We start from the raw sequence: 243,793 nt of genomic DNA, 5'->3' as shown, positions 1-243,793 counted from the left end.
AGGGCCAGCCACCTATAGATTTAAAATGGGAATTGAAGGCATTGAGAAGTCTGGGGCGGGGGAGGTTGCTGAAGCGGAACCTTTAGATCTGGTGATGGATGAGGGAATTTACTTGAGAATGAAATTTCTTTCTAAACCAGTGCATACTGTACACATAATGTATGGACTCAGATCAAAGGAGGGATGAGTTTTAGGATAACTAAAATATTGCTCCACCTAGTGGAAACTTCAGAGTTTTCCCTTCGCTCTCAGCAGCAGTTTCGGTTTGATTGTGGATCAGCCATTACTAGGAATGCTTTGCTGAGGAGGAATAACATTAAAACCAACATCTCATAACAAAATGTAAAATGTCAGTCACCTTGTTATCAGAGTTTAAAGTAACACTTAAAATCTGATGGTAAGAATCTAAGAATAAAAACCTAACTAAGAATAAAATATATGTACTTTTATAATTCTCTAGGAAAATCTCTAAAGAGATTTTTTTAAAACACACAGGCATTTATATAGTCATCTACATGCAGAAACTCAGGAATATTGATGCAAGTTTCCTACAGAAGCCTCTGTATATTGGAGGAAGAAACAAATCTTGAAGTATGCAAAACACATTTCTGCCCCCCCTTTTTTGTTGGGATGGATAAATTCCTTAGCTTGAATTTTATCTCTCTGCTAAGAGCAAGGTAAATGCTTAATATGTGGTCATGTATCATACAGAATCACTTGATGAAAATATAAAATATGGTTTTGCATAGAACTCATTTAAACAATGCAAATAGGCTACTAGCATTCTTGCTTCCGTTCCCAGTGGGATTCCACTAGTGCCGATGGGTGGGGCATAGGATTGAGGTGTGGGTTACATTGTGCTTCACTCAAAAATAGTCACAGTTACAGTACTCCTAAACCCACACAGAAATTCCATATGCTTTTTATTTCCTTCCAAGGTTTTAACACTGATGCCAAGTGTTCAGATCAAATACAGATATTGCCAAATAAGAGGGCACACTGTGAGTCTGGGTAGAAGAGGGATGGTTTATTATCTGGACGTAGGACAGGAACTCGATGAGCAATGTGAATACAGAGATCTACTTCAGCACACCTTTTCCTTCTTGCCCTTCACTATCCGATACAGTAAGCAATGTATCAAAGTAAAGCACATGTTGTTTACTTTTTTAAATCCATTTAAGATAGTCTCATAATTGTTCTGATCCCAGAAAGTGAATCATGCCATGATTCAAAAGATCCGTCCTTCACGTAAACCTACGAGCACACATTTAAAAAATGATTTATTGTACATCTTCGCATTTCTTAAGGCATGAACAATGGCGTACAGATGGAACAGGTTCTGAGAAGCATCACGGCTGTTTTGACAAGGCTGGCACAAGTACACCACATCGAACAGACACGCTCGAAGTCTGAGCTGACCGACTGCCGTGGCCCAGGAGCTCCTACGACGAGGGAATGGCGCTTCTAGAAATAGGGCCAAACGCGTGGTTTATAGGTCATGTTGCTTTAAACTCTCTGGATCAGCTTTAAGCACCAGTTACAGTTGGTTTTTCTTTACAAACTCTTCAGACTTTGGATTTTTGTATTCTGCTCCTTTGATTCTGCTTTTCGAGGAGGGTGTGGATGTTTTTTTAAGGAATATGGTTGCAGCAAAACAGAAAGGATCCAAGAGTGGTTAGGGGCATTGTCTAATGCACTTCTGAAAGTCCATTATCAAGATGGATAGAAAAGCAAATGGTCGGTTTTCAGTAGACCCGGAAATCACGCAGAGCTCTAAGAAACGTAATTGTGCATAGTTATTTATTCATTCAGAGCGTGATATGTTGGCTAGTTCTACATTCCCAGTTTACCAAAGAACAGGGCTGTCTACTTTGCTAAACCCAGGGTCCTTTCGCAGCTCCCAGTAGGTGTCGTTAGAAACCCAGGCTTCTCTTTGATTGGAATCAATCACTTTTCTGTGAAAATATATAAATCAACATTAGACACAAATCACATCAAGGTGACCTAATGATCAGACCCTCTCCTGTAGATAAGACATGTACACATACATAGGACTTCGTCAGCCAGTTAGTGTCCTATCTACTTATTGATGACTTATTGATTTTTGACAGAAATGAACACATTTTTGTTGTTAAACATTTGAAATAGAAGTGGATAGGGTCATGGGGACAGAAGCTGAGGGTAAGAATAAATCACCTCCAGGCAGAGCTAGAAAGTGGAGTGTGGAAAGACTGTAACTAGAACCTCGGGCCCCACCCCTACAAGAACAGTCTCTGCTTCCCTTGTGGAGAAAAGTATGCACCCTCAGTAGCTCTGAGAGCCTCTGCAGGGTCCATGTCCACAGAGTGCTCTCTCAACATCTACAGGGCAAGCCTGCACTTCCGCCCAGGGCGGTCATGAGATGGCATCTATAAAGGATATGAGATTATTCAGAGCTGATTTGTCCTGGCTCTGGAGGGCAATAGATGGATTTGGAAACTACAGATTAATCTGTGCGATTTATATATAGTCCTGCAAATAATCCTGTAATAATCACCTACGATCACACCACAGAGGGACCAAATCTGAATGCACATAAGCTCCATGTGACAGAAATAAAATTAAATACTAATGAAGCCAGGACGACCTTGTGGGCAGTGGGGCCCATCTTGTCGCTGAGTGAAGGAGTGGGAACAGGTTCCTCCCATTCTAAAGGGTGCAGCTGAGGGATAAAGAGCATTCTGGGCAAGACCCTCACTCTTTTGCTGCCGCAAAAAGAAACGAGCTGTCGAGGGGAATTTATTTTTATGGTTACAAACTTTTCACAGATGCAAAATCTGATTCAATATTTTCACTGCTGAAACCCGTTTCCAAAATTAGTTTAATTTTTCCACCTTTAAGTTCCCTGGACACTAAACTATCCCTGATTTTCTCTTCACCTGGAGTTTCTCATTGCTTGTGGCGACCATCTGCAAGACATGAACTGGTTGTGGGAATGAACTGACTTACTTAAAAAATTTGGGTATATGTTCAAGGTTGTTTTCTTCCATGTATCGTCTTCGAGATCTCTGAAGCTCCTCTACTCTTTGCTTCTCTGCTGCTGCAGCTTCTAAATTTCCTTCTTCCAAAAATCTAAGCAGAAAGAAGTTAATCTTTTAATATATTATCCTCTTTTCTGAGAAAAAAGAATCTCATTTGCATAAAATTATATTCTGGTTGCTGTGAGCATAACACAGTGAACAGTAACACTCTGATAATGTCCCCTCACCCCTGCCCCAGGCCACACCTCTGCCTGCCCATCAATGAACATATTTTCTGTGTATGTGAACTGAATTATTGCGTATAGCAACAGGAAGGTACGAGTGAAAGGTGAGTGGTCTGGCTTTGAAGGCTTTTCCGGGCTGTCTAGGGTTCTACAACTTGATGTTTTCAGGACGAGTGGAGAGTCCGGGATTAGAAAAGCATGAAGTCCCAGGTTGTGCCCATTTTCTCTCTTATCAAAAAGCCCTTGTTAAAGGTCACAGAATGGAAGACGGTAACTGACTGTTCTCCATCTACTTTTAGAACAGATTGGGAGGGAAGGAGTTTTCCTGTTTTATTGGAGAGTGTAAAACCGATGAAAAAAAGAAAAGGTAACAGTTGGGGAAAATTATAAAAGGCCACAGAAAGGAAATGAATCGTACATGAAATTCAGAAAGGGAATATTGGAAAAGAATTGAGAAATAAAAAGCAGACCCGGGCTAGCCCGGTGGCGCAAGCGGTTAAGTGCGCGCGCTCCGCTGCAGCGGCCCGGGGTTCGCTGGTTCGGATCCCGGGCGCGCACCGACGCACTGCTTGGTAAGCCATGCTGTGGCGGCGTCCCATATAAAGTGGAGGAAGATAGGCACAGATGTTAGCCCAGGGCCGTCTTCCTCAGCAAAAAAAGAGGAGGATTGGCGGATGTTAGCTCAGGGCTGATCTCCTCACAAAAAAAAAAAAAAAAAAAAAAAAAAAAAAGCAGACCCAACGGTGATTTGCAAATATTTAAATTTCAAAACGAGAGCAAAGAACAGGGATTCAATACGATACATATTGTACAGGAAGTTTACTGATAAATTTGAACGTCAAACAGTGAGACTACAGATTCTAGAGAGTGCGGAATATAAGAGAACTGAATAGTAGAACATTCAATACTGGGAACATTTTGGCAGAAGACAGAGAAAGCCACAAATACACTGGAAACAGAAAATGATCTTGGATGGAATTTGTACGGCATATAGAATTTTTGGAAACAGTAAAATTAGTTCTGTAGGAATGGACAACATGAGTACAGAACTATATAAGAATAATAAACAATAAGAATCAGAAGGTATTAAAGGTACTGTCTTTTGAGTACATCTCACACGCTGTGGGATTAAACCACATCAGGCAAACTCCAAACTTTGACTCCAAGCATTTCTAGGTGCCTCTGTGACTTATCCTCTTATTCTTCAGTGTAAAAGATACTCCCTGTTACAGAGTGATAGAAGTAAAGAGGGAAAAACACCGGGCAAGGATTGATTCTGTATTTAGTGGAGAGAGAGTTCACGAATTTGCAAACCTTTGGTAAATTTGGGGGTGCGGTGGTGGGCAGAAATGTTTTGTTAAAAACATCTCTGTTATCTTCTGTGGGGAACTTTCTGTTGAGCTAATCTTCTGGTTATGATCATCCTGTGAATACTGTTTTACCTAGGGTAGAAAATACTGCTGAGTGAATAAGGGAATGAATGAATGATTCGATGAATAAATAAATGATGGTGTTGAAAATAAGTCTTGATGACATCTGTAGCACCATGTCATGCTCTAGTGTCCATTTTAAATACCACTGACATGCTCACCTCTGGTCTGGCCGAAATCGGGCATCTGTCGGTGGAAGCAGATCTTTTAGTACAGGATCTAACTCATTGAGCTCAATAGCAAACCTTGTGAAGCCATAGTAGAGCTCATAGTTGGTTGGCATGGAACCTGGAATGAGGCCAGTGAACCATTGTGAGAGGCAAAGAGGCTTACAGAATGTGTAGAAGCTGACTTAACCCGGGTGCTTAATTAATACCCATACTAATAGCAAATCTGTGGTCATAAACATTAGCCCATGAATTTTTAAGTGAATTAAATTGGTTATATTTTGCTACATGGGAAACTTTATGTTATCAGAACTGATAGATTCATATATTTAACAAAATCCAGCCTTTCAAATTATATATATTGTATATATATTATACACACTATATATATAATATAAAAATGTATATATAGTATCTTTCCAGCTAAACTACTCCATAATTTTTCTCTCAAATATTCAATTGGGTAACTAAATGTGAGTGATTAACTATGAGCATTAAGATTTCACCAGAAACACAAACTTACTTCCTCTTAGAAAGAAAAAGATGCAGATCTAAATGAACATTTATTGGCACTTTTTAACTAAATTTGAAGGCAGGATGTTTGTATGCTTTGCTCATTGATGTATTCCAAGCTCCTAGAGCAAAGCCTGATGCACACTCAGTATTCAGTCAACAACTGCTGAATGAACAAACTGACCACTCTACTAGCAGGCAATTTAAATACTCACTGCGGTCTCTTAGGAAGCCAACAACTCATTTTAAAGTTAGGGCTTCACTGACAAAATTCCAATAAAAATAAATGTCATGTGGAGACTTGTTCCATTTATACTCGATATTCAATTATATGTTAGCATATTACTAGAACTCTCTTGATGTCTTTTATTAAATGTCAGCATATTGCAACTTTTTGCTGCTCAAGTGAAAAGATCACTTATTCTGGTAAGTTATTGAATTTGTGGATTTTAGATGTGTGCAGGCTTTCCTTTGTTTTATTAAAACAGAGAATGAATAACATGAGTAAATATTTAAGTTTCTATATTTCAATTATCTAAACTCTTTAATAAAAATACCTAACTTTTAAACATAGGCATAACACTTAGAGCGATTTTACAGGAAGCACCATCTCTGACCACACGTCAGATTTGGCCTAAATTTTACCACTCATTATTATCAAATATTGGGACTTATATAATTTATATGTTAAGTATAAATGTAACTATAATTGCCTTAAGCATCTATGGTTTTAATCTCACCGTTGCAGAAAACATAAGGTGAATTGCACAGGGTGATCTGACATTCCCTTCCTTCTGTCACTCATGGCGCCCTCCTGAGGCAAGACACTCCTGCCAACCTCACCTGGTCTCCAGATGCACTTTGCAGAAGGGGCCACGCCACAGTAGAGCCCTTCATGCCACTTCCCAAACAGCCGGTGCACCACCTTCCCCTCCTGATCCATCACAACCCCCTGGACTTCATTCACATTAGAATTCCAATAATTCACCTGGAAAAAACCAAACCCAATTAAAACACCCAATCTCGTTAATAACACCAATCCTTATAATTTCCATATGGAAAAATTTCTTTAACTTTGAAGTTCCTCATTCAAACCATTTCCAGAAATCTATCTCACAATGTTTTATATGGAAGGTTGGCTTTCTAGTTGTTAGTTGGCTTAACTTTGAAGAAAGGGATGATCTCTACTCCATTATAGCACGGCAGCACAACACTGAGAAGGCTGTTTCTATCCTAATAACCTCGTGTTAATTATAAGGTTAGGAATTTCTTCCTTAATCCTTGAATTTTCCCTTTGCTCATGGATTTAAATGAATTTAAATTGGCAATGCTGTAGAAGTAGTTTGTGAAATAATTTTCACAGTATCTGTAAATGGCTAAATTTTATCATGAAGACCCTGCTCTGGCCCTCTTCCAGCCACACTCCTCCCCAAAGGGTGATAAGTCTGGGAATTTACCCATCCATGGCCCCTGTTCTAGGTCAGGCCCCAAGTATGCAGGACCCTGGAATTCCCTGTCCAGTTAGCTCTAAGCTTACTCCATAGCCTGCACAGGCCTTTCGCTTGGATCCATCCATCCGAGGGCAGACCACTCACCAGTGTGTGAAGCTTTAGGCCTGAGGGGTGGCCAGGGGTGGCTGTTTGAGGGGGGTGTGGACAGAGCTTGGATGTGCAGGCTGGACTGCCTACATACATGTGTGTGAGGCCCCTTGCAGTGCAGCACAGAGCTGGAGGTAGGAAGACAGTGGGGAAGGCTGAGGGCCAGAACTGGATCTCTGGCCCTGCCAGGATTCTAGCAGGGAGTTCTGAAGTGTCCAACCCGGCCTTGTGGGATTTTTTTATAAAAGGTCTATTTGTCAAGGTGAAAGGACAGAACATATTTTATTTGACAGTTTGTGGGCCTGATTTACATATTTTAAACATTGACACCTACGGAATAAGAACTTCCATTTGTCCTCTTGCCCAGAGCTCTGCAAACATTAGGGGCAGGCCTAGACTGAAGTGTCTCAGAGCCTACAAAACTAAATGCATGCATTTACTGTCATCACCCATCAGAGCAAATAATGATCCTGGCTTGTCAGTTCTAAGCCACCTAATGAATCTATCAGAAAAAAAGGAAAAAAAGAAAAACATCTCGAGCCAAAATAAAGATACTCAATTAAAACTAACATGACCTCCCAAAATGGCTTAAAAGGATTTAACTAAGAAGAGAAAACTTTGAGCTTCAAAACTCCAGTAAGTTACTTGTTTCTACCATATTAGAATGAGATCAGGAGTAGAAAACATAAAGGGGGTGGTGGAGTTTCTGTACCGTGTTGAATTCTGTGGCACATTGAAATAAACATGGGGTGACACTGTGTGTTCCACTTCAGACCAGAGAGACTGAGGGAAAATGGTGTTCTGTAGGCATTTCTATTCCAGGCATCTTTTCTTGTTAATAAAGGTAATGCTTTTTCTTGAACTTATTTGGATTAGAATAGTGGCAGAGTTGGCTAAGCTCATAGTGACTGGAAGCTCTCATCTACATGCATCCTCAGAAATTGACAACTGCATTATAATTAGTTCCTTAAAATAAGAGCACTTGAATATGTTGTAATCAAGCAGAAATAGAAATAGAAACATCAACCATAAGACTTGCTATAGGCAAGAAGTGTTTTATGGAATTTTACTTAATGAACTACTGGATGGTTACTTAAAAAGAAAATTCTTTAAAAAGATTTTTTTTTTTCCCTATTTTGAGATAGTGCCTTTTTTGACCTCCACATGTTCAGAAGTCTGCATGCCTCGAGGAACTCCATGAGCTGGTTCTGCTTTCTTATCTAAAATATCCTTAAGGATCATGATAAAGGACAGACTCACTTGCTGCTGTTTAAAGTAACTGTTTTACTTCTTCCCTAGGAAGCATATTATACTATTTCTTCTTTACCGTTGTAAGATATTATTTACCTTGACAAATGTGATTTTGCAAATGCAAACACTGCTTTTGGTATTTCTAATGGTTACTTCTCCATAATGTTCTATCCATCTCCTCCCACTGAGAATGTTGTGTATGCACGTGGTGACTTTATTCCACACATAGCAATCTCCATACCTGGTGAAGAATATAGCACGGATTAACAGCAGTGGAGGTCACAAATATGTATTACTGTTTCGACTTATGGGAATATTCTTTGGTCAAAGTTTCCTTTTCCCTCATTTTCCTCTCATTTCTCTGTTGAAAGTTTCTATGTGGTCAAGTACGTTTATGACATGATTCATTCATTTAAGGAACATTTCAGTGCTTTCTATAGACCAGGCGCTGAGTAGGGCATGTTTCTTGCTCTCTTGGAGCCAACAATATGGTCAGTATATGTCAACAAATACTTATAATAAAATATGATGAGGAAGCTTCATGAGAACACAAAAAGGGGAGTCTTTAGTCCTTAGATCTGCCTTGAATGCAGGGTGAGTGTCAAGGAAGACTTGCTAGAGGAGGCTGGGTTTGGTCTAAGCTTGGAGGATGGATAGGAGGGCATTACAGGTTAGGGAAAAGTATCAGAGGCAGGAAGAGCATGACGCATCTGGGGACCTGCAAGTGGTGTGCTCCGGGTGAGTGGGTGTGGTGGGAGGCAAGTCTGGAAAGGTATCATGGGGTAGAGCAGGGAAGGGCTTCAATGATACACCAGTGAGTCTGGATTGACCCTGCAGGCAACAGGCCATCGTGGAAGGATTCGAGGGAGAAGAGAGGCGTGGGAGGGCACACATTTAAGAAAGATTACTCCGAGGATGTTGTCTCATACTTTGAGTTAAGACCAAAGATGTGACTAATTCTTTGGGAAAAGACTCACGAGCATAACTAAGAGGGCACACATCTAATGCAAATTCTGGGGAGTAAGGTTACAGAATTTCTGCCAAGGAATGACATGACATAGCTTCACACCACATTTACACATTATGTATACTTTCAAATAAAATGTTATTTCAAAATAAAATAAAGTGATTCTAAGTTTCCAAAAATTTATGAATTGGTATGATGTAGGTACTATATACACCTGGAAAAACTCTTTCTTGCTCGTAAGTTTGCAAATAGTGGAAGTTTATTTTGTGGTCCTGGGAATTCTTGCCTCTCCCCACCTTCCTCCATATCCAATCTATCAGAAAATTCTATCATTCAAATAGATAAAAACAAAACAAAACCAACCAAATGAAGACAGAAAAAAACCTAATCAAGCCTTTGGCCTCAATGAAAACTTAAATTAATTTAACAAGATTTATAGGCTATATCCTCTAGAAAACAACCATATAAGGATTCCATCACTATTCCTTAATAAAATGACTTAGAAATGAAAAATAGTCCCTTAATCCAAGATTAACTCAAAAGTGATATTATAAATTGTATAGAAAATAAATGGCTAAAAAAGAGAACCTGTCATATAAAATGCAAACTAACAAGGTGACTGGGATAGGTAGGGACCTGGTGTTGACTGATGAATGGAGGATGTGCAGAGAAAAATAGGAAGCTTTGATACACATGCTAAAGTTCTCATTTGCTTTTGTGGGAGACCATTCTCGAAACTTCAATGAAGTTAACAGAAGCTTTGGCCATACAGGGAAATGGACCCTTGGCACTTTCCAGAGTTTCACATACCCATTTCTGAGTTAGGAAAGCAGATAAGGGACCAAAAGGAAGATGAAAGCAACCTACCTTGGAAGCATGACATTCAGTGTTCCAACAGGCAGGATTTCCATTGACTTCCCCCAGAACTTGTTTTTCCATCTGATATCTAAATGACATAGGCAGAGGACAAGAAATATATACTCCATATCTAATCATTTATTCTATAAAAACTAACTTTTGTATTACACTTTACATGTTACAAAGAACTTTTGTAATCACAATTGATTCTATACTGTTGATTTAACATGACAAGTGCCTAAGGACAGGACAAGGTGAAAAGATTAACTGTGAACCAAAAAAATCTACAATTTATGTTTATCCATAATACATGCTCCATGTTTGTTTTCAACTAATAAAACTAGGAAAATCCTGGAATAAGATGTGTGTGTAAGTGTATATATTCACATACATGCATAACTCTACTGTGCTTTAATGTCTAGATAAATGTTGTTATAAGTTTTAACTAAAGATGGAAATAGTTAACATATGTATAAAAAAATGGGGTATATAGTAAAAATAATTGCAATATGGCAATACCACTGATTTATATACATATTCATTCTAAGAGTTATATATATGATTTGGGAGAACAGTACAAAAATAAAATCTCTAAATACAGATAGGTAAGATTTATGAGAAAGTGGGATTAACTTAACTAACATGTTCCTACACTGTTAAGATACAGCCCAGGGCCCAGCATTTTATCTCACATGATGGTTTCATGTTTTACTTGTGGAAACTCAGGTTTACCTGTGCATTCATAATAACAACTGCCTGGTCCCATTTTAATAAACTAAGGGAGCTTAGTGCTGTCTCCACAAAATTTCTGACTCGTTGTTATGAGCAAGAAATGATTTATTTTCTTATTTTGCAATACAGTACAGTTGCAGTGCTCTATCACTTTGTGTTTTCAGACTGAGGAAGTGCATATGAGAAGAGTCATTCTGTGAGCAATGAAGCACCCTTCCAAACACGAAGAACTATTTATACTTAATGGTCAAATTTCCATGTGTATATATTTTTCTTCCTAAAGGGGTTTTGAAATGTTTTATTTTAGGTGAGTTTGTAACACATTCTGACTGAACAATGGGCATTAATTAAATAGAGACTTCAATCCAAACCCCTGAACCTCACTGAGTTAAAGACCAGAAATCACTGCAATGTTATATACATAAATGGACTGTGACCACAGATGATGTGCCGTGGAGCCTTCCTTCAGGATTCAGATCTCTTTGCACACCCTCAAGAAGCAAGAAGGCAGCAGATATAACCTTTTGTATGTTATAGATGCAGACAATGGGGTACAATGAGGTAAAGTGATAGCACTGGGCTGGCACAGTTAGCAAGGGCTTTGCTTCCTAGATAAACAATCTCATCTCCTAGATGACATGGTTTCACGTTTAAAGCAGGAAATCTAATTTCTCAAATTGAACTCTGCACCAATTACCAACATTCTCTGAGTTCCAAAGTTAGAAATGTAAACTGAGTACATTGTACCTTTGGAAACTAGAAATTGTTTCATAGGCTCATCAATTGGATTTTTAAGTTGTAACTGAGACACAAACCTTGCCAAAACACAAAATTCTTGGATTCACAGTGACAGGCAGAAATGGGTGGATGATGGCTAACCTGGTAATCAAGAACAAAAAAAGAAGGCAATGACATCAGTGTTAAAACTTTCATAAACAAAAATTTTTTTTACAACCTATATTGGCTACTTCCAAATAAAAACTACTCAACCCCTCCATCTCTATTAGTGAATTATTCTCAAAATGTATAAGTAACTTACGGAATCTTGAACTCGTAAGACTTCATGCTTAAACACAGAGAACTTAAGAGCAGACAATTATATAGATAAACTAAGTGAGTGTTCTGTTAACTGGTATCATAACCCACCCAAATGGAGGTTTATCAAAAAGCTATTTTCATCATCGTACTGCCCTCCTACCTACACAGAGACCTCCCTGAGTCCAGTGGGACGTACCTGTTCTGAGAAAAAGCGGAATCCCTTGTCCTCTCTAATGCATTCGTAAGTCTCCCCAAGGACAGGGTTGAATGGCTTACTTCCTGCTCTGAAATAGGTGGAGCAATATCCTGAAACTGCAAATGCAGCAATAAGAACCTGTTAAAACATTCAAGAAAGGAAAATAATATAGGAGAGACTGCTTCCAGGTCTGTTTGGCCCAATTCCTCTAGATTTTACACGCCCCCGTTAACAGGTGCTGATTTGATGGCATCTGCATTTTCTGTTATTTGCACAGACTCTTCATAAACTCATGGGGAAAAAAATAAGTGAAAATGAGGCTAAACCCTCGTATGAGAACCAGCAGGCAACTGAGGCCAAATATTCTTCATTCACCTGTCCACCCAATTTCCTGAGTATCACAGAGCTCAGTTTTTGAAACCCATTTTATAGGTTATGCCATGTGCACAATCTTAGCGCCATGTGCAGAAAGGTGGTGGCTGCTGGTGCTTTTCAGAGGGCAGGTCAGATTTTCCACAGTCATGTGGAGTAGAGGCCAGGGCAAAGCACAAACAGGTTACTTTCTCAGACCCAAGTTCCTGGACAAATGGGCTCTTTTGGAATTCAGGAAAAGCTGAAAAAGCAAGGCCAGGCATGCCTTAAACCTGTAAGGAGTGTGACACCTTTCCATCCTAACTTCAGAAACACTCTGAACCAAGGATAAGTCACAAAGTATCTCTTCCAGTAGAATTCATGCAAATAGACCGATTCCTCTCTTACCCAAGCAGAGAGAACGTTATGCAAATATGCCAGCATAGTGAATTCTGCCCTAGCCCAGGTCTAAGGTTGACAAATCCCCGAAGAGCACTGCTCTGTTATTTATTACCATGCGCTCGTAAGGATCGTCAGTTTCTGAAGCCTTGTCCAGAAGCTCGCTGTATTCAATTTCCTCGCAGAGATGCTGCAGAGTGTTCAGTGGCTCGTTTAGCTCTACAGGCATAGAGACTTTAGATAGGTCTTTACCAATGTTGTTCCTCAAGATATTCCAGAGGTTAATGTTACTGGTGTCTGGACAGGGAGCTGGCAGGCATGTTCGACGTCCATTTCGGAAGGCCCCTCCTGTAAGCTCCCCGTTCAAGACTGAAAGTGAGAAAAAGACGAGAATCACAATGATAGATACTTTGCTTTTCTGATTTCATATAACCTGAGAGGGAAATAACCCTTTCAAATAATTCCGACTGTGATACATTTCTTAAGCCTTCATTATACTCTCTCAAAAATTATTTCAATACAAGGTTGTTAATAAATGCATAAAACACAAGTGTACCTTTAAACAAGGTATTAAATATACACAAATCTTATTCAAGAACAAAAGTCAGATTCTAAAAAATTAAATATATTTAATAAGAAGGACTCAAATTTTTGGTTTAAGCAAGAAGTAAAACTTTTTCACTTAACCATATACCTAACAGATTTTTCAACCATTTATCTCAACAGAAAATCTATTGAACAACCAGCTGCAAAAGGAACAATTAGTGAGGGGGGAAAATGATTGTTCACTGAATCACCAGCATTGTGCTTTGGCATGTAGACAGAACAACCTGGAAGCTCAAAGAAATGCATACTTTGCCGAGAAATGTTGTCTGCGACGCTGGTGTTATCTTCAGATATATTATCACTCACATCACTGATGTAAGACTCATCATCTGAAGCCTAAGGAAGGAAAGAACATAGAAAGGATCAGAATTCTTGTTAAGTCTTGAAAGTTCAGAAAATCAAATGATTGAAAACAACAAGATGTTGCCCAAATGAGGAGCAGAGGTCATAGTGGGAAATGTATTTGATATATGTGCAATGAACACCTGAGGGTCTTCTGTGAGCCAGAATATAGGATTGCTTGAAAGCAGCCCTCGTCTTTAAATAGCTCCCTGTACCTAGTTGGGGTGGGAGACTGAGGGAGGCTAGTACATAACTAGAAATATTTCAATATAATACAGTAAGAATGTGCAGTAAAGGAGGCCCTATGACTCCCCCTAGTGGAGTCAGGAGAGGCTGCCCAGAGGAAATAATATTTGAACTGGGGGTTGGAGAAGTTGTTAGAAGCGGGAGCAGCAGAGGAAGAAGACAGAGTGTGCAAAGGCAAGGACCAGGAGAGAAACATTTATTCTAGGAAAGCTAAGAAGTTGAGTGACTGTGACAGAGGTTGGGGTGAACAAGAAGAGGGTCTGTCCGTGAAGGGCTTTTCATGTCAGCATACAGGGTTCACATATAATCCTGTGAGTTATTAAATGCAAGGGAATGATAGAGTCATATTTAGTTTTCAGGAAGGTACTTGACAGCTTTTAAGGAGGCCAGGTAATAGGATACTGCATAGATCCGAGTAAGAAATACTGACAGCTTAGATTAAGATGGCCACAATGAGGATCCAGAGGTAAAGGCTCTTTGAGAGCCACGTTTGAAGTATAATGGACAAAATTTGGCAGATTATTTGGGGTTGGGGCAGGAAGATTTAGGGACAGAGAGAAATAAAGAATTAAGCTACTCTCTACATGAGAAAAACATGGAACTAAAATGAAACCAAAATTTGCATGAGAATAAAATTTAGAGGCAACATGTGTACTTAGAAATGGAGCAGATAAGAAAACAGAGGAGTACGGTAGAGCCATTCAGAAAATGGGAAAAACCAATGTCTCTACCGCAGGCAAGAAAGCTGCTGATACTTATTTACTTTCTTCAAAATGGAAATAGCACTATGTTATTTCTGAACATAAAAATGAAACATTCTTATTGTAAAAAATTAGAAATTACATGAGGGTAAACAGATGATATGAAAATCACCCATAATCGCATCACCTACAGGAGATCACTTTTAACATTTGGTGAGTGTTACCCCCAATTTCAAAATGCCTATACAAACATATTGATACATCTGTCTTTAGATACTGAATAAGGGGATCAGTTTACATATTGTTTTATAGTGTTCTGTATATATTTCCATTCAAATACATATAGCTCTTCATCTTTATTTGGAATGGCAACTTATTTCATAAGATGGTTATGACACAAGGAATTTAACCAGCATTTAAGTGGTTTCTAACTTTTTATTATTATAGACAATATCTGGGTGAACATCCTTGTAAATATATTTCTGTGAATCTGTCTGGAAATTTCATTAAGATTTATTCCTAGAAGTGAAATTGCTGCATCAAATGGGTCACTTTTAGGCTTTAGTCCTATGTTGTCAAACTGTTCTCCTGAAAGACTGTATTAATTTCTTCTCAGCAGCAGTATACGAGAGTATCTCTCTCTCCACACCCACTTCAACACCATATATTATCAATCTTTTTTAGTATCTATCTACCTAACATACACAAAAAACCTCTTTTTAAAAGTTTGGATTTCATCTTTTGTGAATTTGTTTTCTTATCTTTCACACATTTTTCAGTTTGTCATAGAGGTTGCATTTTTTCTTAGTCTGCAATTTATTTTTTAACATTGTTTATGCAATTTTTTTTTTTTGCCATGTAAAAGTTTTAAATCTGTATGTAATAAAAACAATCAGTCTCTGCCTTTAAGTTTTCTGGATGTATTGCTGATGTTTGTAAAATTAGAGTTGAGAAAAGCTCATATATTCAGGGAGAACAGAGTGATGGACAGAATGATTGCGTGTATAAATGAATCATGGTAGTGTTGTTTCTGCACACTGAGCGAGTCTATAAAGATGGTCAATTGAGAATAAAGTCTTTTTCTGATTCATATTTTCCCTCTGCAACTAGCTTCCAGTTCCCACTGACTGCAGCAGAGCTGCTGGTTAAAACATCAGGCTCATGAAACCCTCCCGCTGGGGCTTGAGAGAAAAAAAAGGTAAAGCAAACTCTTCCACGTGATTTCTCTGAAAAAAGCTGATCACACCGGATTCTGTTAGAGGAGACACATGCGTGCCTGAACCAAATTCATGCTGCATGCATGTTTATTGTTTGAATGTTTGCTAAGCAAACAGTCATGTTTATCCTACAAAAAGCTATAAACAGTCTATTCCTCTTCAGCTTCTAATCTCCCTGAAACTAATATATGATAGAAATGGTCCAATACCCATGTGGATGTAGAATGGTCCACGTAGACGTAAAAGAATTCTACAATGACAGTGGCCCTGGAGTAAGATCTGTATTACCATATGTGTGGGCAGTAGCTAAGGCTGGGCACTTGGGCTGTGGTCCACTCCCGTTATCCTGTATCTAAAGTTAAGGCTCTGAAGTAATAAACATTGAATATATATTTGTTTTCTCCCCATGGTTAAGAAGTCCTGGGGCCAAATATTTCTCTTGAAGAGCTTAGGGATTCAAAAGAGTTCAGGAAATATTTTTTTCTAAATGTGACCAGGCATGTAGCATTGCAGAAACAAGTTTCAAAGCAGAGGCAAGGAAGTAGATCATTCTGGAAGCAAGAAGAGCATTTTCTAAAGGGGCCGAGCATTCATAAAGTGAGGTGCATTGGTGGAGATCACATAAAGAGGATTTTTCTCTCAGTCATGGAAAATGTTAATGTAAGACAGCTAATGCCCAGATGTTTCTCAGATTAATCATGGGTTAAGGTGCTGTAAACATTCCTTCCTTCATTCACTTAGCAAATATTTATTGAGTACCTGTTCTGGGCTCACCAGAACGGCTCTTGTGCTGGGGACACAGTGGTGAAATCTCTGCCCTCATGGAACTTACATTCTAGTGGGGGAGACACACAACAGACAAGTGAAATATATGGAGTATGTATTTTGTTAGATAGTGATAAGTATTAAGGAAAACAAATAAGAAAGGAAGAGGAATACGAAAGATCAGGGGAGTGGAGGAAATGGTAGCTCTAACTTGTAGATAGGGCAGCCAGGGTGGGCTTCTCTGAAGGTGACTTTTGAGTAGACTGAGGTGAGTGAGGGGTTGGAACGTGTGGCTCTCCGGAAATGTTCCAGAGTGGACGGCAAGTGCAGAGGCCCAACCACCTCTGGTAGATGTAGTGCAGAATATGCAGCCTGAGCCGACCCTGCAGCCACTGCTAGGACTCACTCATGTACAGTACATTAGCTAGGTGGACTTGCTAAGTGTGTTGGTGTGAAGACTCGAGGAATCTTCTGGAGGTCTCATCACAAGGGAATTTAGAGACTCGAGCAGCTGAGGTTGACACAGTACCAGTCTTAGCCGAAGGAGAAGAATGACTCTGAGAACATCGTGTCTGCCACTTGGGTTTATTCCTGGACTAGCATCTTGAAATACTTAAGACTGAGCGTTGTGATAAAGGGAGAAGATTTAAGTAAAAATATTCATTTTATGAAAAACTGTAAGATACAGGGCACATGGAATCAGTTCTTTCCAATGTGGGTTGTAGGAGAGAGTCACTTTCTCTACTTTAGCAAGGGACATGGGGGATCTTTAGCAAATTGACAACTCCAGGAACCACTCCTCTGGCCCCTGGAAGGCTCCAGAAGAATAGAGGTTGCAAGAGGCCACAGCTGAGAGCAGAGATCTGATTATAATGGTCTTTGTATGATAGCTAAGGAGTTTAGATAGTTATCTTAAGGACACTGGGGAATAGGGACACAACCAGATTTGCATTTCAGAAAGATTAATCAGGCTACCCAGTGGAAAATGGATTAGAGGGGGCAAGAAGAAAGGCAGGAAAACTGGTTATGGGGACTGACAGGGTGACCGAGGTGGGGAGATGATGGAGGAGTGAATTGGATGGTAGCAGGGAAGCTGTAGGAAAATGTATGGATCTGAGAGTATTCAGGTGATTGAAGTTATAGAACCCAATGAGTAAATCAGTGTGGGTGGTGGAAGTAAGGCAGGAGTGAAGGGAAATATTCCGGTGTTTGATATGAACACGTGGGTACAAGAGCACTTGGATAAGCAAGATAAGAAGTGTGGGTAGGTTTGTGTTTTTTTTCTTAGGGTGGGGGATGTGTGTGTGTGGAAGGGGTTTGTTGATTACTTTATTTTTGGACATGCGGAGTTAGAGGTTCTGTGGCAGGTGGCAATGTCTCACAGTCAGCTGGTTATGTGGATCCTGACCTAACTCTCACTCTCTCTTCAGATCTGCTCTCAATCTTTGAGCTTTAGACTTGAATATCCAAATGCTGGCCCAACAACCGCACTGAGAGGTCTGATAAACTCACAATACCTCAAAGTGAATGTATCATCTCCACACGCCCCTGTCCCCTACTTCCTTGTCCCTCTTCTAGGGTCACTCTTCTCTGGGGGGTAGCACACCATCTTGCTTGGACTCGTGCAATAACCTGCTTCACATCTTCTTATTTCTGTATTGTTAGTGTCTGGTACAAGTGGCACCCAGTTGGGTGTGCCCCCAAGAACTTGGAAATAAGGAAATTAGGTCACTCTCAGAGAGACAGGCTATAAAGTCATCAGATGATGGGGCAGAGCCCAGATAATGTGGAGTCAAGTTTGACTGTAACCTGATTGAAGAAAGATGAAGGACTGGTCAGCAAGGGGAGCTCAGAAAAGGGAGGGTCAGAAAAGAAGATGCTGGCAGCACGTCTCCAGCATGGTGGTCCCTGGAGGTACAGAGATTGGCTCACAGACACGAAAATGCCATCCACGTGGCAGAGTATCCCTGTGATGGAGACGAAAGCTGGGAGCTCTTACACCCTGGCCCTCCTAGCCTTAAGTTCACTCAACTCACGTCTCCTGCTCCCATTCCTTCCTTGCTCACCAAACAACCTCCTACCTAGAATTAAGCTTCCCATGCAGATTTGCCTACAGGGAAAGAGACACTAATCAGCGAGCATAATTATTTTGTCCATCTGATAGCATCCACTATCATTATGAATAATTAAACTAGTACTCTGGCTTGTGAATGGGAGTCTGTGAATCTGTTAATGCATGACTTGGGATCTGAGAGGCAGGTTCATGGCTTGGTGTGGTAACAAATTCAGTACCTGATACATGAATTCTGTTTTACCTTTCCTCCATTACAGAAGTGATATGTGTTCATTATTTCTTTCTCTTTTCCATTTATTTTTGTTTCTAAAATCACTCATAATTCCAAACATCCAAAAACAACTACTACTAATTGTCAGGATGTTTCCTTCCAATCTATTTTCTATGCATATGGAAATAACATTTAGCAACTATTTCATTTCCTTTTTGTAAAAATGCAGTACAGATCTGCAGTATCAAATGACAAAATTCCTAATCAACTGTGTAGGAAAGAGTTTTGGCTGCTTCCCTATGCCAAAAAAAAAAAAAAAAAAAAATCAAAGCATACTTGACTAAATTTCAGTAGAATTAATTTCTGCAACCTGACCAAGGAAGAGATTCCCTGTTTCTAAGACCTTGCCAAGACTCATGCACATGAAAAGAAATCCAATAAAGCTTTTATGGTAGCCTCCAACAACCATAATTACCCAACTAGATATGCTAGACACTAGCTTTCTAAGCTCAGATTCATGTCTCTGGCAAAGATGTATACATATATACACATACATATATGTACATACACACACATACGTCTGGGTGCATGTGTGCATGTGCGAGCATGAATGGTGATTTTCTAATTCTCTTGTTCTCTCTACATTTATTAGCTAAACAGTTCTGTCATCAACTATTTGGTTACCTTGAAACATGAATTGTACAAGAACGCCAGAATAAATGCTTGATTCTTTCCTTTTATTCATCGAATTTAAGAGTAATAAAAGTTGACATCCAGAAGTGTTTAGTGCTCAGTAAATGGGAACCAATATAGTTTGCATGCTTTGGGCTTTGCTACAATTTGGACATCTTACTATGATGTTTAAAAAAAAAAAAGAGTTCCATAGTCTTACTTTCTTTAACCCAAACTCACAGTCAGAAGCAGCTGGTGTTGACACATCAAGGAACCTTACCTCATTCTCTGACGAGCTTGCAGACAGGAGGACCTCTTGTGCATCGAAGAACTCAGAGACAGACTCTGACATGGAGAGGCGGCTCTCATTGGCTACTTGCTGTGACAGGGGGAGACTGACATGAATTTGCTCACCAGCCTACAGAAGAGAGAAGCATATGGTGTAATTGTTATTTGTGTAAAGAATAGCTATTTGTTCAAATTAGACCACGATGTACTGGCCAGATTTCTAGAGAAATTCACACCATATGTTAAGAGTGGTGACCACAAGTAATTTTCACTGGCAGCTCAGTAATGACCACTGTGTAAGTTTCCTTCCAATATGTCTAAAAATCCAAAAGGCAGAGTTGAAAGATGCTGGCACCATGACATGATTTTAAATCTATTCTCAATTGATATTAGGTGGAATTTAACAGGTTGAGCCCCTATCAACACCCTGAATTGACTGTGGAGATAAGTTCATTCTCATATACTTAGGTCTGTCATTACTAGCCAAATTCTAACGAGTATACTAAACCTCAAGAAGTATTTGCAGAAACCACTAGAGATATGCTAAGAAAACAATCTATAAGACTAATTTTTGAGACAGAATATATAATAGTCATTTTCCAGTTTGATCATGAATTTTAGTCAATGAATATATATATATATGAAATATATGACTAGGGTATTGAACCTTATTTCAAACTGTATTTTTATTCAGTAAGTGATAAATATTGTTTCCAAGGAAGCTATTTAAGTTTCAATAAGAAAATATGTAAGAGAACTACTATATATATATATATATATTCTAGTACACATTTTAGGTTGAAAAGAAGATTCAAATTGAGACTGTTAACTAATTTTTAAATGATAAAGTTTTTAGAAATATTTCTAGATTCTGGGCAATTGAGTGAGCATAAGTGTCATCGGAGATCATGGGACCCATGGAGGTGAAGGGACATAGGGTGGGCAACTTCAATCAAAGAGAAGCTGTCTTGGGATGGTATTTCCTAAGCAGTTAGATGGTAGAACCCTTGCACCTGTAGATGTCTAGAAAAGTGCATGTTTTTGGTGCAAATATGACCTCAGTATTAGTTAAAACTCTCACCTTGTTACATGTATCACTGTATATAAAACTCTAACATTACTGTTGAAAAGTGTAAATTCTCATGACTATAAAATAATAATTTTATAAAGGGTTATAAACACAACTACACATTTAAGTTTAGACCAAATACTGAATGTTTTCCTATCCTCTTACCATTTCTTCAAATACTCTTCTGAAAAATAGAATAATAATAGCACCTACCTTAGAGGGTTGTTGCGAGTGTCAAATGAGATAACTTATGTAAAATGGTTAGCACAATGCCTAGCACACAGTAAGCATTCACTTGACATGCGTTAGCCATTAATTATTTTCATCATCATCAGTAGTAGCTGTAGCAGCACCATTAGTATTATCTTAGCAAGGTCAGGTAGCCTCTCTCCTTAGATGGGGCTTAAGAAAACTATTATTTAGCACCTTCTCAACCAAAAATGCTTTTTCAACATTTCATGAGTCATTTGATGATAATGAACATTTCAAATGAAGACTGAGACAGACAGAAAATTCACAAGCTGGGGTATATATAAAGTAAACACTCAGTGGCATCAGGTGAACACAGGGATAAATAAAAATAGACACTGATCACCATTAATAAATGATGTCAGGCTTATGTACATCCTTCACTACAAAGAACACTGAACTGTCAGCAACTAAATATTTATGCAGGAAATCTTATTAACAGTGAAAGATCTGTATAAAAATAAACAAAAATATGCAGATTTATATGCTATAAAATAAGTACTTGACATCTATTAAAAATGAGTCTTACCTCATCAGGGCTAGGAATAATATTTACACTGACAACCTGATCACAAATAATAGATTCTGAATGTATTCTGTTCAACCGACTCCTTAGTTCAGCATTCTGGTTGAGTGCCTTAAAATGACAAAAATTGCACATGTAATTTCAAATAGATAAGCAAGCATAAAACAGAGCAAGCAGACAGGTACAATTTAGACAACCAAGTCTATGATATTCTTAGCTGTAACTTTTGGAGTCATCATAGGCCAAATCCTACCAGTAAGAAGGAAATAAATGGCTCAGAATTAAGGTATTCATTTTTTTGTCATATAAGACTACTACTTAGTAGGTTAGAGGGTTGAAAGAGTTCATGGATTTCATGAAAATGATTCATGGAATTTTCTCTCCCTTAGAGTCAGGCCCATTACATCCAAGCCCAGTCTACCACCACATATATATTACATTTTACACCCTGGGATAAAAACTATTGACTCTTTCATTTTTTTTTGTTCTGGTTTCTAGAGTTTGGGAGTTGTTTCAAAGCCAGATAGTTATCTTAAAAATTATTTGGAAACGGAATGAACAATGAACTGGTTTTATATTTTATAGAATTATATTTTAGTCTAGTGAAAGAAAATAGTTGTATTTTCATTTTCTAGGAGCACATAATTAATACATATGATGGTGTAGCAGAATTAACTCAAGTGCAGGCCAAAAGGTGCCTTCACTGAGCAATGCAGACACTGAAAAGCATAATGAATGAGACACGAAAAGGAAACTAACTCCAAGTTATCTGTATCACACTACTTTCAACACACCCTAAGTCAGCATCAAACACCATCTGCTATAAGAGTTTAGTGTGTGCGATGAGAAGAGAACAGCTTTACATAAGCATGGTCTCCCTGTAGGGCCCTGTGGACAAAGGTACATGCATCACACTGATGCATGGGAACATGTTCCATATACATGATGTAGCTAACTGGAATTACATCCAGTCTCAAGTAAAAGCCCTTTGTGAGGACAAGGCCCAGTGAAAAGCTGGACAGCTCCTTTCCTTCCCATTAAAATCAGCAATTAGGAGATGGAAGTGAATGTTTTAGAGAGTGGAGATGAATATCAAGACTTAGCGATGAGGGCATCTGCCCCAGGGAATGGGCATTCTGCTTTTCTTCATATGGAGTCAATGCATACAGTAAACTGATACATACACAAATTTAATATCATAATTGTAACTCTGTACCTATTAAAACAACCAGGATGAATTACAAAGTGGCTAAACTTCACACTCCCATTGAGCAGTGTACAGCTGTTGAGCATGGAGCACAGAACACACTCTCCTCTCTCGCTTCAACTCAGCTTTTGCTTTTTTGAGGAGAAAATTGTTCACTCACAGCTTTCAGCTTTTGTTTAAAGTCCTTACAACCAGTTTGTAAAATATGTGCCACATATAACACACTCGGTCTGGTGGGATGTCAAGTATTGATGGATTAAAGGTGGATACGGGTCCTACAGTCATCACATTTGCAGAGAGGAGGAAATATGTGTCCAGTTCTATGAGAAAGTAGGGATGTGTTAGAAAAAAGGTGATTATTTTTTTAGTAAATAAAACACATGCTTCAAAGAGGGTCCAGCCTGGTGGCGCAAGCAGTTAAGTGCCCGTGCTCCGCTGCGGCGGCCCAGGGTTCGCCGGTTTGGATCCCGGGCGCTCACAGACGCACTGCTTGGCAAGCCATGCTGTGGCGGCGTCCCATATAAAGTGGAGGAAGATGGGCATGGATGTTAGCCCAGGGCCAGTCTTCCTCAGCAAAAAAAAAAAAGAGGAGGATTGGCAGATGTTAGCGCAGGGCTGATCTCCTCACAAAAAAACAAAAACAAAAAACACGCTTCAAAGGAAGAATCCTAATATCTTTACTTTCTGCAAAAGTGCTCGGGATCATTTTTCTTAGAGCAAAATCTCAGACACTTGGAATTTGGAAAAAAAAAATACTGTTTTAATCCTATCCTTTGTGACCTATATATATATGCTTATTTGTATATAATAATACATATGCTTATTTATTCTTTCATTATTTCTCTGTCCACAAGTGTATTGAAAGTTGTCTTAGTTACTGAAATAATGGGAACCAGATATATTTTGCTGTTTTGGAAGTAGGAGACCTCATAGTAAGTTGTTTGATGGTTTTAACTGCAGAATCACAGCCTTGACCTCAAGGTTTCATATAAACCTCAACTAGTGGTTCCTCCAAAGTGACTGCACCCTTCTGTTGCCACCAGAACTGAACTAATGAAACAACCCCACAAAAACTCAAGGGCAAGGATAAGTAACAGCTTTCCTCAGGGTGGAACACGAGTTTGCCATTGATAAGGAAAGCTGTAGAATTGTTTGTTCTGGATATTTAAAAAAGTTAAATTCTCGTGTCAGCTCTCATCTCATCCAGTATTCAAAAATGTGATCCTGCCTACAGGTGTGTGCGAAGGCATACAAGGTGACCTCCAGCCATTAATATCAATAGGAATGAGCTAAAAGTTTAAAAGGAATATTTTGTTAATAATATATATGCAGTGGTAGAAAAAAGTTGTTACATAGCACAAAAAAAAAGCATGGAAATAAATACTTTTCCAACTCTGGCAGCCGCAACGGCAGAGAGTGTCAGCAGACAACTGAGCATGCAGCAGCCCTTTTCTGCGTGTCTTACCCGGGCTGCTCCTCTTTTGCCTCGATCATACAGACTGTTTCTCAAGTTTGCTACAACCAAGCGCCATGAGCTTTGTGGTGCAGTGCTCTCAGGCAGTGCTCAGGACCACATTTATTATTTCCCTCCCTGAAACTCAACTATTTCCTCTGTAATAATATCATGAAAACATCCCTGAGAACACTGAAGAATATAGGTATTTTCAGTGAAATGATGCTATTAGTGATAATTAACACAGAAGAGCCCAGATAGTGGCAGAAACAACATACGGAATGCACCCAAGGAGCACGAACAGTGGCGAAGCAAGGAAAAAGGAGGCAGGTCACCAGCCACTCGTGCCAGCCAACGAGCAAGAAAAGCTATGGAGACTTGTCAGTAATAACACTGGTCTATCAGTGTCATACAGGACCACAGGCCTAACAGGGAGGCTCAGGAGCTGTGCCTAGATTCTTCACCAGGCAGGTTTTATGCTTATTTTCACTACTTTCTTTCATTAGTGAGCTCGAACTGCACTAAAAACTCTCCATAAGGTATGCTCATTTCCCCAACGCCTCACATCCCTCATACACATTCAAATCTAATATATTCAAGAAACACACAATTCCTTCTCTATCTATAAAAGAAGTTACCATCTGAAGATCTGAGCCCGAATCAATTCCCAAATCCTCACCTCCTTGGCTATTAACTACCATTCATCCACCCAAGCAGACAATGGGTGAGAATTTATCTTAGACTGGGTGAGACTCTGGCATATACGTTTTACTGAATGGAACTGTGGGATCTGGGAAGTAAACATGGAAGGAAGCCTGACGGCCAGAGGAGGATATGAAACATATGGTAAGATGGAGTCATCAGAGACTTAAACCCTTTGGATAAAAGCAAACTGGTTCCAAAGGAGTGAGAGAATGAGCATGGAAATGGCCAAAGCTAGGGCTATCAAGAACCAAATCCTGGGGTTCTCTTAAAAGTCACCTTGTTTTCTGCTTTTAAAATAAATACATACTATTATAATGTATTTGGAAAATGCAAAAAGTTGACAAATATTTTTAAAAATTCATATGTTACTACCTAATCAGTCAACTGTTGGTAGCTTGGTATATTTCTTTCTGGTTTTTTTTCTATGCATTTTTCACATTATTTAATGGGTACATACTTTACATCCTGTGTCTGCCACTTATTCTTTGCACATAAACATTTATGTTGCAAACTCCTTACAAATACAATGTTAATAGTGGCATAATAAGCAATTATTTCCGATCATTGGGCACTTAGGCTGTTACTGATTTTTACTAGAATAAATAAAGCTGCCATGAATGTTTATGTGCATAACGGTTTTCTACATTCAGCATTACTTCCTTAGACTAGACATATCAGCCATGGACTAAAGGGTCAAAGGATGAAATCTTTTCAAGGCTTTAATAAATATTGCCAAATTATGTCCAAAATGACATCAATTTGAATTTACTGGATAGCTAAAAAAAGATGTAAAGGATTCTACGAAGAATATCTTTGTACAGAACAAATTTGGCCAAGTGTCAGGGAATTGTGGAATTCAGGAATAAACAAATACACTTGGAACTTTCATCCCACCACTGAATATTTATTTTGGATATGCGAATTGCTGTAGGTAGGAGGGATGGTAAGTACTATGATTGGGAATTTAATTATGCTACTGTGTGCCTTAAGTCAATTTTTTGCTTACATTCTCAAACATATCATACTTTGTTGATTCTAAGATGCACATTTTCTCGCACATTTAACACCTCTGAAGCACTGTGTCAGTTTAATTACCAGCAGTCTTTTTCTTTCTTAGTAATGCACAACATGATGGTACATCTAACAACTGATGGCATACTGATTTAATGAAATACAGTAATTCTAGCTGGAGTACAAGGGTCATATTCTGCCACTCACATTTGTATGGACCCAATATCCACTGCATTTAGCACAGCTGTGCACAAATTCTGGGGCCAGAAATCAAACTAGTAACAGCGACAAAAGTGTAATGTATTGAAGACAGACTCAAGTCAAGTCGAATCTTTTATTATCATAGTAATCTGGCCTACTGAGGTTACCTTAGTCTTATTATATACTATTTGATTTTCGTGTTCAGGGCACTACATTAAATGCGACGTGAAATTACAGCCATTGTGAAATAAAGTCATTTCTAAAGGGACAGATGGCACATAAAATGCCCTGTCCTAAAGGCTCGAATCCAACATCTATACTGCTTCTCAGGTGTGAAAGTTACTTTTAAAGTTTCATGGAGGTAAAATAACAGAATTATGTATGTCTTTGTGTACTTATAGATCAGGGAAGAAGTATCACTTGAGAAGAGGAATTCATTATCCTGTTCAGTTGCAAATTATTACACGCCAAAGGCAAGTAACAATTTATGCTGAGCACCTAGTGAAGAACGCTAATTTTATATATTTGAGATGCTGTGTGCCTTCTGAAAGGATGATGGAATTTGCCAAGTTGATATACTTAAAAGCTTTATCGAAAAAGCGGCATTTTAACCATTAGACATATATCAAATAGGACTTACATAAAATAAAGAAATATGCTTTAAAAATGTTAGACTAATTCAAGAAGTTATTTAAACACAGTGTCTCCTTCCCTCTCTGGGGGGAGACTTGACTTGGTAATTGGTCATAAAAAAAAAAATCTGAGTTTTTAACTGATGACACTTGAATATGGATCAAAGATGTCTTTAGGCTACCTGAAATCACACTATAAGGTGAAGTTATATTAATAAAAAAGATACTCAGAACAATTGTCTCAATGTACTCAAGCTATTTAGTATCTTGTTCAGTCCTAAGTGCTGTATTAAAAGAGGGACAATGAAAATAGAGTTGGCCAATCAGGATGGCTCCATCAGTTAACTGTTTTCCATCTTCAGTGTCTCCTTATCTGCTGGTTCCTTCCCCTCACGATACAAACAAGCTGAGATGACTGCAAATTCTAAGGTTGACTTTCAGTCCGTATATTACTTGCTGCTAAATCAGATTCTGTTCACCTTTTCCTTCTTGAGACTATCTAAACTCTTTACACTCAGTCTCAATGGTCATCACTATCTAAATTCTTTGGCTGCTTCCTCTCGGTCTCCATCAAAGGATCTTTTTTTTCAGCCTTTCCTTTAAATATTAATGTTCTCTATAGCAGTACATTGACCCTCTTTTATTCTGACTGAAAACAGAATTTATCAACATCTATAACTTCACCGATACACTGGGGCATCCACATCTTTTTCTCTAGCCCAGACCTCTCTCCTGAGCCCTACATCTATATCTCTAACTATCTGTTGGATGTCCCACAGACACCTCAGTCGCCATAAAAACCACTCATTATTTACCCTTGACAAATCAGTTCCTCTTATATTTCCTCTCTTGGGGAAAAGAACTATTATTTACCTAGTTATCCAAGTAAACAACCTGAAAAGTAGTCTTGAATCTGGCTCCTTGTCTCTCTCTAATATTCAGTTGATCTCCAAGCCATGCTGACAGTCCTCGCTCAGTGTCTTTGAAACCCATCCTCTCCTTCTATGAACGCTGGCACTTCCTTAGATCAGGCCTGCCTTATATCATAACAGTCTGTTCAACTAGTTTTGTCTGAATTCCATCCATCCTCCATACTGTACCAGAGTAATCTTTCTAATATACAGAAGTATGTGGTAATATTTTCAATTTCTGGCATTTTCACTCATTCGTTAAAATTCTTTAAGGCCTCCGTATCACTGATAAGATAAATATAAACTCCTCCATGTGGTCCCTGATGAGCTGGTTCCCACCTACTGAACTAGCTACTCCTAGATTAATTCTTCTTTGTTCACCCCATGCTAAGCCACTATGAACTAACTGCAATTCTCTAGACACTTCTCTATTGGTCTAACCATGGATAGTGATTCCTTAGAAAGGAGTGAACTGTCAGTAAACTTAAATGCCTAAGCAAAAGCTGTGGTGATTTCAAAGAGAGTCCAGCCTCAGAAGTGATGGGAATAGATGGCCAGTGAGGTTATTACTGGCCCAGTGGGAGGGTATGGACAAACACAAGAATTCACATTAGCCAAAATGCTGAGATAATACACAATTGGAAGCACCGAATTCTCTAGTGGATAAGGTACCTTTATAGTACCAAATTATTTTCACATCTTTTGAGGATAAAATTGAACTTTTTGGTTTAAAAAATAAATATAACAACTAAAAAAATAACCCAATCTGTTGAGGCTCTAAATGTAGATGCAAATAAATATGTTTTGACAAGAGAAGGAAATATTTAACCCCAAAGACGCAAAGTTGAAACAATTTTGCTTTATTTTACTTTTATCACATTAGCATCAGGTCCTTCCTCATGAGCTGCTGCTGTCTACTCCGGCCCAGTTCAAGGCTTGATTCCTCCATGAAGCCTGACCTGTGGCTCTGCTCACAGTTCAGGGACCTCCCATTCTTCCAAACAAACAACCAGAGCCCTGGAAATCTGCACCACCCATGCGCTGCTCTGAATGGACTAGAGCATGGTCCATTTAACTGTTGCCTGAGTAAATACTGCTCATCTCACTAATCAGATCATGAGCTTCCTGGGAACGCAGCCAGAGCTACTTTTATCCTGGTGTTCCACACCTTGCATTGTACCTAATATATAGTCAGTTGACTGAAATGAACAAATGAATAACTGTTTTAAAATTTCTCTTCATCGTTTTTTGTTTTTTGCTTTTTTGCTGGGGAAGATTCGCCCTGAGCTAACATCTGTGCCAGTCTTCCTCTATTTTCTGCGTGGGTTGCTGCCATAGCATGGCCGTCGATGAGCGGTATAGGTCCGCGCCCGGGAACTGAAGCTGAGTCGCCGCAGCGGAGAGCGCCGAACTTAACCACTAGGCCATGGGGCAGCCCCTCTTCATCATCATTTTTAATTTCACCTGATGCCCCAACCTAGATCTCTATTTACCATTCTCTGTCTTAGCAACAAGCAAATAAAAGCAAGCAAGCAAGCAAGCAAGAAACAAATTTTCTTATTTTTCTTGGTACAAGCTTGTGTTATACTACTAAGCCTCCATCATCAAATACAACTGAAGGAAACATTGCAACATTTAGGGGGACAAGATGACATATTTACAAAGTGACATTTGCATGTTTACCTAAACATTATTTTGATCTTTCTGATTCATTATACTTTCAGAATAATGATTCAGAAGATCAATTAATATGGACTGACCGTTCAACAGTTCCATAACATGAGAATAGTCCAGGGCAAACCATTCAAGTGTGCTTGTGAAGAAAGCCCTCTGCAGATCAGCACAACAGTTACTGCTTTGAATGCCCATGCTCCCGAGTCCCTAGTTTTGCACTGGAAGCAGCATATGCACCTCAACTGACTGTTTTATGGTGAACGCAGAAACTGTAGCCCAGATAACAGCACTCGATAGCATAAAACTTAATGTTGAAAATAAGCTGACAGTTCAGCTATGTAAAACATGGTGAGACACTTTAAGTCTAATTTTTAGGAACTAAGGGAAACTATCCAAGCAGGAGCTGATCCACATGGAAAACCACTTACCCAGGATTTGCTTGCTCCTTCACTCTGATCCAAGGCACCAGGAAGTGAATGATATTTTATATAAACACTGAGTTCTCATACAAAATCACATAACAACATTGAATTCTTAAAGGAATTTTTAAAAGTGCATTTATAGACTAGATGAAGAAAATATTTCAGAGGAAGGGCTTAGTGTAAAAAAGCATAAGTACAGTTTTATAGACTTTTTATCAGAAATTTCAACTTTGATATACATAGGGATTTGATTAGTATTAATAAAATCAATATAATATATATTGAATACAGTATAATAAATATATATTAATATATATTGTAATGTATAATATATTTTAAAATATAAAAGTCTAGCTTCAGGGAGCATAACTTAGATAGGAAGGAAACCCTAAGTGTGTAAACCAGAAAAGAAAAAATAGATAACAGTAATCAATAATTTTCAACAGATTAAAATGTATTGTAAGTGGGAAAAATATTAAGTGTGGAAATCTAGTAGATTTTGTTCTACTTAACATTTGATTAGGCATATTATGGAACATATTTTAGATGCGTAAATCATGTATACACACATGATTCTTTTTTTAAAACCAGGGATTGCCTTATAAACGACCATAAAGAGGCATTAAAAGTATTCAATCAGCCAAAAAGAAAATTGTATGTTTGCAGTTCGGTTGATTTTTGCTCTTACCTGGACATTTTTTGGAAGAAAAGTAATAAAGTGTAATACTGACACTGCAATGTCTTGGGAGAATTTCAGATGAATGTGCCATCTCCATGACCAACCGCCTCCACTCCCATCCTTTACCTTACAGGGTTGGGAATGTGTCATGAGCGTGAAACACACACTCTCGTTTACCTGAGACAGTGACTGTCGGAGCCGTGCCATCTGTGTGCTGTGGCCTTTATTGTGTTCCTGCTCGGAAACCATCTGCTTAAGCTTTTCCTTCTCTATAGCTATGCTATTAAATGCAGACTTCAAAAGAGAATGCACTAGGTGGGGGAAAAAAGTGAGAAACAAAGATTAAATGGATCCAGAAAGAATATACAAAATTATAAACTTCTCAGCATTTTAACTCATGCATAGACATTTTCTGGAAAGGTTATGTTACAGTCAAATTAAAAATCAGCCTTAAAATGGAATCTATCGGAATATCTATACACAGAACAAATATGGTAATGGTAATTAATCAGGATGAAGATTTTAACATTTCATACCAGACAAGCCAACAAAAACTCGGAAGCAGCATATAAAATATCAATATCAATTCTAAATATCAATATTTAGAAATTAATCTATAATTCCTAGAGGAAAAGGGAACAAGTTTTACTCTACCATAGTTGATGAGAATATTTGAGCAGTTCTGTGTACAATGAAGTCTCACACAAATGATGTAGAACTATCCAAAAATTATTTCCCAAAAGTGTGCACCCAAAAAAGAGCCATGAGTCCTGCCAACATAAAACAGGTGGCTTATTTAGAAGTTCTAACTAGTTCTCTTTGAGGCAGGAAATGATTTGGTCTTAAGAACAGCACTTGCATTACTTTCTCAGCCAGAAGCATCTTGACGTCAGAAGTGCTTTCAAAGAGTACAAACTTCCAGTTATAAGATGAATAAATTCTGGGGATCTAATGTACAGTATGGTGATTATGGCTAATAATACTGTATTATATACTTGAAAGTTGCTAAGAGAGTAGATCTTAAATGTTCTCACCACAAAAAAGTGGTAATTATGTGATATGATAGAGGTGTTAGCTAATGCTATGGTGGTAATCATTTTGCAACATATAAGTGTATCAATCAACATGCTGTACACCTTAAACTTACACAATGTTATATGTCAATTATATCTCAATAAAGCTGGAAATAAAATAAAGCAAAATAAAAGCAATAATAAAAACAACATCCCCCCCTTTTTGCATGCCTAACAAGACACATTGGTAAAATCCAAGGCAGTCTTTACTTTTGAAATACAAAACGTTGAATTTCCAACTCCTATCTTTATAACAACAGTTTCTATAATATGCAAAGTCTTCTAAAATAGGGATTTCCTTATTTGAGAAAGGTTATTTTTTAAAGTAGTAGAAATTTTTAACACAAAACAGTGGCCTGATTTAAAGGGGATAAAATGGCGGGATCACAAGGGACTCACAATCTATTGATTTATGTGTTACATTCCAGGCATCATCAATTTAAAGGTAATAACTTGATAGCTGAAATACATTAACCCCACTGGCAGCTCTAAAAGCAGGCTCTCACTCATTTCAAAACCCATAATTCTTTCTAAAGAGTTCTCTCAATAGACAAGCCCTTTTTTTCTAACATAGTTGAAAAGAAAATACGTTGTTTCAACAGAGGCTTTAAAATTCTGTTGAAACTTGGATTTCCTGAAAGCCTCAGGATTGCAACCAAATACACAAAGCTTTCCTGGGGCTGCCTTCAAATTGATCCATCTCCCTCTAGAAGCTGTGCTATACTTCACTCTCACATCTGCTGTCTCGTTCTACCTGCTCCTACAATCCCCTTGCCCCTCATTAGAAGTGAATGTTACTGGCTTTACTGGCCACAAATCTATGCTGTTATATAAACAAAATAACACTGCTCCAGTCTAGTGACATAATTAGCATCCAGCTAAGAAATTTAATAAAAATGCATTAGGAGTAAAATAGTAGATGAAAGAGAGTTGGCCTTACAGAATCTCAATGGAGAAATCTACAAAAAAAGGAGAAGATGATTTAGCTTAATTGGTTTAGGATTATGGAATTAAAGAAATTTCTGATAGCACATCTTTGCTGATGGCTTGAGAGTAGAGATTTTTGTTGACTCCCCAGAGATGCCCTCAGTGTGTGCTCCTTCTTTTTCTGAGCCACCAGGCTCTTGAGTATTACGGGGACACTTGAGATATTCCATTTAACACACATTTTCAAGAATATTTTATAACCTATTACCAGCAGCCTCAGGGGAAACATATGTGATTAATTCATAATAAGGTCTTAGTGACTGAAAACAACATAATGTGTATCTTTCTCCAAGAGATTATGCATTTTGAAAGACAATGTCTGGGAAGGTATTATCTTAAGTCAAAAAATGAATTTCAGTGTCTCAAATTTAAATACTACAGCAATAAATGGGGGAGGGTGTTAATTTGGGAGCTGAGGCTCTTCCCGGTAAATGCAGACAGGACTGCTCAGTCCACCTACACTCTACTGTCTTGCTTCTTATTTATTAAACCCTACCCTCTGTGGCTGATGACAACAATTGAGCTTATGCAACATGTCTTATTGAAAATTTAACATTAAAAAAGACTCCAAGGTGGGGTTGATTTCCCCTCCCCGCAAATCTGGACTGGTCTGTGAAGCTCTGACCAGTAGAGTGCAGTGGAAGTGACACTGCACCAATTCCAGAGCTGACCTTGAACAGGACTGGCAGCTTCCATTCCATTCTCTTGGATTCCTGAGCTGCCATGGAGAGGGAGATGGACACAGCCATGTGCAGTGTTGCAGCCACCCCCGCAATGTGCTAGGCACATGGGTGAAGCCATCTTGGACCTTTCAGCCCAGCCTAACCTCCAGCAGAACACCACCGAGCGAGCCCAGTCAATGCCACGTATGCAGAAGAACTGCCTACCTGAGCCCTGTCTGGATCTCTGACCCAGAAACTACAATTGTACAATGATTGTAAGCTACAATCAATGAGTGTTGTTGAATAGAAACAGAGAAAGATTCAAACAGAATCTATTTCTTTTTTCCTTGCTAAGCATAACCCACAAGTATGTATTAAATGATAACTAAAAGACACTGAAAAAAACATGTTGAGTAGTAGTGTCTGCTGACCTGCCCAGGATAACTCTTTCTCTTTCTTCCTTTTTTCCCTCCTCAATGACACTTTCTTTATTCAGTCAAAACTGTAAACCTACGATGTGTGTTCTCCCAAGAGAGAGGCATCATATCCTGCGGCGTTTTGTATATAGAACTCCAAACAGTATAGAAACCATTTGATCTTTCTACTATGACCCCGAGACAAGGATAAAAGAGCAAATGGCAACCTGGCATCACAGAAGGGAGCTTCTCTAAAGGGCACGTGATATTTGTTGTTACCTTTCTGTGCAATTAGACAAAATTCTTCTTGAAGCTTTGTATAATCCGTTGAACTTTCCAGAGGGTCAGTGAGGTGGCTAGGGGGAGTCTGAAATTCAATATCTGCACAAAGGTTGGGGTTGGAGGAATGCAAGCGAACTGGTGACATGGTAGCACTGAAAGGAACCTGAAAGGGGGAGATACAAATTATTAAAGAGCAACAGTGCATTGTTCCACATTCTCTTACATGGAAAAGATCTCTTCCCTTCTTCAGAATAATAGATTCCTCTCTGATGACACACTTGGAGACACTCAGTACTCATTTATTTTGCAGGTGGTTGGTGTGGGAAGGAGTCTCACTTTCCATAGTTGATTTAGTACTGTCACTGTCTCATGGGCTTCTCACTGTTACAGGGAGAGATGACTATAGAATGACATGACAAAAAGGCATAATCCCAGATAAGCTTCAGCTCTAAATCCACAGTTGTATTTAAAAAATTACTGGCAGAAAACAGTAGTCTGAACTGTGATGTAGCTGACCTTCTCTTAGAAAGTCTGAGCACTTGTGTCAGAGTTCTTTTTACGCTCACTTCTTTCTGAGCCTGGAGCTAGAGCTTAGGGAACAGGTAAAAATTCAAGAGGCGCATATACAGAAAGATTCACTTGCTCCGTGGCCATTAGATAAAACATAAAGTTTAATAGTAAATATAATAATGGCTTAAAAGAGTCTCACAATTAAATTTGAAATTGATTTATTAAAATATATTTGCAAATGAAATATATAAATTACTGTAGTTTACCTTTGTATGTTACATACAACTCTGCTACATATCTGAACATGGCTTATGAACTGGCCAATATTGAAAATCATTAAGTAAAAAAAGTCATATTACTATAGATTTTCCCAAATGGCTAGAGCTACTTCCATGCCCAGGCTGGATCTGGGCTAGGCTTGTGATGGGTGGAGGCAAAGCACCTTTCCCTCTCTTTCTAGAAGGTTCTACCATTACAAATGCTGCCAGCCATTCTTGGAAAATGAGAATACCAATTCCTCTTGTAAATCAGATCACCATTAACCTCCCCTATTTCTTCCTGTGTAGATGTTCATTCAATTATCTTCAAGAATTAGATTTTTAGACTCCTCCACAAGCTGAATTTCGTATAAATTAAAGGATAATTCACACCCTCTGTCTAACATGAAATACGCTGTAGGAGAAAGGAACCAATGTCTCGCCTGATGTATATGTATGTCACAACCACTTTCTTTTTTTCATTTTTTGATTTAGTTTAAACTTCATGACAGAAAAAGAGAAGGGAAGAAGGGGAGAGGGAGGGAGGAATGGAGGGAGGTCCTCCATGGAGATCTTGGCTACACTGGGCTGGGAGATATCAACAGCTTGTTTATCTCATCAGGATCAGAATTTATAGCTATTCCAAAAAAGAGACACAAAAGTGACAGATAAGGCATTTGAGAAAATGGAGTCCTTGGGCTCAAGAATTTGCTGGAATCCTGTCCAGGTAACTTTGTGATAACAATGACTGAAGTCTTTTTAGGATGCCTATAAAGGAATGGGATTTATGTGGAAGAATACTTGAAGATAGATAAAGGAAATTTCTGACCTTAACTGTAGTGATACTAAATCTAGAAAGAGTAGTCCCATAAGTTGGTGGAGATGAGGAGGTCAGGGGGAGAGACTATGACTTGAGGAAATGGGTAGACCAGGGAGTTTTCAGATTTAAGGATATGGTTTCCCGATACAAGGAACTAGAAGAGAATTTGAGAAAAAGAAATGTGGGTGTTTGGTGATGGGGACTGTAATGTGTTGAGGATCACGGAAAAGGGTTTTATCTGTGCCCAGGTGCCCTCAACACTCTGAGGACTGGCATGGCATAGGAGAAGGGTCTCTGCCTTTGAGTGGGTAGGGAGGCTGGGGAGAGGTTGCGACAGGAGGCCATAGTGCAGTAGAGGCCCAGAGAGTCCAGTAAGGACCCAGACTTGTCCCTGAGATAATGACCTCTCAATTAAAAGTTGGAATGAGACACCGAGAAGAAAAACATAAGTTACACATTTATATTTTGAACATAATGGAAGTGTAAATTGGCAATTAAAACAGTAAAAATGATTTCGTATATAACCTACAGGGAAAAGGAATTGGAATGCTCTATTCAAACTGCAATCAGACAGCTCCTTGGGAAATTTAAAACTAATTTTTATATACTTCTGACTGAAAATGTTTATATTGATATCTTTTTTGTTAAAACAAGTATATGGAATGGGTTGTTTTAATTGAAGAACTCATGAAATGAAATTGAGAATACAAACTGAGATGTATTAATCTAACTCTGGTTGAATATCTCTTCAGCCTGGGGACTTACTTGCTCAGTTTTTTATTCACCAATTTGGGTATTATGGGATTCAAAAATTTAAGTGGTAACTAGGTTCTCTGTCAGTGATGGCTGGAGTGGAAGCTGTCTATAGCTCTCCATGTTTGTACCAGAGAACCTTCAATGCTGGGTTCAGCCTTTACACCCTGCTCAGGAAAGAAAGCCAAGGCTTCCTTGAAATCCTGTAACAGGGAGGAAGGTTGATCCTGGAACATTCTGGTACCAATAACTGCAGTTTGGAATGGGGATGTTAGGAGATGCTTTTAACACCTGTTTATAAATAAGTCAAAAGAGAAATGGATTGACAGTGCAACTATTGGCACTGAAATTTAGCAACTGTAACATGAAGGAAAAAGAGAGCACACAACAGCAGATCTAAGGTAGATACTGAGCGGATACAACTCATGGGGCCAACGTGAAAAGCCTCTTGCTGTTGTTACTCTGCATTACCTACAGGGATCCTCGTGTGGAGTACTGATTGCACCGGGACTCTGAGGGTTCTTCCAAGGGAAGGGCCAGTGTTTCCCTTTTTCCAACCCCCCATTCTGTTGGGTCTGGCTGATGTTGCAAGTGAACCATTCCAGATGCTAGTGCTAAGCATAAACAAGAATAAATCTCTGAAGCTTCTCCTTGGGTGAACTTTTCCTTGGGAGCAATCTCAGCTGCCCGACACCTGAGTGAGCAAGGAAAACAAGTGACTAGAAGTCATTTGGAAGGATTCTACGTAAAAAGCACCTGCAGGATAGAATAAGCTCAAAATGTGTGCGATGACTTTAGTGTTGGGAAGAGAAAGGACCGGGAATTAAGGGGAACCACTGCAGTAAAAGAAACTGGGGAGCTGAGTCTCTAGCTACAGGTCACTAAGATGTGGGTGAGGGGGCCAAGGGACCCAGCTGAGGGTCCTGCTAGATGTCGCTATGCTCTGGTATGGAGTTAAAGCTATAAACTCCAGAGAGTTTAGAGTAACCATTCCCTCTAGCTATTGCTGAATACATGACCAAATGTTGCCAGCTCTTCTCATTAGATGCATCTAAGTTAATCTTAACTTCTGTGGTCACACCTACCCTGGGAGGTTCGCATTAATACTTTCCTCTTTTAAAAGCTTTCTCTCTCCTACTCCCAATTTAAAAAAATATAAACCCATTCAATTCAAACAGGTTCTAATCCTAGTTTTATTATATTTGCTATATGTATCTGCAATTAAAAAATGAACACAGTAGAAACGCAATCACTTCCCTGCATGCCATCTTAGAAGTACATTACTTAAGAAAACATTAGTATTTTCATAAAATGATTGATCTTTTCTTTCCATACTGAGATACTGTTCTTTCTCTAATAATCATTTGGATTTCTGAATTTTATAAAGCAAAGATTACATTTAAGACTTATTTAACTGATTTTACATGCATCTATTGTCAGAATTTGTGACTATGTCAGTGTCATATACTTTATCCATCTGCATTTGAATACGTGCCTAAGATATACATTAACCAGGAACTCAATTTTAATAATTTGTTTGTTCAAATGTTCACAAAACTGTGAGTTTAAGAGTCAGTTCCCTAATAAATTCCAAGTCACTGGTTCATTTCATAATCAAAAGCAATTCTCTCTCTCAAACAGTCCAGCTGAGCATCCAGATGTAAAGCAAGAATCAGTCACTAATCAAGAGGTAGAAAACCAACAATCCTCGCACCAGTATCCATTCTCCCTCAATGCAACTGAAACCTTTTCGTATTTTTCAGCAATTCTATCCACCTTAGCAAGAGCAAGACTAATCTTAATTCAGGAAATGTTATCTAATAGCCAAAAACCTAACATCCATGATTGCTATGAACTCAGTACTCTGTATTTAACAAAGCTGGTAGGATATTATGATTAAGCAAATATTATGATTTACTTTTATCCAGCAAAGGATTCTTGTATTTACATATTCTACTTTATATTCCACGTGGACAGTTGACTATTCTAAACATCTTCTACTCAATTTTAAATTTTGGTTATTTGTCTTATCTATCTCAATACTTCCTCTATTCTCCTAATATCCATCCTATTTTCTCTTTTTAAAAAAAGCCAAACCAACCTCTATATATGGATTAAACACCATTTAACTTTGTGGTTTTCTCTTTTCCAGACTATATTTGCTGGTTTCAGCTCAATATTCTTTCTAGAAAACAATTTTCCCTTGCTAAGTGTAATTTGGGTAGCCATTTAGAGACGACATCAAAATTCACCTTTTCTTACTCTCTCATTTCTTTATTCTCACATCCTTTTCAAATAGTCACATTGCTACAAAAAAAAGCACAATTTATGTCTGTAGTAACATGACTTTTCTTAGAAAAACAGAAGTCAGTTAGCAAAGGTTCCAATATCAGTATGGCAAAAAAATAACAATATCATTTAAGGAAATCCCACACCACAGGGAGCTGTACTCAGTTTTGCAGCCTTGAATTTACATTATTTCTCACACTGATAGTCGAAGTAGAGAACTGGAATATGCAATAGTTTTCCACCGCAAACGCGAATACCCTGTGCGACTCCTGACATGCAAAGACAGCCAGAAAACATGCGAAAGCTATGCCAACACAGGAGCGGGCTACAGCTGATGCCGTCGCAGGTGAGTGGCTCCATTAGAACAGGAGAGGTGACACTCATACACAGTTTCTCATTCTTATTAAACATCCACGTGAGATTGAAATCCACTCACTGTTGTAGCCACTGCTGCTGCTAGCCTCTGCCGGCGCCGAGTTGTGCTGAACTGGCCCTTCGCAGATGGCCCTTCCTGACAGTGAATGAAAGAAGAGGAGGGAGGAGAAAACAGGGGATGGGAGAGGAGAGGGCAGGATATGGGAGGATGAAAGAAAATCAGACAAAGGAGAGGGAGAGTTTTTAACTGAAGTTGACTTTTCCTAAATCTTAGCATTGAAAAGAGCTTCAAGGGGCACTCATGCTGTGAGAAAAATTCATCATTCTCATCGCAGAACACCCAAACACTTAAGTCTACTTGCTGAATATAACTCCCACCCCAAAAGGAGATGGAAAGTTATGAATTGATGAATAGCTTGTGATTTTAAGGTGAAATAAATGTGCATACCGTTTTATTCATGCAATGTCATGGTATATGAAGTCAAAAGGCATTCAATAAATGGAAGCACAGAAAAATAAGTTCAGGAGAAAGTGATCAAATAAATAATGTGCAAAGGCTAAAACTAAGAGGTTGTAATGAGTGCCTCTTGTTGGCCAGGCAGAATTTTTTTGTTTCTTGCTGGGAGGGAAAAATAAGGGGAAGAGTATTAGGAATCTTTAACTCTCCATTTAGTCCCCTATCATAAAGCTCTCAGGGATTCAACATGAAAAATGGTGCTGGAATTTTCAGGTTGGAGAATTTCCAAGGAGGAAGCTAGTTCCCATAGCATAGGGAAAAAAAAATCTCAATTTCCTCAGTGTGTTGGGACAATGCCTACAAAAATTACCTAAGAAAACCTGAAAGCCTGGGTTTCATTTAGTGATGTGCACCTAAGCATGAACCAGTAGAAGAATGCTAGAGCTTTCTTCCCGGTTTTCTCTTTTTGGTGGACAGGATTAAGGGATAACGACATTTCCTTCTCATCACTCCACTTTGCCTCCATTTGACAGACCCTGACTCTTCAAGGTTGTCAGCATTAATTTCAGTTCCAATTAACTGAGATGTCCTTAGAATCACCTAACAGTCCAGACTGAGAAAAAAAAAAAAAACAGCACAGCTGCTTTAGTCTTTTGGGAACAACCGAAAAATATTTAAAATTCTTCTATCTCCAATTCTCTCTAAACTTTCCAAATTAAATTCACATTTCTCTTCCTTCTTCATAAACCTTCTGCATACATACATGTATATGTTTATTATACATACATAATGTTTTCCACAAAAAGTTTTCTATACAAAAATCCCTTTATGCTTAATGTAGTAAATAAAAGGAGAAAGAACTCATTTTTACCCTTCCGTGTAATTTGAATTTATGTTGAATGATAGGGGAAATTTCCGCCCCAGGTTGCTCCCTTACCCAACCCCATCATTTTGAGGGGGTTGAGGGTGCAAAGGGACTGGCTCTTCACTTACTGAGTTAATAAAATTGTTTTTGAGGAATAAAAAAAAAAAGAAGATCTAGGGTAGCTACACATGAATGACACCAGATCACTTATTTGCTACTCCATACTTCCTACTAGACCTCATTCTCCCCAACATCTAGGGATCTAGTATTTAATTCATGCTATTAGCAACTTCAGAAATCCAGCAGCTCTCTCTTCTACAGCAGCCCTTATAAAATTATTTTCTTCTTGCCCTCCTCTACCTAATTTAACACAGCCAAACTGTTACTGCATAATGACAATATTGAGATTTTTATTAGAACCAGAAATTTGAAGTTTCGGGAGACAAGAAGACTTTTTTCTAAAAGGTAATTCTACAGAATCTCCTAGGGCAACGTTGCCTTCAATGAGTTACACAATGGATTCCTGAGGCTAGCTTCTCAATGGCTTCCAGTAGGAATATGGCCATAGAGGTCCAAAATTTAACCTTCACATTCAAATCAAGGGCACAATTTAACCTACGTAAGAACAAGTAATCAAACGGCCACTATAACATGTTCTTCATTTTTACTTTCCTGAGGTCAATTTTTTAAATGGTCTATTTTATAATTATTTCAAAATGACAACTACTACAGAATGCTGAATGCAAAGTTCAGTGAAACAACATCAATAACAACAACAGCAATAACCATAACTACCACCACCACCAGACAGTCTAGGTCCCTTCACAAAGGGCTGGTGTACTGAAAGTTCCAAACAATAGAGAGGATGAAAAATGAGCCACTGACTACAAAAGCCTCTCAGGTTGGTTGCAACAATGACCATCAGAGAAAGTGGTTCAAGTAGTGAGATGATTATGGGTTCAACACAAATACTTGGCACCATCAGATGGAATTCCCATGGTCAAGGAACATTTAAAACAGGAGGGAAAAACCTGTGTATTAGGGTGGGAAAAGGTGGTGGGTATGTTTAATTTACAGTAAAAATAAATGCCATGCCTTTCTGTAGGTAAAATACTGATGAGTAATGACATTTATATAGGTCATAGTCATCCCTGGCTAATTCTATGGTTCCCCAGCCAAGTGTGCATGTTGGAGAAACTTCCAAGTAACTTCTCAGTAATGGAGAATGAGCATCCTAAGGCCTAAGGATCCTAAGGGATCCTGGAAGGCCTGTTGGTTTGGGCAAGCAGAAAAGGTCGAGGGATGGTACCAAATTCAGCAGCATTCACTCTACAATACCTTTTGTTTTACCTGTTCAAGGGGAAGTGGGGTTTATCTGGGAATGATTAATAGCTTACTGCCACCCCTAAGTCTATTTATTTCCAATTGGATTTGGAACTAAATCACCTACTTTTCAAAGTTCAAAGTTTTCTTTGAATGTGGGGATGAGATGACTTCAATTTCCCTCAAAAATAATTAAACTAGAATTACAAGGGCTATTTTGTTACTTTTTGGCAAAACAAAAACAAAGGAAAAGAGCATAAATAAAAATTTAAAAGCCAACGAACAAATCACCCAAAGATGTGACAAGAGTATAAATGAAGAATATTTTCCTGCTTTTTGAACAATTTCTTCTGATGACTCAAAAAAATCTTCATAAACTCTCTGCACATTGAAAAGCACAGCCTGTGACTAGGAGGGCTATTCAGAGCTGCATTCTGTTTCCTTCAGAAAAAACTGAGTGACATGGGGACTATGGTGGGTCTCACGGCCGCAGCAGGGTGGCCAGGGGCATTTCGCTCAGGCTCCCTGAGAACCAGCCTATTCAAAACAACAGCTGTGAACAGGAATCTGTTCAATGGCACACCTTATAAAAACAAGATCTGTCCACAAGTGTCTATGTTCTTATGACTCTGGCCTTCTTCAATTATTTTATTTATAATGGTTCTTTTTTCCTGGCTATGATAACCATAGATACCATGCTTAAAAAACAAAACAAAACAAAAAACAACCACAAAACAAAACAAAAAACAACCACAAAACTAGACAATCACGTGCTCAAAACAGATGAAATGGCCAAAAGCAATTTTAGGTAATTTTCTTGTGAAGTCATTTGGCACATTTGTCTCTACAGGATTAATTTTCTGAACAGAAGGGAAAACACACAAAAACATATTGAACAAAAGAACACGAAAAATTGTGTTCATAGAATGTGGAGATTCTAAATAAAAAAACATGGATCTTTAGTGTTTATGAAAATTTATTTTCAAGTACATCAGATTAGCATGCAAAGCAACAAAGAGTTTGTTATTTACACATTCAGAATTACAAAACAAAGAAAGTTATCAGTACAATCAGGATTAAAGAATTATTGTTATTTATTTAGAAGACATTGAAGAATTCTGCAAAAGCAGTTCCTTTTACCTTTGTATTAGAATATAAATTGATTTATAGTGTAATAAAAAGTAAAGAAAAATCATAAGTCTAATTCTGATTGTGTAGGGCAAGAGTCCTTTATAATATGCAGCTAGGATTGGAGTCGTAGAGATTCTAATGTAAAGATCTGAAAGTAATATGATTTATGACTTAAGAGGTTTTAGGCATTTACCATATTTTGTATCATTGCAATGCAATAATATAAGAGGATTCTTACTTTAAAAATTTAAAACCATTCATTTTAACTAAATAACTTATTTAAAATAAATTTCAAGTAAATTTATCATGAACCATTAAGACTTTAGGTCAGATTTGAAAAGTGATTGCTGATGGCCAAATAATATCTATTTTTATAGAATCATAGAATTTTAGAGTTGAAAGGGAATTCAGAGATCATTAAGTTAACTGCATCACTTTACCTAGGAGCAAATAGAAGCCCAGAAAATTTAAAAGAAATGCATGGAATTATACTGCCAGGAAATCACACTGATTAGACTAGAACTCAGATTTGTTGATTTCCAATCTATTGCAGCCCTCACCCTTTTATTGATAGATAAAAGTTTGGACAAAGCTACCACATAAAAAGCTCTTTTTAAGATCTGGTATATATAAATGAATGTTCATTACAACCCTTTGGATTTTTAGTTTAGATTTTTAAGGTGACTTTTTGTTAAAATACATTTTAATGGTTCAAAGGTGATAAATGAGAATGAAAATGTCACTTTACAGCCATATTAAATAATTTTAACCTTTCTTTTAAATTCTTTTTACTTACGCCAGAGTAAGAACAGATTTCCTAGTATTTTAGATAATATAACTCAGTCTGAAAAGCACTGGCTTTAAAGCAGTTAAGCTGCTGTAAACTTTTTAACTTCCATGAACTGATATATAAAGATGAGTATTTTAAAAGTACATAAAAATATGAATGAAGGAAAAGTAAAGTCTGTACCTGCAGTTGTATTTTTGTATCTTTGCTGACACTTTTTGTTCTCCATCGTCTTGTGACCCGCTTGTCTTTCTTTGAAATATCTACACAGTTAGCCTACATTACACAAATAGTTAAAAGCAACAAAGTATTATTAAGTTCACACAGATGATACAGATATAGACAAAGAGAGCACAGCAAGTTAGTAAAGAATCATTGTTAGACATCTTAAGCATACCACTCAGGAGAGAAAGGCCTATCTGAGGCATAGTGGGCATTAAAAGCAGAGACAAGAACCTAATCATAAAATATGTTTGTCTGCTATACAAAATGAAAACAGGATTATACATCTTTAGCATTTTTTTCTATGCAAAAAGATGGCAATAATTCTGAGAGTATCTAAGATATCTTCAAAAGCTATCATTTCTAATGCAACACAATTCAGATATTTCTCTAGTTAGTTTGTATTTAAATGTAAAATATTTCAAAATAGACATCTTGACACAATGACACCAAGATTCAAAAATGTTAAGAATAACTCCAGAATATAAATTAATCTGTATTGTAGTTGTTTCCCTTTAAATGTTACCTCATATACTCATAGAACAATCCAGTAAAAATTCTGAGTTAATATCTTCAGGTCCTTTCACCAGCAGCAGTAATGAGTTTACCTGCATGTCAGTAAAGTTAGGTGCTGACTGAGTTCTCTGAAGTATTTCCAAATTTTGCAGGAGTTTGCTAAGTTCCACAAGGTTTGACTGGCAGTGTGCAAGGTCTAATAAAAATCAGAAATAAAAATATGTTAGAACTGGGCACCACTGGAGTGGAGGTGATGGTATTAAAAGGGAGTCAATCCAAATTCTGGCACATATGGTCAGGCAGATCCATATCTATATAATGATGATATTGGCAAATGAAACAATAGACCCTTCTCCGGTTTACAACCATAAAATCATTGATTATTAGATGACTTCAAAGCCCACTCCTACAAAGTAACAGTGATTAGGGCAGAGAGCCATCAAAATCTCAGTGACATCGTGCATGCTCCCTCTCCTGCTCAGGTGGCCTTTGTCACATAAGAAGCACAATCGAGGGAACTTCAGAGGCTGTATGGTTTTGAACTTAGGAACCTGCCTACCTGCTCTGAAAATAGTTTACAAGGTGGCTGCTTGGAATTTGGATGGAGTCAAAGTCAAGTTCAGAAAAATAAGATGGACTATCAAGTCAGACAAACACATTTATCTCTAATTTAGCTCACTAACAATGTTGAAATGAATGATTACTTGAAAATCTATTAGAGACGTTATACTAAACAAAACCAAAGAGTCTCAAAGTGTGTTCCCTGGCACAGCAACATCAGTATCATCTGGGCATGAAACTCATTCTGTTTGAATTAATGTTTAGAATAAAGAGAGATTTTTCATTTTATTTTTAATTTTTTGATGTATTTGAACAAGAGAGAATTTTTAAGATCTGTATAATAAACTATCACTCAAAAAACTGACCTTTAGTATATGAAACTAAATACAGGTAAGAATAGTGGGTTATTAGCATTATTTAATCAATTATTAAATATTTAGAACATGCTTCCCAGTTATGTGATGGCTTTTGCATGAGTACTGTTTATGAAGAGACTGCAACAGGATATGTCTATAAATCTGTTAAATTATAAAGCGGTTGTTCTTATTTTTGTGGCAGTTGGTGAAAATTTCCCTTATATTATCTTTGTTTCTCATTGAATCTCAAAGATCTGAATTGTTACAGATACAGTATAGGCAGCAAAATATCGCTGTTAAATACTGATAAAGATTAGCTGGATCAAAACATTGGTGGATATAAAATAAAATAGAGGGATAACTGCTATGAGGTCTTTAGATAGGACTCAGAATCTCTGCACAGTCTATGGAAGGTGAGGCAGCAGCAATTCATCCCGGGGCCAGGCCACACCCAGGTCCTTCCTCTTAGCAGCATCTGCCTCTGGGTGGAGGCTGGGTGGGCTGTTCAAATGCTGCTGTTGTTCTTCCGGGGAACTCTCAGCCCTCAATGGAAGGAAGCATCCAATGGAAGGGGGAGGAAGGGAGTAGGTACTAATGAGGCCAGGGCCCTTCCACCACCCCCCTATCTCTTCCACAAAGAACATAAGGTAAAGTGGCTTGAAAGGGTAGGAAATATAGAAGACAAAAGGGAAAGAATGAGGGAGTAAAGTACTGAGAAGGAGGAAGGGATTAGAGGGAAGAGGAGAAAGGAGACGGCTAGAAAGGACCTCCATTTTAACTTGCCTTTTAAAGAACAAACCGCATCATAAGCACCGTGCTGGTAGGGACATCATCTAACATTATCTATCCGTTGAACCTTCTTTCCAGTAAATGTTACATTCGTACTTTTTAATAATTGTGATGATTCTACACAAATGGTGTATGTAGGTAGCACAGAAAGCTAGAAATGGGGCTTAGAACCCTTTCTAACAGAATGAAAAGAGAACTTTGTGACTGAACTCGATTCAAGGCAAAGGACCCAAAACTTGAGTCAGGAGATGCTGATTTCCTTTACATTTCTCAGTGGCAGTTTCCTCACCCATCAAGTGGTGACAGTAATATTTACCTCTCTCATCTTCCTGATTAGAGTAGCAGCTGAGATGGTAGATGAGACAATTCTGTGAAAACCGGAAATGGTCTTCACGGAGTCTTGACCACAGTATGTTTAATCATACTGCTAGGCCTTAGCCTGGATCAAGCCACACCTTTCCTCATCACTTCTATCATTTGAAATATGAAAGAAATGAAATCCTGCACAGGATTTCATTGCTTGCCTAAGTGTCTGGCCGTATATAAGGATTATAAAGATTTGCCCAAGACAATAAAAATACCTTTTAAAAAAGAAATCTCTAGAATTTCATTAAATTAAGATTAAATCTAATTTTAGAAACTTGGGGAAAAAATTATCCCAAGAAAGGACTTTTGGGATAGTTTATAATAGTGAAAAATTAAAAATTTAAATATCTAGCAGTTTACTAATTTTCCCATCATGCCCTACCTTGTTCCAAAAAGAAACAGGCTGTCCAACTGTGGAATGGTTAAATAAATTAAGGTCTATCCAAACTTATCCATTTATTATTTCATTTAGGTACCATTGATCGGGAAGACACTGTGTACCCAGCACAGTTCTAAGCACAGGCAGTATAGCAATCAAGTAGGATTCATGGAATTTACATTCTGGTGAAAAAAAATGTACACAGTAAACAATTTGGATGTTGAACTATTACATACTCATCTTTAAAGATGGCATATACTGCTTATACAGATGGCATATAAAATACTAATTTAACATTTTGTTTCTATGGAAAAAAAATGCTCTCTAAGAGCCAAGCAATTCCCTTATGTACTTGAGAAGATCTGGATTGATGTAAGTCCAGATCTATGAATAGCTAGCTACTTTAAGTATTAGCACTATAAATCAGATATGTTATGGGTTCAAGAAGATGTTACATGATGAACTTTTGAAATACACCCAACCTCAGTATTGGGGACTCTATGAAAGGATCAGGATAGACCAAAAAAAAAAGTGTTGTGGAAGTTTAGGAATGTTGTTTGAGGTCAGCAGAGCAGACTTAAAAGACAAAGTGGAATCTTTTCTGTTTCAGGAGGATTGATGGAAAGGATTCAGCAAAATAGGAAGGTGGAGAAGGGCAGAGGGTACCGCAGGTTAGGAAGAACAACCTGTGCAAAGGCATGGAGGTGGGAATATGCGAGTATGTTCAGGAAATAGCAAATAAGTTTAGTTGGGCCTATGGAAGGCAACGGTGAAAGGGTAGGTAGGGCCAGAAAGCTGACAGCTGGATGTTAAACGCTGGGCTAAGTAGTTTAGACTAAAGCCCCAGCGCCCATGGAGAACCACTTGAAGGAATTTTTGCATAAAAGCTATTTTAAGAAACATCAGTCTTGAGGGAACACTATGTAGTGGACAAAGAATTGGCTTTGGGGTTAACCAAATATGGGTTGGCTGGAGTCCCAATCTCTCCACTAGGGCAGCTATGTAATCTTGGGCAAATCCTTAACCTCCATGCATTTCACTTTCCTCATTTGCAAGTGGGGATAGTAGCAATACCCACGTCTCATGGCTGAGTGCATTGGAATAACACCTGCTAAGTGCTGGCACAGTGCTGCAAACATGTTCAAGAACAGTAATCTCCCATGAGCCACTGAGAGAGAGAGTAGCAGAGCAAAAGACTGCGGGTGATGGTACCAGTCAGGAGGCTCTGCGACTGCCCAAAGACAGGCTGAATGGTGGGCCTGAGTTAGGAAAGCAGAAATGGAACTCCAGAGCAAGGGTAGATGAGGTGGAAAGGATGGGGGATGTTTGCAAAGAAATAACAGAACTCAGTCTCGGCTGGATGAACCTCAGTCTCAAAGACGACGCTGAGGTCTCGGGTGGTTATGACAGCAGCACTGACAGAAACAGGGAAGTCCAGGAGCTGGGACCATTTTCAGTGAAGAGACAAGAGTTTGGTTTCAGACAAGCTGAGAAGGGGGTACAACAGAGAGTACAGACAGAAAGGGCCAACAGCAAGGTGAGGCGGTGGGAATGCAGCCCAGGCTGGAGACAGAGATCTGAGATTTAAAGAGTTCTCAGTCTTTTTGAGTGGAATATGGTCCAGTGATTAGGAGCATACACTCTGGAGTCAGATCGCCTGAGGGTGAATCCCAGCTCCACTATTACCTGCTGCATGAACTTGGTCAAACTGAGCTAACTTCTCTGTACCTAAGTTTTCTCATCTGTAAAATGGAGCTGAGAGGATTAAAGTAGCTAATGCATATAAAACACCTAGAATAGTCACACAGGAAACGCCCAATACCTATTAGCTGCCACCAGAACCACTGCCACCATCATCATATCACCACCACCATCACGACTCTCATCATCAAAACAGAGTTCAGTTGAAACTCTAAGCATGCCTGTCATCTCCAGAACATAAAGCATAGTCATTAGGATCAAGTTGGCCTGGTTTAGCCCTCCAGTTCTGCCAAGTACTTGCTGTGTAACATGGACAAGTTACTTGACCTCTCTGAGCTTTGGTTTCCCTATCTATAAAAATATGGTTCATAATTCCTGCTTGGTACTATGTGAAGATTCACATAAAACCATATATGTAAAGTGCTCAGTTCAGAGCCTGGCCCATACTGAGCATCCAATAATCTATAGTTACTATTATTGAAGCTGAAAGCAGAAGACTGAATCTTGATCATGCCACAGTCAAGGCTGGCCAGAGGAGAATCCCAGCAAAGCAGAGGAGGAGCAGTAGAGAAAAAGGAGAACTTCATGGGGCCTAAGGGAGGAGGTTCATTAGAGGAGGTCCCGCAGGGCGGACCAGAGGATGAGGCCTGAGAACACAGCAGAAATCAGATGGCTTCCTGCTACCAAGAATGCCTTTTCCATAGAGCCAAAAGGACAAAGTCAAATTACAGGAGAGAAGCTGGAGTCTATGGGCAGAGAGCAGGAACAAGTGAAGTGAGAAAGACGAGGTTGTCCCCAGGAGAGGAGATAATTATTGCACGAAATCCTGCAAGAAGACAGAAAGGCAGGACGGAGGACACAGGTAGAGCAGTCAGGCTGGGGAGAAGGAGGAGCACTCCTGAGACCGGAGAGAGGGCACAGGGGATGGGCCACAGAGGATTTGAGTCACCAGGGAGACAATTGTGTCCCTCCCTCCCCCACCAGCCAGGGCCCTTGGCGTCAAAGCCAGTGTCTCTTCCTGTTGGTCACATGAATGGATTCTGCCCCAGTGGATGGTCTGAATCTTTCCAGCAATGTAGGCAACTGGGTTAAATGCCATGAGCGTGTAGGAAGCTGCAGAAGTTAGAGGAGAGACTGAAATGTCCAGAACTGCTGCTGAGGCGAACCTTCAATGTCCTGGGAAAATGAGGTTTACCTTCTTTACCCAACCTGAAGTTAATAATTAACGTCTGTATGTTTTGTGAATACATTCAAGTAAAACTCTTTTAATAGAATGTCAGCTGGACATGCTTTATGAATATAACATCCCTTTTAAAATCATATTTTCACATAAAGATTGAGTTTGGGATGTGTGGAGGGCTAATAAAAATGCTGCAGACTTTGAGTTCACACACATATAGAACCAAAAAAATTTTTTTTGGTTGGGGGGACCAACACAGATCGCCAAATTTCAGTTTTTCTAAATGAGGACATAAAAAACAAAATCTAATATCTACTTTCACCATAATTTCACAGAAGAAAAACATTTATATAAAAAAGTTAGGCTCAACGTCACCTCAAAATAATTTTAAAAATTAAATCAATTTTGCCTTATTAAATATTTCCTATGTTATCCCTGTTTTCCTTATTTTTGAAGGTCAAGTGAAAACTGACCTGTAGACAGGATCTAGCTTGGATCAACATGCTCAGGCTAATTACAAGGAAGGGGAAAGTTTCTGGAGATTAAGAGGCCCAGAGATGGTAGAGTAAGGGAATCATGTATGATGCAGAGTGAGGGAATCGTGTATAAGTTCAGAATATTTAATAACTAATCCATAGTGGAGCACGGCTAACAGGTAACTGTGGATATAAGATGCAGTGTAATTGTGCTGTTTATTGCTAGGTTGTCAGGAGACATACACTTGTTCCGTGGGCAAGATGGAGCAGCCGAGAAGGCAGCTGTGAAAGTGGCCTGGCAGACAGTCAAGAGTGAGGGTGGAGGGCGCTCTGGAAGCAGCACTTCTCTGGGTGATTGCCTGGGGGTCCGGGAGTGGGAGGCTATCGGAGCCAGCAGGGAACTGATAATGAGACGAAGGGAGAAGGCTGAAGCGGGTGGAAGTCAGGATAAGGGCGAAACCAGATTCAGTAGTTGTGAGGGTGCAGGAGAATCAGCAGGTAAGAAGCTGAGTCATGGGAAGGAGAAGGATCCAGTGTATAGAAATAAAAAAAAAGAAAGGTGGAAGCAATCCAGGGGTGGGGGTGACGGGTACAGCACTCACAATTCACCTCTTTTGTTTCTGTTTTTCTGGCTTATCCTGAGAGCCCACACTGGGCAAGAACTGACCTTCTGCACACCTGTCCATTTCTTCCGAGTCCTGTAACCAGGCTGCCACTTTGCTCTGGCCGGTCGTGCAGGTGGCAGGGAGGCTGTTGCTGCATGGCAAAGGGGACTGCCATGGAAAGCTGTTTGGTTGCACCTACAATGAACAAAAAGAAGTGTGTGGGTAAGCAGAAACAGGACATTTAAGTGATTAAAAAAAATACAAGTAACATTAAAAAAGAGAAGAACAGGGGCCTGCCCGGTGGCGCAAGCGGTTAAGTGCACGCGCTCTGCTGCTGCGGCCCAGGGTTCGCTGGTTCTGATCCCGGGTGCGCACCGACGCATCGCTTGTTAAGTCATGCTGTGGCAGCGTCCCATATAGAGTGGAGGAAGATGGGCAAGGATGTTAGCCCAGGGCTAATCTCCCTCAGCAAAAAGAGGAGGATTGGCATCGGATGTTAACTCAGGGCTGGTCTTCACAAAAAAAAAAAAAAAAAAGAGAAGAAAGGGCACATTCAAAATATGGAAGAAGCCTCTTGGCTGAATGTGGTACTTGCTCAGTGAAGCCAAAATTCATAAACAATAACAACACTCTCATTAGGGTGCTATCTCCACCATACAATGAAGGGGACAACATGTCACTATGTTATGTCTGATACCCACAAGGACCTGCCAATCCAAATTCCCAATAATTTTAAGTTACTCAGTAAGTTGTATTTGACACAGTGTCCTTATTGCAGTATTTTTCACTTGTGATTGAAGGCCTTTCCTTTCCAAAGGTCTCTGTACCCTTATGATCAGCTCAAGGTCTCATCAGCCACATGTGATTCCTAAATACAGCATCCACCAGCAAGCAACCTTGCAATGCTTTGAACGCACGCTGAAAATTATAATACATAAAGAGGCAGTCTTCGCAAGTTACTATCTATAGCCGATAGACTTTCCATTAAAGGGATTTTATGTGAAGTAAATTAAAGTCGGATGAAGTATGTAGACACTAAAGTGAGTGCAGTAAACACTTCGTGAAAAAAGCAGCAACTTATTTCCCAAAAAGCTGAAAGAACTTGAAAACTTCATATTTAACCCTAATATTCAATTACACTTGATTGTGTCTCTTCTAAATCATTATGAAGTGAATGATGCACATACTTAGCAAACTCAGACTTATTTGTTACCCACACAAGGCCACAAACAAATTAACGTTCAGGAGTGTCATAATTTGATACTTAGAATGCAAGCAGACTGATAAAAAGCTCTTTTCACTCTTCACTGCATTTTGATAAATTTAACGGAAATCCTTCACTGAGTTAGATCTTAGAGGGATGTCATTCATAACTAGAGCAATAGATCTTTTATGAAAATCAGAGTTGAAGAGCTTTCTTATTCTAAGGCAAACAGCGGGGAGGATTTGGTTTCAGTTCTCCATTCTCGGATATCACCCAAGTAACTTAATAAATAACACAAGGGATGAAAATAATACATCTTTGATCAACACTCTGTGCCAAAGACGCAGGCAGAAGCTGGGAGAACCAAAGAATTAAACATTTATATTTTAAAAATATCCCTCTGGAATACATTTTTTGTTTAATTTGGACTAACTCTGGGACTTATTCTCTTCTGTGATGAGAAAACAAGAGGCCCAGAGAAACCTGAAGACTATCTTGAGCATCTTGCATTGGGTCATTTTGTAAGTGCCCTGCTTCCTAACCCCTCCACCTCCTGGTTCGTTCCCTTTCATCTCAGAACTGGTTCATATTAGGGCTAACCCTACACACTAATCCTAGGAGAAAGATGATTCAACAGTCCTTGGCAAGGCTGCAACCAAAATGAAATAATGTAAGGTTTGAGAGCCCTGTGAAATACAATTAATGGGATTTAACAAAAATTATTTAAGTAATTTCCATTGAGATAGAAAAAACTGAATACAGCAGTATTTAATTTAATCTGATTTGATTAGTCTTTCAGTTAGTCCATGAGGTTTTTCAATGCTTTGCAAAGGAAACTTGGATACATGTATTACATTTATTCCTATATAAAAAACAGAAAAAAAGCAAAATCGTCACCGAAACATTCTTGAACCCAATTCCTTGTGGCAGCCAGCTTATTCACAGATGCCTCTGCTCTCAATATCAGGTGCCAAGTGGGAAGCTGGAAAACCCCTGGGCAGTGCAATCTGGCTATGGTTCAGAGAACTCAATTATTGAATCAAAGGCAGAAACAGCTGTCTCTCTGCCTGTTGTCTTAACCTTGATTTTTAATAGGCAACACCCCTAGCTTTTCAGCAACATAGAAAACAGCACCAGCAACATGAACTCTTGTTATAGCCCAAAGACCAACTTCAGCTTCCTTTGGTCTGGCACCTGGTATAATGGAACGCACCCTGATTTTGGAAACAGAAAGATGTGGATTCAGATCCTGGCTCAGCTGTTTAATGGCTATCCGACTTCTGGACAAATTCTTTACTGCCTCTGAGCTTTGGCTATAGTCAAAACTAGAGACAAATGAATGGTCAAATGCTTAAATGAATGTCAAATGCTTAACCCAGTGCCTGGTCACTCAAATGGACCGCTACTTATATTACTGTCATATTCTTTAGCTCACTTGCATTGACTTCATGGGGAAATTCACTGGTCTTTTTCTGGGTTATGTATGTATTACAGCTCAAGGCAAGAAAGCAAGCTTCATTTTCAAAACCTTGTGGTCTTCTTATTAACGCCCAGGAAGACATCAATTTCTAGGTGTTGATTAACCAAAGGTTCACTCTACTTCCTAATGTTCCTACAAAGCTACATAAAATTAGGATATAGTCCATTCATAGAAAGGAAAAGCAACTTCTCTTGGTGATCCACACTTTTGCCTAATCTATACTTGTGATTAACTTTGACGCCAAATGTCACTGTTGTCATCTGAGGGTTACTTTACAAAGCAAACCTTCTCTTTCTGGTTTGTCAAATGAGACTTAGTTATGTGTGTGCATAATTTTCTAAGCAATTTCTGGGCTGATTTTTATACAACAAAGTCATACCTTTCCATCCACAACAGAAACATTAGCAGCTGGTGAGGATTCAGCTGTGGAGGTTGAAGGAAATATGTGAAAACTAGCATCTCTCGGCGATCTCACAATTTCATTCTGCCGATACAATCGATGATGCCGCAGTTTGGAGACCCATGCATCAAACCAGTCCTGGGATTTCACCTAAAACAATGAACAAGAGGAGAACGTAACAGTGAAACCAATCTCCTGTTTACCACTGATATAAGGCAAGTGATTTCCCCCGATAGTGGCAGAGAAACTGTTGAAAAGGGATTTCACCTTCAAATGATAGATATGCTCTTCTGTGTCGAGGTCTATTCTCCGGGCTTTCTTTTTAATTGACATGACCGAGAGTCCGACATCGATGCTCCCGTGGACCTTCCCTTTTTGAATCTGAAATGGAAAGACTAGTTAATAGGGTGGAAGGATATACGATTTGATGTGTTTCTGTACTGAAGTAAGCTTAATGTAATCTTTAACTTCTCTATGGGAAATGGACTACTACACCTCCCTTACGAGGAGAAAATGGTTACGGTTCTGAGGTCAAGGTCCTTAATCTGAGGACAGTTGAAGTTGCAGTGACTTTACAGCAATTTCAATAAATCAGACTATTCATCTCTTATTCCAGATTTTGGCATAACATATAATGTCAATTATTCATAATTCTAGATTGCACAGCTTCTATCCCCAAAAAGATATCTTAGTGGTTCCTAAAATAACTATGGTCTGTCTTTGACCTACAACCCAGAACATCCCTGAGTAATCAGCCAGAAGACAGCTGCTGGGGCAGAACTGGGCAGCTGGGGCCAGAGAGCACAGAGCACACAGCTCTTCCTTCTGGCTGCCCTCGTCTGATCAGGGACACACAGCTGATTCAATGGAAGGGATGGGGACAAAACTGCAATCTGAGCCCTCTGTTATTTCCCCTACATCACAGTGAAAGGAAGAAGGGCATTTTCCAGTTTTGCATGCAAACAACTACTTTTTATATTAGAGAAAAATAACTTAAAATAATTTTAGTGAGTGGGGATTCCCCAGATAAAAGGATGTATAAAATAGAAATGATGTTTGTAAGACAGGTTTTAAAAGGGCATCGACAAGAGCAAAGGTTGCTTTAAATCTCAAAAAAGCACATAAAGCATAGTTTATTGAGAGATGCAGGAAAAAGACCCTATTTGGGTTTTCTTTCCGAGACAGAAAGGGTGATATTTTATTAATGTGTCACTTTTAGGTTTAAGCACCTGTTTTTTTTGTTTTTTGTTTTTTTTTATAATTTTATTTATTTATTTTTTCCCCCAAAGCCCCAGCAGATAGTTGTATGTCATAGCTGCACATCCTTCTAGTTGCTGTATGTGGGACGCGGCCTCAGCATGGCCAGAGAAGCGGTGCGTTGGTGCGCGCCCGGGATCGAACCCAGGCCGCCAGCAGCGGAGTGCATGCACTTAACCGCTAAGCCACAGGGCCGGCCCTAAGCCCCTGTTTTTAACAACAAACATTACAATAGTTAAATTAAATCTTCATGCACCAGTTTGAGATTTTATGCTAGCCTGAGCATAAGCATAAAACACACCTTCCATGGAACATGGAAGTTCGGTAGCTTGTTAAATCTCACAGGCACAGAAATACACAAAGCTGGTAACCATGGCACAAGGCTTGAACGACTATGGTGTTTACTCACTTCAAGCAGTATTCTAAATCAATCTTTGAAACATGTCCTGAGTGCTACTTACATCAAGTGGTGCCTTTGAATACTTTAACATTCCATTATCCAGGACAAAAAAACGCTGTAAGAACCAAACAAGCCCCAGTTACCATCTGTACTTTGAATTATATAACACATTCACAAGTGTGGGTCTAAAGTTGCTTGGCATTTAGGTATCAATACATTTGATCATTTAAATGTATTGGGTTCAGTGCACCTGGCCCCAGTCAGTCACAGTAAATGGTAAGGAAATCAGAGCTCCAGTTCTGTACCTTTAACCTACTAGGGTTCTTTTACACATAATCCAATAGGGATGGAATCTTTTCACCAAGGTTTTTCTTAAGGGGGGGCAGGTGAGAGGTGGGAGGAGGGAGGGAATCTCAGGACCTGCAGCTAAGACTTTCTGAATGAACCACAATGGGATGCTTTTGCAAGTGAGAAATGAGAATAACCTGGGTTAGGTCACAGTGATTCTGTGAGGAGCTTGTCTACAGGGAATTTTTCATCCTGGAGGTAAACTCCTGCATTTCTCTGGATACCATGGGTAATTCCTGAAAATGCTCATGTCTGTTACAGAAACCAGTGGACCGGATCTATGAATAATGAATTATCTAGAAAGTTTAAGAAGTAGCGTTAGCAATATACTTGCATCTCTACTTAGCAAAATGCTCGCATTTCACTATTAGTAAAAGAGATTAAAAATTATTTCTGGGGGCCGGCCCGGTGGCGCAAGCGGTTAAGTGCGCGCGCTCCGCTGCAGCGGCCCGGGGTTCGCTGGTTCGGATCCCGGGCGCGCACCGACGCACTGCTTGGCAAGCCATGCTGTGGCGGCGTCCCATATAAATTGGAGGAAGATGGGCACAGATGTTAGCCCAGGGCCGTCTTCCTCAGCAAAAAAAGAGGAGGATTGGTGGATGTTAGCACAGGGCTGATCTCACAAAAAAAAAAAAAAAAATTATTTCTGAACTACATTAATGGTAAAAATAAAAAAGAGAGAGAGAGATTTGGCAATTTTTGTCTCCTCCAAGATGCTTCTGGTCCAGTCCAAATGAATCTAGCCGTTGTTGCTCCACAAACACTCAGGAACTCTCTGCTACTGACTTCCTTTCCGGGGGCAATTGACAAGAGAACAAACAGCTCCCAGGAGCCAATCAAACAATGGGTCCAGTGCCCTCCTCCAGTCTCTATAGATGCAGGGAGTCTTTCTGTTGCTGGAAGATTATTCTGCTGGGAAGTTTTTATGTGATTCAGGACCATTAGCTGCTGAGGTGGCTAGCAGTCAGGCCTGAGGACACCCTGCACAGAACTCATAGAAGGCCACTGCAACCCCTTTGTTACAGGTTCTGGGGGGCAAGGAGCACCGGAAAAAAGAAATCTCTATAGCTGAAAAACACTTGATTACTCAGTTGCCCATAACTTGGGCAATCAAATGGGCTGATGCTTGAATAAATATCTGATGGCATTAGAGTCCAGGAGAAAAGGCAATGCGAGGGAGAACTACTATTTATATAGCAAAATATTCAAAGGTATGGTCCAGAAAGAGTTGCTGTTGAACCACAGCCAGTTTTGCTGAAACATGGACTGAGAGTGCTAAATTAAAGTTAGCAATTCATATAAAATTTGTTTCTTTGACCTCTTTTTTCTCTTTTTCCATTTCTATCAAAGAATTTTAGCAGAGATAACCTATAGGATGGTCATGGGGGAATAGATTAGCAAGGCCATTGATTGAAGGAATTGCAAGGTCAGAATGAAAAGCAAAAGGTGATTTTAGGAAGGAATATGGCCAGTTGGCCAAAATCCAAGGAAGAACAAGGGTAGAGAGAGATTCCTGGCATTGGGGTAATATTATGGCTTCAGGATAGACTGAGGAGGTTTCTGAAAAGCAAGAGGAAACATTAGTCAGAAGCCTCTTTGACCTGCTTTTGTTTCACCCTCAGAGACAGGGGATTGGGGCAACATTTCCCATCCATTAATTTTCAAGTCTTTCCCTTGAATTGCAAAAAATGTATTTCCTCAAGGATGTGATAATCCATAACTTTCCTGCTTTGGGCCAACGGGCAGCCACCACCAGGCCATTTGAGCCAACAAATCCATCTGCACTGAGATGAAATCCATCGGCAGAGGTGGCAAGTAGAAGAATTTGGTCTATCAAAGACATACTGAAAATGGAGGACAACTTTCTCCCCTTTAGCATCACAGAATTCTTGCTACTCAGGTAATTGCGATAATGTAGTGCAAAATATTTTCTCCATAATTAAAACTGGAAGATGGAAAAAGGATGTAGGGTAGGGGAGGGAAGAATAAACCATACACTTTAAAGGGCAGTAAACGAACTTTCAAGATCAGTGATCTTCCACCTTTAATTTGCACTGGTAATAATAACTCCAGGAATTTATTCCAAGGAATTAAATAGAAATTCATGTATAAGGATGTTCATCACAACATCTTAACAGTAAAAAATTAGACATAACCTACATATCCGGCAATAAGGAATTGGTTCAATAATGGTGGGATATATACTATAAATCCATCCAATAGAATACATGCATGCCTTTAAAAACATCTCATATTTAGAATGTTTAATAAGAACATATTCATACTAATTTAAGTGAAAAAAGCAGAGTAGACAACAACATGTACAACCTGGATTTTAAATATCATGTAAAATATTTTTTCCCTGCCTACAGATATTACAGATCTCAGACTTAAATAGGTATAAGAGGTTGCAGCCTGTATGGTTAAAATAAGGCTTTGAAAATGTGTTTTACACATGCAGCCATACTCTTGGTTTCCCACCTAATAAGACCAAATAAGATCTTCTCTATTTACAAAGATGATCTGAACATGAATATGATGAAAATATTACCTTGTGCCAGCCTTTTAAAGGCCATTTTCTTTTCTTCAGCATAAAGCCTTCATGTTTGTCTGGTCTCTGGACATTGGTTTGGCCTATTTTCAGCCCTTCTATAATTTCCCAGCTGTCAGCTTCCTGAGAGAAAAGAAGAAAAACAAATCACATGTTTCTTGGTGCTTGATGACACAATTAAAGCAGATTCTTAAGTAGAAGTTGCTTTTGAGGCAACACTTGACCCACCAGAAGTGTGAACAACATTCTGGAGCAAATTCTAACATCAGATACAGCTAGGTACTTACAATTGAAGTTAAAATGGGTTTCCAGGTAGACCTGGAGGTATAGGGGTCCATGAGAGATGGGCTGGAGTTGCAGTTTGGGGTAGAATTTCAATTGCCTGTACTCAGGTTTAAAATGCATTTTTCCAGATAGTTAATCTCTGGGCACTTCAAAGTTTTAAAATAAGACTGTTTTCATGACAAATGTTCAAGCACTGTGTGGCCCTTGCTTTCTGTGTAGAAATGGAAAAGCTGCAGCAGTCTAAGTGGCTCATAACCTATTAAGCCAAAGAGCAGTGTTATGGGCACCTGTTTTTCCTCGGGGAGGCTGTGTGCATTTCAGAGCGCACATAAAACGCCCCCCTCGCCAAACACACACCAAGAAGTCCATGCTTTCAAAGACACACATCCTGAGACACACACGCCCTTGGGAGCCTGCGAAAAGAGCAGCAGACTATAGGGCCAGCACTCTGGGATTCTAGAGTCCACACTATCACCTTCCTCTGTTAAAAATGGACTAAACCATGGTTTCCTCTTCCAAAAAACATGTTTTGTTTATCCATGGTGTTTAAAAAAAAAATTTCAAGAGTTGTTAACATTTAAAAATCAGAAGATTTCAGACTTTAAAAATCCAAATTTCTAGCATTTTCTAAAAGCCTGTAAGATCTGGCCACATGGGGCCTGCCCTGAGGGACAAATGCCTGGCTTCAGTTTGCCACAGTCCTCCTTGGGCCTACTTCCTTGGTAGCCGCCTGGCCCTTAGCAACACAACATCCTGGGTCTTAAAATCCCAGGACTGGTGATTTCTAAGGACCCATGCAGCTTTAAAGTAACCGTTGACCTGGCAAACATTCATATTCTAGATCTCACATGTGGCACAATTAAGCAGCAGAGGCAGGAATAAGAAGTCCACGTCTCGTGCACAACTGCTACCATCCTGCCTACAGTGCAAGGAAGCAAAATCTCTCAGTATAGCCTGCTCTGCTGCCTCAGCTGTGGAAAGCTGGATGCAGCTCCACAGATCACGGCAGGTCCCTCTGCAGAACGACCCATCCACAACTGACTCGGGAAGTTGCCTTCTGAAAAGATCAGATCTATTCTATCAGAAACCACCCTACGACCATAGAACAAAGGCTTCAACGGGAATGGCAGATGGGTTCCATGGCAGGGCAGGTGGGCTTGCTGGTCCAGATGTCTGGGTGGTCGCTGCCCAGAACCTGCAGAAGGACCGTAAGGCTCTGACAAGGCCCCGAGGCCAAGGTGCCATAATCAGTCACTGATGTCGGCCATGGGGACGGGAAGGGAGAGGGCTATGCGTATTTATCATCCATTCCTCTTTTCCTTTTCTGTCTCTTTTCATCTCAGAAGCTGCTTGCCCTATGGCCAAGTCAAATCTATGTTTAGTCCCAATGTGTGTAAATGGGGTGGGATTTTCACAGAAAGTTATGTTTCCAAGAGATGTGGCTGAACATTGCTTCATTATAACGTCATCAAGGCTAGGAGATACTCCTGGCTTCTGAAAAGCCCTGTAAAGCCAGCATCATGCCTCTGGCCTACCCAAGCCGAACCCTACAACGCCCTCTTCCCCCAACCCCACAGGAAAACCAATCTGGGACCAGTGTCATTTCTTCATCTTCTTGGCCATCTTTGAGGGGTCCCTAGTGAATGACCTATATACCTTACAGAAACACACCTACTGGTGTTCATTTGGCAACATTAAGAGCCCTTTAAAGGACCTGTAAGTTTCCCCTTACATAAGAAAACAAACCCAAAAGTGATTTTCAACTTGAAGATAATACCATTAGAAACTGATTGATCTGGTCAAAACTGTTAATTAAATACAGTGATTAATTTTTTTTTAAAGATTTTATTTATTTATTTTTTCCCCCCCAAAGCCCCAGTAGATAGTTGTATGTCATAGCTGCACATCCTTCTAGATGCTGTATGTGGGACGCGGCCTCAGCATGGCCGGAGAAGCGGTGCGTCGGTGTGCGCCCGGGATCTGAACCCGGGCCGCCAGCAGCGGAGCGCACGCACTCAACTGCTAAGCCACGGGGCCGGCCCTAAATACAGTGATTTTTAAAAAATGTTTATAATGAGACAATTTCAGGCTGTATACCATGTTTTTTGGACAACACAAGTGCAGGTGGCATTATCCTCTTAAGTACACAGTGGAGTGCTCTGGCATTCCCATTTTTTAATATCAAATTGCAATTCAACAAGTATTGCTTATGAATAATGCTAGAATAATAAGAGAAAATAATAGGTTTTTATAACAAGTCCCATCTCTTTGGCTTTCTACTCTCACCAGAAAAGTAGATACAAATTTCCATAAAAATGATGGATTTCTATTGATTTCTTTTTAAAAAGTTTGGTATAATCAAGATATTAAAAGAATAAGTCTCTATATATGTGTAAACATATTCATTAGAGCTCTCTCTGTTCTTTGAGAGATATCAGCTGTATTTACTGACATTTCTATTTTTAGTAGCCCCATCCATGGACAGCATCTCTAGAAGAATAGCATTTTTTTTGGCTAGATCTTATCTTATTTGAAGGCTAGTGTTCATCTCTTATTTATTCCCTGGGTGTGCATGAAGAATATTCTGGATAACTTATGAAAATGGAAACATTTAGTAATAAGTACAAATGCTTTTTAAATTTTTTTCTAATTAAACTCAGATTGTAATGACAGCTTGTCCCTGTGAAGCTATGGCTACTGATTTCTATCACAGTAGTATTTTTCTTCTTTGAGAGTTTAACTGCAGAGCAAAAATAAAAGGCGGGATAAGATAGAAAAGGAAAAAAGTTAAAATGTATTTCTTAAACATAAATGTGGCAGCTCTGAACAAATAATTCCATTCACTCTGATGCAATATTACAGCCTCAAAAGAAACAGAAAAGAATCCTAATATAGTTCCTACAGTTAAATACGCTGTCAAACTGAAAAAGAGGCAGAGGATAAAGCCAGAGCAAGCAACAGTCTCCCTATTTCAATCATAAATGCTGAAGATAAGGTTACAAGTAAAATGTGTAAGCAATGAAACAACCCATCTCAGTACTTATAACGATCCATCTCTATGCTTAGTAGACTAGGTCTATCTTAAGAAAGCTTAAATTACTTTCCGAAAATTGAAGAATTTTTTTGTAATTTCAATGGATATTAATGTTCTGTTTAAAACTCTTCAATTTTCATAGGTTTACTTATAATAGAAACAGTCAAAAGCCCTAATGTGATCATGTCAGGACTTGACGAGTCAGAGATACAAACATTTTTGCTATCATAGAAGTTTTAAGAATACTTTTAATCTAACAACAGTAACTAAAAACAGAAAGTAACCTAATAACCCTAGTCTGCTCATTTGAAAAAACAGAGACATTTCCATTCTCAAGGGTAGACACTACATGCGTGTGTGTGAGAGTGGGTGGGGGTGGGGGTTATGTGAAAATGCTTTAGGAGGTAAAAGCACCAAAGAATCTTAACAAATCCTGAGATAGGACATTGAGTACTACAAACAATGTTCTTCCACCATCAACCAGTGCCCAGGAAGCCCATTTACTCTCAAAGGGGCTGAGAGATGGTGAGATGCTATGGTATCTGGATTAAATGGGACCCTCTGGTTTCATGGGGCCCCAGAGTTGTGGTATCTGCTAACAAAAAAACACAACAAGAGTATTAGTCCTACAGCAAGACCCACGCAGGCAACTGCATGGAGGAGTAATGGGAAGTGGATGCTGTTGGTGCCCTAGCCCGATCCCTGTATCAGGGCAGCAGACGCATGCCCCAGTTGCTGTGAGCACCGTGAACTGCTAAGGCTAACAGCTCCCTCCTCCGGGGAATGGCTGTTTGGCCAAGCTGGGGTCTTCGTGCCTGGGAAATTAAGCCATAGGATCTCCCACCCCCTTGGCTCTCAGTGACTGAAGGACACAATGGTACAAACATTTAGTTTAGCTCAAACTAAAGCTGAGGAAACAACAAAGTCCTCTTTGCCTCAGGGTGAGCCAACTTTGTGGAACATTCATGCTCCAGGGCTCACCATGGGATCAGGGTGAGGGTGGACTCTGGCTGAAACCCCTTCTTGCTTAGCACCACATCTGCCCCAACCTCTTCTCTCACCCCCTTCTCTTGAGGACTCTCTCTCAACAAATCATGCACCCTAAGCCCAGTCTCAGGATGCCCTTCTAGGGAACCTGACATAAGGAAGAATGTGAAATAAAGTAATGAACGTGGTAAGTACAGAGACAGGCTACATAAGATGGTCTGGGGCTGAGGGTGGATTGGGCAGGGAGGCAATTAGCAACATTTGAAAAAGGGTTCCTGTGGGCCTAACTTAAAAGAAGAGTCAGAGTTTTAGCTGGTGAAGGAAGGGGAGCAGATCAGGAGAGCATTCCCGGCAGTGTAGGAGGAGCAGACACCCAGCAGTGCAGGAGAGAGAGCGCGGTCAGTGTAGGGCACTGTGCGCAGGCGGATGCGCTGGTGTATAAAGCAAGATGCCAACGAGGCTAGAGATGCAGCTGACGGGACAGGAGGGGCCAGAGTGAGTCTCGTGTGTGTGTTGCTCCTTATTTGTTGTTCTAATATTAGCACCTCTCCTTTCTATTTCTGTGTCTCATTCTCCAAGTCTTCCTTTGTCTGTGTCTCTCTCACTATCATGGTCTCTATTTCCCTCTGCTCTAATTGTCACACATTTCCCAGCTATCTGACTCTGGACAACTTACACTCCAGTCTCAGTTTCCTTATCAACGAAATGAGAATCATATCAGCACTCACTTCATTGAGTCAGGGGTTGGTGAAGTGAGAGAATATGTGTACCCCTCCAGTGCCCAGCACAAAGTGAGGGCTCAATAAATGTCAGCTGCTTCTCTCACTGCCCCTATAAGTTATTTATCCTCTCTCTCCTTTAGGTGCCTATAAAAGAGAGACTACTAGCTTTATTTACCAAGTAGACGTTCTCTATTTGCCATTCAATAGAAATCAGATCATTTTTCGTATTTCTAAGTTATTTTTTATGGTTTAATAACTCCCCCTATCCTCAGTTTAGCAGTCTACTCCTGTCTGATAGAGTAACTTTATAGCCTGTAACATCTTCAAAGTATAACAGGTACAAGTGTACATATTCCACAGCACTAGGGCAGTAGAGCGTTCTCAAAGGATTCTGTTTAATACAGGAAAAGCAAAGCGGATGGATCAGTTATATCCATTTAGAAGTTAATCTTTTTTGGAAATAAAATGCTATGTTTATGTTTGAATTCAAAATCCCCATGCATTCTATTTTCTGAGTTTCTCAGCAGGGGAGCCAGCCCACTGGAAATCTCAGTCGAGCAGGCGGTAGGGATGAGTAGGATGGCGCCGCCTTGACTTTTGTTAATGATTTTTGCATTTCAGACATAAATGAATTTAGATGTTTAGTCTGAGGAAGAGAAGGCTGAAAGGGAGGGAACACTGGCTTCCATGAAACAGAAAAGGTCTTAATCTATAATCTACAGTGTCTCCTTAGAGCTCACTGCTAGGACAGCCAGATGTGAGAAGGAGACTGAACTCTGAATGTACCACAGCCCCTCTGGGTAGGTACTATTTTCCCCTGCAGGTGGGGCAGAGCTTAAACAAGTCTAAGTTTGAATCCCTGCTCTGCTACTTTCCAGCTTTTTTTTGACTTTGGGCAAGTTACTAACTTCTGGTTTCCATATTTGTCAAATGTAATAAATACCTACACTGCATGGAGCTGTTCATAAGGATTACGTTAAGCGAGATAACGTATTTAAGCACTCAGCATAGCGCCTGCTATGCGTGCATGGGCAATAATGGTAGTAGTTGTGGGAGAGCAGCCCTACCACGGGCGGCACAGCTGCCTTAGGGGAGTCAGGGGTAAGAACTGTGCAGCTCAGCTGGCCCCAGGACGGGCATCCTCACGCCCTCTGAGAAAGCACCACACGCATCACTGACCTTGGAGAGGGGCACCGGCTCCGGCTCTAGCAACTGCCGACTCACGGAGGGCTCGGTGCTGGAGGAAGCAGTCCTTTCCAGCACGTGGAGACTCTGAAAGTAAAGGGAAATAGAGCCCAGGGTTAGACAACCCATTTCTCCTGTGGATGGACACGGGGGTGAGATCACACAGATCACAGGAGAAACGGAGCTGTGTGAAAAATGGCAAGTTCCTGAGGAGGCCAAAGGCGGCAGCAAGAGCCGGAAAAATGTCAGCACAGGATTTAGTTTTCCCCTCTTAGGGATTTGCTGCTGGACTTCCACGGCAAGAGCAAGAGTCTTCGAGCTTCAGTCTTCGAACAAGAGTCAGAGATCACACAATTAAACAAAACACGGAGTATGTCTCAACATTTTTATAACTTTGTGAGAAAGGTACATCTACTACTTAGCCAATTAGCCTTACATGGAAATATTTGCTCACCTCTCCAACAGCAAGAGATGAAAAGAAAGGTCTATGTCAAAAAGTCCAGAGCCTTAACCCCACTTAGTCTCTAGAGTTTCTTATAATCCTTAAAATATAATTATATTATAATCATGATAATTATGATATAATAATTCTCAAATGCACAGAGAAGAAAACAATCAGTGTACAATAAACAGTAGATGTCTCTTACACAGACTATAAGGAGCATGCACAGATCAATAAGATAAGATTCCAACAGAAAAACAGGCAAAGCACATGAATGAATGGGCAACTCATGCAGAACATTTGACAAACCTCAGAAGTAGTCAAAGAAATGAAAACCAAAATAATAATTTTTTTTAACTGTCCAATTCAAGGATCAGGGTTGGGGGAAAGGGAGAATAAATTGGGTATGATCTTTCTAAAGGGGAATTTTTCAATTTTATTAAAAAGTCTCCAGAAAAAGAAGAACATGCCTCATTGACCCAGCAATTCCACAGCTAGGTCTTTACCCTAAAAAATATAATCAGATAGGTATGCAAAGACATGAGAACAGATATGTTTACTAAAGCATTATTTTACTATAGTAAAAAAAATTTGAATACATATGAGAACAGTACACACTTACAAGGAAATACCATGCAGTGACTCAAAATGACAATATGGATCTATGTTTATTGATATGGGAAAAATACCCATGATGTTCTCTCAACTGGAAAATCAGGCTATAAAATGTATATAGAATACGACAATGTTATACATATAATCAAAATACATTGCAGAATGTCAAGGGTTGCTATACAAAGGGATTATAGGTGACTTTTAGTTTTTTCTTAATATTTTTCTAATTTTTTTATGCAATAGATGTTACCTGTACATTTGGAAAAAATATTAAGTACTTTCTATGGGGGGATAAATTTGAAAAACATCAAAGAAATAACTCAATGGAGTTAATATTCAGATATAGGCGGAAAATGAAATGTTAAAATTTTTACTCTAGTTATAACATTTCATTGTTTCACTAGACAAAGTTGGTATTTTATTTACTTATTGAGGTCACTTTTTGATATCTCACTTGGAAACTATTAGATGAATATTTGCTTTTTCATTAAGAAAATGACACTTTGACCTGAGCCAAATTATTCTAATTTCTTTGAAAATTTCAAGTTTTTCTTGTTTCTATTACCTTGAAAACAAGAGGTCCAGTCATAGATTTTTAAAATCTTACCTGAATGTATTTTTTAGTCATTTATGGAAAAGAGAATAATTGAGGTGAAAGATTGATGAATCGTTCCTATTTCTCCCATTTGTGAGGAAGCAGAAGAAATAAGAACAGATATTTTGGAGCCAAATATAAAGTTGGGCAGGGATTAGCAAGAATTCCTAATCTAAGAGCTATAATGTCTAAGGACAATTTAAGCATTAACCGAGACTCTGCTCTTTCCATTCCCAGATTCACCTGAATTAGCAGAGGAAAGATGATAAACGTGGCTGAGTGTCCATACTCGGTGCCAGTGCCTTTTGTGCGAGAGGCAAAAGCAAAGGCCCCCTACGCAGTGATAAACGGGTGGTCTGTGTCCAGATCTTAACAGATGAAATGGAAACAAACCTGCGACTTGCATTATTTGCTTGTTCATGTTGAAATTTCGGATGGGATCCTATTTAAAACATATCAGCTAAATTTGAAATTTAGATTTATTCGGAGATCATATAATTAGAAACTAAAATGAGAATTTTTTTGCTATTGTTGAAACAAAAATTTTGTTATCTTCTTTTAGGATATAATTGTCTTTCATTTACACACACCCTTTCATTTTCTCTTTTGGGTTTTAAAATGACAAAAGTAACATACGTTCATTATTTAAAAATTCAAATACAACATAGAAATATATAAAAGAAAAGGTCAAAGTTTGCACCCCACTACTACTCACCCTCCTACCCCACTAGCTACTGGAGCAGTGGTTTTCATAAGGTGGTCCATGAACCCCAGGGGTCCCTGAGGCCCTTTCAGGGGGTCTGCAAGGTGAAAACTATTTTCATAATAATACCAAGATGTTACTTGTCTTTTTTACCCTCATCCTTTCACTAGTGTACATTGGGGTCAGTGTACAGTGGGGTCTTCCAGAGGATACGTAACGAGTGATATTGTAACATATTAAACAGAAGATGTGAGAAGCCAGCTATTTCCTATTAAGCCAGACATCAGAGAGATTTGCAAAAAAGGTAAAAGAAAGCCATTCTTGTCACTAAAATTTGTTTTGGAAATATTTTTTAAAATAAAAAGTGTTATTTAGGCTAACATGTGATGGGTCTATTGGTATTTTTAGATAAATTAAGAAATCTTTAAAAATTTTATCCATTTTAATTTCTAATACAGTAACTATAGACAGACATAATCCACATAAACAAGCTCTTTGTAGTTTCAATGATTTTTAAGAGTGTAAAGGGCTCCTGAGACCAAAAAATTTGAGAACTGCCGTTCTAGAAGAACTACTATTAAAAATTTGCTTATTATTTTTTCAATTTTATTGAGACATAATTGACATATAACATTGTATTAAAGTGTACAACATAATTTCATATATGCATATATTGCAAGATGATTACCACAGTTAGTTAACATCCATCATCTCACATAGTTACGAAATTTTTTTCTTGTGATGAGAACATTTTCTACTCTCTTAGCAACTTTCAAATATACAAACAGTATTGTTAACTACAGTCAACATGCTGTATATTGTATTTATTATTAAAATGGAGAATTCTGACATGCATATAAATTATTCCTTTCCCCATAATGCTTCTTTTGAGGAGAAGCAATTTTTAAAAATCTAATACATTTCAAAATTTCTTTACAATTACTTAATCCACCTTAAGCGAAATTATATAAATCTACTAATTTATAACCCTAAACTATCCTGACACATTACACAAACCTATAACAGGAAAACAAACTTTGTTTCATGTACTCTTCAAATACATCTAACCAAAACTTCTCTAAATGTAAATTCTATGAAGATAAAAAATTGTGAACGTATTTTTTAAATGCGTTAAGTTGATTTTTCTAAAAAAGAACCACGAGCAATAAAGATATATAGGCGTCACTGTATTACAGAGATATAAAATGCTCCCATCCTGCCCACAACAAATAAATAACTTTATAATTTGAGATAATTTCTTATAGGAAAAAACAGTTTCCAAGATATTTTTAAAAATCAAGAAATAGAACCATTTAGAAACTACACATTTTAATACCAGTTCCTCTCTCACTACTTAAGAGAATATCAACCAAAAAGTTCAGTAAATATAATAAAGTAGACCAGAAACTGCCAGCGAAATGTATCATTCATTCCTTCATTCACGCATTCATTCATTTGTTGGTTCAATCAGTCAACAAATCATTGGGCACCTACACTGTGCCAGGTGCAGATGACAGGATAACAGAGAGCAAAATAGACAAAATAATTGTTCCTGTGATGCTAATTTTCTAGAGACAGGTCTTATCACACAAAAGACCAAAAAAAGGCTGAATAAATTTTTGCAAACCCATGCGTTAACCCTGTTCCATGTGGCTACTGCTTTTATTTTTCAGAAATATCTTTGGTCTGAGCTTCTCTTTAAGGACCCTCTCCTATCCTCATACTTGTAGGTTGCTGGGCAATTAAACACACATGTATTGCCTTCCTCTGCCCAAATAAACACACTAAAAAAACAAAACTTGGAAAGAAACTTGACCGTAGCAACCACGTAAGCAGGAAATACAGGATTAACTCAGGATCTTAGCCAGGGGAAGGAAACGAAACCCCTGATTTCCAAATCAAGCCACAGACACAGAAGTCAATTTAGGATATTTAAAGTGTGATAAAAATGAATTTTATCTCTATAGATACCTGGGGATTCTTAAAATGTAGCTAGAATTTTGTGGATCAAAAGGTTTAATGACTGAATAAACCAGGACAGACTCTGTACAATACCTACTGCAGTACCCAGCACAAACATAGTATTAGTTTCTTCCCCATCTGATTTTACAAAACAGTTTATATCATGGAAGAAAAGTAAGAGGTTCATTCATTCCAAATATAGTACAATATAGTACACAGTCAGCTGAGTGAAAAATTCAAACTCCAAATTTTGTTGATTTGCCAAGGCACAGAGACTCATAAAAATGTTTCCTAAGAAATACTAAGTAAATGCATATTTTTATTATCACAAATGTATGCATATATTTTACTGAAAAATTAAAGCACAATTAATAAAACTATTAGCTGATACCCATTATTATAAATGTAACTAGCTTCAAAAAATAAGCCATTTCATTTAACCTCTAGAATGAAAACAAAGAAGCCAAAACCTCTTACAAACTTGCCAGCCTTACTTTCTGTATTATGAGAACTTAACTATCGTTGTCTACCCAATAGTAAAAATTAATCCACTACCTTAAGGATTGCCTTCAAACTCATGGTTTTTAAAACCAAAAGCATATCCCTGAAGTAATGTAATCACACACAACCATTCATTATTTTTAATGAAATATCTAAGTCCTTGAATGCTCTATTTTTAATACCGGCAGATACGAAGACGACAGTGTTCAAACTTAACCATACTCAGTCTTGGACTTTAGTTAGACTGGGTGCTCCTTGAAGGTAGGGACCAGCTCATCTTCATCTTCGTATCCCATCCTCTCTATCCCTAACTCATCCCATCCTAGCACAAGCCTCTGCATATTGTAGCCAGTCAAAAATTTATGGAATTTTTCAGTGCTCTCTGATTAATTTGTAGAAAACAGCCCCTCAGCACTCATTAACACATGATTAAGCATAAAACTGCCTTCTGGCTTTATCTTGGAATTATAAAAATCACACCTCAATGAGATAGAACTTTTGAAAACATTTAAAGGACTTAACTCTTCAAACTGAAAAATCTAGTGGATTAATCACAGAGCTCTTGTTTATTAGATTTAAAGCTATGACTGGTCAATGGGGAATGTCAAATTTAATTCGGCAACATCTTCAGTTACCAAAAATTAATTCTTCTCATAAGGTTTCCTTTAAGATCATAATTTGTGCTACAATTTTTGTACTTTTCTTCACAAGCTGGCTATTTTCATATTCTTTCACAGTGACTTGGAAACACATACCACATACCTTCAAGGTGTTATACATATTATATAAGCAGGTTAAATAAAGGGTCACATGAACTTGTTAATCATTCTTTTAAAATCAAGTTTCCTTTCAAATACTAAAATTACAACTTAATTTCCAGGTCAGTGGGTTTTTTTTTTTTACTTTTTTTTTTAATAGCAGTTTTAACTTCACAGCAAAATTGAGAGGAAGACACAGAGATTTCCCATATACCCTCTGCCCCCACATATGCATAGCCTCTCCCATTATTCATATTCCCCACCAGAGTGCTTCATTTGTGACAACTGATGAACATAGGTTCATTCCAGGTCAGTTTTTTAAGGAACTTAGGACACATAGAGAAGGTGGAAGTACTTACCCACCCTTTGTTCCCCCTGCTCAGAGAGAAGTGATGCATATTTAGCTGAAAACCAGGAGTCTAGAACATACATTTCACTGCAGCTCTTTAATTTGGTAAAAGTTTGTTCCCTGGGTAGCGTTTACTGATCTCAATACCTCCTGGGCAGCAAGTGGAAATCTGCCAACATGACTACAGTCTGATTTACTTGGTATCAAAGGTGTGGGCAAACAGACAGACAATGAGATTTAATAATAGCTGAACGGTTTAGTGCAACTCCCACAGAGAGGAACATGACTCTCAAAATGAGAGTTCACAAGATCTGCCCAACAGGTCTCTTGGTTTGTTGGACCTATCATTTATTTTGATTTCATTTCAAAGTCATAAAGGAACTGCTGGAGATATTTTAGGGTATGGCTACAAATTTTTTGTATAGACTCACTTTTCATGCAACTTTAGGGCAGTAATAACAAGAATTGGACCATTGCTCTCTAAATGTTGACTCTATTGAAATCGTTTGTCTGATCATCTTTTCTAAGCTATTTTTACATTCGTGAATTATGCAAAATATTTTCAAAGAAAAATGTCCACAATAATTTAGAAACTTCTTCTTTTTTTAAATTTTTTATTTATTTATTTTTCCCCCAAAGCCCCAGTAGATAGTTGTATGTCATAGTTGCACATCCTTCTAGTTGCTGTATGCGGGACACGGCCTCAGCATGGCCTGAGAAGTGGTGTGTCGGTGTGCGCCCGGGATCCGAACCCCGGCTGCCAGCATCGGAGCGCGCGCACTTAACTGCTACGCCATGGGGCTGGCCCTAGAAACTTCTAAAGTATTTTCTTCTTCAAACTTTTGGCTGTCAGGACTGTCTCTCTTCTAGTTTTATCTAATTTTAACATAGCAACACTATTTCTGTGATACTGGTAACCTTCGTATGGTTAAGTGTTGATGATGATGATGGTAGTGGTGGCAATTAATATTTAGTGCTTTCTATATCCCCGTTTCTATGCTTTACATGGATTTTTCATCCCATCTTCACAAAAAGTCTTTGAGTAATGACTATTAAATTTATTTTATGGCTGATTGAACAGAAAGAGACACAAAGAGGATAAATTATGACACAGAGTCAGTAAGTGTTGGAGCTGGAATGTGAATCAAGATTTTACTCTAGAGTCCAAGCTTTTAAATATTTCCTTTTATTAAAGTGAAAGCTAATGTTAAATGACAAAAATTATAGCAATTTCAAGTAGTGTATTACCTCAACACTAACTGAACACATCAAAAGGCATCCTCTACCACAGCCTTCTGTGGAAACACAGAGGCAGAAATGAAAAAACCAAAAAAGAAAAAATTACAGAACTCTTAAATATGGTGCAACCTCAAGATTCATTTCCAAGTTTCAAGAAGTAAGAGTAAACCAGCTAGCTTTTACTTCAGAGATGCAGTGTCCGATGCGGAGAAAAGAACGTAAGTTTTGCAGTCAGACAGAGAAGCATACCAACCCTCATGCTGCTATTTACCGTATGGCTCGGGCAAATCATAAACCTCTCAGCCTCCGTGTCCTCTATCTGTAAAATGGGGATAGAAATGTCTACCTAAGAAGACATTGCAAGTCACAGAGTTGGCACCCAGCGTATGCACAGTGCTGCCCAGGGGCTGGCACACACAGCAGGCACTCAACAAATGGCAGCTAGCATCTCAGTTATAAACGCTACAAGAATAAATGTCTAGGAATCTTAGGCATTCTTACTGCCACAGAAAGATGTCTCCAAACACCCTGCAGGTGTGCGACATCTGGGTGCCTTTTAGGAAGGGAAGAATCCATACCTGACATGGCCATCGTGTAACCTGGTCAACCCAGTAACCACAGTCAGCGCTCCCTCGTGACCAGAGCATCAGAATCTACTGAGAAAGCTGACCAAGTGAGTGGAGACATGCCCTAGATGCTCGCCAATGGGAAAGCCACAGCAGCAAAGGGCAACGCAGATTCTGCCTCCTTCTGAACGCCTGCAGCAGAAGATGCACACGGACTTGCCTGCTGTCTTCTTCATAGTTTTCTTCAAGGAATTATTATCTTTTGGAATAGCATAAAATATTAAAATCACCAAAGCCAGAAGGCATTAGTATTTCTACTACTTTCTCTATAGTAACGACTACCTTGCCCTCATTGAGAGATGGCAGAATTGCATTCATAATAAATCTCCACATAATCACCACTAAAATGAATGAAAGTAGAAAATTTTAGGTGGCTGGAAAAACGCCACACAGCACATCTGGGAAACCGTGAAGGGAGAAAAGCAGTCATCACAGTCTGAACTCTTCCTGCATGGAAATGTGCAAGTCATTAAGAACCAATCGCTATGGCCTCATGTTGAACCAGTCTGTTGTTGGAAACCTTGCATTGTAAGAAATATCATCACGACCCATCGAGTGGTCCATTTATAGGCTGAGAGCTGTTCAGCGATCTTGACTACGAAGTTGTGTGAGTAAACAGCTTTTTAATTCCCACGGTAGCCTTTAAGGAGCACTGGAACCAGAACTTACTGGTGGGCTTGCTCCTTACCTGTACTCTCAACACACACGCACGTAACAAAATCACCAAAACCCCAGCAACTACGATCATGCTTCATCACATCCATTATAAACGAATCGCAAATAACGGGGACAAATACTAAGCCACTTCAAGAGCAAAGGCTCTGGAACATGTAGAGCTAATTTAAAAGGCAGGAGAACAGTTCCGTGTGACTCAAAGAGAACACTGAAGTCAAGTTAATTGTAATTTTCTACAAGACTTAAAATGACCCAGAACAGACAAAAGTTTTCAGTATGATAATCACTCACATGATTTTGCTAACAATACGAGCCAAAAAAAAAATCCTATGTATATATCTATTTAACATTTATGAATGTATATTTGAGGCAGAGTAGGTTTGTTTTGATCATTCTTGTAAACTCAAGAGCAGATATAGCTATGATTTGCCTATATGTACTCATAAATATTTGCTGGATGAAAGACCAAATAAATATTTGTTACAATATATACAGTGTCTAAGATCCCACTCTCTGGCAAACATGCTAAAATTACCATGAGATAAATGTGGTAGTAAAGAGAACAAATGGCGGCCCAGCTCCTGCCTCAGCACCTCGAGGATGGTTTTAAAAACTTGCTCCAAGTTTCCAGCGTGGCATATTTTTCATATTCATTTTATTTTAAATCTTATAGAGTTAAGGCTTACAATTTCATTATTAAAATAGTTCACACATATTTACTATATTCCAAATACTGTTTTACTTTTTTTGTGTGTGTGTGTGTGAGGAAGATCAGCCCTGAGCTAACATCCATGCCAAACCTCCTCTTTTTGCTGAGGAAGACCAGCCCTGGGCTAACATCTGTGCCCATCTTCCTCCACTTTATATGGGACGCTGCCACAGCATTGCCTGGCAAGCGGTGCATCGGTGCATCGGTGCGGGCCTGGGATCTGAACCCGGGCCGCCAGCAGTGGAGCGCGCACACTTAACCGCTACGCCACGGGGCCAGCCCCCCAAAATACTGTTTTAAAGCTACATACATACGCATGTTAACTCACGAAGTATGATCTTTAAGAAATATGTTTTTTGACTATAGAAGCAATACACATTCACTGCAGAAATTTGGGAGGTGGGGGGGGACAGAAAAGAAAAAAAAGGAAATTAAAACCACTCATAACCAGTAATAAACTCTTTCAATATCTTGCTATATTTGCTTTCTTCTTTTTAAAATGCATATATACACTCAATTCTTAAAAACAAAATTGGAATTACATTATATTTTCAATTTAATAGCCACTGTTTTCAACTAACAATATATAATTTTCCTGCAGTATAAAACATTCTTCAAAAGACATTTTTAACATCTGTGCGATATTCCACTGTATGGCTATGAGATAGATTATTAAAATAAATCCTTGTTGAACATTAGGTTATTTCTAAATTTTTAATACTATAAAAATACTTTGACAAGCATCTTTGCACAGAAATCTTTACATGTATCTTTGGTTGTCTCCTTAGAACACATTTCTTAGAAGCTGAGTTACCGGGTCCTATAGTATGACCTTTTAAAAGACTTTTAGATACGTATTGCAAAATTTCCCTCCAGAGAAGTGGAATCAATTAACACGCTTAGCAGCAGTGCATGAGAGTGTCCATTTCTCTGAAACCTCACTAACACTGGCTATTATCATTATTACAAAGTCAGCTCTTAATTAGGATTTGAGGTCAAGAAGTCAGGCACTTTAAAATATACAATATGCCTGGGGCTTTCCTTTACCTTTGTGAGAGAATTTTACTTACAGCCTAGGGGAGTTACAGTGGATACTGGGCAGAGGGATGGTAAAATTTTCTATTTGACAAAGTTGAAAATCAAATAAAACAGTTTTGTAGACTTATGGTCCCTCAGGATGATGTTTTTGTCCTCCTAATGAACCACCTAAAAATGTATTCTATAAGAGCAATGATTTCCAAACCTGGGTGAATGACAGTCTCCTGGGGAAGCTTCTGTAAGGATAGATTCCCAGGCCTCCTCAGAAACTTACTGAACGAGGCACTCTGGGGTTCACTAACTGATTACACCATGGCTCTCTCTGTTTGGTGTTATGCCTAAGAATCGAATAGGCAGCGTTAATCTTGCCTCTGACAGACGAATTTGCTGCTATAAAAACGCTGTCCCAAACCAGCCAGCTCAAGGTAATAAGAGGTAACTTCAGTGAGAAACTAAGGCAGGCCTAGAGAACCAAAGGGTTCTGGCAAACATACCAGGGCAAACAGCGAACAGGTTCTTTGTCAAACAATGTTCAGTTCTGAATCACTTGTGGATAATGAGCGTCTGAGCGCCAGGTGGCAAATTTCTTTCCAGGAGTCTCAATTGCAGCACAACCAACATGAACTGAACACATACGGTAAAGACCAAGCAGTGGCAACAGTGATCTCCAAATGGTGGGGACAGCAAGAAAATTGTGGGGCTGCTCATTTCCTGTCACGGAAAAGGCTAATCACATTTTCAGCAAACAAATGAACAAAACTTTTCATTCCCAAGGCAATACATGTAGTGAATATACAGAAAATTCAGGAAAGCACAAAGAACATTAAAATTCACTTTTGACCAAGTAATTCACGATAATAACTATTAACATTTTGGTCTATGTACCATATAGTCTATTGTTTCCCAGGCCAATGAGGATGTGAAAAATCACTATTATTGTTGAGGGAAATGAGGAGTCATTACAAAAGTAAAAAATAATTGACAAATGCTTTCTTACAAAGTTCACTTAGAAGTGTTCAGAAGGCCCTTCTCCTGGACTTTCAGTTTGTCAAGGCTTAATAAGAGAACGAATAGTGGAGAGGCCAGAAACAGGGGCTCCAGGATCAGGCTTCCAGGGAGCAAACTGTCTTAACTGACCAATAGCTGTGACCAAGATATTCCACCACATTATGCCAGAGTCCAGTTCTCGGAAAAGGTGATGATAGTTCCAGCCTTCCACAGTGAGAACTCATGAAATATTAGCTGTTGCTAATATTGTTCTATTAGTTTATTCGTGAACTCTGCCTAATATTTAGACTTTTCAGAACACCAATTTACAAACTGCATTTAAATCACAAAAATTGGTCATAGTGTGAGTGTTTGCAAGCAAATATTATTTTCCCGTTGATATTGGCCCTAAGCCTTAAAAAATAGGTTCTGTGGGATGGGTGGAATCCCAAAAAGGCTAAATTGGAAGAAACTCAAGAATTTAAACATATCTAGCACTGAGGGCTTTCTTCACCAGCATCACTCCAGTGAAGACACTTCAGATTTTCCTATCAGGATAGTATTTCCCTCTGAACTGAGAGTCATGTTCGAGGGTCATCCTGCAAATCCCTGCATCCACTGAATTCTACACAGAGCTAAGAATTTTCTATTCAGATACTGGCAGATTTCAAGTTATATTCCTTCTCACTGATAAGACTGGAGATGATTTAAATTAGAGGTTAGGTATTAAATCAGGAAGGCTTGAATTTTTTTCTCCAAAAATTAGAACATTTTTGTTTGAGGTAGCATTATATTTTTCATAACTCAAAGATGGAAATAGGTTTCATATTCAGAAGATAGAGATACTACATCTCAAAACAGCAATTTGGTTATTTCATTTAACAAAGCTGTTTCAAGAAGATGCTTCAGAGGTTCAGTTGGAAGAGACATAGTCTAATTCAGTTCATCTATACGCTGGGGGATATTTTTATCAGCCTGTTTGTCCAAGAAGAAAACTTGGTATGAAAAACCCTATACATAAAGTATAGACATTGATAAGGAACATTTTTACTTTCTGGTTTTCTAGGCACCTTCTTCACTTACACTGAAAGTGGCATGGGTAGCAGACGTTGCTGATATCAGAACTAGGCGGTATTGACACCAGCCTGTGGTTTACTTGAGTCCCACTGACTCACTGCTGGGGATGACCCTCACACGTCATCAGTGGACACTGAATGGGCCACGGTTAGTTTTAAAATGTGTTGCTGTTGATAATATACAGGAATAATTTTTAGGTACTCATGTAATTGAAATCTTCTATAATTGTTAAGAATTGACCATGATACTGAACACATATTTTATAAAAATTGGCAAGAAGGTTAACTATCAGCCTCTTGCAACTTATTTATGATACAATGTTTTCCTTAAAAAGTTCTTTATCTTATAATCTCTGAGCTTCAGCAAACATTAAATCATTATAAGGAATGGCTGGCATTTTTTCCTTTGATTTTTCATTAAACAAAAAAGGTTGAGTCATTTAAGCATTTACAATGTCTAACCCAGTAGAGCGATAACAATTCAGTCTAATAATAAACTCTTTCACCTGGTAATTATGCATTCCAAATCCTAAGTTCTTACAGCAATAGTGTCTGATTTTCTGAAATGACTTGATAATGGTACAAATAAAAATAATCAATGGCTCCAAACAGGGGGCTTGCTTTTAAAAATGGAGATTCTTGGGCCTGATCCCAGATCTACTGAAACTGTCTCTACAGGGTGGTCTCAGTCTTGTATATTGTAAAAAATTCTCTAAAATATGTAAACGTAAGGGTGATTATCAAAATAAACAAAACAAAATCCAGTCAGCTCGTCATAAATTTAGCCTATTATATAATGTTACCATAAAATAAGTACTATGAGAGATTGGGAAAGAATAATTCCTGTTTTAAAATACAGTTGCCTCCCACCCCCACCAATATTTTTAGCATCTGTGCAAAATGCTCCCAACACTTTGAATTTTTTCTGATATCATTTCCTTCACAAGCCTCAAGCCATTTATTGCACCATCCATCACTGTTAGCAGCAAGCTGAAGGGACTGTGTCTCCTAGCTCCCCTCTACCACCCTTGGACCATCCCTCTTCTATTCTCAAAAATCCACTCTCCTTGGGAGACTCGGAACCCGCAACTATACTGCTTTCTCTCCTTTTGTCACCTCCCAAGCTCATGATTATTCCTTCACAGCTATCAAGGCCTCTGGAACCTGGTTCACGATCTTGCTCTCGGGCCAACTTCTCATTCATTTATTCATTCAAATATATTCTGAGCCATACCATATGCGAGGTACTGTATGAAGAGCTAGGGATATGTTATTGAACAAAATAAATCCCGTTTTCAGAGAGCTTACATTTCAGTGATAAGGAATAGAGAAAGGGGATACAGATATAAACAGGTAAATAGATAACTTGTCAGGTGGTGGTTACTGCATTGAAGACAAATAAAATGAGGTAAGTGGACAATGAGTGATGAGGATATGCAGGGGAGGGCAGAGAAGGCTGCCTAAAAAGGGCACACTTGGAGAATGAGTCAAGGGTGTGAACAAACTGGGGATGCCTGGAGAAAAAGCAAGCTAGGCTGAGGGGGCCAAAAAAAAACAAAGGCTCTGAGGTGGGAGCCGGAGGGAAATGCTGGAGAGAACTAAGTGAAGGAGAATATGGCAGGACATGGGATCAGAGAGGTAGGCAGAACCAGATGATGAAGGACCTTGGAGACAATGGTCAGCAATTCCAATATTATTTGGAGAGAGGTGGGAAACCACTGGAGGGCCTGGAGCAGAGGAGTGGCTTGAGCTGACTTAGGTTTGAAGGGATCACTCTGACTAGTCTGTAAAAAATGACCTGTATGTCAGGCAAGGATAGAGGCAGGGAGACCAGTTAGAAGACTATGGCCATAGTCTGGGTGATAAATGACAGTGGCTTAGACCAGGGTGGAAAAGAGGAGGTGGTAAGCAGTGGTCAGATTCCACGTACATCCTGAAGGTAGAACCAACAGGATTTGCTGAAGGTTTGGAAGCCGGGTGTGAGAAAAAGCCAGGAGTCAAGGATGACTCCTGGTAAGTTTTTTGCCTTACCTAATGAAAGGACGGACCCGCTGTTGACTGACATCAGGAAGACTGGAAAGGAGTAGATTTGAGAAAGAAATTAAGAGCTCAGTTTTAGACATGTTCAGTTTGAGATGCCTTTTTAACATCCAAGTGGAGATCACCTTTGGTCACTTAAATATTACTGTGCCTGACTTGATATTCAGGATCAGGGTGGCAAATTCAAATGCTTTCAGGGGCCAGGCAGGAAACATAAATAAGTATTGATATACAACAAGGAGAGGTAGGGACTGATGAGAGAGTAAACGCACCATCTAAAGGGGAAGCCTCTCCTGAGCCCAGTCTAGTGTTACCATTTGGAATCTGGGCCCAGTGTTCCTAGATCTTCCAATTTCTTAATAGAAAGAAGAATCTGGATTTTTAACAAACAAATGATAGGGAAATAAAAAAAGGTCCACAATCTATTAAATTCTAGAAGTGCTCAGTTAAATAAAAGTTCTAATACAGGATTTATCGGTGTCCTTAATTTATTGACATGCACTGCAAAGAGACTGCTTAGCTTTTCTCTAACTTACCTGACAGTAGAACCCACTTTTCATGCAACATCTCAAGGGACAAGCCTTCCTTGGCACATACTTTGGGAAACGCTGGTTTATGCATAAGTCCTAGATGTCCAATCAACTCCTTTGTTTCCTCTTTGAAAAGTTTAGGGTGTATATTTCTTGCAGCTTCTGAGTCATAATTGATTACACACACACAGCCAATTTTATTAGATGTTCCAACATCTAATATCAAACTTTAACGAAATGTAAATGGAGCAATTACTAAAGTCTTCCAACTTGTTAATGCTAAGTGGAGTCTTGACCCTCTCTTTGGTGAAGAAACACTTAGTGATCACACTAAATAAATCACTTTATTTCCCAACTCCTCTCCCTCCTTCACCTGTTGGGCTACATAATTTAGTGTCAGGAAGGGCAGCCAATTATCACTATGCACTTGGCAGATGTCCTTTGTTTTACGTATCTATGAGTAAGGAAGAAGGGAGAGGACAAAAAAATCTGGACTGGAAAACCTGTAGTAAAAAGACAAGAGCAATATTGTTGCAGGTCTTTAAAAATATTCTCTAGGATAATATTAAAATATTTGAAGTGCAAGACTTGTCTTTGAAGAATTAGAGTGCATAATCTGTTTAAAAGAGCTCACAATACAGTTGAAGAGATCATACAAAAAAAATAAATATAAAATGTCAAATATTGTCAAAAAATTCTATAAACGTTCAGAGAAGGGAGAGGGCAACGTAGGTTTGAGTGGCCAGCGAAAATGTTGTATGAACTGGTCCTTAAAGCATAGTGAGGTATCAGGTCAAAAGGAGGGTAGTGGGAATTCCATGCAGGAAAGACAAGGGCAGAGATAGAGATAAGGCAGTTTTAGGAACCATGAGAAGATAAGACAGTCCAGGTTGGAAGAAAAATGGGACACTGAGGCTGGATTAGATCATGGCGGTCGCTGGATACCAAGTAGGGAAATATGGTCTTAATGGTACAACCGAGAGTCTTTGAAGGGTTTTGAGCACGAATCTGCTGTATTAAGGAAATTCGATCTCGTGAGGCCATAATGGAGTTGGTGAGGCAAGAGCACTCTGCAGAGTCCCGAGTTGACGTGATGAGAGTGTGGGCTAGGGAGTGGAGAGTGAGAACAGAGAGAAATTATGATATTATGAAGGAGGAAATAATCAATAGGACTTGTTAACCTACTGAATGGGGAGAGGCAAAGGAGAAAGGAATGGCTTTGACCCTGGGTCCATGAGAGAATGATTATCGCGACAGCAAGCTGCTTTACACATATTGATTTAAGGTGAAAGAGGTATATCAAGCAGAAATGCCCAATCAATTAATTAGTGATCTAGGACTAGAACTCGGGAAGGACAGGCAAATAGAGTGTATTAAGGTACCACTGTATTATCAGCTATGTGCCACATCCTTTACCTGTATGATCAATTTAGGAAAGAAATAGGGATGGAACCTGCAATTTGGCACCATCTGCGTAGATGTCAGTCAAATCGGGAAAATGGCAACATTCAGTGAAGACTCATTTATCATACTTTCTCTATGTCTCTTCACTATGAAAACATATTTTCATAGCTACGTTTTATGTCACAATTATCACACAAAAATAGATGCATATAAAAATCATTGCATCATATCACATCACGGGGTCACTTCACTCAAAGTTTCTGATTTCCATAATTAATACTGGATTTTAGGAAGCGATTGAGATAGAAAAGGGAAATGAGAACTATAATTGTTTTTTTATTCTTCTTTCTCTTGAGAGAGATGAAGAGACACAAAACAGGAGGCAGGAAGGAACCAGAAGAGAAAGTATTTGGGAGAGTTTCCACCTGCTGAGATAAACAGGAATGAAAGTAAACTCTCTCCTTAAAGAATAACCATTTGAATATTGTCTCTTAGTTTTCTAGAATTCATTATCAATTTACAGACATGTTCCTTTATTCCCATCATAGAACTTTCCATTCACAAGTCAACTAGGAGTCACACATTCCACCTTCAAACTCCCTCTGGAAGAGCAGGGTCTCACTTTTTCCCTGTGGTTTTGTATGCTGGCCCCTTAGCTCAGCTCCAACAGGCAGATCAACAATGCATGACAGATGTTTCCACGGCAGTCATCAGTCTTTTCCATTTGCCACAATTCTCCAGGGTGACCTGGGTCAACCCCTTCCGTTCCCCAGCAGCCAGGAAGGCCACGCTGCTTAAAATGTCTCTCAATTTAAATGCCCAGGGCAAGGGAAAAATGGAGAAGCCCTAACAAGAAAGGACAAAGGGGCAGGTGAAGGGTAGACTGAATTTGCAAACTTAGAAAGCATCTCAGCATGCAGTAGTTATTTAACATAAATATGTTTTCATTCATGGTACTCTTCCTTTCTTTGACTCTACAAATGCAATGCAATAAATATTATCACTGTGTGTAACCACAAATTTAGTTAATGGTATAACTGCTTGTAATGAACAGAAGAATATGAGTGTCCTCTTTGAACTTTATTGGAAATGTCAAAAATTGTCAATGTCAAAAATTCCCCAAGACCTGTAGTGGATATATCTGCCTTAGAATCTGTGAAAGATATACACATAAGGAATCCCTGATTCTTACAGATTCCCCTGGAATCTCTTGCTAGAAATGGGAGAGGGAGTGCTGGGAGGGTTTGTAGACCAACGGTTTCCTAAGGAACACCCCCAGAAGTGCATTCCCCACATCTAAAACAAAGAATTCACATCTGGAACTGGCTGTCTCAAGACCCAAGTCATAGATTTGGAGCACATAAAATAGGGGGGAAAAAACCCTTCAAGAATCTTCATTGATTGAATGCCCCCTAAAAGGAAAGTTTTTATAAAAAGTTAACAACACCTGCTTATTGTGAATTTCCAGTTACACAACAAGAATCCGATCCCAAGATATTATAATGGCAAACAGTAACACTCAGACAAGTGCTTGGCAAAACCACCGCCCATTTCGACAATGAAGAGAATTCATACCACTAATCCCCACCCAGCCTTGCCAGCAGAATAGCCAGTGAAGTAATAACGAAGCAACTCTGTGTAAACAAAGATAATTTACAGAATTGGCTTAATGGGATAATTAAGCAACAGTAATTTACTTTCTCTATTGACTTTAAACATTGTCTGAGTTCTCACTGCCCTTAATTCCCTGATACTACAATTTTATTTGTATCTTAATTCCTGAATCTGACTGTTACCAGATTCCATGAAACACCAAACAGAAGTTAGTGCTTGACAGGCCAGTGAGAGGCTTGTAGGAAGAAGACCTTTGCAGGTCCAGATCCCTTCCACCTCCACGAATGAAGACAGGGAGAGCAGAACATTCAAGTTCCTGAAGCTGGCTCCTGCCTCCAGGTGCAGACAGTGAGGAGAAACCAGCAGGGCCACCATTCCTGTGGTCTGCACTCTAAAAAAGGATCCTAAACTACAGAAAAGCAAGAGCAGGATCTTCATGACATCATCAGGTAGATCTACTGCAAACAGTGAGTCTTCCTGTAGCATAAGAATCCTCACAACAAAATTTCAGAATTACTTAGCAATCCCATCATATCCTAATGGTACTGTATTTGTATAAAATAACAAAACACACTTCATACTCTTCTCTTACCTGCCGACTCTCCCTTTGGGAGGACGTTGAAGAGGAGGCACTTCTATGGGTTGGAGTGGATGTTTTATGAGCAGGGGATATGCCCTTCTCGTCTGAACTCATAGCTGCAGTGAGTCTAGTTGTATGCACTTAAGACCATCCCAGTCGTGTCTGAAATTCACAGACAAAGCAGCAGACGATTTTTCAGCTTTAGTCCATTTTATGAATCAGGTTTGACTAGAAAAGAGGAGGCAAATATTCTAGGTGTCCAAAACACCTAAAAGCAAAACAAACAAAAAAAACCTCATGTAAGTAATTAAAACACAAATTTAAAAAATCATTATATTTAAGAAAAATTACTCAAATGTTAGTGAGAGGAAGAACTCTGACACATTAGGAAATATTATTTCTTCCTGCAGATTTTAAGGTGGAGCATAAGTGTTAATACGTAACAAAACTCTGTCAACAGGAAAATGGGAAGAAACCATATGCTCAAGTCATATTCTTCCTTTACATTTTCTTTGTTTTAAAGCAGATTACAACGCTATGTTCTGGACCCTCATGCCAAAGTCCATCTGTTTCTTCCCCTGAAAGTTAATTTTCCCTGCTCAATGGATTATAATAAGGGCTCAGTCCATGTTGTCTTCATTTTGGTTTATCCATGTCATGTATGTGATGGTTAAATCCAACACAAAACAGTCAGACACAAAAGGCAAAAGGGTCCATGTATTTTGTGCATCATGTGATCCAGCATTTAGGAAGGATCATGGAATACACATATCCACAGTTATTTGCACCTCAAGACCACAGCACACCTACACATGACTCTCAACTCAACAACCAACAGGCTCTCAAGCATCTACAGATTGACAGGCATGTTCCGGAACTGGGGTAATGCTTGGAGTTGCTTCATATATCCACAGCCAAGAGCCACTTCATTTTTCACTTGGATTCATATAAGAAAGTCTGCACTGTAAGAACCAGGGCTAAAAATTTGTGCCTGAAAGAGAAGCATTGTTCAACTGGCAACACGGGACGCTAAAAAAAAAATTATTTTAAGGTAAGTACGATAGTGTAAGATTGAAAAGCTTACACAACAATCTGTGATCCACAAAAGATTTACCACTAAAGTAAACTTTATCCTCTTCTAATAAGAGATGGAAGGCTAAGTTCCAGCCCCCATCTTAATAATAATACTCCTTGAAGGAAACCCACAATACTTGGGTAAGTAGTTTGGCACAGGTTGGAAGAGAAAGCTGCTGGTGATGATCAGATACCAATCTTTAGGCCAAAGAAAAGTGAGGGGGCCGGCCCCGTGGCTTAGCGGTTAAGTGCATGCGCTCCGCTACTGGCCGCCCGGGGTTCAGATCTGAGCACGCACCGACGCACCGCTTGTCCGGCCACACTGAGGCAGTGTCCCACATACAGCAACTAGCAGGATACAACTATCTACTGGGGCTTTGGGGAGAAAAAAGGGAAAAAAAGGAGGAGGATTGGCAATAGATGTTAGCTCAGGGCTGGTCTTCCTCAGCAAAAACAGGAAGATTGGCATGGATGTTAGCTCATGGCTGATCTTCCTCACAAAAAAAAAAAAAAAAATGAGGCCTGAACATCAGTCTAGAGGGAGAGACAGTCAATCAAGTAATCAAAAAAGGATGAAGATGCATGGGGTATTAGGAGGACATGTGGCAAGGGGAAACCAACTGGGTCTGGATACTCAGAGGTATCCCTAAGCAGGTGGGTTTGAGCTGAGATCTGAAGGATGAGTAGGTGTTAACCAGGTGCCTGGGTGGCCAGCATGGCATGATCTAGGAATTAGTGCTGGCCAATATGATTAGAGCACAGAGAGACAGTGACATGAAGGTCACAGGAAAGCAGAGGCCAGTCCCTGCAGGGCCTTGTTGGCCATGTGCAGCATTTTGATTTTTATCATAAGCAAAAGAAGCTCTACAGGGGGTGTGGTATAACCACATATGTGTGTGTAAAAGGCTACTTTGGCAGCCATGAGGAAAACCAAATTGGGGAAGTAAAGAAGATGAGGGAGGCCCAATCAGGAAGCAAGAGATGATGGACTGGAGTGGCGGCATGAAATTTAACACCAAGTCCTGTCTGTTGTGACTGGATATGGGGGAGGAGGAAAAGGCAGGGTTGAGGATGACTCCCAGGTCAGCGTGGGCTGGCCAAAGGAAATCCAGGATTGAGAGAGGGTCATGAGTATGGTTTCAGACATGTTGAGTTTCAGGCACAACTGAGGCATTCAAATGGCAACAAACACTTGGAAAGGTAGGTCTGGAGCTCAGAGAAATTTAGGCTGGAGATCAATGTCTAATAGATTATGTTAATGATACAAATGTATCAAGTGATTTATGTATAGATGATGTAAACTCTGCCAGTGCAAGTAAATTAAATTTTATACTATAGATAGTTATATTTTTTAAATCTGCAACATTATGTTAATAGATTATGTGCCCCTTAATCAGGATTTTAATAGTCATCTGGTTATAGACACTATTTGAAAGAACAATCCCTATAAAAGGCAAATTATTATAAATTGGGAAAACTGGATTTTCTAGTGAATAGAACTTGTAATCCTTTCTTAAGATTTCAACTTCACTGTCACCACAGGAAAAATAAAAGGTTCTTATCACCAAAACTGGAAGGCTTTCTCTTGAAACAAAACTAGTCTTTGGGCTAATAGAGATATAAAGAGCTACAGAGCTCTTTCCTTGGCTTGGGATCAGGTTTCATTTAGTACTGGCAAGGGGTAGTAATAAGCCGACACTTGACAGATGATCATCCAATCCTTCTGTTTTATGAAGGTCGTCTAAGTGGGAGTAAGATTTCTCAAGCCAAGCTCTGGTGCCAGCAAACAGAAAGCAAGAACACTGCTCAGATCCTTGATTTGAAGTACTTCGCTTTCTGGTCCAAGATGTTTTAGAAGTAAATGCTGACACTTGAGCTAAAAGTATGGAGGTTCTGCGATGTGCTCAAGTGCCCCCAAGGGAGGAGGTTGAGACAACCAAACTCATTAAGCTTTATCCGTTTGGAAGTAAATTCAATCCAAGCTACATCAAGGGCCAGCATTTCCTCTGTTGGACTTTTTTTTTTCCTGACTGCATCTAACTACACCTTCCCTATTAACACCAGTGCCAACACCTTGGTTTTTGTTTTAATCTAACATGATATTTTCAGGGTAATCTGTCTATGATGAAAGGGCAACATTTTGGTTGAAAATTAAACCAAAAACTGGAGCTGCTTGTCAGCTCTGCAGTACTCCTAATTGCAAACAAGAGTGAAGAATTTTGAAGTTTACATGTAAAAGACATACTGAGAGTTCTAATGTAAACTATGCGAGTCCCTATGTCCTATGTTTCATTCTAAATCATCTTCTTTCAATATTTCTAATGAATGAAGGAACTACATCTTGTCACTAAAACAAAATGTAAAAAAAAAATTGAAGACCACAAATATGATTATTTCAAGTTAAGACTACATCATAATTTTGAGTCTTTATATAGGTTGTTTAGTCAATGACTAACTGCAATTACGAATATCTTAAATCATATCAAGAATGAAAAATAGGTGAGTAAGAGAATGTAATTCATTCCCAGAATTGTTTTTGAGGTTATTGCTGTTGTTTCTATTAACCTTTGATTTTTTTTTTAACAAAAGGGGTTTCAAATACCTAATCTAAGGTTGAATGAGATGACCTTTAAAGATCATTCCAACCTGATTATCAATCAACCGTCTAACCACTTGCTTTACTTCAAAATGCATGATAAAAGCAAGTCTAAACTCTGTAAGTTAGGTTGCGCCTATTCATACTTTATTCCTAGAGTGTAAGAATTGCTGTAACATAAAAAAACACTTATTTCATAATCTCTATCAAAGCACATTTTCAGAAACTTCCTAAACAAAATTCTAAACCAAAAAAGACCACAGATTTTAAAGACAACACCAATATAATTCCTATACTCAATGAGAAAAGTATGGTGGCTGAAAATAACAGCAACATGAGAGCCAAACATCTAATTTTCCTGTCTCATTCCTCCTTCATATCAGTGGATCACTACAATTGTTTCTAAGAGCTGTAACATTTGCATTTATGTTGAGGGACATAAAATTCAGATATATGACCCACGGACCTAACTAAAGCAAAAGGTAGCAGGGAAGACTTCTAGAACTTGCTGTTCATAAGCATCAAAAATTCTATGTGTTCAGAAAAATATTTGAAACTGGGGACTACTTAGCCTAGGCTAAGTTGTGATGTGATAACAATACAACCCTCAAATCTCAAGGGCTTACAAGAAACGTTTATTTCTTACTCATTTACATGTCCCTTGGAGGTCAGCTGCAGCCCTACTCTGCATCCTCTTCATTCCAGGCTGAAGGAGCAACCCCCATGTGAAGCAGGAAAACAGCCAGGGCAGAACCATGACATAGCTCTTAAAGCTTTTGCTTTTCGGTGGCACATGTCACTTTCACTCACATTTTATTGGCCAAAGTAAGTCACACGGCCAAACTGAGGTCAGTGATACATGAAAGTATAATTCTCCGAGAGGAAGAGGCAGTGAATACTTGGCACAATAATATAATCTACTATATTTACCATAGGAAAAGATTAAAGGTATACATGAAAATATTTAAATTGACTAGTTTTATCACATAGAAATAACCCCGGTTAACATGTTGGTTCTACTTCAACCAACGGAGGAGAATAATGTCCGTACTACCTACAACATGCTTTCTTCCATCAACAATATATTGGTAACAGCCTTCCTTGTGAACAAAGAAACCTCAATATCACCATTCTGAATCATTATACATAAGGCCCCCACACAGATATGCCACAGTACATTTAACCATTCTTCTACTGGGACATTTAGGTTGTGTTCAGTATATTTTGAAACAACGAGAATTATCACTAGAAGAGGAGTTGGAATAATTACATATTCACTTTTGATTATTATAAAAATGATCCTCTTTGTTAATTTCAATACTTTTTTGCTTTATTTGATATCTGCTCTCTTTCTGTTTGTAAGTGATTAATGAAATTTGTCCATCCTTTTACATTTAAGCTTTCTGTATCATTTTGTATTGTGTGTTCCTCTAATAATGATCATGTTGGGTTGTTAAAAAAAAAAAAATCTAACTTTAGTGAAGTTTTTCCCATTTCCATTTAATGTTTAACTAATAGTTGGCCTTACCCCTGACATATCGTTGTACATTTTCTATTTTTTCGTTCTTCTTTGTTTCCTTTAATGCTTGATAGCTTTTCCTTTATAATCTGCCTTTCCTTGGGGCCGGCCCCGTGGCTTAGCGGTTAAGCGCCCGCGCTCCGCTACTGGCGGCCGGGTTCGGATCCCGGGCGCGCACCGACGCACAGCTTCTCCGGCCATGCTGAGGCCGCGTCCCACATACAGCAACTGGAGGGATGTGCAGCTATGACATACAACTATCTACTGGGGCTTTGGGGGAAAAAAAATAAATAAATAAAAATTAAAAAAAAATCTGCCTTTCCTTATAATACTGATTTTTACATGGTTTTAATTGACTTTTATATTTGCCATTAATTTGAAAGATACAATTCTCCCTTTAAAGTTCTACTTCTGTTCTCCTTTAAGTTTCTTTAAATCATGCTGAAACCTACAGTCTGTAAGTGACAGAGTCAAGAGTAAAATGGTATCTTTCAAGTCTTCCCTTGAAATGTAAGACAGCCCCCCGAAGAAAAAAATTTTTTTCTCCTTTCAGTCCTCTTCTCAACTTGGTGACTTAACCTGGAGTTTTAGAGAATTACACTTAAAATTCTACAGCAATAGAGATGAGCTGATATCACTTTTTCTGGTTGGGGCCAACCGGGATCTCAAAGCTTAAGGACCAGACTGTAAAACAACCAAAGGCGTTTTTTGTCCTTTCTCAATCTCCTTTTCTGCAAGTGCAGCAGAAGTTTGTCATAATCAAGAACTGGCTAGACCTTCCTCAATCTGAGACACAGACGTCATAAAATTAGTGCCTAGTCCTCCGTGGTTTGGACATTAGATTTTGTTTTAAAACGTTAGTGTTTGGGTTAGTGAGATGAGTTTGTGATTTTCAGTATTTGCGTGACTATTTACAGAGAATTAGGAGGAGCCACATTAGATGATCCTAAACCCAAGCCACCTGGGGCACGGCATTCCTATCTACTGATCTTCCCAATGCAAATGTCATTGTACTGCTGGGGGGAATATATCAGTTTTCTACAAGATCATCACCGGAGCAAAAAATGGCTATTGTCATTATATATTATAGTCATTACATCGTCATTCTACATTAAAGTGTTTTTTATCCTTAAAAAGAAAAGGTAGGGAATCTTTTATTTCTAAGGTCATTAACCCACAGGTAAGAAAAAGAAAACCAAGGACTGATTTCAAGAAGATAAGCCAGAGACTTCTAGGAAAGATGGCAGTGTAAGATCTGATAAACATTTTCCTAGAAATGACTAAAAAGGAGGGACTAAAAGGATTTAAAAAAAAAAAAAGATCATTAGTATTTACACTAGGTAATAGTGGCCACCACATGCCACAAAATCTAGCGAATCACTTGATTCACGACCAAACCAGGATGTATGAAACCAACACCGACTCCCTTCTCAAGACCATGAAGTGGTATTATAGGAAAAAAGTCTGGCAAACTTCACCAGTTTCTTCCAAACTGGAGAGGCTAGGGGCAAGAGGCACAGGGTAAAGGCTCACCATGGATGAACAGCTGTCTGAGGTCATCAAGGCACAGGTCTCCTGGCACGGCAAGTACATGGCCCTGCCTTGCCTTTTGCTGTTTCCTTCTGTCTTGCTTCTGAAGAGCATCATGGACATGTCCCAACGTAACCCTAAAATACAGCCTCCCCTCCCCAAGCTGGCTTCTGGTGCAGTCATTTACAAAACTAAGGAGAAACAAAGTATACATAGAGACAAGTTCTCTGATTGTGAGTGACCAAGATCTAATCCCTCCCCACTCTCCTAAAGCCCTTTACTAAGCAAATGAATAAGACAAACCTACAACCTACATCATCCAGCCCTCCAGGGGGACTTTTAAGAGGAGGATTTGAATGCTAACCAAGTAAACATGAAGGGAGCCAAGAATAATTGGCACAAATAATCTTTTGACAAAGAGCAGATCTCACACAAAGAAAAGTAAGAAAAATATGTATGTGTGTTTAAAACATAATGAAAAATTATTCCCCCCAAAAGGGAGAAAATTATGTGCAAGAGATAGACAGAGGGCTTATTTGGAATGTCAATCCTAGCAAAAGAGAAAGGTAGCTTAGAGCCCAGGTGCTTTATACGTTTACAAATTAAAAAAAAAACATGGAATCTGAATAAGAGATAAGACAGGCTCAGGTGCAATGGGAACTGACATAGGTAAGAAACTGAGGAAACAAACAAGGACACCAGAATTTAAACGCAGTAATTAAAATGATATTAATGGAGCACAGGATGATTCTGCAGAAAAATCTAATCGGTACATAGATTAGAAAGAAAAAATTGAGGAAATCATCTTGCAAACAGAAAAAAGGGAAAAAAGTTAACAGATAATGGAACCTGAATCTACAGATACTAATGGCCCCAAAGACAATAACCACAAAGAAAAGAAATAATATCCAAAAATATTCCTGAACATAAGGAAGACTTCAACATGGAAAATAAAATCTTTATCAGGCAAAATTAATAAGAAGCAAATCAAAATAAGATAGGTCCTAGTGAAATTGCTGAATTTAAATCACATTCTCTGAAGCAATTCAATAAATTAAATATGAATGAAAAAGTGGAAGCAAGTAGGGGTTAAACCTTGAAAATTTTTGAAAATATACTCTCAAGTTATATCTTGGGTTGAAGAAAAAATAAAACTGACATTGTAGAATATTTGAAAACAGACACAAGTAGAAACCAAAAGCACTCAGTCCTGTCCCTCTCCCTCCCTCTGCTCTCTCTGTGTGACGGAGTAGATTCTCCAACTACTCAAGGGTGAAAGACTAAAGATAAAAGCAATTGAAGAATATACAAAATAACATAATGAAAATATTACCTATTTAGAAATGTAGAACTAAATGTAGAGCTAGAGCTATAATGAAGGGAAAATTCATGGTCTTGATCATTTCCATTACTAAACATGAAAGGATAAAAACAAATGCATTAACATTTATAACTTATGAAATTAGAAAAGACAAATATAGGAAAAGTATAAATAAACAAGTTAATCAATAAATAATATAAAATAGCTAAGTTGATGAACCCAAGAGCTATTTTTAGAAATGAATTTAGAAATTCATTTCTAAATACGCAGAAAAACAGGAATCTTAAATACAAAAAGAAGGTTATAAAAAGTACATAACCAAGGAATAGAAGACACTAAATTATGAGATAATTGCAATCTATAATAAGCAACTAAAACTATAATAGGTCAAAAGCAAAATATTCTACAATCATCCTGACTTAAAAAGTATGCCATCCATTTAATATCCATTCCCAAATATTTAAGAACACCTAGCAAATACTGCAATACTTGCCTTATGTGTTTGTGCTGTTCTGTACATACAAACACATAAACATACATACACACACACACACACACACACACACACACAGACATAAATCAATCCACCATCAGGCCTAATGGTGAGACAGTGCCATTTCCATTGACGTCGGCAACAAAATGATGCCAGCTTTCACCCTATTAATATTGTTCAGAGAGTGCTAACCAATGAATAATATAACATTCCATCTGAAATGCACATGAGAAGCAAATGGAAATCAACCAGAAAAAACAAAAAGCTTTCAGTAGAGTAGCTGTTTACAAAATTTATATATATGTATCTATTATCTATCTATCTACCTGCCTACCTATCTATCTATCCACCTACCTATCTATCTATCCAGCTAGCTATCTATCTATCTACCTATCTATCTAGCTAGCTATCTACCTATCTATCTATCTACCTATCTATCTACCTATCTATCTACCTATCTATCTATCTATCTATCTATCTATCTACCTACCTACCTACCTATCTACCTACCTATCTACCTATCTATCTATCTATCTATCTATCTATCTATCTATCTATCTAATTTTTTAAGTGAAAGAAGCCAATCTGAAAAGTCTACATACTATATAATTCCAATTATATGACATTTTGGAAAAGGCAAAACTATGGAGACAGAAAAAGATCAAGGGTTGCCAGGGGTTGCTAGGTGGGGGGAGGGATATCTAGGTGGAGCACAGAGATTTTTAGGGCAGTGAGTCTACTCTGTATGATACTACAATGATGGATACATGTCATTATGCATTTGTCAAAACCCACAGAATGTACATCTAGAGTGAACCCTAATATAAACTACGGACTTTGGGTGATGATGTGTCAATGGAGGTTCATCAACTGTAACAGTACCACTCTAGTGTGGGATGCTGACAGTGGGGGAGGTTATGGGTATGTGGTGGCAGTGGGTATGTAGGACTCTGTACTTTCTGCTCAGTTTTGTTGTGAACCTAAAACTACTCTAAAAAATAAAGTCTTAAAAAATAAATATATGTATATATTAGTAAGAAACAGATGGATTATTTAACAACAACTTCAAAAAATAAAAATAGAAAGTTGGATCCTTTACCTCATACTTTAAATCAAAATATATTCTAAAAGGCTTAAAATTTTAAACGTAAAATGAAAACCATAAAAGCATTAGAAAATATTTTAGGTATATATTTAATCATTTTTGGGTCAGGAATAACACTAACCACAACATCAAAAACAGTACTCATGCAGGAAAAAAACTGTAAAAAATAAATCTATGACAAAGGGTTAATATTTTTAATATATAAAGAGTTCTTGCAAATCAATAAAATAAATAAAAACACTATGAGAAAAATGGATAGAGAACATGCATTGGCAATTCAAAAAGGAAGAAACATAATAACCAATACATTGCTGATGGAGGTTTAAGTTGCTTTAAGCTTTCTGGAAGAGTTTAATTTGGTTAGGCAATTCTACCTTAGTTCTAAGAATCTGTCCTAAAGAAATACTCAGGCATGTAAAGATATATATGTATATATCAATTAAAGTGATGACAAAAACAATTCAAGATTGAATTGTGAAAAACCAGTGAAATAAATTATGGCACAAATATAAACAATTTAGGTGGTGAAATCTGAGGTGACTTTTTTTCCAAATTTTAAATATTTGTGCTTTTTTTAATACTAGATATATATTAATTCAAGAAAAGGACACAATAAAGCTATTTCTGTTTTGAAAAATATTTTTTCTTTTGAGATAAAGTACACGATTCAACTTTTAAAAGCTGCTTTTAGAGAAATATAACCTCTAGGAATAAATATAAATAAAACATGCTAAAATGTTCTATTTATGTCTATTTAAAGTAGAGAATCAAAGAAGAGGGCTGCGAGGAGACAAAGGAAGGTAGACACCCACGTCCTCTGTCTCTGTCTCTCTCACACACACACCTAACTGAACACAGAGACACTGGACCAGCGCAAGAGAAATGTGAAGCACCAGACACAGTCCTATATACATATTTTTAAAAAGAGAACATTAAAGAAGAAAGATACGGGTTTACTAAACCATTAAGTAACATCCAAGTCTTGTTGCCTTGAAAATTACAGTGAAACGACAATGTAATTATGTATTTCTACAATTCAAATGATATGTGGGGAAATCACTTCTTGCTGTACAAATTACACAAAACTATGTGAAAGGCTTGATTTGACTACAGAGGGAGAAACAGTTCCTCACTATACTTCAGACACTGATATTTCAGGTATAAGTAAACGTCTTGAATACCAAAGGTTTTCACTTCCCTTAGGTCACATTGCCTATAGTTTTTTGAACTAGTCTAAATTTTCTTCAATGACTTAAGAATTAATTGTTCTACTTGTTTACTTGCAATTTTTCATATGGAAGTTTCCCTGCAAGTCAGCTTAAATCACCCATTTTCTAATATCACACTAATCTCTGTTAAATTGTAATGTGATCATGTCTTTATTTGAAAACTGTAATTTGAGCTGATGTAGTCTCTAATTGGGACTTAGGCCCCTAGATTTAATAATTATATATTCTTTCCAGTCTAGTTTTAATGTTGTACTTGGTATGAAATTTATATTCCAGGAATATGGCCCAGCTCTTTCCTTCTGTTTTAGTTTCTGTTAGCTCTTGCGCATTATGCGTTGAATTGTTCTCGGAACTGAGTCTTCAAATACTTGTTGTCAGAGAGAGATTAGGGAATAATTCCCTATCCTGAACAACCAAACTACCTCTTATACTATTTCCCCAAGCAATCCTTCTTCTCTGGATGCCTGTTAATTTTATAATTAACAAAACATAAAAGTTTTCCAAAAAATCAAGTAAAAAGTAGCATATCAAAAATATTATTTGAGGTTAGAGTCCTAAAAAGAGATCACCACCTCCTTCCTAGCTTTCTCTATCATGTTAAGGAAAAAAATATCAGTAAAAATAGCAGGCCCTTTCTATGTCCCAGTCCTGGATGCCAGGCATTTTCCATCCATTCTCAATGACTCTCTTATTACTCACAGTAGAGATGAGGAAAGTGGGGATTAGGAAGTTTATTATTTCACATCAAAGCCCATGCAACGAATTCTTTCACTACTCTTTACCCTTGATTTACTAATAAATCAATGAATAAACTAAACAACAAATCAAGTTTTTTAGAGTACGGTACATTACTGATGGCATACAATACACATTTATAAGGTTCTTAATCTAGGGTTCACGAATGGGCTGCACATTCTTTATACCCCAGAAATGAGATGAAAAGTGGTGGATACACATGCATGTTATTTCCCTAGGGAGATATTCAATAGCTTTCATCACATTATCAAAAGGCATCCTTCTGAGTGTTTATTTCTAAAACGATTGTTATCAGTACAGGTTAAAAAAAATCCACGGGCACAAAAGCTGTACAACATACTTAATATAATGAGATCACAGGACATTTTATTTTGATGGGAGCATATGCCATGGACAAGGCTTGACAAGGCTATTTTGATTCCATCACTCGACAATTTTACCAGTGCTAATTTTCTAAGATTCGTCAGCCACTTTTTCATTCATCATTTGGCTTCTGACGCTTGCTAACATGTTTTGAAAGGAAGCTTTGGTAACATCATAACTCACATTTTTAACAGGGAAAATAATATTGGGAAATATGGTTCCCATGACTGCTAATAGGTACTGATTGTCAGCAGAGAGCAAAGACTTTTTGGCAAAAACAGGAAATGCTTTGTGACCTTAATGATTCGTAAATCCACGTTGAGTGTGTGTAAACTCCTACTGAGGCACCAAGTGACTTGAGTAGCAGCCCATGTCCTGTTCTCTAGAGGAATTTCCTGTCAAAACAACAGTTTCTGCACTGAGTTGAGGTATGCTGAAAAGTTGGCTGAAGTAGACAAATTGGCTTAGGTTAAAAATGTTCCTGAATCAACCCTCATGCAATGCTGGTGGGAATGTAAAATGGTATAACTGCTATTGAAAATGGTATAGCAGTTCCCCACAAAATTAAAAATAGAATTACCATATGATCCAGCAATTCCAATTCTGGGTATATACCCAAAAGAATTGAAACAGAGACTTGAACAGATATTTGTACACCCATATTCATAGCAGCATTATTTATCATAGCCAAAAGGTGGAAGCAACCCAAGTGTCCATCAACAGAAGAATGGATAAACAAAACGTGGTATATTCATACAATGGAATATTATTCAGACTTAAAAAGGATGGAAATTCTGACACATGGTACAACATGGATGAACCTTGAAGACACCATGCTAATAAATAAGCCATACACAAAGGGACAAATTTTGTATGATTCTATTTATATGAAGTACCTAGAGTAGTCAAATTTATAGAGACAGAAGGTAGAAGGGTGGTTGCCAGGGTCTGCGAGGAAGAGGGAACGGGGAGATAGTGTTTAATGGGTGCAGAGTTTCAGTTTGGAAGATGAAAAAGTTCTTCCAGAGAACTTCTTCCAGAGATGGAAAGAGGTTATGTTACTCCATTTGGGCTCCAAAACAAAATACTACAAAATCTGTGTCTTCTAAACGACAAGCACTTATTTCTCCCAGTTCTGGAGGTAGGGAAGTCTAGGCTCATGGCATCGGCAGAATCAGTGTCTGGTAACGATTTGATTCCTGATTCATAGATGGCCATCTGATCACTGTGTCCTCACATAGTTGAAGAGGGCAAGGGATCTTGCTGGAGTCTCTTTTATAAGGGCACTAATTCCATTCATGACGGCTCGACCCTCATGATTTAATCACCTCCCAAAGGCCCCACCTCCAAATACCATCACCTTGCGGGTTAGGATTTCAACATATGACTTTTGGGAGGACACCAACATTCAGATCATAGCAGTGCTGATGGTTACAGAACAATGTAAATGTATTTAATGCCGCTGAACTGCACAATTAAAAATGGTTAAAATGGTAAATTTTATGTATACTTTACAACAATAAAAAATGTTTCTGTATCATCAGCCATAATAACTTTTATAACATGCAAGCATTAATTTTATACTATTTTGTGCTCGTTTCATCTTCTTTATAAAATCTTTCCTAACCTATTAGATAGTAAGACTGTACCAAGTTCAACATCCCCAAGAGAAAAACCTCTTGGTTGTCCTAAAAAAAGACCCACCGGGCTGCTAATGGTACTCTGGAGGCCTGGGGCATTATTAGGTTCTATTCTCCCTGGTGCCACATTGTACATTAGGAATAGGAATAGAGGCAGCAGTGTAATTCTTTCAAAACAGCACTGATGGGTATCCTGGCTGCACAGAATTACTGCACCTGCCACCTACCTAATTTACTAGCCATTATCTACCTAATCACAGATTTTTCATGGTCAGGAAGCTTAAGTAGAATTTTTAAAAACTGTCATCCCTCCAGAATAGCAATGTTTATGCAGACCTTTACCCACATATCACAGTGCCCATAATTCCACTTGCGTTGGACATTCAGCATAATTGTTGGTTTCAGTTATTGCTCATTCACTGTTACAAGAGGAAAGGAACAGCTGACAATAACTGATGATCTACTGCCAGGCCCCAGGTTCTTCAGCCTGGTGAACTCATTTCATTGGGGTGTAGTAATCTTTGCACACTCTAGAGGTAAGCTGGCGCCAACTTGCCCTGGCTCAGGAGCCAACTGCACATATCTCTCTCCAGCTCAGCCTTCAGAGACATCCTCTTGGGAACTTGAAATCAGCCGTGATGGGTGTATGCATGCCATGCAAGTCAGCATTTTTTGTGTGTGAGAACAGATTTTTAAGCATTTACCAGTACACCACTGCACACATCCTGTGGTATTTTTCCCTTTATTTTTACACTAAAAAATCCCATGGATTATTTGGGTTTGTAACCAATCCCAAGTCTGCCATTTCCTAGCTATGAAACCTCAGGCAATTTACTTAATCTCTCTGTGCCTCAGTTTCCTCATCTATAAAACAGGGACAATCACATCTACTTCATAAAGTTGTGAGAAGTAAACACAATAATCCGTGTAAAATGCTCACTATTATTATGCATTCTCTTCTGAGCCCCTCCTCCAAACAACTCTCTGAGGGAAACAGACTTGAGGACACACTGTGTATCCATGTATCCAAATTCTTCCACGTGCTGATTCAGGATACTTAAGTCTCAGGAGTACCAATTCTGAGACTGATTTGACCTATGACACCATTTTATTAAAAGCCCCTATGAAAAAGGTTTACTAATTTTCCATCAACAGATAAAGAGTATTTTGGTGAAAAATGCAGAATTTAACAAAAATCCACAAAATAGAAACTAATGTAGTGGTTTATGTCTTTAAATGAATTTTATGGCATATCTTTATTAAAAATACAGCCTACACATAAGCATAAGAGAATGATCAAATAACACAGTTATTAAGATTATTTTAGTGTCAAAAATACTTGAGATATTGATATAAAGGGAAGGAATGGGAGTCCTGATGGTTTGACAAACCATATTTGAGGTCCAGACAGAGTGTCCAATTTGGGGTACGTTATAATTTACAAAGAAATGGACATCAAAAAGCCTGAGCTTGAGCCTTCCTTCTCTAGCAGACCACGTGATCTTGTGTCTTGGGGTGTTCCTTTCCTCTATGCAGGGAAGATGCTCCTGTGCCCAACTGACCTCATGGGATTTTGTGGAACTCAAGAAAGAAAAAATTACTTTAAAATACACACACGTGTATTAGGATAAAGCTGGAAGATTGAATACAGGATCTATTTCACTCCAAAACGCCACTGAAACCCACTGAAAACAAACGTAAAGGGACTTTTTTTTCTTTTTTAAGTAAAACCCCACAAGAGCAGTGAGACAATAGCAATAGAATTTTGGGACTGGAAACCAGATAAGAGTGGTAAAATGACATCTGGGTCATTCGTGAATCCTGTCACAAGACAATAAGTAGAAGTTTAAGGAATTCAAATAAAGGTTTAAAATGTCATCTGATATTGAACTGGGATGAAAAAAGCTACTTTTCCCCGAATACCAAGCTTGGGAAATGCCAGTACTGTCTACTACAGAGGTTTTATTGTGTGTGTGTGAGCGTGAGGAAGATTAGCCCTGAGCTGCCATCTGTTGCCAATCCTCCTCTTTTTGCTGAGGAAGTTTGGCCCTGGGCTAACATCCGTGCCCATCTTCCTCTACTTTATATGGGACGCCACCATGTCAAGCATGGCTTGACAAGTGGTGTGTCAGTCCGCGCCTGGGATCTAAACTCACGGACCCTGGGCCTTGCGCCGAAGCAGAGCGCATGAACTTAACCGCTATGCCAGCAGGCCAGCCCCCACTACAGAGGTTTTGAAAAGTGGTCCCAGGACCAACATGTCACCTGAGGACTTACTCCAAAATCAAATTCTTGAGCTCATGCATACTAGCAAATCAAAAACTCCGAGTCCCAGAACTTGATGTCTCAACAAGCCTGACACTGTGCAGCAGGTGTAAAGGATTGCCAAGTGGGCCCTGTTCTTCACTGACCTAACACCAACACTAGGGAATAACAATATAGTGTTAGACACAGAGGCATTCCCAAATAATAGACCACAAGGCTCAAAAATAAAGAAATTAAGAGTTTTCCTCAGAAATTAAAAAAACTATAAGAATTTCAAGTGATAACTAAAGCATTTAGCATTTAACATTTATGAGCTTTATATGACAAAATTATTTCTAAAAACTTCAGAAAGCTTATGGGAAACTTTTACTACAAACACAATACCTCCATTTATGAATAAAGAAGAAAATAAAGCAGAAAGCTCTATCAGGAACTAACAGCACTCCGTTGTCTACTAATCTTTGCAATTGCAAAATTTCTTAGATCCCAGATTCAGAAAAGGAAAGAGATAACCAGTTACTGTCTTTGACTAGATCAGAGGTCAGGAAACTTTTTATGTAAAGGGCCAGAGAGAAAATACTTTAGGCTTTGTGAGCCGTACAATCTCGTGGCAGCTACTCAATGTTGCCACTATAGTGGAAAAGCAGCCACAGACAATATGCACACGAATAAGCATGGCTTTTTCCAATAAAACTTTATTTACAAAACCAGACTACAACCAGATTTGCCTGGTGGGCTATAATTTGCTGACTCCTGAACTACATTATGAAAGATCAGGAAGTGTTCTTGATATTGGAGAGCACAGTTAGTCCTCCGTATCCCCGGTGCCGCATCCCAGCATTCAACCAACTGCAGATGGAAAGGCCTACAATGGCTGTGTCTGTACTGAACATGTACAGACGTTTTTTCTTGTCATTATTCCCTAAACAATACACTATAACAACTATTTACATAGCATTTACATTGTATTAGGTATTATAAGTAATCTAGAGATGATTCAAAGCATATGGGAGGGTATATGTAAGTTATATGCAAAGAATACGCCATTTTACATAAGGGACTTAAGCATCCAAGGATTTTGGTATCCACGGGGATCCCGGAACCAAACCCCCACAGATACCAAGGGACAACTGTACTTTCAAAGACTGCAGATTACCAAACAGCTTCCAGGTCTGTTAATCTGTACTACAGTTGGCAAGGCATTCACAAAGGAGATTCAGAACTTACCAGCTTCTTGCCAACTTCAGATTTCTCTACCTCCCCTAACAAGTGAAAGAAGATACCTTATGCTTAGAAATACACAAATTGGCAAATGCTAAGACAAAGTGTAGATAAGATTATTTTCATCGGAGTCAACTTTTATCTATGATGCCAGTTTTACTAGAAGCCCCACGTGAAAAAGAATTGCTAATTTCCTCCTGAAGGATAACATCCTAAGCAGTCTAAGAATGTTTCAATAAAATGCATGAATTTTTTTAAAAAAAGGAAAAATGTAAACTAACTTTACTTACAAGTTTTGTTAAGTTTCTGAAATTTAAGAAGATAAAATAAAGGATTAAAAAAGGGCAAAATTTGGGGCTGGCCTGGTGGCATAGTGGTTAAGTTCATGTGCTCCGCTTCTGGTGGCTCGGGGTTCACAGGTTCGGATCCCGGGCGTGGACCTATGCACCACTCATCAAGCCATGCTGCGGCAGGCGTCCCACATAAAGAGGAAAATGGACACGGATGTTAGCCCAGGGCCAATCTTCCTCAGCAAAAAAGAGAACGATTGGTAACAGGTGTTAGCTCAGGGTTGATCTTCCTCTCACACACACACACACAAAAGGCAAAATTTGTCTAGTCCAAACCTTAGTGATGAGACTAAAAGTCTGGAGTACAAGAGCATTCAAGTGATAAGTTCTCAGCACCCACCATTCTCCCTACTGCCCCTTCCTACATAAGTCTGGCTTCCTCATCTTCACCACACTATACTTGATTTAGTATACATTTCGGTATTTCTTCACCAGGTTTTTCTTTTAAATGTTTTATTTTGGAATAATTTTAGATTTGCAGGAAAGTTACAAATATACTACAAAGAGTTCCCACATATCCTTCACCCAGGACTTCCTCTAGTTTTCAGAAGCTGACAAAACTAGAGGTTTTAAAGTTTAACAATTTATAGTGCCAGTTGAAAAATAAAAGACATTTGGAAATAAATTCAAAAGCCAAATTTAAAATAGTTATTGTTTAAATAAACTGTATAGTACTTTTAAATTTAGTACTCTAAACAAGAAAATTTAGTTAGCAAATCACTATTCAGTTCTCAGCTTGTGTCATCTCAGAATAGGCACCTACCCTGTCACTTTCCAGCACAATGTTCTTTTCATTTCCTTTACAGCACTTACTTTACTCAAGAGTTACATTATTTCTTTATTGGCTCATTGTCTATCCTCAGAGACTTCACCTGTTATGTTTCCCACTCTCCTTGTTATAATCCCTGGGCGCAGAGTAGTGCCTGGTGCATACTGAGTAGATACTCAATAGATGGCTGGACGAATGGATGAATGAATGAATGCCTGCATGAATGAGCGAACACTTTAGATACAGCAGGGGTGATATAAAGCACATGATAAAAGACACAGCTATTTAAATTGGCCTTGTTTCTGAAATTTCAAACCTCTACCACCAGCCATACACAGGGGAAGTTTTGGGGAGCCTATGTTTTAGTCCATCACCTTTGTAATCACTTCTTACTGGGACAAAGTTTAGACTTGCTGCTCTCAATATATCCTTGTTTTCTGAGAGCCAAACCTTTCAAAGAAGATCTGTGTTGTTGATTCACTGCACACAGTACTTCCTGGCATTATTCATTTGATGTGAAAAGTCAACAAAGAAAAATTTTAAATCACCCTCAAAGTTAGACTAATTAAAGTATTAATCATCCTTCTGTATGTAAAAATATATTTGAAAAAAATCTCACACATACTGGATGCTAACCTTATGGTGGTTTGGGAAGGAGACATTTTGGGAAGGAGGGTGAAAAGTTTAAAAGACTAAAGGGAGAATGATGCAGCCCTCCCACTTCCCTCCCATTGCCTAGCCCTCAGCTTCAAGTTCAAGGAACTACCTGGTTCTAGGAAAAAGAAATGAAGGATAGATAGATGGCTGCAAGGAAGGAAGGAAAGGAGAGACTACCTATTCTCATATTCTCTACGAACACTTACATTCCTTCCAGGGTCAAATAGTACAAATGTGCCCCAAAAATCAAAGCACTTGATCACTTGCCCAATCAAGGGAAAAGAAAGTCATTCCAAGATAAGCATCCATAAAATATCCATTTGTCAAAACCAAAAAAAAAAGAAGCAAGAAAACAAAACCGCCGGGGCACTTGCAGGCTCTCTGCTTCATTTAGAGCATTTATCTTTCTTCTGTTTCTGGACCTGCACTATGATGAAGGGTGAACACTAATAAATGCATTCTACGCAGCACAAATTGATCCACCATCTAAAGAGGACAATAATCCCACTGTCACTTCTAGAACATCTCCTGCTGATGAGGTAATGAGCTGCAAATAACTCAAATTATCTGGTGAACTAAAGATTTAACAGACTGAATCTCACTGCCAAGAAACATATCAACATTAATACTTAAAATAAAGCTGAGGGAAAAATTCATCTTCTGACCTCATGTATAAGTTTTAAAAGACTAAAAATAATGATAATAATAAAAAGTAAATACAACTCTACATTTTTTCTCTACCTAAAAATAGCACAGTTAGTAGTAGTAATGCTGAGATTATTCATTTGAAACTATTTTATGTACTTAAAGGATAAAGCAAATAAATTTGTAATGTTATTTTGAAACAAGATTTTGAGTGTAAGAGAAAGGAGATACAAGTACAAAATCAAATAATATTAAACTCCATAAAGTTTACTTTGAAAAATCAGCATGAACTCATAATTTTTTATTTTTAAATATATATATTTCATACCCTGTCCCCTGAAAGAGCCTGGAAACACTGACAACCAATAGGAATGAGCACCCCTCATGCCCAGACTGTAGCTCCTAAATTTCATTTTCTGCTAAAAGGAACCAGAGCTCCTTGGAATGGCTGATTCTTAGACTGGAATAGGAAATGAACAAGAGGAGCTTGGGGCATCCCATTGACCAAAAAGCAGAGTCAAAGAAACTAATGGGACATCAGCTTCTGGGATGTTCTGTATCTTGATCTGGGTGCTGAATATTTGGCAATGTTCAGTTTGTGAAAATTCATTGTGATTCATTTATGATAGGTTCTCTTTTCTGTATGTATACACAGGAGCCAATTTCAAGGGGCTCCCAATGAACAAAGAAGGTTTTATGTAAGCATCCAGAAAAAAAAGTCACTGCAACTCTTTAAAACATAATATTTTAAAAATCCACGAATTTACAATGATACTCAAGAAAAAAAGGAATTCTCCCCCTAAAAAAAAAACAAAGAGGGGCCGGCCCGGTGGCGCAAGCGGTTAAGTGCGCGCGCTCCGCTGCGGTGGCCCGGGGTTCGCTGGTTCGGATCCCGGGCGCGCACCGACGCACTGCTTGGTGGGCCATGCTGTGGCGGCGTCCCACATAAAGTGGAGGAGGATGGGCACGGATGTTAGCCCAGGGCCGTCTTCCTCAGCAAAAAAAGGAGGAGGATTGGCGGATGTTAGCTCAGGGCTGATCTCCTCACCAAAAAAAAAAAAAATAAAAATAAAAAAAAAAAAAAAAAAAAAAAAAAACAAAGAAACATCTTTGATCACCTTTTGAAGAAACTGAAGCACCAACTCTGAAACTGTCTATTCAAAGGGTAGTATTAAGCACTTACTCCTCCTTTCCTGTATAAACTGTATTTCAGGGTTATCACATACTAGTTGATGAGGGAACCTGCCTTACAAAAGAATTCCAGCTAATAAATGTAGAAAGAATGATAGGATAGTGGGCGAAAGGAAGAATTTTTACAATCCCTAATGAAATAATGTATTCAGGCAATGATCATTGATGGATAAAATCGTTAAGTGAAAAAAATTGATGGGGGGACTTCACAATAGAGGGTCAGGATACTATTCCCTGACGCTACTGTTCAATCTTAGTATTATTCAAAGTGGAGCAACCAGACCACATGAGCCTCCTAAGATGATGCTACATGAAGTACACAGCCCCGTGGAAGCAGAAATCTTGCCAAAAGAGTAGAATATGAATCCAATCAAGCTTCTAGATCTAATTTCCAGTTTCTAGTAATTTGGGTGACAGAGAAAAAGGTTAAATAATAAGAATCAGCCAAATGTAGCATGTGGAACATTCTGTTGCCCAAGTGGTTTAATTTCTTCAACAAGTAAATGACTTGAAAAAAGAGGGAATATTCTAGGTAAAAGAGGCTTAAGAGACTCAGTAACCAAAGGAAATCATGCACTACTTTGGATCTGATGCAAATAAACCAGCTATAAAAAGACAATTTTGAGAAATTTGAATATGGAATGAGTAATAAATAATATCAAATAATTATCATTCATAATGTTAGGTGTGACAATAGCATTATGGTTTTGTAGGAAAATGTGCATATTAAGAGACGCATAATGAAGCATGTACAGGTGGATACGATACAACGTGTATTTCTAATAACTTCAGAATAAAAGGAGAAAGGGATAAATGCATCTGGGTGTGTTCACTGTACTGTTCTCTTTACTTTTTTATATATTTGAAATTTTTCTAAGTGAAAGTTATTTTTTAAAAGTAAAAAAAAATGAAGAGAGTCTTAAGAAACAAAATTTCTCTCTTCCCCACTATTTACATATGAAAGCTTTCAGATTAACAGTATATTCCTTTTTTACTTAATTACTTCTTCACTCCTACTTTTAACTCGATATGCATTTAACATACAATTTATTTTTCAAAGCTGGTCTAAATCTTTCCAATGTTTGGGTGACCCATCTTTCTAAAACCTCACCTACCAGATTGAGAAAGACAATGTCCAGGGGGAGGGCTGGTCTAGGGTGCAGCCTTCATCTCCAGACAAAGATTCTTTCCTGATCCCTTGTTCCTATTCTTCTCAACTGGGTAAGAAGGAAATTTCAAGGTCTTCTCACTCTTCTTCCCTGGAGAGAAGAGCTGGCTACTGGCCTGCTACCTCCCCCTTGGCCCCTTTAGCTCTTCAGAATTAGATGCCTCTCGAACAGAAGAGATCCCCTTCAACCTGAGAGACAGAAAGGGAGGGAAAGCCAAGTAGAGGAAGAAAGGGGCAGGTAAAATGGTGTCAGCATTGCCAGTCCTCATTGGATGTTCCCTTCATTTCCACTCCCTGAGGGAGAAGTCTCATGATCCTCAAAAAAAATACAAGGGAGCAAGCATCAGCTTTCTTAGCATGCCAGGGTTGAATACACTTTCTCCTCTTCTAGTTTTTGCCTACCCATGTTAGATTTGCTGACAGGTTAGCCAACTTACTGAGTTTACCTTTTTCACCACATTTCAACCTGTTTTATATGTCAATAATGGCTTCCAAGCACTCCCTACGTTGTTTCCATTTTTTCAGAGCTGGTTATCCTTTCCTCAGGGAGTTAGGAGAAATGGAATGTGGAGATGATAACAGGAACTCCAAGAAAAAGAGATAAAGGGGCTTTCTGAAAGCTTTTCTGAGTATACGTGCATATACATTATTTCCTATGAAAAAAGAACAATAAAAATAAACATATTTTGTTAAGGAAATGTCATGTATCTGTTGCCAATCTTCCCCTATTTTGCATGTGAACCACCACCACAGCATGGCCACTGATAGATAAGTGGTGTAGGTCCTCACCCGGGAACCAAACCCAGGCAACCGAAGCAGAGTATGCGAACTTAACCACTAGGCCACCAGGGCTGGCCCTGCATTTTCCTTTTAAAGAAGTGTTTAATTTCTTTCTCATACAGTCAAGTCACAACTCAGCAAATGTGTGGAAACAAATTTCCAGATACTTTACTTCCATGAACTTAAACCTGATAGTCAAAGGGACTCTTGTACATTTCATCTCTGCATGTGGTCAAGTATCAAGAGCTCCTAGGCAATACTGACCTAAAAGATTCCACGGGACACAGCAAAGTTATGCAGGCAGAAAGACAGTAAACTACCCGAAATAAACATCCCATCTAGCTGGCGTTTCTTGTTTGTGTCAACATTAAAAATGGATATCCTGAGGCTTGAAATCTGCTTAAGTAACAGGCACCACTCATTTGTAGTTAAACGGGTTGTTGGGATAAGAACCACTATTTTGGGATTGAGTCAGTTTCCCCCATCTGTAAACTACTATCAAACAATTAATGTTGAGTTTAGCTAATGCAGATACAGAAGTGCTATGCCCATAAGGATCCTATGATTTGAAATGCTTTCATAGTTAAAGCTCTTTATTACCATATAAAAGTTTGATTCAATATCAAATTAACAGGAACATCATTGTAAGTTGTTCAGTTCCCAACAACATGGAGTGATTGACGATGGAGAAAGAGAAGTTTTGTGATTAACTACAACCCACTGTGCTTGAAGGTACATCTGATTCTGATGGCGAGATTTCTCAATGTCAAAAGTTCTGCACATGTAGATAGCACACCAAGTGCTCACTGAATCACTCTGGTGTCCGGAATGAGTAGAGGCTAGTAAATGAAATCTAAATCTCCACAGGTGTCATTCAAAAAGAAGTCAACTTAATGAATCGGTTTTATCTCCCCAGGACCAAAAGAGTCCGATCAGGCAATGGAACTCACAGGTCATGAAATATCAGACTCTGAGATGACAACCTCAAGGTCTGGAAAGAATGAATCAGACCTTATCACTATGCCAATCACATTTCCAAACTAAGAACAATGGACCATCTGATTTGGAAAAGTCTTCCTTCTTCAAAGGAAAGCCTGGCAGGTGTTGGCTTAATTTCAGGAAGCCATCACTTTCAAAGCACACATAGTTTATACAAAATAATAAAATGCTAAAAGAGAACAAAGACTAACAGAGTGTTATGTGTAAAGTACATGCAGATGACTTCATGTAAGAAGAGGATATGAAATTGATGCTTAAAGTAGGAATTTTGACCTCAAAAGCCTGTAGGTGCCAGGCAGGTAACATAAATCTGTAAGGCTGGTCAGACTAGCAAACTTCAATCCCTGGAATAGTAGTAAGACCAGATTTTTTTTTTTTTAATTGATGTTTTAACAGTTTTTAACATTGTGAAATTTTGGGTTGTACATTTTTCTTTGTCCATCACCAAATATATGACTCCCTTCACCCCTTGTGCCCACCCCCCACCCCCACTGCCCCTGGTAACCACAATACAGTTTTCTCTGTCCATGTGTTGGTTTACATTCCACATATGAGTGAGATCATATAGTGTTTGTCTTTCTCCTTCTGGCTTACTTCACTTAACATAATACCCTCCAGGCCCATCCATGTTGTTGCAAATGGGACGATTTTAAGACCAGATTTTTAGGGGCCAGCCCCATGCCTTAGCAGTTAAGCGTGCGCTCCGCTGCTGGCGGCCCGGGTTCGGATCCCGGGGGCGTACCAATGCACCGCTTCTCCAGCCATGCTGAGGCTGCATCCCACATACAGCAACTAGAAGGCTGTGCAACTATGACACACAACTATCTACTGGGGCTTTGGGGGGAAAAAGAAAAAATTAAAAAAAAAAAAAAAAAAAGACCAGATTTTTAACCTTCCAAAAGAAGTTAGGTATCTGATTTTTTATGTGAAGTTTCCCGATTGTCCAGTGTTGGCAATTAACTCAATTTAAAAAAAGAAAGTTTTTACAGGTTAAAAAAAATATAGTCTAAAATTTGACCTGTGGGTCACTAGTTTGCAAACTGTGCTTTAAAATGTAACTTTAAATAATGTAGTAATAAGCTGAAAGCTTCTCACATAACAATGATTACATGAAATTATTGAGCCTTGATTGCTGCTCTACCAAGAGGAACCAGTCCATGCACGGAAAGGGTAGGAGTGGTATCAGGACGCCTGAGGAGCATTTCCCCAATTACAGGTATCTAAACTATGACCACTATCGCCACCATCACCACCACCGCCGCCACCCCTGTGCCCCAGGGAAAATAAGAGGTTTTGAGTAGAGGATATACAGCTTGCAAAAGCTCCCCAAGAAATTTAATGGCACACCCTCCGACTCTGGGGATCACTGACCTCAAGAAAGCAGAAAGCTTCATATAACAGAGAGGGATGTGTCTAAACTGTGAAGACCAAACTCACTGGGCATAATATATTGAATAGCATATGTGAAGTGGCTCTGAAAATAATAATTGCAAATATCAGATGACAAAGAGACCATAGTAAGTACTGTTGGTATCATATCAGATATTTCAGTCTCATGGGCAAAAAGAAAACAACCGTCTACTTGTTTACTATGAAAGATTACAAAAACTGTATGCATTTTAAGAATGTGTATATGCATCCACATGTGAGTTTGTGCGCATATGCATATATAACGAAAGCAAGGATAACATCTGGGCCATTTTTAGACTTAGGTCTGCAGGTTCATTACTCAAGGGAAGGGGAGTGTCTTATTTCCACATGATGCCAGACTGCAGAGAGAAAAAGGTTAACAAATACTTTGGTATGTTTTTCTACTTCCTAAGCTTTAAAAAATTACAGCAGAACTTTTTTATGAAGATGTCTAAACAAAACCAAGAGTACTACATATACTTTTAGATATACATATAAAAGATATAAAGAAACACCTTCCTGTGATTTGGTAATATCTCATTAATCTGTTGCTGTTATTAAGCACTGCCTAATCTACCTCTGCTTTTGATTGCAAGCTGGCGTTCTCCTCTCACCTTTGTAACTTGAAGTCAAAGTCTTCCAGGTCGGCTTTAAGGTAAAAGCTGTTTGAAGTGGTTTATCCTCAGATGTCTGCAGCTTTCTTCCTAGGAACTCAGTCTGTCTACTGATCCCGCTGGGGTGATCTGGTAAATCACAGGAGTGGCTCTTTGATTTCCTTCTCTTGCTGTTTTGCAGCAAGGGGCAGATGCTGAAAAAGAGATTACAGTCATATAGGACATCTCCACAGAACTTTCACGAGCCTCTAGGCAGACTGCCAATGGCCACGCAGAAAAGTCTTTCCAAGTTATTTCTTGAGGAGAAAGTTCACAAGGGACCATGTCTCAGCTTTTCATCTCCTTTGCTCAACCGTATGTAGTCTCAAAGATGCAACCGTTGAACTCCTCAGCAACCAGTAACATTCATAATTTACCTCTTACCCAGAGTTTGGAATAAGAAAACTTTTAATTTATATAGCAAATATTTTCTAAAGGGGATAAAGTATATTTTCCAGAAATATTTTTAACCCTTAAGTTAAATGTAAACCTTAAACAGGGTTTTTAAAAACAGTAAGCATTAAGTTGTTTCATCACATATGCACATAAATGTATAATCCTAGTACTCTGATAAAGACCCATGAATAGGCCCTAATTTGCCTTCACGGAACAGAATTGTTGCCAAATTCCTTCAATGATCCTCTCGCAGAAAGAGCTGACTATACTACCAAAGAATACAGAGTTTTCAACTTGGCATAATTTCTCAGAAGGCAAAGAAACAGTATTTCATGAGAAGATAAAATATGTTCACTTAATGGAAGAAAAAAGAAAACCTGACAAGTAATCCAAAATAGAAGCTAAATTAGTTACTCTCTTGACCCCAAAACTTGACAGCAGTTTTTCCTTCAAGCTATAAACCTCTCCAGCAGACTCATTTATTTCATAAGCCTTAAAAATTATTCCCCAGGTTTGACTATGTTTCAAGTCTATTCTTTCACTTTGTCTTAGTTTTTCTCTTTTTACTTATGGAGAAGGAAGGGGGGGGAAGCACACACACATATTCTGAAAGACTATGACTTAATGAAAGTGCAAAAGATTTATGTCTCCCCAGCATCCTATGCTGTGATTGCTCCTTTAAGTCCCATTTTTCTGCAAAAACAAGTATTTGTTCTAAACTCTCCTCCACCTCTACAAAAAGTTTTTTTTTAGTATCTATTATGTCATAAGACAATTGCATGCATCTTGCAGGTCCTAAATAAAATGTAATTGATGATTATGATGATGACATAGAAGAACTAAGGTTAGAGTCCATCAAGATTATTTTGGTATGCTCAGCATTATATCTGTTTATTTTCTGCAAACACTCCTCAATCTATGCTCTTTAATCTCATATAATTGTAGGCTGACTAAACGTGAATGGTCAGCTACAGAAACTCCCCTACCCACCTTTTCCTCGCTCTTTCCTATGATGGATTCTGCCAAGCTTTAGAAAAGGAGAGAACACTGAAAAAGGAAGAAGAAAGAAGAAAAATATGGCAAAGAGCCCCCTGTACTATACTCAGTTCTTTTTGCCCACTCCCATGCCATTCTTCTTCCCTAATCTTATTTTCCATAACTTCTTACCATCCTATAACGGCAAGTGGGAAGGTAAAGAAGCATAGAGGACCACAGGGTAAGATTAAGGTTTCCTCTCCATCTCTATTTCCCCCAGTCCAGCAGCAGAGGACAAGACAGGGTGAATCTTGTTAACCAAACCTAAGAATGCCCCCTCCCTCCCGCATCACACACAGCGTTGTGTCCCCGTCTCCAGCCTGTATAAATCAGACCTTGGCCTGAGGAGCATTTTTCTACTTCACTCTTCTCTCTCCCCATAGTCTTTGTCCACACATCCTTCAAAATCCAGCTCATAACAACTCCCAACTCCTTCCCTGATCTTCCCAGCTAGAAAGAAGGAGCTTCGCATTGCACCTGGTACTCTCAGTCAATCCTACTCATGTGATGAGGTCCTGGTCTTACATGCTACATCTCTTATCTCCCCTACCAGACTGTGTCAATCAACTCTGGGAAGCAGGGACCAGACCTTAGTTTCCTGCACACAGTAAGTGTGAGAGTTAAGAAGTGAAATTTATACAAAGTTTCTATTTATATGTACTTAATAAGAAACAAATCTATTTTTTTAAACTTTTTTTTTTAAGATTTTATTTATTTATTTATTTTCCCCCAAAGCCCCAGTAGATAGTTGTATGTCATAGCTGCACATCCTTCTAGTTGCTGTATGTGGGACGTGGTCTCAGCATGGCCGGAGAAGCGGTGCGCCGGTGCGCTCCCGGGATCTGAACCCCGGGCCGCCAGCAGCGGAGCGCACGCACTTAACCACTAAGCCACGGGGCCGGCCCAGAAACAAATCTATTAACCTCCATTTTGCACAAAAGTGTATTTTCACAGTGTGTATGCAATGTCCAGGAATAAGGAAGGGTTCTAGCTTGTTCTGAGACTGTAATTAACATTCACATAGATGTTCTGTGCAACTTTCAAAAAGACAATCAGCACAATAAAGTGTAGTGCCATCTATAACCTTCAGGGCGCTAACCACTCTGCCTTATAAACGACCACTCTGTCAATACATGGTTCAGATACACCCAATCACCTTTGGTAGTTATTCAAGCCAGAAATATTAGGAATATTTGTTTTAATTCAGCTTCAAAAACTTGATTAGGATAGAAAGATTTATATTGTCACATTCAAATTCCAAATTTCAAGGTGACCAATATAAAACATTAAATTTTATTCAAAAACCATGAAGTTAACCAAGTGGCAAGTAAACTTTATTTTAGTCAAGAACCGTACAGGGTCTTGTTTTACCTTGCACATATACTGCATGTGGGGCAGAAGTCCAAAGGTGCCAAACCTACAAAGTTCAAGTCTAATTACTCCTTGTAACAACACACATTAAAGTTTAATTCTTCAAGCTGTCATTAAGAAGTAAACTCAGAGAAGAGAAGAGGTTGTTTCTTTTTAAAACTATAACCAAAATGGATGCTTTTTAAAAAAAAAATCTAGTTTTAACAACACACAAAAAAGGAATCATGTTCTAATTTAATGATGTCCTCTGCAGACCAAAAAAAGCTCCCGACACCCTCCTCCTAAGCTATTAATAAACTAAAAGTTGTCAAGGTTGGAAAGGTTGATTCGAACAAAGTCTCCTGTACCAACTAGTACTTGGGTAGGAGTCTCTGAAAAATCTCATTCAGGGGAGGTTAGTGATTTGGCAAAGATTCCTTCTGAATGGCTCATTCAGGAAGCAAATGATCCATTAAAATTGCAACACATTTTTTCCTGTAAGTCATGTGACTGATCCTCCCACAGCCTGAATTTTGCCCATTATATACCATGTTCTTGTCCAGCACACTCCCCACAGAGTCCACTCAGTCCTTGTTCAAGCCCCTCAGAGCCCATGATATATTCTACCAAAGACTAGACTGTCTTGTGGGGCTACTAAGTTAATGCATAGAATGCAAAATGGAGACAAGATAAAGCAAGCTCCATCACTCTGTAAAATACTAAAGGAAAGATTCTTAAAATAGTGAAGATAGTTAAGACAACCAAAATAACCCAAAGAGTATTTACACAATGTTAGCCGTCTACATAGCAAAGTCCATTTCACAACAAAAATAAGAGATGAGACACTTGTGACTATTTTCCAGATGGTATGTGGCCCACGGTTTTGATTCAATGCCCACATCATTTCCACAAAGAAGGATTGGTCTTAATTTAGGGTTAAACATCCTAAATTGCTTTCCCAGAAAACTGTAGCCTAAGACAGGGTACCAGACTTTTCTTCATTATCTTGTTTACTGTGTCTACTTTCTCCACTAACCACCTTAGTTGGTGAAAAGATAATTATTTTGCTTTTTTCACTGGCAGCAATGCTTAGACAAGAAATTGATTTTTCTCTTCCTACCCGTGATAATCCCAAGTGCAATGAGGATTTCTATACCGTGTCTAAGTCTCTGGAGAATTTGGTTTTAGTGGTATAACCCAATAGGGTTTATGGAAACAGGCTGTCCTGGGGTAACTTCCTGAAGATGAAAAACTCCAGCCACTTTCACCTAGCAACTACTGTGGCTTTCTTATCAATAACTGAAAAGCAGACTTTTAACTTTGAAATTTATCCAATCTCGTTAGTGCTACCGTATATCAAAGAAGTTGAAATTCCCTAGCTGAAATAACATATCAGAGTTTTCATACCTGCCATTAAGTATTGATTGATTCGTTCAGTCAACAATGAGTCAATTGTGTCGTTATTATACACAAACATCAAAAATCAGACACTAAAGAAGATCTAGAAAGGTAACAGTCAACAAAAACAAAGCTCTTTCCCTTAGGAAATTTTGAGTTTAGCTAACAGGGAAAGATATGTGAGTAATCTCTTTAAGTTACAAAAGCAGAAAATGTGCTATGGATGTTCATGGCAAGAAAATATGAATTACAGCTTGGAGTTTGTGGGTTGGGTGGGAAGCAGATCAGAGGAAGTTGCTCAAAAAGGGAGGCATTTGAAAGATGAGTAGATTCAGGCAAGAAATGGACAAACAGAGATGGGTAAAGGACATTTCAAACAGTGAGGACAAGTGTATGAAAATCAAGAGATGGGAAAGTGTAGACTGTAGTTCCGGTACTCAGAGCTTATGGGACAAAAAAGGAGAGTGGGGGAAGGAAATGCAGAAAGAAGCTTTGGAATAGTGTGGAAGGTCTTAAATGCTGGTGCAAGATCAGACTTCATGGGTGGTCATATATTATGCTTCAGGGAGGCAGATGCAGGAGAAAGCATGGAGGAAAGAGAACCCAGAGGAAAGAGAGGACCTGAGAAGACATTAGAGCCCAGAGGGAGGGCGGAGATACCTGGGAAGGTGGGCATCCAGGAGGGACAAGTAAAGAACTTATATTTGATAGGGTAGAATGTGATCCTATTCAGCCTCCCGTATTTCCTGTCTTACCAAAATAATGGGAAATAAAGCACATTCATTTTTTCAGAAGTATGATCAAAGTAATATAAGACATGGTCAACACACTAATAAACTAAAATAATCTACTCAACACAAAACATATTTTTCTCAATCTGTTACATTTCTATAATCTAGGCCAATTTTTCCAGATTTTTTTTGTTTGTATCTAACTTCATTCAAATTGACAGATATTTCCCTGAGGGCAGGGAAAGTGTTTTATTTCTTCAAATGCCAAAGGCCAAGCACAAGGAAGGACCTGGCACCTATTAAGCATTCAAAGAAATTTTTTTTTCCAAATTAAACAGTTTTGTTAATACTCACAAAAATTCAGATGACTGATTATACAGGTAAGAATTCTAATTATAGATTACTTAAAGTAGTTTACAATTTTATTATTCCCTTGACAACTTTGTTTTATACACAAAGAGCAAATATTACAGAAACCATTCAGTGGTTTATCACTCAGTTGAATAAAATTTTATTAAAAATTTTATTTAGGGGCCAGCCCCATGATGTAGTGGTTAAGTTCGGCATGCTCCGCTTCAGCGGCCTGGGTTCGCAGGTTTGGATTCCAGGCTCAGACCTACACCACTTGTCAGCCATGCTGTGGCAGTGCCCACATACAAAGTGGAGGAAGATTGGCACAGATGTTAGCTCAGGACTAACCTTCCTCAAGCAAAAAAAGAGGAAGACTGGCAACAGATGTTAGCTCAGGGCGAATCTTCCTCAGCAAAAAAAAAAAAAAAAAAAGAACCCCATTAACTCTAAAGCACTGTAAATATGCTTTGACATATCGTACTCTTCCAAAAGTAGTACGCTATGGAGCAAGAGTTAGTGAAGGACCACATCAGTAAACATTTTAGGTTTTGTGGGCCACGCAGTCTTACCACTTGAGGCAACTACTCAACTCTGTGTGTAGCAGGAAAGTAGCCACAGACTACTGTAAATGAATGAGCATGGCTGTGTTCCAATAAAACTTTATTTACAAAAAAGTGGCAGCCATATGTAGCCCTTGGACTGTAGTTTGCTGACCCCTGCCTAGCAGATAGCCCAGCTATGGCACCTTGGTCTGATTTCATTGTTCTTCACTCCTCAATGAGAATAACTCTGATGAAGTGATAAAAAAATTACTCTGAGAAAATGGGCTCCAACGAAAATCTTCACTGCTAGTGGAGTGATAAAAGGGATATCAAAAATGAAGCAGTTCTAAGTAAGTGATGGATTCAAGGAGACAAGAGAAGTTTTGGGTAAATTAAGAAGACAATGTAGAATTTGTGACGTCTTAGATCACTGCTAAAAGAGTCCAAGATATATTCTAAGTGGAAATATGAAAATGTGACTCATGAAACCATTTCAGGAAGTGCTCCAACCAATGCCAAAAATGCTCATTAACTGGAAGAAAACTTCAGAGAAAGCTTAACCTATTAAAAAAAATTTGTTTAAGAAATGCATGACTCTTGATAGAATATTCATGTGCGAGAAAGCCAGGGAATTTGGAAATTTATGAGTCTCAGATCGTTACTTCCTTCATGAATTCTGATGAACATACTATATTTACTTGATAAAGTAGGGGGACAAGTAAGGAATACTATCATCAAAGCTTACCAATCTATGTTTAAATCTATAAAAGAGTTATGACAAAAACTACCTTAACTCAATTGCATCAGCTTAACGATGCTACCACTAATTTGCCATTGAGAGCGACTTACTAGCTCTGTGACCTTACGCAAGTTACTTTAGCTCTCTGTGCTTCAGGTTCCTCATGTGTAAAATGTGGCTCTTTTACAAGGTGCTTGAGGATTAAGCCAGTTAATGCGTGAAGTATTCAGACAGTTCCAGCACACAGGAAGCACTCAAATGCTGTATTGCCGCTGCTGCTCCCCTGAATCTCTTCTCCCCAGCCAGCTTTACTGGAGACTTCGCCTTTGCCCTTGTCTTCTTCCAGGCTCCCCCTGGGTGGCCCTGTTTCACTCCAAGAGCTTCAACCTACCATTTGCTAGAGACTGCTAAATCTCTCTCCAATGCCAAAGTCTTTTCCAGACTTCACTTCCAACTGTCTACTGGACATTTCCATTGGAATATACTGTGGGCACCTGAAACTCAATGAGTCTAAAAATCAAGCCCATTATCCTTCTGCCCTTCCCCCTTTCCTCTCCTTGTCTTCTGTTTTAGTTTATGACTCACTATCTAGCCTTAAACCAAGCTAGAAACTATAGCTACTTTTAACCATTTCATTGGCAACCTTCCCATTCAACTCACACCAAGTCCTCTCTCCTGTCTCCCAAATATCTTTCATAAACATCGCTCTCTTTTTGCCATCTCAGCTATCTCTGGCCTAGATTATTTATATCTGCCTCCTGATTTCTCGGCTTCCAGTCATTCTCTCCTCCAAGCCATCTTTCATTATCATCAGAGTCATCTTTCTTAAAACATATGTTTGATCGTGTTAGTCTCTATTTTCAATTATTCTCTACTGCTTGGGGCAAAGGGGCCTATGGACCTATAGGTGAGCTTCAGAGCCCCTGGGAACCCTCCGAAACTGGATACAAAAATTTGTGTGTGTCCTTGATCAAAAAAGGTCAAGGAACACTGTCTGAGAGGACAGTTTTTAAACTGCTCAGCAGGGCACAATCTGCAATCTTAAATTGCATCTTAGTCATTCTCGTCTTCCACCCTGCGTTTCAGATGCTACGAACATCATATTTTCCTCCAAACATGCACACCGAATGCATTTCATCTCTCTGAGCCTTTGCATGTGCTGTTCCTTCTACCTAGAGTGCTGTTCTCTGCCTGTCAAACACTTGAGCATCCCTAAGTTGGTCTCAAACGTCACCTCTGTGAAGCCTTGCTCAAATGTACAAGTATGTGTGCACAACAAAAGACGTTAAATAGATTTCTGGTGTTTGTAGATCATAACATTGACCTGAAATTTCTCAAATTCAAAGCTTCATAGTATACAAAATAAGTAGCCTTAAATATTTAGACATTATTGTGTTTACTCAAATCTAGGTGTCCTAACTGGTGTCCCTGGATTTTAATGAGGTCAAGAGTAAAGACCCTGGAGCCTAACTGCCTAGGTTCGAATCCTGGCTCAGCCAATTACCAGGAATAGGACGCTGGGCGAGTTACATAGCTTCTCAATGCCTCAGTTTCATAATCTCTAAAGATGGAGAAAGTAACAGTATCTACCCTTTAGGATTATTCTGAGGATTAAATGAGTTTATATGTACAGCACTTAAAACTATGTGAATGCTTGCTATTATTATAATTATTTATCGACATCGATGGCCAAGCCTAGATGTTCCAAGAGATAATCACAAAGCAAAACTAAGTGACCTTGCCTCATAAGCCTCAAGCTTTAGTTAACTGAGTTAATTAGCCAGAGAATACTAACAAAGATGGCTCTTTTCACTAATGTTTTTATCAACAGAAAAGTGTTTCAAGGCTATTTGATAAAATTCAGATTTTTCTCCTATTAGCTTCCAATAGCTAAAAATATCAGCTCAGAATATTTCTAAGGCACACCACAGGGTACATTAAATTAATTCCTTTGAATAGAAAAAAAAAAAAAAAAGAGCTGCTCTTTCCTGGGCAGCAAATCAATGAGCACCTCACTGCTTACAAAGTGTCCAATACAGAGGGGAAATGCTAAGTAGCAAACTGAGAAGAAAGATAAAGGAGCTTAAGGACGCAGCTTTCAAACAAACCAGGTTGTTTGCCAGAGAACTGGAGTTTCAGGCATTTTTAGCACCACCCATCTGGCCAAAAAAAAAAAAAACAAAGTGCTGTGAAATGTAGATCCTCACATCACTGAACCTAAGGAAGCATCAAAATGAGTGCGTGCTGTAGTGATGTGGCTGACTTGCATCCGAGTGATAGGATTATGCGATATACTTGGTACTGCCTCTGTGGAAAAGTTGCAGCCAAAAAAGGTCATTTTGACCCATACCACCAATATTGCAGTTGTGTAACAGTATTTTTTGTCCCCCGGCAAACTGCCAAAAGGATCATTTTACCTTTTATTAATAATCATACTTAATAATCAGACCTTTAAGTTAAAACACTTGAGTTAATTTTTGAACCTAAGGAAAGAGAGGATAAAGCTTAAATTCCTTATCTTAGTATTAAACGTCCTCCATGATCTAATCTCAATTAACTTTCCAACTTTATCTTCCACGACAGGCTTCTTGAAATCTTCAACCAAAAAGAACTTGCAATTCCCCCAAACACACCACTCTCTGCCTACTCTGTCTCCTCTCACTAGAACAGTCTCTCGTTACATCCCAAAGTCTAAATCCTATCCTTCCTTTGAGACCTTGCGTGGATGACATAAAACCATTTCCTATGGCTCAGCTAGAAGTAATTCTCCAGGTTCTTAACTTTCATAATCCTTGCTCAGCACCTCTTGGACTTTCCTCAGTCTGATTTGATTGGAGTTTTTGACATACATGTCTTTCCTTCCCAAGACTGGATGCTCTTTGAAGGCAACATCCACACGTGCTCCATCTTTGTAAGCCCGACTGCACCATGGGCACATTTGCACATGGCAGGTGCTCAGACTTTTTGCTAAAGTATGCAAAAGTGTGCTAAAGCTCATTGTGACTGATTGTTAAAACCAAATGGACAGGAACATGCACTCAGACAAGCCTTACTGAAGAAAGGCTTCAGTTAAAAAGACATGCAACGAGACTTGTTTTCTTGTGAAGTAAGTTCAGAGATGAGAATTTTAATGCTACTTCCAGGGCAAAGAAACCACCATTTACATTTACCATCCAGTGATTTGCCAACAACTACTAACAGCGGTGCATTAAAAGCTTCCCTCCCATGCATGTAATTGATAATACACTTCTAAGTTAGAGAAATCATGAGATAGCTGGTCTTGTGTTTTCCCTACTATAGACTCAAAACACTGCTCTCCTCTGGGCCTTGGGTAAAGAGCTCTCAAGACCTATGTATATAGTGATAATTTCAATCATCATGTCTAATATGTCTTAAACTCTAAATACCCAAGGACCAAAATGCAAATATCAGAGAATTTGATACATAACAGAGCCCACAAGTGCCAAGAGAGGGAAAGACTAACAAAAGAATACCTAAACCCTAGCAGTCTGTTATTGCTTGTGCAGAAGTTCACTAGTCGTAACAGTCCACTTGGATGGCACTAATTGAAATGCTTACTGGATCACAAAGGAGAGGCTGACTTCACTCTGGGGTGATGCTCCAGGGCTGTGCTGATCGGTATGTTCTTCAACCACTGAACAGCTGCCCACTGTCTACAGTCCTCTGTTCACAAGTGACATTTTCCTGCCTACTCTGGTCAGAAACTGTTACATAAATGAGTTTTAATATGCACTCTTAAACATAAGTAGTTTTCCTAAGCCCCAAATCCTGAAAGAATAGATGACCTAAGTCCTACACTCTTACAGGGATGTCTTGGCTCAGGGCCATGCTAATAGGAAATTTTCTGTTAGCGCTCTACCTGATATGGCTTTCCTATCAATGACATTTGGAACATTCAGTCTCCAATGTCATGTTGCTGGTGTCTCTTGGATTACCGGAACGGCAAATAAATCCTTGGAGCAGGTAGCAGGAGACACTAAGTGTTTTAACTTACACTTATCTTTAAAATAACTATTATATATATTCTTCCAAAATACAAATACGTCTACCACATGCAAACTGAGGTCAAAATAATGTTAAAAATTTGTTAACAAATTAGGTAAACACTGTCAGTGGCATCATCATAAATTTGACAATGGTTTGAAAGGATAAAATAGACCCTAAACAAGTACTAAACAAGTACATATAAGGTTTGTATAATCTGTATTTTTTTTTTTCATATACGGTTTAACTGAAAAACCTTGGCCTAATTTCTCTTTGAATCAGTCTCTTTTACCTCCTATCCTACTTTGATGGAATTATTTCAAGCTGCCCCACTTCTTAGGCCTCGTGCTGTATTAATTCATCTAGATTTCTATTTGGTTTCCACAGTGACTTGTTTGCTCATTAACCATAAAAAAATTTGACAACTAAATCAGGCCTATTAGCATTCTTATGACTAAAGCTTCCTGTATTTAGGTAAATGGTATTGGCAGTAAAATCGGAATAAATTTTAAAATGTTGAGACAGTGAACAATGACATCCATTACAATTCAAAATTGTTCTTCTAGAAATTTAATTTGATGTCACAGACAGATTAAAAAAATGGATGAGGAAAACAGGGTAGACTGTGTTATCACATAACAGCAATTTTCTTGAAATTGGGTCCTTCCTTTGGGCATAAGTGGATGCCTGTATCATGGAAGGAACACTGGCCTTGGAGTTAAATAGGCTAATTATTAGTTCAAATCCTGGCGTTGATGTTTTCTAGCTATGAAACTCTGGGCAGTTTACTCAGCCTGTCTGATCCTCAATTTCCTCATCTGAAAAATGGGGATTTAGGCTAATAAAACCTAGTTCAAGTTGCTTTGGAGATTACAGATAATATATGTTCAGGACCTAGTACTGCACATACCATATGACATGTGCTCAAATGGTAACTATATGTAAAGGTTTTTTGTTTTTTCCTGTGTGAGAAAGATTAGCCCTGAGCTAACATCTGTTGCCAATCCTCCTCTTTTTGCTGAGGAAGATTGGCCCTGGGCTAACATCTGTGCCCACCTTCCTCTACTTTATATGGGATGCTGCCACAGCATGGCTTGACAAGCGGTGCGTCGGTCCGTGCCTGGGATCTGAACCTGCAAACCCTGGGCCGCCGAAGCGGAGCGTGAGAACTTAACCGCCACACCACCAGGCCGGCCCCTATGTAAAGGTTTTTTAACTCACAAATTTTTGGACTTCAGACTTATCTCTTAGTTCTCACAGCATACACACAGGGTTTATATTAAATTACACAGACAATATTGAACAGTATGTTTGGCTGCCAATGTACAGACTTTCTGATACAGATCAACTAATATTAGGTTAAAATTTTTCTTTTCAAAAACTGAGATCTGTGGATTATTCTAACACCTCTATACGTCATACTTTCTTCAGACTACAAATTTACCATCCCAGGGAGAAATTACGTGCAAAAATTATTGAAATGTTCATGTCAAATATCCAACTTTTATGACGCATAGAAATAAAGACCATGAATTTAAAAATTTCAAAGTACCACACCTAATAGGCAGCTGTATTGCAGTGAGTGGCTAAGAGCCCAGTCTCTGGAAGCATCTAGGTTCAAATTCCTACTCTGCCACTCTCTAGCTGTATGACCCATTTCACAGAGTTGTAAAGAGGATTTAAGAATAGCTGGTAGAGAGGAGGTGCCCAATGTTAGCTTTTAAAGCTGCTTTGCCCAACAGTCACACTGCACATATTCCCCGACTCAAATTATTCACGGTCATGCTTTGTGATTCCCCATGTTCATCCCCTTCCCACAAAAAGAAAACAAGAGATCTTCCTTGATAAGGGAGCCAAATTGAAGAATTTCTTGGAAAGCATTCACTGCCTGATTCCTGTCCTACCTGGTGTAGACCTGACTCGAGCCCACCCCCGACCCTGCTGCAGGGTGCGACCGCAGGCTGCTCAATCGTGGTGCAGTCTACAAATCTGTCCTACTCAGGGAGCGGAAGGAAGTTTCGGTCACGAACTCATCCCTGGACCAGCCAGCGTGTTATGATGGGTCCTGCCCGACATTCTTAATTTTATTTAGCAGCAACAGTAGGACAAGAGTTCTTGGCACGGAGCAGACTCTCAGTTAGGATTGTGGAATGAATGACATCATGAAACTGGCAGGGAACAAAGCTAGGAGCCTTGATATTTGTAAGGGTCAAAATTCAATAACTGGTTGCCACTATGCTCTGCTCTCATGTTCGCCTTCCTTCCTAAACTGCGGACCTATCTGGGATCCACTCAAATACTGACTGAATACCTATGCTGTGCCTGGCCCTGAGGGTTCAGAGTCTGGAAATATGAGACATACTAACATTGGGAAAAACTCATTCCCTCTCTCCCTTGGGTTGTAATGACCAGGGTCTTTATCCATTTCGAATTACCTTTACTGAAACCTATAAAACAATTTAGAATCCGTATTTAAATGCTCTTACATTGCTGGTGGGAAAGCAAATTGGTATGACCACTTCATAAAAATGTTGGACAATATCTACTAAAGGTAATAATACTCTATATCCAACAATTCCTGGATATATGCCCAAGAGAAGTGAGCGTTTATGTCCATCAAAAAACAAATGTGACAATGTTCATAGTAGCTTTATTCATAATAGCCCCAAACTTGCAATAACCAAACGTCCATAAAGAACAATACACAGAAATGAAAAAGATTGAACTACTGATGCATGCAATAGCAAGCAACAACACGGATGAATCTCAACACAAAGAGGACCCTGTATAATTTCATTTACACAATGTTCAAAAACAGGTTGAATTAAAGTACAGTGACAGCAGTCAGAATGGTGGTTGCTGTTGGGTGATATTGACTGGGAGAGGCACGAGAGAATCTTCCAGTGTGTTAGAAATGCTCTAAATCTTCATCAGGAGGTTGTTTTGTGCATAGATAGAGACATAAAAAATTAATTGAGGTACATTTAAGATTTGTGTACTTTACTGTATATAATCTATACCTTTTTAACAAGCAAGCAAAAAACACCGTATTTACTTTAAAACATTTAGTGTTCCCTAGCCTCGAATTCATTCATTCATTCATTCATTCATCCCAATGAAGGCCTACCACTATGCTAAGCATTGCAAGCATGCCATACACGGTCCTCATTGTTAAGGAGTTTGGATGCTAGCGGAGAAAATCACTTCAATGGTAGCACTACTCATTTGGCAATAAATCATATACCACTTTCTGACATCTCATAGGTGCTTTTCTTCAACTACTTGATATTTTATATTTTGCTTAAATTTACATCTGGTCTAAATTAAACTGTAAATTCCTTGGTTGTTCCAAGTCTTCTTATGTCCTTAAATGCCTAGCACAGTGTCTTATACACAGCAAGCATTTGATAATTTCTTGTTTATTAGCCTATTACACCGTAGCACTTCTCCTGGCCTCAGATGTCCTGGCCAATGTTCTTTTCTCCAGGTTTTCACTTTTCTCTGCCTCCTACGAAGCCTCCAAATCTGTAAAACACTTAAGATAGTACACAGCTATACTTACATAGACTATATCTACCAGTGGAGTGCAGGATGTAGCTTATGTTATTCTAGGTTTTCTTTCATTAACCCTTTCATCCTATAATAGAGCTTAAGAATATGAAAGAGGTAAAGTGCACAAAGCAAAGAGATAATCGATAGGCTCATGTCAGAGGAGAAAATGATAAACCTTGCTTTGACAGCTGCCATGCACTGACAAAAACAAAAATAGCCACGCCTCTCTGGCTTCCCCTTCTTACTGTGCTCAAGGCCCTCCTAATGCCATATGTATCAACAGGCCCAGAAAATATCCTTGAGAATGACACACAGGATGCCATGCTTATCCATCTGCCCAGTATCTTTTTTTTTAAATTTTACTTTTCTAAGGGTCACAAATTTAAAAGTGCCAGGAAAAAGCATGAGCCCCACAATCAATGTAGTTACAACAGTTACTATTGTTCTCTCAAAAAGGACAAGACCTGTGAATTGCTTCAGTTTCATCATTTTCTTCTCTGTGGTCTTGTTATATTTAGCACGTCTCATGTGATTCCTGAAGCCACCTGTTATCACCTGAAACTATGAGACTCTGAGGGTTGCACCTTGAAGTCTCAGCCTCCTTCCATGTGCTAAGGCTTCATGTGGACTTTCCCGCTGACCTGCAGCACCCCAGGAGGTGAGCGCCATCTGCCCCCTCACAAGAGCTATGTCCACTTTAGAGATGGAGCAAGTCCATGTGGCTTCTGCAATGAAGCATGCTGACATAATAGAATCGTTTTCTCTTTGGTTCCTTCACTGATACTCAAAGGGAGAAACCCAAATGCCGCAGGGCTTTACTTTCTGTCCTCTTCCGAGATATCTTCCCACTCTAAGTCAAGAGGTTTTGTCCTGGGGACAATCACAGGAAGTCATGCTCCAGGTTGTGAGAGGTCAGTATTATGTGCTGAATTGTGTCCCTCCCAAACTTCATATGTTGAAGCCCTAACCCCCAATGTGACTGTATTTGGACACAGGGCCTTTAGGGAGGTAATTAGGGTTAAATGAGGTCATAAAGGTGGGACCCTAATCTGATAGGACTGGTGTCCTTATAAGAAGAGGAAGAGACACCAGAAATCTCTCGAGATCTCTCTCTCTCTCCTTCCCTTTCTCTCTCTCCCCACACACAGAGAAGAGGCCATGTGAGGAGACAGTGAGAAGGTGGCCGTCTGCAAGCCAGGAATAGAGGCCTCACTAGAGACCACCCCTGATGGCACCTTGATCTTGGACTTGTAGCTTCCAGAACTGTGAGAAAATAAGTTTCTGTTGTTTAAGCCACCCAGTCTGTGGGGCAGGCCGAGCAGACTAATACAGTCAGTAAAGAGCTGTAAGGCTAGCACTAGCCCATGAAAATCAGAGAACACATATACAACAGTTCTTTAGCCTCAATGTGGTCCTTGAATCACCTGGGCACAAAAAAGCATTTCACATAAGAAGGCCCACTCACAGGGTTGAGATCAGAATCCCAAACAGGCAAGCTCTACAAATCTCAGTGCGATTTGCCCCTGTCTAATCCCACACCAAGGTGCTCTTCCTTTTCATTCTTTAAGCACATTCTGTTTCGTCTGCCTGGAAAACACTTCTTCCCCTTTCTTTATCATCTAGTTAATCCCAATTCACTCCAACTGTCAGCTCCCCGGGAAAGTGTTCTCTGATCTCACAGGCAGGGCCGCATCTCTCTGTCCCACAGTCTCACAGCATCCACATTTTTGCCTCAGCATTTATCACAGTTTGTAATTAGAGATTTCTGTGATTTCCTTTTAGGCACATGTTTTACCACTAGCCTGTAAGCTTCCCAAGGCTACATGGTGCTCAAATATCTGTAGAACAAAGTGGGGAAGAAGGAAGAAAGGAAGGGAGAGAGGAGAGGAAAGGGTAGGATAGGGAAGGGGAGCAAGAGACAAAGAAAATGAAAGAGAGAACTTTAAGAACATAGTACATTGTCTTAGTCAGCTTGGCCTGCTATAACAAAATACTACAGACTTGGGGGCTTACACAACAACATTTATTTCTCACAGTTCTAGAGGCTGGGAAGTACAAGATCAAGGGGCAGAGAGATTTGGTATCTGGTGAGAGCCCTCTTTCTGATTCATAGATGGCCATCTTCTTGCTGTGTCCTCACAAGGTGGAAGGGACAAGGCAACTCTCTGAGATCACTTCTATAATGGCATAAATCTCATTCATGAGGGCTCCTAATCACTTCCCAAAGGCCCCACCCTCAAATACCATCAACTTTGGGGATAGGATTTCAACATACGAATTTTGAGAGGACATAAACGTTCAGTCAATTGCATATATGCTTCAGTCTTGTCTGATTTATGCCAGTGGTAGGGGGAGGCATGCTAATCTAGCTCACACTCACCACCCAAATGTTGACATGTTTCCAAGAGCTGGCCTAAATTTTCTAAGTCAAAGCCACCAGAAAAGATTCAATGACTTCTTACAGCCGTGGGACAATTAGCCAATCTCAGAACTTGAAAACAGCATGAACTAAATTAAAGCATCCTTTCTGGGCTGTGTTTAGTCATTTTATACACACACACACATACTTTTGTTTTTTTTTTCTTTTTTTGAGGAAGATCAGCCCTGAGCTAACATCCACGCCAGTCCTCCTCTTTTTGCTGAGGAAGACTGGCCCTGAGCTAACATCCGTGCCCATCATCCTCCACTTTATGTGGGACGCCACCACAGTATGGCCTGACAAGCGGTGCGTCGGTGCGCGCCCGGGATCCAAACCCGGGCTGCCAGCAGCCGAGTGCACGCACTTAACTGCTACACCATGGGGCTGGCCCCAACACACGTACTTTTTTAATGGAAACAAATAGTACAAAACTCTAAAACAGCAAAATATCAAAAAAACTACTGTGCCACACAGATAATACTCTTCTTTGAGTTTTCACTCCCCTAGAAGTTTATACCAGTGATTCCCAACCTAAGGCCCAGGGACCCCTCAGAGATTACGCAATTATTGCGAGGGGCTCAGAAACACACCCACAGTGCAAGTACTGCCTGCAGACTGAATACATTAAAACCCAGTTATTACCATGTTAAACCCATGAAATTTTGTGTGTTTAAAGGGGTCCTCATACTCCATATAGCTCAAAGTCACACAGTTTAGAAATTACCTATAATCCATCCTGTTTCCCGAAGCACTGATGAAAAAGATCCACCTGTGAAATGGGCCCTTATTACTCGGTCTGAACCAAAACTGTTTCCAGTCTCCTGATGGAATTCACAGGACATGCAAGGTGCTGCAGTGCCTAATGCTGTGATTGGAGGAATATGGTCAGTATTCACTAATCAACATTTGTGAATTGCTGTAAGGTCTTTAAAGGAGATGATGCCTTATAAATCTACAGCATTGGTGTGATGATCAGTTTGGACATTTATATGAGAGACAGGTACTTCTGATCAAGTGTTTTCAAAGGACTTAATTTACTTTTTTTCATGTTTATGGATTTTACCTTTTCCCTGGTTAGATAATTCCCAGAACTCAAGAATAACTGGAAGATCTTATTGAACAAAGTAATTGGCACTCACCAGTTAGAACCGTGTGAGAATGGTGTACCACGCACAGCCTGACTGTGGGTCATAATGAAAGGAGGCGCCACACTGGACAGCTCCACGAGCATCATGTTAACATGCCACAGTCCCCTTCTCTATTCTAAATGTGGGCTTAGTGTGACTCTGCCCAGCAAAAGAGGTAAAAGCACTTACTAAAAGGCTACAATATCAAGCTTCAAGGATATCCTGAGGCAAAGTTTAAATTTATCACCATCATTTTAGAGGATACTGAGAATTTTTGTGTCTCATATGTCTGCGCAAACACACATACATGTATATACCTGAGTCTCTCTGCAAACCCTTAGGCTTCCTAACCAAAGTGTGGGAGACACACAGTCAGAAAGAGAAAGGCGCAATCACCAAGCATCCCAATATAGCCAACACCCACACCGAGCAGGAACTGGGCGTCTGGGTTTCTAGTCATGGCGCTGCAGCTTTGGAGTGTGTCACTTTGTGCAAGTCACTGAGCAGCATCTCTGATGCTTGGTCTCTTTATTTAAAAACTGAGGATGTTAGGCTACTAGGTGATCACAAAGCTCCTTCCAGCTCTGACAGTCTAGTCTACATGTACTTTTGTCCAGGATCATATTGACACTTTGTTCTTGAAGAAACCCATTATGAAAGTAATTCTCATTTCAGAATAGAAAAGGTCCAATTAAAACAAAAAAGGATAGAGCCAGCCCTGATGGCCTAGTGGTTACAGTTCGGTGTGCTCCACTTCTGCAGCCCCGGGTTCAGTTCCCGGGAGCAGAACCACACCACTCATCTGTCAGTAGCCATGCTGTGGTGGTGGCTCACATAGAAGAAGTAGAAGGACTTGCAACTAAAATATACAACTATGTACTGGGCCTGTGGGAGGTAGAAAAAAAAGAGGAAGATTGGCAACAGATGTTAGCTCGAGGCAAATCTTTCCCAGCAAAAAAGAAAAAAAAAAAAAAAGGTTAAAAAATAAATCTAATTTTCCATCTGTTTCTATCATAAGTTTGGAACTATATCTACAAAAGACTGAGCCTGGAACTTCTGATAATACATGGATTAATAAAGTACCAGGTGCTGGGTATGTTGAGTGCTATATGGAATTTGGCCATACTTTCTCCAACTCTGAATTTCAACTCTGATTCTTCACCTCTATTGCATATTTTCCCAATTTATTAATTCCAAGAAACAGTGAGAGATGTAGAAACTCAAGAATTGATTTCTTTCTACCATCATTTTTTTTTTTTTCCAGAATTTTTTTTTTATTAAGACTTTATTTTTTAAAGCAGTTTTAGGTACATTGCAAAACTGGGGAGAAGGTACAAAGGTTTCCCATATACTTCCTGACCCCATACAGGCAAAGCCTCTCCCATTATCAACATCCCCCACCAGACTGGTATATTTATTACAATTGATGAACCTATATTGACATGTCATAATTGTAACCATGGGCGCATTTAGAGCCAGTTCGAACAGATCCCATCTCCTAGCAACAGAGTGATTAAGAATTGTCTTTCAGAAAATCTGCAGTCATGTAGCCAGAGCATGTGCAGAAGAAGAAATCTTGACCTGAAATGACCTCGGAACCAAAGATTCTCCTCCCTACGGAACCAAAGGACCAGGACATGACTGGAACTTAAAAGTAAGTCTCTTATCAGAGGCCAGGGGCAATCACTCAGGAAGATCCAGTGTTAAAATTCCTTCCCCACCTTACCACAAATGTTTAGAATCTCATCATAAATGTTTAGAACCTTACCATAAATGCATGAAGCCCACCAATCAAAACCTGTCCCACCAGCATTTTCACATGCCAACCTTTTCTCCCTAATCTCTTAAACTTCACCCCAAATCCTGAATAGGGGAGACAGATCTGAGGGCACACATCCCCCCCACCCCCGAAGATCAATCTTGCAGAATAAAGCTGATCTCTTTTCCCAAAAGCTGATGCTGTAATTAACTGGCTTTTTTTATGTGCATCAGGCGAGAGAACCCCAATTTTGTGCAATAACATAATCACCCGAAGTTCATAGTTTAAATTATGTTTCACTCATATTGTTGTACATTCTATAGGTTTGGACAAATGTATAATGACATGTATCCACATTTATAGTATCTTACAGGGTATTTTCACTGCCCTAAAAATCCTCTGTGGGGGCCAGCCCAGTGGTGTAGCAGTTAAGTGTGCGCGCTCTGCTGTGGCAGCCCTGGGTTCGCAGGTTCAGATCCCAGGCACGCACTGACACACCGCTTCTCAAGCCATGCTGTGGCGGTGTCCCATATAAAGTAGAGGAAGATGGGCACGGATGTTAGCTCAGGGCTCATCTTCCTCACAAAAAAAATCTTCTGTGTCTGCCCGTTCATCCCTTCCCCACCTCCGCCCCACCCTTTGGTAACTACTGATCTTTTCACTGTATCCATCATAATTTTGCTTTTTCCAGAATGTCATATAGTTGGAAGTATACAGTATGTAGCCTTTTCAGATTGGTTTCTTTCACTTAGATGTAATATAAGTGATGTAATATACATTTAAAGTTCCTCCATGTCTTTTCATGACTTGATAGCTCATTTCTTTTTAGCACGGAATAATATTCCACTGTCTGGATATACCACAGTTTATTGATCCATTCACCTACTGAATGACATCATGGTTGCTTCCAAGTTTTGGCAATTATGAATAATGCTGCTATAAACACCCCTGTGCAGGTTTTGTGTAGACAAGTTTTCAACTCCTTTGGGTAAATACTAAGGAGTGTGATTACTGGATTGTACGGTAAGAGTATGTTTAGTTTTGTAAGAAACTGTCAATCTGTCTTCCAAAGTGGTCAATACCACTTTGCATTCCCACCAGCAATGTATGACAGAGCTCCTATTGTTCACATCGTCACCAGCATTTGGCGTTATCAGTGTTCCAGATTTTGGCCATTCTAATAGGAGTGTAGGGGTATCTCATCGTTCTTTTAATTTGCATTCCCCAAAGGATATGGAACATCTTTTTGTATGCTTATTTGCCATCTGTATATCTTCTTTGGTGAAGTGTCTGTTAAGGTCCTTGGCCCATTTTTTAATCAAGTTGTTTGTTTTCTTGTTGTTGAGTTTTAAGAATTCTTTGTACATTTTTTATAACAGTCCTTTATCAGATGTATCTTTTACAAATATTTTCTCCCAGTCTGTGGCTTGTCTTCTCATTCTCTTGGCATTGTCTTTCACAAGGTAGAAGTTTTTAATTTTAATGAAGGCCAGCCTCTTTCATCTTAATACATTGAATCCCATAGCCTTAGAAAGGGAGGCTATTAAGCTATTTTTTTGTTGAAATATCAAAAAGAAACCTGTCCTTATAACACTGCATTTCACTGATGTCCATTTCAAAATATTAACATTTCCTCTTCAAAAATGAATATTACGTTTAAACAAACACCATGACACTTCATTTATGTATCTAGATTCATGAAATGCTCCCCTTGGAGACAGATTCTGAATAATAATAATGAAACAGAGTTTTGCTAACATTTTGATACTAACCTTAAAAGCCAGTAAATTTGTATTTTTTTCCATCTTTTGCAACATGCATTAAAGAAAATTTAACACTCAATCAGTTGGAGATATTTAATGTATTTACTTCATTTAATGTAGATACTCAATTTGAAAACGGACATAGGGCCAGCCCTGTGATGTAGTGGTTAAGTGTGCGCACTCCGCGGCTGGCGGCCGGGGTTCGGATCCCGGGCGCGCACCGATGCACCACTTGTCAGGCCACGTTGTGGCGGCGTCCCATATAAAGTAGAGGAATATGGGCAGGGATGTTAGCCCAGGGCTAGTATTCCTCAGCAAAAAGAGGAGGATTAGCAGGGATGTTAGCTCAGGGCTGATCGTCCTCACAAAAAAAAAAAAAAAGAAAACCGACATACTTTTGAGACTGGCATTTTAAACCTATATAGGCAGAGTTTTTCTAGCAAAGCAAAAAAGAATTTACCTCTGCATTTAGTTCTACAATATCCCTATGGAGTAAGTAAAATAATTCAAGTTTGCATCTCTAATTATAACATGCATACATGTAATGTTTTGCCTTAGACATTGACTGTGGACATGAACACATATGCCTTCCAGACCAACCAGAGGACACTGAAGCCGAGCCTCTTGCCTTCACTCTATACAATACAAAATACTAGTCAAAATGTCTTAATTGCCTCTCATTAAATAATAAAAACAACAACAATAACATTAAAGTTAAGATCAGTAGGAGAACTCTGACAAACATGGTAACAGAGCTCTCTTGATCAAAACAGAAAACCAGAGTGACCATGGCTATGAGGGGCTTGACATCAGTTAATTTTGCCTTGTTTTCACACACCGAATACCTTGTTTTTAGAGATAAAAGCCCTTTTCCAAGAAAAAGTTCAAAGTGAGAAAACAATTGAGGGAGGGTTATATAAAGCTGAAATTTGCTCAATACAAAATTCTCCATTTGAACTGCTGTAATCTGCTTTCTGATCTCTTCACTTCACATAAATCACTTTACATCAAGGCCTCCAGCCACTTCCGTACTGCTGAAGCCAGTGACTAATATTTGAGCTTCACCTTCTTACACCTCTTCTCTACTCAGATATAGTCAAAACATGGCTTTTGTGAAAGGGCAAAGGAGTAGGCACAAAAACAGACCATGTAAGATTTCAAGATCCTTTTGCAGTTCTATTTTCTATGATTTTAGAATTATTTCCTTAGTCCCTTCTACATTATCTTACAGTCCTTGGTCATTCACCCCAAACTTTTCCAACGAATCATCATTTTTTAGTAATCTTCAATTTGAATTGCAAGTTATCAGTATGAACTCAGGAAGCAGTTTACTTAAAGGTAAAATTTCCTAACTTTATCCTCTGAAAAGGCCTACAAATAATGACTAGCCAAGTAGTAATCACCACCCCTAGTGATCATATTGTGTCTTAAAATATCACTTCCATCAAAAGAAACCTGAGCTTCTCGGAGAAATGGCCAATTCCAGGCCTGGGAACAAAAAGTACAATGAGCCTGGAACATCTGATCTATCAAAGACTAGTAGGGCCATGTTATAAATAAATGGATAGATAAATGGACGACTGATTGACACATATGTATATGCATACAGACAGACAGACATACCATACATACACCTCAGCAGCCAATTAGAAGAGGCTCCCCTAGCCAAAAACTGGACAATTTGATCATTAAATAGAATAATTACTACAAATGGATTGAAACACATTTGATGTGTTTGATTGTGTTTCAATCAAAACACAATCAAATGTGTTTCAATCCATAAGTTCATGATGATCTTGAAAAAAAAGAATTATTGGTCACCTTTGGAGGAGGCCAGCTGACCAACTCATTTTGACACTGGTAAATAAAGGGAAAGAATCAGCAGGTATCCTGCGTTTCTATTACAAGCCACACCTCACAGTAATTGATACAGAACATTTTCTCTATTAGAAGTATTCCAGTTAATAATTGACGAAGAATTGACGAAGAATGTTAGAATGAGAAGATTACTATTATGCATCTCCTAATGAATAAATGAGACCTCAGCAGTGATCGTCAATGGCCGCTCTGATTACCAGAAGCCAGTTACATCCTTCAAAAGTTTAATACGGGGAAATGAATCATCCATTATTGACTCAAACTTAACACAAACAGCAAAGGGAATAAACTCAAAGTTAATTTTACCTTTCAGGCTCTCTTCTTTCCAGTCAGTTAAAGAAACTAAGAGTAATTCAGCAACATCAATGTGTTAACTTTCTTTGTGAAAGAAACTGCTGCCTGTTAAGGAGCCAGAGGCACCTATAAATGAATTCATCCTTGGGTTTACTACTCTTCTTACAAGCCTTTCCTATAGAAATTCTTACACATTTCTTCCCTAAAAGCTAAAAGTAAGAGTAATTCTGTCTTTTTTTTGTCTGTGTTGTCCTTCTCTAACCTAAAATAGACATAATTGAGTTAAAGAATTCAAAGAAAATTCCCTACAGAAGAAAAATACATTTAGATCTAATTCTACTGCTGAGTCCTCACTGATTTTTAAATGAAATTAAATTAAATGCAAGCTCTGGGTATAGTAATTTAACCACTATTTTGATCATTTCTCTTCTACTTAATTAGCAAAACTGAACCATTAAATAATCCCATTAAAAATGATGAGACAGGTAAATGACTTTCTGGATTTTACAATTATCAGTACTTGACCTTAAAAAATCAGCACAACCTCAAATGGAATTTGATCAAGAGACCTCCAAAAACATATAGGGAGATACATTAGGGGAAATTAGTAAAGGGCCTGAGGGGTGAGGATGCATCCCTTATAAGCAAATGACTCCATTAGCTACAGCCAATTTCATGATGTGGCGCCTCCTCCACCACTAACCTTCTGAGCAGAATCAGCTCTGTCACTGAAAAGAATGATGGATCCCTCCTAAGTAAAGAAAAACTGTTCATCTCTCTACATGAGCTCAGGCAATGATGAAATGAGGCCAGAGCCTGGGTTTTCTCAAGGTATCATTCAAGGAATCATCTTTCTGTAACTATGAGATGGAGATATAGTTCCAGTCTCAATAAACAGCACTGGACTCTGGGTCAAAAGACTAGAGTTTCACAGCCAAGATGCTGAATGAAAGAAGCCAGACTGAGAGATTCCACTCCTATGAAGAGTTCAAGAACAAGGAAACTAATCTCAGGTGAAAAAAAATCAGAACAGCGGTTACCTAGGGAGGGTGGGGAGTTGACTGAAAGGGGGCATGAGGGAACTTTCTGGCAGATAGAATTACCATGATAGGGGTATAGGTTACGTGGGTATATCCATTTGTCAAAACTGTACAGCTAAGATTAGTGCTATTCAGTGTAGGTAAACTTGACTTTAAAAAACTATAAAAACCACCATCATCATCATGTGGGGGCAAGAGCTGGTGACGGTACAGATGATAAGATGGCAGAGAATTTTTTTTTTTTCCCTGAGGAAGATCAGCCCTCAGCTAACATCCATGCTAATCCTCCTCTTTTTGCTGAGGAAGACCGGTTCTAAGCTAACATCTATTGCCAATCCTCCTCCTTTTTTTCCCCAAAGCCCCAGTAGATAGTCGCATGTCATAGCTGCACATCCTTCTAGTTGCTGTATGAGGGACGCCACCTCAGCATGCCCGGCAAAGCGGTGCATCAGTGCACGCCCGGGATCCGAACCTGGGCCGCCAGTAGCGGAGCGCGTGCACTTAACCGCTAAGCCACGGGGCCGGCCCCCCAAGACGGCAGAATATTGATAATTGTTGAGGTTGGGTGGTGGGTACACAGAGGTTCACCATACTATTGTGTTTACTTTGTACATGTTTGAAATTTTCCGTGTTAAACGTCTTTTAAAAAGACTAGAACTTTAATCCTCTTTCCACTGCTTAATAGCTATTGGGTCTCTGGGCAAATCCCAACCTTTCTGAACTTCATTTTATTCATCTATAAACTGGAGATAATGATCCCTGCACATCTCACTCAAACCAACCCTGGGTTGTTGTTAAGCATCAAGTGAGGCAACAGATATAAAAGTAACTTCTAAACTTTGAAGTAATATATAAATATAACAAATTAATAATAACGAAGATCCATAATTACTAATAGACCTCATTCCATCCTGGAATGTTTGAAGAGATCATTAATATATTTCTTTCAACAGAAACATGAAGTGTGTCTATTTGTTTTTCAATAATTCCTGTCTAAAAAATAGTAATAGAACTGATCAGTCAAAAGCATGTACAACACAAATATTATTTATATTTGTTTACAAAATACACTATATGATTTATTTTGCATAACTTCCTAATAATGCAAAAATTTAGGGTGTTAGAAAAAGTTTGAGTGCTTTGTGCATACATCAACTTGATGGCCAAGAGAAGATGCCTAAAAGCATACTCTGGAAGGAAGCTGGTTTAGGATTTTAAATGATGTAGATAATTTACACATTCAAAATTGAGAATCAACTATTATAAAATCCACTGAACACTAATCATCAGGGAAATGCAAATCAAAACTATAATGAGATATCACCTTACATCTATGAGAACGGCTATAATCCCCAGAACAAAAAACAACAAATGTTGGAGAGGATGTGGAGAAAAGGGAACCCTCATACACTGTTGGTGGGAATGCAAACTGGTACAGCCACTATGGAAAATAATATGGAGATTTCTCAAAAAACTAAGAATCGAAAGACCATTTGACCCAGCTATACCACTACTGGGTATTTATCCAAAGAACTTGAAATCAATAATTCAAAGAGACATATGTACCCCTATGTTCATTGCAGCATTATTCACAACAGCCAAGATGTAGAAGCAACCTAAGTGCCCATCGACTGATGAATGGATAAAGAAGATGTGGTACATATACAATGGAATACTACTCAGCCAAAAAAAAGACAAAATCATCCCATTTGCAATAACATGGGTGGAACTTGAGGGTATTATGTTAAGTGAGATAAGCCAGACAGAGAAAGACAAACACCCATGATTTCACTCATATGTGGAAGATAAACAAATACATGGACAAAGAGAACAGATTAGTGGTTATCAGAGGGGAAGGGGGTTGGGGGGTGCATAAGGGGTAAAAGGGCACATATATATGGTGACTAACAAATAATAATAGACAACTGAAATTTCATAACATTATAAACTATTATGACACCAATTAAAAAAAATCCACTGAAGTTTAAATATCTAAAAGAATGTTCATGAGTTCATATAAAATCACATTAGGGATAAGAAACGTTAAATTCTTAACCCAACTCGATTACACTTAGAAATTAGAAACCTAGACTTCTAACCATGTGGCTCCCCAATGTTAAGGCACATACAGCATATATTCAATTCAAAGAGGCCCAGTAGACATATGGATCATTCTTTTATTTTATTTTAATTTTTTAACTTATCTGTTAGGCCAACCATAGTCAGTTACAACTATCACAAAATACAACTTGTACTGAGAAAGAGAGAGAGAGAGAGAGAGAGAGAGAGTTGCAGGTGTAATTCTACTCTGATGTCACAGTCTAAACCCCAAGAGTCAGGGGGCACCCTGAAAAGAAAAACGAGTTGGCCTGGTGTGCTGTTGTTGGCCCAAGTTTCAAAGTAAACAGCATGCTGGAGTGATGTTTTAAATAAGCACATTCTAGTTCAAATATATACTTACAACAAAATCACTTGGATAAATTCTTTTGCATTAATCTTATCTTCAAATAATAGACGTATGTACCAACTGCTTACCTGGCAGTGTCTCAACATCTTTTAAGACCTGGTTTAGAGGAACATGTTCATTTCATTTCAGCTCTCCATCCTGGCCTTTCAGCTCTGCACGAAACGACCTGGTGCCCTTGTCCTCAGACGGCCTCAAGCGCCATGTTGGTTTTTTTCCACATGACTTCCCTAAAAAGCACCGCCTAACCCTGCCAACTGCCAGGTTTCAGGATGGCCCAAGGAAGACCATCTGAGCTGCTGTTTAGGAAATTATTAAACAAAAACATGATTGAAACTGCCTACTTCTTATTCCTTTGTTGTGGTAGAGCACATTACACAACACTGCAATGAAATGGCTGGTTACTTCAAGAAGAATCAAGGCTTCAAGCTAAACCCACACTCCAGCTATCATTGTGTTAGCCAAACCTTCACAATCTAATTAAAGTTATCCTCTAAGCTTATATTTCCCCTTACAGTCTAACATCTCCTATCCATGAAAGACGTCTTTTCTCTAAGACTCTAAGAGCTATGCTGTTTCCTCTAAACACCAACTCTTTGATTCTTTTCCTCTAACACATCACAGAGCTGTACAGCTTTTCTGCCATCAAAGAGGACAGCTTCCCTATGCTCATGAAACCTCATAAGTGCCCATGTGGTCCACCAAGGAGCTGAGCTTCTCAACTCCTTATCCCGGACTCTGACTGCCCCTCTTAGAGCAGAGAAATTAGACATCAAGGTCAAACCACAGGATGATCTGAACACCGAGGCTTGAATGGATTCCAAGGATTTTGGACCAGGTGACTTCTTCCAAGGACATTTTTAACTCTAAAGATCTATCATTCAGAAGGAAACACTGAAAAGCGAGAGAACAGAGGAATTTAGTGAGAACAAGGAGTTTGAAAGGAAGATGAACCATTCCTCTGTCATCTCCCTCCTAAATCAGTTCACTTTATCAGGTCTGTTTCCACTTTTTTCCAAACCCAGGCCCTGATATCACACTGTGATATGAAGGAAATGAAGTTGAGGAGCCAGGTAATTGGTAAGTAAGCCTCAAGACAACCTCTGTAGTACCCGACCACCCAATAAATGGAGCACGACCCCTACAGAGTCTCAGCCAGTGGAGGGCAATGGTGTCCATACCAGAGAGGTGCCTCCTTGAAAACTTCTGTTCCAGAGAGCACCAGCGAGTGAACATTATAAAAGAACAGGTCCAAAGCTTTTCACAATCCCCTAGGGGCACTGTTTAGAAATACCAATACCTGAACCCCACCCCAGTCCTACTGGTTCAGACTTTCTGGCATGAGCCTAGAAATCGGAATTTTTAATAAGCTCCTCAGATGAGTGTTAGGATTTCCAAACTAGCATGCTCTACTAGTTGCCACCATGGCTAGTCTTTCTTAGTTTTCATCTTGTGTGCCCCCAGCAGGGTTGTCAAATAAAATACAGGACAGCTAGTTAAATCTGAATGTCAAATAAACAAGGAAACTTTTAGTATAAATATGTCTCAAATATTGCCTTTAGTACTATACTTTTATATTAAAAAGTGATTCCTTACCTGAAATCCAAATTTAACTTGGTGTCCTATATTTATATTTGCTAAATATGGCAACTTGCAGCCCTACCTCCACCACAATGATGGATAAAATCAATATGCACATAAAGAACATATTAACTGTTATATCCACCTTTGATTTGCTTGCTCTAAATTTATCCCTTTAGACTACATAGCATGTAGATAATACAGCAAAATATGAAAATGAGTATGATGATATTACTGAGATAACCTCAATTTCCCCAACTGTGAAATGGAAAGTGTTGGACCAGACCTAAAATTCCATTAAACCACAGAATTATTAACAAATCTTTACTCACATCAAATTTAATCATCAATGTCTGCAATTCTCATGTCTCCTGGAAGAAGTTTCCTCACAAAAGAAAATAACGAACCAACTCAGGGCTGGCCCCATGGCTTAGCGGTTAAGTGCACGCGCTCTGCTACTGGTGGCCCAGGTTCGGATCCCGGGCGCACACCGACGCACTGCTTCTCCGGCCATGCTGAGGCCGCGTCCCACATACAGCAACTAGAAGGATGTGCAGCAATGACATACAACTATCTACTGGAGCTTTGGGGGAAAAATAAATAAATAAAATTATTAAATAAATAAATAAATAAATAAATAAATAAAATAACCAACCAACTCAATTTGTCATCCATTTCTACTTCTTCAAAAGCAATTCCTGAAACCTACGTTTTCGCAACTCACCAACGATGACAACTTCTACTGTTATACGGTAGTTTTAATGTTCTCCAATATTTGCCACCTTCTATAGATTCTGTCCACAGTCCACTATATCAGAAATGTTCAGGGGTTGCAGAGAAACTAGTGGCCTCTCACACTAATCACACCAGGGGCCATGATCTAATGAGGTGATCCCTGACGTACTGCTTACCGAAAGCTCATATTATTTTAGCAGAAGATCCAAAATTATTCTAAGACAGAGTTGTACCATGATCTCATCAAGCTGGGAAGGAAGGAACAGCAGACACCTAATTCATGCCAACCAAAGACAGTCTAGAAGTATTAGCATTAATTGTAAGAAATGGGGTAGGATTTATGTCTCTCTGCATATCTAAATTTGGTTCTATTCAATTGGCCTCAAGTAACCAATGTTGTTATCTGTGATATAGATGGCATTTAACTCAATCATATCTGTTTAACAAAGACCACTGAGCTCATCTCTAAAATCTGAGTTTAGGCACAGACCATGTGAGGGCAAAAGTCTCCCATTTTTTTGTTTTACCCAAATCATTTTCCCTGCTGTAAATGTTTTGGTTTGGGTAATTATGCTAATTACATCAGCAAACTATGGCCCATAGGCCAAGTCCTGCCCTCTGCTTCTTTTTTAATAAAAGTTCTATTGGACGACAGCCATGACCATTTATTTATGTACTGTCTGTGGCTGCTTTCACATGACAACAGCAGAGTTGAGTAGTTGGCGACAGACTGTATGGCTCACGAACCCCCAAATATTTACTATCTGGCCCTTTACATATAAAGTTTGCCAATCTCTGCTGTAAATTACTAACATTAACACTATTTTTAAAAAGGAGAAATGAAGTGGTAACATTCAAGACTCTATACCTTTTGGGCAACAATTAAAAAAAATGGATGGTGGCTTTCCAACCCAGTAATTAGCAATCAACACTCAGCCCTTGCAATCTCCAAGGGCCCAGGGAGCATTTTTGGTGAGTAGCTCATATGGCCAAGTGTAGTGTCAATAGAACACCACTCTTCAGCTTCAGATATTCTTAAGAATCCAAAGGATAAACACACGAGCATGGAAATATGAGAAAGCACATTTCTTTGTGCTCGGAGTCCAGCATTTCAAAAGGTGAAATTACACAATGACAAGCAAGCACATAGGATGGTTGCTGCCACCATTATCTGTAGTCTGATGAGGAAAATGCAGTAAAGCAGGAATACAGAAATTGTCTCCATTTGGCGCCAGTGCCTATGAGGGAATTGCCACTGTTAGAGGAATTTAGAATTTAAATCAACATAGGTCTTCTGTGGCTTCACTGCTTTAGGCAGGAAGAGCGCATGATCAGAAAGAACTGCCTTCAAAACCAAAACCAGTGTGAGTCTTAAAAGATCCCCAACTTAGGTGCCTTGGAGGATAGATTAGATTGCCAGAATGACATATTATGGCTTCTGAGAGGCTCTTGCTGAACACCGCCTTCTCTGCAGTTATCAAGCATGAAGTGCCCCTTGTAATCTCCTTCCTGCTCCCATGGAAAGCCCTTGTAAGAAGAAATGGCACATTCACAGTTAATGAAATTTTACGCCATAGAAAACTTAAACACAGATATCTCTGTAGTTGAGAGGAGTAAGAAGTAAAAAAAGACCATAGTAACTGTTGCTAAGTTTGACTTCACAATATTGACAGAGTAGATGGCTCACCCAATAAAAACTTTAAGAAGTGGCACTAATCCAATCCTTCAATCCCTATCAGGGATCACAATGGGCTCTTCCACTGGGACAGAGCAGAGCTGTGGCTCTTTCTATCCTCCTTTGATTCTTACTCCTCCGTCACGTATCATCTTCTGCTCCCTGAGCCTACCACTCCCTTGTTTGCCAGAAGGTGGGTCCCCTGCCTGAAGTCCTTAGGCTCCTGCTGGACAAACAGAGAATCAAATACACACCCACACCCCTGGACAGGGGAAAGACATCCCAGCTCATCTCACACCCAGGTGCAGCCAGAGCTCCCTATGTGTATGCTCTCCTTTTGTTATTCAAATACTTCAGGAATGTCTCCTATGTGCCAAGGATTATTCTTAGGGTTGAGGTTCGAGAGTGAACAAAATAGACACAGCCCCAGCCTTCTCAGGGCACTGAAAGGCAGGGGAGTGGGCCAGATATCAGATATATAATCCCACAGAGTCTAAGATTATATTATAAGTGAGTCTAAGTCTAAGATTATGAATCTAAAAATTGTGTTCAGTACTGTGAAGCTGAAGAGCAGGAGTCTGAGAATATACGAGGGAATCCTCATTTACATCGCAGGATCTGGGAAGGCTTCTGCTCTGCGGAAGTGATATTTAAAATGAAACTGGAAGGAGAAGCGGGAGTTATTCAGGTGAAGAATGGAGCTGAGCAGTATGTTAGGCAGACGGAATAGCAGGTGCAGAAGCCCCGAGGAACAGAAAGTGTAGCCTAGTGAATGGAGGTGAGAGAGAGGCGGGGAAGAGAAGCAGTAGCCAAGTCAGAGCACTGATTTTCATTCATTCTAAGTACAGTGGGAGGCCGGGAACAGGGGAGTGAAGGATTAGATCTGTATTTTCAAGGGACCACTCTGTGAATGAGGACTACTCTCGAGGAGCAAGAACAGAAGCACAGGTTAGGATTTGTGGAGGAAGGAGATGACGGTGGCCTGCTTTGCAGGGGGGTTGCAGTAGGTGTGCAGAGCAGTGGCATTATTCAAGATATATCTGGAAGGTAGGATCACCAGGACATACTGACAAATGTGGGAGAAAGAGGTACCAAGGATGTCTCCTGTTTTTCTGCCATGAGCTCCTGGGTAGATAGTGCACCATTTACTAAGATAAGAAATACTTTGGTAAGACACTTAGGGTGAAGCATCAAGAATTCCATTTTGTAAACCACACAGCATATCTGTAAAGAGCACGGAAGATTTACCAGCTTCCATGTAAGTTTCCATGCCTCTGTTTTTATCATCTGTAAAATGGTAATTATTGTTGAACCTACATGACTATTGTGATAAAACAAGCTAATGCACGTAAAACACTTGGCATGATTCCTGGCACACCATAAGCTCAATAAAATATTAGCAGCCATGGTTATTATTTTGCACTTCAAGTTTGAAACGTCTAGTGGTGCCCTTAGTAAAGATGTCCAGTAGGCAGTTAGATAACTCAGCTCTGTGGCCCAGAACTCGCTCCTGCGGGGAGAGAATGGGAAGGATAATAAATGCTCAGGGTTTGAGTGAGTGGCTATGAGATTATGAATTCAATATCTAGTTAGAGATTTTAGAACCGCTACTGAAGATTTACTTATAAATTGGCCAAAAAGTCAGTGTCTGGGTGTCAACAGCATATAGATAGCGCTCAAAGTTGTAGAAAACAGAATTTGATGCAGACATGAGCCCCGAAGGAGAAAACCTGAGGGGTCAAGGAGTGAGCACGTACAGAGTTCCTTAAACTCAAACACAAAACAAAGATGAAAAGTTGAAGGAAAGTAGATAGATATAAAAAGGTTCTGTATATTTTATTCTATTTCTCCAAACAGAAAAATGGAATCACTCTTAAAAGGAGAGTCAGTAACTCCTTACATATCAGAAGTGTATACAAAGATATATTTGTAAGAATATTCACTGTAACGTTATAATAGCAAAAATGACCTAAATCAACAATAGCAGACTGATTAGGTAAAGTATGGGACATCTACATAAAGGGATAAATTTATAGCTATTAAACATCATGCCATAGATGATTTATTGGAAAAATGTTCACATTATATTGGTATGTCAAAAAAGTAGGCTACAAACTAGCATGCACAATATAATATTTTGTTTAAAAAAACACCAGCAGGGGGGGCCGGCCCGGTGGCGCAAGCGGTTAAGTGCGCGCGCTCCGCTGCGGCGGCCCGGGGTTCGCTGGTTCGGATCCCGGGCGCGCACCGACGCACTGCTTGGTAAGCCATGCTGTGGCGGCGTCCCATATAAAGTGGAGGAAGATGGGCACAGATGTTAGCCCAGGGCCGTCTTCCTCAGCAAAAAAAAAAAAGAGGAGGATTGGCGGATGTTAGCTCAGGGCTGATCTCCTCACAAAAAAAAAAAAAAAAAAAAAAAAAAACACCAGCAGGGCAAACAATACCAGAAAATTAACAATAGTTAATTCTGGATAATGAGGTTTCAGGTGATCTTTTTTTTTTTTCTTTCTGGGTACTAATTTTTGTCTTCCAAAATATCAGCATGAGTAGATGTTACCTGGGTAGAGAGAAAATGAAACAAACCAGAGAACTCGCATCACTTCCTCTAAAATACCTGGCAGGGCCGGCCCTGTGGCTTAGCGGTTAAGTGCGTGCGCTCTGCTGCTGGCAGCCCGGGTTCGGATCCTGGGCGCGCACCGATGCACCGCTTCTCTGGCCACGCTGAGGCCGCGTCCCACATACAGCAACTAGAAGGATGTGCAACTATGACATACAACTATCTACTGGGGCTTTGGGGGGAAAATAAATAAATAAATAATATTGAAAAAAAAAAAAGAAAATACTTGGCACTCTTAGTCCTCAAATCCCCAAACCAAAAGCTCAGGAGAAACACTGAAACTGAAGACTTGACAGAAACGTCTCCATCATCACCCTCAAGTAAAAGGACCTGACTCTGTTGTACGCACAGAGAACAATCTTTCCTGATCCTTCCTTAATGAAACAGAACCATGTTCTCCAACAGTGACTGTCCCTTTCCAACTCTAAAACAACTAACACCAGGCTTACAAATCGAATTATATTCTATGCTTGTTGATCTTCAACAGTATGCATCAAGGGAAAAATCACAGAAAAAATTTCATTTCATTGTAAAAAGATAAAGCCACACAAACTTACAGTTTGTACATATTTACCTACCATCACACCCACAACCAAACATGAAATTTCTTTTACAGAAACATTAAACATTTTCAGAGGACCTTCACTTCCCCATAATACTTTAAAATTTATCAAGAAAATGTACATTGCCCCTCCACTAAGCCAGAAATAAGTTTCATAATAGGGGATTAAACTTTCTCTGATATAAGCAAAAGAACAAGTTCTCCTTATATCCTGGTACTTAGTATCTGTGCAATCTTGGCCAAGCCATTTAGCTTTTCTGCATCTTGATTTTCTCACCTAAAATTGGAGAGAATATAACTTTCCTTGCAGGAGCATTCAGGTTCAGAGGACAACGGCGGCTACATGGATCCAAATCTCTCTACATATCCTTCCCAAAAGACCACAAAATCAAGAAGAGGGCAAATATCATCACAAGACCCAAGCCATTAGCATTATCAGGGACAGAGAATACCACAACCTTCAAATTACCTGTAAGTGGAGAAATCAACACCAATTTCCAATAGAGCTCCTGCTGCAGCTGCAACCAGTGGGTGCGGAGAGTGGGGAAACTCGGAGAAAAAGAACAGGGTAGAGAGAAGACTTCGATGGAGCGCAGACAGAATCACCCCCAAAGAGGAAAGTCCTGGACCAAGTGCCCACATATCACACGCAGGCCTGAGACCAGGCAGTCCCCAGCACCAGCCACCCGTAGAGAAAGCACTTGAAGTGCGAGGCCACAGGCCACGGAGAAGTGTTGCTTCTGGGAGAGAGGGAAATAAAGACATAGGTGGTACTATGGCAGTGAAGGAAGAGGGAGAAATTAAGGATGCTGCAACATGCTGGACCCTTACCATCCACCACCATCCACTAAAGAAACTGTACCTCTGACAGAAGAGAGAGCACCAGAACGAGGAAAAGCACCCAAGAAATGCCTAGGAATAGAAAAATATCAGAATAAAACCAAACAGCTGCTGAAAATTCTCCCCACCAAAAATCATGTAGCAGAAGAAAACTGTAACACAACACTCCAAACTGAATTAAATATCCTCACATCAGCATTTGGAGAATTAAAAACACCTAGAATCAGGAATACAAAAATTAACAAAAGAAATGGACCAGAACAAAAAAGGAAGAAATGCAACGAGAGTTGATTGAGTTCAACAACGAAAATGAAGAAAAAGACAAAAGTAATTCTTCTTCCGAACTGAAGAATAAGTTATAAGGTGCCCAAGAAAAAACACATTTGAGTCAAAATTTAATAAGGGACATAGAAGAAAAGTAGAAAAACAACAAAAGCAGGAAATAGTAAAGAACTGGAGATGTTTGGGAAAGGGTGAGAAGTTGGGCACACGACTGTGACCTGGGGGCAGGTCACAGGGAGGTAAAGTTGACAAGTGAGATTGGAACCAGATTTATTCATTCAACAAATACCTCTGGGTGTCTACTGCATGCAGGGCACAGTTGCTAGTGATGTGAATGGAACTGGCTCTCACCCTGTAGGGAAGACAAATGGGAGTCAAGGACCTTTCATCAGGGGAGTGATATCATCAGACTAAATTGAGAGGAAGGTAACTCGAGAAGCAGAATGGAAGACTTTGTGGAGTGGGGTGAGACTGAAAGGGAGGCTAAGTAGGAGGCTGTAATAAATAATTCTGAGATAAAAGCATCAAGGTTTCCTGATGACCCCATATGAGGATGATACCAAGGCTTCTATTTTGGGAAAGAGGAGAACGACTCCATAACAGATGGAAAGAATTTCTGCTCACTTTTGAGCATGGTGTGATATGATATATAGAGACTAGAACCTCGGGAGAGCGCGGGAACAGGAGTCCCTGGAGTGGTCATCTTTTTAAGGTGGTAGGAGTAGCTACTGGATATGAAGAGATAGCCCATGGGTAATTCAGTTCTCATGCCTCAAAAGACCATGGAACAACACTGGAGGCTTTGATATTTAAGGGGTAGAGTGGAGGGAGAGCACTGAAGACACAGAGCAGCAGCAGGAACGCAGCCAGAGAAGGCACCCAGAAGCCACAGGAGGAGACATTCAGGAAATGGTGGCTGGTCCACAGAGGCAGACGCACAGAGACAAAGGAGAGGAAAGACAGAAAAACGGGAACTCAGGCGCCACCGGTGATCTTACTGATAAGCAGTTTCAGGTTGAGCAGTGAATGGGATTCATAAAGAAGATTCAGGAAATGCTCTCACAGTGAAGGGAAGAAAGGAGATAGGGAATGGTGACATGAAAGGGAAGTTGGATCAAGGGAAAAACTGGAAGTGGAGAGACATGTGAGAACCAGTGGTGAGGGCGGGACTGTAGAAATGACGAAAAGGGGATAGAACGGGGGGAGTGAGAGAGGAAGGGGCCAGGGGCTGGATGGAGGCTACAAGGCCAGCTTTCAGGGTCTCTTCCAAAACTGTGAGAGCAAGGAGCCCAGGGGCTTGTGTAGGGTGCCCCCGGCCAGCATCCCAGTGGCACACGAACATCTTTCCCTTCCTTGAATTCCTATAGGGTGTGCTACGGAATTTAAGGCCAGAGGCTTAGAGTCTAACACACAGCTTTGTGTACCAGCTCTGCCACTTACCACCTATACACCTTTGAACACATCGTAACTCATCTGAAGCTCAGTTTTGTCACCAGTAAATTAGGTTTAACAATACCAGTCACACACACTCCCACGTACTTCACAGGGTTGTTTGAGGCCCCAAAACATAGTATGTATGTGGATGCACCCTGAAGACAGAACAGCCTGAGGCATAAATCAGTGGATCTAATTATTCCATGTATGCTCGTTTCTCTCTAGAGGTAGGATTTGTTCAATCTGTGTGCATTCCACACAGGGTCTGACACACCATTTTGTACAGGTGTTTACCACACACTGAGTTGGACTAAGCACCAGCCTCCTCTTCATTAAGGGCATGTGGCTGAAATGTTTTCTATGTACCACACCACTACACAGTGAAACTATCATACTGAAACCTGGGGTAGGTTCCCAGCCTGAGTTTTCAGTAAGACTCCTAGCAAACAACAGAGTTTGACTACACATGCTTTGTAACAGCATTGTCAAATTAGCAGAAGTGCAATTATGAAAAGGTTGCCATGTTACAGTCAATGATTTTCTTTTTTTAACTAAGAAGAAAACAGTAAGAAATCATGTTCCAAGCACACTCAGCCATTGGATCTAGAAAAGTCATCTAGACAAAATCAACCACCTCATCCCAGCTGAGCAAGGAGACAGGCATGCCCCACACAGCTCCCATGCAGTAGAAACCCACTAGCAACGGAAGACACGCTTGAGTTCTGTGAATCATCAAGTAAGAAGTTGCTACAGTCAAATCCACCACGTCATTTCACATTTGCAGCCCTGTTACCCCTGAAACGGAGCACACTCTGGAAAAGTTATGTTTTATTGTGGCTGCTACAGCCTTACTTACCATTCAATCAAAATCTTTTTATTACAGAAATAATATTGTATCTGTGACTTAGCACACTATAGGGGTTAAAATCACACATGTGGAGAAAATACATTTTTTTTACTACCAAAGCAGCAAATTATTTTTGCTGTTCTACACAGTACAGTAAGGCTCATACATTTTAAACAACCTAGAGAAGTTCTTTTTTCCATTTGAAGCAAATCTCAGCAGTGATTTAAAATTAAATTGTTAACCAAGTGTCAGGAACTACAAAATAAGCATAAGCGGCAGTGTCCCTCGGAATAGCAAACACCAGGATATTCAGAAACACATGAAACTCTAAAGGCATATAGTAGTAGCACCATATATCGAATACCTTCAATTCAAGAATGTATTACATCTACTATGTTTAACACTAAGGGGGAAAGGTTAGGACTGTGCTATTATTATTCTCTTTTTATAAAAGACATTCATTTATTCACTCATGCAACATATTAAGCCACTACTATGTGCCAAAAATAGTGCTAAGAATATGGGATATGGTGTTAAACCAAACAGACTTGTCCTTGCTCTCATAGACTTACAATCTGATGGGAGAGACAGATTAAAAAATTAAATAAACAGCTAAGCATGTGATTATAAACATTAAATGCTAGAAGGAAAACAACATGGTACTATGAGAAAAAAATAAGAGGGATCTAATTGACTTGAAAGGAGGAGAAGGCTTCTCAGAGGAACTAGCATTTAAGCTAAGACTGAAGGCCAAAGCAGCAGGGGACATTCCAGACAGAGGGAAGAGCATATGCAAAGGTTCTGAGGCAAGAAAGAGCTAGGCATGCCAAGGACCCGAAAAATGACGAGTGGAGTTTGAGCTGTGTGTGCAAGGGAGAGAAAGGCACGATGGTTGCAGACAGAAGCCAGATAACGCAGAGCCAAATAAAGGATTTGGGTTTTGTTTTGTTTTCTAAGTGCAATGGAAGGTGGTGAAAGACTTTAAACAGAGCAGAAACAGGATTGGATTTGGGTTTTTAAAAGAATGAATGGAGAAGGACAAGAAATGGGAAAGGGATGGCAATGGAAATGGGAGAAGAGAATGAGTTTGGGATATATTTTGGAGACGAATGGACAAGAGTGTTCAATATGGGTGGAGGTGTGCAGTGAGGGAGATGATCCCAGGTTTGTGGCTGGAGCAACTGAGTGAATGCAGGTGCCTCACACAAAGACAGGAACACAGCAAGAGGCACAGGCTTAGTTGGTAAGTAGGGGATCAAAAGATTGGTTTGGATCAAAACGTTAAGAAATCAAAGACCTTTGAGACCTCCAGATGGAAATGTCAAGTAAGTGGTGGGATTAAATGAAACAGCAATGTGGGGCCAGCCCGGTGTCACAGTGGTTAGGTTTCCACACTCCACTTCGGCAACCCGGGGTTCGCAGGTTCAGATCCCGGGCGCAGCCCTACGCACCACTCAGCAAGCCATGCTGTGGCAGGCATCCTACATAAAATAGCGGAAGATGGGCACAGACGTTAGCTCAGGGCCAATCTTCCCCAGCAAAAAGAGGAAGATTGGCAACAGATATTAGCTCGGGGCTCATCTTCCTCACCAGAAAAAACAAGAAACAGCAATGTAACACGTGCCATTTCACTCTTACGACCTAAATTAGTAGCTCAACCGGGTAAAGGTTGTCCAGCCTTCTTTGAAGGAGTCATTCCTACCCTCTCACTCACCTCTGGATACAGTCCATTCCCATGCTGCTAAGGATCAGGCCAGTGAATATGGGTCTGCTCTAAAAACTGTGAACAGTGCTCATTCTCAAGTGTAGCAATTTTATACTCTGAGAAAGCAGAGAAGGCTTTGTAATAAACCAACTACGCAGGGTTATAGAGTTTATAAACTTTTATATATGCTATCAATTTTATATATCATAAATTATACATAAAGCATATGAAATTTTGTTAATATATATTTTAATATTCTTATAGAAATAAATTTTATGTAAGAAAACACAAGTACATTTTTGAAGGTTTATATGTACATATATTGTGTATATTGTTTCATAGCTGTATTGTAAAATAAATCTTAAAATTATAGTTTTTTAATGCTTAAGACAGGGCTTAGATGATTAATTGAGCTCACCTTCTATTTCTTTGATAAAAGCTTAAGGCATCAATATCCTACTAACATTTTGGCCAACTGGTCGTATTTTGAAAAGCACCACAAGATGGTATGAAATCACTGATTGTATCAACCACTGATTCACGGTTTCAGGTTGTAAGGGACTCCTAACCCGTATCTGATCCCTGGGTTGATTTTTGTTTTTCTAACCAAATTTCCATGATTCAATATCCTTTGTTCACTCGAAATTTCCACTGTTTTAAAGAAGAGCAAAAACTGCAGAAGCAGGCTCACCATGCTTGACTTCTGGCAGGGCGACATTTAACGCTGGCGCGAACTGCCAAATAAAAAAGATGACGTCATCCACATCTGCTGATTCACAGGGAAAGGGGGGAAGAGGAGGAGGAGACAATGAAGCTAAGAGAGATGTGGGAATTGTGATTTCATTTACTGGAAAGTGGCTGCTGAGCTAGACAACTGCTCAAAAAGATGACTGGTAGCCAGTGAAGAAAGAAAGAAAAGGCAGGTACTTGAGATCAGGAGGGTCAAATAATACAGTAAAGTAAAAGGCAGAGTTTTAGCTGTGAAAGACTGAGCCCCAGTGTTCCTTTGTTTTTTTTCCTGAATGCACATTTCCCATATCTAACCCACTTAAATACAGTTTCTCAATCACTTCCACAAGATATATACTTTAGGGACCGGACCAGTGGCTTAGCAGTTAAGTGCGGGCACTCTGTTACTGGCGGCCTGGGTTCAGATCCCGGGCGCGCACCGACGCACCGCTTGTCCAGCCATGCTGAGGCCGCGTCCCACATACAGCAACTAGAAGGATGTGCAACTATGACATACAACTATCTACTGGGGCTTTGGGGGGAAAAAAAAAAAAAGGAGGAGGATTGGCAATAGATGTTAGCTCAGAGCCGGTCTTCCTCAGCAAAAAGAGGAGGATTAGCATGGATGTTAGCTCAGGGCTGATCTTCCTCACACACACACACACAAAGATATATACTTTAAAATCATCTTAAAGCCATTCTTGTCCAATGCAATCATGTTAACTTGGCACAACTTTATATCTTCTTTTTTTTTTTGGAGGAAGATTGGCCCTGAGCTAACATCTGTTGCCAATCTTCCTCCTTTTTTCCTTTTTTCTCCCCAAAGCCCCAGTAGATGGTTGTATGTTGATGGTGCTCAGGGCAAGCTGCCCCAGGAAGCACCACTGTGGTTTGCGGATTATTTCGAGCTGAAGACAATAAGGACATTTGACCTCCCCCACTAACTGCCTAAAGAATCTGACATGGTAGCTCATTCCTGGAACAGATCTTCTATCATGATGGCTATAAAGATAATGTAAAATAGATGTTACAATGGGAGGGGCACCAAGCCCCTTTTATCAAAAAACTCTATCTCTCCCTGACCAAATGATCAATAGATGACCCTGAAAAGAATTGTCCTTCTGCCCTCTGAAGTCCCAGGCCACTACCCACCCCCAACACATTCCTTCGCCTTTAGCTGCAACACTTAAGCAAGCAGCTTAGACAGAGGGACGAGTTGCTCATTTCTGAGTTTCTCCCATGTATACATGTTATTAAACTTGGTATTATTTTCTCCTGCTAACCTGTCTTGTTGATTATTTGGCCAGCCAGAAGAACCTTAAGGGAAAGGGCAGAGGGAGATTCTTCCTCTTCCCCCTACAATGTCATAGTTGTACATCCTTCTAGTTGCTCTATGTGGGACGCCATCCCAGCATGCCTCGATGAGTGGTGCGTAGATCTGTGCCCAGGATCCGAACCGGGGGACCCCAGGCCACCAGGGCTGCAGAAGCAGAGGGCATGAACCCAACTGCTATGCCACCAGGCGGCCCCTATAATATATCTTTTTAAAAGTCACAAAATGAAACTTTTAAAATACACAATATGTGGCTACATCATGTCCAGAGTAAAAAGTGTATCTGTGCTATATGTGCTTAACTGCCTAAAAGTATAAATTTCTGCCATAAATATGCATCCATGTAGAGTGCCATGAGTATAATTAAGGTATCAAATCAAAATGAATTAAATATTTAATCATAAGCCTTGCCCATTTTCATAGAACTAAATCCTTAAAGTGAAGAATAGCAAAAAATGATTGTAATCCATTGTTGTCACATCATTCATTCAATACTTGTTTCTTGAGTACCTACTATGTATACGGTCTGTGTAAGACACAATGGGTAAGGCAATCAATTATTGAACCAAAATTAGGACACAGTCTGAAAAGTTGGAATGGGCCCGTGGGGACAATTAGTAATGAGAGTGGTATAGAAATAATAATAGCAATTAACATTAACTTTTGTGATTATTATGTGAATGGTTCTCAGTTAAGCACTTTTTAAATTATTATCGTTAATTGTGATAAAATACACATAACATGAAATTTACCATCTAAACCATTTTTTTTTTTTTAAGATTTTATTTATTTTATTTTTCCCCCAAAGCCCCGGTAGACAGCTGCATGTCGTAGTTGCACATCCATTCTAGTTGCTGTACGTGGGACATGGCCTCAGCATGGCCGGAGAAGCGGCGCGTCGGCGCTCGCCCGGGATCCGAACCCAGGCCGCCAGCAGCGGAGCGCGCGCACCCAACCGCCAAGCCACGGGGCCGACCCATCTAAACCATTTTTAAGTGTAAAGTACAGTGGCATTAAGTATATTTACATTGTTGTGCAATCATCACCACCATCTGCCTCCAGATTCTTTCATGTTGCAAAACTGAAACTCTGTACCCATTAAACAATAACTCTCCATTCCCTCCTCCCCCCAGCCTCTGACAACCACCATTCTACTTAAGAATTATGATCTCATAAGTATAGCCAACAATATACTTACTTCGTCTATTTGAATCCAGATATGTTTGTAGGGTATCTTTTTCAACTAACACAATATTAAAATCAAGAATCAAAATAAACTGTACTTAGATTTCTGTATAACAAAGTATTAAATCTGGATTTTTAAAAGTGAAGCATATTAAATTAATAATATTGTAGAGAAAACAAAAAGGTTTTTGCTATTAAAATTTTAAATATTAATTTAGTCTTCGCTAATCGTAAAATTTCTACTCTATATGTTTTATAACAATACTATCGCACATGTATAAAATTTATTAATAAATATCATTTTGAATATAACATGCACAAAATTTTCCACTGATGTGGTGTACAACCAAAAATGTTTGGGAACCACTGATATAAAGGACTGTGGTCCCATCAATAGGAATTAATGACAGGAGGGAAGGTCAGGAGTTTGTTTTTGAATATGTTAAAACATATTGAGCTGAATGTGTCATGTAGAGGATCAAGTGGAGATATTCAAAAGGCAAAAGGACACGTAAGCCTAGGGTTCGGCTGAGACGGAATCTATATTTAGAAGTCATCTACAGAGTGGTGACCAGAGGAGACATGAGAAGGGAGGAGAATTGTGAAAAAGAAGACAGCAGAAGCCTACACAGAGAAGAGTCCTCATAATTAGAAAATGTAGGAGAAAGGAGATCTAAAGGAGACAGCGAGACAGGAGGAGACCCAAAAGAATACATAAGATGGATACCATAAAATGAGACCAGAGTGTCAAAAGTTGCAGAAAATTGGGGCTGGCCTGGTGGCGTAGTGGTTAAGTTTGCATGCTCCACTTTGGGGGCATGGGGTTCACGGGTTCAGATCTTGGGCACGGACCTACACACCACTCATCAAGCCATGCTGAGGCAGTGTCCCACATATCAAGTAGAGGAAGATTGGCACAGATGTTAGCTCAGGGCCAATCTTCCTCACAAAAAATAAAAGTTCCAGAAAATTAAGGAACTGAGACAATCCACTCACTGACTTAGGCTGCCAGGAGGTCACTTCAGTCCTCTGACAGTATTGTCGGCAGTATTCAGTAGTGTCAGAGGCCTGATTCTGGGCTGATTGAATGGTAAGGAAGTACAAACAAAGTGTGTTGAGTGGTCCATAGGGAAACCTGGTGATGATGGAATGAAAAGAAAAGGAGAATGGTAATGGATGGAACGGCTTGGTTGCAAGAAGAATTTCTAAGGTAGTGGTTCCCAACTGGGGGCGATTTCACCCCCCGAGAGACATTTGGCAATGTCTGGAAACATTTTTGGTTGTCGCCACTCCAGAGTGATACTGGGATCTGTGAGCAAAGGCCAAGGTTGCTGCTAAACATCTTGCAACACACAGGACCGCCACCTACAACAAAGAATTACCCAGCACAAAAGGTCCATAGTATCCAAAATATCAATAGCCAATAGTTGAGAAATCCTACTCTAAAGGATCAGAAAGATCTGAACGTTTTTCATATGGTGAGAAGTTACCAAATTTAAGTTAGAAAAAGGAAGGATGTAATGACAAATCAGATCTCACAGAGTGGGAAGGTACATGATTAAGGGCAGAAGCTGGTGGGTGAGAGTTGGAAGAGAAGACCTTTTCAAGTTGTTTCAAACAGGAGGAATGGAAGCGAGACAATCAAAAATTCAGAGAATTGGAGATCAAAAAGAAGAAAGTTGAGAGAACTCATATCTGATGGCCTTGATCTCCTTGGAAAAGTAAGCAGCAAGAATTCTGCACAGATATGTGGGTGGAAGTAGGGTCTTGAGAGAGGAAAACACTTGGAACAGCCCCTGTGGACGTGGAATTAATTAAAGGGACAGGAAAAGTTTACCAAGTACCCATGAGGACCTAGCAGGAGGAAAAAAAAAAATCAACTCAGTTTCCTGGGTATCTATAGCAAAAAAGTTATTTATCCTCGGAGCAAAAGATAAGCGAACGACATTAGGGTTTTCTCAAGGTCAGGAGTGGCCAGATAGATCAGAAGAGGACAAGAGGGAAGAAAAAGTAGTCAGTCCTCCTGAGTTTCTCTTATTTGAGGTCCAAGCTAATGAAACCAAAACCAGACGAACTGAGCAGACAGAAAAGAGGTTGGGTGTCATAGGAGAGACAAATACCAGGTAGGGTAGGAGGAAGAATGAGGAGAGAAAGAGTAACAGGAAATCAAGGTCAAAGATGGCAATTCTGGGGTCTCAAATCTTGGAGGATAAATTGTTTCAAATTATGATGAGGTCCAAGGCAAAGCCATGCCTATAAATGGCTGTAGACTAATTCTGACATCCAAGGGGGGCAGGGAGGACTCAAGCATCCTGGATTGCACCATCCTTAATATATTCCTACCAGCATCAGTCTTTGGAGACCACTTACTTATCAACACGTCTCTGTTTAGGTATACCAGTCACACTGTCACTAGATCCTTTTGTATATCCCACAGCACATGTTGGCGACATGGCCATCTGAAGTTAGTGGACACTATGTCACCAGGGCTAGCTGGCCTACATGGAAATCAAACCTCTCTGACATCAAACTCTCCCGAGAATTGCACATGTAGAAAGACGGTATCACAAGACAGTAGCAGATAATATTCATTATTACAGGATGGACATCATGACCCACAGCCATCTCTATTCTCTACTGCGGTAATAAGTGAATCCAACTTTACAACCAAGACAAAATCAGCTTTCCTTTTTGCCTTCTGAACTCGAACTGACTGCACTGTCTGAAGACACAAAGACCATTAAGCACTCGTCCCTAAATTTATCATTTTCTTCCAAGATCAAGATATAAGAAACAGTTTTATTTCATCATCATCTTAGCTGCTACCTTTTAGCACAAGGCCTATTCCAGCGTGTCCTATCACTTAAAGGGACAATTTAATTTTTAAGGCACTGCAGCAGATAGAAACATGGGTTCAGTAGAGCAAATAACTCAGAAGAACACACAAAATGAGAATTTAACCTGCAAAAATAAATAAAAGTAGTCTAGTTCAAACAAATGATATAAAATTGAGACATTCTGAAATTGATATTTTAATAAATGTTCTGATTACATTCTGAAATCAAATAAAATACCCAGATACGGAACTGTCATTTTTCAGAGGGCTATTAAAAACACCCAAAGAATAGTTCTTTCTGCTAATGAAAAAATACTTAGAAATCGTAAAAAGAGCAACCAAACATCTAAATATTAGGTTGTTAAGCCACAGGATTACTGATAGTCATCAAGTGCTGTTAATTTTTCTTCAAATAGAGACTGTATCAAATTATCTGCTCCAAATAAGAGAATAGGTACAAATAAGACCAACAAAAACCCAAATAACCCCTAGATTATTTATATAATTGGATCCTTTCCCCAGAAATATTATATAATTAAGTAATTTTGAGCATCAGGACCAAGGTCTGGCCTTTCTGACAGATGACCTATAAATAATAATTAGGATGGTTCTGATTCTACTACATCCTATTCATAGGGGTCCAGAGAAATAATATCCAACCAATAATCCATTTATAAAGACTTTCTATGTACAGTAGCAGAGTGTCTCCAACAAGGCAGCTATTCTGGAGCTCATCAGAGAGGTTGTGTAGAAGTTATCCACACATATTTGACAATACAAGTGGTAGGAATGAACGGAATGACTCATAGACAAGGAAGAGCAAGAAGGAAAAAGACCCAAGGCCAATCTCTCTGAATCAGTGGTTCTCAGATTATAGGGAGCTTCTTACATTAAACAGGCTACCAGACCCCAACCCTGAGATTCAGAATGTTTGGGGTGGAGCCCAAGGAAATGGGCTTTGTAACAAGCCCTTCAGATGATTCCAAAGCAGGTGCTGTGTGGACTGGCTTTTGAGAAACACATCCCTAGACCATAAAAAGGAAAACATCGATAAATTGGACCTTTCAAAATTAAAAACTTTTGCCTACAAAAGATCCCATAAAGAGGATGAAAAGACACGTTATGGAACAGAAAAAAAAATCTGAATATCTGAATGAACTCTGTGGATTGCGCCAATGTCAATTTCCTGGTTTTGCTTTGTACCACAGTTATGCAAGATGTTACCTCTGGGGGAAACTGAGTGAAGGGTACACAGGACCTCCCTGTACATTTTTTGGCAACTTCATGCAAATCTATCTAAATTTATCTCAAAACAAAAAGTTTAAAAAAAGTGAGTACTTGTCTATCTAGCTATCTAACACATTGGTAACAAGCTGGTGTGTTATACTACAGCCTGAAATATTTATCTAAAAGGGCTGAAGTCCAGTAAAGGTTGACAATTCACAACCTGTGAAATCCTTAACAACGTTAACCTGAAGTGGACATTCTCTCCAACTCCATATCAATTCAGATGCAAGTGCAAAAGTTGTTGTTGGTGGTGGTGTTGGTGGTGTCATTATTATTACTATTTCACTTTCCAAAGTAGTCAAAGTCTGAAGTTATATATATATAGTAATTAACATTAAAAACTGTTATGAAAATATTTCCATTTTCCTCCTATTAATGTAATACTGAGTGGATAATAGTCTTTAAGACTATATGATTACTATTATTAAAAAGCTGAATAAAGTAAGTTATAGAGAAAAGGAGAAAAACTAGCACTAGAGAACTATTACCATCTCAATAAATAAGGTGGGCCAGCGAGTGGATTTTCAGTGTCTCTAAAATTGCGCCTACTGGGCCGGCCCCGTGGCTTAGCGGTTGGGTGCACGCGCTCCACTGCTGGCAGCCCGGGTTCAGATCCCGGGCGCGCACCGACACACCGCTTCTCCGGCCATGCTGAGGCCGTGTCCCACATACAGCAACTAGAAGGATGTGCAGCTATGACATACAACTATCTACTGGGGCTTTGGGGGGGGGGGGAAATTGCACCTACTGTGAATAATACTACTAATTAATTGCTAGTACTTATAAGGAAATTACCATGTGTCAGATACTGTGCTAAGCTCATGATAAATGGATCATCTTACTTAATACTCACAACAACCCATGAGGTAGGTATTGTTATGAAAGATGAGTAAACAGGGAGATTAGATAGCTTGTCCATGGCCAGATTTCCCATGATGCCAAAGCTCAGGCTACAACTACTAAACATCTAGCCAACATACTCCCACACTTCATCACCACCTTACGTTCCCACCGGAGGGATCCCCCAGGACTGCTCTGAAAATGAGAGAAATTAGTGGCACTGACTTCTGATGAGGTTTTTAATCAGACACTAAACATTTTAATGACCAACTAGAGTAAGTAATAACATTCATGGTAATTCCAGTTACTGTGGATGAATTGAAATCAGAACTGCCCAGAAATGAAGAAGTCCTACTCGCAGCCCATTGGGAAGCCTCAAACAATTCAGAGGAAGCAGCCACGATAAACAAGGCCAAGTAAAATGGATGAAAATGGCCACAAGTTTCAAGAGAGCAAGGCCATTGTACAGGAATTAGAAATTCATCAACGAAAGTAATCATCTGATTTCTCATTTCACTTTTACTGTGTATTTCATTTCTGAAGCCAATTCAAGGATTCCCTTTGAGTATTTTCTCTCTCTCTGTTTTTTTTTTTCAACAAGGGAGGCCCCGAATCCAAACCTATCCAAAGACTGAAGCAACTCTTCCTATTTCTACACTCAGAATATTAAACATGTTTCTTGAATCAGCTGTTTTGAAAGTGCCTGAAGAACTGTAAAAAGTGGCAAATAATAATTTATAGTTCCCAATATTATGAAAATGAATACATTCCAGGCAGTACACTATGGGCTATTTCTACTCAGGCCATTAGGAAATCTCTTTATATAATTATTTGCTATCCAGTGTCAGTTGCAATTACAAATGATCTGATAGTTTAAAAAAAAAAAATCAAGTGTGCTGAGTCACCGTGAACTGTTTCTCAGCCAGAGCAGAAAACAAGAACACTTGAGGCCCAGGAACAGGTCCTACCTCCACTGCACAGAATGGAAAGGTACTAAGGCGGCAGTGGGGGCGGTGGGGGGGGGGGGTGCCGGGTGCTGCTGGAGCTACTTTTGGAAGACCAGTTTCGATTGTTAATCCAGAATAAAGTCCTGGGCTGAGTGGAAACTCAGTGTTCTGGGAATAAAGAACAACACCCCACGTGACTTCAAGACAATAGAAACAAGAACAAAAATGTCATCCATTATTGAAACCCTGAGAGTGATGAGCTAGGTAACCAGTTTCCTCCTCTATAAGGGAATAATAATAGTAGCTAATAATTATTTAGTGAGCCATGGCAAGTGTACTATTAACCTTTATATTTAGCCATCACAACCACCTATGACATAGGTATAATTCTTCCATTTTACATATGAGGCAACTGAGGCTCAGATAGGTTCACTAACCTGTCCAAGATTGTACAGCTGGTAGGACCAAAGCTAGGATTCAGATCCAAGCACTTTGAATCCAGAGCCTTCCCCTGCCCTTAGCCATGGTGCCCTATGCTTGGATTAGTGGTTTCCGAACTTGTTTATCTCCTTGAAGTCAAAGTGCTCATGAGAAAGCACCATAAATTATTCACATATTAAATCTAAAGTTAATATACATCTTTATGTAATATCAAGTTATTTTAGAGTAGATTCCAGAATAAGCAAACAGCAAAATATGGCAAACAACCATTTTTTTCTTAAATGAAAAATGTATGGGAAAAACTTCAAATAGAGGAAAGCTATGCTATAATTTGCAAAGTGAGAAAAGATAACTATTGTTTTACCCAGTTTATGGATCTGAACAGCAAAACACCTGTGTCCAGTTCCTAGGCCACAGGAGCACAGTTTGAGAATCCCTAAAATGGATGTCAAAGACATGTAAATTTGAACAAAGATTAACCAATTTATTTGTTTAAATTTATTAAATTGCTTATTAGATTTGCAGAATTTAAAAAGGATGTTGTAGGTGGTGAAGATGTACAGAAAGGGCCCCCTATGAACTGTTGTGGGTGGAAATGTACATAGATATTCACTATGGTGCTAATTATAAAACAAAGTGGAAGCAACTGAAATACCCCACAACAGGGATTGGTTAAATTACAGGATGCTATGTAGTCTATTAACAATGCAGATCTATATTTATTGATATGGAAGGTATCTGTGCCGTAAGTTAGAGGGGAAAAGATAACTACAAAACAGCAAGAAAGTATAATCTCACTTAAAAAAATATTTATAGTCTAGGTAGTAGACACACCAAAATGTTAATGGTTGTTATCTCTGTAGAGTGGAGTTGGGACAATCACATACTTGTCCTTTGAACAACCATACAATCACATCTTTGAACAATTGTGGGATAAGTTCTGTCTTCCACATGATGCACCATACATAGCCTTCTCCACTTCAAAGGATGGTCGGGGCTGATCTTAGTGACTCAACTTCTCTCTGGCACCTTTCAAGTTTAGACATATTTCACAGCACCTTTAAGGCTTCCTTAGGCATTATAGTCATCTGTATTTCATCTATTTGACTTTTCCAAGGAACAGTCCACTTCTCCACTTTTTCATTTCTCCATTCTTCACTTTTTCCTTTCAGGAACAGAACTTCCACCACCCCACCTCTACAAGTTTTAGCTTGGCACATGATCACCCAGCTTGTCTACAATTCCCAGCCTCCCCTGCAGCAAGGTAATGGCCACTTAGCTTTACTCAGTGGGATCTGAGCAGACGGATGTGTGCAATATTGAGTCACAGCCTTTAAAGAAGGAAATTGCCTGCCCACTCTATCCCTCTCCCCAGCTTCCAACCTTCCTACAGGTAGGACGCAGAAGTGGTCCTAGCCAGCCAGCTTCTACCCTGCAGATGAAGGCAACACCATAAGTGATGGTAGAGCAACATGGTAGATAGAGCCTTGGTCTCTGAATGACCTCTGGTGGTTCTCAAACTGTAGTGTGCATCAGAATCACCTGGATGACTTCAGTTAAACCCAGACTGTTGGTCCCACCTCCAGAGTTTCTGATTCACAATTTGCATTTCTAATTAGTTCCAGGTGATGTTAATGCTACTGATCACGTTGGGGAGGCAGGGGGAGCATATCTTGATAACTAATGAACTAGACCTGCTCTTTCATTAAGGTAGCCACTAGCCACATGTGGTTATTGAAAGGTGGCTAGTGAGACCAAGGAACTGAATTTTTAATGTTATTCGGTTTTAATTAACTTAAACACCAATACTTGATTCTGTTAATGGAAAACTTAAGTGTGTTTAGAACATCTTGGGAATGTGAAACTAGTTTTCTCAAATGTGAATTAAGTTTTATGAATTCTAAACACAGATCAAGTATTTCTCATGAATTGTGTCCAAGTTGATATATGCTGTAAGTATAAAATATAAACTAGACTTTAGACTTAAGATAAAAAGAATATAAAATATTTCATTAATAATTCTTATATTGATTATATGTTGGAATAATATTTTGACTATATTGAGTTAAATAAAATATTTTTAAACTAATTTCACTTGTTTCTTTTTCCTTTTTTAACATGGCTACTAGGAAATTTAATATTGTGACATATGTGGCTGACATTATATTTTTATTGAATGCAATGATCTAAGCTATTATGTGAATGAGAGGGAGAAAGTGGGAGAGAGATCTTCTATCTTGTTTGGGCAATTCTGTTTGGAGTCTCTTTGTAATAGCTGCTTAGCCTGAACCCTGATTATACTCCTATGCAAAATGTACAATTTCCAAATTCCTGGTGGTAAATGTACCGTGCTACGGTTCCCTCTCCACTCATCCTAATCCTCCTTTCTTGTTTTATTCAACCTCAATTGCACAGAATCGGATTAATCACAATCTTTCATGTGAGACACATTCACATCTCTGGGCCATGCATGCTGCCCTCATTCACTCATTCCCCATTTTTAATGCTATAATAAGCAACCATGAAACCATCACCTGACACAAAAATTAGACTTTGACAATAACTTATCTACCCAAATGGCCCTCCCACTCTGATCCTCCTGGTTCCCACTACCTGATGTAACAACCATCCTGAATCCCATACCCAACGTTCTACTGCTTTCTTTTCTATATATTATCATCTCATCTATATGTACTCCTAAAAACTATGGTTATGATTTTAGTTGCTTTTAAATTTACAGAAAAGGGCACTATATGTAATATTTTTAGAATTTTTTCATTTTACATTGCTAAAACATTTCTAAGTTGTAGTTCTTTCATTATACTTTATTTTTATTGTGGCATGAGCCCCATTGGGTGATTATACTACAGTTTATTCATCCACTCTCTTGCCCATGGACATTTGGGGTTTTCCCATGTTTTTGATGTTGTGTACTGTGCTACCATCAACATTTCTTTACATATTTCCTAGTGTATATGTGCAAGAATTTCTTCTACATATATACTTAGGAGTAAAATGTAGGAAATGTGACTGGTCGACTCGATGAGATAATGCTGGAACTATTTTCCAAGGTAGTTGCACACATTTACTAGCAGGGTATGAGATCCTCCAGATCTACCTCTGCCCTAGCACTTGATATGAAGACGTTTTTCAATTTTTCCCATTAAATGGGTATTACATAGCAACTCATTGTGGCCCTGAGTTGTATTTCCCTCCAAACCATAAGCGATGTTCAAAATATTTGATATATTTCTTGGCCATATATGCTTTCTTGTCTGTATCTATAAAATACCCATTCATATCCTTTGCCCATTTTTCTAGTGGGTTTTTCATGCTTTTCTTCTTGAATGGCAGGACTTCATTGTATATTCTACTAAAAATTCTACTAGTAAAATGAACCCCATGTACCCATCACCCAGTTTCAAAAATGATCAATTCATGGCCAATCTTGTTTCTTCTATACCCCTATTTCCCGACCATTCCCACAAATTATATTGAAGCAAATCTCAGGCATCATATAATTTCAATAAGGCTTCTTTAGATGAACAAAATTCTTAATTTTAATATAGTCCAATTTGTCAATGTTTCTTTTATATCAAATGTTTTTTGTTTCTTAAGAAATCTTCTCCCTCTCCAAAGACTGAAAGTATAAAAAAAAAACAAACCAGGAAATCCTTTCCTATCTGCTATCCTAAAAGTCCTAAAGTTTTCATTCTGACATTTAAGATTTGATCCTTCTGGAGTTGATTTTTTTGTATATGGTATGAAGTAAGGATCTGTTTTCATGCTTTCTCCTAAGGATAACCATTTATTCTCAGCTCCACTTACTGTCTAGTCCCTCCTTTTCCTACTGATCTGACATATACCAAAGTTCTAAACATGTGTGTAAACATGTGTTATGGACTGAGCTGTGTACTCCTAATGTTGAAGCCCTAACCCCCAATGTGACTGTGATTAGATATAGGGCCTTTAAGGAGGTATTTAAGGTTAAATGAGATCATAAGGGTGTGGCCCTCATAAGAAGAATAAGAGGCACTAGGGGAGTACACACAGAAAAGGCCATGTGAGGACACAGCAAGAAGGCGGCTGTTTACAAGCCAAGGAGAGAGGCCTCACCAGAAATCAACCCTGCCAGCACCTTGATCTTGGACTTCTAGCCTCCAGAACCGAGAAAATAAATTTCTGTTGTTTAAGCCACCCAGTCTGTGGTATTCTGTTATGGCAGCCCTAGCAGACTTACACAGCATGATTCTGGGCTTTTTATTTTGTTCCACTTGTCAATGTATTTTTCCGAGTGCCAGTACCACACTGTCTAAATTTCTCTAACTTCATCGCAGTCCTAATATATGGTGGGGCAAGTCCCTTCTCCTTACTCTAATCTTACAAATATTTTTAAGGTCAAACTCAGATTTAACTTACTCTGTAACAGAACACCTCTGACACTTCTCTTTATGACTGTTGCAGTTAATCAGCACCGCCATTCTCAGTCCTTATCCAGTTTAGCTTGTTCCCCATATATGTTCCACGGGCATTGGTCTCATACTTAGCATAAGGGCCAGTAAACATGTTGGTCACAGAGGAGATGCTCAATGAAACTGTTACTTTATAACTAATAGTGAGAGAAGAAGATGTCTACTGTGGCCACTAACAGTGCCAGAGCTTTAGCCGGTAGGGAACTGAGATTTATGACTCCTCTCTACTTTTCACTAAAATAATACCACAGAGGACCCAGCACTGGAGAAAGAGGATTAACTGTTTCATTATGCAAATACTCTATAGAAGTGAAATTTATCCTGAAAGAGGCTGGGAAACAGTCATTCCATCATTTACTCAAGACATAATTTCCTACTACATACCAAGCACGAGGCTAGATGCTGGAGAGACCAAGACAAATAAGAGGAAGCTCGTAATCAAAAGGACCTGAAGTCTACAGCGGGGGACACACTTATAAAGAAATAGCAGCAACTGCAGAATATGCAGTAGACTCAGTGGAGCACAAGAAAGGGAGTAATCAACTGGGAAAATCATAAGACTCATTGGTGTCCCTGTTCTGCTGCCCAGCTCCTATAAAAGGCATTCTTTTATAAATAACTTCTCTTCCAAATGCTTATGCTTCCAAAGGGCAAGGAGACCCTTAGAGAGCAGAAGGACATTTGCACACTGTGTTGCTATTCTCCATTTGCCCCTCCCCTCCCAGATCCATTATCCAACCTTCTCTGCCCTTCTCTGGGCTCCAGGAAGCTGACTTCTATAGAATGCATCCCCCAGGATCCCTTACCTCTAGCTTCCAGATGGATTTGGCTAAGGAGACACTATCAGGAGATTGGAGAGTAGAGGAGAGGGGATTGAGGTATTTACACTCACCCTCATTTCCATGCCTGCCCCTGTCCTGCCTGTTGCAGTATCTACCCTTACAGCTCCATGGCCAGAGCTCTCACCTGGTTCCAGGAATACTGCTTCCTCCCTTGTTCCTTCTAGAGACAGTCGAGAGACAATCACGGTTCCCACTGTTGCTAGCTCTGGGGTGCTTCACAATCACTTGAGGGTTCCCAAACCCTGCCCTCACCTCTTTAAATCATTCCTTCATTAAATGCTCTTCAGGTATACCTTGGGATGTGCCATCCCTTACCTGCCAGGACTCTGACTGACACCATGGTTTTCTGGAACTACAAAATCCAATCTCTAGAAAATATCTGAACAAAGCTTAAGTTTTCAAAGAGCCTGAAATCTGGACAACATCATCTTGTCCAACATTTATTGGGCGACTATCATGGACAGCACATTTTATCACGTGCTGGATGTCCCAGTTTCCAATACAGGAAAATCTGCATCTCTCCTGTACCTGGTTTGAGATCTGCAAAAAAAGGAGTCTTAAGAACAGTTCTAGGTATTTCAGGAATGAGTCAACGACATTTTTTTTTTTTTTTTTTTTTTTTATGTAATGGGATGAATTAAGCACCTGACTGAGGGTTCTGAGAGTAGAGAATTGTTGGCTCAGTGACATCCCCAGCTGGGCTTTCATTCCAGGGTTACCCAAGGCCTTTCTGCCAGAGTTTGCATTCTGTTTATTAGAGAAGCTAAAACACAGCCACCTGTCATGATAACCATCTTGGTATATCCGTCAATTTTTTTTTAAAAACTGACTTTACACTAGTTTCAAATCTGTAACAGTTCTGATTCATGCAAGTAACAAGTAAAAGTGTGTCCTATGATTCTGAGTGGCGTCATTCTGATTCTGGAAAAATCATTCATGATTTACTCTACACTGGAGAGTACAGGCAAAACAATGTTAGTCCTTTAGAGCAGAGTTGATTAAACACATTACATAGACAAGTCTGTTTCAACGAAAAAATATTTCATTGTACACTTTTCAGAAGTCTCCACCATTCTTTTTGCCTTCTCAGATATTCATTTACTGGGCAAGGATTTTTTTTCTAAACATAACTTTTTGGGCTTCATTCTCAGTGCCTCTCTGCTGAGTCTGTGCTACAGTGTTTTCTTATGCATGAACTATCTGCTTGTATTTACCCTGTTGATTTCTACCATTTACTTCAAGGCAGCCTTCTCCCTCCTTCCTGCCTCTCTTCTATCTCTGTTCGCTTGATTTCCTTGTCCTTCATTCTCTCCCTTCCCTGAGTTCATCCTCAGATCATGGCATAACCTCACCTCCCCCAACATTAGCAAAGTGTCCTAAAATCAACAAATGTACTTCCGCTGCTACTCTAAGGACAGAGTTCCTCCCTTCAGAGGTGGCATTCCCACTGGGACTTGGGTTATCCTTTGGGCATTTGATTAGAAGCAAGGGAGGTTGCCCAGGCAACCGCTCCAAATTGTCCTAGGATGCCTGGCAAGCGTGTTTTACGCAGCCTGATGTGAAGGTCACAATAGCCAACCCTGTGACAGTTAAAGGCATAGTCTCTGTGCAGTCATCCAAGGGCTCAGGGAACATCCATCAAGATGAGCTCAATAACATCTGCATAATCATAAAATTGTCAGACTCCCAAAGCCATAAAGACCCACTTGAACAGACCATTTCAAAAAGCCAAAGATATCAGCTTTGAAAAGGAAAAACAATAGGTGAGTGTGCCAGAATCACTAAAAAGAACGCTTTAAAAACCAACCAGATGAAATTCAATCACTTAGCTGGTGAAAACACTTCAGCTACTTGGTTTTCTCAAATGAGGTAGGAACAGTTCTACCTCGAGGCAAGGCAATAAACTGAAGGGCCTAGAAAAAGTCACTCCATACTCTTTTACTTTTTATAATTTCCTTCGATCAGAACTGTTTAAAACATTATTCTCAAATAGCAAGACTCAATGTTGAAAAACATGCCCATACCTAAAAAATTAATGTTACATTCGACTAAATCTCAATCAAAATTCCAATCTAGTGGGGAAAATACCTACAATTCAGAGAAGAAATCCATGTCCTAAGACATGAAGTGCTCTCACAAAACAATAAGCCAAACAGAAATATGCCTATAAAAAATGGGAAAGAACGTGAACTAGCCAATTTGCCACAGAATTCAAATGCCCAACATAATACAGAGAAATAGCCTGAAAAACAAAGATGCAGTTAAAAACAATGAGAAACCACTTGTCACATGACAGATTGACAAAGAATCAGAATCAACTTTCGGGAGAGAAACCTAGTAACAAGTCTCCCAAGGCTTCAACATATGTTCTGCTTTGATCTAATAAATGCTACATTTAAGAGTCGATCCTACGATCTTACGTATACAATCAAGCATGTGCCCAATCATGTGTATAAAGATGTTCATCACAGTATTGCTTATTACAGCAAAAAATCAGGACACAACCTACGTGTCCAGCAAATCTCTGCAGCCATTCTAAATGATGACGTAAATACATCGTCACCAATATGGAAAAGTGGTTCAAATACTTTCCCTGGTTGGGGTAAGGGGTACAGAAAGGGAGAGGTTTATAAAGTAGTATGTGTCCATTTTTGTAAAAAACAAATATAAAGAATGACTTATAGGAATGGAAGTCCTAGGGAAGAAAATTTGGATATTTAACACCAAATGTTCTTTATTTCTGGATAGTGGGATTATGGGTGATTTTTATTTCTTTAGGGAGGGTCTATCTCAATATTTTTTGTGCCATAAACAAATACTACTTGCCATAACAACATTTAGTTTTGAAATGTTAAAAGGAATTGTAATTAATTTTCATGCATTCCTAGACTGTTTTCTTTTTCAGCAAACTTTCGCTTTAAGCCAAGATTATTAAATCTTTTTGCAATATCTGAGTCTCTACAAATTAGAATATAGAAGGTTTCAATATCCATGGATTTTAAGTCGAGGGATGGATGAGAGATTAAAATGACATCACCAGCATCAGTTCCTGGGAGCCTGGCTGGTTACCTGGGCAACTGCAGCCTAGGGTTGTTCCCTGACATAACCAGAATCAGATCTTCCCAGGGCTACCGGGAACATGCTACAAACCATCACTGGTTACAGTCTCCATACGGGTGATTTCTTTAGCAGATGTCTTCCCTCCTTCCCCACCCTTCCCAATGCGTACAATAGAGAAAGAGAGAGAGCAGCCAACAATGCAACAGAGAACACGGGATCTAAGAGTGTGCATCCTTTCAAATACAGAGCTCCATGGTGGTTCCCTCCACTGGCTACGATTTAAATGCCATGCCTATGAGGGGTCACTTGACAGTACAGATCTGGACTCAGGAAAGCAAAACCATTCATTTACACCTGTTCTGCCAAGTAAAAGTATCTAAAGCTTGCTACTTTGTGTATCATCAATTGTGAAAACAGCCCCCCTTCCCACCCTCCCAAAAAATGGCTGGTTGCCTGAATCAATTATCCTGTGAGTATCACTCACTAATCACAGCCACATCTTGGCAAACTCAATCCAAGTCTCTGTAAGAATAGGTTGTACTTGACCGATGGACAGCGCTAACTTTTTATCTTTTAAGTGAGGATCAGCTAATATCGTTGTGAGGATCTTTAGAAAGTTATTACTTGGGAAAGATGAGTGAAAAATTTATAACACACACACACACATGCATACAACCAACAAATGGGTTTAAGACCAAATAATCACAGAATTTAACTTATATTTCAAAAAAATCATGCTCCTAGCCTCATCCACCCCTGCTGCGTGCTTTCCTTCAGTTTCACTCAGTAATGACACACTCACTTACTAACGGGCTGAATATTTACTTTACAATGCACTCCTTCAAGTAGTACTCTGTGCTTATTGGACATTCCCATCCCCTACTAAAATAGCTGACAACACCGCATGCGCACCCAAATTTAACCAATACCCCTCATATTCTTTAATTTTATTCAGGTTTACAGTTCTTCTTTATTTTCTTGTTCTTTTCTCTCTCGTTTTTCTTAGGCATTTGCTAAGTGGCCATCACTAAGCTGTGCACAATGGGGACTTCCAGATTTTCGGTGGTTAGAATTTATAGTCAACATGAATACTCTAGTTGAAATAGCCAAGCCCCAGAATGGAAGGGGAAACAAAGAGGTTCTTTACCACAGAGAGTCCATGAGCAGCCTCAATGGGCTGAAGAGTCAATTACCTCCGAGCTAAGCCCGTAACAGAGCAGGCCTTCTGGGGCAGAACCTGGCTTAATGGACATAGTCCGGTTATCCCAGGAGGGCATTTTTTTTAAAAAATGCTTTCACTGCTCAGCCACATGCTAGCAACATCTTGTTACTGCATTTTCCCATCCAGTGTCTCAGCAACATGCAAAAAATCCAAAATCCACAGGAAAATCCCACTTCAGGGGATAATCCTAATGTCAGCAACATAAGCAGAACCACGAGTGACAGAGTGAGGCTGTGTATACAACTCAACTAACGGCGCTTCTGCAATATCACATTTCACTTCCAATAGAAAAATACGTTTTATTGTCTGCATTTTTCTCTATAAAATAGAATGAGAATATAAGATATTTTATAAACAAAGACATCAAATTCCAATTAAAAATTTGCTCATTTTTCAACATAGAAAAAAAAGGTGGAGGATATATGTACTTCCCATTAATCCAAGATATCAATAGAGCTTGGTTTCTGAAGTCTTGGCCAAAGCTGTTTTCACATCCCAGCATTGGTTATGTGTACACCCAGGTTCCATCGACACACAGCAGTTATTCTATTGGAACTGCGTGGCAGCAGAGTCCCCATGGCTCGTAGACCATAGAACATGACTTCGTCTTCTGCCTGATATCTCTAGCCCATTTCGCAGGCACTCAAAACCCAAAAACTTTCAGAATTAACTATATTGTCATGTTTCTGAAGTCTCCAGAATATTAGTTAGGAGAATGTCCTGAATTTGTTGCCTTGAAATAGCACTGCTCAGATGACACTGGGTTGATGGTAGAGGTGGTTATTTAAACCCATCCAACCTGCCAGGATTTGCAGTCCACAGTTCAGCATATTGAAGATGACACGTCACAATGTCACTAATTGCTCCTGACATGTGAGGTTTACCACTGGAACCTCTGAATATGAAATGGGTCTTGGATTTAATAGCATGTAATTAGTTCCTGTTACACTCAAAAGGAGAATCTTGCTGGAAAGGGGTCTGATGGGATGGCTTTCAGCAGCAACATGCACTGATTATAAATAATTACTTACCAAGAACTGTCCATTCAGATGCCGACATAAAATTCAGCTTCCCCTCCCCCACCGCTAGTGTAATGAGCAATACAGGACTCACTATCCCTGGCTCCTTATGGATACTTATCTAAATGTCGCCCTTGGACCCTAACATACTATCTGTAGAACCCAACTGTTATGGAACCAATACCCTTGGACTATATAGTAGGATGGAAGCACTCTAAGTTTTGAAATTCACCTTGGATTTTGAAACTTGGCTTTACCACTTACCATTTTTGATTTTGGGTAAGTTGCTCAACTTCTGTGCTTCAATTTCCTATTCTTTAATATGGGGATAAAAGCATCTACTTCAAAACATTGTTGTGAGGATTTAATGTGAGTATAGATAATGCAACCAACACAATTCTCGGCCCATAGTAAGCATTCAATAAATGGTAGTTATTAATAAAACTTAATTTGTTACCAATAGTCTATTGTGAACAGTCTAATTCAGATTGGCCTTCCTCTTGAATAAAGACAATTTGGAAACGTAGCATTATAGCTAGATTCCTGGAAGCTACACAAAAAGGGAAACAAGTCAAGGGGGTTGGGCACAGAAACAAGATCGCAAAAGGGGGAGAGGAGAATAGAAAAAACACAAGCAAAGGAATACGTACAAGAGGGAAAAATTAAGGTCTGAAAAAGGAGGAGGAACAAATAAGAAGAGGGGAAAGAAAAGGCAGTAAAAGAAGAAGCAGTTGAAAGAGAAGCATGGAAAAGGAGGAGACACCAGGTGGTGCAGAGATATTCCAGTAAGAAAAGAGGAAAAAAGATACAAGGGGAAAGGCATTTCCGTTACCAAACCAGAATATTTCTATTAGTAGTGTCAAGATACTGGAAATAAGACCATATATCCCTACACAGCATTTGGTTAATAACAGCTTATGTTTCACTAGCATCCTCTCTTTTTAAAAAATAATGTTTATATATTTGTCTCATTTTGCCCTAAGAAGGACCCACCCTACAAAACCAACCAGGCAGGTACTGTTACCCTGAATTTACATTTGGGGGCAAAGAATCAAGAGGCTGACTTGTCTACAGATGCATCACTTAGGTATTTCTTACTCTTAAAGTCTTTAATGTTCTTCAATTTCCTCTTTAAAAGCACAGTCTGGTTGGCCTCTGAGAGTAGGAACAAATTCTATCCTACTCTGGTCAAAGAAAAGGGAAATTAAAGTTAGTTGGGATTTCAGAAGAGCACTTGAACTTTTAAAAAACTTTATTTCAAAACAATCTGAAATGTAGAGATAAATTGCCAGAACAGGACAAAGAATGTTCATATCTCCTTCACCCAAAAACCCTCTTGAAGTTTTGCCAACTATCCCAATGATTTCCTTTATGGCAAAAGGATCAAATTCAGATCACTCATTGTATTTGCCATGTCTTTCAGTCTCCTTTAGTCCAAAACAGTGTCTTGGTTCTTCCTTGAGTTTTATAACTTTTAAAAATAATCTATTTTTAAATAAATGCAGGCTCACAAAAAAGTTGCAGGAAGAGGAAAAAGAACTCCTGTTTCCCCTTCACCTAGATACCCAATTGTTTAGTATTCAGTATTTTTCTGAACCATTTGAGAGTAAATTGTGGACTTGAAGGCCCTTCACGCCTGTATAGTCCAGTATGTATTTCCCAAAATAAGGACACTTTCTTACACAACAACCATAAATCTCTTTCAGTCTGGAATAGTTCCTCAGTCTTTCCCTGTCTCTCAACTTCGACATTTTAAAGAGTCAAAACTTTTTATTCTCCCAGGTGACCTGGGGAACCCTTAATTTGGGTCCATCTGATGTTTCCACACAACCAGATTCAGGCCATGTACTCCTAGCAAGAAGACTCCAAAAATGACGCTGTGCTCTTCTCGGTGCATCACATCAGGAGACACAGGATGTCGGGTCCTCCCATCATTGATGGTGTTAACCTTGGTCACCCGGACAAGTTTGTGTGTGCTAGTCTTCACCATAAAGTCACTATTTCCTTCTTTGTAATTAATGAGTATTCTGTGGAAAAATACTATGAGACTACGCCAATATCCTGTTCTTCATCAACCATCACTGGGATGTTTGCCAAATGGTGATTTTTCTATTTTCTACCCTCCTTCTACATTTATTGCCTAACATTCTCCTGTAAGGAAGAGCTTTCCTTCTCCTACTTTCATTTATTTACTGATCAATATAGATTCATTGAATCTTATTTCACTTAATGGTTTATAATACATTACTATTATTACTTATTTTGATGCTCCAATTTTCCCAGATTTGATTGGTGAGAGGCCCTTGCATTTGCCTTTTTGGAAAGCAGATTTAGCAAATACAATTTCATGTACCAAGAGGTATGTTCAAGGCCAAAAACCTCTGCTTTTTCAATTTGCTTTGGGGAGTTGTAAGACAATACACAAAAATCATTCACTAATGTTAGTCTTTTTTTTCTTTCCCAATATCTACTAGCTGACATTCATCTTTAATTATAAACAGAACTCTTAGAATCAACTGTTAGATAATCGCCCAAATGGAGTACCTATATTATCCTTTACAAAAAGATGGAAGATCTAAAAAAGAACCTTCAACACCAAGCATCTTCCTCAAACTTCTCCCTCAGTTCGGGACCCTCCTTAGGTGATCTCATACAGGCTAGAAGTCACATTGGCATCTCAACCGACATGAGATAATACGTGTAACACACCAGACCCAGTATAGATGTTCAGTGTCAACTGTTACCTTTTATCCTTTCACCTGCCTCAGAACTAAACATCCATCTCTCCTCTGGTGCTACCCACCCCCACTACTGGTCTTGTCATAGTCCCCATCTTTCAAGCAATAAACCTCAAAGTCATCTTCAAATTTTCTCACTCTCTCACTCAACTGATGAACTCTACAAGTTCTAGAATCCAGTCTCTAGCTCAGACTCCTGCCGTTAATACTCCCTTTTTCCCTCACTTCACCCTCTACGCCAGATTCCTCTTCCTAAGTAGTATGAACATAGTACTCCCCATGTTCCCTCCCTGCAGAATAAAGCTGGATCCCCAAGCTTGGTGCTCAGGGCACTTCACACTCTGGTACCAACCACATCTCCCTCACATTCTATACTGCAACCCCACTGAACTCTAGGCCTACAATTATTTTGTTTACTTATTTGTCTACTTAAATCTACTGCGAGGCCTCAAAATATAGGGTGGCATTCTGCCTCATTTTGTATCTCCACTGCCCAGCTCTGTGCTCAGTAGCTGTTTGCTGTGTTAATAAATAAAAAGGCACTTGTGGAAGACATAGTTGTCCACTATTTAGAAGCACTACACATAAAAGACCCAATTTTCCTAGAATTTTATTACTGATTCACACTTGAAGTGGTTACACATTTCTTTTGGACAGCAGAGTAATGAAGTTATTTGACATACTTCAGCAGAATAGGTAAAAATCTCTTTAAAATAGATATTATTTCCAAAGCTAAGAAGAAGCCCACTGAATAAATATTTAATTACCATTCTCAATCCCCGAAGTGCCAAGTTGTTTTTGTTTTAAGGTTAATTTTCCTTTTAAACTAGTGCTTTTGCATCAAAGGTTTATTTGATGGGCAACTTTATGTGTTGACTTTGCTACAGGCTCCAGTCTTCAGTTATTCAATCAAACACTAATCTACGTGTTGCTATGAAGGTATTTTGTAGATGTGATTGAAGTCCATAATCAGTTGACTTTAAGTATGGGAAACTATCCTAGATAATCTGGGTGGGCCTGCTTCAATCAATTGAAATGCCTGAAGAGTGGAGCTGGGGCCTCCCTGAAGAAAAAATTCCGCCTGTGAACAGCAGCTTTGCCCAAGAGCTCCAGCCTGCCTTTCCTGACCTCCTGCCCTACAGATTTCATACTTGCCTAGCCAGCCATGTCAATCACATAAGCTGATTCCTGCAATAAATCTTTCCCCCTCGGTTCTGTTTCTCTGGGAGAACACTGACCAATACAGTCTACTTCCAGAATAAAGGGGGAAAGAGGATGCAACAGCTGAACAGTTAACAAGATCTAAATAAGGCTTTCACAGTATTGCTTCATTATGGAGTGGAAAGTATTCAAATCCTAGAACATCAGATACCCCATATTCAAAGATAAGTACAAATACACATAACATATGCCACAGCTTCTGTCCAACCACATTTATTATACATTCATTTGGCAAATATTTGTTATAAAAGGCACTGAGGAGAGAATGGTGAGCCAAATAGGCATAGCCCCTGCTCTCAGGGAGTTTATAGGCTAGTAGAAGAATCAGGCATCAAAACACCAATTATACAAATACTCATTTAATTATAATTATGATGAGTGCTAGGAAATACAGGATGCTGTTGGCATATTTAGTAGGGGAATCTAACCAACTGGGGAGAGCTTTTGGAAATGTCACTGAGGAATGATACTGAAGCTAAGACTAGAAAGGCAAGTAGGTAGTGGTCAGGCAGAGCATAACAGGAAGAGTATCCCAGGCCCAGAGAACCATCTGTACAAAGGCCTTGTACAGGAAAGGATCTAGATGAATTCAAGCACCTGAAAGATGGCCCGTGAGTTTGAATTTGGGATGAAGATCATATAAGATCAAATGGCCACACTAATGAAAACACTGATCCTCAGCAATGAGTAATCATTGCACACTTTAAAGCAGATAGCAACATGATCAGATGTGTGATTTACTACTTTTATAGCAGCTGTGTAAAATTTGGAAGGCAAACTGGATTTGGGGAGATCAATTATAAGACTTTCTACTTACAGTCCAGGAAGGAGACAACGGGGGCATGGACAAGAGCAGGGTGATGGGGTTGGAAAGAAATGGTTGGAAGAGAATCAACAGGACGTGGAACTGCGAGGGACCATTTCCCAGGTTGAGGAGCCAGGGTGGGTGGCAGACGGCAGATTCAGAAGAGAAGATCACAGTTCTGTTTTGGGCATGCATAAGTTTGCAACTGCTGTAAGATATCCACATGGAAATGTGCACCTGGAAATCAGAAGATCCCTGGTCCAGATAAATAAATGTGGGATTTGCTAGCACAGAGTCAGAACTTGATGAGATCAAACAGGGAAATAGTACAGAGTAAGAAGAAGACCTAGGACAGAACTCTGGGAGTCCTGGCATTTTAAGTGGATGGAAAAAGAGCTTTCCAAAGAGCCTGAGAGGAGCAATCAAGAGGACCCAGGTACATAGAGTGCACATTCATTTATACAAAAAACTTTCGTGAGCTATTTTAGTTCAGCCTCCATGTTCAAAAAGCGTGCACATTTTCACTGAAAAGAAAATAACCAAGTGTAAAGGTAACAACTTAGGGAAAACCCAATTGGAATACACATTAATAATTTCCAGCTAAGGTGTGTTCTACAGTGGATACCACCTCACTGATTACTGCTTGCAATAGTTATTCAGTCTTTGGGTCACACTGTACTTTCCGAAGTCACTTCTTATTAACACTAATGCCTTGGCCCTTTATGTATAATTAGTTCAAGCAATTAGTTGTAAGGCTCACATTAGAACACATTGCTTTAATCTTTTGAAAATGGCTATGTGTCACATTATTCTAAGAGTGCCTCACTTGAAAGAAAACATTGAACCAATAGGAAGTACTAATTTAAAAAAGGTCTAAGAAGAGTGCCCCAGCCCCCAAAAGAATCACACAAATTAGTGCAGGCTCAGTGACTAAAGGAACTTAGGCTCCAGGAAAGGATCCATTTACATTAAAATTGCACTTTCTCAGACTAGGAATGCTTCTTGCATTAATCCTCCCCATTAGTACGACACAGATATGTCAGAGAAAGCTCTACAGTGTGCTGAGGTTCAGAGGGCAATTTGTAAGGCAGCCTTATTATAGCTTATAAAAACAGGCCCAGCGGAGGCCCATAGATCCAGCAGTCACAACAGTGTGATGCCCAAGTGGGAGCTTAATGAATATTTGATGATGACATTTTTCCTCCTTTGCGTGCTGATACAAAGCAGCCCCCAACTTATCAATGGGACTTGTGCCAAAAAGTTGGTTTTTCAAGTCTATTACCTGGAACTTGAAACATATTTTTCCTTAAAAATTGTGTTATACATGGTGGAACCCAGGCCATGTACTAAACCATAACAGAGTTTTAACTAGAGTTCCTAGCCACCATTTATAACAATGCTTTTGTGAAGAAAATACATTGAGCACAATTTGGTATTCCAAGGATGTATTTTCCCTCAGCGGCAGTCCCAGAATGGACAAAGATGCCACTCCTCCTAGCAGTAGGAAAAAGACTCATCTGGCTCCATGCCAGGAGTCTGGGCAGAGGGGTAATGGCAGGCATCACGAAGAGGAGGCAATAGGCTAGAGGAGAGCAGGGAACTAGTAGGTTGTTGTTTTGGATAAACCATAAGGAAGTACTCAAAAAACGAAAGAGCTCCCAGTGGCCAAAGTTTCAATAATTTGAGCAACAAAGTAAATAATGTTAGAATTGAATTATAACCTATAATCAAGTAAATATCCATGAGTCTGTACTGATGTAAATACTTAAATGAAGGAGAAGAAACAGCTCTTTCTCACAGAAGAATTCAATTGAATTATAACCTATAATCAAGTAAATATCCATGAGTCTGTACTGATGTAAATACTTAAATGAAGGAGAAGAAACAGCTCTTTCTCACAGAAGAATTCAATTACTAAACGTAGGAGAGAGAAATAGAATATTACCATTAGGCAAACACCTCAGTAGTAACTGTTACGGTCAAGATCCACTGATGGATACTAAAATTAGTGTGTAAAATGCTGAGAAAACACAGGATATGTGCATACTCTCCAAGTATCTCCCCCAAGCTATTTATTCATTACAAAGGGAAAAATAGCAACTTCACAGTGGAGAAACCCAGCAGACACCACTCAATCCAGTGATCAAGGTTAATATCACCTATGCTCAGACATACTGACATCGTGCACCTCCTGGTATGATGCTTGGAGAAAGGCACACCTCACCGCTGTGGTATTCTTGCCAAATATCCATAAGCTCATTACAATCACCAGAAAACATCAGACTACCTTTAATTGGAGGACACCCTACAAAATACCTGAGCAGTACTTTTCAAAAGTGTCAAGGTCGTGAGAGATAAGGAAAGACTAAGGAGCTGTCACAGATTGGAGGAGACTAAGAAGACAGAATAACTAAATACAATGTGAAAACATCCTGGATTGGATCCCTGAACAGAAAAAAGGACCATGTTAAAAAAAAATGGTGAAATTCAAAGTCTATAGTTTAGTTCATAGAATTATACCAATGTTATTTTCATATATGTATACTGTGGTTAGGTAAGGTGTTAACATTAGGGGAAGTGGGTAAAAGTTGACCAGGAACTCTTTGCTGTACATTTGCAACTTTTCTGTAAGTCTAAAGTTATCTGAAAATACAAAATTAAAACAATAAACAAAAAGCCTGTCTTTGTACAGCACAGTGCAGAGGCTGAAAACTATGGACCACAGGCCAAACCTGGCTCACTGCCTAGTTTTGTGAATAAAGTTTTACTGGAATACAGCCACAGCCATTCACTTACATATTATCTATGGTTGCTTTACTACTACAGCAGCAGAGTCGAGTAGTTGCAACAGAGGCTTTATGGCCTGCAAAGCCTAAAATAATTACAATCTGGCCTCTTATACAAAAAGCTTGCCTGGCATACAGTTGAGTATAGACTCTGAGTTCAAATCCTGGTAGTCCATTACCAACTGTGTGACTGTCACTAGCCATGGACTCTGACCCACTTCTCTTCTCTTGCCTAAACTCTAACTTTTTTTCTTGTATTGTTTGACCTAATTCTCTTGTCTTGTTGAAAGGTACAGATGTTCCTTTCTCTAATGACTTTGGGATCTTGAGCTTATGCAGTTTCAGCTATGTTCCAGAAAGAAGCGACAACCACCCTGGACCCAACCGCTCTAAACTGGACCAGACTGGCCCAGACCGCAACCACAAGAATGACACTTGCACAGACAGGCAGAGAGCTGTAATAAAGTAACCTGCCCTCATTAACATCATAAATTCTCCTCCTCTGGGAGAGGCAAAGCAGCCATTTTTAGATTATGTGATATTTTCAAACATCACACGTGTGAGCTTATGCCCACCTTTACATGAGATGATGAAACTTCTCCTTTGAATATTCATTCCCAACCCCAAATATAGGTACCCACCTTCCTGTGCTCAGGGAGCCATAGCTTTGTGAAATTATTCCCTATGGTCTCCATTTTGTTTGCTGCATGCCACAAATAAAATTAGGCATTGTGTGACAACTACTTCTGGTGCAGTTTGATTAACTCACCAAGGAGTGGACTCACTTGGTCCGGTAATATGACCATGAACCCATTATTTAACTTCCCAGTGCCTCAGTTTCTTTACAGATGAGTCTGTAAAGCAGGGATAATAGTTATTGATCTCACTGGGTTATTATGAATTTAAAAAATGTAAATAAAGAAATAAAACGTAATAAATGTAAAATTAATAAATGTAAAAAGTGCTTAGAACAAAGCCTACACATTTTTTTAAGCGTGTGTTAATAACAAAAAAAGGTTTAAGACCAAACTGTGAGCAATAACAGTGAAAGTATTCTATTGGACAAGGCTTCATTTCTAATAACATCTTGCTAATCATCACAGTAGCACACAAGCTCTCTAAATGCAATCTCCATAATTTGGTTAATATTTGTTAATCACCAAATAGTTGAGAAGGAAAAAAATACTCTCAATATTAGCTGGAAGTCATTATCTCTTAAATTAGACTTTCTCAAACCAGCTACTGCTGAGCTTTAGAAAGGTCTCTAAACATCTAATATCTTCCCTCAAGAGTCTTTCAAAATATTCACTCCACCTCCATCTCTCCCCCTCCTCAGACACACCCAGGGGCTATAATTCTAGCCTGGCACACCGAGGGTTTCTACAGGTGACTTTCCCTGCATATTCATGGCACCCAGATGTTCGCTAATTTACCTCTGCAGGCATCTCCCAATGGCAGGTGTACTCACAGCTGGAAAAACCAACTGTGGTAGGCTGAAAAATGGCCCCCCAAGGATATGTTCACTTCCTAATCCCCAGAGCTTATGAACGTTATCTTATATGGCCAAAGAGAAAATATTACTTTATATGGCCCAAAATGATTTAAGTTAAGGATATCGAGAGGAGGTGCTTATCCTGGATTACCTGAGTGGGTCCTAAATGCAATTACATAGATCCTTATAAGAGAGAGGCAGAGGGAGTTTTGACACATACAGAAAAGAAGACACACACAGAGGAAAGGGTGATGTGAAGGTGAGGCAGAGATTTGGAGAGATGTGGCCACAAGCCAAGGAACACCAAAGAAAGCCAGAAGTCACCAGAAGCTGGAAAAGGCAAGGAATGGGTTCCTCCCTAGAGCCTCGGGAGGGAGAGTCGCCCTGCTGACACCACGATTTCAGCCCAGTGAAACTGATTTTGGACTTCTGGTCTACAGAACTATGAGAGAACAAATTTGCATTGTTCCAGCCACCAAGTTGGTGGTAATTTGTGATAGCAGCCATAAGAAACTAATATACTACCCCACTATGCCAGCACACACAGGTGCATACACACAGATGGACTCAGACAGGATCACCTTTATATGCAGGGACCCACTGGTTATATCACTTTCTCATTTTAAAAAAAAAATCCAACTCCTATAAAGGAGAGTTGGTAAAGAGGTTACTAAACCTTTGGTAAGTGAATTAAACCCTTCTGTAAGCAACTCAACATGAATCAAACTTTCTAACTCTCCACACCTGGAAAACGAAATGATGAATAACAATATCATTAAGTATCGTCATGCGCCACATAACAATGTTTCAGTCAACGAAGAACTGGATATACGATTCTGATCCCATAAGATTAGTACCATATAGCCTAGGTGTGTAGTAGGCTATACCATCTAGATTTGTGTAAGTATACTCTGTGATATTTACACAACGACGAAAATGCCTAACGATGAAATTTCTCAGAACGTATCCCCCTTGTTAAGTAACGCATGACTGTATATGGGTTATACTACCACGGCTTCATAGTTTTGTGCTCTTTTTGTCCCATTGGTCTACAGTATATGGAAGAAAACTATCAAGTAATGACACTGATTTTCACATGCAGCTTGTGGACTCAGTCTTGGTGCTAGGTCTTACTTGGTAATCCCTGACCATGCAATATTAAGCAATCTGTGAGTTCTCACTTTCCTTTGTGTTGACATAATTTGCAATAGCTTTTTACCCATACAGGAACCCAAGAAGGATCCTTTTTTGTTTCATTCTGCCAATTGGAAAACACTTTAATCCTGCATACAAGATAAAAATTAGATGCTGACTTTCTCAAAATAGCCAATAAGATACACCCTAATTGTATGGCTTTCATATATTATATTAAAGAAAGAGTTGTTTTGGAAAAAAATTAGATGTATAATCTAATTAACCAGCATACCAAACAGGCTTGAATAGGTGAAGGTCACATACTGACTCAATTGTTTTAACTTTAAAAGATGGCAGAATTAATACTTCTTTGCCCAGTCTTTGATACTTCTATAGCCAAGAGCCAAACGCTTCTAAAGTGTGACAAATGATCATTCTAATTAAAACTGATCAAACACTTAGCTGTGCTGCTTAGTGGTATAATGCCCTTAAGAGGATTAGACAAACAATTCTGGAAATATACAAAGCCATCATGTTTGTAATGAATTTCCAATAGAAAGAGTAAAACATTTTAGTGTTTCAATAAGTGACTACATGTAAGTTCTCATTTGTCCAAGTGACTGATCTAAAAATGATTTAGATATGTGTACTGGAAATATCTTCTCCTACTCTGTTGCTTGCTTTTTTGCTCTCTGCCAGCGTTTTTGATGAAAAGAACATTAATGCAGTCTAATTTATCAATTTTTGTTTTTATGACGAGCACTCTTTATGTCTTGTTTAACAATCTTTGCTTATTTTTTTCTAGAAGCATTGTTGTTTTACTTTTCTCATATCTACAATCAATCTGGAACTGTTATTAGAGATCCAAGATTAATCAGAATATCAGATAAAATTCTGGGGACTTCTGTCACCCACATCACTTTCATTGTCAACATCCAGGGTTAACTACAAGCTCCCTTGTTTCCTTAAGGCCATTATAGCCACTGTCAACACCAGAGACCTGAGGCCTCTGAAACTTTTTTCTTCCCATCCATCAGCCTTCATCTTTGACTCCCTCCTTTCCTGATCTAGTTAATCAGGAGCTGTGGCTTCAACTCTCCCTTTTTAGCACTCTCAATTCCCCACTCGGTCACTCAACACAAATCCCAACCTTGGCAAAAAGAAAGCAGCATGGACCAATTGGTTTTGAAGCTACAGGGACCTGGGTTCGAAGTCTGATTATACAATTTACAAGCTGCTGGTCTTTGACAGTCACTTGACACTTGTATTTTCTCATCTGTGATATTGAGAAGGGCTGGGCTGAGGATGGGGGGAAGATTGGGTAGGGTGTGGAGAAGGATTATCAATAACACCTTTCTGGCCTGTTGTGGGGATGAGAAATAATCTATGTCAAGACTCTGACATAGAGTAGGCACTAAACAAACAAACAAATACTAGCTAAACAAGAACAATCAATCAATGAATCAATAAAACCACTAGCCAACTCACTCAGTTGCTTCTGAACATAGCTGGAGAAACTCTTTCCACCTCAGCCAGGCCTTCCTATTCACCTCAAGGACCATGTAAACTTTTACCACAACCCCTAAACGCCTCTATTTCACTCCTCTGTCTGTTTCCTCACTTTCAACAGATCCCAGGGGAACCTCCACTTCTGGCCAAGAGAATATAACAAGGACCAAATTTAACTTCCTATCTGGAACAGCCAAAAAGTGGACAAAATATATGAAGAAATGGTTTTCAAGAAACTTTCAGGCCATGGAAAACAGTGATCTCTGAAAGATAGGAAAGTGAGGTGAGTCCTCAGATTGTATCAGCTTACTACCTTGAGAGTTTCCAGCCGTGGCACTGGGAGGGACAATACAGTCAAGGACCAGCAGGATTAGTGAGTGGAGAGTCCGTGAAGACCAAGGCAGCTATAGTTTGAAAGAAAGGAGAGAGCTTCACAGAGAGAGAAATCTGAGATGTGCAGAGTTCCCTTTAAGAGTTCAGCTGAGTCCTGCTCATGGGTGTAAGGAAACTAAGGAGGCTGGTGAAAGAATTGCCAGAAAGGATTAGAGATTACGGTGCAGCACCCGCACAGAATCAAGAACAGAACCTGCTCTCACCTGCTAGACTGGAAAACTTCATGATTCAAGGGACACTGGATAGAGTATACAGAAGGGTCTTGTCCAGTACTGGGGAATAACTAGCCCTTAATTAGCATTGCCCTAGTCCCCCCTAACAAATCTTAAAGGAAGACCTAAAAGAATCAAACTACTTCCAAGTAAATTAACTGCACCACAGAACAAAGCTCAAGAATATTTATAGGAATTCAAAATTATCCAGCACCAACAAGGTAAAATTCACAATATTTGGCGTCCAATAAAAAATTACCAGGTACACAAAGAAGAAGGAAAATATGACTCATAATGAGGAGATAAATCAATCAATCTTAACCCAGAGCTGAGACAAATATTAGATTTAGCAGACAAAGACATTAAAACAGTTATAATTGTATTCTGTATGTTCAAAAGTTAAATAGAGAGATGGAAGATATTTCAAAAGACCCAAATACCACTACTAGAGATGAAACTACCAAGTCTGAGATGAAAAATACACTGAACGGGATTAACATTTTAGACATTGCCAAAGAAAAGATTACTAAACATGGAGACATAGCAATAGTAACTATCCAAAGTGAAAAAGAGAGAAAAGAGAACTTTTTCAAATGAACAGAGTATGAGTGAGCTGTGGGACAACTTCAAGCAGTCTAATACACTGGTAAACAGAGTCTCCCAAATGAAAGGAGAGTGGAGATGGGATAGAAAAAAATTTTTTAAGAAATAATGGCCAAGGGGCCAGCCTGGTAGCATAGTGGTTAAGTGCGCGTGCTCCACTGCAGCAGCCCGGGGTTCAGATCCGGGGTGTGCACTGATGCACTGCTTGTCAAGCCATGCTGTGGCAGCATCCCATATAAAGTGGAGGAAGATGGGCATGGATGTTAGCCCAGGGCCAGTCTTCCTAACAAAAAAGAAAGAAAGAAAGAAAGAAATAATGGCAGAAAATTTTCAAACTTTCTTGAAGACTAAAGTCCCACAGATCCAAGAAGCCCAATGAACTCCAAGCATAAGACAGGAAGAAAACCACATCAGGGCAAATCATAATCAAATTGCTCAAAACCAGTGATAAAGAGAAAATCTGCAAAGCAGCCAGAGGGGGAAAAAAGGACACAATATGCACAAAGATAAGGATAACAGCAGATTTCTCAGTGGAAACAATGCAAGCAGGAAGCAACACCTTTAAAGTACTGAGAGAAAACAATACAGTCTACTCAGATTTTTATACCCAGTAAAAATAGCTTTTAAAACTGAAGGCAGGGGGCTGGCCCAGTGGCATAGTGGTTAAGTTCACGTGCTCCACTTCAGCAGCCCAGGGTTCATGGTTTGGATCCCGGGCACAGACCTACACACTGCTTATCAAGCCATGCTCTGGTGGCGTCCCATATAAAGTAGAGGAAGATGGGCATGGATATTAGCCCAGAGCCAATCTTCCTCAGCAAAAAGAGAAGGATTGGCAACAGATGTTAGCTCAGGGCTAATCTTCCTCACCAAAAAAAAAAAAAAAAAAAAAACCTGAAGGCAAAATAAAGATATTTTCAGACACACAAAAGCTGAAAGAATTCATCAACATCAGACGCAAGAAATGCTAAAGGAAGTCCTGTACGCAGAAGGAAAATGACTCCAGATGTAAATATGGTTCTACAAAAAGGCATAAAGGGCACCATAAATGGTAAGTAGATGGCTAGATAAGATTTTTTTAATTATTATTTAAATCTCTTTAAAAGATAACTGTTAAAAAAATGATTACAATGTAATATGGGGTTTATAGCATATGTAAAGTTAAACATGACAACAGCAGCACAAAGGTTAGGAGCACAGAAATGAAAGTATACTATTATAAGGTTCCTGCACACTAAGCACCTCTGCAGTGCCCCACTGGAATGGTTGCTTAATAACTGTGATCCAAACTCTATCTGGATTCTGCGATTCCCAAAAAATTGCTTTTTCTAAATGGCTCATTCATTTATTCAACAAATTTTTACTAAGGAGCAATGCTATGGACTAAAAGTTTGTTTCCTCCAAAATTCATATGTTGAAATCCTACTCTCAAGGTGACAATATTAGGAGGTGGGGCCCTAGGAGATAATTAGGTCATGAGGGTGGAGGCCCCCTGAATGAGATTAGTGCCCTCATAAAAGGGACCCCAGAGAGGTATCTCTCCCTCTTTCTGCCACGTGAGGACACGAGAAGTCTACAACTTGGAAGAGCGTCCTCACCAGAACCCTACCATGCTGGTACCCTGATCTGAGACTTTCAGCGACCAGAACTTTTCGAAAAATAAATTTCTGTTGTTTACAAGCCACCAGCCTATGGTACTTGACTATAGCAGCCCGAACTAAGACATATGTGCCTACAATGTGAATTGATTTTAAAGCTCATATCATATCTGAAAAGGCACTATAACTGCAGTAACAAGCATATGTAAGAGCAGTCATGAACCCTGATCTGCAGACAGATTTCTCAGGATGAAAAAGAATACTATTGGTCCCATCAGCATTTTCTCTATATCTGTACACATATTTGCAAATCAACCCTACTGTGGATAATGCACCAGGTTAGGACGGTTAGGTAGCCAGAGGCATGGGATGGTCAGTACAAGTCTACTATACTGGCTTGGACACCTAACTCAACCTCTCAGAAGCTCAGTTTCCTCATCTACACAATAAGAGAGGTAAAACAGATGATTTCTAAGACCCTTCCTGTGACCCAGATAATGCTGGAAAGGCTAATGTGCTAGTTAAGTCTTAAGTATTGAGACACTAAGAAAATATAATGACATACTCCAGGCATCTGTTTGTCACAAAATATTCTCAAAGTAATCCCAAAAGAACCATCATTTTGAAGGATGGCCACTCTTTCCCTCTCAAGTTGTCATTCTGATTTTATGAAAATCAGTTGCCTACCAAGTGCCAACTCCCAATACTGCCTACCAATATTTTCTTTAGACAGAGTACTAACAATGATTCTTAACTATCTTCAAATCAGAAAGATGAATTTAATCTTAATCCTCAATAAAATCATAATATACATTTATAAAATATACAATTTTAGGAATATTTCTCTAAAAGCTTTCTGGAATTCCTAAAGAAAATCCATCAATTTTAGAAACAAAATTCCAAGGAATTATGGAAAATAGCATAAAATCATCAAGTAACACTCCCCCCTCCCTCACAATAATACATTCTGGCACAAAGTAATTTTAGATGCGATATTATCATCTGTGTAGCATATTTAAACTAAAACTTGGGGGCAGATGTACAAACTAATTTGTCAGGGACAACATTCTCCCACCACTCTCAAAAAGAGATTACTAATTTCCTGTTTTAAGTACAGTCATCAGAGGATGCCAGCAGAGGAGAAAGGAAGAAAGTCACATCATGATTTGTGGGTAGGTTTTTAAAGTGCCTGAAGAAACAGAACCTTACTTTCATTTAACTCATAAGTTATTGCTTTGCAGAGTAATGTCAAGTGGCCTGTTTTAAATCAAAAAGAAGCAACTAAAAAGCCCCAGCAGCTCCAATTGAAAGAAATCCATTTTAACCTTTGTTTACTTTATTCTTGGCTTTGAAAAGTGGAATCACTAAACCTCCTCATTTCTCATGATGAGGGCTCGCAAGAATAATTAGGCATTCTTCTCAAAGTATTTTTTTAAAATATTTCTTACATAGAGAAACAAATAATTATCAGTTAGCCACCCTATAAGGGACATTTGAGAATAGTAGTACAGCACTGCTTTATCCAAATATGTGTTTTCTTTTACAGTTTAAAAAAAAACCTCTACAAGTTTTTTCTTCAGTGCTCCCAAAGATTAGAGTAAAAATACAAACGCAACAAACCTATAATTAGCATTTCTAAATAGCAAACAATGTACAGTGTAATTTTATATGAATCAATTAACAAAAATTGTATATTCAACAACACTCACTGAATGCCCACTATGTACAAGGCTATGTGATGTGGGAGTTAAAAAGATGAACAGAGAGAGCTTTCTATCTCTATGAAAAGCTCCTTAATAGCATTAGTTTTGGGGATTTAACAAGTGAAAATAAAAAACAGCCCTTAATAGTTATCAGTCCCCCTGAGGCGCCCCATGACATCTGAGCAGTCACTCAAAGGCAGCGAAAGGTTCAAGACTCGACATTCCAGTGAGCCAGGGAGCCACAGGATACAGTCCCAAACCTAGGCAGTAAAATCAGGTGCCTTCTTCTTAAGAGACCCAGAAAAACACCTAGCAGCAAATACACAAGCATCTTTAGGAGCAAATCAACAGAAATATTGCGTGGAGGGGTAATCGTGGGATATGGGGGAGAGGAGCAGAGAGAAGGGAAAAGAAAGCTTACTGTTATTTGTTTAAAGCAGAATCTCCACTGTAAAGCCCAAAATTAAAATGCTGCCTTTACATACTGACACATGGAAGCTCTCATTTGATTTTAGAAATTGGGTTTTATGTTGATGGTTCTTTTAATCCTCAATCGAGATTAACAACTTTGGTCATATTTTACTATCTGCCAGATAGTATTTATACACTGAAGACAGCAAAGCCAGAGTTAAGAACCCAAAGCATCCAATGGACATACGCTACACCCAATTTCCTCTCAGAAAATAAAAACATTCATAAACTGTCATTAAGTAATAGTTACTAAACACCAACAGTGCACTGAATGCCTAGCGACTTAGACAAAGTTGAATTTGAAGGAAATTTCTATTTGAATATTTATCCACTAACTGAAAAACTAAGAGTCAATTAAATTCTCTGTGGTCATTTTAGTTGTCATGTCTTTGATGCCACCATTTCTACAACAGCGGTGACTCCCTGATACGACTGGTGACATTTGATGAGTTGTCACTACAGGCCAGAAGAGCACAGAACACTCGACACAACAACCCAAGAGTTCGGTCCTAATAGTATTCCCATATTACAGCTAAGGAAATCACTTGGGCAAGTTACTTAACCTCTTTGTGCCTTGGTTTTCTCATCTTTAAAATGGAGCTAATCACAGTACTAACCAATAGCATTATTGTGAAAATTAAATGAGTTAATTCAAGTACAGTGCTTAAAACAATGCTTGACACGTAGTAAACTGCACATGCATGAGCTATTATTATTGTGTCTACATTTGCACAGCTAATAGGACAATTCTTTTTACTAAGCCCTCTCCTACCTTCTTAGTGGGAGTGAAAAATAGTTTAAAAAAAAAGGCTGAAGGGCTGAACTGTTAGACAATAAGTAACAAAGGCCTTAAAGTGTTCATATCCCTTAATCCTTAATCTGGCCATTCTAGGGAATAATCAGAGTTGTAAATAAAAATATATACACAATGCCATGCATCAGGTTATTTATAATACCAAAAAGCCACCTAACTGTCCAAACAGAATTAAGTAAAACATGTCACGTACATAAGATGGAATATTATACACCCATTAAAAATTAAGTTTAGCTATAGAGACAGTAAAAAGATCAGTGGTTGCCAGGGGTTGGGGGGAGGGAGGGATGAATAGGCGGACCACAGAGGATTTTTAGGGCAGTGAAACTACCCTGTAAGATACTATGATGGTGGATACATGTCATTACACATTTGTCAAAACCCACGGAATATACAACACCAAAAGTGAACCCTAATGTAAAGTATGGAGTTTGGGTGATGATGATGTGTCAATGTGGGTTCACTGATTGTAACAAATGTACCATTCTGGTGCTAGGTGTTCATACTGGAGGCTGGGCTTGTTTGGAGAAGGGAGTATATGGGAAATCTCTGTACAATTTTGCTGTGAATCTAAAAATGCTCTTAAAAAAAAGTCTATTTAAAAGATTAAATTTAGGTGAATAATAAATGGCACAAGAAATAATCATGATACGTTGTTGAGTAAAAGAAAGTAATTTGTAAAGAATTGAAGGAATATATCCAAACATTAAAAGTTAGCTTCCAGAAGCAGTATTATAGAAGATTTTAAAATATACTTTTCTATGTTTGCAAATTTTTGTACAATGAACTTGTATCACTTTAAATACAGGAGAAATTTTTAGGACTTTCCTCTAAAATTTCACCCAGTTTTTAATTTCAAGTTATTGGGAAGGGCATATACATTAAATAGGAAAGGAACAATCAGTGATATGAATTGACACTTCTAACATCTCCATAAACCTGAAAAATCTCACCGATTACTAAAATCCTGTATCTTTGAGATATTACGCATTGATTCATTCCACAAATATTTATTGAGCACTCATCATGAACTAGGTCCCAGGAACACAGCAAAAACTGGGAGACAAACAACAACAGATAAACACATAAGGAAGAAGACGTTCTCAGACTGGGATGCACTGGGCAGTGATGGACGTACTTTAGTGGAGCGCTAGAGAAGGCCTCTCTGACGCTTGAGCTCACACAGGAAAGGCGAGCAGGAGCCCATCAGGCAAAGCACGGGGGAAGAGTGTTCTAAAGAAAGAAAAAGAACAAGTGCCAAGGCTCTGCAGTGAGAACAACCCAGGTTTATTTAAGGAACAGCAAGGAGGCCAGTGTGGCTGGTCTTCAGTGAAGGCTGAGTCTTAACAATTCTGCCTCTAAAATGTCTTGAAGTCACTAAACAATTATTATCTAAAATTGGTTCAGAGTCCAGGCTTCATGGCCAGACAGGCTGGGTTGCAATCGAGCTTTGTAACTTACTACAGACAGATTGTAAGCTGGTCACCTCCTCTGTGGACCACAGCTTCCTCGTCTGTAAAATGGAAGTATCAATATCTATTGCAAGAGCAGCTCAAAGGCTTTAAATGAGAGGATAATCATCTCAAATGTTTAGTAGAATGCTTTGAAGACAAAAAATGCTAAAAGAATGGTGGCTAGTCTAAAAAGTGCTCTTTCAGGGAGCTAGCCCAGCGGTGTAGTGGTTAAGTTCGCATGCTCCGCTTTGGTGGCCCTGGGTTCGCGGGTTCGGATCCTGGGCACGGACATACACACTGCTCATCAAGCCATGCTGTGGTGGCATCCCACATAAAAAATAGAGGAAGATAGGCACAGATGTGAGCTCAGGGACAATCTTCCTTAGCAAAAAGAGGAAGATTGGCAACAGATATTAGCTCAGGGCCAATCTTCCTCATCAAACAAAAAGTGCTCTTTAAGGAGTTTTAAAAAACAAAAAACTCCTAGAAATTTCACTATGTTTGAATTTCATCAAAATAAACAGAATACATCTTACCTGACCTGATGCTTTTTCAGTTATATGCCATGTCCCAGAAATTCTGTTATGTGTTCTTTCGTCAAGAAAAGCCAAAGAGGGGCTGGCACAGTGGCACAAGCAGTTAAGTGCCTGCACTCTGCTGCGGTGGCCCGGGGTTCACCGGTTCAGATCCCAGGAGTGCACTGACGCACTGCTTGTCAAGCCATGCTTTGGCGGTGTCCCATATAAAATGGAGGAAGATGGACATGGATGTTAGCCCAGGGCTAGTTTCCTCAGCAAAAAAAGAGGAGGGTTGGCAGATGTTAGCATAGGGCTGATCTCCTCACAAAAAAAAAAAAAGAAAAGCCAAAGAGTGGCCGGCCTGGTGGCGCAAGGGGTTACGTGCGTGTGCTCCGCTGTGGCAGCCCAGGGTTCCCCGGTTCGGATCCTGGGCGCGCACCGACACACTGCTTGTTGAGCCATGCTGTGGTGGTGTCCCATATAAACTGGAGGAAGATGGGCACAGATGTTAGCTCAGGGCCAATCTTCCTCAGTTAAAAGAGGAGGATCAGCATCAGATGTTAGCTCAGGGCTGATCCTCCTCACAAAAAAAAAAAAAAAAAAAAGAAAAGCCAAAGAATCCCCAACAAAATCTCTCTGGCCACAAGAAGCATGAGGAGGGAATACTTTTCAAGATCTTTCTTCAATCCTCATTCCCCTTGACTCTTCTGTAATATTTGTGATAGCCCATTTCTCTTCCTAGAAATTCTCTTTTCTCGACTTGGGGAGATGATTCTCGGTCTTTCGCCTATTTATCAAACTATTCCTTCTCTATTTCAGAATTCTCCTCTATTCTTCCCATCCCCTGAAAATGTCATCAGTTCCTAAATTTTTACCCATGCCCCACTTCCCCACAAAACCTCCTGAGATGCTTCCAGAGGCTCTCACAGCACTAAATCACACTCTTGGTGTGACACTTACCTCATTACAGTTCACATTATACTAAGTATGTCTTATCTCCCCTGTTGAATGGGCAGATTCTTGAGAGCAGGATCGACAGCTTAATCATCTTTCTTTCTCCCTTAAGACTTAACAAAATCTCTTGAACATAATCATTGCTATAAGTAACTAAGTGGGTAAGCATATAAAATACTTTTAACAGATTAACATTAAAACAGAGCCTTGCAAATACTCTTGACAATTTTCTTATCTCTCTCAAATTAGCTTTTGATTTGTAACAAGTCATAAAAGACATTATGAATGTATTTACATTTTATATAGTAAATTTTCCAATTAATGAATACTAATATACCTAATTTTCAATTAACATGCTAAAAATAATAACAGCTATTATATAGCGCTCACTACATGCCCACTCTAAGAAACTTATCTGCATTAACTCACTCTATCCTCCCAACAACCCTATGTGTTAGGTACTATTTTTATATCTCCCATTTTATGAATGAGGTAACTAAGGCAGAAGAGGGTTAAATGACTTATTCAAGGTTACACAACTGGACAAAGTGAAGCCAGGATTTGAACTCAGGCAGCCTTGGCCTCACTCTGTGCTTGTAATCCTAAGCCTTACCTAAATAGTCAATTACTATAAAAATCTAATTTTACGTCAGCATACTTGAACTCATTTAGAACTTTTTACAGAAGATTGTTATTCATAAGTAATATATTTTTTCTGTAATATAAACAAATACATCTGTATTAACTACATCAAAATTCTGGCTAAAGTACACATATACAATCTACTAATGCATATTTCATAATGTCAATTTTGCATTAAATATTACAATATTTTAAGTTACCTTATCCTACTTCTGAATGCTAAAAGGTGCTACCAGTCTAACATGAAATCTTCTTGACTATCCTGGGAAATTTTTATTTCCATATACATTTGTCTGTATTCTATATAAATTTTTAAATTCAACATAACTAAGAATTTTCATAAATTTATAACATAAATCACACTAATGCTACTTAGCACTAGGTGTCACAGAGGACAACCACAATAATGTTACAATCTTGTTGAAAATGACAATTTAATATATGATGTTAGGTTTTTAAAGGCTATATTTAGCCTTAATTACTTTCTTACCACTAGAAAATAATCTCTCCTATTACAAAGTCTGCTTAATTCTCAGATATTGTTATACTTAAAGCTTTTACGTTAATTCACTCAAATACATCGATGGAGAATTCTACTATTAAAATGCAAAGTGAATTTTTAATCAACAAAATTCTTAAAATGTGATTAGCCACTGCTGGTAGACCTGGTTTCTCAGCAGTTAATTTTTAGAGAAAAATTGTTTTGGTCTTTGCCTGACTAAAAGTAAAAACATCCAAGAGTGCTCAGAAGTAAAATCCTATTGACTTTAACTATAAAAGCAACCTGCCGAACCAGGCATTTTTCTGCCCTTTTTAGGAGTGTAAAACCTAATGTACATATCTTAGTCTCCACCAGGCTCATTCCCCGAGTCCTGGCACGTGCTCTTCCCTCAACCAGGAAAGGATCTGCACCCAGATTTTTCCACAACCTGCCCCTTCCCATTATTCATGCTCAGCTCAAATGTCTCCACCTAGTAATGCCTTGCTTGGCCAGTCCACCCAAAGAAGCCCACTGTTATGGGCTGAACTGTGTTCCCCCAAAAGATATGCTGAAGTCCTAACTCCCAACACCCCAGAAGTGACCTCACTTGGAAACAGGGCTGTTGCAAGGTAGTTAAGATGAGGTCATACTGGCATAGGGTCGGCCCTTATGCCTGGTGTTGTTACATGAAGAGGAGACGCACAGACACAGAAAAAAGGTCAAGTGGAGAAGGAGGCAGAGATTGGAGTTACGCTACCCCAAGAAAATGAACTCCTGGGGCTGCCAGAAGGCGGAAGAGGCAAGGAAGTCTCCGTCTTGATTTTGGACTTCTAGCCTCCAGTGCTGTGAGATAACACATTTCTGTTGTTTTAAGCCACCCAGTTCACGGTGCTTTGTTATGGTAGCCCTAGGAAACTAATACACCCACCACCAACTGCTCATGCCCCATCAGTCATTTTTATTTCCCCATAGTTCTTAATAGTATCTAAAACAGCAATGTACTTTTTTGTGTGTGTGAGGAAGATTAGCCCTGAGCTAACATCCGTTGCCAATCCCCCTTTTTGCTGAGGAAGATTGGCCCTGGGCTAACATCCGTGCCCATCTTCCTCTACTTTATATGGGACGCTGCCACAGCGTGGCTCGATAAGCGGTGCATAGGTCTGCACCCGGGATCCGAACCTGTGAACCCCAGGCTGCTGAAGTGGAGCGCGCAAACTTAACCAGCATGCCACCGGACCAGCCCCAGCAATGTACCTTTACTGATTGTCTCCCTTCATTAGAATGTCAGTTCCATGAGGGCAGGGGCCTTTTCTGACTTCAATGCACAGAGCCAGGCACATAGTAGATGCCCAAGAAATATTTTGCCAAATAAATTAATGACCCTGAAAAAGATGATAGGATTAAAGAATGTCAGAACGATAATTCATTTCCAATATTTGGAGCAACTATAAACCCTCCTGTAATCTAAAACAAAGTCTAATACCAGATTTATCTAGCACTGAGTGAGACTTCGAACCATCTTAACTATCCGGAAAATGAAACTCTGAGCTAAGGAAAAACAGCTTCAGTAAAATGAGAGGCAAAAAGCATTCCTCACTTACTACTTCAAAGATGTGGCTGCAGTAAAATTACTTTTTGAACCAACGTTCTCTATGTGTCAGGATAGAAGGCTCATCTCATGGAAGGCAGCACAGGTGTCAGAAGCCTGCTGGCTAATGGAAGGAGAAAGCAAAAGATCTTCAAGAAAAAAGCCAGTTAAGAGTCAAACAAGAAGAATTCTGGGATTATTTGGTAAAGGAGCAATTAGCGCTGCCCCACAGCCAAAGTCATCTGTACTACAGACATGAATAATAATAGACATTCTTAGTCTTGAGTCACTAGCATCTCTTTAGGGGCTCTCTGTTGTTGGGGTCTCTATGTGCAATTCTTTACGTGAGTAAAAAATTCTACAGATATTTCCACTTTTAAGAAAAGGTTTAAAACAAAGGAGGGAAAGTTCATGTTTAATGGGGGTGAGTGTCACTTGTGGGACAGAAAAATGAAGAGCCACAGAGCAGGGAAGTGCGCTCTGAGGGAAGCAACCAAATGTCCAACAGAGGGGACACCTAACGAGCTTTAAAGACAGAAAGGAACAGTAAAGAGGCCTGGCCCTAAAAAAGGAGCTCCTCCTCTGCTTGGGAAGACAAAATATACAAGGAGGCAACCAAAGGAAGACACACAGTGGAACAGGGGAACAAGAAGTGTGGAGTTGCAGGGGACAGTGACTGCCGTGGGGTTTTGTGAATGATGAGGTGCGAGGGGGCCAGCAGAAGCAATGGGAGAGAGGGACCTGGGTGTGGAAAGGACAATGGCCAGGCAACGGGGGCTGAAAGGGGACAAAAAGCCACTGGGTGGGGAGAAGGAAGGGCAGCACTGGTGGAAGGAGCCAGAGATGGGTTGACCTTGGTGATTGACGCCTGTTTTACCCCAAACTGGTCAGAAATTGGGATTTTCTACTTAGACTTTCCACATAATAATAAATTAATTTTCAAAGAACCATACCGTTGACCATTAAAAAAAAAAACTACTGAATATAATAAAATTGTAATTGGTATTTGATTTCCAAGTCAATTCTGAATTTATAGCGAAACAGGGCAGGTTAGCATTAAATCAGTTATCTCTGGACAAGTCTACAGAAAAAATATAGTTATTCTGGTTTTCTGGTTATTTGGATTCTAGGTAAATGGGAATTTAACAATGATTAATAATCATACTTCCCATCTACATAGGACTTAATAGTTCTCTAAGTGTTTTCACATACGAATGTGAAATGTGATCATTCCAACAACCACCGTTTTACCCTCATTGATCAGATGGGCTCCCAGAGGTTACTGGCCCAGAGTCAGCTGCTTAACAAGTGGAGAAGCTGGAGAAGCTGTCCACGAAACCTACTCCAGGGCTCTTCCTGTCAAATATAAACTGCTGCTCCGAAAAGAGTGTATTGTGATAAACAGCACCACAAGTTGGCAAGCTATTTTCAAAGAGGGATATATTGAAAAAAAAGCAGTTGAATGTGCAGCAAGGAGGAGAAACAGTTTAGCACAATACCATGTACACATGTATTCAATATACGCTACTGAATCTCTTAAAGAAATGCAGTTAAATGTCCATTCATGTCAGCTTAAACCTGCTCCCCAAATCCCATTAGGAATTAGATACACTAGTTAAGGCTCAAATGCATCCTGAAATTTCAACAGCCCTGGAAAGTTGTGGAAAGGGTCTTCCAGATACTGCCACACATCCTCCACAAGGCATTCCAGTGTCTCTTCTTCTGTGAGACAGAGCTTCTCTGACCTTTCCCCATCCACCTCTACCATTCTTTGCTCTTCAAGTCACCCCACCTTGATACCAAAAGCTTCTTGTGGCACGCCACTATGAGGCTGCCGCCTATTCCTCCCAGTTTCCAAATAAACTTGTTTGATAGAGAACCTAGCTACTAAAATATCAGAACTTCCACAGGGAAAAGGAATGCATATTATTTACTTGATTCATTTATTAGGATACATATTTAATCCTAACCACACTCAGAGGTTAAAAGAAAGAGACCGGTGCAACATTTTCCCCCTGTATAATTAGTCAGTGTCATTTCCGCTTTAACATTACCAATTCCAAGAGGCCAGCTCAGTGGTGTAGTGGTTGAGTTTGCACACTCTGCTTTGGCAGCCCAGGGTTCACGGGTTCAGATGCTGGGCTCGGACCTACACACTGCTCCTCAAGCCATGCTGTGGTGGCATCCCATGTACAAAATAGAGGAAGACTGGCACAGATGTTAGCTCAGAGACAATCTTCCTCAAGCAAAAAGAGGAAGATTAGCAACAGATGTTAGCTCAGGGCCAATTTCCACACCAAAAAAAAAAAAAAAAATTACCAATTCCAAATGAAGGGCTATGTCTATTAACTTGAATAAACATGTATTAATGATGATAATTAAACTATTTTTATTTCTTTTTAGGAAAATTATTTTGCAGCACAATATCTCAGATTGTCACCAAGTTTTTCCTTTTCCTCAGTATAACTCATAATTATTCATATTATTGCTTATTAAATTCATATCAGCACGTAATTACTCCTCCCAAAGCTATGACCCACGAACCATTCAGTTGCTACTTCAGCTTCCTCCTCCTTACTATTCTGTACCTTAATATTTGGAACCCCTTTGTGGGCTCTAGGAAGGCAAAGCACAATGAAACACTCTTATAAAAGCATGTGTTTAAGAGCAGAAAATCATAAGTGGTTTTGGAAGTAATTATAAAAATATATTCCAGGGAAGGGATATTTCAAGGGATGAAGGGGATAATCTTATCTATGACCCACACAGAGTGAAGAGATAGTAAGTTCCAGAACAGGCTCCCAAATCAAGGACACTTTTAAAAAATGTAGATTCCTAGACACCATACCAAACCTCAGGGGTAGCAGCAGATCTCAAGCTTGTGACCCATAAAATCACATTTTTCTCTATTTTACCACTGTGAGCTACACCTGATGAAGTTGGAGTAGCAATTAATAGCATCTCTATTTCTGTGCTCTCCCAGCCTCAGGCTTCTGCCATCACCTTCTTCAATGTCTGTTCTCCCTGAACTCTCATCCGCATCCTGGTCCTAATCAATGTCCCTTGGGTCTCCCTCCCAGTAAGACCAGTTAGCTGGGAACATAGTGGCAAAGGCAAGGCAACTGCAGAGAACCAACGTGTGCCAACTTTGCCCCAAAGGGCAACTGCTTCCAGTTTCCCTCCTCTTGAACTTGAGCCTGTCAGGGTAGCAGTGAGGGTGAGTCATTATAGCAACTACCATGTTCTTATATCCACACAGAATGGGCCCCAACCTTACAAAGGAATGCTACTAGTTACAACTTCTACTCAACATTCTTAATCAGTACAAGTGACCCTCAAGAAATTTAAAAATTATCTTGGTTTGAATAGATAATATGTTCACATATTTAAAAATTCAAACCAGGGGGCCAGCCCGGTGGTGTAGTGGTCAAGTGCGTGTGCTTCATTTTCGCGGCCCTGGGTTCGCGGGTTCAGATCACGGGCGCGCACCAACGCACCACTTGTCAAGCCATGCTCTGGCGGCGTCCCATATAAATTAGAGGAAGATGCGTACAGATGTTAGCCCAGGGTCAATCTTCCTCAGCAAAAAAGAGGAGGACTGGCATCAGATGTTAGCTCAGGGCTGATCTTCCTCACAAAAAAAAAAAAAAAATTCAAATGGTAGTATCGGGTGTTACTAAATAAGTGTACTAAATAGGTGTCCTTTCCATCCTGACCCCAACCACCCACTTCTCTTCCCCAGGGGCAATCACTGTTACCAGTTTTTTTTTTTGTCACCTTCCAGAGATAGTCTTTATAGTTCCTAGCATAAACACATATTTATAAACTCATATTTAACACCAATGGCCATATACTACTCTGCACCTTGATTTGTTCCCTTATTATATCTTAGAGATCATTCCACATCAGCAAATACAGAATGATCTCGTTCTTTTTAATAGCTATCTAGTTTTTTTTCTGCTCCTAATTTATTTAGCCAATCCCATATTGATGCATATTTAGCTCTTAAAGGATTAAAATCTTTTGTCATTACAGACAATGCTGCAATGGATGTCTCTGTACAAATTCATTTTGCAACGTACAAGTGTATCTGCAGAAAAATTTCTTAGATTTCCTGGGACAAGAAGGTAGGTGAATTTTTTAATTTTGGCAGTATTCCAAATTGCTATCCATTGATGCTGTGCCATTTTGTACCCCTCTCAATAATGTTTGAGCCTGTCAGTTTCCCCAAAGCCCTGCCACCATAAGGCATTAACAAACATCAAGATCTTTGCCAATTTAATAGCTAAACAATTTTAAATGGTATTTCTCTTATCGTGAGTTGAGCATAATTTCACATTTGTAAGTGCCATTTGTAATTCCTTTTCTGTGAACTGTTTGTTCATCTCCTGTGCCCCTTTTTCTATTCGACTGTCATTTTTCTTATTGATACACAGAAGCTCCTTGGATATTAAGGAGTTACCTTAATTGATACATGTTATAAATAGTTTCTTCTAGGTGTGGTAATGTTTATCTTCTGCCTGTGACACACACTATCTTTACTTAAATGGAGTTTAATGTACCAATCTTTTATCTCATGCCTTCTGTATTCTTCAAGATGTTTAAAAGCTTTCCGTTTTTTTAAGTGTAGAGACAGACATCTCCCATAATATCTGATCTCCGTAAGGCTTCAGTTCACACTTTTATTTCCTTTGTTGGCACTTTTTGAAATGAGACTGGAAGACAAGCTGGGATATAATATCCATCGACTTCCCTCCCTGGCCTTCCTATTCTGTGATCCTGAGCTCTTGTGGATTTTGCTCTCTCCTTCTCCCTTGCTTTCTTCTTGGAGTTTCACACGAGCCCTACATTTGCTTGGCCTACCTTGCAGATCACATTCTTTTTCTAGTTCCTGCTTCAATTTGAAGTTTATTGAGATCAAAGAGAATTTCATTAATGTCTTTTCATAATCAACATGCCATTCAAACTGTGCTACTTCTTCTATTCTAGGGAAATTAAACAACAAAAACTGTTCAGATTGCTGCCTGATGGGGTGAGAATATGCAAAAGCTTGTCTAGCTGCTACAGATAAACAGAAACCAAAAATGTTATCTTAATTTAAAATAAAATCAGACTTTCGACTTTATCTCCAGAAAAGACATGTAAACAAATTATTTTATTTTAATGTTCTTTTAGATACCTTATTCTTCAAACTTTAGTAGTTAATAACAGTTTGTTACTTGAGGCAACATTGTATTATGCATAAAAAACATCAAAGTAACTTCTCCAAATTTATGATAAAACTTATGCACTGGTTTAGGAGATGAGAAATAAAGCTATTGCTGGAAATCGAGGCCAGGTTTATTTTAGGTTTGACTTTTGAAAAAGATTCTAAAAATACACTGCTGTTGTTCTTCCTCCTACTTCTACACTCTTTTCAAAAGGTGGATAGGTCTGTCTCAAGAGCTACAGTGAGGGCCAGCCCCGTGGCTTAGCGGTTGGGTGCGCGCGCTCCGCTGCTGGCGGCCCGGGGTTCGGATCCCGGGCACGCACCGACGCACCGCTTCTCCGGCCATGCTGAGGCCATGTCCCACATACAGCAACTAGAAGGATGTGCAGCTATGACATACAACTATCTACTGGCGCTTTGGGGGAAAAATAAAAAAAATTATAAAAAAAAAAAAGAAAAGAGCTACAGTGAGAACTGTCTCAATAAGATGCAAGATAAAGAAGTAAAAGTTAGTATTCTATTCCTGACTCAATTCCCTCTACACTTTGGTTTTCTCTCATATTAGTACATGGAAAGAGAATGACAAAGAAAAAGAGATAGAAAAGAATCTAGCACAAGATAATTTAATCTTTCTCTATCCTTTCCTGTCCATTGAGTTCAAGACAAAGCTATGGGTATCAAAATAGCAAACACTAAAAAATGTTAAATAACGATATTTGTAATGTTTATTCCTCTCATCATACCCTGGAAAACAAAGCCTTTTCTCTAAAAAACTAAGAAAAATTTTAAAATATATGTATGATTTCACTTTCTACACCAGCTATTCAAGGAGAATGATAGAAAGGAAGCATAAAATCCCACTGGAGGGGTTGCTATTGTTTCATTTTCTCATTCACCTACCCATAACTTAGGGAAGAGCTTTATTTCCTGTTACCACCAACAGAAGTAAATTATTTGGCACATTATCTCCTAGCTACATTTGCACATGGGGCTAATGTCTCACTGGGCAAATGTCTGGGCCTCAGTTTTCTCACCTGGAAAATGGGAGAGGTTGGCCTAGATTTTTTAAACCCCTTTCAGCTCTAACATCTTACAAATATAAAGGTCATTCAAGCATCAGCACATCAAGCAAATATGAGTATTTCCAGCATATGGGTATTTTCTTCACATATTTTATAAATTAACATATAGGTTTTCCTGAACAGAAAAACATAATTCATCATTTCTAAAGAAGAAGATAATTTTTGTGTATTAATCATGAATTCTTTGTACTTAGTCTCACAATATTGGTGAAACATATTCAAATAACAATCTGCCAATATTTTACTTAAATGTTTTTTGCTTGTTTGAACTTATTTTTACTTACTTAAACTTAGTTACCTATTTACTTACATCAACTTAAGTTTAAGAGGTAAGTTACATACTTAACACTCTCTCTAACCCAGTTATCCCTTAGATAGTCCTGGGTATTAAGCTACGTGTGTGGCCTCCTTTCTAACTCTGCCTTGTCAGCTTTCTATATAGATTTTCTGAGACACTGGCCCTATCAGATGAAATTACCTCACACGGGGTAGTTTTTACTTTCAAGTAATCTGCCAAACCACTGTCAGAAAGAGTCATTGGACTTTTCTTTTTCCCATAATTCGCTACCTCATTAACATAATCCTTATAATTTACATATATTTAACATTTACATTTAAAAACTACACTCACACACAAAGTTAATGAACGCAAACTTACAAGGGAATGGGTTCATATAACCCACCAGAAACTTCATCTTGAGATCATCATGACTCAATATACTCAAGTCTCTGTAACAACACAAGTCGGATCTCTTAATAACCATTCACCTTTGTCTATTTTCTATTTTTCCCTTTAAAAATCAACTCAACACTAAGTCATATTCCACTCCTAACACATCTGAATTCACCCATCCCTTCCCTGACGTCTGTCTTTCTCCTATTTGATAACACTTAAGTGTCTTCATGACAAAAGGACTTACCACAAGTAAGTCCTTTTAAAGCCTTCTGCTTTTAAAAAACCAATAAAATAGAACTATATTTAAAGTAACTGTTCTTTGCAAGGGCTGCATTTTTTTCCCATAGCACTATCAACTCAAGGAGGTCTAAACATAAATCTGGAAAAAGTTTAGGGAACAAAAGAAAAAATAGATACTTCATGCAAATTCTAAAACCCAAGCCAGATCCACCCCACACACATGCATACATATTCAATGGTGATTTGTTTTTAGTAGACTCTGTTCTGGGTAGACCTTTGAGGGCAGACATGTTTATGACCCAGCACCTAATACAATATCTGGCACATGCTAGGTGTTCAATAACCTGGCTGAATGAAGAAGAAAGGCACTTGATGTGCCCATGCCACCTCCACATGAGACCCACAGACAGTGGTCGCCTCTCTGTGAAAGTGATCGGCCAGGGGTTTGGTAACTGAATGGCTGGATGCAGAACTGCCTCCAAAGTCCATGGAAACTCAGAACCAGAAACCAGAACAGCAGACCACCAATTTCAGTAACTGACATGTACAGCATGTCAGTTATCCCTAAAATTAATTTTAGTGCTTTTTCTTGACCAAAGCTGCTAATAAGTTCACTCTGTATTTCAAATCATTAAACACTTATATCTATTTAGGGAAAGTAAGGAACATATAGCTGAAGCGAGGGATGTGGATAATCATCCCTGAATAATAGAGGCTTATAGAGAGAGTCCTTTACTCTCTTATGAACTTTTTTGATAACTTCTGATTTTATTGGTAAGCAACAAGATTTTTTCTTTGGGACGTCTTTTTTTTTTTTTTTTTGTATTAAAGATGTTGCCACATTTCCATTCAACTGCTGTTGAAACTATCAGCAAGATGTTCTCCAAATCACTATGCCCGGGAAAGGCAATTGAGGACTAGAGTCTCTTGAAGAAAACTATACAGCCACCAATTACTATATCAGCTGATGCAAAATCAGTGAGAAAGTCAAGTCAGAGATGATGAAAAGGTGTCAAGAAATATAAGTAAAATCAGAAAAAGAATTTTAGAATATGATGAGAAAATGCTAAAAACCTATCACAATATTTACAAATTAAATAGCCTGCTAAAATGATATTCAATCAAAATGACACTATATTTTATTCCAGAATAGCATAAGAAATACCAATAGCCTTATCCTTGTCCCCATAGGAAAGCACCCGCAACTCTTTATTAAAATGATGAGAACTTAAAGGTTTGCAAACCCTTTACCTTTTTCAAGAGGGTATACGTTAGAGAATATAAACGCACAGGCCATTATCTTGCAACATTAGATAAGAAACAGTATGAAAGCAAACCTCACCCCTAAAGGTTCCAGTTCCTCAATCATCTCTTGTTCCCTGCACCCATATGATGTGGCTATTAGTATCTTCATTTTAGAGATGCTGTAACTGAGGATCTGCTTATTTTTCCCCAAATCACATACAACTAGCAAACTGTCAAGTGGGATGTGATCCATCCCTTCTGACTTTGACCCCAGCACACTCTCAACTCCATGAACCCTCCCTCATAGTCAATGCCAAAACATCTTCTTCGCACCTTAACCCAGAACTTATTTACCTCATTTACATTAGTAAAAAAAATAATACAAATGAATTTGTATTATTCCCTCTCACACACTCTTCCACACTCACTCAGATACATCATTAGAGGATCACATTCTTCAGTGTGCGTGTCTTAAGTGCCCGCCAGCTCCACGCCCATGTTTTCAAACGTGAGCTTGTATATCGATTGCCCCACATTCGACACGTCTAAATCATACTAAAAGCTCCCACCGCAACTTCTATGTTTCTTTTAATTATAGTCAAACATCTTTCACTCTTTCCTCCTCCTCTTATCTAGGATCGTAAGTCTTGGATTCTTCTCCCAGTGTCTTTTTAACTCTGTTCTTTCCTTTTAGTTTTCTCCAAATGGAGAACTCTCATCTCAGTCAGCAGCCTGCTAACTAGGGGCCCTGCCTTGGACCTCTCTCCCCACCCCAAGTCCCCCAAATCCATTAGTTCCCTAGACTAGTTTATAAACCCTTAGAGTGGTTCACAATTGGAAATTTTCACATGGTTTCCTCCACTTCCATTCACATTATTTCCTCTGTCTGAGATGGCCTTCCTCTTCTTAGCCAGGCCACTTCCTGTTCATCCTTCCTGCAAGTCTTATCCATGAGCTCTTGGCAACTCATGCCTACACACAGGGACTGCTTCCTTACCCCTCAACTGACACCTTGTGGGTGCTTTGGTACAACAGCTTATTCTGCCTTGTGATGACTCTGTGTTGTCCTTATTTTCTTTTGTTTTAGAACTTTCAATTATCACTGATTCCTGCATAACTCTCTTTTTTTTAATATAATGATCACCACCACCAATGAACTTACCACCAAACCTAAGAACTAGATCATTACCAATAACTTACACCCACCTATGTGTTCCTCCCCATGCCATCCCTTGGTCCTCCCAAAAGATGACTGCCATCCTAAGTTTTAAGTTCATCATTCTCTTGCTTTTTAAAAAAATACGTGTATTTCAACACACACACACACACACACATTATATATATAAAAATGCGTGTTTGTATTTGATGATTTGTGTTTGCTTGTTTCCCTGGCTTGTGTAAATTAGCACAACAATTTGGGAAAATAATTTGACAATATCTAGTAAGTTGAATATTCACACACCTTACAAATCAACAATTCTAAACCTTGGTATTTACCAAGAGAAAAACTTGCACATGCACCCCAGTAAATATGAATGATCGAAGTAGCACTCTGCAATATTTTTAAAAATGAAAAAAATTAAAGGCCATCGGCAGGAGAACCGGGAAACACACTGTGTTATGGACACGTAATGACATGTTGTGCAGCAGTGCAAGTGAAATGAACTACAGCTACACACGAAGTGGACGAATCTTAGCGACATTATGTTGAGTGGGGAAAAAAAAAGTTCCAGAAGTCAACAGATAGCAAGAGACCTTTTTTTTAAAAAAAATTAAAAACAGACTGAAAAAAGTATTATAATTATTAGTTAACATTTGCAGTGGGGAAAAAAAAAAAAAAACCCACTTTTGAGAATTCATGCCTTATCCTCCAGAACTAGACTACAACTCTTGAGGGCAGGGACGTCTTTTTATTTTTATTTGTGTTTCCCACATGCTTAGACTAGTGTCTTGAACAGAGGGGCTCAATAAGTAATTATCCACTGAATGATTACTGAATGCTACTTAACCAAGGCATTTTAATAAAATTTAAATCTTCTCCCTAGTCTAACAGTTTCATGAATAAAGTCACATCAAACTTTCATTTACTTATGCATTAACCTAGTTCTATTTCTGCAGTGGTACTACACACCTCCAGCCACAAACACTTCATCTTGGAAGTTGTTTACCTTTCTTCTTGGAGTAAAGTCACCATAAGGTTAAAGCAATCTAGAGACAAGAAAACTTGTATTATGCAATCCTGTAAAAGTCCAACAGAATCACATTATACTATAACCAAGAGACATCTGATAAACCATTATAATTTGAAATCCCAAAAGGAATCCATCCACTGAATGTATAATTGAGTTATCAACACCAAAACTGAAAATATGAGCAAAAACAGGATTTTTAGACTTTCTAAAAGCCAAGATTTTAATTTCAAAATATTCTGTTTCTATTTTGAGGAAAAAAATTATTTTTAGAGGGAAACACATGAAATCCAGGGGTAAAAGAATAATAGGACTAATATTCCACCAATCAGGGCCTTCCTTATAATCCAATGAGGGCTATGCATATTCTCTGTAGGTGATTATAGCCAGTTACACTGCAGCTTCCCTTTGACCTTGGGAACTCTGCTCTCTCTGAGTTACTGTGAGGTCTTCTGTTTCATTTATTATTAGTCTTTGTATCTGCAATGCTGTAGCATTCGATAGGACTATCAACATTGTGAGCTTGCAGTACCTAAAACTGTAAAAATGCTTCCAAAAAACAAAGGAGGGGGAGAAAAAAAAGAAAACCAAGAGGAAAACACAGTTAATGATATTAAGATGGGATATTTTTAAATTTTACCTTTGAAGAAAGAACACATTTATCAATCAGCTCTGTGATATTCAAGTATCCATTAGCATGCAATTTTTAAATTTAAGAAAAAATGTTCAAGAAAAAATTATTTTGTTATTTGGGAAAAAATCACAACTGAATACAATATACAATTTGCTAAAAACCAGTCCGGCGATTTTAAAATGCAAATTTTTATAGAGAAAAAGCCTGTGAGACTTTACATCTGGGAGAAAGAAACAATCTGGCAACCCAGTGGGTTCACTTAGTTTCCTGTCATTTGCTTCATGTCCATTATGTAATGATTTCCCCGGCTTTAGTTCTCTATGTTTAAGCTACCGTTCAGGCATATCAGAGAAGGGCCACAAAATCAGTATCTGGTCCTAACTTTCAAAAACAACTTAAAAGGTGCCATGCAGTTGCGTCTACATAGAGTAGAGGCTTAAGAAAAATGTGCTGGTGTCATTACTTCTTCCCGGCTTCCTCCCCAGGTCTCCCATCCCCTCCTCCCCCAGCATCCCCGGCGACACGATGTGCGGGCAGCTCCCGGCTTGATGCAGGGGAAGCACGTCTTGACTGCAATGCAAACCCTGTCCCAATCTGAACCAAGGAAGGCAGACTCGGCCCTGGCCGGGGATGTGGACGAAGGCTGCAGGGAAGGCTGCTGCAGGGGCGCCAGCAGTGAGTGGGCAGGGGTGCCCGGCGAGGGCAGTCCGCAGTGCACGCGCACAATAAAACCCACTGCACAACTTCCCCAGCCGCTCCTCTCGGCCTCCCGGATCCCCTGAAAGGCGCGGCGTAGGCGTGAGCTGGAGCGGGCGCGGGCACTCTCTCCCGCGCCGGGTCGGTCCTCCGCCGACAATTACATCAGTCCCTCTCCGGGCCCCGGCGTCAATCCCCAGCAGCCTGGGGGAGCCCGGGCGCCGGGCGGCGCGGGGGACCGCGGGCGCCAGAGCCAGGCGGCCGGAATTCCCCGACAACGAGGGGGAAGGGAGGGCGGCGAGCGGGGACCGTGACCCACACGCCCCCTCCCACCTCGGCCGCGGGCCGGACTGGCACCACCGCCGCCGCCTCCCGGGCTATCCGGCCAGCGGAGCCCCGGGAAGGCTGCGATGCCTCGGGGACCCAAAGCCGGCTGCACACTCGCGCGTCCCTCAGGGTCCTCGGCCCTCCGGACGCGCACAATGCCCCCGGGCCGCGGTGCGGGGACCGTCGTGGCGGCTCCAGCGGTCCCCTCTGCAGCTAGGACTCCTACCTGGAAGGCGAGCAGCGGCGCCGCCGATTCTGCGGCGGCGGCGTCAGCGGCGGCGGCGGGAGGCGGGAGACGGCCCCGGCGGGCGGGCGGGCTGGCGGTGGAGCGAGGCGCGGACGCCGCCTGCGCCGAGCCGCGGTCTCCAGCACCGACAGCGGCGGCGGTGCTGCGCCTCCAGTGGTCCGCCGCGCCGCAGCCCCTCCTCTCCCACGGGCGGGGCGCCCGGGCGGGGCGGCGCTCCGGGCTCCCCGCCCCCGGCTCCCGCTGGCTGGCGGGGCGGGAGCGGAGCCGCGGGCAGCAGGTGCTCCCGCTGCGCGCCCGCCTTGCCGCGCACCCCTCACTGCGCCGCCGGGGGAGCCGCGAGCCGGGCGCGCCGGGCCGGCGATGCGCGGCGTCCCACTGCCTGGGCTCACCCCGGCTCGGCCCGCGTGGGAACCCCTGGGGTCCGGAGATCACCGCCGTGGGGACCCACAACGGACATCCCCGGGCCTGAGAGCCATAGAAGCGACCCCGCCCGCCCAGGCCAGCGGAGGTGGGCCGGCCGCGGTTCGCAAAGGGTGGCCCCGAATGGCCCCAGCGCTCGGGGCGTGGAGCGCCGCCTCTCCGGGCACCGTGGGAGAGCGGATTCGGAAGGGCACAGCAGCCTGGGCACCAGCCCCTATGTCAGGCCGTCATTCAGGCTGGTTAACAAACACCCAGGACTGAGTGTGCTTGCTCTCCGCCGTGCCTGACACTCCGGAGCAAAAACTTCCCAGGCCCAGAGAAACTTGGGTTCCTTGAAAGAAAGGATCGGTGGCTTCAAGCTCCACCTCGCTACAACCCTTCCAACTCCTGAAACTCTGCAGCCCTTAAACCGGTCTCAGCCTGTGCCCGAGGGCAGCTTAATCTAAAGGCAAATTTGCTGAGAAGGACAGGGTTATTTAAATATTTGCACAGACATTTCTTCTGTAAATGGATGACTGAGGAAATGTCAGAAGTATTTCAAGATGTTTCTATCATCACCATTTTCAGGGGAAAAAACCCACAGGAACAGCAATGGCGTGCTTTGTGGGCCCTCTGGGAGTCCGGATTGGATGAGTGGGGGAGGGGTGCCTTCAAAAATTGAAGATATTGCTATCCACTGAGGCAACTGTGACGGCATTTTACTGTTCTCTGTGCTGATAAAATCCTGATTTGCTATGAAACATGGTCAAGTATACACACTCTTTCCCACATACAATTTCCCTTGAATCTCCAGTCTCACCTTTTGGATTAGCTTCTTCCGCCCTAACTAGCAACATTCTCATATCCTCCTGTCATAAAATAACAGATGCTGGGACCCAGTGACACGTCGAAGTTTCACCTCCACTCTTTCCCTGTGATGACAGTTTCCTCAAGGGAACGACTGGGGCGCTGACCTTCACTTGATCATCTGGGTTCCCTTGGCAGAAATTCTGCTGAAACCATTCTCTCTAAAAAGAAAAGAAAGCCAAACTCCATATATAAGTACAAAAGTGTGAAAGGAGATGAGAGCGCATACACAGAGTCTTTAACCTAAAGAAGTACTTCTCAAAAATTTTCACTGAGCCTCTAATAGCAGAGAACCATAAACTATCTGGGAGGGGAAAGGAACCATCATAACCTAAATCCCATGTTTTATCTTAAGAATGCTTGCACACTTTTCACTCTATTCCATAGTATCTCTGTGTGTTTTATTATTTTAAAAATAGGTTTTAAATATCTGGAAAAGTCTCCTACCTGTCTCATTGATTAATGATGAAATAAGATGTGATGGCACTACACCCATCCATTTGGGAAAATGGGTGGATTAAGAGGAGCTGACACTGCATATGAAGGCATTTTCTCCACTCTGCATCACAAGATTTTGAAAATTCACGCTGGCATAGATATGTAAATATGAATAAAAGGCTTTTCACTGCTTTTTGAGCTATGATAGGGTTAATGCTCAGAAGTTGCCAGAGAGCAATGTTTTCATTAAGTATATATTCTTGCTGAGAGTTTAGGTCACAAGTCATATGTTGGCTAAAAGGATCTCTCCTCCCTGATCCATCCCTTTTATTTGTTTCAGAGAAATACTTGTTCATGGACTTTTTCAGCGATGGAAGATAATGATATTCTTAAAATACTATTAGTGCTGTAATTTCATCACACACAAATGAACTGAGACTTGCTCAAATCATAGTCCCCACTATTAGTTCTTTTCATATAACTTTCACATTTCATTTTCATTGCAATTTTTCTTTGGGTATAATTTTAACTGGGTTTCTTAGGAAGGCTGAAAATGCTAATACATCATTGAAAGATTCAATCCCAGGGCATCAAGAGAGAGGAAAAGAGAACGTGTGACAGGGAAGAGTGGAAAGCAAATACATGGTGATGGTGAAATTGATATTGAACCTCTTAATCTCAAGTTAGTGTGCCCGATGTGCCATAAGGCAATCATTGAGACACTGGTGCTCACAGATGGAGAAAGTTTTACTCGAATTGGCCAAAATGAGAAGGCAGGAGGATAGGTTCTCTCAAATCCACCTTAAGGAAAGGAGAAAGCAGGCGGTCTTTATAGAGCTAAGGGGCTTTCAGAGGAGAAGTTTCGGAGAAACAATGGAGAAATCCATGTTTCTTTCACTCCAGATAAACCCTTGGGCAGTCAGAGTTCTGGGCATCAGAGGCAGCTGGGAGCCGGTTATTTGGTGATCGTAACTTCCTTAAAGGCATTTCTTTTTCTTCTGCAAAACAGGTTCATTAATCCTCGTGACCCTTGAGTCACCTCTCAGGTTAAACAAGAAAACAGCAAATTAACAAGATTAACTTCTTTTCATCTGTGTCTGTGATGCAAACAAGGTCAAAGGGTAATCATGTTCTTATTGAATATTTACAGTAACCCTCAGGTACCTGGCTTCAATATGCTACCAACCTGTTCTATGCTTCATGAACTTGAAAAGACACAGCCAGTTGCTTGGCCCTGTGAAGTGTTTGTGCACAGGCTCTATAGAAAACTGTGCCCAGGAATAGTCCATTAAAGCAAAGACCAAAGAAGAAATTTACCTGCAAGCTCCCTCCCATCTCCTATCTCTCATTGGTCAAAATTTACCCCATTGTTGGTTAACTCCTCCAGCTTCCAGGTTGAGTCATCTGACTCCTCTGACAACTAGAGAAACCAACCCCATGCCTTGCAACCATGGTATGGTATTTGTGCTGGATTGTTCTATAGGCAACTTGGTTATGCTGGAAACTGCATTTCCCAGAATCTCCTCTCCTATATATGCTTATGGGTCTATATTTGTTCAGATGAACAAAATCGAAGTTGCCTGAACTTTGAATTTCATTTCAACAAAAGTGAAGCAGCAGCCCTTAAACTCTGAAAGTTATCATTGGTTAGAGGCAGCGAGAGACAAATGTCCAGATGCAAGAGGGTTCTTGTTTGTTCTCACTCTTCCCTGCTCTGTGTTCTCCTCTGCCCAATACCCGTGACCTCAGTCGACTAACAGACTCTTCACAGAGACTCATGAAGGTGGTGGTCACAGAGATCCCATAACCTTCCGTAGACTTCTACACCAGCCCTCCTTGTGGTCCCACTACAGCAGCTGGATGTGCCTGGCTTTCAGATTTCCCTGCAAGCTCGAACTCCTTTGCCTGTGTCAGGGCTGATCTCTGATCCTTCAACCCCTTTTAAGACTCTTAGTTCCCCAGCTCCTCTCACAAATGTAATTCCTATAATAAATTCTAATTGCTATAATAAATTCCTTATTCAACATATTCATGGTAGTTCTGCTTCCCTGATTGAACTCTGTCTGCCAGGGTCTTAAGCTTGTGGCTGATCTGCTCCAGGAGGCCTGCACTGGGTCAGTCACTTGGGGACAGTTGAGGCCGGACAGGTAGCTCAGAAACCTGGAGAAATGTGAGGTCAAGAGAATCTGAGGAGGTACTCTAGCTGTGTCCTATACAAGCAACAACAATATTCATACCTTGTATTTGTTCATTGAGAGTGTTCAGCCTTGAAAATATTTTTCTTTTTTTTTTTTTTTTGTGAGGAAGATCAGCCCTGAGCTAACATCCATGCTAATCCTCCTCTTTTTGCTGAGGAAGACCGGCTCTGAGCTAACATCTATTGCCAATCCTCCTCCTTTTATTTCCCCAAAGCCCCAGTAGATAGTTGTATGTCATAGTTGCACATCCTTCTAGTTGCTGTATGTGGGACGCAGCCTCAGCATGGCCAGACAAGCAGTGCGATGGTGTGCGACTGCACCCGGGGTTCCGAACCCGGGCCGCCAGTAGCGGAGCGCGTGCACTTAACCGCTAAGCCACGGGGCCGGCCAGAAAATATTTTTGTTGTTACTAAATTAACCTACTTTGGTGAATCACTCCCATATCATCAAAATGAAAAATGGCTTACTTTACCTTTATTAAGATATCATTTTGACTCCTTGAATGGAAAATAATAAATCAAATCTCAGTTGGACAATTATGACTAGTGTCTTCCTCCAGCAATGGAAGCATCCTATCTGAGTTTCCACCAATGACGACTTTCCGAGTTTACTGGCTGCCGCTTCACTTTTATTGAAATTAAACTCAAGTCTCAGGCAACTTCAGTTTTGTCCATCTGGACAATTACAGACCTATAAGCATACAGGAAAGGGGATTCTGTGTTTCTCATTTTGTTATAAATTGAACATAAATATGGGCATTCCTTTTGTAATTTACTCTTTGTGAAGTAGGTGTTTTTTTGTTTTGTTTTGTTGTGTCAATACCAAAGGAACACAGAAAATCAAAAGGCAAATTCTTTGAAAAACAACAAGTTCTTGCAGGAAGGGTGCAATGTTACCTAGTGCTTCTAGGATGAGGGGCCTTGATCTACCCTTACTGGCACCCTGTCTGTCAGACTTGGTACTGCCTTTTTAATATGTGCATACATTTTTTTCCCAATTTCTACAGTGCTTACTAAAAAGCACATGTATTGTTGAAACTTTTCTTACCAAGAATATTGCCACCAAGAATGCCTAGGTAAGCATCTGGCAAACTTAGAAGCCTAACCTCTAGGTCCCAAACTCTGTTTAGTCCTATATCTTTCATTCCCACATGGTCATGATCTGCCCAGATGACTTGCTGATCCAGCTCAGAGAATATTGTTATATCCACTTCAGAGTGAACCTTTTATTCAGAGTGCTTATCAGAGTGCCTAAAAGGATCAAGAATTGGGATGTTTTTGAGCTTATAGGTTGAAGGGGGGGGGAGTTTGGGTTTTTGGTACCTGTTTCATTCATTTAATTCAATAAATATTTATTGAGTGTCTGCTATGTGTTAGTCATTATTCTGAGTGCTTGAGATATGAGTGAGCAAAACACAGAGCCTGCCCTCATAGAGCTTACACTCCAGCAGGGAGAGACAGACATAAACAACAGACCTAACAGTGAAGTAAATTACACAGTATATTAGAAAGTCATAAATAATATGGAAAATTTAAAAAGTTGAGCACATTAAGAGGGATGGAGGTGGGTTGCCAAGTGGCAATATTAAATAAAGTGGTCAATCTGGGCCTCATTGAGAAGATGACACTTGAGCAAAGACTTGAAGGAGATGAGGAATTAGTCAAACAGATGTATGGGAATGGGAGGCTCCCATCCAGTTGGAGAGACCAGCCACTGCAAAGCCTATGGAGTGAGCAGGCCTGGTGTGTTCCAGGAAGGGCAAGGAGGCCAGAGTGCTTGGAACAGAATGAGCACAGTAGAGAGTGTGAAGAGAGAGAGGTAATCATGTAAGGCCTGTAAGCCATTGTGAGGGCTTTGAGTGAGATGGGCATCGATCACAGGTCCATGCTATAGAGTGAAATGATTTGACTTATGTTTTAAAAGACCTACTCTTGTTGCTGTGTCAAGAATAGGCTCTAGCAGGGAAAGGATGAAAGTTGGGATGAGGCTGTTTCATCATTCTGGTGAGTGATAAAAGTGGCTCAGGCCAGCTGGCAAGAAGTGATCAAATTCAACATGCATTTTAAAGGTAGAGCCAACTGGATTTTCTTTTTTTCCTTTTTTTTTTTTTACGGAAGAAGATTCGCCCTGAGCTAACGTCTGTGCCAATCTTCCTCTATTTTGTATGTGGGTCACTGCCACAGCATGGCCGCTGACGAGTGGTGTAGGTCCATGCCCAGGAACTGGACCCAGGCCGCCAAAGCAGATCATGCTGAAGTTAACTGCTAGGCCACTGGCCTGGCCCCCTCAACTGGATTTTCTGATGGATTGGATTGTACTTGCTGATGAATGTTTGCAGGAGTTATGATTGAGACTTACTTTCATTGTACTATTCACTTTTTGGTGAGGTTGTGGGGAGAAAATGTAGGGCCCTGCTGCCTCCAGACATCAGGGAATGCTGATCACTGGCAAAGATCCTAATGCCTGAGCATGACCATTACAAGTGATACTACCATTATCGTCCCAGCAACACAGCAGTGCTCCATTCTTTGGGCTATTATAACACACACACAAACACACACTGTCAAATACAAGATTAGTCCACATGGAAAAATGGAATGTTTGGGCATACACGTGACAAACCCCTCAGGACCACAATAATTCAAAATGAATTTCTTTAATTCCCTTCCAAATTGTCAAATAAAATTAGCAAAGTGGAATCCACTTTATGTCCCACTGCTTCATATCTCAGGGCCTAATTTGAAAAACAGACTTCCATATAAACGAACTCAGACCTAGAACATACTCAGCCCACAGGCCCTTTGGGGACTGGATCCTTAAGGTGTCCTTGCTATGACTAGAGTCCTCCTTGCACAGGCCTCCTTCCCCTCCAGAGGAGCTAAGGGAGCGAGAACCCAACCCTCTTGAAAGACAAGGGTGCTAAGGGAATTGAAAGTTCTGTAAGGATAATGAGCATAGCAGTGGATGCTACCAACCTGAGGCACTTAGCAGCTTCCCTCCATCTCCCTGAAAGGGTCATTTCCACGTGTTTATCTCAAGACTCTCCACTACTACAGGATGGGGCATGAGGCAAAGGTGTGGTGAGATGTAAAAGCAGTAAGAAAACAACTGAAAGTTGAGAAAAATTGTTAAAGTGGAAAGAGCAAAGTCAGAAAGGCTGAGATCCTAAACCCAGGACCAGCCTTTCCTAGTTGTTTGACTGTGAACATGTTTCTGAATCTCTGTCTAAGCCCCAGGTTCTTCCTTTTTATAAAAGAGTTGGAAAAAATTTCCAAAACCTAGTGAGGTTGTTGTGAGGTTTGTTACAGTACCATGTACAGTACCTCCTACACAGAAGGCTCTGGACAAATGTTAGTCGGGTTATCTCTGCCTTCCAAAGGCTCACCCTTCCTTGGAGATGAAATGTCATGATTTCCATGAGACTTTTGCCGATCCCTGCCAGGTTTGAATGTGACCCTTAATCTTCACAGACTGCTTCCTGTATTTGTCCTATACTCTGCCGTTCTTATCAGGAGTTTGGGACTTGCCTTGTTCCCTCTACTTGATTATAAGCCTCACGGGGGCAGCGCTTTGTCCTAAGCCTTGTATAGCATGGGTGATTAATACACATTCGAGCACCTTAATTCAATTAATCATTTATTCAGTGATAAATTTGTGCCCAACACATGTACCTTAAGTCATCCTGTCTGCTGACTGCCACTGGGAGGCCTTGGACTCATCAGCACACAGCCTGAGAATCTATACACACAGAAGGTACTGTCCCCAAACAGAATCACTGCCTCCCACATAATATGACCTATGCTCTTTCAAATGTATGTGGATGCTGTTGTGATTAATAAAGCACAATTCATTTAAAAGTATGACTAAGTTTTGGTTATGATGTTTTTTTCCCAATCAATACCCTCATGAATGAGTCCATAAATTTTTTTGTTTGCTTGCTTTTAATATTATAAGTCTTTGCACTGAAAGTGATTGGGAAACTCTAGATTAAACGGCACTCAAAAGCATTATACTGCCCTTGGCTTACACTCCCAGGCTGGTGTCAAGATAGGTTCACGTTGGGCCGGCCCCATGGCCTAGTGGTTAAGTTCAGCACGCTCCGCTTCGGTGGCCTGGGTTGGGTTCCTGCGTGCAGACCTACACCACTCGTCCGTAGCCATGCTGTGGCGGTGACCCACATACAACTAGAGGAAGATTGGCACAGAAGTTAGCTCGGGGTGGATCTTCCTCAGCCAAAAAAAAAAAAAAAAAAGATAGGTTCAGGTTGATAAGACTCAAGATTGTACCAAAATATCAAGCTAGTTCATGAATGTAAGTATGTCTTGCCTGATACATAGTATAGAAAGAAGAGGTTATGTACTAGTGTTAGGTGTATGGGTAACACCAAAAGCAGCAGCAGTATGTTTTGCTACACAAATTACATGCAGCATTATTTAGATATAACATTTCAAGTTCATTTTCTCATTTTATCAGATGGCCACTTTGTGAAATACACAAGTAAGATTTTTATTTGATGTAAGAGAAAACTGAAGCGTTGAGATGTTGTGACTTGCCCATGGTCACATTGATTAATGGAAGTTCTAGAACTCTGTTCTCTTAGCCTCAAACATTTTCCCATTGCCTGGACAAATTACACTGCCCTGGAGACCTGGGCAGGAATATGAATGGAGGCCCCCACATACCACATGCATAAATATTCAAAAGTTATAAATCAAACAAACAAACTGTTTAATAAAATATGTTCTATTCTCCTCTTTTGACAACTGTATCTTTGTAATGACCTGGGAGGTATTCAGAATTTTCAAACTCCTTGTAATTCTAACCAGATGACTTGGCAGTACAGGAAGGTATGGCCCTGGCTCCTATCTGTGTCCTGCACCTCTTCTCTCTCCACTTCCAGCTCTGACCCACCCTGGGAGGGTCTTTGTGCTCACACCTGGGACAATCCAGCCCCGTCATTGAAGCCCTGTCCATATATCCCTCTAACTGCTGCCCCTTGGCGCCAGGGTCCTGATTATCCAGAGTGTGGTATAGACAAGGGGCAAAGGCTCTGGTGGGCATGCCACCTGGTTCCTGCGCATCTTGTGCCTTAAGGGGAGGTGCATGGCAGGAGGAGGGCCAGAAAGGACCTCTAAAGCACAGGGCCCAGGGCAAATGGCTCTCTCCTCTGACGTGAGGACAGTGCTGGTCTGTACTTACATTTACCATTGTAACTTCATCATTTCCTGGGAAGAAAAATCCATTCAAACTGTTGCTCATAGATATAAAACCTCACCATCTTCCTACTGTATTATTAAACTCCATTCCGTCATTATAGAACTATAAAAATATTCAAGCCACTTTATATTTCAACTTCCAAAACAAAAAAACTATTGCTCTAGATTGATTTGGAGATATTAATAAACAATGATAGTCAAATTCTTCAAAATAGGATACAGAGAGGAAATTGCCAAAAGTAACTCATAACATATAGCTTCTATTTTTTTTTCCAGAACCTAATTCACAAACTAAACAGATGGAGACCAATTTCCCTTTAGGGAGGTGAGCCTTTGACATCTGAAGACTAAATATATGGAGTTGAGTAAAACAATATACCACACTCTCTAAGCTTCTATTAAAGAAGAGGTCAGAAATAAGTGTCAAGATTGGGAAGGGTCCTGGATCTGTTTCACTGAGACTCGCCTGCCTTAGATTTTCTCATTCCAAGTCCCCTGACCTATCCACACCCGTCTCCAGAAATTCTGGCCCAAACACAAAGTTCTTTTCTTTGGTTCCATTTAGCAGAACTGACACATGCTGACGTTTCCAAAATATCTTCACTAAAGTGTAAGGGCAAAGTAAATGAAAACAATTACAGAAAAATACAAATAACTTAAATATGGCCTCACTTCCAGAATACAGTTTCTGGTCCTCAGTAACTTAACTGCTTGTTAACACCCACAGGCTATAATTTCCCAGGTAGCTCACACGGTTTCTTTCCCTAGGGGCTCCCTGCCTCTCTCTTGGCAGGGGCTTCTGCCTACCATCTCATCTTCCTAAACTCCCCAGGAATAATTTAGTCAGCCATTTGGTCCTGTCCTGTGATTAAGCATCAAGTGACCAGATGCATATTCATAGATTCCTTTGGAACCTCTCTCACAGGCCCATTTTCAGTTGGAAACAAAAATCTCTTGCAAAACTAATTGTGAGGGTATTGTTGATTGATAAATAGATAAACTTCAGTGATCAGCTCGCTCCATAGCTGAAGAACTCTGGAGATCTTTCTCCTCTCTCCAAATCCAGGGCAATGAACTCAGCCATTATCAGCCCCCCTGAGGATATACTGTATTGACCCCAGAACAATGTGCAAGCATCAGCACAGTATTAGTATAGCTCAAATGAGCCCTTGGCTTAAAATAGTTGAAAAGGAAATTCTCTGAATTACTGCAGCTAGGGAGGACATTTACGAAGAAAGTGTAATAACTTTCTCTTTTTTGACCAATCAGGATTTACTTTTAAAGTGGAATACAATTTAGAACTGAACTGATCAATACAGTAGCCACTAGTCATGTGTGGCTATTTAAATTTTAATTGATATTAACTAAAATCAAATAAAATTTAAAATTGAGTTCCACAGTTGCACTCGCCACGTTTCAATGCTCCAAAGCTACATGTGGCTTGTGGCTACTCTACATTGGACAGTACAAAATAGAACATTTCCATTATCACAGCAAGGTCTGTGGGACAACACTGATCCAGAAGATATTCTTACTACTAACAAGGAATAGAATTTAAAACATTTTTCCTGCTACCACAGTCTTGGGCAGAACATGAAGTGCTCAGGAGTAAGATAAAAAGTGCAGGACTCCCAGACAGAAAAGGAAGCTTTTGTCACATAGTACATAACAAGTTTTTAGAACATTTTCAACATCTTGGAAGAAAGCATCACCTATTTAACAATTGATGGATAGGAAAAAAAATCTAGGCTTAGGGGCCGGCCCGGTGGCACGGTTAAGTGTGCACGCTCCGCAGCAGCGGCCCAGGGTTCGCCGGTTCGGATTCCGGGCACACGCCGACGCGCTGCTTGGCAAACCATGCTGTGGTGGCGTCCCATATAAAGTGGAGGAAGATGGGCACGGCTGTTAGCCAAGGGCCAGTCTTCCTCAGCAAAAAAAAAAAAAAAAAAAAAGAGGAGGATGGGCAGATGTTAGCACAGGGCTGATTTCCTCACCAAAAAAAAAAAAATCTAGGCTTAAAGTGAGTTTTAAGTGCGTAAATGGAGAGTAAGAATAAACATCCTGATGTGTGAAGTGGAGTCCCAACACAGACCAATTTAGGTGGAACCCAGAAGAGACAACTGGTGGAACCAGGAAAAAGAGATTGAGACCAGACCAAAACAGATACTATCGTCTTAGCAGCTATATCTGGCTAAGAGATTTTACCAGTCCTTCAGCGAGAAAGAATTATAAAGTAATATCAGAACCGCAGTACATGTCTTTTATAGTTGGCTACATACTATTTTGCTTAATTACATGGTAAAACCATATATAGTGAAAAAATGGCATATGATATCAGAGAGTGTTCCAGGATGGTAAAAAATCAGATGAAAGTCTTTAGGAAAATTGAAGCTATGACTAAAGCAGATAGAAAATATAAAGAAATCTTAGAAAGCAGATAGACCTACATTTAATGCTACCCAGCTCTAATTATTCAATTTATTTAATTTATGTTACTTTTAAATATATATTCCCTATGTCATATAGTTCAAATATATAAGATTTGGTTAATTCATTCATCCTTCCAAAGGTTTCCGTCTGGGAAATTGATTCTTTTGAGGACTGGCTATCATTAGTCATATTTTCTTTGCTGTTAACCATTTATCTTCTGTGTATTTGATAAACCTGTTGCTGCAGGATGATGATCAGGCACAGATCTGCTCCACAAGTAGACTGCTCTTGATGAAGGATGCAGAGCTCAATTCAGTATCAGAAGCAGGGTTGTATTTTTTCTTTTTCTCAAATAATGAAATCAAGAATTACACACAGCCACACATGCACACAATCAATTTTGAAGCCCCCCTACCTCAAGACATAGCATGTTTCATAACATATTTTGAATGTTCGTGCATCTTCGAGTCCTCCACCTTCAATTATAGGTGGAATTCAGCAAAACTATTTTCGGCCTATGGTGAAGTGAAAATGTAAAGTTCAGTTTACATTGGGGAGATAAGCAGAGTTTGATTAAGGCAAGAAAAAAATAAATGTGCGCCTAACTGTCAGAAAGATGTCTTGCCAACAAAGTCAACACAATAACAAGCTACTCATTCCATCCAGCCCTCCACTTTCTCACTCTCCATTAGTGCCCTCCTGCTCTTTATGTCCCATTTTGTCCAGTTTATATTCCAGGGTCCACCATTATAATTCTCTAATAAAATATCTTTGATTCCTGTGCTGCTGTCTCTAATTGGCTAAATTCCAACTCTATAAGAACCCAACTACCCCACCTTCTCTTGTCCTGCATCTGAGCAGCTGAACATTGATGGCGAAAATTATACATTAGCTTCACTCTACCTTTGGAATCATAGTCCTCAAAAGTGCCCTTTATACAACACAGACATCATACTACTTTTCCTGTAGCTTTCTTTTTGGCTCTCAAAAGTACTGTTTCATGTTTTCTTCCCCATCCTCAAATCTGCTACCTCATACCACTTCAAAACTCTCAGCTGACAATCTTGCTCCATTCTTTGTTGAGAAGGTAGAAGCTATTAAACAGGAACTTCTTGCTTTCCACCTTTACTCATCTACAAACCTGGCTTCCGCCTCCTATCAGAGGCCACTGCCACAATATGTGCTTTAGATACCAGCTGCTCTAGCCCCCTCCAGGACTTCGCTCCTTGAGTTATCCCCTCCTTCTCCTGAATTATCAACCACTCTCTCTCCTGGGATCATTTCCAACAATATACAAACATGCTCTAGTATTGTCCATTCTAAAAAGCTTTCCTTGATCTTATCATCATTTCTCCAGCTACTGTACATTTCTCTGTTCCTTTTCATGGCAAAATTTCTCTACATCCTCACTTCCTATTCCCTCCACAGTCCTCTTCAATCAAGCTTCTGCCCTACAGTCCACCAGAACTGGTCTTATTAAGTACCATAGCTTGTTCTTAGCAACCTCCACATGGCCAAAGCCAATACACACCTTTCTATTTACATCTTACCTGAACTTTTAGCTGCATTTGACAAGTTCACTACTTCTTCCTTGAAACATTCAATCTTCTTTCTTGATTTCTGGGTGATTACACTCGCATGATTTTCCTTCTATCTCTCTGACTCACTTCTTTCAATTTCTTCATGGTTCCCCTTCTACCAACTTCTAAATGTTGGGGTTCTCTAAGCATTCATCCAGGTCCCCGGATGCTTCTCTTCACTAGGTAACCCCTCCATTCCAAACTTCTTCTCTGAGCTATAGACATTGTTTTCCAACTTTCTACCTAACATCTCCACTTAAATGTTTCACAGGCATTTCAAAGGTAACATGTGTAAGACTGAACTCAATGATTTTTGTCCTACCAAACCTCTAAGGTCTTCTATGTTGGTGAATGATACCACATTCCACTTAATTGCTCAAGTCAGAAATCTCACTTCTCATATCTAATCAATCATCAAGTCCTATTTTTCCCTTCAAAATATATCTAAGATGTCGGGGTGAGGTTGCCATTTCTCTCTTCTCTCACTGGAAATCATACAAAAGCAACAAGAAATACGAAAGCATGAAAGAAAGAAAGAAAAAGAGAGAGAAAGAGAAAGGAAAGACAGAAAGAAAAGAAAGAAGACAGGGAAGGAAGGAAGGACGGAGGGAAGGAAACTCACAAGCTACATTTCCCATTAAACTAAGGAAACAGCTAAAATCCCAAACCATAAAACAAATGGAATGGTTCCCCCAAAGCAGGGACTATCATGCAGGGGTGCACTTAGTGAAAGCAGAGAGAGGGTCTGTAGATGTAAATCTTAGAGACAGCAAAGAATGTTTTTTAAAGATGAGAGGTAAACCTTTATTTGTAAAACCACAATCCCTTGTTTATAACAGTAAGGACAAGGCACACATGCTGGCCACGAGAGTCCCCTGGACCTGGTTTGGTTCTGAGAAGCAGAGGAGGAGGATCTAAATGAGGAAATATATAGACAAGCTATATTTACAGGAAGCGGTCTGTCTCTATGGCACAGCAGGCAAAGAAAAATGTATTATGAAAATTCCCCACCTGTCTCCATTGGCTGAAGAGAAGTAAAGGCTAAAAAAATTACACAAAATTGAGGTTATAAAAAATTTCAGCTATTTTGTGACTGACCCTCGTCCTTCCACCACATGAACCTCTTGCAAGGAATGATATAGGAAAAACTTAGCTGCTTCAGAGGTAAGTAATCAAAAAGGAATGTGTATAGTATCCATACAAAGATGCTACACAAAGAAATGAAGAAATAAAAGGTTGATAAAGCACACTTACCAGAAAGATGTTTCTACAGAGCAGCTGAAAATTATGATCCAACATTTTATCATGAATCTTAAAAACAGAATGAACAAATCTCCTCTATGAGGAAAAACCATAAAGCAGAGATATAAGAGCTTGTGGAGTGGATGTTAACAAAATAAGAGGAAACAAAGTTTGAGCTGACAGGCGACAAGGAAGAGTGGAAGAAAAAAACATAACCATTGCAGAAATGAAAGCAAAACGGGAAGGAATACATGGGCAGGTATGTTCTGCTGAAAATACAAAAAGGGACATATTAGGTGGAAATGAAGAAATGAGCAAAAAGAAGTGGAAATGAGGAAAAATTTTAAAGGATTGGAAAGCAATGATAGATATAAAAGGCAAGGAAAGGAGAGCCAATTGCATAATTAAAATGTGAGGAAAACAAACAAAAGTAAGGAAATAATCCTTAACCATACAATTATAGAAAATTTTCCTAAAATAAAAGAATATTTGAACCTACATCTTGAAAGGACCCAATATATCCAACAAGAAACTTTTCCAGAACAGATATAGCCTATTAAAGTTGCTGAATTGCAAAGATAAAAAGAATTATCAAAAAGATAAAGTAAAGATAAATTTACCTGGGGAAAATATAAAGCTAGCTTCACACGTCTCCACAGAGTAGTCAATGCTAGAAAATCTTCAAGGAAAAAAAGATGTGATCCAAAGATGTTGTCTAATTGTTGCTCAAGTGTAAAAGCATAAAACAAAGTTTCAAGCATGCATATTGGTCCCTTGAGCCCCGAGTAATGATTCCATCAGATGACAAACAGGCTGAACAAATGACGACCTGAGAAACGACTACAGAGGACTGTAGGCAACAGTGAATATATTTATCTAAGACCAAAGCAGCGTGGGGATTAGGGTAACAGAACAAAATGTAAATCTTATGTGCCTGATAATGCAAAAATGAAAAACTAACAAGAGCTGCAAGAGGAAGGGGGAAAGAAATTAAAAGGCATGTAAATATGCTGATTCCTTATCTTTAATAGCTGAAAGTCAAGAATAAATATAAAATTATGTGGTAGAGAACAAGTAGGGAGTAGAAGAGAAAACATTTTAATTTAATCAATGCTTACAGTATGAAAATAGTAGACATGCTTGAAAAATAGAGGACTGTGGCATTACATGAAGTTATAATTGCAAAGAAAACAACTAGAACAATATGAGCCTTCCTATTGAGCAGAAGAAATACACACAAAAAAATCACAGGATACTGACTGCTCATGACTTATTTTTAAAAATATAAAAAACAATTACAAAAATAACACAAAAAAATTGAGACCAAATACATCTGTCAAATCAATGAATATAAATGGGTAAACTCACCTATTAAAAGAAAAGTACAGAGCTTAATTCTAGATGAAAATGAGCATTGTTGCTCACGGTGTCCAGAAATTGTTAATGGGGCTACATTGAGACACAGTCCCAAAGATTACAGTTGGGGAATTTTTGAAATATGTCCATACTCAAGTGGAGATAAAGAAGCCCAACTAAAAGAATTGTGGACTGACTGGGATGACAACTGTGTATTAAGCAAAAGTTCTTTTTAAAAGGGCTATCTTGAAGATTATGACTCAAACTTCAAAGGAACTAAGGTGATTGACAGTGGAAGAAATTATATGTGAAATTCCTTAAATAAAAATGTATTGACTTTAAATAATCTTGCCTATGTTACACATAATTTAAAAAAAATCTTTTACAAAAAATGAAAAGTACATTTTGATTGTATCACAAAGAAAATTCAGCACTGAATTCAAGAAATATACCCACAACAAAGTAATTCACTAAGGGTAAAACTAAAAGGATGGGGCAAAGTAAATTAGGCAAATGGAAATAAAAGAGCAGAGATGGCGATCTTATACCAGACAAGGTTGGATTCACGCCAAAACCTATTAAATGGAAAAAGTACAGACCTTTATAACATTCCCAGGTACAGTTCACTAGGAAAATATGAATAATTTACATCTACTATCAAATAAAATAGCATTATCATTCATAAAGCAAAAATAGAAGGTGATGCAGTAAGAAACAGAAACACATCAGTGGTGGGAGATTAATCGCTTGAGTCCAAAACAGATCAAGAAGACAAAAAATAAGTGAAATTATAGCACACCTAAATAATGTCATGAAATAGTTATTATTGTTAAAACAGAGAATATATCGTCAAGTGTCCATAGGAAGCATAAAAATTGACTGTATTAAACCATAAAGAAAATCTCAATAAATTGCAGAAAGGAAAAAGGTAGACAACATTCTCTGATCGTAATACAGTAAGAGTAGAAATTAATTTCTGTGAAGTCCTCTATTTTTCAATTAATTAAATTAATAATTAAATTAAGCAAAACCAGATTACACAAAGCTTCTACCACTGCTACCTAGAAATTTGAAAAGTAGGACCTCTCTTAACTCTTGAGTGATAATGAAATTCAAACTAAAGTTGGATACTGTATAGGAAATAACAATAATGTAAAACTGTATCAATGAGACAGGTAAAGCAATATGCAAAGGTAATTTTATAGCTGTAAAATACTTCTATTAATAAAGTAGAAAGAATAAAAACGTATGAATTAACAAGTTAGAAAATACATCATAAATTCATCTTAAGGAAAGAAAAGAATTAATAAAGATAAATCAGAAATTAATAATTTTGAAAATGTAAAAATAGTAAAACTAATAAATATATGCAAAAACTATTTTTTGAGAAAAACACAGTAACAATATAATATAAACTGTTAATTAATCTGAACAACAAAAAAATAGAGAAAGCACAAATACAAAGAATAAGAAATGAAAAGAGAGAAATAATCACTTAAGTAGAAGAAATCAAAAGAATCATGAGACTCTGCTTAACTCTATCATAGATAACTTTATTATCCATGAAAATAAAGTTGAAAATAGAGATGCATAGAAAAACGGACACTTGCAAAGAAGTTATATTCCCCGTTTTAACAATAAGGACTAACTTATTCATGATAATATTTAGGTGCACTATAAATAGGTAAATGTAATTTGCCAAAACTGACTCCAGAAGAGACAGAAAATCTGAATACATCAATTACCACAGAAGAAATAATGTAGTGAAAAATTGAAACCTCTTTCCCTTCTCTTGACAAAAAACATCAGGCCCGCAGCCCTCATGGGAAATTCATAAAGGAACTGATAATTCTAATGCTCTTTAAAGTGTTTCAGAACATATTAAAAGAAGGAAACCCCCTAAATTATTTTAATGAAACCCAATGACTGCATTAAAAAAGAAACACAAACCAATCTCACTTACGACTATGAATGCAAAATGCCTTAAAAAAAATTGCAAGTAGAATTCAGAAGCACAGTAAGAGTATAATATACCAGACGAAGTAAGATTTATTAAAAAAAGCAAGGATAATTCAATATTAGGAAATATAAAATAGAATAATTCATTAAATTAATAGATCTAAGGTGAAAATCGTGAAATAATTTATATATATGCCATAAAGCTATTTGATAATATTCAGTATCTATTATTGGTTTAAGAAAATAAACCTCTTAACAAAATAGGAATAGAAGGAAACTTCCTTGATGTGATAAGATATAGTTACCTAAACCTAAAGGTAGCATTATGCTGAATTGATAAATACTAAAAACATCCTCATTGAAGTCAGGAACAAGTTAAGAATGTTCTAGAGGTTAACACTGATCATTATTTAACACTCTTCTAGAGGTACTAGCTAATGCAATTAGGAAAAACAAGGAGATAAAATGGAGTACAGTCATCATAATTTGCAGATGATATGACTGTATATTTGGAAAATACAAAAAAATCTTACAAACAGTAAGAGAATACGACTTATTAGTGACAAAATTAGTATACAGCAATGAATATATATATCACTGTCCCTAAACCAATCAGAGTGGCAAAGGGATGGAGTTACACTGATTGACGTGGGTCAACCGGACCCACATCTGCGGTTAGGAATGAGGCAAATCCCACTCAGACAGCAAGGGGTAGTTTCCCCAGAAGAAAATCCAAGTGCTGCATGAAGACAGAAGAAGGAATGGACGCTGAGTAGGCAATAAACAAATGTTCACTCAACCAAAGAAGGATTAAATATTTTAGTCTTAACATTAGTAGCTGCTGCTAATCTCCTCTCATAAGATGGGACAATAACACACAGTACAGTGGTTACTGAACAAAGATATTTAAAGGGAAGCTAGCAAGGATAATAAAAGTGTCGGGTATTTTTTTCTCCAGCAATATTTAAAATGAAGCAATGGTGTCTCAAATACTGATAAATCATGTAATGCTGTGTTACCCTTTACATCTTCCTGCTTTCCTTCTGTTTATTTTCTTCTTTGGCACGTAAAGCTATCCAGATGAATTGTCTAAGGGGACACTAATTCACCTGGGCATATGTAGATTAAGAGCTTCTGATACACACTGTTATATAAAGAATGCTGAATAGCTGTGTGTTGGAATCTATGTGTGAGGTCAGTAGCTTTTTTTTATACATCATGTGGTTTATTGTAGATTATTGGATCCCAAATGCCTTACTCATTAACAGGATTCTCGTATATTTCACTTACTCTCATTCTTCTTGGATGTTAAAATAATATTTTTTAAAAAGCTATCTCTCATCCTTTTATCTCAAACAGATGGCTTTTACAATAGCAATAAATATGTTTCATTGACTATGTATTTATGACTTTCAAATATAAAAATTTCACAATTGCCTTTAGAAATATACTTTGGAGAAGGATTTTTTTTTTAAAAAAACGAGTTATTTTGGGTATCTGAGAGATGCTTGGGAATTTCTTCTTCAGAATGGATTATTCTTCACTAGATTAAAATTCAATAACTGTTTAAGTTAGATAAAAAATAGAACGTTTATGATCCACAACCGACGACTAAATTACAGTAATACGGCAGTAGAGAGATGACAGGGATAATTTGTGTGTGGGAAGAACATGGTGGCATGTTTCGATGGATTTCATTGTGACATTTGTCTCTAGCAAGTATTACTGGAGTTGGGACGAGAATCTTGAAAGTTCTTTCCCCCCACCCAACTAGCTTTATTGAAATATAGTTGACATATAAAATTGAGTAAATTTAAGGTGTACAATGTGATGACTTGATATATATATGTATATTGTGAAATGATTACCACAATAAGGTTAGTGAACACATCCATCACCTCACATAGTTACAATTTGTGTGTGAGAACTTTTAATATCTACTCTGTTAGCAACTTTCAAATATACTATACAGTATCATTAACTATAGTTACCATTTAAAAGTTCTATTGAGCATTTTTTAAAGATAAAATGACTAAAAGAAATCTTGCATTTATAGTAATAATTAAGGAAGATGAAATAAACACATTGAGTTTGTGAAAGCATATAATGTAATTTTTGTTTGCATTTAACAACTCAAACTTTAAATTACAAATATGTAAGTTTCATAGAAAAACATGCATTTGTATTATATATTTATAATGTAGCTAGTGCATATACCAATTTAATAAATTAAAATGATTATAATACTGTTTCAAATGTAGCATATAAAAAGTATTGCATACCATAATACATACTAGTATGATTCAGACTCAGATTAAATAAAATTTTAATTTATTTTTTTGCTGAGGGAGATTCACCCTGAGCTAATATCTGTGCCAATCTTCCTCTATTTTGTATGTGGGTCGCTGCCAGAACATGGCCACTTACGAGTGGTGTAGGTCTGCACTTGGGAACTGAACCTGGGCTGCCGAAGTGGAATGTGCTGAAATTAACCACTAGGCCATGGGGCCAGCCCCTAAAAATTTTATTTTTAAATCATCTAAAATACTATTTTCTCTCACTTAACCTTCTCAAAAGTTATATAACAAAGAATAGACAGTGAAAAATAGATTTGACTTGAACTAGAGTAAGAATATTTTAAAACAATTATTTTTTGAATAGTTGATGCAAGCACTTTATAATATCCAAAAGGTAAAAAAGGAAACAGAGTAAAAAATAAATCTCTTTCTCTTTTCTGCTGCCAGGTGTCCAGCTCTCCTCTCTGGAGGAACCACTGGTACAATTTCTTGCGTTTTTCCAGAGCTGTTTAATATGCAAAGAAGCTAATACATGGGTAGAAATTATATAAACTATCACTATACACATGTTCTATACTGAGGTTTTTGTATTTTTATTTATTTTTGTGTGTGTGTGAGGAAGATTTGCCTTGAGCTAACCTCTGTGCCAGTCTTTCTCTATTTTGTACACAGGATGCTGCCACAGCATGGCTTGATGAGTGGCATACAGGTCTGCACCCAGGATCTAAACCCACGAATCCCGGGCTGCTGAAGTGGAACGTGCAAACTTAAACACTACACCACCAGGCCGGCCCTGAGAATATTCCATATTAATGCCTATAGAAATACTGTATTCCTTTTTAACATTTTCATAGTATTCCATTGAATGGTTGCACCATAATTTATTTAATCAGTTCCTGTATTAGTCAGAGTTCTCCAGAGAAACAGAACCAATTGTGTGTGTATATATACAAAAAGAGATTTATTTTAAGGAATTGGCTCATGTGATTATGGAGGCTGGCAAGTCCAAAATCTGCAAGGTGGGCTGGAAGACTGGAGACCAGGGAAGAGCCAATGTGGTAGTTCGAGTACAAAAGCCATCTGCTGGCAGAATTCCTCCTTATTCGAGGGAGGTCAGTCTTTTGTTCCACTCAGGTCTTCAATGATTGGATGAGGCCCACCCACAATATGGAGGACAATATGCTTTACTCAAAGTCCACTGATTTAATTTAATGTTAACCTTATCCAAAACACCTAACACAACATCCAGAATAACGTTTGACCAAATATCCGGGCACTGTGGCCCAGCCAATTTGACAAACAAAATTAATTACCACAGTTCCCTATTGATGGCTATTTAGTCTGTTTACAATTTTTAGCTAATACACTGTGTATCCTAATACACAAATCATTTCAGAGACATGCAAGTATATCTATAAAATAAATTCCCAGAAGTGGAATTGCTAGTCTATAGGTTTATGCTTTTAAAACTTTGATAAATATTGCCAAACTGTCTTCCAAAGCACTCGCACCAATTTATACTTACAAAGGGTGAGAGTATCTGCTTCCCCAACCCTTTCCAACAGCGTGTTAGGAAATTTTTTGATCTTTGCTATTTGGATAGGTGTGATATGAGTCAGGTAACTAATGAGAAGGCATTGTAGGCATTTTAGAAAGGATGGCGTTCCCCATCACATACACAGATTCAGGATATATACGGGAGTGTTATCACAATAATGATAGAATGGAGTGTAGAATGCAATTTATTTTAGTATTAACATTAACTCTAAGAGGTTAGAAATGAACCTTAATCCTGCATTTATTATTAAGGGTCTGATAGGGGCACTTAAATTTTTCAGTTATACTTTATGGGGGAATCTATGAACTTGAAGAGTATTTATAAATTTGAAGATTCAGTAAAGTTCTTGGGATATAGGCCCTGTTTTAATATCAAAGATCCAAGATTAAAACTGAAGGAGGGGACAGGTTTAATAGGCATTTGGAAAATTAATTCAATAGTGAATGATTAGATTTGGAGGTGAAGGAGGGGGAGGAATTGAGAATGGTGCCCTCCATTCTCATACTTTTCTGGCTTTGAAGATTGGTAGAAATTCAATCTATAAAACAGTCATTTCAAAGAAAGACCATAGACTTACTGTGGTGATCATTTTGCAATGTAAACAAATATCAAATCATTATATTATACACTTAAACTAATATAATGATTTATATGTCAATTATACCTCAGTTAAAAAAATATATATATAGGGACCGGCCTGGTGGCACAAGGGGTTAAGTGTGCGCGCTCTGCTTCAGTGGCCCGGGGTTCGCAGGTTCTTATCCCAGGCGCGCACCGACGCACCGCTTGTCAAGATACACTGTGGTGGTGTCCCATATAAAAAGTAGAGGAAGATAGGCACGGATGTTAGCTCAGGGCCAATCTTCCTCAGCAAAAATAGAGGAGGATTGGCATCAGACGTTAGCTCAGGGCTGATCTTCCTCACAAATAATAAATAAATGAATAAATAAATAAATACCTTGTTAAAAAAAAAAAAAAGAAAGACCAAGTTGTGGACAGATTTAGATTCCTCATATTGTCCTATTAGTAGTTATTTACACTGTGGTCTTCAGTGGAGATTCAGAGCATAGACGGTCCCAGCAGCAGAATCATGGTGGCTTCTGGCATCCTGGTTCTCTAGAATTTATTCCCCTTTCCCCTGCCTCTGGGCCTTAGGGACTCTGATGCTCTTTTCTATTCCAGTGACATTTGACCCACAATGAAAGTGAAAAAAAAGTTTAAAATCTCCCTTCCTTTCTTCCTTCTCTCCCCACTTTTCTTCCTTTCCTCTCTCCTTATCCTTTTCCTTCCTTTTTTTCTTCTTTTCTTTTTTCATTTCATTCAACACACATTTACTGAGAGCCTTCATAAGCCAGGTAATGTGTTAGGTCCTGATCATACTGAGACGACTAAGATGCAAAAGTCACAGTTCTCTGAGGAAACTACAGTTTCAAAAAGGAAAGTGTAAATTGATCACAACTCAACTTCTTTCATTTTCATTATTTGCTTTGTTGTAGCTGCTGAAATATTTTATTTTAGTAGTCTAAATTTGTTTTTGAATTATAGAAGTACAAATCATAAACATAATGAACATATTTTCAACAACAACAACAAATGCTCAAAGCCGGCCCTATCACTAATTAACTCTTTTATTATATATCATTTTAAATATTTCAACACAGTTTCACCAGACTTCTGATCTGTGATTAACATGGTATATTAAGCAAAACATGTCTGTTATGAAATTTATGATTTCAATGATCATTTATAATGTATTTATAGTTATATAAATAATATTGATTACTGCACTGATTGTTTTTCATCCTAAATTAGTTATTTTTCTTTTATCTGGGAAAGCATTATTATATTGTTATGCTGTCCTGTAGTTTAATATATTGCTCATCTAAAATCTCATGTTAAGTTTGCCTAATATTTAGAGGAGGTACAATTGCTAATAATATTATAACCAAAATGATCCAGAGCAGAATGGGGACATCAAGAAAATCTGAGCTTATTCTCCTTCCATTATGGGCACTCTGTGAAACACTAGAGTAGATTTTTTTCCTGCATCTGTTTTTCCACAAGTTAATTTAGATTAATCATTATCACTGTTTCATGACTTTTGAAGGTTGAGGGACTCAGAATCAGAAGTTAAATACTTTTATGTGTTTTTAAATAAAGAATTTTAAAGAATTTCCTTTCTCCTACATGGAAGAGTATTAACATCAAATTATTTTAAAAATTGTATTAGTGGTGAACAAGATCAGAGAAATTTCCTTGTCATAAAATTAAATTTGGTTTCATTCTTTTTTAAGGAAGTAAAATATATTAATGCATAACACTTAAATATAACTTTATATGGCATTAGCAATAGATGAACCTCCATTTCATTTAACAGTAAATTATGTTATTTGGTTTCCTACCATGGTTTTTTATTTTTTTTAATAATTTTATTTATTTATTTCTCCCCCATAGCCCCAGTAGATAGTCGTATGTGATAGTTGCACATCCTTCTAGTTGTTGTATGTGGGACGCCGCCTCAGCATGGCCGGAGAAGCGGTGCATCGGTGCACCCCCGGGATCCGAACCCGGGCCGCCAGCAGCGCAGTGCGCCCACTTAACCGCTAAGCCACGGGCCGGCCCTACCATGGGGGTTTTAAATTATGATACTTAAAAAACACAGAGTTTTAGGGCCGGCCCCGTGGCTTAGCGGTTAAGTGCGTGCGCTCCGCTGCTGGCGGCCCCGGTTCGGATCCCGGGCACGCACCAACGCACTGCTTCTCCCGCCATGCTGAGGCCGCGTCCCACATACAGCAACTAGAAGGATGTGCAGCTATGACATACAACTATCTACTGGGGCTTTGGGGGGAAAAATAAATAAATAAATAAATAAAAAGGACACTGAGGCTCAGTCTAAGTGACTGGCCCACAAAAAAAAAAAAACAACACAGAGTTTTATTTGCTTAGTTACAAAAAGCTCTGTTCATCAGAAAATGCACTGTCTCTTCACAGAAACAGATGGTATGTATTTGACCTTCTTAGAGAAGATAGAATTGAAAAGTACATGAACAAGAGTATAAACATATGAATTTTGAAATGCTGCAGGTGACTTCACAATTTCTAGTTAAAAACTCTCTTAAAATAGAGTATACCTCTCGTCAAATACTAGGCCTTGTCTTTAGACAATGGGCCTAAAAGAAGATATGCAGCTTGGAATGAAGGAACTCATTCATTGGAGTAGTCTGTTTCTCTTTCATATCTCTTGTGGAAAAGAGGAGAAAAATAAGAAAGTGAGGGAATGAAGAACGCATACTCTAGCTATCAAGGTTTCAAATGTGTAGCAGACACAAGTATTAAGGCTTCTTTGTATAGTAAACATACAGTGGTTTGACCACTCAACTCACAGTGATTCTCCAAATGACCATATTTGCCCTACTCATCTCATCCCTCATTTGGAGGAATTGTTCACCCTCTCTAAACTCTGAATGGGACCTGCCATCCTGTTACAGAGTAACCCCCACCTCTCAAAAGGATATGCATATGACTCAAGAAGAGTTAATAATAGTATATCACCTTTGGTCATTTTGATGGGTCCAAGGGATGAGTGTATGAGTCTATGCCAATCAGTTTCCTTCCCTGAGATTTTCCAAGTTGAATCTAAGAGGAAGCACTTCCATTTCTGTTTGGTTGCTAAGCTATGAGGATGAGATTGGATCCATCAGAGGCCATGTTTCTAGTCTCATGTGGATGGCAGGCCCCAAATCATAAAGGTAACAATCAATCAGAGAGAAACAGATCCAAGATATGCAGCAAGAAAGGGGGGTGGGGGTGGAGGTGGAGAGAGAGAGAGAGAGAGAGAAGAAACTTAAATTATCACTTTACACCCATCAGGATGGCTACTATTTAAATAAAACCCAGAAAATAACAAGCATTCTTGAGAATGTGGAGAAATTGGAACTCTTGTGTATTGTCGGTGGGAATGCAAAATGGTGCAGCAACTATGAAAACAGCATGGCAGTTCCTCAAAAAAATTAAAAATAGAATCACCATATGATTCAGCAATTCCACTTCTAGGTACGTACCCAAAGGAAGTGAAAGCAGGGACAAGAACAGATATTTGGACACCAATGTTCATAGCAGCATTATTCACAATAGCTAAAAGGTGGAAGCAACTCAAGTGTCCACTGACAGATGAATGGATAAACTAAATGTAGTATATATTCCATTGTATGCAATGGAATATTGTTCAGTCTTAAAATAGATGGAAATTCTGACACATGGTACAACATGGATGAACTTGAAGACATTATGTTAAGTGAAAAAAGCCAGACATAAAAGGACAAATAATATATGATTTCACTTATATGAGGTACCTAGAGTAGTCAAATTCACAGAAACACAAAGTAGAATGGTGGTTGTCAGGGGTTGGGGGATGGGGGAATGGGGAATTGTTTAATGGCTATAGTTTCAGTTTCTGGAGATTACGTGAACAACGATGTGAATATACTTCATAGCACTGAATTGTACAACGGTTAAGATGTGAATTTTATGTTAGTGTATTTTACCACGATCAGAAATAAAAAAAATTAAACAAAGTCTTAAAATCTTTTGAAGAAAATATGGGTAAAAATCTATCTATTGTAAGCATGACATCAAAAGTTAAAGCCATAATAGAAAATGTCTATATATACAAAGAATCTGTTAATGCTGGTTATCTATTGCTCTCGGTGTTATGGCTACTTTTTTTCATCTTTAACAAACTATTTTTCTGCAATGAACATTATTAATTTGCATAATAAGGAAATCTGATAAGTAATTTCAAGTAGGAAAAATGAGATACTCATTTTTTTCTTCACTCTGTCATTCACCAAAGATTGTGAAAAATTATGAAATTCAGTGTGGGTGAAGGTATGGAAACAGGTACTCTTATACATTGCTCATGGGAGTATCATCTGGTACAACCTTTCTGAAAGGTAATTTAGTCACATATATCAAAAGCCTGAAAACTGTGCACATTCTTTGATCTAGCAATTCTACATCTGAGAATTTATCTTAAGAAAATAGACATATAGCCCAAATGTTTAGCTAAAAGCTTGTTCATTGCTTTTTTTTTTTTTTTTTTTTGTGAGGAAGGTCAGCTCTGAGCTAACCTCCATGCCAATCCTCCCCTTTTTGCTGAGGAAGACTGGCCCTGGGCTAACATCCGTGCCCATCTTCTATCCACTTTATATGGGACACAGCCACAGCATGGCCTGACAAGTGGTGCGATGGTGCGCGCCCGGGATCCGAACACAGGCCGCCAATAGTGGAGCTCGTGCACCTAACTGCTCCGCCACGGGGCCGGCCCCAGTTTGTGCATTGTTGATCTCAGTGCGGTTCATAATAGTAAGAAACTGAAAGCAAACTAAAGGTCCAACAACAGGACAATTATTTTAAATAAATTGCAGTCATATTTACAATAGGATACTTTGCAGGCATTTCAAATTGTGTCACAGAAGAATAATAAACAACATGGGGTAACATCCATGTTAAATAGTTAAATTAAAAAGTAGGTTTTAAAATTGTATGAGTGAGGGCCGGCCCTGTGGCTTAGCGGTTGGGTGCGCGCACTCCACTGCTGGCGGCCCGGGGTTCGGATCCCGGGCGCGCACCGACGCGCTTCTCCGGCCACGCTGGGGCCGCGTCCCGTGTACAGCAACTGGAAGGATGTGCAGCTGTGACATGCAACTGTCTACTGGGGCTTTGGGGGAAAAAATAAATAAATAAAATAAAATAAAAAAACCCTTTGTAAAATTGTGTGAGTGGTATCATATCACTTGTGTAAAAATATAGACAATATATAAGCCCAAGAAAAAAAGAGTAAGAGGCATTCATTAAAATGTTAACTGTGCTTTTTTCTAACGGATTATAGATGATTCGGGGTTAGTATAGTAGGTGAAATGCTTATGGATCTTCCAAAGCCAGCTGGGCCCAGAAGAATCGTATAGGATTGAAAAAGAAGATCTAAAACCATAAAATTTAATCTGCTAGTTTTTACAATATGCTAAAACACACAAAATTAATTTTTCTCTGACATTCTCCTTATGAGACACAACACAGACATATGAAAGAATTTTTTTTTTAAGAAATGAAGCCATCTTTTCACCAACAGTGATTTTACCAACATTTCTGTTAATGAAAATTAAGCTTTAAATGTTACTTTCACGCTCTCTGCTAGTGAATAGAAACATGAAAAGATTATAAAGTTATCCGAAGGCAAACTGTTTTATCTTCCACTCTGTTTCAATAATCACTCTATTTCCATAATCACCACTTTTTTGTTCTAACCCTCTTCTTAATCCTTACTTGAATTCCAATCCTTTCTGTATGAATACTTTTAGTGTACATATTATGTACCCAGTGACACGCATTTTTCTAGCCTGTAATCTCCTGAAAATCTACTTTTTAAAAGTGACTCATGGGGCCGCCTGGTGGCGTAGTGGTTAAGTGCATGTGCTCTGCTTTGGCGGCCCCAGGGTTTGCAGGTTTGGATCCCAGGCGCGCACATTCCCACCGCTTGTCAAGCCATGCTGTGGCGGCGTCCCATATAAAGTAGAGGAAGATGGGCACGGATGTTAGCCCAGGACCAGTCTTCCTGGGCAAAAAAGAGGAGGATTGGCATCGGATGTTAGCTCAGGGCTGATCTTCCTCACCCAAAAAATAAAAAAATAAAAGTGACTCATTTGGATAATGAGAATTAGACACCACAGATTAAGTTTATGCTCTATATATGCTTCTACTTACACGAGTAAATGGAAACTTTTTGGGAAAAGGTCTTTGACACTTTTTTTCTAAACTAATAGGCACACTACATGCATATATCGTTAACAGAGGAGAAAAAATAATGTCAATTTTAGTTGGCTCCTTTAGAATTGTCCTAGAATATAAAAATCAATCTGATACTGGAGATTACATGAATAGATCTGAAAATCTCACAGAATGAGAAAGATTCAAATAACCCTAATTCTTAAATAGAACCATGGATATAACTTTTAAAATAAAAGAGCTGAGGCTAGTTCACATTTTAAACTACAGTCATGTGTCACTTGTCGACGGGGATATGTTCTGAGAAATGCATCGTCAGTTGACTTCATCGTTGTGTGAACATCACAGCGTGTACTTACACAAACCTGGATGGTATAGCCCACTATGCACGTACGCTATAGGCTATATGGTACTAGTCTTATGGGACCACTGATGTATATGTGGTCTGTTGTTGACCAAAGCATTGTTATTTTGTGCACAACACAAAATGTACAACAAAGTTTTACACCACTAATTTCTGAGGCCTATGATTAAATGAACTCATGTCCTGATGATCAAAAACACATTTAGGACACTAGTAATCATGGTAGAACCATTAGCTACCACTTACATCTTGCCAAAAAATAAGGGCACATATGGAAAGACTGAAAACTGACCAATAAAAGGCTACTTTTAAAAACAGAAAAGAGATTAGGTAAACACAAACCAACAAGCTTAATGTCACTATTTAGATAAGAGCTTGAACCGTTAAGTTGCAAAATTCAAATAATATTTTATCTCAGTAAAGGAAAAAATGGAAATAAGGGTGTGTGTTTGGTAAAACAGATAACATATCACATTTATATAACTTGAACAGTTTAAAAAAATATTTAGTGATATCTAAGACTACCTAATTTGGCAGAATTTTAAATCTCACAGCCCTAGAGATAGATTCTTTTCTTAACCTAAACATTGAATTGTATTGCCCATGTTCTGCTAAAAATACAAGTTAAAAAATGAAATAGAGCTAATTTATATTGCTGAGAATTAAACCTCACTGTGTTTTTGCAAAAAATGCTAATACTTGGGGTAAAGGATTTATAGCAATTTTTCAAATAGGAGTGGTTCCAAATACCAGTTTTTCCCAAGATATTTCCCCAAGGACTTATTACAAGAGAACTTCAATCGATGTGTAAATGGAGAAGAGGATTGCCTACATGGATGAGTCAGTAGGGTACCAAAAACATCCCTCTTACTAATGCCAACAGATTTGTTACCTTCCTTCCACCATTCTGCGGGAGAGCTCTGAGCCCTAGAAAGCCTCAGAAAACCAACCGATTCTTTCTACTGCAAACTCTTTAAGGAAAATGACACATTAAGTCCAAACACCTCAGTGAGCGTGAGTTACTATTTTGAGAAAGGAGGAGCCATGCAACATGAATACACTGGACACAGGGAGGCAGGGGTTGACAGGGGGAGAAAATAGCAAAGAAAAGGGAGGTGGAGGCAAAGACAAACTTGTCCTACATCTCAATCTTGCCTTCCCAAGACAGATTCTGCCTCCCACCTATGTTCTTTCTGTTTGCATTCTCTTAGTCTCTGTGTCTCTCCATTTCACGCTGGCTGATCAAGAAACAGAAAGTGGAGCAGATAAGAGGGAAGGTCATAAAACTTTAATGTTATAAATTATAGCCTCATTTCATAGTAAAAAAATGGAAAAGTAATGATCCTTCTTGGCTCCAGAGAATAATCATTGAAAGAGGATGGTGCATGTTGGCTTCCCAGAAAAGCAGACTCCGAGTCAGGGACTAGCAGGCAAGAGGTTCGTGAAGAGCGTTCTAGGCAACATTGTCTGTGTGCGAGAAGGCCAGGGAAGGGAAAAGGACTGGCAGAGGGAGAAGGTGAGCTGTGACGGATTCTCACGAAAGCCTGAGCCCTTTGGAACGCTCTGAAGACAGGATGACCCTTCAGACATGCCTTGAAGTGGGGCAAGAGGGCCAGGCCTTTGTACCCCGCCATGGACCAGTGATTGCATACAGAGCATTCCGGGAGGGGAGTGTGACCTTAGGCAAAGAAGCTCTCTTCAGCTGAGGCAATCCCTGAAGGGGGCTGACAGCTGACGGCTGTCTTGTCCGCAGCACTCCTAGCAGCCGGAGGAATAAGGCCTTCAGTCCTGAAGGGGGAATTGGGTAGTGATTATGCTGCCCACGACGGAGAGAAAGTTAGTACCTACCACACAGCTTGATATGTGTAGTCACTCAACAAACGTTTGTTGAATAGATGAATATTTTGTCTTTCAAATTGCTCACCCCTTCCCAACAGAGAAACAAATGTGATATTACTAAAGCTTTTACAAACAATTGCCTTTGATATCAGTTTTTGTCATGTAGAAAGACTGGCAAGAATCTTTGCAACGAAACAGTACCTGTGGCCAAGAAAAATGGCATTATGAGACAAATATCTGTGAGAATCTGCTGTAACAATGTGCATTTAGTTTCGCATTTTTGTAAAAAGGCTTTTCATTTTGAAACAATATCAAACATACAGAAAACTTGCAAAAAGAGTGCCAAAAATTTTTGTTTTTTGAACAATTTGAGAGTAAGTTTCTGACCTAATACCCCATTACCCCCTCATACTTTAGTGTGTATTTCCTATGTATGAAGACGTTCTCCTGTCTAACCATAATACAATCAATCAAGATCAGGAAACTAACATTGACACATTACTACCATCTAATCCCTAGATCCCTTTCAAGTTTCGCCAAATGTTCCAATGTCGTTTATAGTAAAAGGACCTAGTCCAGAACTGTCTTGCATTTAGTTCTATGTCTCTTGAGAAGTCTTCACTCTGGAAGAGTCTCTCAGTCTTTCCTTGACTTTCACGACCTTGACACTTTGGAAGATTATAGGTCAGTAATTTTTAGAGTGTTCCCCAGTTTAGCTCTGTCTAATGCTGGCATTATGCTGGTTTGGCAAGACTCTCACAGAAGTAATGAAGAGTTCTCATTACATCCTATTGGGGGGTGATTTCCACCTTGTGAATTTGTCCCGTTACTGGGGTGTTCACGTTGATCATTTGATTAAAATGATGTCTTCCAGGTTCCTTTATTATAAAGTAACCCCATTTCCCTTTTTAATCTGCAAGTATTTGTAGGGAGGTACTTTGAGATTATGTAAATATCTTACTCTCCTCAAACTTACAACTTATTCATTTATTTATTTCCATCAGTATGGACTTGAGGATTAATATTTTATTCAAGTTATAATTTATTACTATTATTATTTATTTTGATGCTTAAATTGTCCCAGATTTATGTAGTGGCATTCACTTCAAGCTGACTTCTATGTCCTTTGACATGATCCCTCCTTTTCGGGGAGCCATTTCCTTACTTTATAGCACAGTAAATGTTCCAGGTCTAGTTTGTACTTCCTCTGCCCTAATCCTGGAATCAGCCATTTCTCCAAGCCTCTATTTAAGGCCACCTCTCCGCTAGTGCTCTGGACCCATCACAAGGATATAAAAGAAACTCTAAAGAGGAGTTGATGAAAGCTATATGATGGATTGTTTCTTGCTCTTTGGATTTGAAAGAGACAACATGCTGCTTGAAATCCTAAGCTCCAAAGGTACAGATTTCATAACAGTTTATTGCATATCTTCACTATATAGATATATATCTTTAGCATATCTAGGAAGTAATGTGGTTAATAACACTTCATTAACATAGTACATTTATATAACCAAGACCTGTAAAAGGTGATAATACCTGTTTAAAAACTGCTCTGAGGTAAGATTTGTGATGGCCAGTTTAGCAGCATGGTTGGTGGACTTTAAGCAAATGACATGGGTTTATGTCTCAGTGGAGTCATTTAATATGAAAATAATCTCTATCTCACCAGGTTGCCATAAATACTAAATGAGATAGCTGTCGTAAAATTGCCATGTAAATGGTAAAGAGTTATTTTAATATAAAATGCTATTTGGAAATGGTAATAATCACTTAACTGCTAAAACCTCTAAAAGTGAACTCCTTGGTTTTCTCAAGAAAGGGAAAACCAGTGTGGCAAAACACTCTAATACTATTAGCCTTTTAAAAATGTAAGATTGCCTTCATATGACATACTTAAAAGGACCTTTAATATATCTCAAACTGCAATTTTGCTGAAATCTCTCTGATGATTGTGTTATTTTTGCTTATTAACTTTCTCATATGCTTTGTTAAATTCAGAATATTTTATTCTTTGGGTTCATCTACAGATAAAATGTTTGTTAAGCTGTTAAAATTACTGAGAATGAACCACTAATGAAAATAAAGTCTGCAGTTCTGTCAAAGGTAAGAAAATACTTTGTTAGACTATGGGTGGATCTGAATAATGAGTTAGGAAGGAAAAGAAATATTAAAGAAGTCTCACTTGTTCTTATTTAGTGGGAGTTTTGTAGGAAAAAAGAGATAAAACTAATGAATTACTGCTCATTTTTTTAGGGTAAGAGTGGTATTGTTTTTTAGAGTCTTTATTTTTTAGATTACATACTGAAAGATTTTTAAAGGAAATATGAAAGAGATATTTTTGCCGAGGGCAGTGGGTGAGAGTATAGTTCAGGAGTCAGCACACGTTTTTTGTAAATTGCTCGATAATAAATATTTTAGGCTTTGCAGGCCATACAATCTCTGTTGCAACTACTTAACTTTGCTATTGTAGCTTGAAAGCAGGCATAGACAACACGTAAACAAAAGAGTATGGCCGTGTTCCAATAAAACTTGATCTACAAAAAGAGGCATTTGTTGGATTTGGTCTGTGGGTCATAGTTTCCCAACCCCCGCCATGAAAAAAACAAGATTTACCATGATTAATAATTATGAAACTCAGTGGTGGGTACATAGAGGTCATTACACTATTCTGAGTATAGTATATATTTGAAATTTTCCATAATAAATTTTATATAATAAAAAGTCAAAAACAAAGAAGAGATAAATTTTAGATAAGGCATAAAGAAGAGAATGGGATAACCAGGCTGTGATAAAATACACTAATATTTAATATATACATTTAAAAGTAGTTTATCTTAATGATCAGATTTATTAGCAAGAATAGGGGACTATTTCCTATTTTCGTTTTATGTAATTTGCCCAATCATTTTTTTAGATGTACTGAATTTGAATATTTATGTCTATCCTTCAAGAAACTGGTTAGAACTGGTTATTTTTTGTAATGTACTAAATTTAGGTGTACTTAAGCGCCAAGAGATGTTAAAACATTTTATTTTTAAAAACCATCACAGAAAACAAAAGAGAACCTTCAAAGAGGATTCCAGGACCTTGAGTGGCAATGCTGTTGAAAGTTCAAGGTTCAAAGTACCCCTTGCTCCAAATCCATGTCCGTGATATATATAATCTATGTAAGAAAAAAAAATACACTGCTTGAAAAAAAAGACACAGCTTTGTTCAGTAAGGTAAAAATTTCTGTGAGCTGGGAACAGAAAAGCAGAGCAATGAAGAAAGCAGGAGCTGAAGCCATGGGCCTGCTGGCCCCCGAGTCATGAAGTAGGTAGAAGCAATTGAGAGTCCACATCCTTTCGGGGAGTAGAGAATAAAGTGCCCTAGATGAGACAGAGACCAGAGACAGGTTCACTGCCTAAAACTAGGAGGCGGGCTGGTGATCCTTGCTTACACCCATTCCCTCACAAGGAATCTTTAAAAAGCTCCTGCTGACTACTGCTTGGCACTACAGCTTTATGGGAAGCTGCATGTTTGCAGAAGCAGGAGGACAGAAGTGCAGACTGGCAATCAGTATCCCACATATTACCATGGAGGATGTGATAAATTACTGGCCCAAATTCTCTCCTCCTTGTACTCATATCCTATACCATTGTAACCTTGAAGTTCTTTCCACAAAATGCAGGATACTTTTCCACCCTTTAACTTTGGGCTCAGCCATGAAACTCATTTTGGCCAGTGGGATGTTAGCAGATGTGATGAAAGGGGCTTGAAATGTGCTTGTCTAATGGGGCTTACCCTCTTGTACTTCTGTCACCTCAATGAAGAGTTTTCCCCAGGGTAGCTGCTACTCTTCAACCTGGGCCTCAGCACGAATATATGTGGAACAGAACTGCCCTACCTGCCCACAGACCTGTGATGTGAAGCAGAGTTACTTCAGCCACTGTCGCCTAAAGCGCTCTAGCTGACCTGCAGACTCATGAGAGAATTAAAAGCTCATTGTTACATGTCACTGAGATTTTGTGGTTGAATTTGTTAGGCAGCAATAGCTAGCTGATATAGAAAACCTAATATTGAGATGCTACTGTAACAAGAACCTAAAATATATGCTATTAGCATATGGAACAGGTGGTGGATGGCAAGAAAACTGCTACAGAAGCTGGAAAAATGGCAACCTGTGTTCGGTAAACCTGTTGCCTGCGGTAACGTGAAAGATAGCAAGATGGTTTCTAGGCTTACATTGAAAGTGTGAGCCAGTTACTTTTAGTTCCATTTTATAAGGTGCTAAAAGAAAGAGATAAATTCAGAAAAAACCCTGCCAACTCTAAGAAGAATTTAGAGGGATTTAGAGAGCCCAGAACTGCTTATTTAGAAAATAAAACTCTTCATCTTCAGCCAGTAAGACAGTCTCAGATTCAGCCTGGGGTGGAGAATGCAGGGGAGTGGGGGCTTTAATTAAGGGCATTGCTGTAAATGCCTTTATTAAGACATGTGAAAGAATTAAAGTGATTTCTGGCAGATCCTCTCAGCTGGACAAAGGGGTTTCTAGAAAGCTTAAGGGTAGGGTCCCTCAGAAGCCTAACGGGTAGAGGTTCCTCATAATAAAGTATAGAATCAAGGCACGTCCCAAAAAGAACTGTGGGTAGGATTTTGTCAAATAGAGTTCACTGAAAACAAATACATAGAAAATCCATGTTTTTGAGAGAGTTGTGTTGGCAAACCAACCACTAGCTAAGACCAGAAGGGAATGAGAATGAGATATAAACAGACACCTGGGCCAACAAAGTTTTACAGGCAGGATGTAGCCGAGAAAGCTTCTCATTACCAGAAGGGGCATATTCTCCAATGCCCTCTTCAGAAGTAACTAAGGAGGACGATAGAAATCTAAAGACCTTCTTGGAAGGTGAATCCAAGAGGAGCGGAGAACAGTGGACTGAAGACCCACTACCAGGGAGCAGAATTAGCGTAACATTAGGAGAATTAGGGACCTGGTAACATTTTCCCTATGGTATTTCAGAGCATGTGACGTTAATGGCTTCTCACCTTCCCCTTTTTGACTAGGAGTGTTAATTGCAGTTATCCTATCCTTGTTCCATCATTCCCTGTTGGGTAAGGGCGGGGGCAGATCACACACACACACACACACACACACACACACACGTATATTTTAGTTCATAGGAATGATAGGACACAATGAAATAACAGCTTCAAATTGCTGAGGGGAAAAGAACTCTGAATGTAGAATTCTATACTCAGCCAAAAGCTATCATCCAAAGACTGAAAACAAAATACAGACATTTGCAGACAAAAACAAAACAAAACTCCTAAACACATCTCACTGGAACAACCACTGAAGGTTGCAAGAAGAAAGTGAATCCAAGGGAAAGAAGTTAGATGCAAGAAACAATGGTGACTTTATGCTATGTGAATTATATCTCAATAAGTTGTTATTAAAAAAACAAACAATGGTGAGCATAAAATATGTCAGCATATTTGAATGTTGATTTAAAAAATTTTTATGATAAAAAAGTTGATGCTAACTTTTCAGATAATAAAAGAGAAGACAGGAATCTGTTAATGGGGAAATAAAATGAAGTAATGTTCTTTTCCTGTTTGAGAGGAAGATAGAAATATTGAATAACTTTAGACTGGTAAAAATTTTACAGATATATATGTAGAAAATTTAAGGGGGGCCACTGAGGAAGACAAATATAATTTATAACTTCCAAATAAGAAAAACATAAAGAGTGGAGAGAAAATGTAGAAAATCTTATCAATCTAGCAGAAGAACAGACTTGAAGAAGCAAAGTAAATAATGGTAAACAACACAAAATGGTAAAAAAATAAATCCAAATGTCATTAATCACAATAAATGTAAATGGATTAAACTGACATATTGAATGGCAAACAGAATCAGATTCCATAAAAAATAAAATTCAGCTACATGTTGCTTATAAGAGACACATCCAAAGTAAAATGACAAAGAAGGTTTGAAATAAAGGGATAAAGATATACTAGGCAGAGTTCTGCTTCTGAAATGGTAGAGCAGCTTTATCAGACTAAGTCTCCTATAATAATTATAAACTCTGGGAAACATATTAAAAAACAACTATTTGAAGGCACTGGGGAATGACCAAAAGCAGGCAGAAACTGAGGGGAATAAATATTTTCAAAGGAGGGAATCACACGGGGTGAGATTTGTGTTTATAAAAGCTTTTTGCCTCAAGGCACTCTCACATCCTCTTGAGCTTTTATTCTTCTTGGCTGACTCCTTCGGCTGTGCTTGTGCAGAGACCACAAAGGGACTGGTGGAAAACAACAGCTGGAAGGCTAAAAACTGTGACAGAAATTTCATCTGCTGTCCACTGCAAAAGACAGAGCTGAAAACTTGGGTCCAGATTAATTACCTTCTAACAAACAAAAATGAATACTCTTCAGAAGAAAATAATAGAATCCAGAGTCTCTATAATGATTTATTCCCAATGTCCTGTATACAATAAAACATTAATAAACATGTGGATGTTTACAGCAGCTTTATTCTCCAAACTGAAAACAACCCAACATCCATTAACTGGAGAATGAATAAATAAATAGAGGACTATTCTTACAATGGAATATTAGTCATGAAAAGGAATGAACCATTGATACATACAACAGCATGGATGAATCTCACAGACATGCTGAGTGAAAACAGGGAAACACAAGAGTATACACGGAATGATTCCATGTATGCAATTCCCTAGAAAAGGCAAAACTATCTATTGTGAAAACAATCAGAAAGAGGATCATCTCTTGTGAGATTGATGGGAGAGGGGCATGAGGGAACTTGCTGCTCAGTGGAAATGAGTTATATCTTGAAGGAGTGTGGCTGTCAGGAACTGTGAAGGGTCTGAGATTTTACCCTACTTGCAGGATAGCAAGTCTCATGAATGTTTACAGAAGACACAAAACTCCTGGGTCAGAGACAAAGGACTTTATTATCCATAGCACAATAAGCAGTCTTGAGCTTCATGTTTGCACTGGTTCCTCTTGTTCCCTAAGCCTTATAGTGGTAACATAGAGGGGTCTGGATGGATGCTGTGCACACAGTAAGTTTGTCTCAGAACTGAGGAACCCCAAGCTTAGGGAACCTAAATCTTTTATGAAGGGCAATAAGTCTGTCTGCCCTTTGCACTGGAAGAAGACATTACCTTTATTATACCGGACAGTAAAGAAACCTGCCTTTCCTCCAGAAGGAGACATTATATGTCTTCCAAGACTGTTCACTATACAAACATTCCTGAAAAGAAAGACAGTGTCTCTGTTTGCAGGACATTCAGAAACACGAGGGACCTGTGGAAAGTCTCCAACAGTGGGTTACAAGAGTGGATGCATTTGTCAAAATTCATCGAATCTGAAACTTATTATTTGCACACTACACTGTAAATTTTTACCTCAAAAACAAAAAGACTCTGTAAAACAAACAAGAAGAGAAATAACTGTGGACAAATTAAAGGGGATAAAAAAAGAATTCTTTTGCTCTGGTGAATCCTTTGAAAGTGATAGGTTTGGGAGGAGCCAACCTGCCTTCCTCAAGTGGAAGCTGACCCTGTGGTACACTATTTCTTCAAACTACACCAGACTAAGCTACATAAAGGCAAGGTAGCTATTTTTTTCTTCTTCTTCTCACCATTGTTCCTTGGCACTCAGTACATAGGTGCTCAATATATTTGTTAAATAAACTTGTACAACAAAGGTGAAAAAGGAACCAATGCTTTGACCCTAAAGCCACTGAGTCACCGTCTCTTTATCCTGCCATCTATAATCGTTTCCTTTCTTACTTTCTTCACTTCCTCTCATCTTAGTTATACTTTTCTCTTCTTTTCTTTACACCCTACTCTCTCAAGGGGCTGTACAATGGAATAAAATTATCTCTCCATTACATGCTCAATTTTTTTTTTTTTTTTGGTGAGGAAGATTAGCCCTGAGCTAACATCTGTTGCCAATCCTCCTCTTTTTGCTGAGGAAGATTGGCCCTGGGCTAACATCCATGCCCATCTTCCTCTACTTTATATCTGGGACGCCTCCACAGCATGGCTTGATAAGCGGTGCATAGGTCCACGCCCGGGATCCAAACCTGCGAACCATGGGCTGCTGAAGTGGAGTGCGCAAACTTAACCACCACGCCACCGGGCTGGCCCCCCATGCTCTATTTTTATATGATAAAGATTTTATACTTCATTCTTAAACAAACAAAAGATCAGTGGTTGAATTAAACAGTGTGTGAACTTCATTGATGCCATGGAGCCATACTTCCTGGGTGTGAATCTCAACTCCATTATTTACTTGCGGTGTGTCCTGACAAGTCAGTTAACCTCTCTGTGTCTCAGAGTATTAATTTCATAGAGCTGTTATAATGGTTAAATGGAAAAACGTTTTACAGTGCTTAGAACAGCAGTGACATAGCAAGAGTTCAATAAATGTTACCTATTATTTAAAATATCCCCGAGATTTGTATGTGGCCTGTGATTTACTTGCTAATAGGATGGTAAAAAACAACAAAAACATAAAATTGAAATTAAAATTAGCAGAATCTTTTAAAATGAGCCTAATAAGTAGGGTATCAGTTTGAAAAGATGGCATCTGAACAATTATTAGGATATTTATAGAGAATATAAACTTGTTTACAGAATCTCAGCAGGAGACACACATAGGAATCCTTTATGTTATAATTCAAATGGGTAAACATTTTGTGCCTACTATGTGTAAAGTGCATAACTGGGTTGGAGGTTACAAAAATAAACAGGCTTTGCTCACAAAAAGCTTGCAATTTTGTAGAGGATACAGTATACTTTTTAGATTTTAAAAAATTATACATGTTCATCAAGGAAAAATATGCAATAATGAAAAGCAAATGCACACACGTTTGGCTTCTTTTCAAACTGATTCTAGTTTAAAAAGTTATAAACTGTACTATATGCAATTTTGTGTACTGCTTGCTATCACTAAATAGTAAGCATTATTCTCATGCTATCCCACAATTTTGGAAGTATTTGTTGTTGTTGCATAATCAGTTGCTGTATGTGGTAGTCTCTGAATTCTTTGTTATAGCCATTGATATTTAGTGTAGTGGTTACGAGTAGGGGTTTGATTAAGTCTGCCTGTATCTAACTTCCCATTTGCTGGCTTTGTGATCTTGGGCAAGTTACTTCATCTCTCTGAATGTACTTGAGTTTCCTTTCAATAAAACAGGAACAACAGTACTTACTTTATAGGTTTTGAGATGTATGTAAAGCAATTAGTCAAGTGCCTGGCAAATGGTAAGGGCTCAATAAATTTAGCTATTTTTCTTTTTTTTTTTTGTAAGAAAGATCAGCCCTGAGCTAACATCTGCCAGTCCTCCTCTTTTTGCTGAGGAAGACTGGCCCTCAGCTAACACCCGTGCTGATCTTCCTCCATTTTATGTGGGGCGCCGCCACAGCATGGCCTGACAAGTGGTGCCTCGGTGCGCGCCCGGGGTCCAAACCCGGGC

The 243,793-nt window shown here is 39.2% G+C and overlaps 1 protein-coding gene across 6 annotated transcripts; it reads right to left on the bottom strand.

The window, feature by feature from the left end:
• Positions 1 to 906: 906 nt before the first annotated feature.
• On the bottom strand, positions 907 to 203,795 carry OSBPL6 (oxysterol binding protein like 6). 6 transcript variants are annotated; one of them, XM_058549326.1, is made up of 25 exons: positions 203,748 to 203,795; positions 108,735 to 108,928; positions 83,052 to 83,307; positions 64,591 to 64,683; positions 58,384 to 58,506; positions 55,546 to 55,599; positions 54,095 to 54,208; positions 53,807 to 53,977; positions 50,806 to 50,938; positions 44,423 to 44,526; positions 43,776 to 43,868; positions 34,023 to 34,188; positions 30,783 to 30,916; positions 21,714 to 21,821; positions 19,859 to 19,996; positions 13,599 to 13,686; positions 12,860 to 13,113; positions 11,995 to 12,132; positions 11,576 to 11,639; positions 10,038 to 10,116; positions 8,300 to 8,444; positions 6,198 to 6,342; positions 4,836 to 4,962; positions 2,989 to 3,111; positions 907 to 1,955 (listed from the first exon to the last, which is right to left on the bottom strand). In XM_058549326.1, exons 3-25 carry the CDS (start codon positions 83,151 to 83,153, stop codon positions 1,847 to 1,849), a joined length of 2,805 nt encoding a protein of 934 aa, XP_058405309.1. In that variant the 5' UTR covers positions 83,154 to 83,307; positions 108,735 to 108,928; positions 203,748 to 203,795; the 3' UTR covers positions 907 to 1,846. The 6 variants fall into 6 exon arrangements, with proteins under 6 accessions (XP_058405309.1, XP_058405308.1, XP_058405310.1 ...); XM_058549325.1 differs by lacking the exons at positions 108,735 to 108,928; positions 203,748 to 203,795 and adding an exon at positions 89,762 to 89,961; XM_058549327.1 differs by lacking the exons at positions 108,735 to 108,928; positions 203,748 to 203,795 and adding an exon at positions 88,238 to 88,495.
• Between the last annotated feature and the right edge of the window lie 39,998 nt (positions 203,796 to 243,793).

Source organism: Diceros bicornis, chromosome 10, assembly GCF_020826845.1.
Source record: "Diceros bicornis minor isolate mBicDic1 chromosome 10, mDicBic1.mat.cur, whole genome shotgun sequence".
In the NCBI taxonomy this organism is placed as follows: Eukaryota; Metazoa; Chordata; class Mammalia; order Perissodactyla; family Rhinocerotidae; genus Diceros; species Diceros bicornis.
This window is presented reverse-complemented; position numbering and strand designations above follow the sequence as displayed.

Excerpts from the sequence above, each read along its gene's own strand:
- OSBPL6 (XM_058549330.1), bottom strand. The coding sequence starts at position 83,153 with ATGAGTTCAGACGAGAAGGGCATATCCCCTGCTCATAAAACATCCACT. Across the intron at positions 12,133-12,859 it reads ACGATCCTTACGAGCGCATG|GTTCTTATTGCTGCATTTGC; the intron begins GTAATAAATAAC and ends ATGTTTTAACAG. Across the intron at positions 3,112-4,835 it reads CGATTTCGGCCAGACCAGAG|ATTTTTGGAAGAAGGAAATT; the intron begins GTGAGCATGTCA and ends CTTTCTGCTTAG.